This window comes from Dreissena polymorpha, chromosome 5 (genome assembly GCF_020536995.1).
Source record: "Dreissena polymorpha isolate Duluth1 chromosome 5, UMN_Dpol_1.0, whole genome shotgun sequence".
Taxonomy (NCBI): domain Eukaryota; kingdom Metazoa; phylum Mollusca; class Bivalvia; order Myida; family Dreissenidae; genus Dreissena; species Dreissena polymorpha.
The window spans coordinates 98,576,974-98,855,601 of NC_068359.1; the positions used below are offsets into that span (position 1 = coordinate 98,576,974).

Sequence of the window (278,628 nt, forward strand, 5' to 3'; positions counted from 1 at the left end):
TCGATTTGTTCACAATTGATGCACTCTGGTATAATTTCCCCGTTAAAACATTTCATTACAAAATTGATACCAACAAGGGTCTAACAATTTGTTTGCATGTGCATTCCCAAGTTAGTATATAAAATATATGTTATTGATTTTAAATAATAATAAACTACGTGGGTGATAAGCGTTTTCGTTGGTTCATAATTTGTTATTATTGTTATTGTATAGTGCTAATGCTGTCATAAGTTGGCGATGATTATATGTTTGTCACAACATTAATTATAATTGCGAAATTGTTTTCAACAAATATTTTATGCGTGACACATTGGCATGAATTTTCAGTCCTTAAAATTGACTATTTTCCTTAAAATATAATCTTTATATCGGCAGATCAAATTACATGTGATGTCATTATAGTGACATACGATTAACCCGTTTTTGGCATTCTCTACTCAAATAAGTGCATACATACTGTATTTTAAATACAGCGCATGTGTTATGGTTTCATATGTGTTTTATTCGAATGTATATATAATTTACCATTAATACTGAAACACTCAAGTCGTTTTGCTAGTGCATTAAAATATTAAGTTTCGTTTGGAAACGTTCATGATTAAGATTAAGCCAACACCGCTAAGTTAAATTCCGTTGGATTTTCGTACCAAAATCTTCCAAATTGTTGAAAATCAACAAAATCAGGACAAACTTCTGCAACATTTATTATTATTTTTTATTCTTGTTTGTTTCTCCATCTTAGAAACTGTTACGCCTAGCGCTGGGCGTCAGACAAGCCATTCTGCTGTGCAAAATTGACATAGTTGGTTTCCATGAATCAGCAAAGGAGGGATTCCCTAACTAACAAATTATCCAAGGAATAAAATTGTTAGCCATGATCACCATGATTATAAATTGGTTCTGTTGATTTACTTCGATGAAAAATATGTTAACTTTCATAGAACTTTAAAATGCTTCTTTTTGTCTGTCGGGCAAAAATATTATTTATAAATAAAGATCTGATGTGCAAAAATTGTCAATGGCTTCAGCTTTTGTACCAGCGTATTATACATGTATCGTGGAACAACAAGTAACAGCCAAAATATTAATTACACAATAAAAAGGAATCATATAAATGACTAAATTAATTGCTACTGTACACTTCCATACGAAAAATGATAACAGAACATTTGTCTAGGTATTAAGTGCGTTTACATACTTGGGGCACGGTTTTTATTACTACACTAGTATAGCATTTTTTTCAGACACTTGTCGACATACAGACTAAATGTTCATGGGAACAATCGTTTGTGTATAACCTGGTTATTGTCCTCACATCGTTAATCTAAAAATTGCTTGTTTTTTTAAAGGTAATTTGCATAATATTCTGTATTATACTTGTTTTTCACACATACACTGAATGGTTTATACTACAAACTTCATTGATTCCACAGTTTTTCAAAATATATTATCACTGTTTAAGCACATGTTCGTAAATTTTATATTAAGTTGATGACAGTGATTTAGGATTACGTATTGTGTTACTATTCTTTTACGTGCAAGTAAATGATGTTTTGGTGTTTTGTTTCGCCATACATTACCATATACGTTTGTATATATATCTACAGAATGTACTCACTTCATTTACATGCTTCTGCTAGCGGCCAAGCCTAGAAAGACAATTACTGACATATAAATAAGCTCATATAGTTACTGATATATCCATATGTGTTCCTTGTGTTATAAGAATGTATAAAAAAAACAATACGGATGATATGTCATTTTGTTTGCATTCAAATCTTAAATAGACGGCTACAAACTAAGTTTATGCAGTTAAGACTGTGATTTATGAATTGCTAAAAATAAACAACCTGTTTCGTAGGCAGGACCAGTATTTGGTGTCTTAAAGGTTATCTAAAGAAAGCTTCGACTTAAAGGTTCAATATCGATACTTCCGAGGCACTTAGCGGGCACCAGTTCCATAACGCCACAGGCCACCGCAATATCTCTGAATTCTAGAGACTAAATAAGCACACAATTATAAAATATTAGATCTAAAGCTTGGCAGATGAAAAACACTACATTAAGCAAAAATATAATATGTTATTGTTCGGATGCGTTATATTTTCATTGTGCACAATAATGTCAAAAGCTTTTGCCCGTACATTATTAAGCAACTATTATCATATGGGAACAGAACAAAACAGAACATATATTCTATTTGATTTGTACATAGTACATCATCATATACACATATTATTATATGTCAATTTAAAACATCACGTATATCAGTATAACATATTAACACGAATTAATGGACATTTCAATATAACATAACCCATTATGTAAATAGGATGATCAGTTTTCGTTAACAATTGTAGTTTCCAAGCTTTCTTTAATATATTTTGCATATTTAATTAATACAGATTTGTTTTCAGTTTTCAATAGCTCAATAAATTTGAACATTGATGGTCGTAAATAATAATGTTTCATAATATATTGCTTACGTTTATTGCTAAAACAAGGAAAATTTAAGTGAAATGGTACTCGTCTTCAATATCAAGGGTATTAACTTCATTTCTTGGTATTCTATTTCTACCGAATCTACCAGTTTGAACTCTTAAAGAATGTGCAGATAATCTTATTCTAGTGACACAGAACATTAAACTACTTGGCAATACGTCTAGATATAGTTCATAAGACAGGGAATGTTTACAACTTTGTAGCAAATCTAATAGACTACTATTTTCAAGAGAGCTGTGCCAGTCTTGTTGATAAGTATCAATCAATCTTTGTTTAAATATATGGAAATGCTTTACAACCAAGAGTATCACTATTTCTAAAGCAATCAGCAAAGCCGTATGTTTCTAACAATTTTTAAACATTTGATACCCAATTATCATAACCTTTTGAACAATCAGATATACTTTGTCGATAAATCGTTTTCATAATAATATTATCAGTATTTAACAATTTAAACCAATACTTAATTAACCTAATATATCGAGTAATATATAACGGGTACCTTCCTAAATCACCATATACACCAGCGTTAAAAGTACTCATTCTGACCTTTTAAACACTCTTACGAAACTTGAGGTGTATAAGCTCTATTTCTTAAGATTTATTTGCGCCCCATTCCTCGGCAGAATAATTCAATATTGAACCTATAAAGGAATCAAAGAGCTGGCATTGTAATTTGGGTTAAATATCATATTTTTCTACAATTATACATAAGTAGTTTTAATGCTTTTAATGATTTACCAATTAAATGCTCTTGATTCAATGCGAAATTGCCAGTGTAATTAAAAATTGTACCGAGATAGTTGAAGTTATCATTTGGGAAGTAATTATAATTTTACATAAGAACATAAAAACGTCATCTCTAGCTATGTCAGTGTACATCAATCGATTTTCTCATTACGATATAAATAAGCATGCAAGCCGAAGTTATAGCCATGATTTGCGGACACGCCGAAGGATAAGTTATCCGGTAAGTCGTTAGTCCTGTATTTAACAATGGAATACGTACAAATGAACAGTTCACGACAATATAAAGCGACAGTAATCATTTGCTTTATGCGAACTCATTGTTACACGTATTTGAGCATACATTATACAAAATAAATTGAACATATGCGTATCTTAACATCGTCTTAACCTTAGATGTATTTAAATTATGATTTTGAATGTATTAATTCGACATGAATATAAAATGCATTCTGTGTAACACATTTTCGGAACATTCTTTCTTCAAGTCCTACAAAAAAGAATAAAAACCGACGCTCTTTTTGACATATTACCTTTTCTCATTTACCGAAAAGAATAATATATTTAAATAAAATATTTAAATACAATTACTAGATTGAAAGATAACGCATGACATAATTGTAATTCTATCACCCTTTTGTTAAAAATGTATTGCTTTATTGAAATTAAACAACGCAAAGATATTACCGAGTAATTTATTTCTGATAACAACACACTTAACTTGCTGTACACCATAATAATAATTTGAACTTAGTCATATAATATTGATACCCATAATAATGATATAGTGATTAAGTCAATTTAAAAGTGAAAGGGGAGTGCTTGGTGGGGTGAACACATTCTACTTTTATGTGCGCAAATTTTATTAAAATATGTTTTAACCTTTCATTTTTATGCCTAACCCTTAAAAAATATGTATATCCCTTAATTATCACTGTATATGTGTCGAAGTTCTTGTAAACACACCTAACGTGTTTATCGGCAATTGGCGATAGTAATAGACGTTTACAGGAAGTATTTTTAATATAGATCATTTCACGGGGAAAGGATAATGACTGGGTGATCAAATATAAGTGCCTAAATTAACAAACATGGCAGTGTACAAAGTAATCATAGTATGACAACAGTATTTTTAAATCTATAGTTGTACCCATTATTTTGTGTATTTTTTATAAATAATTTGGAACTGTGTTAATAAATTATTTCGTACGGCAACTTTATGAATTTATAGGCTTTACTTTGTAATATATTATTAATGTTTATACTTCAAGCATGTTATTTCTTTATATTAACTTATTTAAACGTGCTGGAATGGTATGTTGTTAAAACACGTGTAAATGTAATATTGTATTCCTTAAGCTATTTTTGTTGACTGATTTTAAAATATTTTTCGAGTACATTACAGACTTAAAGGAAACATGTAATTCGGTGCAATAATAACCGTTGACATGAACTTCGTAAGGGTGTTTTGTTCGGTAGGTTATGGCTTATTACCGCACTATGAAAAGATAAAGCACTATACAACACAAAAATAACCGCAAAGCATTTTGTTTTGTTTCGGTAGGGCGCGTAGTACTATTTGGTAAACATTGTTTAAACTTATATTGCCGTGATTAACTTTCATTTATTTTTCTTACACAAGGACGCAAACACTTAACACATGTTCTTATTATAAAGTTACTTAAATTATGCTCCTCGCTCCAATAATGTATGCAAATGAATATAACGCAAACATATGCACATCGTTTTTCACGGAAAGTGTATTTCTTTTTTGTCCTTATTTGCACAATTTGGCGCATTTGATCTGAATAAATAATTTCTAATGCAATTAATATATCTATAGTAAGCCATGAGAGATAATGTTCGACGAACCGATGTTTTAAGACCAATGACAACTTATTTGGATTTACTTAGGTGGTTACGCCATGTATTTGCAAATTATTAGCCATGCTATGGACACCATTCCAATTCCAACATACTCCGATAGTTTTGTTTAAGTTGAAGTGCAAACTAAATTACAAAACGCGTTTAGGGTCGGCAGTTTGTATTGTTTATTTGTTCAACGAGACAAATACATAGAAAAGTCAGCAGAGATAAAATTATATTTCTTGTCGATCTATTGTGCAGTTAAAACAGGTCTTGTAATGAAAAAATATATTTGACGACAACAGGTAGTTCATTTTATCAATAAATCTATTAAAATTGGTTAAAATGTGTGCACTTGTTTTCAAACGGATTGGAATTAACATTGAAAACCATGATAACGATGTGGTTTATCGCAGGTAATTTGTATAATATGTGGTGACGTCTAAGAACTGTGAAAATTGTATAACGTTTGTATTTGTTTATTCTGCATCGTCTCTTGAATATGAGCGACACTATTTGTCTCGATAACCGTTCACTTGGATATGATGATGTTTTCTACAGTTTATTTTTATCGTTTCAGAAATGGGTCTCGAGTCGTATTCAAAGTGTATAATAGTGGTTTCACTAATTTGTACACACATATCCGGGGAAGGTGTGTATAATAGTGAGCAATCATCGCCAAGTGAGAGCACTGTGCAGACGACAATGCCATATATAAAAATACAAAAAAACAGAAATAGGAACGATACATTTCACGGATGTCCATGTGAACCGAGTTTAACAAACTGCTCGGATGATGCGATTTGTACAAATAACTCGCAAGAAGTGCCATTCGATAATTTGTACGAGATAAAAGTGTTTATGTTTATTAATGACTACTACTTTTATTTTTCTAATATACCTGGATTTTTTACAAATCCGATGACACTTGTACTAGTGTATAACATGAAATCTTTTCAAACTACAGAATTATATATAGTTTGGTTAAGCATAAATGATTTGTTAGTTTGTCTTTTAAGATTCACGGAACAGTGTCTTTACCAATTGAAATTTGATTGGGATGATTATTTGTGTCGAATGTTTAACTTTGTTATAAGTGCATCATTGGTGTTATCAAATTATATCCTAACGTGTTGGACTGTTGAAAGGATGTGTGCTGTACTGTTCCCACTTAAGTTTAGTGTGTGGTTTACATTGAAACGAGTAAATGCTTTCTTGGTATTCTGATATGTTGGAGCGCGCTGTGGACAGTACCATACTTAACGGAAGTGTCAAGTATAATTATCGATGTAAAAACGGCTAAAAAATATTGCGAGTAATCATTGTTCCTGTATAAAATATGGTACCGCATTGAAAACATTTACTATGTATTACTTCCTCTGGTCGTTATTACCACATGCAACATCACTATTATACTCAAAGTTGCAAAGCAGACAAAAGAAAGAGTCAACATGTCATCCAACCAGAATAATATTGACAAGAAAAGGAAAGAGCAGAAAAAATTAACACTCACATTAATTGCGACTTCTATAACATTTGTCGTACTTCACATCCCATATTGTTTAACTCTGATATGGTATTCGCTTTACCCAAACCCAGAAATTATACATGCTCACAGTCCTCGTGACTACTTAAACTTTTTCATCTACACCACTCTGGCATTCGCAATAGCAGATATTCAGAACTGGATAAATTTTTTCGTTTACATTTTGGCCGGTGAAAAATTTCGGTCTGCACTCCGCCACATGTTTTGTTCGTTTCGAAATCATGTCAAGACAATTACGGAAATCAATCTGAGTTCACAAACACAATCAACTTCAATTGTTACACGCTGATACACTAACAGAAGCATACTTTTATAAATCAGTGTATTGCATCTTAAGACAATTAAGTATGCAGACTATATACATTATACGCATACCATACGTGCTCACATATAAATACTGAAGCATGCTGTGCATGGGTGTGTATCTATTTCAAATAAATGTAAGTATTTATGAGCTTTTAATTATTTTTCTTTTGCTGTGTTTTGTTTTCATGATCGTACATATCTCGTAAAACACACGGATGATGGCTTATATGATTGTGGTTACTTATCTCGAAATAAATACAGATGATTACAATATAATGCAAATGACATTCCGAATAGATTTGTTTTGTCAATCTGTTCCATATATAAATCAATTTTAAAGTATAATTGACTTTTACAGTTTAAACTTGACCTTATAACAATATTACAACGCTATTAGTGTACCGTTATATATATATATGTATAACAATGTCAGTCTACATTTATGTTATCATAAAATAAAACCATAAAAAATATAACAAACAAACTCAATAAGTGCCTATTTTATAGTTTTATAGCAACATCAAGACTCCATTAACACTGATATGGTACATACATTCTCAAAACGCATTGTGTACATACATATTAAATAAGAGCTTGAAGCGGACCCAATTATTTGCCCGAGGTCATTGCTATTGCTCCAGAGGAAAACATTCTGATTAAATTACTTAATATTTAAACATATGATCATTCATGTTCTCATAATGGATGTTTTTAATGGAACAGGTAAATAGCAAAACCATAATCTAGTGTATCATAAACTCATGCAAATGTTTAATATGTAGTCTTTCTGAAGATGGTCATGAACTGAACGGAGCCGTAACCCTATGTAACGAACGCTCTGATTCATATAAGTATAACGAATGGACAAAAATTTACATGTACCTTCGCGAGGCTGGAAAGGGTACACAATTTTTATTACCGGTTAGTTGAAATACATTTTACTTTTCGTTACACATAACAATCACGTGTTGCGCTTAAAGGCGCTAAGACTTGCTTATATTTCATTTGAAAGTTTACCTTTTGGTCTGAGTAACGAAACCTTGTCAACATGGCTTCTAGCCTAAATCTAAAAATTACATGTACCGTATATGCTTACATTAAGCATTTCTTAAAATAAAATAAAAATACCAACAGAAGCGGACCAACTTAATAATCATTCAATTGCAAATGCCATGCAGCATAGATAGCAGGAGCAAAAACTTTACCTTTTCTCAGAATTATCAATTAAACATAGAAGTGTAAATAAAATTGTGTATAGCATCATGATTGAAATTAAGTCAATAAAAGGGAAAACAGTTGAAATACATTACCATTTAACTACTTAATGGTTATATACAGACTAGAGCATCCAAACCATAACTTCCCGAGTCACGATGAAACGAAACTAAAACGAGTTTGAACTATATCTCGTATTAAGTTGTTCGCTGGCGAACAACTAATGTTGGTACTAAAAAGTTCAAGTCAGTTCGTTTTTAACTACGATAAACCTTTTAATTGCCGCATATGTCGCATCCGCGCGAGAAAGAGTTGTGTAATTTATGCAAGAGGTTTGAGTGAGATCTTCAACTAAATTCAATCACAAATGGAAACATAATGTGAATATCTTTTTAAATGGAATATTTTTTAACGGATCTTATATATAAAAATCAATAAACAATGTTTGTATTATACGTGTCGCAGAAGAGAATGTTTATGAAATATTAAAATAGTCCACTATTAGCTGCGTCTGAATGACGTAGTATTTTTGCTCAGCACAGGTCATTCATAATCTGAGGCTATTAATAGATGCGGGAAAATAAAACTTCTGCTTATAAACAAGTATAATGGGATGTTTCGTAACCTCGTTCATAGTGCTTGTTACTACAACGGGGTTAAATTTGATTTGTCTGTGGAACGTTCTTTTGTTCTCAACAGATAGCGACGATCATTTGTATCCACGGTTGCTAACAACGCAATAGTAGAAGGTTAAGTTTATTTATATTCACAGTTCTCAAATTATAAACGTTGAATAAGAGTTCACAAATTACTACAGGTATACTAAAGACAACAAAAAAAATGCTTTATAATCGCAAAAAACAAATATAAAAACACAACTAAACATAACAAGAAATATCTTTTAACAAGGTAGTCGGTGTAAATGCTGAAATAAAGATTGCAATTTACGTTTCTTTATAATAAAATCGAAAATCAAAAGTTTAACTATTGTGTTTTTTCACTTGTTAGTCGCATATTCACCGCATGAAATGTGTGTTTTGATTTTCAAACCACACGTTAGTGAAATAAGATAAAAAAAAATATAATACGGGAGTGCACATCATATGTGTCCTCACATGCCTTTTAATGAGTGTATTTCTTCACCATTGAAATATTGTATGTTAATATATCTGATTTACACGCAGCTTTCTTCCGACGCATTTAAATCACACTTTCATAGCCGCGTCGTGCGAAAATGGGTCTTATGCGTTTTGGCCAGCGTATCTTAAGCCCAACCTGTGCATTTAAGAAGTCTGGTCCGAGGCGATGCTGTCCACTATAAAATCACTCAATGTGTTATGGTCTTATTATGTATCTCCTAGCCAGACTGAGAGATGCACAGGCTGAGTGGGCTATATATATGATGGGCGCATATGGAATAAGACGAGGGTGATAACGAATCTCATTGCCAATTGTAAATGGCACATTTTAGCATGATGTTTTTCGATACAAAATTGAATAGCAAACTTGTAAATAAGGGCAGCCTATCCAGACGTTCAAGAACAATTTCCAGACTTGCTGGCCGAGTACGGCAAACATTTGTGTTTGGATAATTAAACGATTTTCCTCTTATCGTGACACTATACTATTTCGGAAATGTTTGTTTTTTCGTCTCGAAAGCAAAACTGTCTTTATAGATAGTCAATTATATATTTTCCGGACGATTTAGTGAACGAGTTCTGACCCTGAAATTCTGCGATATGGATTCAAACGCGAAGTTGTAACTGGGACACAATTCGTGTCGTTTGAATATACAGGGAGTAGTCCGGAATTCCTTACACTGAGCAGTGCTACATTCTTTGAGCTGAGCACAGACACAGTGATGTAGCCAAAGTTAAGACGTTTTATCTCGAATCAGCCTATGAAATATTCGAATATATTCATGCGTGTCTGGTTGCGTCATGTAAAAGTCATTTAAGGTGAAAAGCATGGCAAAACAGCTGTGCCAAAAAAGCGCATTAGTGCTCTATACCCATGTAAGGTCAGAGTTGTTGACACCGTGTGAACAGCTAGGGAAACAAATAATGCATAAACAACAAAGTACGGGTCAACAGGGCTGTCTTTATGACTACCTAATTCATGAGTAAAAAGTATTGCTCGCAGATTATTATTTTATTTATTTTCATCAATTATCTTATTGTATATTTTGAATTTGTATATGGTGTCAAAAATCTAAAGTTTTGTACAGGGAATTTCCATCATGAAATAATATTCTTAGTTAGATAGGCATTCGATATTCAAACAATATTTATTTAATATGATGGTGATTGCAAATTGTCTTTATATTCAGTTCCCATTACCATTGTAATGATACTTTTTATGCTTTCAGAACGTCAAAAATTGACCATTTTGTTGTTATTTTGTAAGCTATCTCTATAAAATAAATAGGATGATAAATAGTGCACACACATCTCGACCCGTGCGTTAAGTCAAACTCTTTATAAATCTGAATGGCTTGTGTTCATGTTAAACTTGCGATTAATTTTGAAAAATGATTAATAATAAATTATGCAAAAGCGAAAATTGTATGTGCCTTCAGCGCTTTGATTACTTAAACGCTTTAGGGACGAAGCATCATATAGTTAAACATTCATTTCATCGTTTGAACTAGGAAAAGCCGAAATACGGGTGTAAAATGTCAATGTTCAGAGCTTGATTGTGTATGTTTATCTTTAGTGATCTTAAATAGTAAACAATTAATACTAATAACTAATTGATACAAATAATACAATTCTTACAACCATTATAAACTTAAATCGAGATGTATGATATTATTTCATTTAATTTTGAAATCCACAACAGACAACATGTACGTGCAAAAATTATTCAGATGTGACGTAATACTATCCCATTTTACCGATATTCAGTACTGGATGTAGATTGCATGCAGATGATTTATTGGTGATAATACAATATTTGTTTAACCTATGTATGAGAGACAAATGTCACCAAAACATATTTCAAATCATGCTTTAAATATAGAGCACCTTAACAGAAAATCTTGACTTTACGATGTTATAAATGTAGAGCACCTTAACAGAAAACCTTGATTTTACAAAAATAAAAAATTGTGGGTACTGATTTTAACTGTTTTGCATACAGTTTAATAAACTGCAACACAATTATACAGTTCACGTCATTGTTGGGGTTTCGATCGCCGTGTAGCCCAGGTTACGCGTTGCTGCCGTGATTGGACTGCCATCTCCTCGCAGATTCCCGGTTCCGCATCCGGCGGCGTCGGGTGCGAATGAAGATCAGTGACGTCACGACAATGCAGAACGGAGATAAGAGCGATGTAGCCACCCGATAGTTCAGACGAAGCTGACAACTTGGTGCTTGATGACGAATCTGATTTGCGTATAATAACTTCCATGGTCATCTGTATTCCTGACTGTTTCAGGTTTTGTGGAATCATGGTGTTTGCCTTTTCTAATGACGTCCAGACGTCCCCAGCTTCGTTCACCACAACCGAGTGTTCTTGGTCTTCAGAAAGTCCTCCCTTTGGGGCGTTCATGAACGGCGGTTGTTTGATCGGTGGAAGGCCGCTGGCTGTGATGGCGCCTGTCTTGATGCAATAGTGAATAGAACAGTCCTTATCTACAAGAGCAAGATGTTGACTGTAACTTTCAGGGCATGCCGCCGGGTACGATTGGGGACCCGACTCACGCATAAAGTTTGTCAGCATACTCGAGTGGCCTGTACTTTTCAGGGGGTCGGATCGTTCCTTCAACGCCAACGGATTGCCGGACTTACAACTAAAGAAACCGGCAAACGGAAGTGAATTCTGCGTCCCTAATTCATAATCATCACTTATGCACACAACAAGGACTGTGAGAAGTTTCATAGGATAAAATTTAGGCAGGCAGGACTTTGACTGTGTATTTACGTTTGCTGTGTTTTTGGTGTACACGCCACCAAAAAGAAATCCGCTGTTCGACGCAATCTTGCCGGTCGCAGCGCACCAGTAGCTTTGATAGTCAGCTTGGGCCGAATAGGTCCTGGTGTTACAACAGTGGAAGAATAAACAGCATGTGTGACACTCTTGCCGGGATTCGGAGGAACTCGCAGAACCCGTCTGAAGCTCAATCGCTTCATAACCAGATGGACAACTGAAGTCGCCAGTCTGTGGATTTGTTTGCCTTGAAGAACTACAAAGGTCCTGATAGCCACTACCGTTGCACGTCTGATACACTCCTCCGAAAGTGAAATTCGTCTTGGCCGGTTAACAAGATCCGTCGTCTGCGTTTGCTTGAAAACAGAAGTTTGGTGAGTCCTCACGTGTACATCCGGCGATTGTGTTGTGCCTGTTATAGACCTCGACGGCATCCTTAACTTTCTGTGAGACCTGGTAGACGACGGACGGAGGAACATCAGGGAGATTTACGTCATTGACCAGGTAGAAGATTGGGTCCCCGGATTTGTCCAAGGCAACCAGTTCGTTGTCAACGTTATCAACCAATTGATTCGCCGAAAAATTCGTTGGCCTTAAACGTAAAAGAGTGCTTAATCTTATTATCTTCTACAAATATATATACAGTATGTGTTAAAACCAAAAAATATCGAAGATTTTATACTCGAGTGTGTTGGTATCAATTTAAGAAAAACATTTGAGCCTAACTATGTGAAAAGGGGGTTTAATGAATGTGCGCTTTTATGTTATTTTTCGCTTACGCAAAGTCTCTTCTTAGCAAATATTCAGTTTATGCGGAAACTGTCGTCCCTGATTAGCCTGCACGGGCTTAACAGGCTAATCTGGGAAGACACCTCCGAACATTCATTAAACAGCCTATCAGAGAGCGCGGCTCTTATGAGGATGAACGTTCTTGTTTTTTCTTCATTGCCTGCAAAATTTAGCGAAACAATAAGTCTCATAGCATCTGAATGAACCTGAATGCTGGACCACAGTATGTGAAAATCTGTGAGCTAGTCCGCGAGTTCAAGTATTCATTCGTTTGCTCCTGTGAGCTTGATTTAGAATACTTTGCTTCTAAGTTAAACACGTTGAAAAAACTAGCGCTGGCGGATGTGGTGATGGTTGTCTTCTGACCTTCGTACTTCTTGAGGTAGTCTAGTGAAAGATGATCAACCTGAAAGAAGAAGGCTGAGATTGTATAATAACTAATAAAGGATGATATTTAACATTGTATATTGTTATTGTTGTTGTTGATGTTGTTTTGCACTAGGTATGAGTTGCGAAGAATAGATGGTGAAAAAGAAGAAGCAGTGGGTGTAGTGGGTTTAGAAGAAGGAGTAACCGTAGTAGTAGGTGCAGTTGTATAAGTTTAGTTCAAGAAGAAGTTGTTGAAGTACTTTCCAAAGTGGTAGTACAAAAAGTAGTAGCAGTGGAGCTTTTCACGAAGAAAGTCAACCTTCACCTGAACGAGAGCGGTCCCGACATCTAGGCTGGTAATCACGTGGGTTCCGAGTCCCTGATGAACAGCTGACTCTCGTAGCGCGCCAGGTCGGTGCGGTTCAAAAATAGGCTGGCGGCGATCTTGTAGAGTCGCTTCCGGAACGCGTCGCTAACCGGCGTATCCGGCTCCAGCTTCGAGGAGTATTGCAAATACCGCGCCTGAAGTCAAGTAAAACGAATTATAAATACATATTATTCTAATAAAATAGAGAATTACGTCTTACTGATTTGTGGTCATGTGTGAATATATTGAGTGACGGTAAGCCCCGTGTATGGTCAATGTCTTATTTCAGTCCTCAGAAGCTGCAAGTCGTACAGCTTTTTTGTTATGTGGATACAATATTATTGTTTCATATTTACGATCTATCTTACACCTACCGGTATTGTTTGCTTTATATTTTTGTGTAAATGCATCGCCTACTTGGTTGTTAAATACATGTTTTAGAAAAGCCCTATTTCTTTAGACAAATAACATACAAAAACACTATTGCAAAACCGTTTTAATTGATGTCCGATACTAACGACACTATTGCACTTAACCTATGTGTGCACATTTAATTCACGCATCATGTATTGACAATATGTTTTTCATGTTTTCTTACAGCATATGTTAGTCTTATGGAGATCGTTTTATACGCGCCTTTGGTTTGTGATAAAGTCTGAGGCAAGTTTCAGCTTCGGTTAGCCTTCACACCGTGTTAAACTCCCGATGCTTGGCATTGACAGGTTCAAAGCGGTGACCCCAGTTTTAATCATAGTGCGTTTATAATTGATGTATATTACAGACCTACTGTTGATATACAGTTGATAACCACTGATAACTGCTCTCAAAATCTAAAGCTACACACGAATCCTGAATATATTCTTAAAGGTTTAATTGTTTTATCTACTTTAAATATGCTCATAGTACATATTTTTCTGTCTGTCCTAACATTTGGAGTACATGTTTTCATAAACATATCATATAATTTGATGCGCGGTTCGTGAAATTCAGGCTTATCGTCAACGATTTTTCGGTGAAATCCACACATGCTTATCGAGGCCGACACTTTCCGTTTTATGGTATTTTAAGTTAAAACGAAGTTTCTTCTTAGCGAAAGTTTAGGCGGAAAGTGTCGTCACAGAAGTACAAGGTTCCGTTTTTAAGGAAAATGCAAGTATATACATCGCGTATATATTTTACTTAGTTGTATGTAACCTACCTGAACTCGCGTCGTGAAGGCTTTTTCGTTGTGCTGCGATGAAAATTTAAACGCATTAACTTACACGTCTTAATGACCGACCGGCTTGTAACTAAAACGCATTAACTTACACGTCTTAATGACCGACCGGCTTGTAACATTTCGCTCATACGAGCCATATTGTTTTTCTACTTAATGTTATGTTTTCCTGTTGTAAAAACCCACCTAGAATTATGAACTTGAAAGTAAACTGGATTTATAAAGCGCGCTGTATTTATCAAACTTAAATATCTCAGTTATGAGCAAAAATTTGATTTAAAAATCTACATGTTATCATTTGACCACAGTATATACAAGCAAACGATGAAATCATTCATTCGTGACGATCGGATGCTTAAGCAAGTGGGAAAGGTAGCCTGCAACATGCCGAATTGCTGTTGTGCTCCTGAAATTTTATACGAGACATTTTGATTTTAAAATTATTTTTTTGTTTTCCTGGTGTATCAATCCATCTCAATTGAAGAAATTGAAATAAAATTATAATCAATTTTCACGTGCAAAAAGATTAAACCACACCTACCCCACGTGCAAAAGTGCCTGATTGTCACGGATGAATGATTTTAATCTTGCACAGAATATAGTCAAATCACATTTGAAATTTTAAATAAAAAACAATAACTCATTACTGAGATATTTAAGTTTGAAAATGGTTGCGTTAGAAAAGTCTCCAAGTGTGTATATATACCTCGAGTAATTACTCCAATGTTCAAACAGATTGGCGGTGGTCTCGACGTGGCTCCTCTTAAGCGGCACCGTGTACACTCCATCTGGTAACAGGAAGCGACCATCCTCAGTTGTGCGACACTGGGAGAAGTTAAGCTTCACGATCATGCCGGTCGTCTTGTTGCGCAGGTTGTCCCACCCGCTACCGGGCAGCACCTCGAACCGGTACCGGGGACCAGACTGGCCCATAATGCACGACCGAGGGTCTCCCGAATGGTATATTGGCGACAGGTTCGTGCAGTTTTCACTCCCCACAATAGCAACAATCACCAGAGTCGCCCACGCGCATGCGACAATGTTCAACACTGCCATGAGTGGTTGTTAACGCGGCGACGGTTCTTGACGAATTAATGAAGCATCAAACGAACACGAACGTTAATTATTTATCACGTGGACTATGGAAGATGAAGTTTTTAATGAAAAGAATGTCGTTTCCTGTTAATCTTTGGTCTTGTTATCGTGGATGGGTGTTTCGTTACTAATCTAGACTATTCTTTCTAATTGTTAATCAATCAAGTGGCATGTGCAAATGATTCACACAGCTACATGTAACAACAACGATTGAAATAAAGTTGCGGGTGTAAACCAAATATGATATAAGAATTTTAAATAAAAAATTCGACTCAAGCGAAAATAAATATCGTCGTTTGCAATGTGTATGGGTACCATTGTAGCTCACGCCATTGATAGCCAAGTATAAAATAAAGAATGGTGCTATTTTTATAAGAATATTTACTTGCTAATAAAATGAGCTTTCGATATGTTATGCTTGCCACATTACATGAGATTTTAGTATTAGAACGCAAACGAATGAATAACTGTCGCAAATATCAGCTGGTTCCCGCGACATTTAGATTGACCCCTTTCACTGGAGGCCTCATCCCTACGTTTGGCAGATATGACTACATATATGAACAGAGGAAGTGGACCACGTGGGGCCGGGACCCGTACACGAGGCGGAAGGAAAAGGATCCAAGCCCAGTCCGGCCTGCCACGAGTTACACGTGGAAGAGGCCGGTCCCTTTGAGAGTGGCGCATGTGGACCGCACTAGTCGGTGTCGTCTGGCATTTACGAATCTCATTGTGACTTTGAAATGTTTAAATTGATGCGTACTTTAACCTTTTTGATTTTAGTAAATTATATATTATTAACAGCAAAACGGTACGATTAATCTTTGGCATACATGTGTGTAAGAAATCAATTAATGTTTAATGTATAATAGTTTCATTGAGATTAGTGAATACAGACACGTCCGATACATATTTGCTACTTATGTATTACCTTAAGAATTTCGTAGAAAAATTATTGTATTGTATCGAACACTAGACTTGCTTGATGTCCTCTGAATAATATAGTGAATGTTATAATTTGGTTGATGGCCCACGTTTCTGTGGGATATTATGAATACTTATTGTCATGTTAAGAGAATAGGGCAAAGGGAAGCGAATTTTCTATAGGACCAATCCCTACAGAAGGTGTGTGACAAGGGCCGTCTATAGAGTTGTGATGTCAATGCTGTGTTAGATGAGGTGTGACAACTGTGTGGGCACAATGGCATGGTCTAAGAATAAACTTACAACACCTGAATAAACAACCCTGCGCTCTACCTACTGAGCAAGCCGTCTAATTTTGTAAGGTGCCACAGGGTATAAATTCATATCTATCGTTAGTAAGTTATTTGTTATTCATGTCGAGTAGTTTTAGGTAGCTCTGATATAAAGTCTGTAGTCTTAGTCATTTTATAGTTAACATATAGTTGAATTTAACCTAATTTAGCACATGCATGTAACAACCAATCATACACTTTCCTCTTTTATTAAGTTGTTTGCTGAAGGTTGCTTCAGACAGCCATTCAATCTTTGATTGAAACATTATATTATTTGTGTAGGACATTTTATATTTCTGCAGGTAACTTATTTGAATCTTTTATTTATTTTATCTGTCAATTGTTTGTATTGTTATTTAAGACATCTGACGGTTACGGTTGTGTTTATTAGTTATTTATTAAAACAAGGGCTGTTTGTAAAACATGCATGCCCCCCTATATGGGCTATAAGTTGTAGTAGCAGCCATTGTGTGAATACGTTTTTTGTCACTGTGAATGGTGGTGGTGGTGGTGGTGGTTGTGGTGGTGGTGGTTGTGGTGGTGGTAGTGGTGGTGGTGGTGGCAGAAGAAATAGTAGTAGTAGTAGTAGTAGTAGTAGTAGTAGTAGTAGAAGTAGTAGTAGTAGTAGTAGTAGTAGTAGTAGTAGTAGTAGTAGTAGTAGAGTTGTAGTAGTAGTAGTAGTAGTAGTAGTAGTAGTAGTAGTAGTAGTAGTAGTAGTAGTAGTAGAAGTAGTAGTTGTAGTAGTAGTAGTAGTAGAGTAGTAGTAGTAGTAGTAGTTATAGAGTAGTAGTAGTAGCAGTAGGTGGTGGTGGTGGTAGCAGAAGAAATAGTAGTAGTAGTAGTAGTAGTAGTAGTAGTAGTAGTAGTAGTAGTAGTAGTAGTAGTAGTAGTAGTAGTAGTAGTAGTAGTAGTAGTAGTAGTAGTAGTAGTAGTAGAGTAGTAGTAGTAGTAGTAATAGTAGTAGTAGTAGTAGTAGTAGTAGTAGTAGTAGTAGTAGCAGTAGAAGTAGTAGTAGTAGTAGTAGTAGTAGTAGTAGTAGTAGTAGTAGTAGTAGTAGTAGTAGAAGAAGTAGTAGTAGTAGTAGTAGTAGTAGTAGCAGCAGCAGCAGTAGTAGCAGTAGTAGTAGTAGTAGTAGTAGTAGTAGTAGTAGTAGTAGTAGTATGCATTACAAAAATGCAGTTAGCCTTACATTTGGTAAAATTTAAATATATTACAAGGGAGGCAAATCTGTAACAATAAATTTAAACTTATTGCATTTGTTTCCCCTGTAGTGTATTACCTCCCCTGTCCTGTTTATATTTATATTAATCAACAAAATTAAACATTAACACAATATTTAATATACAAAATATACAAAAAATCTCATATTCTGATAATATTTTTACTGATCCACTGTATTTTACTAAAAGGATGATGTTTCATTGGACTGATAATTATAGATTTAGGATTACAGACCAGTTGCTTCAGTAATATTGTTCAGAGTGTGCCCTATTGGCCGCGTATGCATTCTTGAATTATCATTCAAAAAACCATTTTACTATTTCGAGTCACCGTGATCTTGACCTTTGACCTAGTGACCTCAAAATCAATAGGGGTCATCTGCAAGTCATGATCAATGTACCTATGAAGTTTCATGATCCTAGGCCCAAGCGTTCTTGAGTTATTGTATGACAACCACCTGGTGGACAGACCGACCGACCTACCGACCGACCGACATGAGCAAAGCAATATACCCCCACTTCTTCGAAGGGGGGCATAATAACTTATTGCGAGTAATATTCACACTGCCATGCAACGCTAGTCATTATTAATGTGTATTTCATTTGAATGCATACATATATTATCTTGATTATATACCTAATTGCATGTATTAATTGTTTCTATTTCAGATACCTTAATCGATCTATTAAAACTTTAAACCTCGATTGATTCGATAGTTTGTCGTCGAATCCAAAGTACGCAAATTGCGCGTAGCTTGGCCGGCAACAAATGGTTTATCAACAGGAAGGACCATAATTCTTCATACATGTACTAATATATCGCAACAAAGAACAGAATGGGTGTGCTGCAGGAGTAGCATATCTGTTAAATAATCGCCATTACCTCTGTAAGTTTGAATGCTTATCAAGACACTGCCTCACTTGCTTCGATCACCATTGGCAGGACAGTTTGCACTTATTTTAAACTAAAAAAAGCAATCAAATTTGATTTCCTCTTAACATCCATGTAGATTAATAATTAGCCAGGAAAAGGCCTTACCCTCATGGCATCATCTGGATATGTTCATATTCATAAACAATGATGTGGGCTTATACAAAAGTTAACACACCGGGCTATTCACAATTAATCAACATCTGATACAAACACAAGGTCCACATCACAACAACATATGAGACAAACGCAAAACTCAATCATGTATAGCATACAAATACATAGGTGATGTACATAAGGTGCTTAATAATTTATTCCATATGGGATGGCTGTATACCTCAACAAGACTCTGTGGAAAAATGGCTTCTGGAAAATAACAGACACATAACCCAAACTAGCACAAGCACATAGCTAATCTACCTAACTTCATCTAAAATCAGTTCTTTCCAAAGATTTTATACAGTTGTAAACTTGTAAGGAAGTTTATAAGTCATTCAAAATGTTAAATCATGATTTTTTTTAAAATAAAATGTAATGATTTTTGTCCAGCAAAGTACATAGACATGATAAACACTATCAAACCCTGTGTAAAAATGTACAACTATCAACATAAGCTGGGGCATTCATTCACTTCAACACTTTACCATACTTGCAAACTTAAAAAGTAAATAAATAGTGTACAAAAAAAAGTAAGTAGATACTAACATCACAAACCGTGTATACAAAACCCCATATAAAGACATAATATTGACGAAGAAAATGCCATATATAATTATATATAACCCATTTATGTAAATGAATATTTGGACCATCTTTAATACAAATTCAAAGCAATATAGTGGAGTAGAAGTTTCAGTGGGAAAAATAGTTTCTAGAAAATAGCGGACACATAACCCACACTAGTACAAGTATATAGCTTATCAACATAACAGCAAAATCAGTTCTTTCTAACAAAAAGGTTATACAGTTTTAAACTTGTAAGGAGGTTTGTAAGTCAATCAAAATGTAAAATCATGATTTTTTTTTAATAAAATGTTATGATTTTGGTCCAGCAAAGTACATAGACATGATAAACACTACCCACCCTGTGAAAAAATGTACAACTATCAACATAAGCTGGGGCATTTATTCACTTCAAGACTTGTTCATACTTGCAAACAAATTGAAAAATTTATAAATAATTTTACAAATAAAGCAAGTAGATACTAACATCAAAAATTGTGTTTACAAAACCCATATAAAGGCATAATGTTGACTAAGAAAATGTCATATAAAAAAATATATATAACCCATTTATGTAAATGAATATTTGGACCATCTTTAAAGCGAGATTATATGATTTTTAATATGTGTTCATTTGTAATATATTGATAAAATATGTTACAAGAACTCATAATAGGCAAGAAAAATTATACATTGAAGACGAATTTCATAAAATGCAGCAAAGACAAATTAGCGCCCCGAGCCAATTGTAACGAAGATATTTCGTAAATATTTTCCTACAATAACTGAAGCATTCGTCTTTGTAGTTAGTGTTGGTGTGACGTATGAATAGATATCGTTGCAGGAATTTAAAATTAACCGTTAAACTAAATTTAGATTCACATTGTACATGCATGATGTACAGGCTGGCGAATTCGACTGTACAGTCTTTTTCGAATTTAGATTTAAATATCTGGCTTATTTCGCATTTTTCTACACATGTTCTTCTTAACTTTTATTAAAATTTACATGGAAATTTTTGTTCAATAAGTTTCTTAAACATTTTAATTAAATTCATAAATATTTGACAAAATCGTATAATCTCGCTTTAATACATATTTCAAACCATGTACCGGTAGTGGTTTAGAAGATTCCCTCATTTCCAAAGCAAATTAATAAAAAACAGTAATGTCTACAAATGAACTTTATCTTGGGCTGCAACAAGATTGCAAATGTATTGAGTTCAGTTTTGCAATATGCTTGTTCCTTATTATAATGTTTTGCAATATGGAGTTTTCTTTTTACAATGTATTTCAATATGGGGTGTCCTTTTAACAATATATTGCAATATGGGGTTTCCTTTTTACAATGTATTACAATATGGGGTTTCCTTTTAACAATATATTGCAATATGGGGTTTCCTTTTTACAATGTATTGCAATGTGGGTTTCATGTTTTAAATGTAATGCAATATGGGGTTTCCTTTTAACAATATTATGAAATATTGATGTTGCGTTTTGCAATTTATTGCAAAATGGGTTTTCCTTTTTTCATATATCGCAATACGAATGTTCCCTTTTCACATAAATTGAAAAACAATATTTATTTCCTGTTGCCCCATACATCGCAATGCAGGTTTTCTGTTTTTCAAATTGTTACAACATGGGTTTTGCAATATTTGTGCAGCCCTATCATTTACCATAGTGAATATAACTTGACAACTGGCCGCTTTCATATATGTAAGTAGCCAGTTATCAATCCCAATGGAATGTCTCAAGTTGTAAATTGGATCATTTTGCAACATAAATGCTTACAGAAAAGACGTAAAACCAGAAGCTTTTGACAAATATTATACCATCAATAAAGAAATAAATGCAAACAATAAACCTACTTATTACAACAGAAATAGACAAAACCACACTTACAATTAATTTAAACTTTGGAAACTTTAACAAACATTTAAATCTAAAAACAATACAATTTGATCTATGTTGCCAATAACCATAATCACCCTTTTAAATAAAATGCAAAAAATGCTACAATTATTTTAGCTTAGGTCCAAATGTCTATCTTTATACATATAGTTCTAGTTCTAGTTTTGTTGTAACATTAATATTTAACAACTATTTTGAATATCAAAGCAAACCTAATCACAACACTACATGAATCTATGTTTATTTTGCTATACCAATGCGTTTTTGTAAGAATTTGGATGTTATTTGGTTTGCGTTTTGCCTCAGATATTCTGCGCCATTGTTCTTGGCCCATTCTGTCTCGAAGTCCTTGCCAAGTACTTCTGCGCCCTTTTTCTTGGCCAGCCCTGTCTCCTCTAGACTGAGCTCACACATATTTAGATCATCCTTGCCTGAAAGTGATAGCATATTTAGATCATCCTTGCCTGAAAGTGATAGCATGTTTAGATCATCCTTGCCTGAAAGTGATAGCATGTTTAGATCATCCTTGCCTGAAAGTGATAGCATGTTTAGATCATCCTTGCCTGAAAGTGATAGCATATTTAGATCAACCTTGCCAGAAAGTGATAGCATGTTTAGATCATCCTTGCCTGAAAGTGATAGCATATTTAGATCATCCTTGTCTGAAAGTGATAGCATATTTAGATCATCCTTGCCTGAAAGTGATAGCATGTTTAGATCATCCTTGCCTGAAAGTGATAGCATGTTTAGATCATCCTTGCCTGAAAGTGATAGCATATTTAGATCATCCTTGCCTGAAAGTGATAGCATATTTAGATCATCCTTGTCTGAAAGTGATAGCATATTTAGATCATCCTTGCCTGAATGTCACAGTACTGGATGACTAAAGCTTGTCAAAATTATCGCAATAACACCTCCTTCCTTTACACTAGATTTTGTATTGGGAAGCAAGTTGTATTACGGATGTTATTAGCACAGGCTTATCAGGGACGACACTTTCCACTTTTATGACATTTTTCGTTGAAATAAAGACTCTTCTTAGCAAAAATCAAATTAAAGCATAAAGTGTCGTCCCTGATGAGCCTGTGCGGACTCCTCAGGCTAATCTGAGACAATACTTTACGCACATGCATTATGCCCTGTTTTCTCAGAACGCATTTCATTTATGTAGTCAGGCAAGGATTTAAATCTCTAATCCTTGGATTAGCAATCCAGCACTCTATCAACTGAGCTAGATGGCAACTATACATGATGAATCCAGTATACAGCCCTCTTCTCACTTTCATGGAGTTCATTCGCAATTATGATTAAGAGCCAATGGTTGCCAATAGTTGCCAATGGTTGCCAAATGAAGCCAAAAAAATCTGATTTGATTCTGGACATTTTTAATATGTTCCTAGGGTAGAACAAAAGGTTAGAAGAATGCTCCCTGCACAAACTAAGAATCTTCATATCTCAAGCAGGAAAGCAATCTTGTCACATCGCATACAAATATTTATTTCAATATTGAAAAATGTATTCCCGCCAAACAGTATACAATGTAATACCCGGTACATTGTTCATGTGTGTTTATTTATCAATTTATTAAGTATGTAAATTAAATGTTATGTAAATCTTTATTCAATCAATTTATTGTAAACAATTATACTAAAAATCATGTTAAAATTGTATTAAAATAGTTCCTTGTAGAAGAAATTTAATTTATAAATAAAGTGTACAAGTTTTTGGCTTAATTGGTAATACAAATCTTAAACAGGAGGGCCAAGATGGCCCTAGTTGGCTCACCTGAGGAGTCGGTTCATTCAATCTTTACCAAATGTCAAACTTGACCTAGATATTGTCAACAACAAACATCCTGGTCAAGTTTCATCATTATTGAACCAAAACGCTGGCATATGGAGTGTTTTTGTTTTTGTAAGATTTGACCTGGTGACCTATATTTTGAGTTGACCCCCCCCCTTACCAAACATCAAACTTTGCTTACAAAAATAAATATTATGACCAAGATTCATAAAATCTGAAACAAAATTGATAGAGTGTTTACAAGGATTTTGTATAATATAATGAAAATTTGGACAATCTAAGGGCAATAATTATGGCATTAATTATGTGATATATATAAAACCAATCTTTGTACAAAGTTTCATGATGATTGGGCAAAAAATGTGATTTCTAAGCTTTTTATTACTAAATAAATTTAAGAAAACTGCCCCCCCCCCCCCCCGGCAGCCATGTTATTCAACTGACCGGAACCATTTTCAAACTCAACTCTCATATCAAGGAAACAAATGTTCTGACCAAATTTCATGAAAATTGGGCCAAAAATGTGACTTCTAGAGTGTTTACATGTTTTCACTATATACATATAGAGAAAAATGCCCGCCCACGGATGGCAATGTTTTTTCACCGATCTGGACCATTTTCGAACTCGTCCGAGATATCAATAAAACCAATGTTTTCACCAACTTTCATGATGATTGGGCAAAAATTGTGACTTCTAGAGTGTTTACAAGGTTTCTCTATAGCCAAATCAGGAAAATTGCCCCGCCCACTGGCGGCAATGTTTTTCAATGGACCGGAACCACTTTTGAACTCGACCAACATATCATTAAGGCAAACATTTTGACAAAGTTACATGAAGATTGGGCATGAAATGTGACTTTACAGTGTTTACAAGGTTTTTCTTTTTTTTTTACCTAGTGACCTAGTTTTTGACCCAGCATGACCCAGTTTCGATCTTGATCGAGATATCATTGGGACAAATCTGCTGATTAAGTTTCACGAAGATCAGACATGAAATGTGGCCTCTAGAGTGTTTAAAAACCAAATGTGGACGACGCATGGACGGACGATGGACAAAGACCGGTCACAAAAGCTCACCTGAGCAATCAGGTGAGCTAAAAACCTGACCCTGAACTGGGCGCTTAACAGTTTTATTGCTATAGCTATAAAATTGGGTGATTGTTATGGCTTAAAGCTACCTGGTTACTGATATTGCAACACCTATCAAAAGCTGGACTCCTTATGAGCCATGCTCTGATAAAAGGGCTTAACCCTTTGCATGCTGGGAAATTTGTCGTCTGCTAAAATGTCGTCTGCTGAATTTGTAAAATAATCATTTTCTTCATTTTTTTTCAAAGAATACTATCAGAATAGCAAACAGTTTGGATCCAGATGAGACGCCACGTTCTGTGGCGTCTCATCTGGATCCAAAATGTTTGCAAAGGTCTTCAAAAGTCGGTTCCAGCACTGGAAGGGTTAATGCATGTTTATACAGTATAATCCCAGATTAGCTTTTGCAGTTATCAGCGACAATACTTTCTTCTTTTATGTAATTTTTGTTATTAATAGTAAAAGGAAGTCTCTTCTAACAAAATCCATTCTAGGTGGTGCCTTCCTAAATTATATGGGCGAGCTAAACTTGGACGACCCTTTACTCACATGCCTGTTTTTACAAAGCAAGACTGATATCCATAACAAGAAGTCAACTTTGACCTGTAATTAAGACAACATACCAGCAACCATCAGCACGGGCGGCTTGTCAGGGTAGATTTCCATCTGGCGTGCAATCCACTGTCCGTCAAAGTGGGCGTACCACATGCCGTGTTTTTGCTGGGCGCCCTCCCTGTACTCATCGGCAGGCCGGGCAAACGGAATACGGAAGAACCGCTGAACGCCGTTTTCCTCTTGCTGTTTAGCCGGTCCGGCGGGTGTAGGGGGGACTACCACATGCTCGGCTGAAACATTAGGTACTGTTATCAGTTAACAAACTCTGGACATTATTTGTTGGTTACAGCAAAATACAGTAACATTTCAAATCTTAAAAAGAACACATGTGTTAAACTTCAAGAGATGGATTTTTTTGTATTTATTATCTATACATATTGCTTCTTTTGAGGGAAAAGCCAGCTTTCTTCGTGACAATTGTGTTACTGTTGGCTTTAGGTGACGTAGTTTATGTGGGAACATTGGGAAATAAATTCTTATAGGGTTACATAATCTATAGACTTTTATGCATATATATTATTCACAGAATACAAGCATCCTCCTCTAGAAATCTTTTGGTTTAAGTCACAAAATATCAGCCCAAAACTTTTTATTACAACATTGATTTTGAATCACACTTTACCATTTTTGCAATAATTTACCCCAATCCTAAAACTCATCCCAAGCCTCATGCACTCCTGCAGTCAATTTATCTTTGTTTGGTTTACTTAATTAAGAAGTCATTTCACACTCACTTTTCAGGCCTTAAAACACTAAATGGCTTAATATTCTTACAGTATGGGATTAATTTTCATCCAATCAAATTCCTGCATTGATCTATTAAGTAAAAAGTGTAATCATTAAGATCAGGGTCTTAATGCACATGTTTTCTTACTTTAGAAGATGTAGTAATTTTGAGGCTGTAGTAAACATTACCATCTTTTGATAACTACTATAAACATGTACAAACATTTACAAACTTATCAAAATGTAGGTTATATTCTAAGTAAGAACATTGGAATAACATCGTATTGGCCAACAAGGGAGTTTGCTGCGGTTGGTATGCTGCGGTTTGAAAATTGTGTGTTATGTTCACTTGAATGTTCGTCACTTTCATGATTATTTCATATCATGGAATTGCTGGGTTACCAGTACAAAAGTGCACACACTTGTTAGTAACTTTGGGCTTAAAGATGTTAATCCGTTACCTAGAGCAACAAATCAACATCAGCAGTTCAAAAGAGCAAGTACTTAAGGCATTTCTGACTTAAAGCTATATAATGTATCCCCCACCTTCATTCTGGACCTGTACTGGTGCCCGCTCATCCTGCTTCATGCCCTGCTTCTTGTTCTTGGACTTCCACGAGTGGTACACCTTCAGGCGGCGGTGGAACTCTGCGCGGCAGGCATCTAGTAGCTCCATGTCTACAGCAGTAAACACCTCAGTTCAATATGATGAGTTGAAGGTTGGTGGATTTTGATTAATGTTATAAGTGGCATGTTCACTGAATAAAGCGTATTTTATTTCAATTAATGAGAATATCCCCAAAAAGGCATTTTAACATTGTTGTGTGACATAAATGTGTCATTTTTATAAACGCTAATTAAGATATTCATTTATATATAATAACAACTTCAGTCACATTCATATGAATGCTGCATTCTGATTGGATAATTTGTTCACGTGACCGGTTTTTCATTTTCCGATGAGCCCACTTTGTATGCTGTAGGCGTTTATGCAAATTAGGCGTAATTTTCCCCCGACAGTTCATACACCAATGAAATGCAGAAAAATGCTATTCAATTCTTAAATAAACAAGCGATGTGTTTGTGAAACACTATGTCCCCATATATTAGACCTTTGACCTTTAAGGATGACCTTGACCTTTCACCACTCAAAATGTGCAGCTCCATGAGATACACATGCATGCCAAATATCAAGTTGCTAGCTTCAATATTGCAAAAGTGTACATGAAATGAGCGATTTTGACCCATATATTTGACCTTTGACCTTGAAGGATGACCTTGACCTTTCACCACTCAAAATGTGCAGCTCCATGAAATACACATGCATTCCAAATATGAAATTGCTATCTTCAATATTGCAAAAGTTATGGCAAATGTTTAAGTTGGGGCAAACAAACAAACCAACAAACAAACCAACAGACAGGGCAAAAACAATATGACCCCCACTGTAGTGGTGGGGGACATAAAAATTCCATAGAAGTTGGCTATTTTTGTAGGCATGAGTTCAAGTCCTATTGAAAGCATGTATCAAAAAATATTTTTAGTATTGTAACAATTTTTCTTAACAACTTTGAATAAAATTGTAACAAGATAAATGTCTGCTGAAAAAGGGGGAATCTACATGCTTATATTTAGAGGAACATTCCTTAATTAATAGTGCTAAAAATATCAAATATAATAATAAAATTAATGCACTTTTAGACTAAATATGCTCATGAAGTTGCAAACAACACAATTTTCAATATGCAAGTGGAAAATAATTACTAAATGTTCTAAATGAATTCTAATTAGCAACATTTACATATTTCACCATTTTTACACCCAAAGGAAAAATACCCCCCCCCCCCCAAAAAAAAATATTTTATAACTCAAATCTTACTTCTCTTGTAAATAAACTTTGTTCTTTAAAAGGGTATGCTGTCATAACACAATATATAATAAAGAAATGCATAAATCTCATGTAAGAAACACACTGACTATAATAGTAACACCATACAGAGCCCTGACGTGCATTTATGTAAATTTATCATATCATGTTAGGTATGTGCCTACCACAAGAAGTGTTGATAGCGTCGCGGAGCTCAGCATACTTCCACTTGGACAGGTCAAACTTCTTGCCAGCCTGGGCCGCTCGTTGGGCCATCACAGCATCAGACCTACATTGGAGCATGTGGGCGTAAAGTACAGGACATGACATACCATTGAACTGCTGTTTCCTGTAAAACTAGAGTCTCACCAACAAGTCCTATCTGTTCCTGTCAGGAATGCCTGTATTTATCATATTTGTCTATTAGTCTCTTTCCAAATGTTAAGTCGTGTAAATGACAACATTTAGAAATTCCACACTAAGACATTTAAACAGAATTCTGAATTTCCTAGCATAACTACTTAATAAATACTGTTATTCAGGCTTGGTGTCAGGCTAATGCATGACTGCACCAATTATAAAGTTTCAGATATTATAATTTATATTTTGTGAGTCATGGTCATCAATTTTCAACAATGCCCATATTTGTTATTTGACCTGTGTGACCTTGACCTTTGAAGTGGGCTTGAAAAAAGATCTTTGTCCATATAAACTAGAACTATTCCAAAGAAAGGTTATTGTTATTTTTATTTGTCCACAATTACATACAATTGAATTCTATGAACAAAATACTGTTTACACTATTGCACACCGTTAATGATCATCACAATTAAACTTAAAGTAATGCAAATTTAAAGTACAACAGTAGTAAATTGACAAGTATTTTTTTAAGGGTTTTAACTATAAATTGAACTGTAAATATACTTTAACAAGAGCTGTCACCATAGAATGACTTATGCCCCCTATAAACGCTTGACAGAAGTTATGAGCTTTTTTCGAAACCTAAACACAGGAAAGGCCTTGTCCATATACACATGCATACCAAATATGAAGGTTATATCTCAAGGGACATAGAAGTTATGAGCATTTTTGGAAACCTAAACGCAGATTTCGAAACCTAAACGCGGACCCTAAGTTCAAGGTCAAGGTCACAGGGGTAAAAAAAGTTGTGCGTATGGAAAGGCCTTGTCCATATACACATGCATACCAAATATGAAGGTTATATCTCAAGGGACATAGAAGTTATGAGCATTATTCAAAACCTAAACGCAGTTTTTGAAACCTAAACGCGGACCCTAAGTTCAAGGTCAAGGTCACAGGGGTAAAAAAATGTGTGCGTATGGAAAGGCCTTGTCCATATACACATGCATACCAAATATGAAGGTTATATCTCAAGGGACATAGAAGTTATGAGCATTTTTTGGAAACCTAAACGCAGATTTCGAAACTTAAACACGGACCCTAAGTTCAAGGTCAAGGTCACAGGGGTAAAAAATTGTGTGCGTATGGCAAGGCCTTGTCCATATACACATGCATATCAAATATGAAGGTTATATCTCAAGGGACATAGAAGTTATGAGCATTTTTCTAAACCTAAATGCAGATTTCGAAACCTAAATGCGGACCCTAAGTTCAAGGTCAAGGTCACAGGGGTAAAATTTTGTGTTCATATGGAAAGGCCTTGTCCATATACACATGCATACCAAATATGAAGGTTATATCTCAAGGGACATAGAAGTTGTGAGCATTTTGAAACCAAGACGCAGATTTTGAAACCTAAACGCGGACCCCAAGTTCACGGTCAAGGTCACAGGGGTAAAAAAATTTGTGCGTATGGAAAGGCCTTGTCCATATACACATGCATACCAAATATGAAGGTTATATCTCAGGGGACATAGAAGTTACGAGCATTTTTCGAAACCTAAACGCAGATTTTAAAACATAAACGCGGACCTTAAGTTCAAGGTCAAGGTCACAAGGGTAAAAATGTTTGTGTGTATGGAAAGGCCTTGTCCATATACACATGCATACCAAATATGAAGGTTATATCTCAAGGGACATAGAAGTTATGAGCATTTTTCGAAACCTAAACGCAAAGTGTGACGGAAAGACAGACAGACGGACAGTCCAATCACTATATGCCACCTTTTCTTCGAAAAGGGGGCATAATTAAAAAAGGACTTTAGGGCTTTATGATAATTTTGTGTTTAACAAGTTTGAAAAGCATGTAAAATGTATTAGTCTAGTCATGCAATATGCTTTACATGCAGAGCAGCGATTTTCTGATAGGAGTCCAAGAGTCCTACTACTACAGACTTTGAGGCACATGAGAGGGGCATGATCACAAATAGGATCTCAACATTAGAGGGGCATGATCACAAATAGGATCTCAACATTAGAGAGGCATGCTCACAAATAGAATCTCAACATTAGAGAGGCATGATCACAAATAGGATCTCAACATTAGAGGCATGATCACAAATAGAATCTCAATGGCAAGTGTTAAAATGTACGAAAAATGTAAAACGCTAGCTATTTTTCTCCGTGACAAAGGTTAAAATATGACAAAATATGCATCAATTTTTGGCTTATTATTTATTAATAATAAATAACAGACACTGATGCCCCCAACACCTTTTGAACAGAGACAATCCGCTATTTATTCTGCAATCGACAAAAAGACAAAGGGATATAATTTTTCCAAAACTGGCCTTAGTGAAAATTCCTGTCTTTACACTCATCTACATATTAAGTAACTTAGCTGTGAACATTAGAGCAAATCCATAAAGCAGATAGAGGCAATGAAAACACACAAGCTCGGAGATATACATTTTATCATATCCGAAAAGAAGACAAATTCATCATACAAAACTCATTGCAGCCAATATTTCTTGCTTTAAAATCAACTACACATTAAAGTCATTAAAAAAAGTGAAAGTTTAAGCAAATTCCACCAAGGAGTTAAAGACGAGTTGAAATCAACAAGCTTTGAGGCGTACGGACGGACATATGGACGGAAGGACAAAGGAATACTTTATGACTCCAATTTCATAAGGGCAGACAAATAAAATCATCTGCAGTGTAGTACAATTTTAAGTTTGATTATTGACAAAAATACTCAGTAATCCATTTTATTCAGCAGTACAGGTAGATGTCATGATACAATGTCAATATAAAACATTTCAACAAGTCATTTAATAAATACATAAAAGAAGCGTTGAATACGTGCAAAGGTGTTGGCCTGTGAGGGAGTACAAGGCAGTTGTGGTTTCCATGGATACAAGCACTTTGGGTGATGCGAGTGGGCATATACATTCAAGATATGCTTATTATATTAAAGGACAATATATAATGTGCATCCATGCTTCTTTTATTCTGTGGACCATTCCAATCTTTAAACTTCTTTAAATCCTTGCAATCATCTGTAAGCTTTCCCCTATTGTAGTCTGTCGGTCTAGATTCTCCATAATGAAAGTCATTATTATTATTGTGTTAAATGGACACCTGTTGTAAGCAGGCCGCAGCCCACTGTGATAAAACAGCAGGGCATTGAGGTTTGTTTTAATGTGATAACTATCAGAAAAATCTTCTAAATACAAGAGCTGTCCCCAAAAAGTTACTCGCAGGCTGTTCTGGTTCTATGCTGTTTGCATACAGCCATTTTTACTCTGCTTCTAAGTGGGAAAGGGTTAAGACAAACAAGGGGCACAATTCTGCTAAATTGCAGGTCACACAAATGGGCAGTGGTCAGTGATCTTGCATGATACAAACAAGGGACAAAATTGTCACAAAACCAGGTTTTCATTGTGAAATAAAAATCTGATAAAGGGAGAAAACTCAAACTGAACTTTTGAAATGAACAAACAAAATTAACCCCCTTTGTAAGTTTGTTTTTAAAAAAAATATATTTTTAGTCGTGGCGACCTTGACATTGGAGATATTGACGTGATTCTTTCGTGCGACACACCGTCCCATGATGGTGAACAAATGTGCCAAATGATTTTAAAATCTCACAATGAATGACATAGTTATGGCCAGGCCAAGCTCATTTATGGCCATTTTTTACCTTTGAACTCAAAGTGTGACCTTGACCTTGGAGATATCGACGTAATTATTTCGCGCGACACACCGTCCAATGATGGTGAACAAATGTGCCAAATGATTTTAAAATCTGACAATGAACGACATAGTTATGGCCCGGACAAGCTGGTTCCGCCAGCCCGCCAGCCAGCCAGCCAGCCAGCCAGCCAGCCCGCCCGCATTCGCCAATCTAATAACCAGTTTTTTCCTTCTGAAAACCTGGTTAATTTTCCTTCGGAAAACCTGGTTAAAGATTATAAAAGTTTTAGCTTTTAGTGTTTGCTTCTTTAAATGAGAATGAAACTATCAGCTAACCAACCATCAAAAAAGTGGTCGCATGCCATGTTAGACTGTACGTAAACTAAAGGACTAAAAAAACAAACAACCAAGGCATTTTAAGCAATCCGTAACAAGTACAAACTTAAAACATGGACAGATAACTGGTGAACAAGGGAGGCTATGCAAGGACTGAGTGCAGGATGTTCTTGAGGCGTAGTTCACCTGACAGTGTTGTCAACTGTCCACGGGTCTTTGTCGTTGCGTTTACCTGCCACCTGCCCAGCCGACGCCTCCCTACTTCCAAACACATCGGCATTTATTGATTTTTATATCATGTGAAAATGAAAATTTCCAAAGATATCAAACAGGCAGACACCCCAAGATTTTATGAGATTCATACATACAGAAAAGTCCTTTAAGACACAGTTTCATAGTTTTTTATGTGAGCATTTAGTGTGGAAAACTGACCATTTCCTGTTCTGTAATACATGTTATGTAAGTAATTTATAGTTGGAAAAAGCATACTGAAAGTGCAGAGTTAACCTGAATGTGTCTTTTTTCAAGTAAAAATACTGTATGGTAGACCTGGCAACTTAAACAACAAAGGAATCTTAAACAAGATGTGTTTGTGAAACACAATGTCCCCCTATATGATGTTTGACCTTGTAGGATGACCTTGACCTTGTGAAGGATGACCTTGACTTTTCACCACTCAAAATGTGCAGCTCCATGAGATACACATGCATGCCAAATATCAAGTTGCTATCTTCAATATTGTAAAAGTATTCATAAAATAAGCGATTTGGGCCACATATATTTGACCTCTGACCTTGAAGGATGACCTTGACCTTGACTTTTCACCACTCAAAATGTGCAGCTCCATGAGATGCACATGCATGCCAAATATCAAGTTGCTATCTTCAATATTGCAAAAGTATTTATAAAATATGCGATTTGGGCCACATATATTTGACCTCTGACCTTGAAAAATGACCTTGAAGTTGACCTTTCACCACTCAAAATGTGCAGCTCCATGAGATACACAAGCATGCCAAATATCAAGTTTCTATCTTCAATATTGCAAAATAACTCATAAAATGAGCGATTTTGGCCACATATATTTGACCTCTGACCTTGAAGGATGACCTTGACCTTGACCTTTCACCACTCAAAATGTGCAGCTTCATGAGATACACATGCATGACAAATATGAAGTTGCTATCTTCAATATAGCAAAAGTTATTGCAAAATGTTAAAGTTGGCGCAAACAGACAGACCAACAGACCAACAGACAGGGCAAAAACAATATGTCCCCCACTACTATAGTGGGGGACATAAAAACTGTGTTTGTTAAATGAATCAGAGTTTGTTTTGCAAGACTCTTTGAATTTCTCCTGAGTTGTATTTACAAATAATTATAACAAACCCCAATATGTGAAAACGTCCCTTTAGGTGTCTTGCAAATTCAGTATGGGTCCTTACCATCAAAAGAATGACTGCATATTTTCTATGTACTACATTTCTATGTACTACATTTCTATGTACTACATTTCTATGTACTACATTTCTATGTACTACATTTGAGCCGTGCTCAGGGCAAAGAGGGCTTTATATATGTGAGTTAAGTTTCATCTTAGATTAGCCTGTGCAGTCTGCACAGGCTAATCAGGGAGACATTTTCCACTCTTATAGTATTTATTCCTTCAAATGAAGTCTCTTCTTGGCAAAAAACAGTCTAAACGGAAATTTTAATCCCAGATAAGCCAGTGAATCATTCACACGCTAATCAATGAAAACACTTTACGCACATGTGTTTAAGCCTGTTTTAAAAAAGCTGCATACCTGACTAATGGAGGCAGAGTGACGTCATCCACCTGGTTCTGATCCTCAGCGGCCAATCGTAGCGCAATCTCTCTGTCACGCCGCTCCTGCTCGATGATGGCCTGCCTCTCAGCCTGCTCTGCGCGCTCCTTCTCACGCTGAACCTTCAACAGCTCCTGTAGGTAGAGAGGGATGTAGAGAAGTGAGCGTGAAACTGGCACATCTACTTTACCATTTGAGACACGTTCTGGGAAAACTGGACTTAATGCATGTGCGTAAAATGTTGTCTCAGATTGGCCTGTGCAGTCCGCACAGGCTAATCAGGGATGACACTTTCTGCTAAGACTGGCTTTTTGTTTAAAAGAGAATTCCTATAACCAAACAACTTCCATAAAAGCCAAAGTGTCATCCCTGACAAGCCAGTGCTTAGGCTGAGCTGGGACAACATTTAACGCACATGAATTAAGCCAAGTTTTCCCAGAATGCAGCTCATTTAAAAATATTGGTACAACTTGCATACAAACAAATCCTATCTCCTTATCTACTTAACATATTCTGTTAAAAATTCTGTTAAAAATTCACACATTTCTACAGGGTCATTAAATAAGGTTATATGCACATTAACATAACTGTTTTTAGAGTATAAACATTTTCACATTAATATAGCATTTTTGTATTCGTAACAATAGTTTCCTGCTGATAATTTGATAGTTATAAATTCACAAATGGAATCTATTGGTTGTTAATGTATTATCTTATATAAAATACAAGAGCACCGCATACCGGGTGCCAAGCTCCGCTAAGGGTGCAGTTTTGAATAAATGAAAGCTTGTCAGAATTATTTTTTTCACTGACCTTGACCTTTAACCTAGTGACCCAAAAATGGGTGTGGCATGTAGAACTCATCAAGGTGCATCTACATATGAAGTTTCAAAGTTGAAGGTGGAAGCAATTTGATTTTAGAGCCAATGTTCAAAACCTTAACAAAAACGCCGAGCTTATAAAATAACATATTCATAATCTATCAAGACAATCAACTTTCTGTTGTAAAGGTAATTCTCTGTGAAATATTTTTTCATGTGCTGCTTCTAAATTATTCACCAATAAACAAGCAAAAAACTTATTTACAAATTAATGTCTTATGCATATTGATTGAATGACTGAACACCTTTTTATTACTCAGATTTGACCTTTGCAGTACAAAAAGAAGCCAATGCATGAAATAAACGCAAGAAGAGCATCCAGTTCCACATAATCATTACTGACTATATACCTCCTGTTTCTTCTCCTCTGCCTCCCGTTTCTTCCTTTCTTCTTCGTCCTTCTTCCTCTTAGCCTCAATCTCAGCTTTTCTGAAACAAAACAACATCAACATGCATTGTTCCATAAGAGTGATTTGACCACAGTTCAAAACGAAGGTAAGAAATAACTTTGATCTTCTTCATATAATATTTCTTAGAAATTTAGATTGACCTGTCTGGTGAAATTCACGTTATTACTTAATATATGTAAAGAACATTATATAATATATATAAACATATATAACATCACTTTCAATTATCATATACCAGCAAGACTTATTATTTGAAATAAAAATTAACAGATCTCAATAAACACTACAAAATCAACTAGAGCTTTGTCACAGACGTGACGAAGACCCCTACATGCAGAATTGACACAGAATATTTAGCATGTTGTCTTCACAAAAAGCAGTGGACACCATGCTCAAAAACGCACTAAGTGACCCCATGACCTAGTTTTTGACCCGGCATGGCCCATGTTAGAACTTGGCCTTAAGATCATCTAGATAAAACTTCTGACCAAGTTTTGTGAAGATCGGATAAAAACTACTTGAATTATAGAGCGGACACAATGCTGAATGATAAAAAACGCACTAAGTGACCCGTGACCTAGTTTTTGGCCCGGCATGGCCCATGTTCAAACTTGGCCTAGAGATCATCTGGATAAAACTTCTGACCAAGTTTGGAGAAGATTGGATAGAAACTACTTTAATAAGAGAGCGGACAACATGCTGAATGTTTAAAACACACTAAGTGACCCCGTGACCTACCGTAATTGCTCTATGTTTTCCCCTTTTTTAGCAAAAATAATTATTTTTCGTGACTCTTTATTTTTGGACACACGAGTTTTCGTCTGTTATTTATGTCTCTAAGTTTTCGGACAGTATATTTTACAGCACTATTTTACCAAATTTCGAACCTGTTTTCGATATCTAATGACACTTATATCTAACCGATCATGGGGTTTTACGACCAGATTAACATCATAAAACATTGCGGGTGCATGCCTGAGGGCAATGGACCATTCCATTTGCGTTATTGGGTAAATAACCTTGTAAACCGATATTAAACAATGGTTTCGCCCGATAACATAAGCGTTATGACAATTACCAGGGGTAGTGCCAATTAACAGTTCAATTATCTACCGCAATAGTACTACCCCTTCTCAGTAAAATAACTGTGACAACTACAAAATGTTTCAAATTGTGATGCACCCTATTACAAGTTTTCCGAACAATGGAAGGTGTTACACAACAACTATCGGAAATGAGCAATAAAAGAATTCATAGTTTGCTTTTTTATTGCGTTAATTACAGGTTCATACAAGCGTGTATCGGTACATCACATACTCATTTTTGAACTCGTTGGTCAAAGTACAACCTTGAAGTAACTTTCTGTCACATAAATTAAGCATTTACAATTATTCAAAATGCAGTGCAAACATATATAACTGTAATTTATACTATACGGCCTATATTTTACAAGCGCGTGCTATTACCGGTAGTCGTTTATACAATTGATGCTATATTTGGACACTTCCATTTTCGACTCTTAAGTTTTCGGACACCTGAATTTTGTTATTATTTTTCGTATCTAAGTTTTTGGACACGAAAAAATTTTATTATTTTTAAGTGTCCGAAAACATAGAGTTATTACGGTAGTTTTTGACCCGGCAAGGCCCATGTTCAAACTTGGCCTAGACATCATCTAGATACAACTTCTGACCAAGTTTGGTGAAGATCGGATGAAAACTACTTGAATGAGACAGCAGACACGGACCGACCAACAGACAGACAAGTTCACTCCTATATACCCTCAAAAACTTCGTTTGTGGGGGTATAATTATATATTTGTCAGCATAAAATGTTATCTGTTTTTCTAAATGACAATTTCGCGGATTCCTGATTCTGGCAAAACAACTGCAAGTTGTTAAGATAACAATCCTCTTAGCACCACCCCCACATTCCCTTATAATCAACACCGCTTCAAGGCAATTCCTCTTCCCCTTAGCTTTACTAACAGTTACCCTTCCCTTCTCCTTCTATTAACAACTCCTTACCCCCATCTATCCCCCCATCCCCACATAACTCATAGTTATCCTTCCTTCTCCTTCTGTATCAAACTCCCCCACCACAATCTTTACCTCTATCTTCCTCCTCCACCCAAGACACTCACAGTTCTCACAGTTTTCATTCCTCCTCCCCATCCCCTATCCATCCCCTCTCCACCTGCCCCACTCACAGTTTCCGCTCCTCCTCCTCCTGTTTGCGCTTCCTCTCCTCCTCCTCCTTCCGTTTCTTCTCCTTCTCCATCTCCTCCTGGATCTTCCTCAGTCTCTCCTGCTCCTCCTTCACCTTCTGCTGCTCCAGCTCCCTCTTCAGGTCGTTCAGTGCACTGTTCATCTTGTTGATGAGGTCCTGGTGAGCGTTGTTCATCTGCTCGCGTGTCATGTCGGTCACCTTGACAACAAAGGCAGGCATGTATTATTTTCATGTTTATTTAAAGTTTATGGACACATCCTTCAAGTAAGGATCATTGGTTAACAACAAGTAGTAACCCTTACTGATTTGGCAAGATAAGCCTGCCCTGCTATTAGATGGTATCTCAATGGTGGATGGTAACCAGCCTTGATGATTGATGGTAAATGTTCCTACTGATGGTTGGATATTTACCCAATAGCAGGATTATAACATAACTTAAAGGTAATGGTAACCCTCCCTTGTGCAAGACAGACACCCACAAATCTGATGGATCTTAACCTATCTAAAGTTGCATGATAGCCTAAATTATTGGTTGATCATAACCTGCTATACTAGTGTATGGTAACCTACCCTGATCTTCTGCACTAGACCTGCGAGGGCTGCCTCCATCTCCTTGACCTGCTGTGTAGCCTTCTCCTTGTCTTTCTTCATGTGGGACACAATGTCGTTCATGAGGACCAACTGGTCCTGAGTGGCACGTACCTTCGTGATTGCCTCGAACCTGACACTATGCAAATGGAATTGTCAAAGATCATGGACTTTGCTTTGCAAGGCTCATACATATCAAATGATTATGGAGCACCAACAGTGTGAATTATCATACATTATGAATTACTAAAGGTGATAAATATCCAAATATACTTTTTACCCGACTACCATAAAGAAAGTTGGCAATAGTCAAGCTTTGACAATGAAAAGTTAACTCCTTTGACAGACATAGATAAGTCATTAAAAGTCTCTAGAGCTAAGGGAGATACAAAATACTAGACATTGAATTGAAAACTGAGTTATGACTATTATGCAGCACATCATCTTGCTATGGGAAATTTTACTCATGTTAAGTTCTTTGTATACTTTTGTTGGTTTATTTGTTCGGATTATCTGCTATATTCTACAGCAGTCAAAACAAATGAGTTTAGCCAACCTTCTCACACTTTTTCTGGACAAGCTGGTTCATACGTACATAAGTGCACATATTCATAACTGCCCTACTTGAACCTAGAAGAGGAACATAGATAAATTTGACTGATCCCAACACAAATTTAGTGTGACATGATAACCGTTCTGACAGAAAGAACATGCAGAATGGCAGAGAGGTTTTAAAAATACAATACTAGACTCCAGTAGCAATTATTATGCTCAATCCAACCATTCTATTTTTTATTTTCATTCTTTTTATTTATATATATTTTTGTTTCATTCCATCATGGTCTCATTACTCTTACTTGGGTTTGAATTTCTTGGCGACATTCCACATTCTGATGGTCTTCTGAATGGCGACCAGACGCTCACGGCGATACAGGATCTTGTTCTTCACTGAAAACATCACATGACATGATGTCATATCAGAGTCGCTAAGTGCATAGTAACACAATAACTAAATACTTTCAAAACACTGAAAATGTTTTATTTTTAAGTATATCACATCAAGGACGAAATTACTGAAATCAAAATTACTGAAATCCTTCAAATATGTTCTTGTTTTATTAAAGTGACATCACTTAATTTTGTAAGTGGCTTTTTTTAAGGTGTCTTATTTTACCATTAACTACAGTATAAACAAACATTAACAGTAAAATTATTCTTCAAAGTGAGAGCGATATTTTCAACCATCATCCTTGCCCCTTGCCCATACTGCCTCGGGAAAAACAATTGGACTGTTCTCAATTCTCAATGCAATGACATATCTGTTTAATGTAAAACATTTGCAAAGGCAACAAACAAGACATAGAACAAATACAGCATCCCCAGTGTTACGTACGTTTGATGACGGACAGCGTGCACCACTGTGCCTTGCGCCAGCGGGAACACAGCAGCCAGCGCCGCACCTTGGCCACCAGCAGGGCCAGGTTCTCTGGGTCACTCTTCATGATCTGGTCAAACTCGGCAAACTTGCCCGGCCGGAAGAACACCTTGGTCAGACCAAACTTGAAGTCGTTGTCATCCAGACCTAGAGCTTTGAACAGGGCCTGAAAATATAATATTTTATTTCTTTTTCAATAAAAAATATTTTAGTTCCTTTGACCTTAAAAACTACTTTGAGGGTTTGACCATTTAATCAGATGCAGCAATTTTAAGCAATAGCATACTAGTTTCATTTAAAACTGATGTTTATGAGAAACAAATCTGTATACAGTAATATAACAGCAAGTAAAACAGTTTCAATGATCACAATCTGCATGAAACAAAAAATATTCTCAAAACATTCCACTTGTAATTGTTATAAGATGAAAGTCTGAAGGTAGCTGAGGTGAAAATGTATGTAATGTCTCATCATAATCTCTTGTGTGTTCACAACTCTTCTCTGAAAAAGTTTGCAAAAAAATTCTAATAAGACACATAGTAAATGTTCAGGATTCCTAGTTCACAAGAGCTTATCACAAATACCTCCCAATGCTATATGTAGTATTTCTTGCAATACATATGCATGGAATAATGCATGGTAGTTTGACGTTTTGAATAAAGTATACGAGCACTTTGTTTCACAAGTTTGTGGTCATGAAAATTTAACCGTTTCAGTGCGGGAACCGAATTTTAAAGGTCTTTGCAAACAGTTTGGATCCAGATGAGACGCCACAGAACGTGGCGTCTCATCAGGATCCAAACTGTTTGCTATTCTGATAGTATTCTTTGCAAAAAATCGAAGAAGATGCTAATTTTAGAAATTCAGCAGACGACATTTTAGCAGACAACAAATTTCCCAGCATGCAAAGGGTTAAGCCCCACGCTCTGGGAAAATGGGGCTTAAGGCATGTGCAAATAGTGATATCCCAGTAAGCACAGGCTAATCAGGGCCGATACTAAATATGTTAACATAACAAGTTGTGTACCTTGCAGAAGAGTCTGGGGTCAAGGCGTGCCAGGTCAGGGGGCAGGTAGGCCTTGTACATGCTGTACAGCTCAGAGAACTGGGTCCGCGAGGGGAAACCCTGCTGCATAAGGTCCAGGACAGCATTCATACCTGAAATGGGGTCACCAGGCCAGCGCTCAGTTTAGCTTACTTGGTCATTGTCGGCTCAGGTACTACTTAAAAGTTCCCCGGGTACTCTTGAGTATTTTACAATGTACCCCAGGTACAGAAAATATGCTTAAAGGGCCTTTTCACGTTTTGGTAAATTGACAAAATTGAAACAAGTTGTTTCAGATTCACAAATTTTCGTTTTCGTTATGAAATTTGTGAGGAAACGGTAATACTCAACATTTACCATGCTCTAAAATAGCCATTATATGCATCTTTTGACGATTAAAAAAACTGAAAATCATAAAGCGTTGCAACGCGAAACAATTGAATAATTTGGAGAGTTCTGTTGTTGTCGTTATATTTTGTGAAACTAAAAGGATTGCTTTTATAATGTACAAATTACATCGATCATTGTATGAAGAAGGATGGTCAAGTGGTCTCAGTGGTAGACATTTTACTCCAGGACTTCAGGGGTCAGTGGTCCGAGTCCTGCTGAGGGTTACTTTTTTTTTTCTTTCTTTTTTAAATTGTATTCTTGATTTTTAACTAGAGCTTTTAAGATCCAATGTTTACATTTATCAATATAAAGCATTTAATGACAAACTTCAAAACATGCCAAAATCTGTAAAAAGGCCCCTTTAAAAGCTTTCAGCTTCTTGGGCCAGGTGCAACCTGAGCTGACAATGACCAATCGAGCTCCAGTTAACAAACTGCCTGTATCTATGATTCTCCATATTAAACAAGAGATGTGTTTGTCGGAAACACAATGCCCCCTACTGCGCCGCTTTGAATTATTTTGTTGACCTTTGACCTTGAAGGATGACCTTGACCTTGTCCTTTCACCACTCAAAATTTGCAGCTCCATGAGATACACATGCATGCCAAATATCAAGTTGCTATGTTCAATATTGCAAAAGTTATGAAGAAGGTTAAAGTTTTGGTTAAAGTTTTTGAATTTGTTTTTTTTAACCTTTGACCTTGAAGGATAACCTTGACCTTTCACCACTCAAAATGTGCAGCTCCATGAGATACACATGCATGCCAAATATCAAGCTGTTATCTTCAATATTGCAAAAGTTAAGACCAAGGTTAAAGTTTTGGCTAAAGTTTTGGGACACACGCACGCACGCATGCACACACGCACACACGCCCGCACCCACGCACACACACACACATACAATGACAGACAGGCCAAAAACAATATAGCCCCGATCTTCCGATCCGGGGGCATAACAAGAGCTGTCAGAGGACAGCGCGCTCGACTATTCGAGTGCTTGACAGTATAACGTAAGCCATCATGGGGACATTGTTCATATTTTTGAGGGGGGGGGGGGAGTAGGGGGGGGGTGGGGTGAGAGGGGGCTATAATGTGGGGTTTGGTAATGTTTTAGATAATGTTTAAAAAAAAACTTTTGGGGGGGGGGGGGTTATTATGACAAAATGCTTGATAGAGTTGTCTGCTCTTGTTTAAAGGTTGGGGTCATGTTGGTAAGCAAGTATGCAAAACATGAAAGCAATATGTCAAGGGACAAAGAAAATATTTGGGGTAGTACGAAAACTTTATCATTTGCACGCTAACGCTTACGCAGACAACGACGCCGGGGTGAGAAGGATAGCTCCACTATATATATTTCATATATAATAGTCGAGCTAAAAATTGCTTCCAGATAAGTATATAGTAATATAAAGTACGTGTTTCTAGCTGAAAGCTGAGCATCTTTCTAATACGCTATATAATACATTTAATACGTAAAAATCTTTGTTTATAAATGAAAAGTCTCTTGCACAATAATTGGTGCAATGTAACCATGTACATTGATTACCCTATGCTTTCTCACCTGCACATTCCAGCTGACTCAGTATGGAGGCGCCCTCTGCAAGATGGTCACACATCTTACTGTTGGGCTTGATACATCGAACAAAGTTCGTACCCTGTCAATTGAATAGACTATTTTTCATAAAACATTTATCAAACACACACAAAATGTTCTGAATTTTTAATATGATGTTCAATAAGTCCATCTCGGGCTTTTGAAAACAGACGACAAAAAATTCATTATACCTTGTATGCCAATTTTTCTTTTATAATGTCTTGCAATTTTAGTCAAGACAGTATCTTTGCATATCCTTGTACACTCACCGTCGCTTTGAGTTTCTCCATGAGCACGACAAGCTGTGATCTGAACTTGCTGCCCACACTGATGAAGTTGAGCTTGCCGGTGGAGACCTCGACCGCATCAAAGAGCTGCTTGACCAGCGTGTTCTTGCTCTCCCTGAACAGGAACTCTAGTGAGGCGTGCAGAGCATCGTTGTTCTTCTCTATGAACTGGGTCTACATAGGCCAGTAATTATGTTTAAATCTATTTTTTAAGAAATGGTGATAATATTTCCATAACTAACCAACTTATTGTTTCAAGTAACATTTTCTCCATTGGCTATGTTCTTTAAAGATTTTCCAGCATTTTATAAATGTATGAACAGTCTGGAAAACTCTGCCTTATTTATTAATCAATGCCTTATTTTTAATATAAACACAACATTAAAGAATGTTAAATCCAAACAATTTAATTTATTAAATATAAATTCAATTCATATTTAATCTAACATCGCATAGGTCATAACACATACAGTAAAATCAATTTATAAAGAATGAACAATATTGTTCTTATAAAGTTACATCTTTAATGCAAGCACAAAAATGTCTCCAACCGTATTATAACACACGGCTCCAGCAAAATGCTTGATCAAGAAACCCTCGTCGTCACGAACATCTCTGTGGGACTTCAACTTGGATTTACGGGGAATCTGAAACCAAAATAAAGCTGACGTATTTGACACTAAGTATTGATATAGAGGATATGCTGTTGATTTCGGTCCGTGATAAAATGTTATTTCATATGTGGTTATCAAAAAATATACGTTTACTATAATAATGTGTGAAATAAATATTCAATCATGCACCAAAATCAACAATTTTTCATTTTATTTAAGGTTTTGTAAAATGAAATAACAAAACTGTCCAAAAGAGCCTCAATGTCCTATGTTTGTGTACAAAATATTATTAAAATTTGTGCTAAACAACGCAATAAGTGAGGTTGCTAGGAAAAAGTGTCAAGCTTCATGGGTTGTTGTATAACTTTATGATAGTTATTTGCATATTTTTCATGGATTTATGGTAAAAACAATGTTTGTGAATATTCTACATGCATTATCATTTATTGGAAAACGTAGACACTATTAGACATATGAAATTTATATTTTACTTTCAATTGCATTCAGTGAAAAATACAAAAAACAAAATTCACTGAAATCAAATTTTCTCTCACTGATAAATTTCTATATTCCATATAAGAGATATGTACTCTTATTGCATCCATAATTACCTTCAAACACTTCAATAGCAGTAAGAACATACTAAAAAAAATTATAAGACCAAAAAATACTGCTTCTGTTTCTAATATACAATATTCCCTTAACCTTCACTGCAGCATTTGCAGATTAATAAACAATTGCCTAAGTATTTAAACTGCAGCATTTGCAGATTAATAAACAATTGCTTAAGTATTTAAATTGCAGCATTTGCAGATTAATAAACAATGGCCTAAGTATTTAAACAAAAATAAACAAGGCTATTGTCAAGCAATATGGTCCCCTACCGGCTCCACGATTGTCAGAAATTCTACCATTTTCAGAATTTTTTGGGGGGGTTGCCATAGCAACCACAATTTTTGACGAAGAAACAAAATGAAATGACGTGCATAATGTCCATATTGCAATCTATCCATGATGCAAGTTTTATGAAAAAATATAAAAACTTTTAAAGTTATTGCAGGATCCAGAAAACCACCATTTTCAGCAGTATTTCTTGTGTATTTGTTGCCATAGCAACCAGAATTTTTGACGTAGTAACAAAATGAAATGACGTGCATAATGTCCATATTGCCATCTATCCATGTTTCAAGTTTCATGAAAAAATATGATGAACTTTTAAAGTTATTGCAGGATCCAGAAAACCACCATTTTCAGCAGTATTTCTTGTGTATTTGTTGCCATAGCAACCATAATTTTTGATGTAGTAACAAAATGAAATGACGTGCATAATGTCCATATTGCCATCTATCCATGTTTCAAGTTTCATGAAAAAATATGATGAACTTTTTAAGTTATCGCAGGATCCAGAAGTGTGACAGACAGACAAGACAGACAGACAGACTCACGGACTCACAGACGCACAGAGCGCAAATCATAGGTCCCCTCCGGTGAAACCGGTACGGGACAACAAGCTCATAATTTCTATTTGTTTAGTCTCAGGAGAAATAAGATGCGTCTTTCAATTTCAAAAATTATTTCCACACTTAAAAACCAGCTCAAAAGCCACAGGAGCTATAATAATTGATTGCATATGCTGATTTCACATGTGTGATTTAAAAAAAGAATGATACTGTCTAGAACATGAATATATCAAGTCCTGCTGTAGGCCTATACATACACTGAGTCTGAAGTGGTCCTTGTTTCTGTTATGCACCTCCATGGTGAAGTGGTCAGGCTTGGAGGTGGGCAGCTTGCTCTCCTCATCCAGCAGGTCAAATATGCCCTTGGACTTCATCTCAATCAGCTCTGTAACACAGTACATAGAGTGGGTCAAATATGCCCTTGGACTTCATCTCGATCAGCTCTGTAACACAGCACATAAAGTGGGTCACACAGCACATAGAGTGGGTCAAATATGCCCTTGGACTTCATCTCAATCAGCTCTGTAACACAGTACATAGAGTGGGTCAAATATGCCCTTGGACTTCATCTCAATCAGCTCTGTAACACAGCACATAAAGTGGGTCACACAGCACATAGAGTGGGTCAAATATGCCCTTGGACTTCATCTCAATCAGCTCTGTAACACAGTACATAGAGTGGGTCAAATATGCCCTTGGACTTCATCTCAATCAGCTCTGCAACACAGAACATAGAGTGGGTCAAATATGCCCTTTGACTTCATCTCAATCAGCTCTGCAACACAGTACATAGAGTGGGTAAAATATGCCCTTGGACTTCATCTCAATCAGCGCTGTAACACAGCACATAGAGTGGGTCAAATATGCCCTTGGACTTCATCTCAATCAGCTCTGTAACACAGCACATAGAGTGGGTCAAATATGCCCTTGGACTTCATCTCAATCAGCTCTGTAACACAGAACATAAAGTGGGTCAAATATGCCCTTGGACTTTATCTCAATCAGCTCTGTAACACAGCACATAGAGTGGGTCAAATACTGTGAAACCATTTATTTTCGACAGCACAAAATTTCGTCATTTTTATAAAAATGACGATTTCGTCAGCACTTAAATTCGCCGATTTCTGATTTTGAATTTTAAAAAAATGCGTCAGTCAGTTTCCGATTTGTGTATAATACATATTTGCGATCAATCGCAGTTGCGAAAATTCGTGGAACGAATGCGGGAACACACTTGAGAATCACTGCAGGAGGTGGGGCCTGTTTGTCACATGCCAATTAACTAGTCTTTTGTTATCAAGGGACAGTAATGGACCCTCTTAATGTATGCCATTCACACGTTCATTGTTATGATTAGCGGACAAGTGGGATCGAATAACCGTTAACGAGTGTTTGTAACAACGAAGCCAATTACCAATTAGTCTTATTCTATTATTATAATTGCCATACTGATAACAATCGTATGGGTATGTGTTCTAGTTGGTATGATTTTTAATAAAATGCTGTCAATACCGTTTTAAAACTGTTTGTGTTATACGAAAGAGATTCCAGATTGTTAAGTGTTTTTTTTTTCAAATAAAAAGCTTTTTTATTCTGATATCAACATTAAAATTATAAACTCTATGTGTGTGTTTGTTCTTAAAAAGTAAACTACCGGTATATAAATCAATAATGTCGATAATTTAAAAATAAATACATTGATACATATAAAATAGTAATAAGTGTGGTTAAACGCAACCAATCAAACAACAAACAGCAATTAAAATATGCTTTATTAATTTGTGATAAATACGCATGTTGATCACACATCGTCATCTTTTCATTTGGTTTATTGTCTTTTATCGGCATTCGCTGTGTGATGGCTAATATGCAACACCCCTGAAAAACACAATGCACATAATGGGTAATAAAGTTATAAACAATTAGCGCTAAAACATTACCATTCTACATAAACGAAGTCAACGCATTCGATACAGCTGTACTGCACACGCGTTTTAAAGAAGTGCCACGTGTCATTTAAGTACCTTGTGTAATCTACATCCCTTTGTGTCAAAACCGGATTAATCTTGATTACGAAACAGCAGTGAACGTGTGCATGGATTATGTTGAAATTTAATGCCTCATGTCTGCGGTAAATTTTTAAAATATTGTTCAACTTAGTGTTTGTTTTTGTTCAAACATAGAGCATGATTGTTCGTTAGGATCTTAAATTCGCCGATCGGTCGACTGACGAAATTTATGAAAATTAATGCCTGACGATTAATAATGGTTTCACAGTATGCCCTTGGACTTCATCTTAATCAGCTCTGCAACACAGCACATAGAGTGGGTCAAATATGCCCTTGGACTTCATCTCAATCAGCTCTGCAACACAGCACATAGAGTGGGTCAAATATGCCCTTGGACTTCATCTCAATCAGCTCTGTAACACAGCACATAAAGTGGTTCAAATATGCCCTTGGACTTCATCTCGATCAGCTCTGTAACACAGCACATAAAGCGGGTCACACAGCACATAGAGAGGGTCAAATATGCCCTTGGACTTCATCTCAATCAGCTCTGCAACACAGAACATAGAGTGGGTCAAATATGCCCTTGGACTTCATCTCAATGAGCTCTGCAACACAGAACATAGAGTGGGTCAAATATGCCCTTTGACTTCATCTCAATCAGCTCTGCAACACAGTACATAGAGTGGGTCAAATATGCCCTTGGACTTCATCTCAATCAGCGCTGTAACACAGCACATAGAGTGGGTCAAATATGCCCTTGGACTTCATCTCAATCAGCTCTGTAACACAGCACATAGAGTGGGTAAAATATGCCATTGGACTTCATCTTAATCAGCTCTGCAACACAGCACATAGAGTGGGTCAAATATGCCCTTGGACTTCATCTCAATCAGCTCTGCAACACAGTACATAGAGTGGGTCAAATATGCCCTTGGACTTCATCTCAATCAGCTCTGTAACACAGCACATAAAGTGGGTCAAATATGCCCTTGGACTTCATCTCGATCAGCTCTGTAACACAGCACATAAAGCGGGTCACACAGCACATAGAGAGGGTCAAATATGCCCTTGGACTTCATCTCAATGAGCTCTGCAACACAGAACATAGAGTGGGTCAAATATGCCCTTGGACTTCATCTCAATCAGCTCTGCAACACAGTACATAGAGTGGGTCAAATATGCCCTTGGACTTCATCTCAATCAGCGCTGTAACACAGCACATAGAGTGGGTCAAATATGCCCTTGGACTTCATCTCAATCAGCTCTGTAACACAGCACATAGAGTGGGTCAAATATGCCCTTGGACTTCATCTCGATCAGCTCTGTAACACAGAACATAAAGTGGGTCAAATATGCCCTTGGACTTCATCTCAATCAGCTCTGTAACACAGCACATAGAGTGGGTCAAATATGCCCTTGGACTTCATCTTAATCAGCTCTGCAACACAGCACATAGAGTGGGTCAAATATGCCCTTGGACTTCATCTCAATCAGCTCTGCAACACAGTACATAGAGTGGGTTAAATATGCCCTTGGACTTCATCTCAATCAGCTCTGTAACACAGCACATAAAGTGGGTCAAATATGCCCTTGGACTTCATCTCGATCAGCTCTGTAACACAGCACATAAAGTGGGTCACACAGCACATAGAGAGGGTCAAATATGCCCTTGGACTTCATCTTAATCAGCTCTGCAACACAGAACATAGAGTGGGTCAAATATGCCCTTGGACTTCATCTCAATCAGCTCTGTAACACAGCACATAGAGTGGGTCAAATAGCCAAATAGCACACAGTGGGTCAAATATGCCCTTGGACTTCATCTCAATCAGCTCTGTAACACAGCACATAAAGTGGGTCACACAGCACATATAGAGTGGGTCGAATATGCCCTTGGACTTCATCTCAATCAGCTCTGCAACACAGAACATAGAGTGGGTCAAATATGCCCTTGGACTTCATCTCAATCAGCTCTGTAACACAGAACATAGAGTGGGTCAAATATGCCCTTGGACTTCATCTCAATCAGCTCTGTAACACAGCACATAAAGTGAGTCACACAGCACATAGAGTGGGTCAAATATATGATTGGACTTCATCTCAATCAGCTCTGTAACACAGCACATAAAGTGGGTCACACAGCACATAGAGTGGGTCAACTATGCCATTGGACTTCATCTCAATCAGCTCTGCAACACAGTACATAGAGTGGGTCAAATATGCCCTTGGACTTCATCTCAATCAGCTCTGGAACACAGCACATAGAGTGGGTAAAATATGCCCTTGGACTTCATCTCAATAAGCTCTGTAACACAGCACATAGAGTGGGTAAAATATGCCCTTGGACTTCATCTCAATAAGCTCTGTAACACAGCACATAGAGTGGGTCAAATAGCAAACAGAGTGGGTCAAATATGCCCACGTTCACATATATCTTGCTCCTCGTCTCAATAAGGTATGGAAAAAATAGCACTTTAAGTGGTTCACATATATCTTGCTCCTCCCCTCAATAAGGTATGGACAAATAGCACTTTAAGTGGTTCACATATATCTTGCTTTTCATCTCAATAAGGTATGGACAAAAAGCACTTTAAGTGGTTCACATATATCTTGCTCCTCATCTCAATAAGGTATGGACAAATAGCACTTTAAGTGGTTCACATATATCTTTCTTTTCATCTCAATAAGGTACGGACAAATAGCACTTTAAGTGGTTCACATATATCTTGCTTTTCATCTCAATAAGGTATGGACAAATAGCACTTTAAGTGGTTCACATATATCTTGCTTTTCATCTCAATAAGGTATGGATAAATAGCACTTTAAGTGGTTCACATATATCTTGCTTTTCATCTCAATAAGGTATGGACAAATAGCACTTTAAGTAGTTCACATATATCTTGCTTTTCATCTCAATAAGGTATCGACAAATAGCACTTTAAGTGGTTCACATATATCTTGCTTTTCATCTCAAATAACAATAAAAGTGGGTCAAAAATAGCTTGCTCTTCATCTCAATATCATATTTTGAATCTAAACTCACAGAGAACGCACTTCAAACACACACATCCTTTCACATTATACCACTGGTACCTGTTCCCTACGAAACGCATTTAAACAAGCCTACAACAGCCAGCTAGAATAAACACTACACCCATGTTGGTACTCACCAATGCAGTCTGTGTTGTCCGTCCATTTGATCTTCTTCACATTCAATCCCTCTTTCTCATACAACTGTTGCTCCTACAGACAAATCCTCTGGATATCATAGCAGTGGAGGGCAGATACAGACACATTCAAAACACATTCAGCATAAAGGTGAATGATAACCACAGGCTTACGTTAATGTTGGTTCATGTTTTGAAACTGTTAAAGTACCTAAATGGCATTATATAACGCTCAAAGTGACACATGTGACCACAACAGAAATGTTTGTTTAAAAACAGAGTGTTTAAATAAATATTTTCACATTTGAAACGTTTGTTAGTGAATCTATTTGAATCAACTTCCATTGGGAAATCCAATACATTTAAACATCAATTACACTACAATTTGTTTAGTAATGTACTCTTATGCCTGTAATTTTCATCACTCTAAGCTGTAAACAAAATTTCAAACCTGTTTTCAAGAATACTTTAAATTATCAAACAAGATGAATAATAAGAATTTTGAACTGTTGTATAATCGAAGTGTAACACTACCTTTATGCAAAGAACAGGGTTCTGACATTAGAAAAACAGACACCATATGGTAAAAATGTGTGGTTATTTAAGAATTTCATAATGATTGATGAATTTACCATAAAGACAAGCTGTAATGGACGGGGGGGATACAGGAATAGATATGCCAGCCACTTACAACAAACAACCTATGTGAATCTATATCAAGCTTGATATAGTCACTTTTTGATCTAACTTTAAAGTTATCTGACTCAAATACCTGTTGATTGTTTACAAACATGCACATCAAAATATAACTAGAGTTTTGTCATTAACGTTTAATGGCCACCTACCCTTCCAACTGATGACCTAGTTGAAGTTTCAATTTAATTGCCTGAGAAATGTTTAAGGGCAAATAACTCAAGAGTGTATGAATCACAGATTATGAAAAGTGTCTCTACTCTTCATGTTGATGAAATATTTGAAGTTTTTGATATTGCTTACTAAATGCAAATGTAGTTAGCTCTAAGAGTTATAAAATTGTATGCGGACAAAGCAATTGAAGAACAGGCAAGCAAACAACAAAACATAATAATTCTCTGTAACCCTCACCTCCTTCAGGATACGGTCATTGAAGAACTGCTGTAGTTTCTCATTGCAGTAGTTGATACAGAACTGTTCAAAGCTGTTCTCCTGGAAATACTCTGAGGAACAAGACACCAGATGTCAATTGGTCAAGCCTTGCCAGCACAGAATAAACAGCTGATTAGTAATTACGCTAAGTAAATTAACAGTTAAGGTAACTGAATGAATTATTTTGAACATTAACAATCTTAAAGTTAAATTCCAGATTTTTGATATCTTCCTGCTTTCTTAAATCATTGTAATATTACATAGTTAATGATTTTATTAAATTTAATTACTTTCAATCTTCATGTTGTTTTGCTCTGTGCACTTTGTGAAATTACATTCCCTAGTTTGAGAGATACATTATTGGGTAAAACTACAGAGTGACAGACGTGATCAATATTTAAGCCATAGATTGTTTGAAGCAAATCTTCTGAATGTTCTTTCTCAATACGTGTGTAAAACACAAGTCTCACCAAAGCCAGCAATGTCCAGCAGTCCAATGAACGAGACGGACGAGGCAAACGGTATGGCCTTGTTGATCCTGAGCACGATGTAGTCAAACAGGCGCGAGTAGATGGCCTTGGCCAGGGCATCTCGAGCACTGGAAGCCTCGGAGTACTTCAGGGGGACCCTGCAGAGTACCAGCCATTGTTTTGTAATACACATTATTTAAAAGGGGTAAAATTGGCTATTTTAACCCTTTGCATGCTGAGAAATTTGTCGTCTGCTAAAATGTCGTCTGCAGAATTTCTAAAATTTGCATTTTCTTCTATTTTTTTCAAAGAATACTATCAGAATAGCAAACAGTTTGGATCCTGATGAGACGCCACGTGGCGTCTCATCTGGATCCAAACTGTTTGCAAAGACCTTTAAAATCCGGTTCCCGCACTGAAAGGATTAAAGGAGGGGTTTGTAAAGAATCTCAATTATTATGACGTGTTTATACTTGAATTTATGTTTGCATGGCAATCAAAATATGCACAAATGATTTGCTCTGTGCTGGAAAATGTTCAAGTGAGCTTGCATCTTAACATCCTCGATACAAATGGGTTTTAATCATTAACATGTGCTATAAGAATAGAAGAGCAAGGTAGTCTATAAGACAGCTATGTCACTGGACATGATCTTTTTGACCTTCATGTGTAACCTTTATCTTCAGATGGTTCATCACTGCTTCATGTATTCTGCACATTACTAAAGTGAGTAATGAGGAAGTATGCACCACTGTTGATAATATTCCTTAGTAATAAAATGTGTTGGCTTTGTGAAATGTAAAGAATCAAAGAAGTTAAAGAGAAGTATGATTAATGCCAATAAAATGAATTGTGAAAAGCAATTCATCAATTTTATTTTTAGATTCTTCAACTATTGTATTTGTATTAACCAACGATGCCCTAAATACAAATATCTTTCCATGCTGTAAATAGAAACAAAAAACAAATAAAATTGGTTATATAAGATGGTCATCCAGTGTAGAGGTCCAGGATATTGAAAATTAACATTTAGTTCTAACTTCAATCTAATAAGAGTAATGAAGTTTTAAATATTGTAAAGGCACCTGCTTGTACGCAAATTAGAAAACTATTTTGCTTATAACATTATACAATTTTCTGGCAATTGTGATTTTTCTATAATATAGATTTAAATACTGTTTCTGTACCTAAAACAATGATATAAAATACAAAGTTATACAAAAGTTTTAATTTATAATACAATAAAATACCTCATACATGCACATGCTTACATGCAACCAAAATGCAACTTAATAAATTCCTTTCTTTTGATACAATAAATATTGCTCACTGATTTAGTAAATTATATATTTCAAATTTTGTAAGATGTTCATAACTTCATGCAACATTGGGACCCATATTGACCATCATATTCTTAGACTTAAGACTAATTGTATAGCTTGATATAGATGGAATGGATTAATTTGGCTCTGATGTACTGTCAATCTTAAAGTCTATGAATGGATTGGTTCATACCAGAAGACATTATGGTTCTGTTCTGGGCCGCCTAATGATGTATAAATGACACCAAAGATAAAATAACAGTCAAAGTAAAACATAGTAAAAACGTTACGCCCTTGCAATGCACACCTGCAGGAGTGCCTTAAATTTAGGCGATGGGCTAATTGGATTAATTCTTCAAATTTAAAAATACTGATATTCAAATTGAATAACAAGAGGGCCATGATGGCCCTGAATCGCTCACCTGACTAACAAAATACAATCCCAACCCAGATTTCATCAAGATAAAAATTCTGACCAAGTTTCATAAAGATTGATGATAACTGTGACCTCTATTGTCTACACAAGGTTTTTCTAATATTTGACTTATTGACCAAGTTTTTGACCCCAGGTGACCCAAATACAATCCCAACCCAGATTTCATAAAGATAAACATTGTGATAAAATTTCATAAAGATTGGATGAATACTGTGACCTCTATTGTCTAAACAAGGTTTTTCTATTATTTGACCTATTGACCTAGTTTTTGACCCCAGATCATCCAAATACAATCCCAACCCAGATTTCATCAAGATAAACATTCTGACCAAATTTCATAAAGATTGGATGAAAACTGTGACCTTTACTGTCTACACAAACAAACCCAGATTTCATCAAGATACACATTCTGACCAAATTTCATAAAGATTGGATGAAAACTGTGACCTCTACTGATTACACAAACAAATTGTTGACGGACGCACGCACACACGCACGCACACACGCCGGACATCACACGGTCACTTAAGCTCACCATGTCACTTCGTGAGAGGTGTGCTAAAAAGTGTGCTTTTATGCAGTAACATTTGGAATTAACAACAAAAGGTAAAAACAAGCTGTTTGTATTTGAAACACACTGAAACTGGCTTAAACCATTTACTCATTAAATTGATAGTAAATTGAAAACACTAGTGTAGATGCCAGGTATAATGTATTCACAATGCAGGTTTTCCCAAAGTTAAGGATAAGATTGAATGGTAAATTGAAACATACTAATGAACAGCATAATTGTAAAAACACCAACCAGTAACATACAAAATAAAAGCAAAAACAAATAGTAAAGTCTAAAGAATATACCCAGTCAAAATAAAGGAAATTATCTGCAAAAAAGAAGTGAAGCATTGGATCAAAAGCTAATTCCAAGTGTGCACAGGTTTTAAAAAAGCAGGTTCTGGTCTCTGTTTTCACCAAATAGCAAAAAGACAAAAAAAGCAAGATTGGTTGCTACATTAATGAATATTTCTGAGCAAATATTGTTCACATAACACAGGTTAAATCATAACTGTATATTTAATCTTTGTAAACAAAGAACTGATTAGTATATATAAAACATTCTGTACCTTACAAAAACACATGAAAAGCCTCCTGAAGACGATGACTGATTAGATATCAGTAACTAGTATGCAGAATACGCAAGACTCAAGGGTTGATTGTAATACTGCTGTATCTGCTTAACATTTCTAGCTGAAATACAGTAGTTTGTTGCTCAACCCAAGATTCATTAAACTAGCTACTAACAGAAGCAGATCAACGGCAACTAACAATCACCGAAGGCCTATACATTCACAATGTACACTTGTAATGGCGTTTTTTCTAATTGAGACTGTATTGTATTGTAAGATAGTAAATATTATTGATAATCTTCATTGTCACATTACCCTGTTTAAAACAGTGAATGTCCTGTCTTAAATCACCTAATTAACCAGAGGAAAAACTATGAGAAAATGCCTCCATGAAATTCCATTAACATTCAGGACGCAATAATCTACAGAATGCATGTAACAAAGTAAGCAGATTTCTATTAGGTGCAAGGTGTTCTTTAAAGGAAAGGACACATAGACAAAGCCTTACATGATCACTTCTCCATCATCTTTATTTGGCATACGTCTGTAACAAAATATCATAAAACATTGTTCCAACTGTACAGTCAGTGTGCTTGTAATGATAACAAATATATATGTCATGGGACAAACATGTGATTCAATTGACAGATGTCCCTGAGAATAGAATGTGAGGTCTCATTTCATACTCATCTTTTTTAATGAAAACTGAGATGTAAATTGACAATAACAATTACCAAAGCAGTTGGGGTGAATGAATCTATTATAACAAGCAAAAATAAAATACAAATCACTGTATTACAACAATGTCTAGAATTGTATACTTAAATGAAGCCAATTCCATTGAAACAAACCCCTTACAATACTGGCACAAGGTAAAACAACAACAAATAACAACAAACGACAATCCAACAATACTGCTGTGACATGGTAGGGAACGATCTAGATCAAGGTACCAGAGTGCTGCAACCCTTCTCCAAAGCTTGCCTTAACAGGCAATAAATTCCAGCAAACGGAATTATGAATGATAAATATATTTTTAAGTTTATTTATTTTCCAATTATTTCATAATTCATTAAAAGAAAAGAAAAATGTTATCTGTGTTTCAGCAACTTTGGAAGAACCAAATCTTATCTGAAGATACAAATAACGCTGACCTATGTTATGCACCAATGTAGCTTCATTCAAATAAATATAGTTAATAAAATTTGTGATTTCGGAAGGAAATTCAAATATCTTGGCTTGCTTTGTACCCCCAGAGTAGTTTTTCTTTACAACAAATTAGCACAACCTGGGTTAAGTCTTTTAGATGTTTTAAAGTGATTAAAACAATTGATCCACAGAGCAATACACAAGCCTCTCTCTGAGAAAATAGGGCTAAATGCATTTGTGTCAAATGTTGTCTCAGATTAGCATATGCAGTCTGCACAGGCCAATCAGGGACCACACTTACTCCTTTTATTGTACTTTTCATTTATAGGTAGTCTCTTTTTAGCAAAAATCCAGTTAAGGCTCAAAGCGTAGTCCCTGAAAATTCTCTGCAGATTATACAGGCTAATACATAACGACACTTAACGCACATTCCTTAACCCCTGTTTTCCCAGAGCAAAGCGGATGTGAAAAATAAAACAATGAGACTTTCTGCCGCCCTACCCCAGCTTCTATAAGCAGCACCCTGCATTTTCTCAGTCTAGATCTGTGCTTCACACAAAGGACCTGACCATGCCCGGACTTACTTGATTGCAGTTCCCTTGACCCCTCCGCGCGTCGCCTGCATGACTCGAGTGATCAGCGACTCCTGAAGGTCACCCTTTTCCACCCCCAGCAAGACAGACGCAATGAGAAGAGACTTCTCAGACACTCCTGTCAACTTGCAGCCACCTGGGCACAAGATCAATTATCAACTAGGGCTTTATCACAAACATAATTAATACCTCCGTTTCATAATCTGTGTTCAGCGGCAAATGATGCAAAAATGAGTGGTTCACTGGGGATGAGAAGTGTCATGCCCATTTATACTTCACGATCAGCATCTTGCAACTTCTTTACCATTATCATACACAGGACCTGTCAAATCTTATAAAACATGCTGATCTTGCCTTGACCTCGGCTGTTCATATAGCAGAGTTTAAACAGGTGTTCTTTGTGCAGAACAGATAATTGATCAAAGCAAGAAACTGATTAGTTAAATGCACTCAGCGCAATTTGATGGCAATTTAATTGTGTTAAGGGCCTATTGACTATGAGTGCTAAAAAAGGTGGAAAGCTAGCAAAAACAGGAGAGGTAATTCATTGTCCTGACTCCTTAGTCACTGGAACTTGTGTGTTGTAATCTGTGTAAGTGCATACTCCATTATGAGAACCTAATAAGAACCTCCTTGCGACTGTCATGAATTTATTTTTAAACATTCATTTTGTGTCTTGCCTTAGTTTAAACCCATTTATTTTAGCTCTGTTGCGTCGAAAGCCTCAGGCTTATATCAACGCCCTCGAGTCTGTTTACTGGGCCTAGAACCAGTACTTGATGTCATTGGGGGAGATCTTAAGAACGCTCCCATGATGGGGATCGAACCCCTGACCTCCCGGTTGCTAGGCGGACACCATATCCATTACACCACGGCGACCTTGTCTTGCCTTGACCAATAATTTGACATTCTTATCACTCAAGGCCTTATATGTTTGTTCATTTTACTGTTGACACTTATTAAAGACAGATTAATAAAAGTTTAATGCTTAATTTTGTTATTAAAATCTGTCTTTTCATTACTACTATGCCTATATGGTATTTTTCAAATTGTTAAGTTTCTGACTCATTTTTTATCCAGGACTTTTTGCCTTAGAATCATTTGAGCCGCGTTCTGATAAAACTTGGCTTATTGCATGTGCGTAAAGTGTCATTCCAGATTAGCCTGTGCAATCCTCACAGGCTAATCAGGGACGACACTTTCCGCCTAAACTTGATTTTCGGAAAGGAGGGACTTCCTTGAAACTAAAAATACCATAAAAGCGGAAAGTGTCGTCCCTGATTAGCCTGTGCGGACTGCACAGGCTAATCTGGGATGACACTACACACATGAATTAAGCCCAGTTTTCTCAGAACAAGACCAGGGGCCTAGAGGTAACAAATTCTAGAATTCTGGAAAGACTTGACACGATGTGCATGTACCCCATGTGGTATGTTGACACGATGCGCATGTACCTCATGTGGTATGTTGACACGATGTGCATGTACATCATGTGGTATGTTGACATGATGTGCATGTACCTCATGTGGTATGTTAACACGATGTGCATGTACCTCATGTGGTATGTTGACACGATGTGCATGTACCTCATGTGGTATGTTGACATGATGTGCATGTACCTCATGTGGTATGTTGACACGATGTGCATGTACCTCATGTGGTATGTTGACATGATGTGCATGTACCTCATGTGGTATGTTGACACGATTGCACATGTACCTCATGTGGTATGTTGACATGATGTGCATGTACCTCATGTGGTATGTTGACACGATGTGCATGTACCTCATGTGGTATGTTGACACGATGTGCATGTACCTCATGTGGTATGTTGACACGATGTGCATGTACCTCATGTGGTATGTTGACACGATGTGCATGTACCTCATGTGGTATGTTGCATATTAAGTTTCATGAAATCAGTTACTTTGTTGGTTTTGAAATATGCAACTGTTAATTTTTTAAATATGGCTAAAAAGGCTTTGTTTATTTTATATGTACACTAAAAATGTACTTAAAGACTAAATCAACTTTACAACCACATTGCTAAAACGTACACAATCATATTACAGACAAGGTTGTATTCCTGTATCTTTAAAAGGTCTCAGAACTGCATTGAACTTTTATCTCTGGACATTATGATTTTTGTATGGGAAGCGAACCTCTTGTATCCTCATGATTGTCCTCAAAGTGTATATTTCCCAGGTGCAGCACTGCAGCAACGATGGTGTACACCAGTGTCCGGTCGTCATCCCCCATACCCAGGTGGGCCATCGCATCATCACACACCTTGAAATCTGTCACGTCATCTATCACAGAGTCGTGGAGGCTGCCGTTCTTCAGAAACTATATATTGAAATGAAATAATAGGACACCATGTATTTTCTATTTTCCATTCAAAACACATTGCATTAATTCCTACTAAAGGAAGTATTTTCTATTCAATTCGAAACAGCTCACATCAATTTGTACTAAATCTGTTTGTTTCTCTTCTCCATTCAAAATATTTTGAAACTGAAACAAGCATTTTCTATTCTCTTTTCAGTACACCTTACATTAATTCTTAGTTAATCCTGTTTGTTCTGTGGTAAGAAGGTTTAATGTTGGGACTTCAACCTAGAAATTTAAAGTTTGTGTGACTATTGGTCTTCAAGTATGAAGCAGGACTAGGATCTAGGATTAACTACAATACACCCCCTCTTTGTTTGTGGGGTTATAATTCTGGAAAGATGAATTGCTGCTTGTAGAACCACACGGAGGCAGAGCATGCAGAGGTTTATTTGAGCCTTGTTCTGGGAAAACTGGGCTTAATACATCTGCTAAAAAGTGTCATCCCAGATATGCCTGTGCCGGAACGACACTTTCAACCTAAAATGGATTGATGTTGAGAAAGGCTTCCTTTAAACAAAATAAATCCATAAAAGCGGAAAGTGCCGTCTACACACACGCATTAAGCCCTTTTCTTCCCAGACCGCGGTTCACTGATATACTCACCAACTGGCTCTTGCGGTCGTTGGTTAGACTCTTCTCAGATTCCTTCGATGTGAAATACTGCGTACAGCCACGAGACAGATACTGCATGCCGGGAACACCACGGGGAAAGAGAGGGAAATACATATACACAAGAACACAATAATAAAATGTGTAGTATAAATGAATATGATGTTGTTATACAGGTATCTGTAATTATCTAGCAATTTGTAAGTGATCAGGGTTTTTTACCTTATGTCAAAAATATTTAACAGAAGTATTTTTTGTCATAATCCTTGGCTAAGTGGCGGAATTGTCTAGCATTTGAATTGGCTTTGCATTGATTTTTCAAAGTCAGTGATCTAAGCTTTAACCATTTTTATGGAAAATTGTGTATTATGTATAGTCCTGAAGGCAATTGATGTCTTGAATTTAAATATAAGACTAGAAAAGGCAACAAGAATCTGACCCTTGATGATGTTTTTGGCGTTTTGTTCAAAGAATGTATTTACTTTCAGATTGGTAATTCAAATTGCACCACAGTTATATCACTACCATCAACATTTGAGGAAAGGGAAAAAAACACATAAAACATTACAATATCCAGCAACCACAACAACAACACATCTATACAGAGACAGTATCAGGTTCAATACTGGCTAACCCGTAAGGTGTTTAGCCAACTATGCCCTAATCCTGCTGTAATTATTGCAAGTCATCAACCAACTTACATTGCAATATCAACACAGCATTTTTTTCCATATGGCAGACCAATGAACTTTTGTCAACTTGAACCGAACAATATAAAATGTACATCGATGAATATTATTATAAAAACATTAAAATATCAGACAAGGCTAGTTACATTTAAGACTTTGTACCCTTAACATATTTCAATATCTCATTTGCAGCAAGTACTTAATATTCTACGCATGTTTTATCATCAGACTAAAAGAGCTACATTTATGCCTTAATATCCTCCAAATATATCTGAATTTGACTACAGGCTAGGTACATTTATTAATATCCTCCAAATATATCTGAATCTGATTATAGGCTAGGTACATTTATGACTTAATATCCCCCAAATATATTTGAATCTGACTACAGGCTAGGAACATTTATGACTTTATTTTCTACAAATATACAGTATCAGACTATGATAGCTAGATTTATGATAATATACTATCAAAATAATTCAATAGCAGACTAGAATAGCTAGATACATATTATCCACGCCAGACTAAACTAGGGCCCTGTACTAGACACTATAAAATGTACACCATACATACTTCAAAATGTTCACAAAATATTTCAGAAGAAATGTGACACAATTTCAACCTACATGTAAATGGTCATAGATCAACAAGACACAATATAATATACAGACATGCAAAATGTTCACATAACATTACAAAGTACATAGACAAAAGAGGCCATATCAATCTACATGGAAATGGTAAATGACAAAATATATTAACAGACATTCAATATGTTCACAAAATATTACTTCCTACATAGACAAAAGAGACACCATATCAACCAACATGACAAGGGACAGTCAGAGCTCCAGATAAGGATTTGTGAAATTAGTAACAGTACTGCCACTGACAGAAAGAAAAGGAGTAACGCTGAAAATCAATAAGTACCTGTATTACCATATCTAAAAATACAGGTAGTACTGTACTACCCGTGTTCTTGAATATTGAAGGGTGTATAACCGACTTTACAGAAACATTTGCTGCAATTATAATAAATTTATTTAGCTTCTTAAAGGGGCCTTTTCACAGATTTTGGCATGTTTTGAAGTTTGTCATTAAATGCTTTATATTGATAAATGTTCACATTGGATCTAAAAAGCTCCAGTAAAAATCAAGAATAAAATTTTAAAAAAGAAAAAAACAAGAGATGTGTTTGTCAGAAACACAATGCTCCCTATTGCGCTGCTTTGAATTATTTTTTTGACCTTTGACCTTGAAGGATGACCTTGACCTTGAACTTCCACCACTCAAAAGGTGCAGCTTTATGAGAACGCCGCTTTGAAATTATTTTTTTTTACCTTTGACCTTGAAGGATGACCTTGACCTTGAAGGATGACATTGACCTTGAACTTCCACCACTCAAAATTTGCAGCTTCATGATAATGCCACTTTGAATTTTTTTTACCTTTGACCTTGAAGGATGACCTTGACCTTGAAGGACGACATTGACCTTGAACTTCCACCACTCAAAATGTGCAGCTTCATGATGATGCCGCTTTGATTATTTTATTTTTTTTACCTTTGACCTTGAAGGATGTCCTTGACCTTGAAGGATGACCTTGACCTTGAACTTCCACCACTCAAAATGTGCAGCTTCATGAGAACGCCGCTTTGAATTATTTTTTTGACCTTTGACCTTGAAGGATGACCTTGACCTTGAAGGATGACCTTGACCATGAACTTTCACCACTCAAAATGTGCAGCTTCATGAGAACGCCGCTTTGATTTTTTTTTACCTTTGACCTTAAAGGATGACTCTGACCTTGAACTTCCACCACTCAAAATGTGCAGCTTCATGAGAACGCCACTTTGATTATTTATTTTTTGACCTTTGACATTGAAGGATGACCTTGACCTTGAAGGATGACCTTGACCTTGAATTTCCACCACTCAAAATGTGCAGCTTCATGAGATACACATGCATGCCAAATATCAAGTTGCTATCTTCAATATTGCAAAAGTTATGGCCAATGTTATAAAGTTTTCGGACGGACAGACGCCATAAACTTGACATTTGACCTTGAAGGATGACCTTGACCTTTCACCACTCAAAATGTTCAGCTCCATGAGATACACATGCATGTCAAGTATCAAGTTGCTATCTTCAATATTGAAAAACTTATGGCCAAATTTATAAAGTTTTCGGACGGACAGACGCCATAAATTTGACATTTGACCTTGAAGGATGACCTTGACCTTTCACCACTCAAAATGTGCAGCTCCGTGAGATACACATTCATGCCAAATATCAAGTTGCTATCATCAATAGTGAAAAAGTTATGGCCAATGTTAAAGTTTTTTTCGGACGGACGGACAGACTGACTGACATTCTGACATAATGACACACTGACATACTGACGGACAGTTCAACTGCTATATGTCACCCTACCGGGAGCATAAAAAGTAGCCCGCAGCAGGGCTCAAACCAGTGACCCCCAAAATCCTGGAGTAAAAACCAATTAGACCGCTCAGCCATCCTGCCAACTATATATGGGCAACGTATTTTATACTTTATATAAGCAATCTTCGTAGTTAAACACAATTAAACGACAACAACAGAACTCTCCAAATTATTCAATCGTTTTGCGTTGCAACGCTTTATAATTTTTAGGTTATTAAATTGTCAAAAGATGCATATAATGGCTATATTAGACCATGGCAAATGTTCAGTAATACTGTTTCCTCACAAATATCATATAAACTAATTTAAAACTGAAAATTTGCGATTCTGAAACAACTTTTTTCAATTTTGTCAATTTACCAAACCGTGAAAAGATCCCTTTAAAGAGTTTCTTTATTAGGTTTTCCATTCTGAATTAGGATGCAAATACAACTACACATTACAACTCATGACTAAATTTATATATACTATTTCTTAATTTTTCTTGACAAGAAAACACAAGCCAACTAGTAAGCTTAGTAAATGAACACTCATGTCACTGTCTCATCTCAAAAGAATCATTGCTTTAGCAGTTAACTGTCACAGATGGCATTGCAAAATTTACAATTTAACCGTAAAACGTCTTGTATTTTCTCGGTGACAAGCCAATCATATTTGGTTTTCCTATCTTCCAAAGTTTTTGTTTGGATCCGTTTCCCATTGTGTTTCCTAATGTATTTAACCACCGATGCAATCAAATTGTTTAATATCGGGGCGACAATCTCTTTTTCAGGGATTACAGATTGAATATCAGGATGGTGAGGCGACCGAATGTAGCCATTATATGACAACAAAGTGTTTTTTGAACCGCTTTCGGTTTAGCCAGCCTTCCCTTGCACGAAGGCATATAGTTTTTGACGGGTTTACGAGTTACCGGAAATCACATGACACAATAGACAATAATAGCGAAACCAGGTTTACAACTTTTCGGTAATTCAAATTAACAAAAAGCGCAGTTAGATTAGAGACCAACAAATCACGCTGCGCTGACGCAGACGTATTGGTACGGCCAAATTTTTTTCATAAATGCGTAAAAGGGATATTAAAGTTGTAATTGTACGTCCAGTTTATAAAAATAAATGCGTAAACCTTCATGAAAAAGACGTATTTACGGCTGTACGGCCCTTATCTGGAGCTCTGGGACAAAATTGTCACAAAACCAGGTTTTCAATTTGAAAAAAAAGTCTGATAAAGGGAGACAATTCAATATGTGCATTGTTACCCCCTCGTGTCAAAGTCAATCTATTTTTACTCTTAAAGACCTCGATTTCAATTTGAAAAAAAATCTGATAAAGGGAGACAACTCAAAATGTGCATTGTTACTGATTGTTTATAGTTACCCCCCTGGTTTCAAATTCAATCTATTTTTAGTCGTTGGACCTTGACCTTGGAGATATTGACGAAATTCTTTGACGTGACACACCGTCCAATGATGTTGAACAAATGTGCCAAATGATTTAAAATCTCACAATGAATGACAGTTATGGCCCGGAAAAGCTCATTTATGGCTTTTTATTACCTTTGAACTCATAGTGTGACCTTGACCTTGGAGATATCAACGTAATTCTTTCGCGCGACACACCGTCCAATGATGGTGAACAAAGGTGCCAAATGATTTTAAAATCTCACAATGAACGATAAAGTTATGGCCCTGACAAGCATGTTCCGCCCATCCGCCAGCCCGACCGCCCACCCGCCCGACCACCGACATTTGCCAATCTTTTTTTCTTCGGAAATTCTGGTTAAAAATGGCAAAATGTAAAGAAAACACAATGCCAGATCTACCTACATGGAACTGGTCAGGTGATGCCAGCTGGAGACGCTTGTGTAGGTCGGGAGGTGCCCCCGCACACAGGCGGTAGAAGATGTGGTAGTTACGCTCGTCCTTGCTCTGAACGCAGATACGAGACTTCTCCAGCAGATAGTGGGAGATGAACCCTCCCGCCACAAAATTCTGAAACAAGGGGAGATATCTTTATAGGGAAAATGGTAACGCAGTCTTAATGACGTCAATATTTTCTAATGGAGTGTTCTTAATACATTCTCTTTTGACGCCAAGATTATAATGAACAGTTTAGTACAAGAACATAAATATCTTTTGTGATAATGCTGCAATATTAAGCTCATAACACAAATGTAGGTCGTCTGTTTAAAATGGGCCATTTATAATTTTATCCTTTAAATATCCTTTACTGAGATTTCCTGAGATTTCCTTTTAAATAGATCTATGATGTATGTATGTTTGATTTGAATTATTGAAACCCTTTACATAGCATACGGGTGAAACTTTTCTTTTTCCATTTAAATTAATTTTAAACGTAAAACATATATTTATTACGTTTAGTTATTTAGTTATGTCAAAATTAGTTTATCCCCTCCTTGTCATACCATCAATCAACTTTTTGTCATCCTTGGTATTAGGAGGTATGTCTGGGTTCTCTTAATTTTGTATTCAAGTTTTAATTATTTATTTATTTATTTATAAATGTGTTCTTCCTTCCTCCCTTCCACCTTAATAAACTTGCATTTTAGCTTGAACTAAAACCCAAAAGTCATGAAATGATTACCTTGTTGTCAAAGTGGATTTCAATGAACTTTCCAAACCGACTGCTGTTGTTGTTTCTGACTGTTTTTGCATTCCCAAAGGCTTCCAACAATGGATTGCCTGAAGCATAGAAAACAAGCATCTGAATTGTTTAGGGCTTCCACTTATTGGCTTCCTTTAAACAATAATATAAAGTGCGTGATAGCAGGTATGAGATCCCCTTTAAATTGTATTTACACCAGGCGATTGCATATCATAGCTTACTATCAATCTACATATCAATGGTGACTGCCATTGCAGAATAACTGTCAAGTTGACAACTTTTTCAAGGGACAAAAATATTTCAAAGCCATGAGAGCTAGGAAAATATGGCACAGTGAAATATGCCTAGTTCTGAGATAACTGGACTGAATGCACGTGCCCTAAGTTTTGTCCCAGATTAGCTAGTGCAGTCTGCACAGGCTAATCAGGGATGATCATTTCTGTCTTAACAGGAATTCTGTTTAAAAGAGACTTCTTTTAAACAAATATTCCATAAAAGCGGATTACATGACTCAAATGAGAACTCGTACATTCCACGATCCTCTGCTCGATGGGTCCAGCCTTGGTGCCCCAGTTGTCGGTGAGATACTTGAGGATGTACTTGGTGGACTCTGTCTTGCCTGCCCCGGACTCCCCGGACACGATGATGGACTGGCTCATCTTGTTCACCTTCATGTCCCGGAACGCCTTGTCAGCTGTCAATGTAAGAACGTCAACATGCTTAATGTTAGATCATATTCGAGTTTAAAACTGTTGCTGTTTTTTAAGACTACATCACATTTTAAGCTTTTGGCTACCTGTAGTTGAAAGTACTTGAGTCTGTTTCTTGGGAAGAATTAGTAATTTATGTATTTTCAGGAGATCTCAAAAAGTTACCAGAGTGGGGATCAAACCTGGGTCTAAATTGTATGATCGTGGATCAGAAGTCAGCAAGGGATACATGTATCCATAATTTAAGATTTAAAAAAAAATTAAACAAAAGAGCCATGATGGCCCTGAATCGCTCACCTGACTAACCAAATACAATCCCAACCCAGTTTTCATCAAGATAAACATTCTGACCAAATTTCATAAAGATTGGATGAAAACTGTGACCTCTATTGTCTACACAAGTTTTTTTCTAATATTTGACCTATTGACCTAGTTTTTGACCCCAGGTGACCCAAATACAATCCCAACCCAGATTTCATCAAGACAAACATTCTGACCAAATTTCATGAAGATTGGATGAAAACTGTGACCTCTATTGTCTACACAAGGTTTTTCTATCATTTGACCTAGTGACCTAGTTTTTTACCCAAGATGACCCAAATACAATCCCAACCCAGATTTCATCAAGATAAACATTCTGACCAAATTTCATATAGATTGGATGAAAACTGTGACCTCTACTGTCTACACAAACAAACTGTTCACGGACGCACGCACACACGCACACACAACGGACGCTGGACATCACACCGTCACATAAGCTCACCATGTCACTTCGTGACAGGTGAGCTAAAAATCCATAAAGTAATAAGAAAATTATTAAACTATGAAGTTCAGAATTTTTCTATAAAACATATTGCTTAAATATTATGCATCATGCAAAAAGATGCTGTTTTTTAATAATAATAAGTCTTACTTACCGATAGAGTAGACATGTGGAGGCATGGTACCAAGTGACTTCCCCTTGTAGGCATGACGAGTCTCCGAGTTGTACAGATGTGGAATCTTGGCGTATGGATTCAGTGCAATCAAGATGTTAGCTGTGAACGTCTGCAGTGAGAAAAAGGAAAAGATAAGGACTGCATCTCATAGATAATTTATAACAGCAAATGACTATAAACTCAGTTAATATTGGTATTAAGTTAAGTTATATTTTTCCCTTGTTTCTTTGTGAAAAAGACCACAAAATCAAACTAACAGTTCGGTACACATGTAAATGCACACAGTAAATTAAACATAACTTTGTTAAATCTATCTAAAACTCAGGCTCCATTACTACAATATTTATGTGAAACTAAAGCCTCAACAAAATATATTGGTCAATGCAGTACTTTTCCAAGTAATGTTTTCAGTTTCCGCGTAAAGGTGCACTGCCGTAAAGGTGCACTGCCGTAAAGGTGCACTGCCGTAAAGGTGCACTGCCTTTACGCGATAACTGAAAACATTACTAGGAAAAGGGTTTATATACTGATTAGTGCCTGCCTGATTTGATTGGTCCTTAGCAGAATGCAAACAACAGTCTGCAAGCGCTTTCAAAAATTCCAATCGCTGAATTACCAAGATCAGAAAATCATGCGTATCAGCGGCATTGATTTGGAATATAGGCACATTGGTACCGCTGTGCTAAATTAATTTTCAGAGTAAAACCAGTTTTATGAATGGGAGTAATAATCATTTACATGAAAATAAATTATATTTCTAATATAATATACACACATAACACATGCAACATTATATATACACCACAGGGATAATAAGATCAGCTAACTAAAAGGTCCCTGTTGACAAAAAAGCACCCTGCCCTTTACAAATCCTAGCTGGAGCACTGCTACAATGCACCCTGCCCTTAACAAATCTTAGCTGGAGCACTGCTACAAATATCTTACATATATCTTGTTCTTCATGTATCTCATGCGCAGGTTGTTGAGCAGGGTGGCCTCGTTCAGGTACATGAGTCCACAGTTGTCGTCCACGTCCTTGGTGTCATACTCCTCGGCAGGGAACGTACGGTCGTAAAACGCCTTCAATGTCTGGAACAAGGACAGAAAAATGCATACGAGCCTTGCTCTGGGAAAATGGGGCTTAATGTAAGTGTTGTCCGCACAGGCTAATAAGGGATGACAATTTCTGCCCAATCTGGATTTTTTCTGCGAGTTGACTTCTTTAAATTAAAAAATACAATAAAAGTGGAATTAAAAGTTAAGCCCCATTTTTCAAGCGGCTCAATGAATGTGTTGCAGAAACAGATTTCTCCAAAAGAGAATGTTTGGACAGCTGTATTATGCCAATATTTTACCTTTGCCCTTTAAGTGTGACCTTAACTTTTTAGGTAGGGAGCCCAACATTTTGTGTCCACTTGTCAAAACAAATGCTAAAGTAAGTAAGATTTCATATTGATACCAACAAAAATGAAAAAAAAAACCTGTATCAGAATATAAATCTATTTTTGATACAATTTCCAAGTTTTCTTAAGGTTGATCAGCATTTTAAAATATACAGGAAAAAAACATCTAGAATTATAAGTTACCCTGAAACTTTCAATAACCAATTACAAAATTAAAAACTTTTGAAATTCATTAGTTATTAATGTAAACATACTGAGCCTGGAGCATCAAATGGTTCCACTGTGATGAACTCAGAGCCGATGTCAACGATTCGTCCGAGTTTGAAGCCATCAGTAGCATGCGGAACCCAGACCTTCTTGCCACCGTCCATGACTAGGCAGCTGAGAGCAGAGCTGATGTGAAGAGTGGAGTGTAACCCAGGAGGTCAGGATGGCTAGTGGAGAGTTGGATGTGGTCAACAATCTGAACAATAGAGAAAACAATGAAAATATAAACATAAGGAATTCATAATTTATTAAAGTTATAGCTAGGGATGCACTTCTGAAACACCCAGTGTGCGAAAAATACTCTATTTCACTTTCACTTTACTGGATTAACCAAACTTATGATCTTTAAAATGATTTTACTAAGTGAGGAACTATTTATAGAAGTAAATATGTACTGAAAGGAGGATATAAGTTGAAAGAAGTAAAATGCACACACCTGTATGACACAGTAAGAAAGAAACCCCAACTTCTTACACATAAAGTTACCTGCGATAAGTGATATTAATAGAACTATGTTCACCCACAAATTCCATATCAAAAGTATGTTGCTGTTTTTTAAATAAAACGATTGCATTAATAACATATTGTTTTCTCTCTTGTTTTGATAAGAATTTAAATGCAGTTCTAAATAATGCAAGTAATATTCTATTGAAATAACTTATTTAGTAACTCATTTTATGCATTATTAATTCCATTTAATTTTTCAATACTTTTTTCGTAGAATTTATACATTATGCGTACAATTATGATGAAATGACGTCACAAATATAAGGAATCTATAAATACTTAAACAATAAGAATAAAGTTATTGGACATTATAAGAGCTCTATTTGCAAGCAACTGCTTGAGCAAGAAACACTATAGAATAATCAAATGTTTAAACCTTATTACAATGATCTTGCTATTAATAGTTTGTTGAAGTGGTTGTCAGTCAATTTCAAGTACAACGAAACATGAACAAAAACAGCCTGATATTTATGCTGTGACATGATTGAATCAGCATAAACTATCAAGGCATTCGCATCACCAACACTTAGCACCAGTTTAAAAATAAAGAGTTTAAAAGCTTCAAAAATAAAATACAAATATTCCAACAATAGCAAAATGAAGTGAAAAATGCTATTTACAATACAGCAAGAAAATTAATCAATTTGCAAGATACCTCATGGTCATGCGCACAATTTTCCACAGAAGTATGTAAGAACAAATTCTTTTCAACCATCAAATTTGCATTATTTCAACAAAAAATAACGGCAAAAAGAGACAAACATATTCATCTACTTACACTAGTTACACCTGGAATATGAATGCATTTGCAGGAGAGGAATTGGTAATTAATTATCATGAACAAATATGTCACGTAATAGGATAATGCAGAAAGTCATATGTGTGGAGCCAACACCCATTAAACAGACAAACAAGATGGAGGCTGTAAAATCAATACAGCTGCTAACACCTGTGTCACTCTCAAAGAGCAGGTGTAACTGCCTAGAAGACATATACTGGTACTTTCTAATCTTACCTATTGACAACCAGTATCACATGTATTGGAGTATATAATGGAATATTGCCTTTCAGGGGCTTTATTCTGACTATTTCAATACAACTGTGTCAGAAGATATGTTTTTCGTGCTATAATTTACAGAAATGCTGATCATGATTTTGACCTTTTTCTTGCAAAGTGTATTATGTTTCAGTACACTCACCAATCATTTTAACACTGGATTGATAATTTCATATACAATTATCCCTTAACAAATAAATGTGATTCAAGCAACAAGAAATTTGATTATAATACAGTATCAATTAAAATGCTGTTTAAGTGTTAATGTTGAAGTAAATCAATGCTGGTTTAAAGATAGTTGTTTATAAATTAATTTATCTTAGTTTTTAAGAAAATATTAGTTAATGTAAATATGCATAGGGCGTACACAATAAATCAAAATGTAAGACTTTTATGATGGTATTGAAATAAAAGTAAAACATGGAGTTAAGTCTGTTCATACTTGCAGGCTGCACATATCACCTAAACTACCTACCAGTTTATTACAGGAATGTCTTCACAACCTTTATTGGCAAACATAGAGTGTTGGTGCAAACACGTAAGCTAATATTTAACTTTGAATGACAATTTATTCAGAATAATCAAGGCAAGTTTAAGTCTGTTGGGCTGTATCCATGTAGTTCTGAATGATAGACTGTTAAGTATATAATTATACACAATTAGTTCACATACTAATTTCAACTTATGCACCATGATCCAATGCATGGAATAATGACATTTGAGAAATTCCAACAAGTCACTACTCTATAATTGTGTTTGGTACATGACTTTCTTGCTTACATTTTATGTTCAATGATAAAAAATTGATATTCAATGATTACTGGGTAAATATAGATAAAACAGACCAGAGGCTGCGTAATATAAATGCATATGCTGCCTCAAAACCCTGGAAGCCTTGTCAGTATTGGCCTAAGTTATAGTCCAAAAGTAGGTGAATTTCAGGGTCAAAATGTGGTCAGGTGACGTGGGTGTGGCCGGGAATGTTCATAGATACCATCAAGACCAAACAAGTCATATTGGGTTAACAAAGAATTAAGACCTTCTGAAAAGTTGAAGTCCAAGAGGAGGTCAATGTCATTGTCAAAATGAGGTAAGGTGATGTGGGTGGGTTGAAAGTGTTTAAAGGAATTATTCGGGTAATTATCAAAGCTTTTAAGTAAGCATTTATGATTTAAAATGAAACGTGTTATTTTGGGTTGACCAATAATTTTAACCTTAATATGTCAATTATCAAAATGAGGTCAGATGATACAGGTGTATAAAAAGTGTTATTAAACAAATTCCATGCAAGCATCAAAGCTTTAATTGTAGCAATTTGTATTAATGTTTAAATGTTATACAAAACTCGTCATCTAGGGTTAACCTAAACTGATATGCCAATTGCTATATGATTATCTGCATCATTATTTGTCACTTGTATAAATGCGCCGATGCTTGACATAACTATTCCTAGATCATTAACTAGAGTGTTAACAAGATTTTACTATAGCCTTATATAGCCATATAAGGAAAAATGCCCCGCCCCTTGGGGGCCATGTTATTCAAGCAAACGTAACCATTTTCAAACTCATCCAAGATATCATTAAGACAAAGCTTCTGAACATATTTCATCAAGATTGGACAATAAATGTGGCTTCTAGAGTGTTAACAAGGTTTTACTATAGCCATATAAGGAAAAATGCCCCGCCCCCTGGCAGCCATGTTTTTCAACCAACCAGCATCATTTTCGAACTTGTCCAAGATATAATCGAGATGAATCTTCTGACCAAGTTTCATTAAGATTGGACAATAAATGTGGCCTCTAGAGTGTTAACAAGATTTTACTATAGCCATATATAGCCATATAAGGAAAAATGCCCCGCCCCTTTGCAGCCATGTTTTTCAAGCAAAGGTTACCATTTTTTAACTCATCAAAGATATCAGTGGGACAAATCTTCTTAGCAAGTTTCATGAAGATCGGAAAATAAATGTGGCCTCTAGAGTGTTAACAAGGTTTTACTATAGCCATATAAGGAAAAAAGCCCCGCCCCCTGGCGGCCATGTTTTTCAACCAATCGGCATCATTTTCGAACTCGTCCAAGATATTATTGGGATGAATCTTCTGACCAAGTTTCATGAAGATCAGACAATAAATGTGGCCTCTAGAGTGTTAACAAGATTTTACTATAGCCATATATAGCCATATTATGAAAAATGCCCCGCCCCTTGGCAGCCATGTTTTTCAAGCAAACGTAACCATTTTCGAAGTCATCTAAGATATCATTGAAACCAATCCCCTGACCAAAATTCATGAAGATTGGACAATAAATGTGGCCTCTAGAGAGTGAACAAGGCAAATGTTGACGTCGAACAACGGACAACGGACAACGCACAACGGACAAAAGGTGATCACAAAAGCTCACCATGAGCACGTTGTGCTCAGGTGAGCTAAAAAAAATCATGATTTCAAGAGAAGTGTTGTTATAAACCCAATTATATCATTTTTTAATCTGCCTTTATGAAAGATGACAATTTTTATCTTAGCGCCATTGACCGTTATATCCATATTTGTGCAATACTCCAGAAAATTGTTCAGGGAAGATTGTAATCCATCAGCGGATTTAGAGACTAATAGCCCGTCTTTGGTGAATAATAGATGATAGATTAATAATTGATCAATAGTAATGCCCACATTTAAATCAGCTTGTAAGTTATTTTGATTTGATTTATTCCTATAACTTTATATATTTTTTAAAGTTCGGCTCTGTCAGATTAATTGAAGCTCACTATGAATACTGTCCTTTGTATAAAAACAAAGATAAATGGCTTAAGAGACACCAGCACCTGCTTCACCACTTACTATGTGACTTCTATTGATACCTGTAAGCTTGTACCAATTCAACTGCGAATTAAGTATGCATTAATTATGTATAAATGCACCCACAACCACATGCTAAATGTAAATCAATGTAAATAAAGCCATCATTGTTGTTCATGTGATGTTCTACTACAGGATATTTTTTTAATTGTAATTCTTGTGTTGGCAGAATCCGACTCTCTGACTCACTGCAGAACTGTGGCAAGCCCTATATAGCGGACAAACACATGGAGATAAACTGTTTAAAACGGCTGTACCGATAACATCCTAAAAATCATAAATGATCTAGTCATTCTTTATAGCTAAGATACTAGAAATGTGGAATTGTACCCAATTAAGTATAAAATAATTTTAAAATAATGTCTGCACACAAACAAAAATTGGTGCTTAAATTTTGACTAACATTAAAGATATTATATAATGAGAAAAGAAGTATCCACCAAAAATCTGTCTAGACATTAAATTCTCTCCACCTTCATTTCAAGTACCAATACTAAATCCTTACTTTATTGGTGTATGACAAGTCAATATTGATCTATTCTTTGTATTATTATTTAAAAATTATAATAAATTATATAAATTACATTTATGATTATAAGTGATAATTAGAGTCACAAATCTATGGCAAAACAGGCCAATATTTATAACAAAATTATTGTTTAAAATCCATGCAGTTCTCATTAAATAATCAAGAAATTACACATACAGTGATATGCTGCCTTGAAAAACACATTTATTGACAAATCATTATTCTGTGAACAGTTCGCTGTAAAATGTTAGTTCTATTTCATATACTATATACCTTGCTTTCATTATCACATAGCTTGACTTAAAACATTGTTCTTGCAGATTTATGGCAAATGTAAAAGAAATTTGCTGTGTGTTTTATTCTTTATTAATAAAATAATTGATACCTATACGCTTGCACAAAAGAAATAAACATCTTCATAAGTAATGAGGTGTCAATCTATAAATTTATGACCAAAATAATTGGAACTTAGATATTTATTCTTTTGTAAAAGTGGATTTAATGCTCAAATTTTTTTTTACTTTTTAAAGACTGCACAACAATGGTATTATTGAATGATTATCATTTAATTTTTTTTTTTTTTTTTTTTTCTACCAGATGAAACTTCCATTACTAAATATCAAAGCTGGAAGAGTGAATCTGACCCCTAAAATAACTTCCATTTATGAAATCCCTGCTTAAAGATACATATTTGAATAAAAATTATTGCAAGTCCCAAGGCAAAATGTCTGCCTAAATATGCATTAACTTAATTGCTTTGTTTTAAGTGCATACAAAGTTACAAACATAAATACAGCAATATTTTATCAGATGGTTGCACACACTGAATGACATTTGATACAAATGAAAAATGTCCCAAGGCCAAAACAACAATACACATTCATTTAACAAATATTCAACATAAGAACATATGTCACAGATGCTTATTCCAGAAAATTTGTGAAACTAAATGCTCTGCATCATATTAAGACCTTAACAGAAAGTCCTTATATGCATGTAAATATAAATAATTATTAACAGCAACATAATATGATTGCTGTATGCTGATATCACTATTTATCTGTAAAGTTTTTCAATCCTTGACATTTTCTGAGAAATTGCATACAAATTTTCAAAATGCCCTTTGATTGGGTTAAATGCCAATGATTGATTATAAGACAAGCTGCACAAAAATGAAGTCCCTGGAAAACCATATTTGTCTGAGAACAATGTACCTCACTCATTTAATAAAATGATAAAATGCAGACAGCAGACTTCATGAAAACTGTTGATTTGTCAGACAAGACCGACCAATTTTGAGTTGGTATGGTTCATTCTGATCTGTACATTTTTTTCAGGTTTTAAAACCAGTACATCTCTAGTTGGGTGGGAAACACTTGAAGCATTTCTGAAATTTTCAGTGCCCCGGCCAGGAAATGAACCGGGGACCTCTGGAATGGTAGACCAGTGTGTTACCACTAGACTATCGCACCACCCAAATGTTCATGTTCTATAAGTAAAAAAAATATATATATTAAGTTGAACCTTTGAAAAAATATTATTAATTTAATTAGTAATGTGATATTTGATTCAAACTTTGCTATTTTCAATAACCATTTCACACCCTCAACATGTCCCTTCAAGAGTTTTGAAACATATTTATAATGGATAATTCAAAAAGCTAATTTTAGAGTTTGTATAATTGTTCACTCCTATTAATACAAACAATTATTATTTTATTGCCTCTTTATTTCACAATTTCTTCATTCATTAATGTGACAATGAATTGCTCTAATATCAGTTTGCACCAACAACAAACAAGATGTGTTTGTGAAACACAATGTCCCCCTATATGACGTTTGACCTTGTAGGATGACCTTGACCCTTCACCACTCAAAATGTGCAGCTTCATGAGATACACATGAATTTCAAGTATAAAATTGCTAGCTTCAATATTGCAGAAGTGACATTACATGAGCAATTTTGACCCTTATATTTGACCTTGAAGGATGACCTTGACCTTTCACCACTAAAAATGTGCAGCTCCATGAGATACACATGCATGCCAAATATCAAGTTGCTATCTTCAATATTGCAAAAGTATTCATAAAATTAGCGATTTGGGCCACATATATTTGACCTCTGACCTTGAAGGATGACCTTGACCTTTCACCACTCAAAATGTGCAGCTCCATGAGATACACATGCATGCCAAATATCAAGTTGCTATCTTCAATATTGCAAAAGTACTCATAAAATGAGCAATTTTGGCCACATATATTTGACATCTAACCTTGAAGGTCCAACTTCAAGGATGACCTTGACCTTTCACCACTCAAATTGTGCAGCTCCATGAGATACACATGCATGCCAAATATCAAGTTGCTATCTTGAATATTGAAATACTGCAGAAGTGTTTATTAAATGAGCAATTTTGACCCATATATTTGACCTTTGACCTTAAAGGATGACCTTGACCTTTCATCACTCAAAATGTGCAGCTCCATGAGATACATATGCATGCCAAATATCAAGTTGCTATCTTCAATATTGCAAAAGTTATAGCAAATGTTAAAGTTGGCGCAAACCAACCAACCAACCAACCAACAGACCAACAGACAGGGCAAAAACAATATGTCGCCCACTACTATAGTGGGGGACATAAAATATATTTTATGCATACTCAAAAAAGGTGAACATTAACATGTATTAAAATTAAATGAAATTTTAATAAATAATAATAAATTTAACATGTTGTGTATATTGAGCGATTTTTCTTCCCCAATTGGGAAAAGTACCTGTACCATACCAATTGAGAACAAGATGCGTTTGTGAAACACAATGTCCCCCTATATGATGTTTGACCTTGAAGGATGACCTTGACCTTGTGAAGGATGACCTTGACATTGACCTTAAACCACTCAAAATGTGCAGCTCCATGAGATACACATGCATGCCAAATATCAAGTTGCTATGTTCAATATTGCAAAAGAATTCATAAAATAAGCGATTTGGGCCACATATATATTTGACCTCTGACCTTGAAGGATGACCTTGACCTTTCACCACTCAAAATGTGCAGATCCATGAGATGCACATGCATGCCAAATATCAAGTTGCTATCTTCAATATTGCAAAAGTATTTATAAAATAAGTGATTTGGGCCACATATATTTGACCTCTGACCTTGAAGGATGACCTTGACCTTGAGCTTTCACCACTCAAAATGTGCAGCTCCATGAGATACACATGCATGCCAAATATCAAATTGCTATCTTCAATATTGCAAAAGTATTCATAAAATTAGCGATTTTGGCCACATATATTTGACCTCTGACCTTGAAGGATGACCTTGACCTTGACCTTTCACCACTCAAAATGTGCAGCTTCATGAGATACATATGCATGCCAAATATGACGTTGCTATCTTCAATATAGCAAAAGTAATTGCAAAATGTTAAAGTTGGCGCAAACAGACAGACAGACCAACGGACCAACAGACAGACAGGGCAAAAACAATATGTCCCCCACTACTATAGTGGGGGACATAAAAATTAGCGTAAAAAAAACACACCCTGATATTGGGAAAATTCGAGTCGTGAAATCTTCCAATTGGAAATTATTTTTTTTTAATTGCTTGGTATCAATAGCACAAATCTACTCAAATATGGATTTACATTCATTTTGGCTTGAAATGTTCAGTGTCAGTGTTCATTTCGGTTGTTAACTTGCATATAATGCATTTTTGGAAAAAAAAATGGAATAAATTTTCCTTCCTTTTGGGATTTTTTCGGAAGGCAATTGGGAATTTTGTAGATTTTCTTCAATTGGGAAGGTACCTTTGACGGGTACTTTATAAAGAAAATGAAAAATTGCTGTATATGAACATTCAAATGCCCCCGAAAAACATGGTCCCGGAGACTTTGAAAAACTGAGGTTAAACTGTTTTTGTAAGCAAAAAAACAACAACTGAATTTCCCAAATTTTAGTCAAAACAATGTGATTTGTCTAATCCAAAGGGCAACGCCCCATTCCCAAATTATTGGATAAATACACTGCATATATTAATATAACATCGTAACAGGGCGTTTTTCCTGATTTTGTGAGGCGGCCCTGGCCCTCTCACTTTGTGAAAAAATGAATCGCGAACTTGTCAAATTTGTGAAAAAATGAGTCGCGAACTTTTGAAAATTGAGAATAAAAACAAGTTGCCCACTTGTAAAAATTGTGAAATTAAGTTTGTAAAGAATTAGTATACATTAAAACCATGTTTAATACTTGCATCATATTAAAATGTCTTCAAATCATGCATTACAATCATATTTTCATTGTCTTGACACTTTCTTTCAACAAATAACCACTTACATTGAGATCAACAATATTCTAAAAGGTAAACTCCATCTAAAACCATAGAAAAGACTAACTTAACTGTCAATATCTTATCTCTCTTAAAATATTAAATCAGATGTTAATTTTGAATTGTGAAATGGCCGGTTATGATGGTTTCAAGTCCAAAGTCAAATTTTCACAGTTAAAAAGGGCCGTTTTGTCAAGAATAGTGGCCTTACTAGATTTGTGAAATGTTCATGTCATAATTGTGAAATGGCAGTTCACGGCCATTCTCTTAAAAGGAAAAAAGCCCTGTGTATTGCTTATCTTTATTGTTGTAAAGGTAAATATTTATGTCTTAAACAATTAAAAGGATATTCTAATTTCAAAAGCGAGTACATAGGATCTAATTTAAAAAAACAAAACACATAATTGTTGTCGAACAAAAAACTAGTACAAAATTCTGAAAAAGCAGTGAAAAACATCAATGAAAATGTGAGATTTATACCATTGCAAAATTTCCTTTGTTCAGTCAAAAACTATTTAATGTACAAAAGACATCTAACACTGTTGAGAAATCCCCATCAGTCTGTACTGATTTGTTAATATGACTTTTTTAATGTCAAACAAAAACAATTATGTGTTTGTCCTATAGTAAACCTGTTTGTTCTGAATTTTACTGATGTAAAAACCTTAGATTTTTGGTACAGTAAACCTGTTTGTTCTGAATTTCACTGATGTAAAAACCTAAGATTTTTATTTCCACTAAAGGATTCTTATTTTATTGTATTAATCATTCCACAAACATATTCTTCCGTATGTTTCAGATTATGAAAATAAAATGTTGACATTAAATTGTAGTTTACTCACTATAACAATAAATAATTTTAAATTTACAAAACATTCCAAGTATACAAATACAACATTTCCCCGGAGGTAATTTGATCAGCTCAATTTATTTCAGGTACACATTATACTATCACATTTATGTTTACTAAAATATAATTGTTTAATTGGATGAAAGATTGTATTAAAAGATTTCAATTGTTTCTATTTAAAATGTTTATACCACAGCTTGTGACTCAATACATAACACTTTGTATGGACATATACGACACTGTTAACAAAAACTATTAACAAGTATGCATACAAGCAACGCCTTGTCATGCATGCTTTAACCTTAAGATTCGACTACTGAATCGCCTACAGTGGGTTAACACAGTGCATATACCTACTTCCTGTATTGTTTAGACTCGAGTGATGAGTAACTCAATTACAATGACCGGTGGAGCTCATTACAGCTTAATACAGTAACAAACACCTGTTGACTATGGCACAAAAATATATGCCTTTCTCGACTTCTACGACATTATAACACAGTATTTATAACTCACCATAAACCTATAAACTCTCCTTTTTATTTGTTTAGTCGACACCGGTGCTCCGGTATTTTTGTACCTGCTGAAATTACAGGTATCTGCGTACTAATACACACCAATTGAAAAATAGTCCTATACTGAATCAAAAAGTAAGCAAAACATGCGGTTGAAACCAAGACAGTAAATAAACAAATAATGTATTTTAATATTTATTATTCGCTTTTTATCATTTTAAGCTGTGTATAAAGTAAATTTGCAACTTGAAAGGATGCTTAAAAACGAAACCGAAACAAGGAAGTGGGCGTTCTACGTAAATAAGCCATGCCATACCCTACTATTTGAGGTTACACGACAACATTACAAACTGCCATTAAAAATATCATTTATATAGATGGGAAAAGGGATCTCGTGCGCGTTTGCAGTAATCATATTTCATTTTCTTTTGTGTTAATTTAGTGTTTAACTTACGTTTACTGTATATGAAATTATTTACAAATGTGTAAAATAACTAACACTTAATTCCATTAATTTATTGATTAGACAAGGATCAGCACATGATGTAATTAACAAGCGAATTCGTTGAATTGATATCCCCTGCCGATATACTTCTTGACACAAAAGTCAAAGCACTTCCAAGATAATTGGCTCCAGACACACAAAAAAGCATTTTTTTCAAGATACATAGGACCATAACTCCGTTATTATATGATGGTGTACAATGCCATTTGGTGTGCATCATCCTCTTATCCATATATATACTCTTACCAAGTTTCAATGAAATCTGCCAAAGCACTTCCAACATAGGGCTCCAGACACTAAAGTGCCCGACGGACGGATGGAAGGACGGACAACGCCAAACAATATCCCTCCGCCTATGGCCGGGATAATAACGTTACTAGTTAGTTAAAGGTTCTAAAGCCCAGGATAAGGTGTTGATATTGTTTATAAGTATTGTTTATTCTTGACATGGTTTTAATATACTAGTTTTAATACATTTTATAACAAAACACTTGAACATTTCTCAATACATAAATAGATTTTACAAAATTGGGTAATATTACAGGATTTTAATGATCCTTAACCATCTCCCCTTTTAACAATCTCCGGCACAACAGGCATAAAGAGGCGGACAGCATTTATCAGCACTAACGCTGCAACAACAAGTTGATAAGATTTTTATACATTGTCCCTGGGAAATTTGTAGGTATTGGTCGTACTTGTATGGATCTAATGAAAAAAAACAAGGGACAAAATTGTCACAAAACCAGGTTTTTATTGTGAACAAAAAAATCTTATAAAGGGAGACAACTCAAACTGAAATTTTGAAATGAACAAACAAAATTAACCCCCTTTGTAAGTTTGTTTCAAAATAAATCTATTTTTAGTCGTGGCGACCTTGGCATTGGAGATATTGACATGATTCTTTCATGCGACACAGCGTCCCATGATGGTGAACAAATGTGCCATATGATTTTAAAATATCACAATGAATGACATAGTTATGGCCCGGACAAGCTCATTTATGGCCATTTGTTACCTTATAACTCAAAGTGTGACCTTGACCTTGGAGATATCGACATAATTCTTTTGCGCGACACACCGTCTAATATTGATGAACAAATGAAAAAAAAATCTGATAAAGGGAGACAACTCAAACTGAACTTTTGTCATGAACAAACAAAATTAACCCCCTTTGCAAGATTGTTTCAAAATAAATATATTTTTAGTCGTGGCGACCTTGACATTGGAGATATTAACGTGATTCTTTCGTGCGACACACCCTCCCATGATGGCGAACAAATGTGCCAAATGATTTTAAAATCTCACAATGAATGACATAGTTATGGCCCTGACAAGCTCATTTATGGCCATTTTTGACCTTTAAACTCAAGTGTGACCTTGACCTTGGAGATATTGACGTAATTCTTTCGCGCGACACACCGTCTAATGATGGTGAACAAATGTGCCAAATGATTTTAAAATCTCACAATGAACGACAAAGTTATGGCCCGGACAAGCTTGTTCCGCCCGCCAGCCCACCTTCCCGCCAGCCAACATTCGCCAATCTAATAACCAGTTTTTTCCTTCGGAAAACCTGTTTAAAAACTGAGTAGTGACTGAATTTGGCTTTTTTTTTAAGACCCATAAATCCAACTGCCACCTTAAATAATGGAATATAAATAAATTGAAACTGTGAGGATCCATAACCTTAATTAGATCAATTGATCACAGTTACTTGCCAAACTTAATTACATCTGTCACAGAAAATTGACGCTTATGTGACAATCCATATTTTTAAGCATCTATTTCCTAACTATTTCATACTTGTGCTTGGCCAAGTCAGAAATTGCAAGGTCAGACCCCAAAGCAACCCTATATATGAAACTGACAGGGCCTTAAATATCATGTTAGTTCCTAATCACTGTCAGAACCATCATGTTTACCATAAGGTCATATAACACCCAATATACATATCAGTCGATCTATGTTTATTGTCACAATAAGAGGTCTAATGTAGACTGTTTTAATTGTCCAATTTATTTATCAGGATGGATTTTCATATTTCTTGCATTGTGAACTGTAGTAAGATTATACATTGTTTGGTATAAGATTCTACTAGCATGTATTGTGTATGGTAAAAAACTTTCACCAATATCTGGATGGAATTTTTGTTTGCATAAAGTTTCATCATCCTAAGACAATATGTCCTGCTCTCAAGATGAACGGCAGAAACTAATAGACATGGCTTCAGTTGCAAGTCTAAGGTAAGTAGCTCCGAGGTAAAACTTGACAGCTGAACATTTTTATGTCAGATCAGTAATAACTTCTTTTGAATATAAAGATGGTTTATTTCCAATAACCTACCTGCCTATTCAGAGTATTGTTATTCTTGGTCGACTTTCTTTCACAAGTGTCATATACTGCAAAACCAATATTCTGATAATGGTTTTGAGGTATACTAATAATTGACAATGCCATTTCTTTTTTGTTAACATGTATTTAAACTTGAATTTTACTTCCATTGCATGGCCTAAACATGGATCCAAGTACTAGATCTGACATCTTTACCTGCTTTGTTTTCGCGAATGAACAATAATTATCACTTTTTTTATTAACAAAATATCAATATACACCTCACAAGTAATGAAGTAATAGGCTTCTCAGTTCTAAATCATGTTTCACCAGCACTGAAAAAGAACAATTGGTAATAAACTACTAACAAGTGCATCAACGTTTTATTACCCTTCAAGACATTAATCTTACATGTTTATCAAAGGTGTTTTTATGCTCCTTAAACTTTATAATATAAGCAGTATAGACAAAAGTATAAAATAATTAAGTGAAACCAATGTCTGCAAAATCTTCAAGTAACCACAATTTGCATTTGAAATGAGCTATATTTAGTTTTCAGCTATTTGTTTCGAATGGCATTATTAAGGTGACATACAATAATGCTCGATAGAAGCCATGAAAAGCAGGCAAAGCCAGTAACAACAGGAAAAAAACATTTATTAGAGAGTGACTTACCATCACAATAACAAATCCCTCATAACAAAACAAGGATTAATATACTAAACAACATGGCCCATCACAGAGATAATGCAACCCATCCACAACCATGTATGTTAGAGAAAATCACATTATTTCTACAATGTGAAACATTTTCATCCAAAGATTTCATTAACAATGCAGCTCTGTGGAGCTCATTCAAGTGGGCCATACGTTCTATTGAACTAGAAAGGAGTATGTATTTCATAAAGCATCAATAATTTAGATTTGTGTTGCTACTAAGCCTTGAACACTTACATAACAAAGTCAAACTTTAAAAACAAAATCACTCAAACAAGAACCAATATAGTCCAAGATTGCTCACCTATTTTTTTTAGAAAAAGAAAATCTAAATTATTATGGTTATGTAGTCTTTATTGACTTTATGCCCCTGAAGTGTGGTCAGATCTCACTCAAGAGGCATGATATAAAGAAAAATTGTATAAACAATCCGTAAGTATATTGCAATACAAGATTAAATTACAAACAATGTGATCCTCAAGGCACGGCCAGTTTGAAAATAGGGTTATCATTTAAATAAACCAATCATAAAATTTTACACCTCTGGACCCTTAGCAGGTGAGCTTATAAAATCTGTTAAAAATCACATAAGCACAATATCCATTTTATCACATGAGCACAACATCAATTCTTTAGTCTCCATCAAGTTTCGAGGTCCATGCCTGTGCTCAGTGGTTGGGTGCTCACTTCGACAGGCTTGGGCGCGACATAGGAGCCCATTCCAGCAGCCCTCTCTGCCTCGGCCTGGGTGTATGGCTCAACCTTGAGTGCCTTGATCCTGTAACAGAATGGCAGTAGGTACATTCAAGGTTCTCACTGGAAAATATTTGGCTTTTTAACATTTTTTAAATTTTGTCCCCATTTTTTAATAACAAGGAGCCATTTTATGGCCACTAAAATAGTTCAACTTTAACAGGGTAAATCCGTTAGAGACAATGTGGCTAGTGCAGGTAAATTGTTGACTGTGTTTTTAGACATATAATGCAACACACAGAATGCAGAATAGACATGCAGTTTTGTTTCTGGTAATAAAACAGTATGGTAATAAAATAGTAACCACAGGGCCAAAAGACCTAAGGCTCTCACCTGAGACAACACGTTCATTGACTTTTAAAGGCAAGTTGTGTTCACAAGAAATCACATACGTAATACATGTCAGTACAACTTTGTCAACACCTGGCAACCATGTTTTTGAAAAAACATCAGTTATTGCCACATATATAATTACAAGTTTCATGAAGATTGTGAAATACCTGTGGCCTCTAGAGTGTTCACAGGCTTTCTCTATAATATGACCTAACAAACTAGTTTTTGATCCACCTGTACTCTGCCAAAATATTATTAGGGAAAATGTTCTCACATTTTTTTTCATGAAGATTGGGCAATAAATGTGGCCCCGAGAGTCGTCACAAGCTTTTTCTCTTATTTGACCTATTTTTTCAAACCAAAGTGACCTAGTTTCAAATTCTGCTGAGATATACACAGTTTGTATCTGCTTCAATATTAATGTCTTAATACCAACTGAGATTTCAAACATATACAATACTAATTTAAATAGAAGTTAATCAAATATTCAACTTTTACCTTTTCTTGTGTGGTTTTCCTTTGAAATGCTCTTTGATGGCAGGTTCACTTATGAAATACTTCCTGAAAATTAAGACATATAATGAAAGAAATTACACAATTAAAATTTAATTTGTACATGGTAGTTGTTGCAAGTGTCTTTCATTTTGTTAAGTGAAAGATAAAAGAAGTAACAACATACATGTCTTTGTTTACGTATTTTGTTTTAGTGAAAATCTTTAATAACTCATTTATATAATAACAGCATTACATTCCAGTATTTTTGTCCCCTATCGGACTTATGGTTTGCGCTCTGTCAGTCAGTCAGTCTGTCACACTTTTCTGGATCCTGCGATAACTTAAAAAGTTCTTCATATTTTTTCATGAAACTTGAAACATGGACATATGGCAATATGGAGATTATGCACGTCATTTCATTTTGTTGCTACGTCAAGAACTCTGAGACTAGAAATATTGCTGAAAATGGTGGATCCTCGATAACTTTAAAAGTTCTTTATATTTTTTCATGAAACTTGAAACATGGACCGATGGCAATATGGAGAATATGCATGTCATTTCATTGTGTTCCTATGTCAAGAATTCTGTTTGCTATGGCAACAAATAGACTAGAAATATTGCTGAAAATGGTGGATCCTGCAATAAATTTAAAAGGTCTTCATATTTTTTCATGAAACTTGAAACATGGACAGATGGCAATACGGAGATTATGCACGTCATTTCATTTTGTTCCTACGTCAAGAATTCTGGTTGCTATGCCAACCATTAGACTAGAAATATTGCTGAAAATGGTGGAGTTTCACCAGTAGGGGACCATATTGCTTGGCAATAGTCTTGTTTACTATGAGTATTTAGCGAGTACTATGAATTCACCAGTTCATATCCTAGGATTATTTATTTTGAAGGATTTTTTAAGAAAATAATGACACTGATATGGGCAACAACATCTTTATTTGTTTATTTTATTGAGGGTTAGTGAATATTATATGGGTCCTACTCCCCATTTTTTTAGCTTAAACCTGAAAATAATGAAACTTACGCGCAGTGAATGCAGTAAAACTGTCCAAAACCAGGTCGATCAAAGTCGATGTCTTGTTTTAGAAGATTCTGGGCATTATCAGGCTTCATGTCGTTGTGTACCTCATCAATGTCCTTGGTTTTACGCTTGGTTCTGTACTTCTCCTTCATGGGTTTGTCCCCCTTATGTTTACGCTTTCTTGCTAACCGACCCATGATACTGAAAAAAAGCAGCACAAAGCTAAGACTAATTGATTTAAAAATAGCTGACAATTTAAGTGTGTTTTCAAAGCTGAAAATTTAAGCTTTTATTTAATGTTTATAAGTTCATAGGTATTAACATGATTTTGTCTTTTGAATTTACAGTCTCTGAGTCATGATTATCTCACTTAAAATTTCAAATGCCCCAAAAATGGCTAGTCTCTGATCCATTCTATTTTAGCACTTATGCAAATCAGCTTAATGGTTGTAGCCATATTTTAATGAAAAAAAAACGCCTGAGACAGAAAAGGAAAGGTGAAAAAAGGGAGCCAAGACCAAACCGTGTAATAGTGGTTCCATGTTATTACGGAGCGTGCTCTATTGGATTAACTGTGTAAACACTATCATTAAATTGTAAAGCCAGCTAACAAAATATTCCCCAGTTTTATGTATGTATTTTATGTTTTATTAACATCAGTATGGACAACCATTTTTTCTTTACCCATTTGAGTTTGTAAGACAAAGAAAGGATTTAAAAACTAAAAAGTTAATATTCTTATTTTATTTTTTTTAAGTTTTCACAGCTTATGCAGATACCACAGTTTGTTGTTAGACAAGTAAATATGGTTAGATTTGGTATTGATCTTATACAAACAAGCAAATTTGTTGAATTGATATCCCCTGCCAATATGCTTCTGGACACAAAAGTGTTATATTTGACACTCAGCTAAATAAGCATTTTTTTAAGAGACAAAGGACCATAACTCCGTTATTAAAAGATGGTGTACAATGCCATTTGGCATGCATCATCCTCTTATTAATATATATACTCATACCAAGTTTCAATGAAATCTGCCAAAGCACTTCCAAGATATGGCTGTGGACACAAAAGTGCCGGACGGACGGAAAGACGGACGGACAACGCCAAAACAATATCCTTCCGCCTATGGCGAGGGATAATAAACTTCATTTCAATGGAAATGAGAAACCATAACTACAAACTCAGATTTTTCTGCATATAAATAGAATATGTTTAGAAAAACGCCACTATATAACACAGCTTAATTATTGGACAGTTTTAAGGTGTTTACCGTGCTGTTGCTTCTCAACCAAGTAAACAAAATTGACAGTCATTAAAAGTAGGATTCTTAATGCCAAAGTAGTTGATTTGTATTATTTTATCATACATGCCATACGTCCCGATCTCGGCGGGACAGTCCCGCTTTTGGGCCCTTTGTCCCGCCGTCCCGATATGAGGCGATTTGTCCCGACATTCGTAAAAAATGATGTAAGGTCTATAGGTTCCCAATAAAATTCGCTATTCAAGCTCTGTTTCGCTAACACTTACCCCCGCTAATCCCTTTATTGCCCCCAATTAACAATCCGATTCTACTTATCGTGTGTACCAGTGTTGTTTATGACACCTTATCAGCGATTTATCGGCTAATTATTGATTTCATCAGGCATTCACACCATGGTGGTCTTCAAGATAGTGGTCGCTTATTGCTATCGATAGTTGTATTATAATGAAATAAATGTTGAAAATGTGTTTATTTTTGTATTTGTTTGTAAAATTAACTCTACGTCATTAATGAGTCTTTTACATTTAATGTTAAGTTCATAAATAGCGGGATAATCCGAATGTGCAATATACCAAAATCGCAACAAACAGTCCAATAAGTGATACCCATCCTGTCTAGTGTAATTGGGTGTAATTGTAATAAAAACAACGAGGTGCTATGCATGACAGTTTGACCCTACTCCAATTAAGCTAAAAACCACGAGGTGCTATGCATGACAGTTTGACCCTACTCCAATTAAGCCGCGAAAATTGACAAGTAACAAACTGCGCATGGATACATGCTTAAAAAAACATCGCAACAAACAATAAAAGTGGTACCCATCTTGTCTTGTGTTATTGTAATAAAAACAACGTGTTGTTATTCATGACAGTTTGACACTACCCCAATACAGCGCCTGACAATTCACAATTCAGTTTAATCTGTGTATATAAGAAGAAAACAAAATATGATTATGAACATTAGAGAAAAATAATTCGAGAAAGCATCCATAGACTTCTTTTGTCCTTTTGTTTTTGTTGGTGTAAATACGGTTGAGGCGTTGTTGAGAGTTAAAATGAACACAAAGACAGTTTGCTTCCACCAAAAACCTACCTCTGAAATGTGTACGGCCGCGCATTCCGTGTGTAACTGATGTAACTGTTCGGTAGATAGTTTACTGTAACCAGTACTTTCAGTGTACTGGATAGCCTCCCCTGCGTTAATGTTTGCCATTGCAATTAATATAATGAGTATTGTTGTCGTAATGTTCTAGATTTTGTACTCTAAAAAGATGAATATTATCCTCGTTGTTTGCTTTTGTCTTATTTTATCAAACTGTTATTGTTATGTTTATGATTCCATGCTTCATATCAGATGTTTTATGTCTTGAATAAAAGTATCACGAGTATTTGTTAGTACTATACTGACTACAGTAAAGGTGGAATGATAAATCGTTTTAGGTGTCCCGCTTTTGGGTCAAATGTCCCGACAATTTTTTATGGAATGTCCCGCTTTGGACCTAAAAAATTATGGCATGTATGATTTTATGGAAATGCAATTTTCTACACTTTGATAAATGGCTGTCAGAAAATAGATTTTTCTTTCGTTGAAACCCTTGTAAATTTTGTTACATTTCACTTTGATTTTGGGAATTTTCTGTCAAAACATACTATGTTATATTGTACGATTACCGTAAGTCGACCATGACCTCATTTCGACCACTTTGTTTACATAAAGAACGCGGCCATTTGGATGACGTCACACGCAAGCGCTCCGAGTATTTCGATGAAGTGACATAACTACGCTTATAAACAAAAACAAATAAAAACAAAATGAGGAAAAAAACAGGTAAAATTGCATTTCAAAATAAAAATTTAACTTAAATTACACAAATTTAACTATATCCCATACATTTTATTGGTCCTATTTATTAAATTCCCACAAAAATTGAAATGTAAAACAGACGATCTTAACATAACACTTTCATTGACAACGCTTCATATCGGAAATAGTAGTAAATCGTAGTAAATTTAAGGCAAAGCTTTTTTTATTAAATTGGTTTTCAGACCTCTTCTTAATGGTGATTTTTTTTACTTGTTTTCTTTTAAGGCTTATCCAAAACGACTTTTGTAAAATGGGCACAGTGTGACAATAGAGCCTGCAACCACTGGGTACACCTGTCATTTTGTACAGAAATTAAAGTCATCAGAAGAGGTGCAACATTTATGTGCCCATGCTGTGCTAAAGAAGAGTGAAAATTGTTCTTAAGAAAAGTGAAAGAAACTTGTTCAATTGTATTTATAAAATATTGAAAACATATTTAATATATTTAATATTTAACATATTTAATATATCTTTACTGTTTTAGTTCTTGTTAAAATTGTTCAAAGAAGCGAAGTTTTAAGTTAAGTTGGCCTAATCCATTACCACTAGAGTGCTGTCCCTTTCCCGGATGTGACGTATCGACTTAAGGTAAACAACGCGCGGAGTTAATGTTCTTGTAGTGTGTATGGAACTATCGGCTTTAAGTAGTAAAACATGCTGTAAATAATCATTTTTTACATTGATTTAACGGGAATTAAATAAATCTCTGAAGGTAAATAGTATATTGCTGCATTTTGTTGCGTAAATTCAGAAATTCTTTTACTTGTTTCCTTAACCGGTCGACTTACGGTAATTGGAGGATACTATCCCAACACCGTTCCAGCCCCTGTCATTTGGACTAAATGTAGTCCACCAAGCAATTCAAAAAAAATTGTTGCAGACAAAGGATGAAGGAAATAACCACAAAAGGCATGCTTGCGATTATTTTATGCAAGAAGAGAAAGGGAACTGATAAACTATTTCGAAAAACACACTACAGCTACTGTGTCCGTAATGTTTGTCCGAAATAATAGTATAATTTAGTAAACATACGAGTTTGTAATTGTCCATGAATTGATTAAAATTGTAAGACATTTTTTGTACAAAATAGAGATATAGATCATCAACATTAACAGTTAGAAAACTACAAGTGGGTATCAAAATACTATTGAAGTGGATTTATTGACATCATGGTATAACGTGTTAACTTACCGGAAATCAGCAATCAGAGGCTACACAACACACAGTTTTAGTTTTTATTGTTGATTTGGTACCCAGCAGTATTAAGTATTGGTTTGCACCTCCAGTTTAGAAAGGGGGGGGGGGCTAGACACATTCCGTATATAAGTCTAGTTATCCAGCAGGTAGTAGAACTCTCGGTCAGCAGCTGGAGCGTGCGCGTCGCGACCGAGGCGAGAGTCACCCACAGAGGATCTTCTATAAGGGAACTTCTGCGAGTGGCTCTGCTAATCCAGCTGAGTCTGCCACCCTCGAGCCGGACGTCTTCCACATTGCTGGGCTTGCTGTCTTCCCCAAGATGAGGCGGTCTAGTCGTCGGGAGTTCGCTGACCCGGACCTGCCAGAGATCCCGTCTGTAGAGGGACGGGGATAGTGGAACAGCGAGATCACCAGTGCGGAGGAAATACGGGGCGGACCTGGGGCTGCTCTGACTATGCACGGAGTACGTCAGTAGAACATCGAGGAGGTGGCCTTATTGAGGGACCCCGCACTGTGGAAACTGTCTCGGGGATGAAGACGACGGCCTGTGACAGCGAGAGTGGCCATAAAGGCAGAGCGGTGTGCTGCAGTCCCTTGGCGGAGCTGCGTTCAGACATGAATTTGTCTTGAAATTGTCTACTACCAGTGCACATTCAGGTCTCATTGGCCACCGTGCACTGGTCTATTTGGATCTAAATTATATCTTTGGCGAATACCCGGACAGCCGGGGTAAATTTGACCTACTTTGGCTCAAAATTAATCTTTTTCCCCTGAACGGTCACAGGGGCAGGTCCAGCTAAAATGACTCCGTGAAGGGGCGTGGGACCTGAAAATAAACTCTGAAGAAGAACAGGTAGTAGAACTTCAAATCGGTGGAACGAAAAGGGCTTAAAATGGCAAAATTTAAATATACATGTATATGTGTGTGTATTCCAGAGTTCAGTTACAGGTCCTACTAGCCCCGTCACGAGGTAATTAATTGTAGCTCGACCTGCCCCTGTGACCTTTCAGGGGGAAATATTTAGTTTTGAGCCAAAGTAGGTCAAATTTACCCCGGCAACCCGGGTATTCACCAATGAATTGTGTTTTTTAAGAAAGTTCAGTGCACGCTGGCCAATGAGACCTTATATACTGTGCCCTGAAAACGCGTGATGATGATCTGATGTGGATTATGTTGAGTTTATTGTATGTGGGTGATGTGCATGTGCCTGGTTTGAAGTGGAAGGGTCGGTCAACTTGTTTGCGTCCGTTAGTCGTGAAATTCAGTTGCGGTGAGTCGGTTCTCAGAGTGTTGAGTGTTATATAAATGTGTCCTGGGACATGTATACGCAACCAATACCAAAAGTTATAGACCGGAGCATGCAAGTCCGCAATTATTTTTTTACACGATAATATAATATACATGTACTGGTTTATTAAGACAAAATAACTGTGCCATGTTCGTTTCGCTTATCCGGATTGCGTGATTTGAACTGTTTATTCGGTCAAACGTATCAGCAATTTACTGTGTGTAGAACACTTTGGTTATAATGTAAACGTGCGACCATCTTTAAAAAAACAAATGGAAGCGCACAGTTGTAAATTAATTGCATTGGAAAAGTACCATATTAATTTGAAGCGTTGTAAAATCGAATATTTGGCTGATAAATGTAATTAGTTACACAATCTTACTAGAGGGCTACCGTATTTTGATAACTCTTTCGATATATTTTGTGGTGTTTTGGCGAGTAATTAGTTCAAGGTATCTGTTCTGAGTTCGTGCTCGCTTACCAGTTTGCGATTGAATTTTTCGTCGTAATATTTGCAAACTTTGAAGAACAACGTATGCCCGAACTTAAAATAGTAATTGCATAGAGTCTAAGTATATTTGATAAATAACAACATCAAGTTTTAATGCAGCGATGATCACCGCCGATCGACCATAAACTGTTAATTGTTTATCGAGACCAATTACGGAAAGCGCGTCAATCATGTCGTGTTTTCCGGACGGTAAATTTCATGATTCATCAATGAACCAAAGCATCCTAAATTTGTAATGCGGATACGACGAGTCGCGTGTAAGGTAAAAGTCCCGAAAACTTACTTGAAATGTTGAAAAAATTAAGATATCCGGAATGTTCCTTCGTCTATTATTATGTAAGCTTGACAAATTTTATGTTCATTATGTAAATACCGTTTGTCGCGTGTTTCTCTTCGCCAATTCATCGCACAGAAGGGCAACAACTTTCCAAAGAAATCTTCACGATATAAAACCAGCTTATCGTGCGCAAGACCTGTATACTTTTATTGGTCAAACGCGAAGGTTAAACTTTTCGGTCAATCACCATGAAGCTCGTGTAAATTTAACTTTTTTCGGCGTAGCTTTTAAACCAGCTTTTCACCTTAGATGACTTTTACATAACGCCAACAGTCCCGAATAAATACACTCAATTTATTCTTTGCAGTAAAGTATGGTACACTGTTCAGTGTAGAGAAACGCGGACCGCTCTCTATTTTTTATACGAAACATAGATTCACACTTTGGCTCAGTTACAATTACGCATTAAAAATTGCCGGTTCCATCCTCGATTCCCCAAGCCTTAAATTTTAGGGTCAGTGCAGGGTCAGTAAATCGCAAGGGGAAGACGGAATGTGCTATCAATAAACGCCTTATGTTGATGACACAGTATTGCTTTTAAGATATATTAATGAAAACGAATTTCATGGAAAGAAATGATTGAAACCTATCGGTTAATGCCATTTATCTTTTATTGTGGGACAATACCACCTCAATAGTATAGCGTCTATGATAGAAGGGCGATCGTTCATTAATCTAACCACAAATGTGTGACGTACGCGGTCAGTCCGTCTAAAAATCTTTCAAGTAAGCAAGTATAGGCTACCGACATTTGCCAGTTTGCTATAAATTACGCAGTGGGATTCCAAATTGCATTCGGAAAGTATCGTTGTTTGATCTTCCATTTACAAGGCGCAATTTGTGTTTTACAGACCCGCGTCATTCGAAAATGGGTCTTATACAATTTTCTGCCATCATAGCTCAAGCTCAAGCCCAGCCTGCGCATCCGCACAGTCTTGTCAAGATATGAGGAGGAAACGCAGGAGATACCACGAAACCTGGCGTGCATTTTTATAGAGGAAATCGTAGCTCATGACCAGAATGCGCAAGTGCACGGGCTGGACTTGAGCTACGCCGGCCGCATATGCCATAAGACCAATGTGTGCATGACGCGGATTAACAGTGTTTTTTAATGTGTGGAAATGTTGTTATTGGGTAGTTTTACTTAGATCACAAGTTCTTATTCTTATTATAACAATCAGCAAGTATCGTGTTAACCAATAACACAATAGCTGTTTGTATGGTTGACAAAACTTTCATCCATGCACCGACACGCTTTTGAAATAAACATGTGATGCTATGATTCGTATTTTCATCATCGCCACAAAACCTATACATTGATTTTAACAAATTGTAATTATAATGTTATTGACAAATATTATAATAAATACATATTGTGAACCCAAAATAGCTGGAGTACTGTTATAGTTCAACACCAAGGCTAATCTCAATTTCAAACTGAATAAATATTAATATGGTCAGGGATATTTTGCCATCGTTTCTGAAGATTGCTCAGTTTGAATAATTCATTCTGATACAATGACAATGCCTTCAATATTTGATGAACTAATAAAAGCTATGATTCGATTTTAAAGCTACATGTACTTATATTGTCTAGCAGTCTCAACACATTCCTATATTATTGAGACCATGACGCGTTTGCAAAATATTTACTGGTAGGTTTGCTTCTTCTAAACGAATACTGTAAATGATCATACTATTCTGGTTGCAACAAGCTGGCGTTTGAATTACAAAGTTCTGTCTTACTTGTAAGGGATTTTTTTATTAAGAACAAACGAGTAGGTTGCAGTCCCCTGTTTGTTTAACACATAGGATAATCCTGTCCTTAGCCTGCCAGAATGTTTATACATGTATGTTATAATAGTCAATGAATAGAAATGGCTCAAACCTCAATGATATTTAGGGATTGCAAAATTATTTGAATGTTGTAATATTATTTAAAAAACAACAACAACTCAATAATCTTCATTTTGAGAAAAATAGTTAAAACAAACGAGACACTGTTTCACCAAACACTACAAAGTGCAATAATTTATGTTAACTGACCATAGTTCAGTATCACATTTCAGACTCTGATATTGAATAAACAATTCGGTGTTTGTTGATCGTCGATTTTAGCCTTGTGACAACACTACCAACACAACAATAAACAGAGGTGCGATCACACAATTTGATTAAAATGTAGTGCTCGTTAAACTGTTTTGATAGGAAGGGAAATTTCAGCGGTTTTGGCAGTTGGTTTAAACATAGAAAGCACACATTTTAAACGTATTTACGAGTTATAAAACGATGTTGAGCATTTGGTACTTAAATACAAAAAGACATATGTCTGCTAGGAATGAAGCAGCTCACACTAATCGAGCGAAGAATTTATTTATATTATCTTCGTAATTTGTTAACCAGTTTGTTTCTTATGTTGCTATACACGCTATGAGTACATGATCATTAAACATTAAAGCTATTATAGAATTTCGTTTTCGTACCTAGAACGCCAAATTGTTTTCGCGAATGTTTTGGTCAGCATTGGTTTGATAATACATGTGTATGTGCGTTATGCGTATTCACTCATTCCCGTATGTACTGCTCATTCCCGTATGTACTGGTGCATTATGATGTTTAATGTTTATACTACATGCGTACTGTTTTTTTTTCTCTCTGTTTCATTGACCTCTAAGAGATTTTTGTCCTTATGTTTTTGTTAACAATTGTAAACTTGTGTCTTATTATTTGTTCAGCTCTTCGTGTATTTGGAGGAAATAAAGTTATATACATATACTAAAAATTATAAATCCTCCCTTCCCATTTGCATAATAGTGACACCACTTTGTACATTATTTGATCTTATATTTGTCCTTAAATACCACTTCTACGCTTAGGTCAGTATTAATCAGAATATCCTGTTTAAACTGTCCACTATGTAAACAATGAACCAATACGAAAGCCGTACGCTGCTCCGATTTTCATTCATGTCGTTTGCTTGTCAAGTGCGATAAAACAAAGCATAATCACGACTTAAAAAAAAATCCAGTCATCATTTGCATTTTCTAACAGAATTGTTATATTAAGAACATACTACTTGTAAAATTGTAATGTCAAGAAAATGTTTACTTGAACTGCTCGCTATCAGCGTAATTCGATCCAGGATCCTTTAGGAGCAGTTAAAATCTAATGCGCTACCCCAGTGATATATTACGATTTGGAAACTATGACTATTTCACTACCAAATAAAAATATTTGAAGATTTGAACAAACCGTTATAGTAAAATGCACATGTATTTATCCATCTTTTCCCGAAGCTATAGCATAATACACCGCCATGTATCAATAAAACATAAATTATATGCATTCAGGAGTATTTCAACGGTTCTGCGTCTTTCAGCGCGAAATAATTCTATTATATTTTCATATATAAAACTAAGTTTACTAGCATTCGCTTAAAGTCGATAGCAACGTATTAACATACACTTGAATTGAAATATAATCATCGAGTTCTCTTTTTGTAAATCTTAATAAAATACTGTTTTATAAGGCGTCAAAATGATACAATCGCTTCAATGGAGTGTATTCATGAATTTGATTAGCTGCATTGAAGCGGACCACCCTCTTTCGGTCGCTAAATCCGTCGACGGTATCTGAGTTGATTATTTGTCTACTTGTTTCACTCGGGCGTCGTTTCAACGCGCCACTAGCACTGGTGTTGCACACGTGGTTCTTTAGTTTCGCAGACATGACCGTAATAGATCCGTGGTGTGAATACGCCGTAGCGTCCGGTAGAGCGCCATATCGGGCAGTGGACGGGAGCTGGTACGAACACACCACCGCGGGGCGAGCCGGCTCAAATTCGCACAAAGCACATTCACTATCGGATTCGTGATTCACTGTTTGTTTAGGAAGGCCTCTGTTCTTTAAAATTGACTTCTGTGGTTTTGGACTTGAAAGCCTGTACGTGGCGGCCTTCAAAGTACCAACATGTCCATCTTGCAATGGCAGGTAACCATCGGTTTCATCTAGATGCGATTGTGGGGTATCGTCCGACGATCCCTCAGTAGTATTTAAGCAATCGACGCCGTCTATAGTTTCACTTATAATCTGTTGGACGTATTTTGAATGCGCCGGTTTTATTTGACGTTTTAGAAATTCTAATCCGGAGAACGGCACGGAAGAATATGAAAATATTGTGTCTGTTAGTTGAAGACATGTGAGATCCGAAAAGGAAGACTTCTTCGAATTATGGCTTCTTGATTTAGGTTTCGGTAAAGGCGCATCAATGCACGTTTTGCTTCGGGTAAGCGTTAACGGCTGTCCAACAATTCTTGTTACGTCATTGGCGTCTTTGCGTTTCTTTTTACCATATAGATCTAGGCAAGGAAAGCCTGGAAAATCCAAGTTTACTTGCGTCATTCGCTGGAACGGTTTGCGCCTTTCCGGGGACGTCATGTGCGTGTAGGTTCCGGCGAATCCCGCCTTCCAGTAATCGAAACCCGTCGTTCGCTCCTGGCGGCGGATGGCACGGAACATTTCTGGCGTCATCTTAGAAAGGCTGAGCTGCTCACGCACACCGGTTCCACCAGGATTCATTCTCACACATAATCATTCTATATTAATGATTTTCACTTAAAATGTACGTTCAAAATCAAAAATTATATATAAACAATATCAGTTTTCAGTTGTCATTAGTGTTTTATCGTAATGTTTAACTCATCTTAGCATCCAAAAAGTGTCGGCAAATAGTTTTATCCGTTTCTTATTTCACATTATCGATTGAATGCTTATTCTCATTTGAACAAAAGTTTTCAATTACTTTCACTTAAATCTCCGCCGAATACCATTAGCAGGCATTTAATGCACTGCCTGCATACATTAGGTGATTATTTAGTAATTTGACGCTCTCTTATCGGAAATCCACTATAGATGTTTGCATTGAAAAGGAAATATTGTCTGCAAACCCTGTCAGATTATTCTCTCCTAAATCTCTCGTAAAACATTTAATATCTTTCCCATCTACTTCTGCTCTCTCCATACTCAATGTTTATAATACTTTCCTTTGATTTATTATGTTTATTTAAACCTTACAAATCTTTGTGTAGGAGATGATGTTAAGCGCCTAGCGCAATGAAACGCTAAGCACACAGAAATTATCTAAAACTCAAATTTACTTTTCGTCTATAAAAGTTTTGTTTATCTCACTATTCTAACAGTTGTTATTATCTTTCCGAAATGCTCACATCTTAAACCGAGAGAATTTCAATGCCTCAATTGTATCAAACATAATGAGTTCATATACGATATTGTTCGGTATTTATTTACCGAATGCCTTGTCGGGATGACAAATTATGGTGTTAAGGCCGACCGTCTTTACATTTTGTACAGAGGTTCAGCATAAATTAAAAGAAGCGTTCGGATTGCCGCTGGCAGGGATTGTTTTGTGAAACGCCCTTTCATCTTTTGGTCGGGCGGACACCATTGATGTTAATGCATTGCTTAAAAGAAATACATTTTTGTGTTCTTAAAGATACATGTTCGCGAAAAATTGAACGTTCGGTTTTATTAAAACTTGTTTTTTATATGCAATTATTCGTATATTTATTGCAGTTACACTGCAAACCGGAATATAAATGCTGTTTCCTTGACGAAAGTAACACTAAATTAACAATCATTTAAGAAAGCTATGCTTTTTAAAATTAACAATGAACTCAAAAAGTATTCCATTCCACTACGTGCATGCAAGAGGGGTATACATGTTTTTCTGATTTATTTAAAAATTCTTCTTACATTTCCGTTAGTGTGCACCCAACATTTTCAAATTTTGCCAAATATTCTACAAACATTGCGATCGGACGTACGTACATTGCATTGTTTGGTAGATCTACGAGTCAGACATTGATTTCATACTTGTATTTTTAGTAAATAAGCTGTTTTTTCTGAAAACTGTATTTATCTTGAATTTATATATCGTTAACAATAAAGTGTATGCCCCAACACGCTAAGAGGCATAACTTAATTAATGCACTTGTCCGTCCGGCTATACGCCCATGCGTTCGTATCGAAATGTTGTGTACGCTACTGCTCTTTGACTCCTGGTGGAAATTGTTTGAACTTTCACAGCTAGATGACTTGAATGTTAGGTTGATATTAAAGATCGAATTTTGGCTGCGAACAGTTATTGGCAGAATAATGTTACTTTGTAATTTTCCACTAAAGAATATAGAGCCCACGATGTGTGCACTCGGGTCGAATTTTAACGACTGGTGAATGCGTTTGTGTCCAATGATCAATCTCGGGGGATACCGGTAAGTGTCTTTGGCACATCTTCTTTAACGGCTATATAAGCAGGGATTATATTGTCTTACAGCGTACTTAAAAAACTTTCATTATGTTTGTTTTTATCGCAAATCATATAATAAAAAATATGCATTGATGATTCCTTTTATTTGAATATATATCAAAGGTTATTGTGTTAACAACACTATTTATTTGTAAAAGAGAGTTGTTCACAGATTTTTTCATTTTTAGTTCACCCGAACATGGTGAGCTTTTATGATCGCCTTTTGTCCGCCGTTCGTCATGCGTCGTTAAACGTGCGTAACGCGTCGTCAACTTTTACCTTTTGAACACTTTAGAGACCACATTTATTGTCCGATCTTCATGAAACTTGATCAGAAAAAAATTCCCAATGACATTTCGGCCGTGTTAGAATCTGAATTACGTCAGGTAAAAAACTAGGACACTAGATCGAATTTAAGAAAAAATGTTGCTTAAACTCTAGAAGTCAAATTTATTTTCAATTTTCGTCGAACTTTGTCAGATTTTTTGTTTAGGCTGAGAAAAAAATGATTTCATTTCGTTGAAAACATTACCGCCAGAGAGCGGGGCATTTTTTTGCTATAAGGAAACAATGTGAACACTAAAAGTAACATTTGTAGTCCAATCTTCATTTAAAAAAAAACTACTATGAACATAAGTTCTAATGATAGTACGGTCGAGTATTTAAATGGTTTTGTTTTGTCGAAACCATTGCGCAAGGAGGCGTGGCAGTTTTCCTTTCGTGGCTTTAGTGAAACCTTGTTTACATTATAGAAGTCAAATTTTAGTCCAATCTTCACGAATCTTTGTCAGAACATTCGTTCTAATGATATCATGGCCAAGTTTGACAATAGTTTCGGTCTTTTAAAAAAACATATCCGCCAGGAGGAGAGGCCTTTGTCCGAATATGGCTATAGTGAAACCTTGTTAACGCTCAACTGGCTTCATTTATTGTCAAATGTATATGAATCTTAGTAAATGCGTTTGTCTAAATTAAATATGTGCTTAGTTTGAAACTGGGTCACAGCTTGTAAACGCTCTAGAAGTCACATTTTTGCCCAATTTTCCAGTTGGTCAAAACATTTGTTATAATTAGATCTTAGCGGAGTTCTCAAATTAAAAGCGCATAGAAACTAAATATTTATGTTTCATAAAGTAATTTTATTTTTTTCAACTCCACCTTATCAGTATAGTTGTAGTTCCTCTAGGTCTCAGGTGACCGCCATCTTGTTGAAGTTTGATATTAAACGCTTTTATTAAATATATGTTAAAACGAAAACAAATCTGCACTTTATTTAGAAGTAAAAAACCTGCAACATCTTCTGATTAATATACACTCGACTTTTGAATGCTTTTTTCGGCCATCTATCCTGTTTTATAGCATCCTACATTTTACACCGATTTTTGAATCTTTGTAATCTGTTGATCTTGTTAAACCTGGCTTCAAAACAATAAAGTTGCATTTTGAATTTGAATTGTGTATGTGTTTATCATTACCCACATTGACACATGACAGCATACACATTATACAAAGTGAAACAACATTAGTAGAATATGAAACCGTTATTTACAATATACCACAGATATTCAACTGAATATAAATTCTTACCATAAATATATCATTAAAAAAGTGAAGCAAAAAGGTAATAGTTTTTTATTATAAGATATTAAAATAAAGTAAAAAAAAAATGAAAAAATAAGTAAATGTTTTTCTTAAGCTGAATTGTTATTGCACAATTAATGCCAATTTTTATGTTTAGTGTATTGTATCCTTGGCGCGAAAGAGTGAATGTCACAACACAATACCGTTATGATTACGCAATATTCAACTACTACAACAACAACAGCCGAGGAAACAAAAATACGAAATGCTAAAGAAAAATGGTTAGTTTGCGTATTTATTAGAAAACAAGTATTTCAAAACATAGTATATGTGAATAAAAAATAATTGATAAAAGACATATACTCTGACCAAAGTGATGTTTTCAGTCTACGGCATGGAAAACTTGGATCCCATCTGTGAATACTGGTTCACGAGTATTTGTCGGACAATAGTATTTTCCGGACGTTGTATTTAATATAAAAATTCTGAGCTCCAACGGGGGATCAAACCAGTTTCTTAAGAATTTTAACCAGACACTGTAACCGTGTGCTGAATAGGTAGTCTAATAGGAAGGCTGTTAGAATAGAAATGACCGTCTTTCAATACATTTCATCCCCTCTTAATGTGTCAAGGCCAATGCAGGCCAGCTACACAAGTGGCATTGTATAGCCATGCATTTCATGCCCAATCTTCATGTAAATTTGTCAAAATGTTTGTCTTAATGATACGTTGATTGAGTTAAAAAGTGGTTACAGTCCATTGAAAAACATGGTCGCCAGTGGGCGGGGCAGTTTTCCTTATTTGGCTATAGAGAAACCTTGTAAACACTCTAGAAGTCACAATTTTTGCCCAATCATCATGAAACTTGGTCAAAACATTGGTTTTATTGATATCTGGCACAAGTTCGAAAATGGTCCAGATTGGTGGAAAAACATGGCCACCAAGGGGCGGGGCAGTTTTCGCTATATGTATTTAGTGAAAACATGTCAACACTCTAGAAGTCACATTTTTAGTCCAATCTTCATAAAATTTGGTCAAAACATTTGTTTCCTAGATACGTGAGTTAAGTTTGAAAATGGTTCTGGTCCGTTGAAAAACATGGCTGCCAGGGGGGGGGCGTATTTTTCTTATATTAATATAGTGAAAAAGCTTGTGAACAGTTGTGGGGCAGTTTACCTTATATGACTATAGAGAAACCTTGTGAACTCTCTAGAAGTCATATTTTTTGCTTGATCATCGTGAAACTTAGTAAATACATTGGTTTTATTGGCTTACTCTGCCATTCGCCAAATTAGCCAATGGCTACAAATTGAACTTTTTGGCTAAAAAAATTATATTTGGCTACAACTTTTTCTTCATTAAAACTTAAAAATAGCCAAAAATAGAAGAATTTTGCCAATACAAGGCAAATTTGGCTAAAGAAATTTTTGAGCCAGGGGAAGCCCTATTGATATCTGGGATAAGTTTGAAAATGGCTCAGATCGGTGGAAAAAAAAACACATTTTTTAGCTCACCTAATTGCTCAGGTGAGGTGTTAGGGTTGGTCTTTGTCCGCCGTTTGTCCGTCCACATTTGGTTTGTAAACACGTTAGTATTCACATTTCTCAAGCATTCTTCATCAAACTCAAAGTTGCTGAGAAGCTATATGGCCTCAAGATGTCAGTCAAGTTTGATAATGAGCAAAATCGCATAATGACAGAATTATTGCCCTTAGATTGTCAAAATTTTCATTATATTATAAAAAATCCCTGAAAACACTCTAGAGGTCACAATTTTGTTTCAGATTTTATGAATCCTGGTCATAATATTAATTTTTGTAAGCATAGTTTGATGTTTGGTCATGAGGGGTTAAAATATAGGTTACCATGCAGGTCAAATCTTACAAAAACACTTCATAAGCCAGAGGTTTGGCTCAATAATGATGAAACTTGACCAGGATGTTTGTCTGGAGAATATGTAGGTCAAGTTTGACGTTTGGTAAAGATTGAACGAACCGACTCCTCTCAGGTGAGCGAATTAGGGCCATCTTGGCCCTCTTGTTTACATTAAATACTCAACACATTCTGTCATATGCAGATATCTGCATTGCTAGTTAACTTGTTAGTTAAGTGGATACAAATCAAATTTACCATTATAAATTCACTGTTTGGATTTTCTCCCTTGAATTGTAATAAATGGCTGTGTTTTCACTACTGAGTTTAAAATTATCTACTGTTTATATAGGCGATGAGCGTAATCAGTTTTCAATGCAACTTAGAACATAAATATTCTGGTAAACATTACTATTAGAAAACTGATTAATTCACGAAAAACAAGACATGTTGCACAGTAAAATAAATACATTCAGATCCTTGTAAAAAGAAGACTTTCAGATAAGAAAGATATTATTTTAATTCTAACTTGTTCCCATTTACTCAAATTATGAAAATACTCCGACACATTGTAAAATCACCTCCCTTTACTGACCGTAAATACAGGCCTCGTACAGGCACATCAAACAATTTTTATGTCCCCCTTAGAAGAAGAGGGGGTATATTGTTTTGTACATGTCGGTCTGTCAGTCGGTCCGTCCACCAGATGGTTTCCGGATGATAACTCAAGAACGCTTATGCCTAGGTCCATGATACTTCATAGGAACATTGATCATTACTGGCAAATGACACCTATTGATTTTCAGGTCACTAGGTCAAAGGTCAAGGTCACAGTGACTCGAAACAGTAAAATGGTTTCCGGATGATAACTCAAGAATGCTTACGCCTAGGATCATGAAACTTCATAGGTACATTGAACATGACTCGCAGATGACCCCTATTGATTTTCAGGTCACTAGGTCAAAGGTCAAGGTCGCGGTGACTTGACACAGTAAAATGGTTTCCGGATGATAACTCAAGAAAGCTTACGCCTAGGTTCATGAAACTTCATAGGAACATTGATCATGACTGGCAAATGACACCTATTGATTTTCAGGTCACTAGGTCAAAGGTCAAGGTATCAGTGACTCGAAACAGTAAAATGGTTTCCGGATGATAACTCAAGAATGCTTACGCCTAGGATCATGAAACTTCATAGGTACATTGATCATGACTCGCAGATGACCCCTATTGATTATCAGGTTACTAGGTCAAAGGTCAAGGTCGCGGTGACTTGACACAGTAAAATGGTTTCCGGATGATAACTCAAGAAAGCTTACGCCTAGGATCATGAAACTTCATAGGTACATTGATCATGACTCGCTGATGACCCCTATTGATTTTCAGGTCACTAGGTCAAAGGTCAAGGTCACAGTGACTTTAAACAGTAAAATGGTTTCCGGATGATAACTCAAGAATGCTTACGCCTAGGATCATGAAACTTCATAGGTACATTGAACATGACTCGCAGATGACCCCTATTGATTTTCAGGTCACTAGGTCAAAGGTCAAGATCGCGGTGATTTGACACAGTAAAATGGTTTCCGGATGATAACTCAAGAAAGCTTACGCCTAGGTTCATGAAACTTCATAGGAACATTGATCATGACTGGCAAATGACACCTATTGATTTTCAGGTCACTAGGTCAAAGGTCAAGGTCACAGTGACTCGTAACAGTAAAATGGTTTCCGGATGATAACTCAAGAATGCTTACGCCTAGGATCATGAAACTTCATAGGTACATTGATCATGACTCGCAGATGACCCCTATTGATTTTCAGGTCACTAGGTCAAAGGTCAAGGTTGCGGTGACTTGACACAGTAAAATGGTTTCCGGATGATAACTCAAGAAAGCTTACGCCTAGGATCATGAAACTTCATAGGTACATTGATCATGACTCGCAGATGACCCCTATTGATTTTCAGGTCACTAGGTTAAAGGTCAAGGTCACAGTGACAAAAAAGGTATTCACACAATGGCTTCGACTACAACTGACAGCCCATATGGGGGGCATGCATGTTTTACAAACAGCCCTTGTTTTGTTTACATTCACTCAGTTAATTTTTAATGACATCTTTTGTAATATTAACAAAGTAATGCAAGAAAATCCTTTTATTTTTAACCAGGTTTTCCGAAGGAAAAAACTGGTTATTAGATTGTTGAATGCGGGCTGGCGGGCGGGCGGAACAAGCTTGTCCGGGCCATAACTATGTCGTTCATTGTCAGATTTTAAAATCATTTGGAACATTTGTTCACCATCATTGGACGGTGTGTCGCGCGAAATAATTACGTCGATATCTCCAAGGTCACACTTTGAGTTCAAAGGTCAAAAATGGCCATAAATGAGCTTGTCCTGGCCATAACTATGTCATTCATTGTGAGATTTTAATATCATTTGGCACATTTGTTCACCATCATGGGACGGTGTGTCGCACGAAAGAATCACGTCAATATCTCCAATGTCAAGGTCGCCACGACTAAAAATAGATTTAAAAAAAAAAAACTTACAAAGGGGGGTAATTTTGTTTGTTCATTTCAAAAGTTCAGTTTGAGTTTTCTCCCTTTATCAGATTTTTTTTTCACAATGAAAACCTGGTTTTGTGACAATTTTGTCCCTTGTGTAAAGTTTGTCCAACCAGAATGACCCTTATGCAATGGCCAATGTAAAATTGTGTTTATATGTAAATGAAGTTTTAAAAAATGCATTACCTTGTATGTTTATCAAATATAATACAATACCATACAAGAATTAGCAAAGTTTGGGGGAAAAAAAGTTACAATGAAATACAAGAATTCATTTTCTTAACCAGCTGCAAGGGACCTACACATGATTTTTCACTGGGTGGCCTAACCAGGAAGGGTTTGGAAGGGTCTTGACATTCACGGTGCCTATACCACGTGATTTTTTAAGATCTGTGTTATCATTTTTTCAGTAAAGTGCAACTGCGCGTTTGTACATGTAATATGAAGTCCCGACACTGATCCGACATTTTTCTAACCATTCAAACTCGCGGTTGCACTTTACTGAAAGAATACTTATTCGTTTAAAAAGATCATGATACCTATAGAAAACTCTTACGAATCAGCGGGCTCTCCACTTTATCCCATTAAAAATGTTGAAATATTTAAAAAGAGATCCTTAAAAAATGTTAACTGGGTTGCGCTTTATTCTCCCAACACAGATCCAAAAAAGTCACGTGGTATAGGCACCGTGACATTGCAATATTCACAAAATAATTGCATTTTAAAGTAAAAAATAAAAACACTGATTTAAAGTTTCAAAATTGTATTGAGCCATTAGACATTCCCACCTTTCATGTAAGAACACTGCAAATTATCTCATTGCTTAATCTTCAAATGCATAATAATTTTCTCAATTTATACTTATAAATAAATGTTATCAAACTTTTTAAAACAAACTATATAAAATATCTTTGTCTAAAGACTTAATTGCTCCTGGGGCGATATTCTGAACATTCTAAGATATTTTTATCTGAAAATTTATTCATTTTGTATATTTTAATGACTATTTTTTGTCTTTAAGGATGAAGGAGTCAGCTGGTCAACAAATTCGCTCCAGCGATCCCTGGTTGTGGCTCAGAAGACATACTGGAGAACTGTGGACCGGAAAGTGGATTGGCCGGGACCCTTGTCTCAATCAAAACCAGCTCAGGTTTGGTATTGTGATATGTGGCAGTCAAAGATTAACCAAAACTCAGTATACAGTTAAGTTGTAACATGGGTGTGTGGGGAGCCATTTAAGCGTAAGGAAGTCCAAAGAGAAAAAGTTCAAACAGTCATCAGTAATTATATATATATATAAGCCTCAAACTTTGAACATAATCAAGCTGACATATATGTGTTAAAACTAATACTTGTCTTTCACAGGAGGTGGAGAATGTGAACACCTGTACGCCACTGGAGGAGGCGTTTGCTGGGGTGATGCAGGCCATGAGTATGACGACAGCTCAGTGCAAGGTTTGAACGCTGAATGTGTGACATTGTGTAGAAAATATACTAAAGATATGAACGACTGATTTTTAAAACAGTTATAAACTAACATTGTTATCAGAGTTACCCACACTTGTTCTTTCTGTACTTATGTCCTTGTGTAGGACATAGGGTTTCTCTTAGAAAATCTTGAGCCCTGCATCAATTTTAGGGGCCATACGCTCATTGGTTCCTGGTGAATTATATTCCTCATTAATATAAACCAATGATACTCATACAAGTTCTCAAAACACTGTTAATGTACAATTTTTTAACAGATTATTTATTTATTAAATACCAATGCAAATCACACACCATATTTTATGTCATGTAGACAAAGTATATGTATATCTAGGACGTTTTTGTGTAGTGATGAGCAGATATATACTGCTTAGTGATATTAATTCCAAATGGATTTATGATACTGTTTTCAGTGGATATTGTTATATCTTTTTGTCATGTTGAAGGGAATCATTGAGTAAATTCAAAATGCCTATCTCAATATTAAAACATGTTGAGTGAAATATGTTAATGAACAATATGTTACTGTGTACAATTTAATTTGCCTGTATTGCAAACTAAGACAGTTAAATGTGAAGATTTAAAACATGCTTTAAATTTTAAGTCATGTCAAAACTTCTGCCTTGTTGAATTTTGTTGTTATCATTTTGTCAATTAATGTTTATGATAAAAATCATGTCAAGCCAAATATTCAAATTTTAACATCGTAAATGACTACTGCACGTGGTAAGTTATCTCACTGATATTTTGTTCTATGTAACAGTTACCCTTGTTTAAGTATTTACTGTTTTTACTCAGCGGTTCTACAGGATATGCCTACCCAGGGACCATGAGCAGACAGCCAGAAGGCACTGTTCACGCTTCCATGGCCAGACCAGTGTACAGAGCCAATACAGGATTCAGGTATGGTGCAGTACTCTTTTAACCCTTTCTAGCACAGAGGCAGTACGGGATTCAGGTATGGTGCAGTACTCTTAAACTCTTTCTAGTTCAGAGGCAGTACAGGATTCAGGTATGGTGCAGTACTCTTAAACTCTTTCTAGCACAGAGGCAGTACAGGATTCAGGTATGGTGCAGTACTCTTAAACTCTTTCTAGCACAGAGGCAGTGCGGGATTTAGGTATGGTGCAGTACTCTTTTAACCCTTTCTAGCTCAGAGGCAGTACGGGATTCTGGTATGGTGCAGTACTCTTTTAACCCTTTCTAGCTCAGAGGCAGTACGGGATTCTGGTATGGTGCAGTACTCTTTTAACCCTTTCTAGCACAGAGGCAGTACAGGATTCAGGTATGGTGCAGTACTCTTTTAACCCTTTCTAGCACAGAGGCAGTACAGGATTCAGGTATGGTGCAGTACTCTTTTAACCCTTTCTAGCACAGAGGCAGTACAGGATTCAGGTATGGTGCAGTACTCTTTTAACCCTTTCTAGCTCAGAGGCAATAACTAAACATTAAACATGCAGCTGCAGTTCTAGTATATCCATTTGGCTTTAAATATGCTTGATAAAATCACTCAGAATATCACTTTGTAGACAAGTACATAGAGTGCATACAGTGTACATATGAATAGGTGGTGTATATGTTTGCAACAAATATATTTAAACATATTTATAAACAATAATAGATGCATTTCTTACTGAAAAAAAGTTTTTAGTTAAAAAAATTTGAACTTTGAATACAAATTAATGTTTTACTACAATTAATTGAATGATTTACTTGGACTGGGTCTTTAGTAAGCTGATATGTTCTATAAAAATGCCTTTTTGTATGCACAGTCAACTTTGCATACATTATGTAAAACAATAGTTAAATACAAACTTCTAGAAATAATTGGGATAAATCAGGGAAACAACAAATAACCACACTATAAAAGCTAATGTGACATCACAATTAATTGGAGATAATTATTTCCATATACAGGAAATTCTCAATAAAAGCACTGTCAAAATGCTTTGCTTCTTGCTGCTGTATGCAAGCATTCAAGTTCATAGAATCATATTTTGAACTGTGAAAATCATTGACAAAATTGTAATGCCCCCTTTCCAAGGAGTGCAGGTATATTGGTTTGTATTTGTCCTGTTGGTAAGTCTTTAGTTCAGTACACCATTCATTTCCACACAATATCTAGAGAACTGTTTGATCTACAACCAGACTTATTGGTAAGATGGTTGCTAGAGTGGAAAGGATAATACGTTTAGAGGTCAACAGGTCAAAGGTCATGGTCACAGGGTTTGTCACATAATTTTTTTGGGCACAACATCTGTAGACAATTTTAATCAGTAGCTTGAAAAGTGGTGTAAGGGTTACTTTATTGATTGTGCGGTCAACATGTCAAAAGTCAAAGTAAAAGAGGCTTATAAAAGGGCGTTTGTTTAGGTACTATACTCTGAGAACACTTAAACCTTTGCTGATGCAAATTGGTATAGTTGCTGCATTGAGGAAAATAAGGGGGTATTGGATTTTTAGGTCCTCGAATCAAAGGTCAAGGTCATACCAGCTTTTATTGGTTTATGCATGCTATCTAAAGAATGCTTCGACATACAATGATGTGAATTGGTCTGCTGGTTACTTGGGAGGAAAGACTGATGCCTATTTTATTTTTAGGTTAACATTTTGTAAACATTTAGAATGTCATGGTTACAAGGGCTTTGAGCATGAATTTTGTTTCTGCACAATATCTCCATAATCCTTTGACCAACGATCATGCATATTGGTATAGTGAATACTTCTCTGTAAAGGAAGACACCTATTTAAGTAGAGGTCATAATATCAAAGGTCAGTCTCACAGAGGCCTGTATCATGAAATTGGTTTCCACACAATATTGAGAATGATTTTACATATGATCATTAAAAATGATTATATGGAAGGAAAGAAAGATAGGTCAATTTGAAAATTCTTATGATGATCATATGAATTAGTATGCTGGTTAGCCATGAGAAAAAATGACCCTGAATGATTTTCAAATCATGAGATCAAAGTTCAATGTCTCAGGGCCTAATTCGCTGCAAGTTGGAGGGCAAACATGTTTTGTAAAATCAAATTTAGAGTTGCTTGTAATCGAATATATAAATGATTGTCATAATTGTTTGATTCAGGTTACAAGGCAAGACTTCAGCAGTGGCATCAAGGCTTCTACAAGAACACGGCATGTGGATGCAGCAAGTAGCTTGAATCATTCTCAACCTTTCACTGGTGTTCGCAAGATGGTTGACAGACAATCAGATGAGTTATAGTTATTGGACTTTCATAGTATCGTATTCTGTGTTCCGAGAAAGAAATGTGTTCATGTCTTTTATTGCTCTTATACTTAATCATATGTGTCTTGTATTGAGAAAACTGGGCTTAATTCATGTGCGTAAAGTGTCGTCCCAGATTAGCCTGTGCAGTCGGCACAGGCTAATCAAGGACGACACTTTCCGCTATAATGGTATTTTTAGTTTCAGTGAATCCCTCCTTACCGAAAATCAAGTTTAGGCAGAAAGTATCGTCCCTGATTAGCCTGTGCAGACTGCACAGGCTAATCTGTGACGACACTTTACGCACATGCATTATGACCAGCTTTCACAGAACAAGACACATATATGTTAAGGTTTTTACACTTAGTACCTCTTATACATGTATGTCTTTTGTACTGCTCTGTTTAAACATCTGTAATAATTATGCAGCAGTTTGTGTTTGCCCTTGTATATTGTTCTCTGCCAAAAAATTCTAGAACTTAATTATGTGATATTACATAACTCAATATGAACTTTGTTTTATATGTTGGTATTTATGTGCAATTACTCCGTGTTCAATATTTTATGGTGCTTTAATAACTTTGTATTTAGGGATACTGTTCATTATTTTACTTTTGATTTTATAAAATACAACTTTTGGACTAAACAATGAGTTGTTGTCTATAACATGCAAAGGCTGTTTTAAACAAAGTAACATAGCCAACTTCAGTTTTATATATGTTAAAACTTCCAAATACTAAAATATACAGGAGGTAGATTTACTCATTTATTATACCCCCATTACCAATGGTAATGGGGGCTATATAGGAGTCACTTTGTCGGTCGATTTGTCTGTTGGTCTGTCCTGAAAGCTTGTCCGGGCCATAACTAAGTTGTTCATGGTGAGATTTTAAAATTATTCGGCACAATTGTTCACCATCATTGGACAGTGTGTCGCGCGAAAGAATAACGTCGATATATCAAACGTCAAGGTCACACTTTGAGTTTAAAGGTCAAAAATGGCCATAAATGAGCTTGTCCGAGCCATAACTTTATAATTTATTGTGAGATTTTAAAATCATTGGGCAGATTTGTTCACCATCATTGGACGGTGTGTCGCGCAAAAAAATAACGTCAATATCTCCAAGGTCAAGGTCACACTTTGAGTTCAAAGGTAAAAAATGGCCATACATGAGCTTGTCCTGGCAATAACTATGTCGTTCATTGTGAGATTTTTGAAATCATTTGGCACATTTGTTCACCATCGTTGGACGGTGTGTTGCGCGAAAAAATTACGTTGATATCTACAAGGTCAAGGTCACACTTTGAGTTCAAAGGTAAAAAAAAGCCATAAATGAGCTTGTTCGATCTATGTTGTTAATTGTGAGATTTTAAAATCATTTGTTCACGATCATTTGACGGTGTGTTGCACAAAAGAATTATGTCGATATCTCCAAGGTCACACTTTGAGTTCAAAGGTAAAAAATGGCCATTAATGATAATGGCATAATAATTCTTAATAATCGCCATTAATTAGCTTCTCTTTTTTGTGTGAAGACAGCATGCAAAATAGTCTGTGTTAATGCGGCACGTCGGGGTATACGTCACGTCTGTGACAAAGCTCTAGTTTAAGACTGTTGAGGACGTTTATTATTATGCCCCTCTTCAAAGAAAAAAGGGTATATTGTTTTGCTGGATGTATGTCAGTCAAACGGTTGAGCTGTCGGTAGGCCAGTCTGAATGTCAGTAGACCAGTTCGTTTCCGATCAATAACTCGTCAACCAATTGACCGATAGGCTTGATACTTCACATGTGCTTTGGCCTTTAATAGTAGATGACCCCTATTGAAATTGGGTCACTAGGTCAAGGTCACTGGAGCTGTCGGTAGACCATTTCGTTTCCAATCAATAACTTGTCAACCAATTGACCGATTGGCTTGATACCTTACATGTGCATTGGCCTTGGACAGTAGATGACCCCTATTGAAATTGGGGTCACTAGGTCAAAGGTCGAGGTCACTATCTCACTAAGTGTTAACAATTTTCCGATCAATAATTCGTCACCCAATCGACCAATTGGCTTGATACTTCACATGTGCATTGGCCTTGGACAGTAGATGACCCCTATTGAAATTGGGGTAACTAGGTCAAATGTCAAGGTCACTATCACACTAAGCATGAAAATCGTTTCCAATCAATAACTCGTCAATGCATTGACGGATTGGCTTGAAACTTCACATGTGCATTGGCCTTTGACAGTAGATGACCCTGAAAGAAATTGGGGTCACTAGGTCAAAGGTCAAGGACATTGTTACACACTAAGTGTGGAATCGTTTCTGATCAATAACTCGTCAACTGATTCGCAAATTGGCTTGATACTTCTCATGTGCATTGACCTTTGACAGTAGATGGCCTTTATTGAAATTGGGGCCACTAGGTCATGGACAGTAGATGACCCCTATTGAAGTTGGGGTCACTAGGTCATGGACACTAGCACAATACGTGGGAACAGGGTTTCTGATCAATCACTTGTCAAAGAATCAATCGATTGGCTTGATACTTTCCATGGGCATTGGCCTTAGACAGTAGATGACCCCTATCGAAATTGGGGTCACAAGGTCAAAGGTCACTATCACAATAAGTGTGAACATTGTTTTCCGATCAATAACTCATCAAGTTCACATGTGCATTGGCCTTGGACAGTAGATGACCCCTATTGAAATTGGGGTCACTAGTTCAGAGCCCTGTTTGGGGGGAGGGGGCATATGTCTCTGACCGCAGAACGCTTGTGTTTTTTTTTTCAAACAAGCTGTGCAAATTCTATTTCAGTAGTTCAAACCCTGCTAATATAATTTAAGATAATGCTGACCGTGTTTTGCCGAAACAACCAAGTAAGAATCTTGAGTGAACATGCAAAACACAGTAACATTGTATTGCATGGAGTCTTGTTGCTAAAACTATAAAAATCGATATATGTGTAACTGAATTTATTTAGCTTACTTATAAGCATAATGCTCATGGCCAGGTTTTGTGATCATATTTCATCCTCTGTTTGTCATCTCTGGTGCGTTGTTTCCCTTTTATGTATTTAGTAACAGCTAAAAACAAGAGCTGTCTCCATAGGATAACATATGTCCCCGATTAACGCTTTGATAGAAGTTATTAGCATTTTTCGAAACCTCAATGCGGACCCTTAGATCAAGGTCAAGGGGGTCAAAATGTGTGTGCATATGGAAAGGCCTTGTCCATATACACATGCATACCAAATATGAATGTAACATCTGAAGCAACATAGAAGTTATGAGCATTTTTCAAAACCTAAACGCAAAGTATGACGGACAGACTGACGGACAGTGCGATCACTATATGCCCTCCTTGGAGGCCATAAAAAATACTCTCTTCAAACCACGGGAAAAAATAGGTTTGATATTTGTCATGTAAAATCATGCAGTTGCCCAAAGTTGTTAAAATCATGCCCCGTGGGTAAAAATTGTCCTCTCTCTGGGGATAACCTGCTTGCATCACAAGTGTTTTACTTAAACCTTTAAAAATGTCCTTAAACAGCAAGGCAATGAGGTTTAGTATAAGGAATGTAACATCTTATGTAGGTATGTTAACATGTTTGTTCCAATTATTTCCTTTCAGATAAAAACTAAAAAGGCCTTGCTGTGGGCTGGGAATAACTTGATTCCCTTTTTTGTATAAAACAAATTATCTAAAAATCTTTCCTCTTAAAGGACAAGAACCAGATGTTTGTTTTTTGTGGTGTAGAGTAACATGATGGCCCTCTACCAAGTTGGTAAAAAACATGAATATGGGTCTAAATATGCCCTATCCTGGTATTTTTATTAAACATATAAAACATGACTTCAATTAAGCTTGGCAGTTTTGGTTATATGGCTAAAGTTCAATCTTGTGAACAATTAAGTAGTCATATTTTTGCAAAATCTTCATTTAACTTGCTTAGAACATGTGTTCTAATGAAAGCTTGGCTGATTTTGTAAATGGTTATGGAAACATCATGAAACCTGCTCAGCGTAGTTCAGTTCTCTCGGGTCTAAGATGAGTAACCTAGGGCCTCTTGTAATAATATCTTGGGCAAAGTTGAAAATGGTTCCAGTCCATTTCTAGTAAAAAATGGTGTGGGGTTGTTTTCCTTTCATGGCTGTAGTGAAACCTCGTGAACACTAGGTCACAATATTTGCGAAATGTTGATGAAACTTGTTCCGACTTAATGGTTCCGAAAACATGGCCACATAGACAGGACAGTTTTTCTCATATACCTGTAGTAAAACATTGTTACTTCACTAGAAATTACATTTGTGTCTTATCTTCCAAAACTTGTCTATGACCTTTATTGAAATGGTATCTTGGCACCATGCTTTTTTTAATGTCACATTGAAAAATATGGCCACAAGGGGTATGTCAGTTTTTCTTATTTTGCCCTAGCAGCATGGAACTTGAATAAAACGTTTGTTCTTAGGATATCTCGGCCAAGGTGAAAAATGTTTTGGATAAAACACAAGGCCAGCAGACACATTGATTACTGGAACATCATAAAAGCTGCTCAGAACAGTTCAGTTATTGTGGTTCTTAGGTTTATTTGTCACTACACCCTCAAGTCTTGAGCATCAGGGTATAGACAACAGGGTAAGGAATGTTCAAAATTAGTGAAAAGTGATTTATAATGCCAAAATCATTGTCCATTCTAAAAATTGTTGTTTGCATTTTGACAAAGATGATGGCTATCAATAAAATGTTGGCTTTTTACGTTGGCTTAAACAAGAATGGACAAAAAAAATTATTTTTTATTTCAGTACATTGTGAAAAAAAAAAACACGTACAAATAAAAACTTAAAATAGATCAATTGTCAAAATGAGATATATGATATCTAAAAAACATAAAGTGCTATAAACAAGATGATATAAAATTGAACAAATCTGAAGGACACTGGCTACAAAACAATTAAAAAACAAAACACTAAATAGCACACTACTAAGAGATATATCTTTAAAACAAATATACTTAATAAAATATCAAGCTAAAGATTATTGAATTAAATATATAAATTCATATGACCCATGCTCTGTGAAAAGGGGGTTTAATGCATGCGGGTAAAGTGTCAATCCACACAGGCTAATCAGGGACGACGCTTACTGCCTTAACTTAATTTTTGCTATGAAGAGACTTTTTTGAAACAAAAAATATCATCTAAGGGGAAAGTTTCTTTCCTGATTAGCCACTGTGGACTGCACAGGCTCATCTTGGAGAACACTACATAAACCCCTATTTTCACAGAGCATGGCCCATATATATTGATATACATTTCTTTACCAATGTGATCATACATGACCAGGATGATATGCAACACATCTACTTATCACAAATGTACATCTATACCCCTTTATAACATGGGTCAAAACAAAATGGAATTGATAAAATGGTGTTAGAACTCAAGAAATAAAGCGTTGCTGCAAGTTATGGAGGTAATACTGACAGTAAAACATGGCAGCTTCAATAACATCAAAAAAATGTACTATTTGATGGAATAACACTGCTATATAATTTCTCTCTATATAGTGACATTCTGGTCCGTATCATGACGGTGCCAACACACCATGTGACAAAATCTATTGCAATGATTTAACAAAGTTTATGTTCAATATATCAAAGTTTTTTTCACAACAAATTGTGTCAGATCAAATCCATGAAAGTTATTAATAATCTGTCATAAGTAAAAATCATTTACCTACTAATGTAAACATTTATCAGAGCTGTTATCCGTAAATGGTATCACTAGTCCATAAATCAATCTAATGCTTTGATGTGTTTTTCACAAGTCAAAAAATCGACATCTACAATTCATATTTATATCTATATATCTATGCGCACTGAAGTATCAGAAGTATTGTACACAATTTAAAGATCAGTAATTTACAATCCGTTGTACATATTTTTAATATCTACCATCCATACAGAAGTAAAATAACAGTTATCTAGGATCTGTTGTACACACGTCAAATAAGTTATCTGCAATTTAATTATCTGCCATTTAGTTACCTGATTTGCTTTTCCAATTTTTGTCTTATTTAGTTTTCTAGTTATGCCCCCCTTCGAAGACGAGGGGGTATATTGCTTTGCTCATGTCGGTCGGTCGGTCTGTCCGTCCACCAGGTGGTTGTCAGACGATAACTCAAGAACGCTTGGGCCTAGGATCATGAAACTTCATAGGTACATTGATCATGACTCGCAGATGACCCCTATTGATTTTGAGGTCACTAGGTCAAAGGTCAAGGTCACGGTGACCCGAAATAGTAAAATGGTTTCCGGATGATAACTCAAGAATGCATACGCCTAGGATCATGAAACTTCATAGGTAGATTGATCATGACTTGCAGATGACCCCTATTGATTTTGAGGTCACAAGGTCAAGGTCACGGTGACCCGAAATAGTAAAATGATTTTCTGATGATAACTCAAGAACGCTTTTGCCTAGGATCATGACACTTCATAGGTACATTGATCGTGACTCGCAGATGACCCCTATTGATTTTCAGGTAACTAGGTCAAAGGTCAAGGTCACAGTGACAAAAATCGTATTCACACAATGGCTGCCACTACAACGGACAGCCCATATGGGGGGCATGCATGTTTTACAAACAGCCCTTGTTTATTAAAGTAATTCATCTGTGAGTGACCAAAAGTACACTTAGGTTTAAAGGACAGTTCAGCCTTATTTACATAAGTTCTATGATGACATCATTTGCACATCTTAATGTATGATGTCACACATTATTTAAATCATAAACATGGTGGAAAAAGGAAAATAGTGTAAAATGAACACAAGAGTATTTTAATTTATAGTGAAGGAAATCATTCTTATACAATTAAGTACTGAAAATAAGCTTAGAAATTATCGCTTTATGAATACAGTCAAAACTGAGAACTGCAGTTAGTCAAGGGAAATGGCCAAAGTGACCGTTGTCGACGAGTGACCGCAGTTCTCAGATCACCTCTTTAGCTGGTTGGTCAGTTAGTAGTTTAGCTACGTCGTTACCTCATCCATTGTAAAATAAAGACAAATCGCCAATAACTAAGCATTATAACAAAAATAACTTTCTATTGAATGATACAAAATAATATCTTGTATGTAGATTTAATGTCATACCTATTTTTTACTAAATCTATGACTTTATCAACGATAGTATTGTTGTTTACTCATCATGTCATGCATCTTGTTCATTCAGTAAGTCCGACAGTTCGTATTACATGTACATTCATTGAGATATATTTTTCAAATGAAGGTTGTAACGTGCAATTGACATCACGCCTGAACAAGTATAAAAAGCGCATTGGCTGTCTTAAAGGGGCCTTTTCACAGATTTTTGCATATTTTGAAGTTTGTCATTAAATGCTTTATGTTGATAATTGTAAACATTGAAAATGAAAAGCTCCACTGAAAAATCGAGAATACAATTTAAAATAAAAGAACTCTCCAAATTATTGAATCGTTTCATGTTGCAACGCTTTATAATTTTCAGGTTTTTAAATCGCCAAAAGATGCATATATTGGCTATTTTCGAGCTAGGTAAATGTTCAGTATGACTGTTTCATCACAAATATCATAACTAAAATGAAAATTTGAGAATCTGAAACAACTTTTAAATTTTGTAAATTTACCAAAACTTGAAAAGGCCCCTTTCAACCGAAAGTACGGTATAACCGTATCGCTTTCATTCAAAGAAATGACGCCGAAATCTTGTAAAAATGTATTTTGTTTATTATAAAAGTTGCAATTCAATGTCTGGTTTTCCTTAATAGACAAGCACAAATCCATCTAATAACAACAACTCGCCAGCTAATTAATGTTTTAACACCTTATCTGCAATGAAGATCTATTGACTTTGTCATGCGTTCAAGCTTTGCCATTATGACTGCAGCCAATAATTGTTATTTTGTTGTTCTCAGTTGAAAAATGAGTTACACATATACTGACCGTTGTTCTCGGGGGAGGGGGGGGGATTCAAATTGACTGTTGTCTGCAGTTGACCACAAGGTCAATTTTGACTATATTGATTATCATAACATGGCATTAAATACTACAAGAATAAAAAACTATTTAAATTGTAAACATTGAGACTTGTACTCAATGTGCATAGAAACTAAATAACTTTAGTGCTTAATAGCAATAGGCAAGGTCATAGCAATATCTATGATTATGATGTAATTGCATAACTATTTTACCAATGGTAACAAGTACTTGTTCAGTACTAACACCTTCCAGCTGCTATCTGTATACGTACAGCCTTTGTCTGCAACAGTTCGAGATCATAACTTGCCTCACACCCACAGGTTCACAGTTTGTCTGTATTTTTTTAGCTTGGCCAAACTAGAAGTGCATCTTAAGGCCAAGGATTTTTGAGAAGGATGTCCTTCCTTTATTTCACAGGACATATGATTGGCTTTGACATGCATGTGCTGAACTGTAAACAAATTCTCGGAATAGTCTCGTTCTGTTTAGGCCATGCAGTCATTGTTTTTATCACATCAGAAGTGAATTCCATGTTTAAAAATGTCAAATCACAAGACCAGCTTCCTTAATGTGGACATAACAGTTCAATTTCCCAGTTCACATATCATCCCAGTGCCCCTGCTGTATCTGCGGTAAGGGTCACCTATAGTTGCAGGTGACCTTGAAGTCTTCCATTGGATGTTGTACACCCACCAAGTGCTGCATGCTCTGAAACAGGCAATGAACCATTTTAAACATGCATAAATTAGTGAATCTTGCGGGGGAATTATAGAGGAATATGCAAAAATCATTTTCTTTTTAGTGTTGTTTCCCCCTAAGTGTTGGTCTAACCAGACAATTTTGAATATTGTCATGTTACTCTGTATACATTTGAATAAAACTAATAACCAATAGGGAGACTAATTAAAACAAATGTATCAAGATCCCCGAGGTCGGAGACAGATGTCCCCTCCAACCAGGGCCTTGACATCCAATACTCAATCCTTTGATGACATATCGCATGGAAACCAATTTATCATTTAATGTCATAGTGCCCTTGACCTTTGAACTAGTGACCTCAATTTCAATAGGGGTCACCTACTGTCCAAGGCAAATGCACATGTGAAGTATCAACCCAATCGGTCAATTTGTATACGAGTTATTAATAGGAAACCATTTTCACACTTATTGTGACAGTGACCTTGACCTAGTGACCCCAATTTCAAGCGGGGGTATCTACTGTCTAAGGACAATTCACATGTGAAGTATACAGCCAATTGGTCAATTTGTTGACGAGTTATTGATCAGAAATCATTCTCACACTTATTGTGACAGTAACCTAGACCTTTGACCTAGTGACCCCAATTTCAATTGGGGTTATCTACTCTCCAAGGCAAATGCACATAGGAAGTATCAAGCCAATCGGTCAATTCCTTAACAAGTTATTGATCCTCAACGTTTTTCACTCTTATTGTGACAGTTACCTTGAACTTATAGTGGCCCCAATTGGGGTTATCTACTGTCTAAGGCCAATTCACATGTGCAGTATACAGCCCATTGGTCAATTTGTTGACGAGTTATTGATTGGAAAGTTCTGAAACCATTCTCACACTTACTGTGACAGTGACCTAGACCTTTGATCTAGTGACCCCAATTTAAATAGGGGTTATCTTCTCTCCAAGGCAAATGCAAGTATATCAAGCCAAGTGGTAAATTCTTTGACGAGTTATTGATCACAACCGTTTTTCACTCTTATTAGGACAGTTACCTTGAACTTGACCTAGTGACCCCAATTTCAATAGGGGTCATCTACTGTTTGAGGCCAATGCACATGTGAAGTATCAAGCCAATCAGTCAATATCTTGACTAGTTATTGATTGGAAACAAACTTGTTCACCATCAGAAAGACCCAAAGACATCCAGCAACATCCAGCAAAACAATATACCCGCTTTTCTTCAAAGGGGGGCATAATAAAAAGCAATCAATTTAATACGATGCATTTGATTACTTATTACTGCTTAGAAAAGGTCAAACACTTTTAAATGGGGGGAGTGGAGGGGTTTAATGTGGGTGTGTGATCATTTAATAGGTGATCTTTCAAAAATAAAAGAAATATTTTTTATTTTATTTTGGGGGGGGGGGGGGGGGGGGGGGTTCTTGGGGTGGGGGGCTTGGAGGATGGTTTGGGTGGAGTGCATTGTGGTATGTCAGGTAAGTGTTGTTTTGTCAAACTTTAACATAGATTTATCAATAATATGCATATTTTAAGAATAAAAGGGGACATAATTCTGTCAAAATGCTTGATACAGTTGTCTGCTCTTGTTTATAGGTTGGAGTCATGCTGGTAAGCAAGTATGCAAAATATGAAAGCAATATGTCAAGGGACACAGGAAATATTTGGGGTAGTACGCAAACTTTAACATAGATTTATTAATAATATGCATATTCTAAGTATAAAAGGGGCCATAATTCTATCAAAATGCTTAATACAGTTGTCTGCTCTTGTTTATAGGTTGGGGTCATGATGGTAAACAAGTATGCAGAATATGAAAGCAATATGTCAAGGGACATTGGAAATATTTGGGGTAGTATGCAAACTTTAACATTTAACATTTGCATGCTAACGCCAACGCACAGGCTAACGCCAACGCCGGGGTGAGTAGGATAGCTCATATATATATATTTCATATACAATAGTGGAGCTAAAAATTGGTCCATGTTTTTACAGTACTCTACTAATTAAAGCAGCAGTATCTGCCTTTGTACTTTGTATCATTCAATTTATTTGGAGTTAAGTTTATATTACTAGTTTATAAATAAGGTCACTTTCAACAATCTGCAATGTAAGAAATTACATGTAACTATATATACTGTATACTATTGCTGATGTTTCAGTTTTGATGGGTGGAATTTCATAATTCAAACGTGGAACAACTTACCTTGGATTTCAATTGTTGCAACAAATAAATGATTATGAATTATTTGTTCTTCAAAATGTATTGTTTAAATGAACAAATCCCCAACAAGTCTGTAAAACATAGACATGTGTAAAATTTAAAATAAGCAGCTTTTGCACATCTCATACATACTTACAAATTTGGGTACTGGTGAATGCGCTGTGCAGTTGTACTGGAGTAGAAATGAGGCTACACACTTCTGAATCACCATGTAACCAAAGAACCTGCCATAGGAAAGGACTAAATATCAACTACGCATTTAGCACAAATGTTGCCGATACTTTGAATACCCATGACAAAAAGATTTGTGCCATATAATTTCTCCCACATCCCACATCACAATATCAAAAGTTTGACCAAATTAAAGAAGTTTGTTAACATTTGACAGATATTTTTACCTCTTATTTGTATTGTTATCACATATTTTCACAAGATGCTTGCTTTGTCAGATAACAGAAAATTAATTCTTAAAAAAGGACTGTTTAACAGAACAAAAAGGCAACTTTAAAAGAAAAAAATCTCAACAAGAAAAATGTGTTTGTCAGAAACACTATGTCCCCTTCTGGGGATTTTTTTTTACCTTTGACCTTGAAGGATGACCTTGACCTTTCACCACTCAAAATGTGCGACTCCATGAGATACACATGCATGCCAAATATCAAGTTGGTATCTTCAATATTGCCAAAGTATTCATAAAATGAGCGAATTTGGCCACATATACTTGACCTCTGACCTTGACCTTTCACCACTCAAAATGTGCGGCTCCATGAGATACACATGCATGCCAAATATCAAGTTGGTATCTTCAATATTGCCAAAGTATTCATAAAATGAGCGATTTTGGCCACATATATTTGACCTCTGACCTTGAAGGATGACTTTGACCTTTCACCACTCAAAATGTGCGGCTCCATGAGATACACATGCATGCCAAATATCAAGTTGCTATCTTCAATATTGCAAAAGTATTCATAAAATGAGCGATTTTGGCTACATATATTTGACCTCTGACCTTGAAGGATGACCTTGACCTTTCACCACTCAAAATGTGCAGCTCCATGAGATAAACATGCATGCCAAATATCAAGTTGCTATCTTGAATATTTAAAAAGTAATTGCAAATGTTAAAGTTGGAGCAAACAGACCAACAGACAAACGTACAGACCAACAGACAGGGCAAATACAATATGTCCCCCACTATAGTGGGTGGGGGACATAAAAATAGATGATATAATACTTGAATACATGTATGTGTGTAAGTTACTTTATATAAGTTATGTTTTTTTGTGTGAATTTAGCACAGATTTTGACACTATTTACTTCATACCATAGGAGTACCATAAGTAAACCTACTCACTTAGTTATTGCTGCAAAGAGCGAATACTTATTCCAGTAACTGCCAAGGGTCCATTAGGAAATCAGAAGTATGTGGGAGTATGCACACACAAATTAGATGACCAGGCTGGAAATGAAACCAGCTATTCTCTGATTGGCAGGCCAGTGCTCTCTCAGCTGAGATAGCCGACCCATTTTTCATTACCATACTACTAATTAATGAATGTTTAGTCTCCTACCGTCCTGGGCACTGAGATTTTCCTCCACCAAAGGCAATAAATCCCTGTTTGTATGACATCCTGTTTATTGGAATGCTCTCCCACCTCTCGGGTGTGAATGTGAGAGGGTCAGGGAAGAAGCGCTCGTCTCTGTGGGCCCAGTACGGACATAGCACCACCATCCCGCCTTTCGGTACATCATAGCCCTGAGGGGAAGATACAAAAAAATGTATTTCCAAAATCACAAAATCATAAATTCTGATAAGATTATGGCTACTTTGTGATAGGCCTATTTACATTAAAATGTTTAAAAAAAAAAAAAACTTGCATATAATTTTTGATCATATGATATCACAGTCAATAAGAGAAGGGGTACCATGAGTTTGAAGTCCTTGACAACCCTTCTGCCGACAACACCCTCGGCACAAAGTCTCAGTGCTTCCTGGATACAACACGACAGGTATGGCAGCCGCTTCAGGTCAGCGGAGTTCAACTCCGGATTAAAGTCTGTGGAAAGACAAGCGGGTGTAAAAAACTTTACATCAAGGATACATAGCACAAAACTAAAATATGTTAGCAATTTGTTTTCTAAATCAAATTTTAAGAAATCAATTTTATCTATGTTCTTATTGTAAATACATTGGTATACTTGAGTATGTTGCAAAAGTTGGATTTGAAAGTAGAGTTTTTATTCACCCTTGAAATACTTAACTGTCTACTAGACTTATTCTGAGTAATGAAATCCATTTGTTTGGTAACAAGGGTTCATAAAATCCCATGTTTGAGTCTAGAGACAAGAATTCTGTTCAGATAAATAGACCAACCCAAGCAAGTAACAACTCTAAGCGGCTATTGTTTATGACTTGTTCCGTTCACTGATAATCACGATGTCTTCAAAGTATAACAAATATAAAACATATCCTTTCTTATTTAAGTTTGACATCTAAAAATGTGGTGTCCAAGTATGATATTTTGTTCATATTTTAGATTAATTGGTTCTTATCTGACTTGGAAAATATGCATTGTTTTGACTCAAATTAGGAACTAATATAGCTGGATACATGTAGTAAGATGAAATGAATGTTGTGAAAAAAAATAAAAAAATTTAAACCTTGAATAATTTGAAATTTCAGGCAGTCATAAAACCAATGTTTTGACCAACTTTCATGATGATTGGGAAAAAATTGTGACTTCTAGAGTGTTTACAAGGTTTCTCTATAGCCGAATAGGGAAAACTGCCACTATATACATAAAGAGAAAAATGCCCCGCCCACTGGCGGCCATGTTTTTTCACCGATCTCGACCATTTTCGAACTCGTCTGATACATCAATTGAACCAATGTTTTGACCAACTGTCATGATGATTGGGCAAAAATTGTGACTTCTAGCGTGTTTACAAGGTTTCTCTTAAGCCAAATAAAGAAAACTGCCCCGCCCACTGGCGCCCATGTTTTTCAACGGATCGGAACCACTTTTGAACTCAACCAAGATATCATTAGGACAAACATTTTGACAAAGTTACATGAAGATTGGGCATGAAATGTGACTTCTACAGTGTTAACAATTCTACAGTGTTAACAATGTTTTTCTTTTTTTTGACCTAGTGACCTAGTTTTTGACCCGGCACAACCCAGTTTCGAACTCGGCCGAAATTTCATTGGGACAAAGCTTCTGTCCAAGTTTCATGAAGATGGGACAAGAAATGTGGCCTCTAGAGTGTTTACGAGCAAATGCAGACCTGTTTACCCTACCGATTGCTTCTCAGTAGTATGGAGGGCATCTCTCAGTAGTTTTGGGCTGTAGTTTTAAACTTTTCAATCATTTTGAGCATTTAAACACCATGACTGGGTCACATATCAGTTTAATGGTACATAAAGCATGAGATGAATTTACTTGCTTATAATTAAATCTGTTAAGTGATTTTTTTTGCTTTGATTTGTTACAGCCTTTGCCATTCAGATTTGGAAAATTAGCGTGATAAACCATGAAATGGGGAGACATTAAGCATTATACAAATGATTATAAGTAACAGAATTAAATTTGTTTTTAAGTGCATGTTTGACAGCATTTTATATTATAAAGTGCTGCTTCAATGTCTTCTTACAATGAAGACAATATGTAGTTAATATCCATCCACGTGCATATTAAACTTGCAATAGTCTATAGATTCTTAAATACACCATTTGATCATAAGCTCTTTAAGAGTAGCTATTACTTTAATTCAGTATTTTTTTTAAATTAAATATCATAAGGGGAAAACAAACAAATATTGACAAACATCCTTTAGTGTTCTTGTTGTGTTAATGATGTATTAAATGGAGTTAAAATAATATTTTATTTGTTAACCTTTCAATATCTTGCACTTGACAATCTAAGGTCAATTCTATTTTATTGAACTGTACAGCGTAACAAACATAATAAAGCAGAATATGCATATGAATCTGATTAAACACAGATCCACTTACATATAAATCAAATCATGTTTGTCTCTTTCGATTTTCGAACGATACTCATCTTATTATATTAAATGCTTTAACTTTGTGAGTAGACTGAACTCTAATTTTCCAACACTCGTTTCCGTGACGCACATTCACTGTGCAGATTTCTGATAAATATGTTTTTTAATCTCAAACGTAGTATGTTGTGTTAATTGACACACGCATTACAATATTCCCTAATGACCATATGATATCCGTTGTTAATTTGTTATTTTCGCCGTTAATCGCAATTTCTCGTCTGCTTGCCGCCATCTTGGACATGTGTAAAAACAGGCGTGCTCAATCCTGATACTTCGCTATCGTCGGTATTCTTTGCAATAGAGAGAGAGATGTGTATACTGGACAGCAACGTAAAATCAAATATATTTGGCTAAATTTGCGAACCAATACGCAAGTCAGTTGTCGTTCTGTGACGACTCGACAAGCTTGATCAGCACTCGTTCCCCAGGAGGCTCGAATTTCAACGTGTTTTACTACGCAAGCGCCAAAATGATAATGATTGAGTAATTACCCGTTAAGACCGAAAATAAACGAAAGTATGATTAAAAACTGAAATTTGACCATTTTGAACAATGGATCCGTAGTTTTTCAGTACAAATCCGTAGTGCGTAGTTTAGCCAAATAATCCGTAGTAACTACGGCGAATCCGTAGAAGTAAACAGGTCTGCAAATGTTAACGGACGGACGGACATACGATAGACAAAGACCGGTCACAAAAGCTCACCTGAGCAATCGGGTGAGCTAAAAAACACACACACTGATACAACATCAGTTTCTTACCATAGTTGTTTTCAGCTAAAAGTTCATCCAATTCTGCCCGCAGTTTGTTATTAACCCTTTCATTGGACAAAACATATGCCAATGTCCAAAATGCAACCTGAGAACGAAAAGAATAGCATCCAAATGTATGACCTCAAACCCATGCACATAGATATACTTTAACCAATGAGCAGTTATATCTTGATATTGATACTGTTTTTGTATCCAAAATTGGCATGTTTCATGTTAATTCTATTTTTTTACTTAACACTCGATGCACATCTGCCAATGAAGATGAGAAACCAATTACATTCATCTGCCAATGTAGATGAGAAACCAATTACATTTACAATGCATGTATGTGTAATGTAACCAGCACCTGTATCTGCATGTTCAACTTAGATGAGATATTCTGCTTATGTCAGTACATGTGTTCAGAATTCTAATGTCAGTCTTACTAAAATGGAAATATTATCCACATATTTCATTGAACCCTTTCCCACTTAGAAGAAAAGTGAAAATGGCTATGTGCAAACAGCATAAAACCAAAACTGAACAGCCTGCAAGTAACTCCCAGTTTGTTCAGGTTTTATGCTTTTTGCTGCTCATCCGTATCTAAGGGTTGGAAATGAAGCCTTTAAAACTTGAATCTAGTGAGAAAGATATTAAATTAAATTGAACTTTCTAAGGGACAAAAAATGCCTAAAAATACGTATCTAAAGTGGTAAAGGTTTAAATGCATCAGACTAAAATGATGATTGGGTCTGCATACCGGTACAGCATTACTAAGAGCCGCCAACATGACCATCATGGCATAGTTAGGGGCGTCCTCTCCTGTTACAATCTTTAACTCATCAAACAGCGTCTGAAACAGTCAAACATACATGTACATATGACCCTCGCTCAGGAAAAGGGGGCTTAATACATGTGCGTAAAGCCTTGTTACAGATCAGCCTGTGCAGTTGGCACAGGCTAGTCAAGTAATACACTTTCTGAATTCATGGTATTTATTTGTTTAAGGGAAGTCTCTGTTTCGCACAAATCCTGTTTAGTCGGAAAGTGTTAACACTGATAAGCCTGTGCAGATAGCAAAGACTAATCTGGAAGGACTGCACAGGCTTATCTGGGGTGACACTCTAAGCACATGCATTTAAACTTGTTTTAACAGATTAGGGCTCATATATATATAATAACAAAAACATGCAAGGTCCTGAAGGATAAGGCCTGAAGATACATACCAGGTCATGGCCTCTTTTAGACTCTTCATCAAATTTACTGATCATGAACTTCAGTAAATAATTCCGCGCCTGTTTCCACTTGGGTGTAAATATTGATGGCAACTGGACACCAAGTTCAAAGTCTCTGTCAAATCTCTCAAAGGCTTGCATGAATTTCAGATAATGCTCCTGAAAACATTTTGCACTATATAAGTAACAGTTTCAAGAATATTTGGATGCAAGTTTATGTTTTATTTTTTTAATTAGCTGTCTATTTACATATGAATGTTAAATATCAATTGCTGCAAGTTTTGTTTTCGTACCTTTATCATAAAAAAGCCTTAATGTGAATTAACTCTGACATCTTAAAGTTTATTTACCAATAATAAAAATGTAACATATTGTATGTTAAAGCAATAGACAATTTCTTCAGTATAAATTGTAACAATACTGGTTATTTAACTAGTTTTAAAAGGAACTATGTTGTTTCTTCCTAATTGTTACCTTGTTTCTAAACCCAACATTATCACCGTACAGTGCCTGGATGATTGGCAAATACATGCACTTCTTGATAATGTCAAACAGACTGGTTTCAACTGGAAAATAATGGCCTCACAATAAATATGTGTTTACCCCTGCAGTGCTTCTATTAATGTATGTCACTATCCACATCCAGGTTAAATAAAGGTGATTACAATACTATACAAATATTTGTTTAACTACCAAATTATTGAACAACAAAGTGTCCACACACCAAAGATACAAATATAGTTATTTCCTATGATTCTTAACAATAATATTATTGCTACCGGTAATTGAGTGGAAAGTATAAATGAAAATTGTGTCAATATAACCAGAATAGTCACATGCTATTTTTGTAACAGGTAGCAATAACAAACAATTCAAAGTCAAAAATAAATATTCACATGGTCCTTTAAATTATGAAAGTCAGTAAAGAAACAATTGTGATAAAAATATATTATCATTGTTAACAGCATAGAGTTAGTGATATATACAGTGTATTGACAGTACCAGTATTAACTTATTTGAAAAAAATGTGCATGTTCTTCAATAGTTTTTTGTTCTCATAAATAAATAAATATATCACAAGGTATTATTGCCCATTAAGGTCCACGATGGTTGCCTGCATCTTACTCAATATCTTTTTCATAATTTAAAGAAATATTGTAAAATTTTCTTAAAACATTAAAGACAAAGGCCCTCAAACAGTCATTTACACAGAAAAAGACCTTGGCAGGAATAGAAACTAAGAACTTAAAAGTAACTTGCCTATATGTGCAACTATCTTGAGAGAAATGGGTTGCCCAGATTTTATAGCCCAGAATAAGTACATATGATTTTATTGGCCTCCTTCAATGAATATCATTATTTATTCTCAGTTGGCAATTTGTGCAGGGCTTCTTTTCAGCTTTTGGGGAAGATAGCCCATGGCTTTGAAATTGGGAATTTTATCTGCATAAGAAATTGGGAAAATAAATTGGGATTTAAAACTACATTAATGAGTTCAGCATCTTTAATCACAAACACCATCATGCTCAACAGTTTTCCACATAATAAGCTCACACACAGTCTTCAGCCACATCAGGCACCATTTTATTAGGTGGCGCTCAATCATCTTCTGAAGAACTAATGCTTTCAACATGTTGAAATCAGTAAGCACTTTGCTTTCAGAAATCAACGATGACGATGCATAAGAGTCACTTGTTATTAAATTACTATCATTAACAATGGAAGGAGTTTCAATGGGAAGACTAGTACTTCTTGATGATGTTTTTTCTTTAATGATGCTTGCTTAAAAAGATCAACAGTTTCGTTTTGACTCCAGGTTTTTTGCTTAGAAATCTTTTTCACGTGAAATGTTGAATTGCGCAACATCTTTGTTTTTTATTCAGCCGAATTACAAAACGCTTGAATTTTATCGCAAATATAAAAAGCACATGAACAACACAGAGAATGTCGTGCACATGAATAATGCTGACGTTATCCAAATTGAGGTATAGTCTAAAAACCGTACGAGACCGAATCGAATTAGGCTTTGTTAAAAAGCGAAACAGCCGATGTATTTAGTGGGTTTTTTTCACAATTCGGAATTATTAACCAAATTTGGGGAAAAAAGTATACTTTTTGCGATTGGAAATATAGCCAAATTTCGGTTATAAAATCGGGCAAAAAAAGCTCTGTTGTGTACAATGATTAATTGCAAGACATCTTTTAAAATTTTAAAAAGCTAGTTGCCTAGCTGAGGCTATCAACTTTTGAATCTTTTTGCCGGTCGACAGGCTAAAATCGCTTGGCAAATGAGAAACCACTTATTTCTAACCTTACTAAAAAACATTATTACCTCCAATGTTTATGAATTGACGACACTGTTCGCGGAATTTGTGACACATAGTTGCGGACACATGGTCACTCCTCAGTGGGGACACGGCTGACTTGACAGCATGGTACAACTTGGTATGCCGCTCAATGAACAAGGCCTTGTTAATCAAACCTGCAATTAAAATAATTACTAGAATTACCATACAGCAATACACTTATTATATAATGTGATGGGCTGCACATTCATGTAACTGAGAAATAAGTTACTTCCTAAGTCTACTTAGTCATTAACTTTTTATATATGGCAAAAAACAGAACTAAAAACATACAAAATAACACAAAGACGTTTCATGTATTTTTTTTTTTCTTCTCACAAACACTTAATTTATATTGAAATTATATACATTACATGTAGCATCAGCATTGACTTTTATATAAATATAATTTATTAAAGTCTGAACATAGATGCTATATACATGTATCAAAGAGTCTGTTGAGCAAGTCATGATTTTGTTTAACCATAATGCTATAAGAAATAAAATATACCTATTCATATGGTTTCATTTAGATGTATTGTAACAAATCTGTTTGTACCTGCTTTAGTAATAGCATCAAACACTGTTTCTTCAAAGTCCAAGTTCGGGGAATCAAAGAATGTCTGGTATAACTCAGGTTTGGTCAGGACATGTAGCGTCTGACCCATACAATGTATTGTGTACAGTGGTCCAAGCTGAAAAAAATGAATTTTTTACTTTCTAAGTGAACAGTCTTACCGTTATTACTCTATGTTTTCGGACACTCTAAGTTTTCGGACACCCCTTTTTTTAGCAAAAATAATTATTTTTCGTGACTCTTAATTTTCGGACACACGAGTTTTCGTCCATAATTTAAGTCTCTAAGTTTTCAGACAGTATATTTTACAGCGCTATTTTACCAAATTTCGGTCATGTTTTCGATATCTAATGACACTTTGATCATGGGTGATTATGGGGGGTTACAACCAGATTAACATCATAAAACATGACAGGTGCATGCCTGAGGGTAACGGACCATTACATTTGCGTTATTGGGTAAATAACCTTGTAAACCGGTATTAGACAATGGTTTCGCCCGATAGCATAAGCGTTATGACAATTACCAGGGGTAGTGCCAATTAACAGTTCAATTATCTAGTATAATCTACCGCAATGGTACTACCCCTTCTCAGTAAAATAACTGTGACAAATACTAAACGCTTCAAAGTGTGATGTACCCTATTGCAAGTTTTACGAACAATGGAAGGTGTTAGACAACAACTATATGATGAACAAACAAAGAATATATAGTTTGCTTTTTTATTGAGTTAATTACAGGTTCATAATAGCGAGTATCGGTACATCACATGCTCATCTTTGAACTGGTTGGTCAAAGTGCAACCTTGTAGTAACTTTCTGTCAAATAAATTAAGCATTTAAAATTATTTAAAATGCAGTGCAAACATATATTATTGTAATTTATACTGAACGGCATGGTATTTTACAAGCGCGTGCTATTACCGGTAGTCGTTGATACAATTGACTCTATTTTCTGACACATCAATTTTCGACTCTAAGTTTTCGGACACCTGTATTTTGTGAATATTTTTCGTATCTAAGTTTTCGGACACGAAAAAAATTAATTATTTTTAAGCGTCCGAAAACATAGAGTAATTACGGTACATTACAAACGTTAGTCCCCAAAATAATATACACATAATAATATGAAAGATAAGTGAAATTGTTTGAAAACTTCTTCTTTCATTATTCCTACAGTTAATTATTTATTCATTGTCATTGAAATCAGAGGTCAAGATGCTTATCAATGTATACATGAATTAAAATTGTATTTTCAAGGGAGCTAGTCAACTCGTACCTAAGTCAACTCGTACCTTCGGTCAACTCGTACCCGATTTGGTCAACTCGTACCCGATTTTTGGTCAACTCGTACCCCCACTAGTCAACTCGTACCCGAATTGGTCAACACGTACCCTCCAAAAAATTATTTATATATATCAAAGACGTGAAATATGTTTTTGTATATGTCTTTGATATGAATATAGATAAAGGTTTTAAAAAAAATTGTTTCAAAAGTAGACTAGTTCATTATTTTTCACACGTGTATAATTATAAAGGACGTGTTTGGTCGGCGTTTTGTTTGATAAAATGTTGACTAATAACACCTTGTTGACAACAGGACAGTCGGCGATTTGTTAAACAATTTGTTTGTCGTGCATCTAAAATGACACGCGCGGTAGTGGTCGGCATTTTCTTTGATGAAATGTTTGATTGTAAACACCGTCTGATGACTTAACCAATTAAAGGTATGATCCACTTTGAAGTTAAAGGAGTATGTTTTTCTCACTTTTATATGAGTAAATCCCCAAATTACTATATAAAGGCTTTGCAGATTGGCTTTAATCATTAATATCTTGAAACTAAATACGGACTCTGTGTTTCGTGTCTTTGACTTAATTTCATTTATTGTTTTTCGTGGATTATAATTTAAAAGTGTTTTGTTTAATTAATCTGCTTCATCATGGATGAGGGAGATGGGGACTGTGTTTGTGTTGTGTGTGGACATATTGTTTCAGATGAGTGTAAGGCCATTATGTTCGATAAATGTGATAGACACAGACATTGTCAATCTGGTAAGTAATCCCTTTATAATTATGTTAACAAGTTTCATTCGAGAAACGGACCTCTATAGAAGCGTAAACTAAGGAATACAAACCTTTTTTTGTTATAACTGATGGTATTTACATCTTTATAATATATAGCGTCAGTACATACATATATACAGTATCGGGTCCGCGACGTTTGTGAACGTTGGCAGCATCGGCTTTGTGGAACTGGTTAGTTTAAATTAATTTGTCAATTGTATATAATAAAAACATCTCAATAAAATATAACTAGTCAGTTTTTATTATTTTATCATTATTACTAGCTATAATCATTTATAATAAACTATTTGGAACTGGTGAGTATGTAAAGTCTAAATTATAATGTACACAATATAAAGTGCATCATTTATTATTTTATATATAGCTGTATATATTAAATTTATAAATTATTTGTACATTAATATGTGTATTATAATTGTTTATGGTTCTTTCATTCAGCAATATATAACCACAGTCTGTCGGATTATCTAATTTATTGTAATCTTGTCAATCCCTGCATAGGCAAATAAATTTAAAATCCATATAAACATCATTAAATCTCAATAAAAACATCATCAATATTCAATTTACTAAACTGCCAATAATTCTCGCGTGTATTGCGCTGTGTGAAGTAGCAACTGGCCTTTATTGATCGTTGTCGATTAATTAAGAGATTAAAGAGATAACGGTCTGTGTTAATTGATTGATTGAGTGTCGTATTAACCTAATATAGTTAACATTGAGAACAATTATTAAATCATATAGAAATTAGTTATGTAGAATATGATTTTAAGTTGAAACTATTATCCTAAAGAGTATACTAAATATTGATGCATGCATAATAAAATCATGTTTATAAAACAGAACTGTTATTATTAATTTTTTTATAAATTATCTTTAATATGATTATTAGCGTATGATTAAGTAAATAAACATAAATTATGTAGATGAAACAGAGCGGTATAATTTAAATTGTGCAGAAATTGGCCTCAAAGAAAATGTTCAATTATAATAAATACATTAAGGTATAAGATTATTATTATTTAATTATATAAATATTAAAAAGGTACGAGTTGACCAATCTGAAAAATGACTAAAGTACGAGTTGACCAAATCGGGTACGAGTTGACTAGGGTACGAGTTGACTTAGGTACGAGTTGACTTAGGTACGAGTTGACTGGAAACCATTTTCAAGAGTTAAAAAAAACATGGTAAAATCAGAGACGTAGTTATCTACGTCTCTAGTAAAATCCAAAATACAGATCAAGAGTTATTAATAGGAATACCACTGTTGCCTTGTTTGATTTATCATTTATTAGTTTAATGTTATCTTTCTTAGCTCTTGGTATTTCTTAATTGAACAAGTACTTTTTAAATCCAAAAACAAAACAAAACTTTTCTTGTTGTGTGAATTGGTCAATTGTTTACATTTAAGAAAATTACATAAAAAATGGATAACTGCAGTATAAAAACTCATACTAAATAAAATTAATATAATATTTTTCGATAAGAACTTTGTTTCAACTACAAAATCATATCAATAAATAAAGTATAAATTAAATTAATATGAAAACATTCAAACCTCCTCGATTTTCTTTCCCATAAATTCCAATGGTGCCGCACCAAATTCCAAAACGCATCCTATCCATGGTATTCGACCACAGCTTGGTGGATGATTGTATTTCCTTTTTTGTTGAAAAAAGGCAACAACATATACCAAACTAATTAGTAACAATCCACATGGTACTATGCATTGCAAAGCGAAAGTACAAACTTCCCGCCAAATGTCACTCTTCATTCTCGTCTCGTATTTGACGAGAAAACACCTGTGGTACAGTATAAACCGTCGCCGGATTTACGAACTGTTGCTAGGGCACTTTCTGCAAAAATGTCCCAAAAAACGCTACCGTTGCTGTTCATAAACTTAGGAGGTGAAATGGTGTATATCCTCGATCAAAGGCTAAGGGCGCAAAACATCCCCGACGAAAAAGCAAAGAAAGGTAACGGTTAAAGCATGTTACTCGTAATAGTATCAGTGTGACTTTTCCAATTTCATGTCAACATGGTCAATCGTCTCTTAATTGAGCGCGTTCGAAAGTCTTAGATAAATATTTGTCAGCGCTTATATACCAACAGTTTTCATTGATTAGTTTGAAGTCATGTAGTATGCGCATGTTGATTAATAGAGTTACAACAGTCACATGTTTATTTCAAAATTGCTAATTGGGTTATTTGTGTGGGTTTGTATGCAAGCTTTGATAAACATGGTTGCAAAATGTCCACCTGATGGTGCCATAAATAATTAAACAGTCGATTAGTGTTCAATTGATAGCTTATGATTCTGAGTCATTTTAAGGTACAAAACATGAATTCAATGCAATAAACCCTGTCAGAGAAATAATATGTGGCAAACACTCTTAGCAAAGTCATAGACAGGAACGGGTTTTCATAGGCCCAACATTTTTATACTTAGAAAAAAGAAAACAAGATCATCTGGCATCTTGACATCCTTTTCAACAGAATTCATGTTTTTTTGCCAGAAACAAAATGCAAATTATAAATAGATCAAAAGCTTTGAAACTTAAGTTGCTAATTTAAAAAACAACAACATTAAAAGCAAAATAAATAATTTGTTGTTGTTTTTTTGCAATTTTTCTCCTTCATACCATAAACGGCATATTAAAATAAGTCAAGTTGTATTTACTTCTTTACCTACTTTGATTAACTTATACACTCAGATGCTCCATTTTGAAATTGTTCGACTCGCAAATCCCAACTTGGCCTTCATTTAAATTTCATCGCTGTACAATGTCAATGATTACATGCACGACAGAATTGTAGGTCAACTAAGGCAAATCAGTTTACCATTTAAAGAACACTAATTGACTTTTGTCACAAAGACGTATTCTGATCTTTTTAATTTGTTTGACTTTTTGTTTATAGCCTGATATATTAAATCTCTACAGTTTAGTAATTTAATGACAACTAAAGCTTAATTTAAGAAACTAAGAATGAGAATCCCCTACACTATCTCACTCCATACAATAGACACACACGCCATCACCATCACATGGCATACCAAATACCACCAAGTACAGCTGATTATCACAAATATTCATTCTTTTCAAAAACAGTCGTACACCAAGAACACACTTCCATCTTATGTAGTCAGCGCTGGTAAGATCCCTGGATTTAAATCTGCGCTGTCTACATCAGTATTCCATCCTCAGTTCACAAGTGTTTTGCTTTTAAACTTTTTCTAACTCTACTAATATTCTCACCACATGTACAGCAGTATATGTATATATTAAAGTCTATTACTAAGGACTTAAGGTGTTAGGTTTTGCACCTTTTTATCACTGTTGAAAGGATTTTCCTGGCCAGTAGATGGATTGAGTAACTCGGGTAACCTATTAATCTATTTCCTTTTAACCCCTCAGGCATGGCCATAATATATCATTATTGAACATAGCCATTATTATAAAAGAAGAAGAAGAAGAGGATTAAAACTTGGTGTTTATCACTCCTTTTGTGTGTCATCTGATATTATAATCTTTCTTTTAAAAGTTTGTAGGATTTATGTTAACAAATCATCCTTTTTTTATATTCAATGCCTTGAAGTGTATAAAATGCCTTTCTTAAATTCTTTCATTACGTATTGTAATTGTTATTAACAGATTTAAAGCAAGTAATTACATGTCAAAAAAAGAATGTAATATGAGCATTGAACATTTGACATGCAGAAACTTGCGGAAAGCGTTACCAGTAACAGACCATTTTGAACTTGTAAACTTATGTGTTCTTTTTCTTTTTTAAGTATATTTATTAAAACTTAATTAAGTATTTGAGTTAAGTCCCCAAGACATCAGATTCAAGGAAGGATAGTCACAAAGGCAGAGGAAATACCTTTAAAAGTGAAACATATCATAATGACACTTTAACTTAATGTGTCAATGGGGCATTATGTTCACTCCTGGTATTGCAACAAGTGGGTAATATAACTAGTTCATTATCTCAGTTTAAAAATAGTTGCAAAAATTCAACTCGCAGCTACTGACCCTCCAAGTCGCTGAAAGTTTCAACTGCTATAGGATGATCTTATGTAAATTTTCCGTCTGAAAAAATAAACTTTAATCAGTAATATAAACCACAAATAATGTTTACTAGGATTAATTAAAACAAAATCATAAATGTGTCCCTATTTTTATACGCCCGTTTAAAAAAAAACGGGACGTATTATAGTTTCACCTTGGTGGGCGGTGGGAGGGTGGGTGGGCGGACGGGGTCCACAGCAGTTTCCGCTCTCTAATTCAAATAGTTTTTATCCGATCTTCACCAAACTTGGTCAGAAGTTGTATCTAGACAATATCTAGGTCAAGTTCGAATATGGGTCATGCTGGGTCAAAAACTAGGTCACAGGGTCACTTAGTGCTTTTTAAGCATTTAGCATGTTGTCTGCTCTCTAATTGAAGTTGTTTTCATCTGATCTTCACAAAACTTGGTCAGAAGTTGTATCTGGACAATATCTAAGTCAAGTTTAAATATGAGTCATGCCGGGTTAAAAACTAGGTCACGGGGTCACTTAGTGCATTTCAAGCATTTAGCATGGTGTTCGCTCTCTAATAGAAGTAGTTTTCATCCAATAATTGCCAAACTGGGTCAGAAGTTGTATCTAGACAATATTTAGGTCAAGTTCGAATATGGGTCATGCCGTGTCAAAAACTAGGTCACAGGGTCACTTAAACCATTTCAAGCATTAAGCATGGTGTTCGCTCTCTAATTGAAGTAGTATTCATCCGATCTTTACCAAATTTGATCAGAAGTTGTGTCTAGACAATATATACATGTAGGTCAAGTTCAAATATGGGTCATGCCAGGTTAAAAACTAGGTCACGAGGTCACTTAGTGCATTTCAAGCATTTAGCATGGTGTTAGCTCTCTAATTGAAGTAGTTTTCATCAGATCTTCACCAACTTTGGTCATAAGTTGTGTCTAGATGATATGTAGGTCAAGTTCCAATATGGGTCATGGTATTAAGTTGTCAAAAGCATTAAAATGGGGGTATCTTGTGACAGTTTCGCACACTTGTTCAAATTAAAACAACTTTCGTGATACGGTGTCAAGGCTTGTTTTTCCTTCTTTAGCAAGGGCCTTATATAGGCCCCTTCCCCTAAGAAAAAGGCCCATTTCCCAAAGTGACTTTCTTTAAAATGATGCAATTTTCCCCAAATTTGAAGCTTATATTGGCATTTTTGTTGTCATCTTAATCAGTTTTGTCAATAATGTCTTTCTGAAAATGAACATTAAAACATCAAAGCAGAAGTATAGCTAAGCACTCTGTCTCTTGGTACAGCTCTTTATTTTGATGTTTTTATACATGGCATACTATAAATTTGAATTGGATTGATGTCAAACCCTGATCATTTATTTAGATAAGACTGACCTATCGTACTGTGCTTACTGCGTTATACCAAGTGGAGATAAATACCTGAGTAGAACCAGTCACACCTTAGATTGATATTTCTATGTTGTTGAATAATCCTGGCCTTGTCACAAAAAATGTTATTGAGTTCAAAATCAACAAGACAAAGATAGTCCGGAAGGTAACTTGGTCATTCATCAGGCAGTATTACAATTATTTGCAAAAAAATGTTCAAACTGTGGAGTCAGCAATGTCACATGCACGACTTGTGTCCCTAGTTCAAAGGTCAAGGTCACACTTCTCAAATATGTGCTTAATACAGTTTGTGCAGACTGTATTTTTTTCATTCATCACACAATTATTAGGTAATTTGCCGTAAAGATTCCCATTTATTAGCAAGGCCTGGTTCATAGCTCAAAGGTAAATAATCTAATTTAATTTTCAAAATCGGGGCAGCAATTAGAAATTATCAGTTTCACAAGCTAGCATTATCTCTTATATTGTTAGTTGAAACCTAGAAAATGTTACAAGCTATATAACACTGATAATTTCACCATGCCCAAATCAAAATTGCAGAGCTTGTGCAAGTTATGATACAACTTTTGTAGACTGGAACATCATTCCAACTGCAATTGTATGAGAATATACTTAACATTATAAACTTATCCTTGATGAGCAGAAATTTAGTGCACATTGCCTGTATTCTGAACTTAAAGGTCGCACTTGCTTTTAAATAATAATAATATAAATCGCTTTTTTTTACATAATTTATGTTCAAACATGTTGACAACATACATCTGGTATTTCAAAATTACTGCATCAAATGTTTATGCTCCAGCTTATGTGCCTGAAGTTTCTGTCTTCTCAAGGGCTTTTCGCAATAAAGTAGCGAAAGGTTTAATTACAATGCTGATAATGGCCCTGCCATTTTTAGATGTGGAAACAATTTGATATTACAATAACCAGTATGTTTGTTTGCAGTTCTGCACGACATAGTGTCCACGATGTTCCACAAGAGGTTTGTGGAGGAGTTGTTCAAGCCACAGCCCCTGTACTCAAAGAAGGCCCTCCGTACTGTGTTTGACAGGCTTGCACACGCCTCCATCATGAGGCTAAATGCTGCGAGTATGGACAAGGTAGGAGACATATTACATGCATTGGTCTAGCTATTTTCATTATCCCCACGCTCCGAATTAGAGCGGGGAGATTATGCGGTTATCTTTGCCGCCTGTCCGTCCGTCCTGACCACTATCTCCTCCTACACTATTAGCACTAGAACCTTGAAACTTAAACACATGGTAGCAATGAGCATAATATTATGTGCGACTGTGAACTATTTGGAATTTTGATCTGACCCCTGAGTCAAAAGCTGCGTTGTGGGGATACGCATTGGCCGCGGCTGCCCCATTTCTAGTTTCATTAGTGCAGGAAAGTGGTACAGGTATATTGGATTCATTGTCTCTTTGTTTGTTGATCAGTTTATAGACCAAACAACTCCTACACTTGTATGCCCCCGGATGGAATGAACAGGGGTATATTGTTTTTTTGGCTTGTCTGTATGTCTTTCGTATGTGTCTGTCTGTCTGTCATTGTATGTGTCCCAAAACTTTAACCTTGGTCTTTACTTTTGCAATATAGATGATAGCAACTTGATATTTGGCATGCATGTGTATCTCATGGAGCTGCACATTTTGAGTGGTGAGAGGTCAAGGTCATCCTTAAAGGTCAAAGGTAAAAAAAAATCAAAGCGGCGCATTAGGGGGCATTGTGTTTCTGACAAACACATCTCTTGTTGGATATAAACCTGGAAGATGTCATCACCTTGTAGTGTTCGTGCCAAATGATACATTTTTATACACCCGTTTTCAAAACGGGACGTATTATAGTTTCACCCTTGGCGGGCGGCGGCGGGCGGGTGGTAGCGGCATCAACAGCAGTGTCCACTCTCTAGTTCAAATAGTTTTCATCTGATCTTCACCAAACTTGGTCAGAAGTTGTATCTAAACAATATCTAGGCCAAGTTTGATTATGGGTCATGCCAGATCAAACACTAGGTCACAGGGTCACTTAGTGCATTTTAAGTATTTAGCATGGTGTTCGTTCTCTCTAATGGAAGTTGTTTTCATCCGATCTTCACCAAACTTGGTCAGAAGTTGTATCTAGACAATGTCTAGGTCAAGTTCGAATATGGGTCATGTCGGGTCAAAAATTAGGTCACAGGGTCAATTAGTGCATTTCAAGGATTTAGCATGGTCGCTCTCTAATTGAAGTAGTTTTCAGCCGATCTTCACCAAATTTCGTCAGAAGTTGTGTCTAAATGATATATAGGTCAAGTTCGAATATGGGTCATGCAGGGTCAAATACTAGGTCACTGGGTCACTTAGTTCATTTCAAGCGTTTAGCATGTTGTCCGCTCTCTAATTGAAGTAGTTTTTATCCGATCTTCAACAAATTTTGTCAGAAGTTGTGTCTAGATGATATGTAGGTCAAGTTCAAATATGGGTCATGTAAAGTTATCAAGTTGTCTTACACCTTCAAACGGGCGTATCTTGTGACAGTTTGGCACTCTTGTTTATTTATGTGCCTTTTACATTTTTTGCACTTTGCAAAAAGTATGAAGACAAAAGTATATTGTTAGACTTCCTGAAACCTGCTGGTCCGGCTACTTTATATTGTTTTGTCTAAAACTTCTTTATTTTCGTTGGTATATTAAGCCTAAACTTGTTACAGTTTGACATTACAGGCTGGTGTCAACCAGGACAATGCCCTTTCACTGAAGTCACTTGTACATGCCCAATTTAAAACAGCTATTACTCAAGAGGTTGTTACCTTTTTATAACACCCACTGTTTATCCTCAGCTTCACCCAGCTTAAATAATTCACCACTCAAAAAAATCATCCTTGTGGCAAATTCCTGCGGTAAAAAAATATACTAGTCATTCATTTTAAGGCTTCTGGTCTTACAAAAACTGGATGACTGCCTCTTTGTTTTATGGCCTAATCAGGTCCTTAGTATGCAATACTCTTTGTATAATAGCACCAGCATTTAGATAAGCATGTTTCATTTGTTAAAACTGATTGTGTTGGTCTGTATTCAAGCCAAAGAAGTTTACACAAATGAATGAAGTAGCTAATCTGGGAAAGAGATAAATTATTGTCAAGAAAAAAAGATCCCATGTTAGTTCTCATATCTTGATTTCTGCTTTAAAACAATCATTGTTTACTTGACAATACATACAATTTTTATTTCCATATCATGTTGTTTTTTCTAAAGACAAGCACAGATTTCCTAAGGGCAACTCTGGATTTGTAATCACTAGTCCTATAAGGCAAGTGGCATTTTACACCACTGAAATTGTCAGGTTGTAATCTGGTACATTTTTTAATTAAACTGTATCGTTATAGTATTTCATCATATTTTTATGCCCCCCCCTTCGAAGAAGAGGTGGTATATTGTTTTGCACATGTCGGTCCGTACGTCCGTCCGTATGTCCGTCAGTCAGTCCACCAGATGGTTTCCGGATGATAACTCAAGAACGCTTAGGCCTAGAATCATGAAACTTCATAGGTACATTGATCATGACTCGCAGATGACCCCTATTGATTTTGAGGTCACTAGGTCAAAAGTCAAGGTCACGGTGACCAGAAATAGTAAAATGGTTTCCGGATGATAACTCAAGAACACTTAGGCCTAGGATCATGAAACTTCATAGGTACATTGATCATGACTTGCAGATGACCCTTATTGATTTTGAGGTCACTAGGTCAAAGGTCAAGGTCACGGTAACCGGAAATAGTAAAATGGTTTCCAGATGATAACTTAAGAACGCTTATGCATGGGATCATGAACTTTCATAAGTACATTGATCATGACTCACAGATGACCCCTATTGATTTTGAGGTCACTAGGTCAAAGGTCAAGGTCACGGTGACCCGAAATAGTAAAATGGTTTCCGGATGATAACTCAAGAACGCTTATGCCTAGGATCATGAAACTTCATAGGTACATTGATCATGGCTCGCAGATGACCCCTATTGATTTTCAGGTCACTAGGTCAAAGGTCAAGGTCATGGTGACCCGAAATAGTAAAATGGTTTCTGGATGATAACTCAAGAACACTTGTGCCTAGGATCATGAAACTTCATAGGTACATTGATCATGATTCTCAGATGACCCCTATTAATTTCAGGTCACTAGGTCAAAGGTCAAGGTCACGGTGACCCGAAATAGTAAAATGGATTCTGGATGATAACTCAAGAACACTTGTGCCTAGGATCATGAAACTTCATAGGTACATTGATCATGCAGATGACCCCTATTGATTTTCAGGTCACTAGGTCAAAGGTCAAGGTCACGGTGACTCAACTTAGAAAAATGGTTTCCCGATTATAACTCAAGAACACTTACGCCTAGTTCAATTTTGTATCATTTTACGCTCATTGATGTGTACAAGAAACATTGATGTGTACAAAAAAGATTTATCCTTTTCATGTTCATAAAAATTTTGTCTGGCAAGTTTTGATAGGATGTCAGACCAAATGTTCCCAAGTTATATGGGCTGAGGCTGTATAGCAGAAATATTGCCGAACAATTTTTACTAATTTTTTAACACCTCTCATACAATAACATGAAAAATATGGTACAACAATTTCAACAAAGCAATTAGTTACTCTTGAGTTTTCATATTGAAGAATGTTTGACATGTGGTGAGACATTGAAACAAATACATGTAAAACTGGTGTTTTTGGGGGGAAGGGGGGAATAGTAAATAATTCCGATTAACAGTGGTAGAAAAATAACTGTACTCACTGAAATTGTATTGAATCAAATTTTGTGCAGTTGGAATCCCAAAGTTTAATCTTAAGGGACTATTATAAGATTATCTTTCAGTAATGGAATGTCAACCTCATGCGTAGTTTTGCGTAGTTGTAAAAGTTAAACCCAGTTTGACGTAGGCAACTGGTTTTGATAGCCTTTTGAGAATTGTAGATGACACTTTTGTGCCACAGTTGTTTTGATAAATTAGGTACGCTTCTTAACCTTAAGATTTTTGCAGCTAGGCATTTATTTTTTGTTGATTAGTCAACAGTAAATTCAGTATCTCTTGACCAAAGGTTTAGTGGGGTGCATTTATTTGATGTTTAGTGGATCAGTCTAGACTTGTGTTAAATTAAATGAGATGGAACATTTATACAACTTATTTTATGGACTTCAATTGTAATGCATTAATTGGGTTAAATATATGTTATGCCCAGATGTTTGTGCAAAAGCAAATTGATTTATAATTTTGATTGTTAGTTCATAAGAGTTTTTGGCGGTTTTCAACAGTATTTTAATCATATCATTGGTGTCAGTCTACCAACTCACTTCCTGGGTTACCAGGGTTAGCTAAGAGCTCACACTTATCTCAGAAAATGTCACAACTGCCCTACTCGCATTAGAAGTAGGGTAAGAATGGCTGTACATAGAACTTCATGACCAAGCGCACACAAGTTATGTGGCCTGACCAGAGATCGAACCCGCGATCCTTGGATTTGTAGCACAGCACTCGACAGACTGAGCTAGCCAGCCAGAGTTATCAGTGAAAATGCTGGTACTTACATAGTTTAATTGTTGATAGAGGATGTTCAGTAAAAACTATTTTGAGGCAGGGGTTTAACTGATGCCATCGGTTACAATGTTGTGATTGTCAAAGACTTGTGTATTTAACTGGTTTTATTGTTGTTTCAAATGAAAATATGATTGCAAGGTAATTATAATGTTTTGTTTAAAAAAAGAAATGTATACAAGTGGTGTGTGTATGTAAATATATTAAGCACTTTTATACACACCTTCCTTAAGAGAGTTGTTTATTTTGTTGTTGTTTTCTACATGATGTTTTATCTAAATAACAATAGAGAGAATGTAATGAGAGGGATTCCTTATGGACATTTGGTATTTAGGTTTTAAATAATGAATCAAACAATTATATTATGTATTGTTTTATATTCATTTTTTATTTTCAAGGATGCTTTGCTGCTAATTTGAAGAAGTATGCAATATTCAATGGGACTCGTTTCCAAGTTAGGAGTCCAAGGACCTGTTTTAAAATTCTAGTTAGACCCCTGTTTCACATTGCCATAAGCAGCATGAAAATCTGTCTTTTATGCATCAGTTGAAATTTGTAAAAAAAACTTGTTTTAAAAAGTTATTTGAAATAAAGCACCACTTACCGCCGTGTTAAAATTCATTAAAGTTAAAAGGTGGAACCCCAAAAAGACACGTTATCCTGCACCCTGTTAATGCGTCACAATATGCAAGCAAAAAAAGATGACGTTTGTAAAAATTGGCATGTTTATGTAAACTCCTTCCGATTGATGCAATAAAACTCGTTCTTACGCAGTATGAGAAGATAGTAATTCGGCACTTCAGGAATTCCTTTCATAGGAAGAGTATTTAATAATAATAATAATTGACAGCAACAATCTGTGAAAGAAAGGTCATCTCACAATTACCAGTACAGAGAAAATTGATTGGTTATGACAAACTTAATTATGTGTGTTTAACAACCTTTTATTTGCCTGGAGTGTCATTCTGAATAGTTAATATATAATATTGTTACTAGTTTTCTACATTTTGCATGTGCGTGTTAGGTATATTTTACAGCAGCACACTTTAACTCAGGCGTACTTAAGAGGTTATTGAACCAGCCATGGATAAATCTCAATTGAATGTTCTTTCATTGAAGCTTTAAATATCATTCAAGCTGTGACTCAATATGAGTAAAATCATGTGATGTTTTATATACTCCTACACAGAGAGTTTTGCAACAGCTGAAAACTATTATTTATCCCCGGATATTGGTAAATAATTATAAAATCACATGTTAGTCGTACCATAAAATGTCCTATTTGCTGATATACATAACTGTTCACAAAGCCGATTGAACTCTCTAACATTAACCTTGTTAATTCACTGGAGATTAGTACTTTAAAATTATTTGAGTCTCCTACAATAAGAGAAAGGTTGAGTGGGCGAAAGTGTTTTGAATGCAACAGTGGTTTCACTGTAAGAGTAGGTGTATTGTCGTCGTTACGCTGTATATTTACACTTAAGAATTGTTTGGTTTGCCTTCGGTCACAACTATGATGTTAGATATATTATTGTAATTTGTTTGCAATCTAACTACAAGTAGATCGAGGTTGTATAAATGACAACATTTGGATTGCATTAACCTTAAGCTCTAGCCATAACCTTGCCAGTGTGTTCTTAGGTCGAAAAAAAAAGTTATTTTATATTAAGTTATTCTGTATACTAATATATTATGTATAATATTTGTGAGTCAGCAACAACAAAAGTATTTTTGAAGACAATATCGGAAAATCCATGAAATAATTTAAGATGTTAAAAAATATGGCCAAATTTTATTAATGTTTCTATTATATTAAATAAAGAAGGCCATAAAATTAATCCAAAGAAATTAAAATTGCAAGCCTCTGACAACTGTGCCAATAAGACAAGAATCATAGTGTGTCATAAGAACAGATGACGTAATTATTTGATGCTTCTTACTGGTAATATAGGTGAATAGAGAATGTGCATATTGGTCATAAGTTGTATTGCACATTTTTTTTTTAATTACATGCAACAGCTCAGTATAACCCCATGTGATTGTTTTATATGAAGTGTCTCTGCTATATAAAAACACACACACACACACACAATAGGGATACATACATAGATTTTTAATAACCCAAAAATCTTTTTATAAGATCACTGCATTTCTTGTTCACATGGGTATAAATAAATTGCTTTCCATGATGTTCATGAGAAACAAAGGTTTAACTGTTGTATTGTGTGTGTACCAATTTAAGAGGATATTTAGCATGCCAATAGTGACCTGATAATAACAAGTGTGAATGATTCTTTCCTAATAGCATTATGCAGAATATGAATATGGTTTCAATTATCTTTTGGAAAATTTACACAAACAAAACCAAGTTATAGGATTATAGGAAATTGAAAGGATTTAAGGGTGTAACCTACATGTATTATTATGCTTCTAGTGTTCGTCACAAATATCTGGTTATTATTGTGAAAGGTGAAACATGTACACAGTATTTCCAAATTCTGAATCTCACTATATCAATGTTGATAGAGTGGAGCCATTAAGTGAGGGTTTGATACTGATGAAGTGACTCGTGTGAGGTTTAATATTATTTTATTGCATTTTTTGTCTACTCTTGATCAGGTTAAAGTGTACACTTTCTATGAGTTAATAAGCTTTTGTAAAAAAAATTTTTACAAATAGTTAAAAAATTGGTGCAAAGCCAGAGTGAAATGATCAAACCTAATCATTGCACTCAAAATTAATACCCATAGAGTGTAATTTAAGTTGCATTAGTAGAAAGCCTTATAATACAATTTAACCGTCCTTTATTTATGACCTGAGCAACCAATTGCCAAACACTGAGACAGTCAACACAAATGTAGCTAAGGCACTATTTAGACACACAAAGAATTATGGCGCACCAAAGGGGTCGAAACTTTAACTTCTGCTCGAGCAGAAAAAAATGCTGCTCGAGCAGCATTAAAATGCTGCTCGAGCAGGATATTGCTGCTCGAGCAGCAATTTACTGGTCGAGCAGCATTTCAATGCTGCTTGAGCAGCAAAATTCCTGCTCGAGCAGCAATATGCTGCTCGAGCAGCATTTATTTTTAGAATAAGCCATTGAACCCGTCAGCCAATCAAATTTGAGCTTACAAACGGACGACATTAGCTATCTCTACGGAAACGAAATAGACCGGTGAAGCGTCAATAACAGTCAATATTGTCAGATCGTGAGATTTGACGATTTTCACAGTACCCTCGTGATATTGCTCCGATCAGTTGCCGTGAAAAATGTCAGATTGATGAAAAATAATATTTAACGCATTGTTGTTTCAATTCAACTTAATTTCGCGTTTTAACAGCTCGCAGTTATTTTCGGACATCTTTTTTTTCGGACGTTGAACCTAAACACATTGTTCACAACAAAGATATCAAAACAGTAGTTCTAACACCATGCAAACATTTGAATTTTAAAACGATTTTCGTTTTAAATGCTATATATATCGATGATGTACATGCATTACGTTGTAAAGAAATATGGTAATGCTTAATTTACAGTCATGAGTGTTGCAGTTTTTTAATACAAAGATATAGCATTGATTTAAGAAAATACTTTCAGATTATATATATATATATATATATATATATATATATATATATATATATATATATATATATATATATATATATATATATTATTTCACCTTAAAAAAGTTAAAAACTGATTATGAACCAAATTCAGTTCCACAAATGTTTAATCCCAATCGGTGTTTTTATCATTATTTTAGCTAATTCACATGTACACTCAATTCAGGAAAACTATTGTATTATATTTCACACAATCATATTTACCACTATCATCATTTATTTAACATGTCAATAAGCTCGATTGGTAATTGTCGGTTCGGCTTGGGCAATGCTTTAAAGTACCCCGTGTACTCTTAAGTATACTTTAATGTACCCCGGGTACGCTAAATATTCTTAAACGTACCGTTGGTCTGTCTGTCAGTGCAGTCACTCACCAACTTTTCAGTGCTTTATCTCAGAAATTCAATATAAGTTTTCAACATGAAACTTTATGGGTGTATAAATATAGCTGAGGAGAGGTGCCATGCACAAGAACCATAACCCGTCGCTTTCTGAAATAAGAGTTATTTCGCTTTGTTGTTTTTGTATGATGTAACTAGGGCTATATCTCAGATACTATACAAGATTTTAACATGAAACTTCATGGGTGTATAATTATCAATGCACAAGAACCATAACCGTATACTTTCTTACGTAACTGTTATTGCCCTTTCTTGTTATTGTTATTTTATGATGTAACTTTTTAGGGCTATATCTCATTTATAGAACCATGCATAAGAACTACAACCCTTCACTTTCTTATATAAGAGTTATTGCCCTTTGTTGTTTTTATATGATGAAACTTTTCAGGGCTTTATCTCAGAAACTATAAATACAAGATTTCAACATGAAATTTCATGGGTGTATAATTGTCAATGAGAATAAGTGCCATGCACAAAAAACATAACCCTAGTACATATGTACATGTCTGATGTTACTTTACAGGACTATATCACAGATACTATACACGATTTAAAGATGAAATTTAATGGATGTTAAGATATCAATGAGGAGAGGTGTCATGCACAAAATCTATAACCCTACACTTTCTTAAATAAGAGTTATTGCCAATTGTTTTTTTTATGTTGTTACTTTTAAATAAGTGAGATAAGGGTACAACCCTTCAAATAAACTTTTCTGTTAGTTCTGCACCCATCAATAATCAAAATTTATTTGGCGGGGGATATCAATTAAACGAATTTGCTTATTATTAGTCTCAACGTTGAAAAAGACTTAATATTTTAAGTAGCAATGAGAATATAAGACACAACAGACTCATCAGTCATCAGTATTATGTTAACATATCTTTAGTCAGTTACTTAACTAGGGCAAATAAAGTTGAAGTTTATCAGGTGGTCTAAAAGTCCTCACCGCCTAGCAGATAAGTCTACAAAGTATTTTAAAACCGGTTCATGAACATGAAATGATAAGTCATTTACGCCATCGGGATTATTTATTTTAAGTCAATATGTTTTTGGAATCTTAAGGCACTCATTGAAAAATACACCACTACATAAATAAATATCTAGGTCAATTGTGATTCTGTCAAGCAATGATTATCATATCAATTATTATCTCCAGAGTTATTCTTTTTTTGTTGCACTTATCATAATCTAACCATCTGCATTATTTTTGCCAAACAGGTGGTTTTGCAATCTGAGCACCACAATCATCAATATTTTTGTGTGGATATAAAGATGTTATAAAAATGTAGGATTTAAAACCTTCAGTTTTATTGTGCTGTACTTGTTTAGGAGATGTGTAATACCAACTGGCTACTTCTGTTTTCAGAACTAAAAGGCACAGAAGGATTTTATTAATATTTTGTTGAGTTCTCAGATTAATCGAGCCCAAAGCACTTCCTGCTACAAAACATATTTTCGAGCAACAACACATATTGATAATATCCATTTTAATGCCGTGCGGGTCTTTACAGTGGAGTGATCGAGTCACACAGATATGTTTGCCGCACTCCATGAATCAGAAGTCTGCGTCTCACGACTAGTCTTGATAAGCTGAATCATGGGCCTGTCGCAACATTGTGGGATGCTTTTTCATGACCATACATTTGGCAGTCTGGAAATAAAGTAAAAGTCATTCATACTTAGCTTAAAAAACAACAACATTTGTTTGCAATAAGAAAAGCATATATTCACTAGATTAAGTGTTCACAAAAAATACTATTTCTGAAAATAAAATTGCAAGAACGATAGTTTTACAGTGAAAAGAATTCATGTTTTATGCATCATAAATATACAATCACATGAAGACACTGAAAAACAACTTTTCATACAAAATAATATAATGGAGCAAAGAGAATGCTATTTTTCATTATATGACACATTAATAAATTAAAATATGAGTAATCTTCTTGTTTAACCTTTTTTCAGGGTTATTTGACAAAAGTGGGACTCTATAACACAGTTTGATATTACATATGAAATATCGTGTCCTTTATAAATTAAAAGAAAATGCAAGGCTCTAAAAACCAATGCACCAACAGAAAGGTACGATGATTATATTCTACATTCTCCCATTATTTTGTTGAATAAACGTTAATGCAAATCTTTACTAAGCAAACTATAGCTTTGTCACAGACGTGACAAATACCCCCACATGCCGCATTGACACAGACTATTTTGAATGCTGTCTTCACAAAACAAGAGAATCAAATTTATGGCGATTTTTAAGAATGATAATGCCATTATCATTTATGGCCATTTCGACCTTTGAACTCTTGAATTCTTTAGCATGACATGCAGTCCAAATTTATGGCCATTTTTTTTACTTTTGAACTCCAAGTGTGACCTAGACCTTGGAGTCATCAACATAATTCTTTCGCATGACACATCGTCAATCACTGTGAACAAATGAACCATGTATTTTTAAAATCTCACAATAAATGACATAGTTATGGCTCGAACAAGATCATTTATGGCCAATTTTGACCTTTGAACTCACAGTGTGACCTTGACGTTGCAGATATAGACTTAATTCTTTTGCGCGACACACCGTCCAATAATGGTGAACAAATGTGCCAAATGATTTTAAAATCTCACAAGAACAACATAGTTATGGCCTGGACAAGCTCATTTATGGCCTTTTTTAACCTTTGAACTCAAAGTGTGACCTTGATCTTGGAGTTATCGACGTAATTCTTTCGCGCCACACACCGTCCAATGATGGTGAACAAATGTGCCAAATGATTTTAAAATCTCACAATGAATGACATAGTTATTGCCCAGACAAGCTCATTTATGGCCATTTTTAATCTTTGAACTCAAAGTGTGACCTTGACCTTCGAGATATTGAAGTAATTCTTTCGCGCGACACACCGTCACATGATGGTGAACAAATTTGCCAAATGATTTTAAAATCTCACAATAAATGATAAAGTTATGGCCCGGACAAGCATTTGACCCTTGAACTCCAAGTGTGACCTTGATCTTGGAGATATCAACTTACTTTTTCACGCAACACACCGTTCCATGATGGTGAACAAATGTACCAAGTTATTTAAAAATCTAACGATTAATGACATAGTTATGGTCCGGACAAACTTTCGGTTTAAAACACACTAAGTGACCTCGTGACCTAGTTTTTGACCCAGCATGACCCATATTCAAACTTGGCCTAAACATCATCAAGATACAACTTGTGACCAAGTTTGGTGAAGATCGGATGAAATTTCGGGACAGACCGACAAACCGACCGACAGTACGACAAAGTGACTCCTATATAGAAATATAAAGCTAATTTATTACCATCAATGCAAACACTCCACAGCTGTTTCCATGGCGCTGTTTGTTGCAAGGTGGCGCTTTGAACTCTGAACTGAATTTTTTCCAAGCCATCGTTCACAATTTGCGCTCGTTGACACATGAACTGGCTGCAACAAATATTTTGTTGGTAAAAATCAACAAAAATCATGTGCCTATATACTTAAGTGGTACTTTATCTATACCAAATTGTTTTGGTAATCAGTTTTCAAACATATATATATATATATATGTGAATCTCTTAACACATTATTGGAAACACATAAGTGTGAGAGATAGGACACAATAATAAATAAGAATGAACTAAGAAAGCAAGCTTAAATTTATATATAGCCTATCATTTTTAAAGTGTTGGTGGTCATAACAATTTAATATTTAAGATAAAGATCCAAATATAGAAAACAAATAAGATTTACAAAGTTTTTTGAATATCTTGTTTGGTATATTGCCTGATGAATGATAACTGGAACTGGCCAAAAAAGCTCCCTAAATGTGACCTTTGATCTCTTGTTAACGCATGCGCTGCAGCTTCTCTACATGGAGAACATATGTGGTAAGCTATATTAAAAATGGCATATTCAATTATCGAATCACAGTTTGGATAAGCTCAGAGACACACATAAAATGCACATACACCAGCTGCAACTGTGACTGCTATATCAAGCAGGTAAGACAAACAAGATGCGTTTGTGAAACACAATGTCCCCCTATATGACGTTTGACCTTGAAGGATGACCTTGACCTTAACCCTTCACCACTCAAAATGTGCAGCTCCATGAGATACACATGCATTTAAAATATAAAATTGCTAGCTTCAATATTGCAGAAGTGACATTACATGAGCAATTTTGACCATATATTTGACCTTGAAGGATGACCTTGACCTTGACCTTTCACCACTCAAAATGTGCAGCTCCATGAGATACACATGCATGCCAAATATCAAGTTGCTATCTTCAATATTGCAAAAGTATTCATAAAATAAGCGATTTGGGCCACATATATTTGACCTCTGACCTTGAAGAATGACCTTGACCTTTCACCACTCAAAATTTGCAGCTCCATAAGATACACATGCATGCCAAATATCAAGTTGCTATCTTCAATATTGCAAAAGTACTCATAAAATGAGCGATTTTGGCCACATATATTTGACCTCTGACCTTGAAGGATGACCTTAACTTTGACCTTTCACCACTCAAAATGTGCAGCTCCATGAGATACATATGCATGCCAAATATCAAGTTGCTATCTTCAATATTGCAAAAGTTATTGCAAATGTTAAAGTTGGCGCAAACAGACCAACCAACCAACAGACAGGGCAAAAAGAATATGTCCCCCACTACTATAGTGGGGGACATAAAAATGAATTACAGCTTTGAACCTTACCAGAACAAATCGAACAATGCCTTGTTGTTACCACCCAACGAGTCGTAAATGGTTACAGTCCTGGACATAACACTTGCAAACAGCAAAACCCAGTGATTGTTGCCTTTACATTGTGGCAGCATAAGTAGATCATACATATTGAAGTCCACCTACAAAATGTGAAATTATAATGTACCTTAAACAATGTATACATTACTAAACAGTGAGAAATTTGCTCAAATTACTTCAAAGAAGTATAGTGGCATGCTAGAATCAAGTACAGTTTAAGTTAACAATAAAACAAAAGATTGTCAGGCAATATGGTACTCCTGGAACAACTTTGTAGAGGTCATCATTTGAAAAGAACATGTAGAATTTATGAAGAACCACCACTTTTACATAAAAATTCATGTCATGTAAAACAAAGACTTTGGCATTCATATCTCACAGACATATCAAGTCATTACCACTGCCACCTTCATCAACATAATTATTGGACACATAGAGAACTACTATATCTCACTACATACAAAATGTGGTAGCCCTAGATCCTACAGTTAAGGACAAGGACGCACGCAGGCACGGACGGACGCAAGCATGACGGACACAGGACTATGACATACGCCTCGCTGGCCTTTGGCCAGTGGAGCTAAAAATCAATTAAGGAAGGGAGGGAGCACCCCTCACTAACCCAACCATAAAGGCCCCTGGGCATCTGAAATATGACCACAAGCACTAATAATCATATAATAATGATAAAACCCGGTCACCACTACAATTGTTATGATTGCGAGATATAATGTAAACATTTGCATTACAGGTCAATCTTTTTTCTTCAAGCCCAACACAAAATAACAATGCAAAATTAAAGTTTTAAAGGTTTTCAATGGGTACAAATAGGGTATTTATCTGGACATTGGAAACGTTGAAATACATGAAAATATCATCAAACAACTTAAATGTATTTCATTGTTAAAATATGTTTTTCTTGATTTTTCTCCAAACTTTACACAAATATGGGTGATTTCAAAAATATAAACTAGAAATGGCGCGGTTGAGGCCGACGTGTATCCCCACGCCGCATGTTTGACCCAGGGCTCCCCCAGGGTTGGTAATGGTTTTATGCATAGTTGAGATTGAACGTATTGTCATAAGAGAAGTTCGGTATCAATTAGATGTGAATCGGTGTAGAAATGAAGATATTATAGTAAAAGGCAATTTTGGGTGGGCGTGGCCTATGTGGGCGGGTGCCCCAGGGTTGGTTATGGGGCCATGCATAGTTGAGATTAACCATAATGTCATAAGAGAGGTTCAGTATCAATTTGAAGTGAATCGGTGTAGAAATGAAGAAATTATAGTAAAAGGCAATTTTGGGTGGGCGTGGTCTATGTGGGCGTGGCCAATGTGGGCGGGGCACCCCAGGGTTGGTAATGGGGCCATGTATAGTTGAGATTATCCGTATTGCCATAAGAGAGCTTCAGTATCAATTTGAAGACATTCGGTGTAGTCTCCGGTGCACTCAAAATATGCAGCTCCATGAGATACACATGCATGCCAAATATCAAGTTGCTATCTTGAATATTACAAAAGTTATGACCAAGGTTAAAGTTTTGGGACACACACACATACAATGACAGACAGGCCAAAAACAATATACCCCCGATCTTTTGATCCAGGGGCATAAAAATGAGTAAAAATCTCTGACCCGGCCCCACCCCAACCCACATAACTTTTGACCCAGGGGTCAGATCAAAATTCCAAATAGTGCAGGGTCGCACATATGCTCATAGCTACCATGTGTGTAAGTTTCAAGGTTCTAGTGCTTATAGTGAAGGAGGAGAAAGTGGCCAGGACGGACAGAAGACGGAGATAACCACAATATCCCCACTTTTTCTCCGAAAAGCGTGGGGATATTGAAGCCTAAATGAAAAAATTTCTCAAATTTTAGATGTTAAGTTATGGCAACAGTTTTGTTTGTATTGCATAGGGAAAGGGTTCAAGTTTTATAAATGAGTAGGGCCGTTCTGTCAGATGTAATCACTTTTTCACAACAAAAGATGTTAACCAAATGTTTTGAATTTTTTTTTATAAATGTACATGTCTTTTGCACTTAATAAAATCCCATTAAAACATGTTATCAATATTTTGTGTGTTTTGTCAACATGCAGTATGTTCTTAAGCAAAATTTAAATACAAAATCAGAAGTGTTCTAAAAAAAAAATATGGAAAAATTAAATTTTCATGTTTTTTAACACATATTTTTCAAAACTATACTCCTAAAAGTTTTTTACCTGGCCTCAAAGCAGTGTATCTTAAAGGAAAAACTCAGATTTATCAAAATATAGGATGACCTTCAAATATATGTGAAGTTTTTTTTTATTATATAAGAAAATCTGCAAAAACTAGCTTTTGCCAAAACTGTATACAATTTTCAAACATGTGTACACTTGGGACACTTACATGACTTTTGTATACAAGTTAAATAAGCAAACCATTCAACATATATAAATACTTTTTAAATTTGTATTACATTTGACTATACAAATTAATGTTTCCCCAAATAATGTTCTGTGTCCGTTTGATGATTTAAGGTTGATGTTTAGAGATTTAAGGTTATTTGTACTTGACAACTTTAGTTATCATTTATTCTAAGAAATACCCAAACAGTCAGTAATATAGAATACAAATTAAATTTGCATAAAATATTCTTATAAAATTATAAGATAAGTTACAGGGAACTTGAATTGTTTGCTGAAACGATCTAGCATGATTTTAGGCCAAATCTGTACACTTGGGACATTTTCAAAATGGATGAAAATCTGAAGAAAAATAGCATAACTTTTATATGTATTTCATTTGAGGTATTTTTGTGGCCCTAAATATGTTTATAACCGATGGGATATCAGAGGCATAAGGAATCTCCATAATTATGCAGTCTGTCATAGATCTGTATTTTCAATAAAACAACACATATATTTCACAAATTGTAGATACATTTGACCTGGTTTTAAATATTTTTCACATAGTTGTATATATTTTACTTTGGTTTCATAATTTATCTTGTTCTATATAATAAAGATCTATTATAAATTGCTCTCTATATGCTGGAGATCTATATGCTGGGCATTGTTCTCTATACAAATGGGTAGCATACCTTGTTCTCTACATATCAAATGATGTTCTCTACATATTAAACATTGTTCTCTATGGCATTGACCTTGATCTTTAAATATAAGACATTATGCCTCTTCTATATGTTGGAATTTGATATATATATAAGACATTGCTCTCTATACTTGAAGTTGATCTAATATTGTGTTCTCTATATATTGGACGCTTTTCTATAAATATTGAACATGGTTCTGTATACAAATACATGTTTATATTTTTTCATAACAGTTGACCTCGTTTTCTATAATATGTGTCTTGTTCTGATAAAACTGGGCTAAATTCATGTGCGTAAAGTGTCGTCCCAGATAAACCTTTGCAGTCCGCACCGGCTTATCAGGGACGACACTTTCCGCTTAAACTTGATTTTTGGTAAGAAGGGACTTCCTTCAAACTAAAAATACCATAAAAGCGGAAAGTCTCGGCTCTGATTAGCCTGTGCAGTCTGCACAGGCTAATCAGGGACGAGACTTTACGCACATGAATTAAGCCCAGTTTTCTCAGAACAAGACACATATAATTCACTGTTCTATATTTAGATCTTGCTCTCTATATATTAAACATTATATTCTCTATATATCGGACCTTGTTCTTTATAAATTAGACCTTGTTCTTTTTATACTTTATACATTAAACACGATGTCCTCTTACTTGACCTTCCTCTGTAATACAATATATCCTCTATATATTTTGGTAATGTGTCATTAAAAATGAATGAAATAATAATAAGTGCTGTACCGTTGTTTATCGAAGGTTTTAACATGGTTTTTAGTTTAGATGTGTAGGAATTGTACCACAAGGGTGACAGTCTGCGTGGTTTAATTATAAGTGTCTGAAAGACTTTTTCATCCATCATATTTGACATTTGACCATGTTCAACTTTTATATTGGCTTTTTTTCAGTTGCTTTTGAATGCTTTATTAAATCAAAATTTAATCATTAATTCCGCTATAATGTAAGTTTGTTTTCACTTTCTTGAGGTTTATAAGAAAAACATTCATTTTGTGTCCCAAGTGTACATGTACAACATTTAATAACCAACTTCAGGCTAACATTGAAGATAATTGGAGAAACATTTTGATTAAAATTGACATTAATTTGAGAAGAGGAAACGTGTTTTTGTAATAATGTTATGGTAAAGTCAAATATAATTCCCACACATTATCATTTATATGCTTATATTTTTCTTCTGAAGACAAAATATGGAGACATACCCATATAATAAGAGTAGTTAACCCCCAGAGTGAAGACAACACCTTTTTCTCTTGGAGATTACATCTTCTGTGTACTTCTTTCCAGAAAATTAGTGCCTTTGTTTATTAGCTCATCTATTTTTTGAAAAAAAATTATGAGCTATTGTCATCACCTTGGCGTCGGCGTCGGCGTTGGCGTTGGCGTCGGCGTCCGGTTAAGTTTTGCGTTTAGGTCCACTTTTCTCAGAAAGTATCAATGCTATTGCATTCAAACTTGGTACACTTACTTACTATCATGAGGGGACTGGGCAGGCAAAGTTAGATAACTCTGGCGTGCATTTTGACAGAATTATGTGCCCTTTTTATACTTAAAAAATTGAAAATTTTGGTTAAGTTTTGCGTTTAGTTCCACTTTTCTTAGTAAGTATCAATGCTATTGCATTCAAACTTGGTACACTTACTTACTATCATGAGGGGACTGGGCAGGCAAAGTTAGATAACTCTGGCATGCATTTTGACAGAATTATGTGCCCTTTTTATACTTAGAAAATTGACAATTTTGGTTAAGTTTTGTGTTTAGGTCCATTTTATTCCTTAAGCATCAAAGCTATTGCTTTCATACTTGCAACACTTACTAACTATCATAAGGGGACTGTGCAGGCAAAGTAATGTAACTCTGACTGGCATTTTGACAGAATTATGTGCCCTTTTTATACTTAAAAATTGAAAATTTGATTAAGTTTTGTGTTTAGGTCCACTTTATTCCTACAGTATCAAAGCTATTGCTTTCATACTTGCAAGATTTATGAACTATCATAAGGGGACCGTGCAGGCAAAGTTATGTAACTCTGACTGGCATTTGAACGGAATTATGGGCCCTTTATACTTAGAAAATTGAAAATTTGGTTAAGATTTATGTTTTGGTCCACTTTACCCCTAAAGTATCATAGATATTGCTTTCATACTTGGAACACTCACAAACTATCATAAGGGTACAGTAAAAGGACAAGTTGCATAACTCTGGTTGTCATTGTTACGGAATTATGGCCCTTTTTTGACTTAGTAACTTTTAATATATGGTTGCATTTTGTGTTTCGATCCACTTTACTTCTTAAGTATCAAGGCTATTGCTTTCAAACTTCAAATACTTACATGCTATCATGAGGTTACTGTACCTGGCAACTTGAATTTTACTTTGACCTTTGAATGACCTTGACTCTCAAGGTCAAATTATTAAATTTTGCTAAAATTGCCATAACTTCTTTATTTATGATTAGATTTGATTGATACTTTGATGAAACTACTCTTACCTGACATACCACAATAGACTCCACCCAAACCATCCCCCGTGCCCTCCCCCCCTCCCCCCCCTCCCCCCTCCCCCCTCCCCCCCCTCCCCCCTCCCCCCCCCTATTTTTTTTTTTTTTTTTTTTTTAAGATCATCTCACAAATGACCACCACACCCTCACACTATACCCCCCCCACCCCCCCCCACCCCACCCCCCCCCCCCCAATTTTTTTTTTTTTTTTTTTTTTTTTTTAAGATCATCTCACAAATTACCACCACACCCTCACACTATACCCCCCCCCCCCCCCTCCCATTTTTTTTAAAACTGTTATGTTTGAAATACCGTCCAACCATCGCACCCAAACCACCCCCCCCCCACCCCATCGCCCCCCCCAACCCCCCCCCCCCCCCCCCCCCCCGATTTTTTTTTTTTTTTTTTTTTTTTTCGCTTTTTTGGAAGATAATGTAATAAATGTCTACAACCCCACACTATACACCCCTCTTCACTCCACTCCTCCCTACTTTGTGATTGAAAATGAGAGTCCCTTCACCTTTAAAAAGAAAATAGATGAGCGGTCTGCACCCGCAAGGCGGTGCTCTTGTTTTTTAAAAGCTATCACCTGTCCATCAAACATGATAAAAAATTCGTACACTTGGTACAATGCAATATTTGTCTTGCAAAAAAAGTTCACAAGGTTTTGGCATCAAATTTTCAGTACATCTAGTGATAAGCATTAATGGTTTGAAGAAAATGATGTAAAACCTTGAAAATTCTATCTTATGAAAAATTTAAAATAACTTTCTTGCAAAATGTACACTTGTGACAGGGACAAATTCTGACCACATTTAGTATTCAGCTGTTCAAAATTTACATGAACAAATAATTGTATAAATACCTGTACAAATGTGTAGAAAAAACATGTGACAGGTTAAAAGGACACTTTTTGCCTATAAATATTGAAGCACTTTATGATCCCATCTCTTAATATACATGAAGAGAGTTGAAAATTGTGGCACAAAATTGACAAGAACATCATTGCTTTGAACACTTGCTACAAAAGATATCAACCTAAGTAAGAAGCATTGTTTTATTTTTCTTAAAGCATATGAATTTTTATATTCATTAAATGATGGCAATACCTAATATTTCTGAAAGTTTTATTGAAGTATAGAATTGAAAATTGCCTTTTACATAAAATGTCACGCAAAACCAGTACACTTGGGGCAATTTTAAGGATATTTTTCAATATATTTTGTTAATGAAGAAAGTTATTGAGAAGAATTTTCACATTTAAGTTAATCACATGGAAACACTTCTGTAAGATAGAAAAAGAACTCAAACATGCTTAATGGTAAGAAAATAAATGCATGTTTTATTTAGGCTTCATTAATTTTTAAATCACCCATAGGATATGATGCGGCATTTGTCTTTACGGAATATAAAAAAAATCAATCATTTTTACCCGTAAGTTGGCGCTGTAATAAATTTGCTATTCTGTGTGCTCTTTTACCAAGCTTGATTAGGAATTTTTGAAAACGCGTCATGGAGATTTTCTTTCACCATTAAAAATAATAGTTCACGGATTCAAACCATAATTCCTGATTAATATGTTGCTACAGTGGAATCCTGTTCTTAGCATACCATGTCAGCCAAAATTATGCTAATAACAGGAATATGCTATTAACCGGAACACACATTTTAGCATAAATATAGCAACTGGGGGCATACAATAAGTCAAATCTGTTAATAATTGATCGTCAAAGTGAAATTTAAATTCAACATTGTATATGATTGATGTTTAAGATAACTATTTATCAAATGGAATTGTATTCTTAGGTATTTGCATTTGCATTTGAGCATATTTTTGCAAATTTAAAGCATATTTTCTTGGCATTCTGAGAATGTTCTATGCTATAAAGACTTTAAGTGAATTCTGAATATTGGGGTTAAAAATTATGCTATTAATAGAAGAAAAATACATTAAAATTTAAGAATTAATCTGTGCTTTGACATTCTATATGCTAATAACAGAAATATGCTATTATCAGGTATGTTAATAAGCGGAATCCAGAAATTATCCTTCAGTCTGACAGAATTTCGTAGCCTGTCAGACCAAACATCTGACAGATTATTTTACATTTTGCGGTGTCTGACTTGGCTTCTCACTTTTGAGTACATGATGCTAAATGTTTTAGATTCAACACTAGTTTCCTCAACCTCAGGACACCAGAGCTCCTGTGATGCAAATATACTTAAAGAAATATTTTTTTTTCCTGCAAATTGTGTTTAGTTCCTCACTTCTTGTAAAAAAAAAAAACCTGTTACCCTCCGATTGACTGTCAATTTAAAAAGCAAACTTCAATACATATTCCTGTTTGTATTCTTGTATGAAAATGTCCACAACATATGGGCGTAGTTATATGGGGACTGAATATTCAAATACTGGTTCTAGGCCCAGGAAACGGACTCGAAAGCATTTAAAATAAGTAGGAATTACTTTCTATGCAATCGAGCTAAAATAAATAGGTTTAAACTAATATTCAAATACATGTAGGTTAAGAAGTACAGTAAATGACATGACAAAATGCTGTTAGAACATATCATCATTCTTAATTCTAAACCAGCTATACATGACATTATTCTTAAGAGGGGCATTTCAGAATAAAGATAAAAAGATACAAACGATTCGCAATAGAAAAATTATTTACTGCAAATATTTTTTATCGAAATTATTTCCGTCAAGACATGTTGTACAATAGCATGCCATGGTTAAAATGAGTGTGTAATACAATGCCTAAACTCTTTCTGCAAAGTTTGGGAAGTCTGCTTAAGGGACATTTAAATGGAAGGACAGATGAAAGGTAACTCATTATAGTGCCACCAATGTAATTATTATGCAATTTTTTCGCAGTTCAGAGCTGAAAATAACATCCCAGATTTTAATTATGCACTGCCAAGTTATTCAATAAATAGTAAATTGTAAACATTTTAATTATGAAAAATTAAACAACTTGTAATTCAGACACAACTCACATTTTACCTGTTGTTAGCTTTGAACAAGCTTATTGGCCTCGGTGAAAAATAATTTACACTGAAGTTGAGAAAAGTCCTCGCGAACTCAGTGCCCCAGATAATTATTTGGGAAATAGGGTTTTCAACCATTGATTTTGAAAAATAGGGTGATTCCATTCTTCATATAGGGTAAAATGAGTAATAAAAATGCATACCTTAAAATAATTGCTGATTTACTTCCGTTGACGCTGCACACTTGTATTGATTCAATAGAACTGTAAACTATCATCATAAATTTTAAAAAACTGATGTTTCGTAATATGTTTAATCCTTGAAACTGTCCATGATATAAACTTTAAAAAATGTCGACAATTTCTAACTTCTTTTTATACTTTTGACAGGTTTGTTAAGTCACAGACTTTCCATCATGTTTTTTGGATGTCAACTCATTTGCTGTATACACAGTTTTTAACAAAATCGATAACACAAATGATTCGGCACTGATTGCCTCTTGCTTTCTTGATTCGAAAAAGTTTGCGATCGGCTGATATTTTGGCGCAACAATCTCGGACGTCTATCGACCTCTCTTAGCTATTTTTATTTCGCATTGTAATAGAAACTGAAAGTACAGACGCTTTACAAATACATGCACAATGAGCGACGAATTAGGTCAGATTGAAAACGCATAGCGTTTGAATAACTAATTACTATGACCGTTTGCTAAGCTTGCTGAATGTAAGCGTCACCGCATTACGATAACAATTCCAAAGAGAAAATAACTAAAATGAGCAAAGCATTTTTAATCGAAGTTTTGTATTGTTAATTTGACGAATTTGCGTAAAAGTCAAATTGGTTGCGTTTTCAATACTCATGATATTGTATTTCTTTGCATTTTTAAACATTTTAATAGGGTGAAAGACGCAGATACGCAGCTTATCTGGGGCACTGAGAACTGGTTAACAGACATAATATTTTGGATAATTGTAAAAGTTAGGACAGCAGATATACATGTATGGGGAGAACGAGAAACGTAAACAATGTTAACCAGAAAGGCACAATCACAGGCAATCGGCACCTGTGTCGGAAGCAATTATTAAGAATCATTAAGAAAGTAAATCGATAGACACAGAGAACCTACACTTGCGCACCCATTGAGCAATTCTTATCAGTCATCGTCGTGATTTTCGCAAAAGTTTTAACAGCCGTTAGACATTTATGGTCGATTTTCTTATTAAGCGAATGGCAACAATTTTTTGATCGACTAGTTTGCAGACAAAATATAAAGCACTTACCGCGTGTCACTGTTAAACTTTAAACAGGTCGTCACATAAACTTGCAGAAGATGTGAAAAAGGCACCATAATGGTGGCAGCCATTTTTTCAAAACAAACCAGTTTCGCACCATGTGGCAAATATAACAAGAGCTCTGATTGGCTAATGCCATAATCTAAAAATAAATGCTGGTCGAGCAGGATTTTTCTGCTCGAGCAGAAAAAATGCTGGTCGAGCAGTAAATTTGCTGCTCGAGCAGCATTTTGCTGGTCGAGCAGCATTTAAATGCTGCTCAAGCAGCATTTTTTCCTGCTCGAGCAGAAGTTAAAGTTTCGACCCCTTTGGTATCCCATAAAGAATGGCACAAACACTGATAAACCTTGGGTCATTGCCTTGGAACAGTCAATGCAAAAGCACTGTTGGTTTAAACCAGTTTTATGGAGCTCAACAAGTTCAACTTGGGTCAGTGGTATTTTCTTATAATATTGCATTACTTACACAAATGACAGCACGGAATGCATTTAAACAGACAAAATACGGAAAATGAATAAATCTAGAGTAACCTTGAAACGGCCAATTCAAGAACACTTGGCCTAGAATTATTCACATTTAAGCGCAAATATAATATATCCTGATTGCATTACATTTCAAATTACATAGAAATTAAAGATAATTCATTTCAATTCAACTCAATTACCATGTAATGTGTTAAAATGAAACCAAAACAAATATCAACTACATATTCACTTAGATAGAAATAAACTTGATCAATAGCTTCATAGAACTTAGCACTCAGTTGCATCATGCAATTCAGAAGGAAGTTCGAATCTTGGTCAAATAGGACAAAAAACTAGGTCAGCAGGTCAAGTCTTTGACAATTAGTGTATCTTAGCCATAGCCTTCTAAAAATAGAAATGAGATGAAGCTTCAGTTTTCAAAATGCAGCATTATACAATTCAGATTGATTTTGTTGACGTCTTGATGATAGTGTCCTTATAGTTAATTTGTCTGTAATAGCTATAGGTATGTAATATTATATTGGTTGTGTTTAAGCTACCTGACCCGATATTGAAGGCTAACTTGGTAATAGTTATTTTTCATGATTGTGATATGATCCAGTCATACAATGTTATTGTGGTCCTCTTAACTCGTCTTAATACACTGTAGTTAAACATGTTAGTTGTGTTTTGTTCCAGCTCACAATTTGACAACTTAATTTGTCTATGAACACTGGATTGACCTTGATTGCTTTGTGTTCCAGCCTTCAAGCTATTACATTTGGACAACTAATATTGTCTAGGCCCATTGTAGATAGAAATTCTGCTATCCTGCTAATGTCATGTGTTGCAGCTATATGACCTGATGACGATGGCGTTCAAGTACCAGGTGTCTCTGTCTCTGACTCCCAAGGACATCCTGCTGATCACGCTGAACCACATGGACGCCATACGCAAGTTTGTGGAGGGCCAGGACACTATTCTACAGCAGGTGGACCATGTGTACAGGCTGCTCCTTGAGGTACTGGCTCTTTCTACGGGCTCAATTCATGTGCGTAAAGTGTCGTCACAGATAAGCCAGTGCAGTCTGCACAAGCTTATCAGAAACAATATTTTCAGCTTTTATGAAATAATCGTTTAAGGAAGTCTCTTGTAAGCGCAGTCTAGGCAGAAACTGTTGTCGCTGATGAGCTGGTGCAGAATGCATAGGCTAATCTGGGAAGACACTTTACGCACTATGACTCCAGAACTTTTTTAATGCTGATGCCGATCTATATGGAAATAAGGAGAGCATTCAAGTATCAAATACTAATATCAAGCAGGAGTTTGGTATCCATTGACATCCCATATATATTTAAAATTGAATGACTCGACCGTACTTGAAGTACTAAGGTAATAGTAGTTGTAGTTGAAGTTGTCTAAACACAAGGAAACTTTAACATGTCAAGTGCAGATAATAATATATCAACTTCAAATGACAGTCATGGTAATGATATTTATATTTACATATTATTTATCAATATATGTTGCCATGACTTGCAGAGTTCAATGCAAAGTTACACCGTTCTTGATTTCAGACATTTGGTCAAATGACGTGCGGTGGATTTCACCTTGTTCGTCAGACTTTGCTGAACTTCTTTCAGGACATGCATATTAGGGTAAGAACATAAGGCTGTAGAGATAACATTTGTATAGGACAGTTATATAAGCACAAGAGATAACTCAATGTTGAAAAAGAATTATGAAATGTTAAAGTTATGTCCCTTTGTTTTAGGTTTAAGTACATGCATAATTATGGTATGTAGAATTATTGTGTGTTTTTTAAATACTTTTGGTAAATTTGCAAATAAAAAAAATAGTTTTGATGAAATTTTAAAGGTTAGCATTCATTTCATATGCATTAAGTTTATTTCCAACTTTATACTGGTTGAGACACTTATCAAAATTATTGGTATTCCAGATCTTGAACATAGAAATGTTAGCTATTTTCTCATTTCAATTGCATAAATATCTGACTAAACATGTTTGAATCAAACCATTTTTTGAAAAGACATATATAATTGGTTTATAAGCAATGCTTTGTCATTTGATTGTGGTGCTATTAAAGTACTTGTACTCATGCCCTTGTGGTTTTATTCCTTGATTGTACTGTACATTGTTGTTTTATTGGCAAATAAATAATTATTGATAAATTTCATATTTTAAAAAAAAATCCAGCAATTTTTGTTTCCCCAGACCCAAGTTCTAAAACATTCTTCAGTCTGTTTTGAGACTTACTGGCGTCAATTACTTATCTCATGGATTCCTGTTACTATTAATCTTGATGGTTTTGTATAAAATAATATTAAGTTGTATTTTTTTTTATGTATTTTTTTAAAGCTTCAAGCTTTCAATGAAATTGTTGCACACTTTATTGCAACACGAAAAAAATGGCCTTAAGCTGATCCTGTCAAAACCTACTTGAGATAACTTGTGAAAGCGGGTTATTAAGGGCCTAGGATCATGAACCTTAAAAGTTAAGTTGTGTTGAATCAACCTTCAGTGGTTCAAGAATTTCTGAGATTAGATTTACTATTATGCTCAACTAGGTGTTTGTAGATGTTGTATTTAGTTTAAATCTGACTCAATCCTAAGTTTGAGAAAGAATATGTGAATATTTTTACATCTAAGATTTGAAATTGTTTGCAATCTAGCTAAACTTTTTGTTTTAAATGTGTGCGATCTGATGACATTTAAACAACTTTTTGCAGAGTGTGAAACTCGAATTTCGCCTTGTCAGTTGTGTTCACAAGTTAAGAATGTTCATGATACTGAGCCTTATATGTCTGTGTGTGTATTTCGTAGGTGTCCATCTTCCTGAAGGACAAGGTGCAGACCAGCAATGGGAGGTTTGTGCTGTCCACAAGCGGCTCTGTGCCCTGGGGCACACAGGTCCCTGGCACCATCAAGTGAGTGTATTTTAGGGGTTTATTTGAGCCTTGTTCTTGGAAGACTGGCCATAATGCGTATGCATTAAGTGTTGTAACAGATAAGCCATTCTGCACAGGCTAAATGTGTATGCATTAAGTGTTGTAACAGATAAGCCATTCTGCACAGGCTAAATGCATATGCATTAAGTGTTGTAACAGATAAGCCATTCTGCACAGGCTAAATGCATATGCTTTAAGTGTTGTAACAGATAAGCCATTCTGCACAGGCTAAATGCATATGCATTAAGTGTTGTAACAGATAAGCCATTCTGCACAGGCTAAATGCGTATGCATTAAGTGTTGTAACAGATAAGCCATTCTGCACAGGCTAAATGCATATGCTTTAAGTGTTGTAACTGATAAGCCATTCTGCACAGGCTAAATGCATATGCATTAAGTGTTGTAACAGATAAGCCATTCTGCATAGACTAAATGCATATGCATTAAGTGTTTTAACAGATAAGCCATTCTGCACAGGCTAAATGCATATGCATTAAGTGTTTTAACAGATAAGCCATTCTGCACAGGCTAAATGCATATGCTTTAAGTGTTGTCACAGATTAGCCAGTCCGCACAGGCTAAATGCATATGCTTTAAGTGTTGTCGCAGATTAGCCATTCTGCACAGGCTAAATGCATATGCTTTAAGTGTTGTCGCAGATTAACCAGTCCGCGCAGGCTAAATGCATATGCTTTAAGTGTTGTCGCAGATTAGCCAGTCCGCGCAGGCTAATCAGGGACACCAACTTTCGCCTGACGTGGATGTTTTGTTTAGAGGAGGCTTTCTTTAAATGAAAATATCAATGAAAGTAGAAAGTGTCACCCCAAATTAGCCTGTGCAGCCTGGCTCATCTGGGATAACACTTTACCCTTATGTATTATGCCCAGTTTTCCCAGACCAATGCTATTTGGCTCTTCTTTGCCTTAGGCAGCATTGTGTTAGGCTAGCACTCGTTATAATAAACTTGATTAAGTCATGAAAGTTGGGACGAATTTTTAAATATACTATTAATGTCCAGCTATTTACATTTTACTAAAATGTAGTCCATTTTTATGTGCTGTTAAGGCTTTCGTGGACAGTAAAAGGCAAAACCCCTACCTATAACCAAAGGATCCCCTGGAGTAGGAATTGAATCTCTGTCTAATGGGTGAGATGCGAGTGAGATGCTTCTAAACTAAAGTAATTACCAGACGGCAATCAGTGCTTGTATATTGAAGGTTTTTAACCACATTTATTCATTTTGCTGCCTAGAAAGGCGCATTTGTATCATAAATTCAGATCAAGATCAAGTGTCTTCCCATCCCCCAGTGCTTCTAGTGCATGAAATTAGCTTTTTGTTTTACTTGTTTATGGTGTGGCATATATTTATCATATTTAGGGAAGGGCTAACTTAAAATCAATATGCCAGTTTGTTTCTTTGTTTATTGTTGGTTTAATATAAAATGTCATTAGTGGAACAACTAGTTCCACATTTCGCAAGCGATTTAAAGTTAAACATCAAATATTTCTTGCCATTAAGAGTAGATGTGAAAAACAGATTTCACCCTCAGTGAACACATTCCTGAGTTCTTTGCCCTTGAAGGTTGCTGAGCAGGGCTGGAATGCTCAGTTGGGAGAGCAGTTGACTACAACATCACAGACCACAGGTTTGTATACCGGTCTGGCCACATAACTTGTGTGGAGATTTGTCATCATATAATTTTTGCAGACATCCTCCTCTACCTCAGAGTGAAGTAGGGAGGTACTGGCATAAGTATGTACACTAAGCACTGGTTAACCCTTTCAGTGCGGGAACCGAATTTTGAAGGCCTTTGCAAACAGTTTGGATCCAGATGAGACGCCACAGAACGTGGCGTCTCATCAGGATCCAAACTGTTTGCTATTCTGATAATATTCTTTGAAAAAAATCGAAGAAAATGCTAATTTTAGAAATTCAGCAGATGACATTTTAGCAGATGACAAATTTCCCAACATGCAAAGGGTTAACCAGCTTACCGTGGAAAAATCTTGAGTAGGTAAACTGACTGCCATGATATGATATATATACTATTAAATACAGTGAACAATCAAAACAAAGTGAAGGAAATGTATAGATAAATGTATAAGTAACTAAGATGGTTTCTTGCAGAACATTTGATGACCATGGGAAGGAGTTACGTACGTCTGGTTTCCCAGCTGGGGGCAACTACCACCAGCAGAGCAAGGCTGGTTCCATCGATATGCAGGGAGACAGGGTCACTAAGCTGGGAACCAACATGTAGGATAAAATTTTATGTTCAAAGTAGGCTGACATTAAAAATTATGCCAATGCATCAAGGAAAATATACTTTGGTGTCGTATGTGTTGATAAATTTTCAACATTAATGATATGCAAAGAAGGGCCAAAATTCTAGACCAAGCTGGATTTAGATATAAAAAAAAAAAGATAACACAAATAAATTTTACGTGTTTGGAACATAAGTGGGATCCACGTATGATTCAAAATATTTAGGGATTTAGAGGGTGTATCGGATAAAATGCTGCATAAATTATTGAAATGCAAAAGTGTTCATGCAGATAAAGCTTTATGCCACAATTTATATGCTGTTGTAAAATAATGCAAAAATGATAAAGGAAATTTTGTGTTGCAGGTATTCTGTAGCCAGACCTGTAGAAACCCAGGCATTGAAGTCCAAAACTACTACTATATCTGACATTGTAAGTGGGTCTCAAAATACATCAAGTTGTATGATTTACAATAGCATTTGCAAAAAAAATATGTGCTTGCACAAATGCAGCATTATGGAATTACTGGTATTTTTGAATAGCTAGTTCCAAAACCTTAAATTGTGATCATGACCATGGCATGATTTTTATAAAGAATAAAGCTTTGAGTACTTATATGGCAAGCATAATGATTTAAAACTTACCTTGCGTGACCTGCCTAAGCATTTCTCAATGCTGAAGCAATTTATAATAAGACAAAGTATTTTCTCTTAGTCCAAGGTTGTTTGTCCAAAGAGTTGACATGAATCAATTTGGATTTAGCAACCACATGCTATTATTCACAATTAAAGGGACTTGTTTTAAATGTATGGAATTTGTTGAAATTCTATATTAAATGTTTTTAAATTAATAAATGTTAACAACAGAACTTAAGAGCTCCAGTATGAAGAATTCTGTATCTGGGCTAAACACTGACCTTTGGATTAAAAAGGCATATCCTCAACCACTCAGCCATCCAGCCTGTTACATTACATCAGACATTTAATACTCTATATATTTGGTGTGTTTTCAAATGGTTTAATTATTCCAAGGAATTCCTTAGTCTAACATTTGAAGTAACTGTATATTTTCCCTTAACAAAAGATGTTCACAATTTACCATTCCATAGGGTCGTAATGTTTGAAGAATATAGAAGCAGGGGGCAATACTCAGCTATTTCCTTCAAAATCTTTTGCTTAACTCTTTTAGTGATAGAACTGAATTTTTAAGGCCTTTGCAAACAGTTTGGATCCAGATGGGACGAGGATCCAAACTGTTTGCTATTCTTATAGTATTCTTTGAAAAAAATCGAAGAAAATGCTACTTCAAATTCAGAAAGACAACATTTTAGCAGACGACAAATTTCCCAGCATGCAAAGGGTTAATTGCATGTTTATTACAGGAGAACCAGGTGCCTGACCCCCTGGCCAAGGCTCAGCTAGACCTGCTGTCCCAGCTGATAGGAGGATCCACGACCACAGAGAAGACTGCCTTCCGACTCAACCTCTTCAACTCTGACAAAGAAGAGGAGTAAGATATTTGTGTTGAGATTTTGTTTACAAGGGCTTACTTATGAACATTATTATGTGCTATAAGATGTAGAAAGTATATTAATATGTATCGTAATTACTCTTTAAGTCTTCAGACACTCAGTTTTTGGACACCCTAAAAAAAAAATATGTGTTTTTAGCTCGGCTGTTTTCGGAGAAAACCCGAGGTATTGTCATAGCCAGCTCGACGTCCGTGTTGTGCTAAAACCTTTACGTTTTTAACCAGGTTTTCCGAAGGAAAAAACTGGTTATTAGATTGGCGATGTCGGCGGGTGGGCTGGCGGGCCGAACAAGCTTGTCCGTGCCATTACTTTGTAGTTGATTGTCAGATTTTAAAATCATTTCGCACATTTGTTCACCATCATTAGACAGTGTGACGCGCGAAAGAATTACGTTGATATCTCCAAGGTCAAGGTAACAATTTGATTTTGAAGGTCAAAAATGGCCATAAATGAGCTTGTCTGGGCCATTACTTTGTGATTAATTGTGAGATTTTAAAATCATTTGGCACATTTGTTCACCATTATTGGACGGTGTGTCGCGCGAAAGAATTACGTCAATATCTCCAAGGTCAAGGTCGCCACAACTAAAAATAGATTGATTTTGAAACAACTATGTAACTATGAACAATCAGTAACAATGCACATTTTGATTTTGAGTTGTCTCTCTTTATCCGACTTTTTTTATGCCCCCCATTGAAGAAGAGGGGGTATATTGCTTTGCACATGTCGGTCGGTCTGTCGGTCGGTCCGTCCACCAGGTGGTTTCCGGATGATAACTCAAGAACGCTTGGGCCTATGATAATGAAACTTCATAGGTACATTGATCATGACTGGCAGATGACCCCTATTGATTTTCAGGTCACTAGGTTAAAGGTCAAGGTCACGGTGACCCGAAATAGTAAAATGGTTTCCGGATGATAACTGAAGAACGCTTATGCCTATGATCATGAAACTTCATAGGTAGATTTATCATGACTGGCAGATAACCCCTATTGATTTTCAGGTCACTAGGTCAAAGGTCAAGGTCACGGTGACCCGAAATAGTAAAATGGTTTCCGGATGATAACTCAAGAACGCTTATGGCTAGGATCATGAAACTTCATAGGTACATTGATCATGACTCGCAGATGACCCCTATTGATTTTCAGGTCACTAGGTCAAAGGTCAAGGTCACTGTGACAAAAAACATATTCACACAATGGCTTTCACTACAACTGAGAGCCCGTATGGGGGGCATGCATGTTTTACAAACAGCCCTTGTTCTCATTGAAATCAAGGTCAATTTTACACAAGGGGGATAACAATACACATTTTGAATTGTCTCCCTTTATCATACTTTTTTTTTCAAGTGAAAACCTTGTTTTGTGACAATTCTGTCCCTTGTGTCAAGGTTTTGAACATTGGCTCTAAAATCAAAGTGCTTCAACCTACAACTTTGAAACTTCATATGTAGCTACACCTTGATGAGTTTTACATGCCACACCCATTTTTGGGTCACTAGGTAAAAGGTCAAGGTCACCTATAGAAAAAAAAAATTGACAAGCTTGTCTTTATTCAAAACTGCACCTGTTATGTGGTGCTCTTGTTTTAATCTTGTTTTCTGTAACACCAGATTTTCCATATATGCACATGAAATGAAGTTTTCAGAGAGTTGCATTAGATCAGAAATATACACATTTGCATGTGATTTTACAATGGGACCATCAAACATGGCAAATAAATGCAAGAATTCAGTGGACTGTAGCTTTGCTTTATTTGGTAATGGACAATGGTTTCCTCTGCTAACTTTAAGTAGTTGTGTATTTGAAAGGATTACATGGAAATCAAGAAGTTCTGCTTAATTTATTCACATTTTAAGTTTGAATCATTTTATTAAGGTCAATTGTGCTAATTTTTAGCTAGGCTGTTTTCAGAGAAAACCCGAGGTATTGTCATAGCCAGCTGGTCGTCCGGCGTCTGCCGTGAGGAAACCTTAACATTGGCTCTAAAATCAAAGTGCTTCCACCTACAACTTTGAAACTTCATATGTAGGTGCACCTTGATGAGTTCTACACGCCACACCCATTTTGGGGTCACTAGGTCAAAGGTCAAGGTCACTGTGACCTCTAAAAAAAGAATAAAAAAATCTAACAAGCTTTTATTTATTCAAAACTGCATCCGCAGCCGAGCATTGGCACCCGTTATGTGGTGCTCTTGTTATAATCTTATTGCTTTTTATAATAAGTGCTTTGTAAATTAGTGCCGCTTAACAATTAAGCTATCAAAGTAAATATTCTCTGCGCAAGATGATAAATATGTTTAAATTGTATTTCACATTATTTAAAGGTGTGAACGATGATTTCATAGCAAATAGTGTAATCATAATTAGCACAGTATGTTGTATTTGTATTTTACAATCAAAGGTTTTTACTTTAGTATATATGCAATGATAATTTTTATAATAGGTGGTCAAAGTTTAACCTTGAAATGTCTTTCTGTTTAACAAAACCAAATCAATCAAGGAATGATTTTAAATTCATTAATTGCTTTGCATTCACATGCACACCCTCTCTTTGATCAATACCATAAAGCATGTGAAGTTATGCACATGACTATTGAAACATTTATGCAATAGAATTGGGTATATTGTCAGGATGACACTAAATTAACGGACACTGTCTTTTGCTGACATTTTTATGCCCCTCCTCTGAAGAAGGCAGCATATAGCAGTAACACTGTTTGTCTGTATGTCCATGCCAAGTTTCCTGTCTCAGCCATTGTTTTGCCTTAATTTGAATGATATTGTTATAAATCCTGTTTTGGTGTAACACCAGACTACTTACCTCACAGGTCAATGTCCAACCTAGGACAAATTTGGCCATTAAAAAGTTTGAAAAGTAATGTTTTAGCCATAACTGTGCTATATATTTTGATAGATTTGGAAATAAATTGGCGTGAATGCAAGCCATCGTAAGAATATTTGTATTATATAACACTTGTCTACCTGTGACTTTAGGCATGATTTAAATTGAAACAATGAGAGGCATGCTTAAAAAAACTCAATATTATTAAAACATACATATTGGTTTAAAGTAAACTCAAGACATTAAGTTGTAACATTTACTTTACATAAACAAGAAACCGTCGGAGACGGGTGATGCTCCCCAAAGGTTTTTTTGTCACAATATTGCACTGTTTATTCAGATAAAAGGAAACGTCTTGAGGGCATAGTAGTTGGGGGGGACAAGAATTTTTTTATAGAAAATTTCAAAGGGCCATAACTCTGTGAAAAATCATCCTTCCAGAACCGGCTGATAATATGCACATCTCCTCTTGTAGTGAAGCTTCCCATAAAGTTTCATTGAATTCCAGTCATTAATTGCTGAGAAATAGCCTGGACAAAAATTGTGCACGGACAGATGGACGCACAGACACACGCATGGACAGACGAAGCGGTGACTATATGCTCCCCCCAAAAAATTAGGGGGAGCATAATAACTTGACCCAAAATTTGAACTACCATTGGCTAAATCTGACATTCAATATTTGGCTACTACTTTACAGACAAGCTGCTGTTCTATACAAACCAATGGAGACCAAGGAATCAGAAGTTGTGAAGATAGATGCATCAAAAGTGAGTTTTAAGGGGTGTCAATAGATTACTTTTGTATTCCTTTTCTGTTTGTTGTGATATTAGCAAATGTTAAAGGTCCGCTAAAAACATAGGTTTGATGAAAAAACACAATAAAATTATTATAAATATGATAACTACAGCGACTTTGGGCTGTCCAGTGGGCTAAGTTGTTGGTACACATGCTTCTCACCCAAAGTTTAGGTGGTGGTCTTTATACCAGGTAATCTGGTATACCTCCAACGGCGCAAGACCGAACACAAATTGTATGTCTTTAAGTAATAAACAATATGCAACTCAAAATTAAAAATTAGTCACAACTTTCAGAAGTCTAGTAAGTTAAATGCTGGGACTTTGTGATAGGATTTAAATCAGACTCAGACATGTAGGACCTCATTACCTGTAATTGCCCTTTGAAAAACATGGACAGAATTGTGTGTCTTTTTCTTAATTCAGAAGTCCAAGAATGAAGAGTTGGCTCGTATCATGGGGGAGCTAAAGGTGGAAGATACAGGGGCCCAAGATGAAGATGATCTACTAGACCTCATGGACAGTGCCTCATAATACACCATGCTAGCTACTGTGTAGAAGTCCAGGGTCCAGTGTTCAAAACCCTCCTAATGGAAATCTTAGCTTCATTTGTATGTTTGTTGTTAATTTTGGAATGTAAAATAGGATGCTAAGTCCATTAATTTAGAAAAAATAAGTTAATATACAAGATATTTGAGAAATTTTATTACTTTTTCTCATTTCATGGAAAGACGTTTAAATAAATGTGAAAATATGTATAAATTGAAGAAAAGTTTCCCCTCAGGACCCTGGTGAATATAGGCCCAATCAGACGGCTCATGATGTGGATCCCACTGGACGCTAACAGTTTAGTGTTGTGATCAAAGTTACATTTGACACATTTATGATGAATTAAGAAAGCATGGTTCTCACGCACTGTTGTTTGTGATTCACTTCTAGTCTGTGTGCTTGTTCCTTTGAAAAAGTTACATAATCAGTATCTATGAAATTGTTTATTATGTCTTTCATGTTTCGTTTGCTTACAGTTCTTGTAGTTTATATTGCATTTTTATAACAACATGTGAAATAAACATGAAGTAAATTGATGTATTTTAGAAATGGAACTTACAGTATTGACTGTTTTAATTTGTTCAAATTTTTGAAATAAAATAAAAGCTTTCTAGAAGAATAAGATAATTAAAGAATATGCAGTAGCAAATTTACTAAAGGCCCTTTAAGTCACGAAATATAATACTTATGTAAGGTATTTTAAAATAAAGATGTTGTAAAGAAATGTTTATAAACCAAGTTTAAAAGCTCTATTTAATGTTTTACGTTGAAAATCAGATTAATTTGTGTTCCATCAATTTTACATCTATATGGAATTAAAAAAAAAAAAAGATTTTTGTGGAAGGATAACTTTTATCATTCATCAAATTGTATTTTATGGATGATATTACATTCTTTAATTGAGATTTCGTATTTACATGTATAAAGTGCTTTTGTTGTTAGTATTTTTGATCAGAGTGTTTAAGTATTGCTATTGGTTATATTCAAATCAAACAATTAAGTTAAAGGCTTATTTTCTTTGTTTTGTATTATGTTATAATTTGGAAGCTCTTTATGCCCCCCGGTTCGGAGCAGGGACCTATACATATCCCAGTTCGGAGGCATATAGCAGTCAGACTGTCTGTCTGTCAGTCTGTGTGGCTTTCCATTTCCGGAGTTTTTTCCTGAACTATTTCTGATATTAAGCTCATTTTTGGTGGGTGAGTCTACCTGCGTCGACTTACAGATCAAGTTGGAGTTTCCTTCTGGTCCATTTGTGTCTTGTTCTGATAAAGCTGGGCATAATGCATGTGCGTAAAGTGTCGTCCCAGATTAGCCTGTGCAGTCCGCACAGGCTAATCAGGGACGACACTTTCCGCCTTAACTTGATTTTTTCGGTAAGGAGGGACTTCCTTGAAACTAAAAATACCATTAAAGCGGAAAGTGTCGTCCCTGATTAGCCTGTGCAGACTGCACAGGCTAATCTGGGACGACACTTTACGCACATGAATTAAGCCCAGTTTTATCAGAACAAGACTCATTTGATGTTTGGCAAAGTAACTGGCCTTGGACATAGAAATTATTTCTAGAACAACAGTTTTGCAGACTTGTTTTCCTAAACCCTTTCAGATATTTACCTGATTTTTGGTGTGTGAGTCTACCTGCATCACTCGTTCCGGTCCATTGAATTTTGTGAAAGGTACTTGCTTTGGACTTTTTCTCTTGAATAACAGTTTTCTGGACTTTTTTGGCGTACAATGAAGCTGTTTAAGCCAGCTTTTCACCTTAGCTGACCTTTGTTAGCGACAAATCCATTTGAATATAAAAATGCCAGTCATTAGGCCGGAAACTTTTTGAAGTGTGTTGCCGGCTGACATAATATATACTTTCTTTTTTTTTTATTCTTTTTTTTTTCTAATCAGAAAATGTAGACATCTGATCATAATAATATCTGATAAAGCAAAATAATCACGAAATCTGGCACAACACTCCGTAAAAGATTTGCGTGGGATGCGGCTAAGAAGTTAAGAACTGAGCAGAAAAAGGCATTCGCCTGATCTCATTGATAAAACTTTTGATCGTTCATCAACACCAACCACAATCGACGCTGTATATCTTAGTTAAAGATATTTCCTGTCATAATTGATTGCAGATATTGACCTTTTTTTTTGGTGTGTGAGTCCACCTACACGACTTACATATCGAGTTCAACTTTAGTCCATTAATTTTTTGTACTAAGTCACAGGCTTTAGACTTAGGAGTTTTGTTATTATAACGCTTTTAATAGGGATATAGCTGCTGTGCTGCTTCCAACTGCAGTAGGAGGCATTGTGTTTCATAAACACAGCTCTTGTTGTTAGTAATGACTCTCCCTTATGTTCTTCTGTTTTGACATCAAATATTGTTTGTGTTCATGTATATTAGACTGTTATGATTTTCAAATTGATTCCTTTTCAAAATTTTCATATTGATAGATATTCAAGGTTGAATATAAGAACTGTATAATGCTTTCAATATTTATGTGTTTTTTTTAATGTATCTCTGTTTAAATAATGTAAAAAAAAAATGCATTCTTGTGATGTCTAGTGGCAATGTTGTAAGTACATCATTAGTTTGGAATTCATGTTAACCTATGCCCAACATTTCACAGAGTTGTCATGTAAATGTTTCTCTTGTACTCCTAGAACTGCCCTATATTTGTATAAGATGTCCAGATGGTAAGCATCTGACTGTGATGTTATAGTTGCTAGAAGCATGTTTGAAATCAATCCCAGAGCTTATTTATTTTGTGATTTTTATATAAATTAAAGTTTGCTTAAAGCAATTTGTATTGTTTTTTTAAAGCTTTACTTTGCACTTATGGGGGAGAATATAATGCTGCAACAAATATTACAACTAGAGCTTTGTCACAGACGTGATGAATACCCCCACATGCCGAATTGACACAGAATATTTTGCATGTTGTCTTCGCAAAAAACAGCAGACACCATGCTCAATGTTTGAAACACACTAAGTGACCTCGTGACCTAGTTTTTGACCGGGCATGACATATGTTTGAACTTTACCTACACATCTTCCAGATACAACTTCTGACCAAGTGTGGTGAAGAACTTCTGTAAACTACATGAATTTGAGAGCGGACACCATGCTGAATGTGTAAAATGTACTTAGTGACCCCTTGACCTAGTTTTTGACCCTGCATGACCCATATTCGAACTTGACCTAGACATCATCTAGATACAACATCTGACCAAGTTTGGTGAAGATCAGATGAAAACCACTTGAATTAGAGAGCGGACACTTAAGACGGACCGACAGACCGACCAACAGACAAACTCACTCCTATATACCCCCCTAAACTTCGTTTGTGGGGGTATAATAAAACTTTTACCTAATCCTCATGGTCTGGTACAATTTATAATACTAGATGTCTGTCAGAACGTGTGAAGACAGTTGTCGAGAATACTTGTCCTGATTCATGCTGACATTAATACTAAAGGGCTGAGGATATGGGTATTTTGAACATCAGGTTGTCTCCCTGTTGTCTTTTTTGCCACTGCCGTGACAATAATAATATCCGGCCCAAAACTTTGTTGTGCATGATGGCATTCAACATCTACATACATGGGCACAAATGATCATCCTATCAAGACAACAGGTTGCATGCGAAACCACATCACTTCAAGGTAAAGGTCATAGTATGGGAGTTGTATTGCGCACACAATAGGCATTACTTCCAAGGTCGTATATTGAGGTCAATGATCGAAAAAAGGAAACTAGTCAAGCTAAAGATTGCCACAGAATTGAATAATATCTGCAAATATATAATCTTAAATCTTATAATAAGTAGATAAGGCAAAGAATAATTTGGGCTACCTAAGGCACTTTTCCTAAACTTCAAGGAACTAAAGTCATCTGAACAGGTAGTATACACAAAGTCACACTACATGTATAGACATATAAGAATAGAAGTTGTTATTATAAAAGATTAAGAATAACAGATTATCCGAAGGGCATAGTCGATTTTTACCCCAGGTACATGATTTGGTAAAGTACAATCGTACAATATTACATAAGAAAGACCAAACCTCTGGGCCTTGCAATTTCTGGAGAGGCTTTTAGATTTTGCACCATATCCATACATGAGGAAACAGATGATTCCATGGTGGGGCTAATTTTCACCCCTTGGCCATGATTTGTAAACTTGGTAGCACTTGGGTACCAGATATTTCATCAGCAAGACCACACTGTGATTACAATGGATAAGACATTTAAGTTTTCACAGTATAAATATGAGGGAAATGAGACCCAGCATGGGGTCAATTTCGATCCCAGGGGCATGATTTGAACGATCTTGGTACAGAACCACCATTCATCATGCCAAATATCAAATCTTGGTGCCTTGCTCTGATGAGTTTAAACTGTAAATTAGTTTAAAGATAATGATAAAATGCATAAGTTTAACATGTGCCAACATTTGATCGCTTTAAGTTCATTTAATAATAGTGGCAATCATTTAAATGTGCAAATGACAACAATTAAAATAATGTTCGCATATATTTAAATATCTTATTACATTTCCAATGTCACATATAATACAACTACACTGTATATTAATAAAATGTCAAACATTTTAGCGTTGTAGTCAAATGCATTAACTGACAAGTGGGAGGGCATGCAACTCTGTCTAAACAGAAAAACAGGTAAAATTGTGATATCAGCACACAAGGACTTATGAACATTGATCTAACTAGGTCGAAACTATTTTTTTTATAGAAGTCTTATAAAATGTATTTGACTTTCATTGGAATTCCACCATTGTAAGCACTTTCTTCTTGCCTTGATATCCTGCCATGGAGGTTGCCACCCCTTCAGCAAAGTTGCTCAGTTCTATAAGCTCACTGGGCGGAGGAATCAGTCGACAGGTTCTGATCATTTCACAGAGGTCATCAAACATTTGATTCCTCTCAGCACTATTTGAGTTCTCCACATTCCACTGCGAATTCCAGTAGCCAACAGCTGATACCTCTTTGAATATGAACACTCCAGTTGGGACAACGACAGGCTGACGTGACATTCCCCCATAGGTCACCATGACGCCTTTTTGACCAAGGTGTCTTAAAAGTTCTGTCGCACTCTTTCCACCCACACCATTCAATGCTAATTTTGGTGCCTTTTCAAGTGACTGCATAAGCTCCTTCATGGCCGGGGTGCGAGAATATTCCTCTGTAACAACGTGGTCAGCACCTAGAGATTTCAACTGGTCAACCAAGTCATTCAAGTTTTCCCTGTCACGAACAATGTTCACTGTTTTCAGTCCCCACTCTTTTGCAATCTGAATAACACTTAAACCCACAGCGCTGTTTGCCGAGTTTTGTATCACTACATCCCCTGGTTGAAGGTTGCGGAAATCTTTCAACATTCTGTATGCTGTGCAAGGGTTGACAGCTATTGTTGCTGCACTGAGTGCCGGTATATCATTGCTTATTTTTCTAAGCTCTGACAAGTGCTTTATTGCATGTGTTCGCCACGTACCAAAACCAGCCTGATTAGGAATGACCAAGTCACCTGATTTCAGGGATTCCACATTGGGTCCTACATGCATAACCTCCGCTACGCCTTCATTACCGACAACTGCTGGAAGGGGAGGTTTCAGGAAATATGTTCCCTCAATCATGTTAATGTCTGATGGATTGATAGGGGCCATGAGCATTCTAACAAGGACTTCCTCGTCCATAAGAGGACCTTTTAATGTTGTATGTTCTGTCTTTAATACCTTGTTTGGATCTCCATACTCGTGATATTTGACTGATGTCACATTTATCTCATGAAAAAGTCTTAGATTATTGTGGTATAATGAACTGAAGTGATTGCTTGTTTTAAAAACACGTTGAAGTGTTTGAAAGGATTTTAATGTCAAACTCATTATACCGGTTGTTGTTTTCCGAAATAATGTTTACATAAGTTATTTTCACGACGTGAAACTTTTTTACGGGCACCTTGCGATTTTGCTAAGCAACTAACGGATATCAACAACATGGCGGATTGATTGCCAACTTGAACATTTTTGCGATTATTATTGTCTATAGCTTTATCTTATTAGTATGTCAAAGGCTGGCAAGAGGGGCAAAAGTGCCCAAGGTGCCGGCGGGCCTGCTAAGTGGGAGCAAGCATTGCTAGCTGCACCGTTCGAGGAGGTAAATTCATACAACAATAATCTTTAAACCTGTCTTCATGGACCACCTTTAAAATGCAACAAATGCATTAGCACCCCCTTTCCGATGTATTGATCTAGCAGAGTTCTTTGATATATACTTCTAACCATTGTAATGAAATGTGTCGGTCTTAAACTAATGACTTCAAGAGAACTATTTTATCCTCCGATTACCGCATATTGAGCAATTAAGGAAACACGTAAAATAGTTAATGAAATAATGCAAATAAAAGCAATAAATGAATTACCTTGAAAGATTTATTCAATTGCAATTATATCCCTAACTGACCATGTCAAAATTTACAGGTCGTTTAGCCTCTCAAAACCGATATAGTTCCATATATACTGCAACACGGTTGACTCTTGGTACTTGAGGAATATTCACTTGCGTCTACAAACGATCTTCATATATCAAATAAATTATTTAAAGGACTATCATATTTAACTTAACTTTATTGGACAACTGCCTTTTTATGACGATAATCCTTCAATATTAATTGCCGTATAAACAAATCGAACACCACTGTCCGCCATTGTTGTTTATTTTTTCTCACATTAGATTCGCGGTAAATAGGTTAAACAGAACCAATTTTATATGAAACATGAATAATCAAAGCTCTGACATACCATTCCAAGTAACAACCAATAAATTATATAACAATTTAAATATATGGAATTTAAGACATCGAATAAAATAAATAGCACGGTTATTTTCAAGCAATGTCATATTTTTTCGTTACGACAATTAACTGAACTATAAAAATTCAAGTATTGTTTAAGTCTGAGTTTTACAACATTTAATTACCAAAAATCGATTCCAATCTGTAGCGAGATTGAGATGTTTTCTGTCAGATTTGACAAGTAGGTCTCGCAGGTTTGTTTATAAAAAAATCCAGAGGGCGCTTATGAAATGCCGCAACTCAACCCGACCGGCGAGTTAACCGTGTTTGAGTATACACCCGCAATAAAATTGTTTATATTTCTATTAACAATTTAACAAGTTTCTACTGTATCTATCATTCTTCTTATGAGCAACATGGACACATACAAATTCTCAAGAACTTCAAAAACACAAATTTTGCAATTGGCTCAGATAAATTTCGGCATATATGTTACTACTAAAAGATTTGATAAAATTAGCATCCAATCTGGACATAGTGTACCCACTGAACATGTTGGGTTGCTATACTTGATGTCTCATGCAACATTTTTTCTGAGAATCGGGGGAAAAGTAAAAGCATTATCTTTACAATAAATGACATACATGAAAGTGTTGTGTTTACACTATAGCAGTCGTCTGCCTCACTTTGCAATTTATTTGGAAGTTTAATGAAAAGGCTCAACAAAATTGAATGGATTAGGGATCAATTTGGATAATTTCAGTTTAAGTAAGATTTTGAAATGCAATTATACTTGTTTTTCCTCATTTTAGTCATGTCTGCATTAATTTTCAAGCTTAGTAATGAAACAACATTCTGTAATTACTCTAAGTTTTTGGACACCCTCCCTTTTAGCAAAAATAATTATTTATTGTGACTTAATTTTCTGACATACTGGTTTTCATCCATTGTTCATGTCTCAAAATTTTTGGACAGTACATTTAACAGCGCTATTCTACAGACTTTTGCCCTGTTTTTGCTTATCTTGTGACACTTTGATCATGGATTTGTACAACCGGATTAAGGTCATAAAACATGGCAGATGCCTGAGAGCAATTGACCATTACATTTGCGTAATTGGTTAAATAATCATGTATACCAGTTGGAAATAATGGATTCACCCAACAGCATTTTAAAAAATGTCGTCCTGTGAAGGAAATAAAATGTTTTCTGTTTTTACTTTTTTGTTCCAATCATTTCAGGCAAGAGTTAGCAAAGCTGTAAAGTTGCATTTATTTTTAAAGCAGAAAAAAGAAGAGTTAATCACAAGAAAATTATTGTACATTGGATTTATTGCTTTTATTTTAATATAATTATAATTTTCAGACATCTTAATTTTTGTCACTAAATTTTTTGGATACCTGCAATTTTTAAAATATTTTTTGTATCTAAATTTTAGATTTATTACGGTACTCGAAGCGAGGGCCTTGTTTTTGATGTAAACAAAATTATCAATATCAGGAGACACTCGATATAAGGGAATCATATGATAACTGCTGTAGCACAATCCTACCATTTTAGCAGGTTTAAAGGCATGACAACTAACGCTTGACATTTCTTTCCAGGAGAAATGGAAGCCCAATATAACCTTTGTGATTGGAAAACAAGCAGATGACTATGCATGGATCAATATCCTAGGTCAGACTGTTGCAGGTGGAACAAGACGTTTGTTTACAGCATTCTCCAAGAAGGAATTGTATGCAGATGTAAGTCAGTCAAATGTTTGATGATATATATATATAAATATGCCACAATAAAATGAATGCGCTATAATATTTGTAATAGTTGCACAATTTTACAATAATCAAATCATAGTAAACCTGCTTGTATCACACCATATTGTAAAAGATTTATAATGATTACAAGTTACATGTTTTACCACCTTGGAACAATTACAAAATTCACTTCTTTACTTCTGTGCACCAAACAGTGTTTGAAGTAGTTCTGAAGTAGTACCTTAGTCTTAAATTCTCAAAATGATCTTGGTAAACAATACCAATGAACATCTTTTACCCAGCAATCATTTTTTGGACACCGATATATCTTGATACATTTTCTTTCAAACAATCCAATTATTGGACAAGTTAAAAGTGAAATATAAAATTTACAAACATACAAACACGTATACGTTTGCTTTATCCCATTTTCAGGTACTAGAATTGGGCAATCCAAAGGGTAAGAAGCCCAAAGAGACCCCGGCTCACTACGAGATATGTGAACCATGCAAGAACCACTTGGATCTAGGGGAGGAAGTTCCCCTACCCTTGCTGGCAAAACTGATCAAGTTCAAACTACTCTGGATTAAGCAGAACGATTTGAAAAGACGAGATGCTGAGAAAAAGGTATGTTTTACATCTTGCATGTCAATTTATTTATTGATAACGTTGTTTTATTTGGAAGTGATCAAAACATCCATGTGTTTTGCATTTACCATGTCAAAATTGTAATTTTTAAAAGATTGATTTGCATTTAGAATTGATACAAACTTAAACCAAACCCCTGTAAGCCCTATTGAAGGTCCCTAGACTGGAAAGTATCTCAATAAACATCAGGCGCAATAGAGCTAAATTAAATAAGTTTTAAAACCAGGATATTGAAATTAAAAAAAAATTATTATCTGATTAAATAAAAGATTTTTTCAAAGCATTTCTTTTTAAAATTGCAGGCCGCACTTGAAAGAGAAAAAGCTAAAGCAAAAGCTGCAGAGAAGGCAGCAGGTGGTGGTGGAGGTGGGAAGGAAAGGGCCAAGTCCCCTGGGAAGGGCAAGGGAGCGGGCAAGTCGAAGACCCCTGAACCCCAGCAGGCCAAGGAGGGAAGCAAACTGAAGAAGAGAGGGGAGGAGGACCCAGAAGGGAAATACATTGGTATGGGATTCGACAGTGATTGAGTGATTCATTTTCAAATAAGGCTGAAATTAGGCCCACATTCACATCGCCCTTTTTTGTTTTTCTATGCAATTATTTTCTAGACTAACAAATTCAAATTATTTCAAATGTGCTTTGAACATTTTTATGAAACTGTTTCATAATGGTTTTGGTCTGTAAAAAGAGAGATGTTGTTTCCAATTTTTATTCAGTATGACTGCTATAACATTCATGGAGGCATTTCCAAGTGGTCAGTTACAGTGTGCATTGCTTATCAGCTGTAGCTGTACACTTAGAAAGCTTATATAGGCTTAAGCAATAAGAAAATAAATGTTAATTGAACTACCTTCAGATGATGAGCCAGATGATGGGGCTGACCACTACGTCATCATGAGTGGGTTTCACTTGCCCCACCTCTACGGGCTCATGGCAGAACTGGGCCTCAATGTTGCCAACATTCTGTGTGTTAGTTCTCAAGACTATAGTCTTCTTCAACCCAAGGAAAATGATGAGCAACCCATAGAGAAAGATGAAAAGACACTAGGTAATGCCATTATTGTACTGTATCAAGTAAAATGAAGATGGAACAATATAAATTAGCAAGTCTCTTAGAAAACCAGGTTAAATGCATGTTTGTAAAGGTTATCCTAGATTATAACTGCAGTCTGCAGGCTAATATCAGGAACAGTACTTTAGTAGTTTTCATGTAACAAACGATTCCATTAAAGCAGAAAGTGTTGTCAGCACAGGCTAATCTGGAATGATACCACATGCACATGCACGGAGCTCAGTCCTCCCAGAGACCTGGCCAAATATATAAGCATTATTGAATTACTTGGTTTTTAATATATTTATTATCCCCACGCTTTTTGAAAAGCGTGGGGATATTGTGGTTATCTCCGCTGTCTGTCTATGTCCTTGCCACTATCTCCTCCTACACTATTAGCACTAGTACCTTGAAACTTACACACATGTAAGCTATGATCATATTTGCGACCCTGCACTATTTGGAATTTTGATCTGACCCCTGGGTCAAAAGTTATGTGGGTTGGGGTGGGGCCTGGTCAGAGATTTTTACTCATTTTTGTAGGTTATTTTATTATAATTTCTTCATTTCTACACCGATTGTCTTCAAATTGATACTGAACCTCTCTTATGACAATATGGTCAATCTCAACTATGCATAGCCCCATTCCAACCCTGGGGCGTCCCGCCCACATAGGCCACGCCCACCCAAAATTGCCTTTTACTACAATTTCTTCATTTCTACACCGATTCACTTCAAATTGATACTGAACCTCTCTTATGACAATACGGTCAATCTCAGCTATGCACGACCCCATTACCAACCCTGGGGCGCCCCGCCCACATAGGCCATGCCCACCCAAAATTGCCTTTTACTTCGGTATAATTTCTTCATTTCTACAACGATTCACTTCAAATTGATACTGAACCTCTCTTATGACAATACAGTTAATCTCAACTATGCATGACCCCATTACCAACCCTGGGGCGCCCCGCCCACATAGGTCACACCCACCCAAAATTGCCTTTTACTACAATTTCTTCATTTCTACACCGATTCACTTCAAATTGATACTGAACCTCTCTTATGACAATACGGTCAATCTCAGCTATGCACGACCCCATTACCAACCCTGGGGCGCCCCGCCCACATAGGCCATGCCCACCCAAAATTGCCTTTTACTTCGGTATAATTTCTTCATTTCTACAACGATTCACTTCAAATTGATACTGAACCTCTCTTATGACAATACAGTTAATCTCAACTATGCATGACCCCATTACCAACCCTGGGGCGCCCCGCCCACATAGGCCACACCCACCCAAAATTGCCTTTTACTATAATTTCTTCACTTCTACACCAATTCGTTTCAAATTGATACTGAACCTCTTTTATGACAATACAGTCAATCTCAACTATGCATGGCCCCATTACCAACCCTGGGGAACCCCACCCACATAGGCCATGTCCACACAAAAATGCCTTTTACTATAATTTCTTCATTTCTACACCGATTTACTTCAAATTGATACTGAACCTCTCTTATGACAATACGGTCAATCTCAACTATGTATGGCCCCATTACCAACCCTGGGGCGCCCCGCCCACATAGGCCACGCCCACCCAAAATTGCCTTTTACTATAATTTCTTCATTTCTACACCGATATACTTCTAATTGATACTAAACTTCTCTTTTGACAATACGGTCAATCTCAACTATGCATGGCCCCATTACCAACCCTGGGGTGCCTCTGAGTCAAACCTGGGGTGTGGGGATACGGGTCGGCCTCTGCCGCGCCATTTCTAGTTCAGTTTGTTTTGGTGATATTTTCCATTCTATTATTGAATAGCAAACCTTAGCTTATTTTTCAATGTTGTATGTATGACCTTTCTTAAACGATTAAGTTTAATTAATACCTATTGTTTTTAAATTAGAACCCATTTGCTAACGTTGTTTGTAGATTATAATTATTCAAGCTTGAAATGACTTACAGCATTTATATCAAGAAAGAACTTAACATCTCCATTGGAGAATCAAATAAAGTGTCTACTTGTTGATCTCTAGGGATTACCCCTGGAGTATCAAATTATTGAGACAAACAAAATAGACTTAAATTCTGTTTTTACATGTTTAGTAAACAAGCATTTTAAAATTTATTAGTTATCTAAATCTTGTTAAGTTTGGTTTAAAAGAGGGTTATAAATTTCTATTGTTCAGTGTGTCCTTACACCAAATCTGTTTTTACATGTTTTGTAAACAAGCATTTAAAAATTTATTAGTAATCTAAATCTTGTTAAGTTTGGTTTAAAAGAGGGTTATGAATTTCTATTGTTCAGTGTGTCCTTACACGAAATATTCTTAATTCTGCACTCTGAATAGCAATTGCATTACTTAAATACATTAGGTATGAATCCTATTGAAAGGTACAAATATGCAACTAAAACAACTGTCTGTTCTTGTTTCTGTCTTGTTAAAAATATTTTTTCTACTTCCATCCTTAGCTAAGAGTAAAAAGCAAGCAGCAAAATTTCGTAAGACCACTGTTGGGTTTCGTTCTCTTACATACGCTAGAAGCGTGTTTGTTGCCACTATTTGATTACATGTGCTAGTTTGACACACACTTGTTATATAGTTTTCGTTTTGATAAATAAATTTATCGTTAAAATGGCCCATTTTGCTCTTGGCATAAATGCTTGTAAGCAGAGATATTATTCTATGATTTGTGTTACTGTTGTCAGGTAAAATATTGTCTGCAAAGAAAAAGAATGGGAAAGGTATTTTCATTATGAATCACTTATACCATCATCCTTTGATAAATGCTGTTATCATATTAGATAATATTTTGAGCGTTGTTTGTTCAATTTGCAGGTTTGCATGTGCCTTTAATTAATGAAGCTTAAAGTGTTTCCCTTTTGTAAATCAAAATCCTAACCTCTTAAACAATACAATGTATTCATATTTCCTAATTAATGAATTGCATTTTATATATTCTATAATCACTACCTTATTTTTGTGTAAGTGCTTCCCTCCAAACGTACCACCGATTCCTTCCTGATGTCCTCCGGTATGCGTACATCTCGCTCTACCCTAGAGTCCGGTACATCCGGTACATACATGTACATGTGGGTTTCAGGCATTGTAATGGTTTGTCAGGTTTTATAGCAATTAGGTGAAATGAGGTGGAAGGAATTGTTTTGATGTAATCATGGACTACCCACGAGTGTAATACGACCATTACATACTGGATTGTGGATTTAAGGATTAGTACTACTGGGAACTTACAAGAGAAATTATTTTGATGTGTTTTTTATGTTGGTTCCTGGTAAGTGTTTTTGTGGTAATAGGACTTAGTACTGCAAAAGAGGTTATAATCAATGATGACAGAGTTTGGTTTGATGGTATCTCGGAGTAACCTGGAGTCAGTATATGTGTACATCTGATACATACGTGGCTTTTAGGCTTCAAGTAATTAATAGTCAGATTATACCCCAATGTGGCTAGTATTGTAATGTGATCGAAAAATTGTTTTGCTAGTTTGGTTGATGTTGGCTCCATTGTAAATCATGGCAAATTGTGTGACTTTTAGGTTTTGGTAATGGGCAGTCAGATACTATACATAAATTTAACTTATTATAATGTGCTTGAAGACATTTTTTATGGTATTCTCAGTGTTGAATATTGGTGTTAAATTTGGTTTGTTTTCTTAATTCAAGGCTGTCTTTATGTACACTATCAATTAAATTTAATGTGTTTGTAAAATAATATTTGCGTTTGTGCTGTGTGTGTGTATTTGTTATAATCTGAAAAATAGTAAATGTGAACACCAGTTTTTGTTATTGTACAAAAAAGGAATCTATATAGCTATGTAGGTCATATGGAAATATTGAAGATAAAAACCAATGAAATAGCTTGCAGTTACATATGGTGAACATTTGTAAGACAATTAACTTATCCCAGATTGCGCTAAAACCCACTTATTCCTTGATACAAACAATGCTGGGGTGTTTCACCCACCAATGGTTAAATGTGGAACGTGATTTTTAAGTGATTTAAATGGCCAGCTTTGTTTGTACCAGTAGATGTGTGGGGTTTTCCAAAAGCGTTCTCAATCCCGGATGCGACTTTTGCCGTCCCTGATCTGTGTTAAAATCAATTTTTAAATATTACAACCAACAGCCAAAATATATGATACTCCTTCCTTATGTCCTCCCTATCTGCTTACTATAACTTTTGTAATAATATAATTAAAAATACTCTACTTGTATTACAGTAATTTTTTCTCTCTCTCTTTAATGTTAACTTAACTTTTTGCTTGTTATTAGAAAATGTTATAGAATTTCTGGTCATGATTTATGTTTCATTTGCATAAATGTTTATTTGTAAAGTTTAAGATTCACTGTTTTTACACTCCTTTTTTCTTCTTTTGTCAATGATTTATTTTATGATTTACTTACAACATCCAGCTATATTGACAAAGGCTATGTGCAAAACATTGGCCTTTGTTCATCAACAAATCTTAAGAAAAAGAAAACTTGTGTACATGTATACATACAGTATACACATGTAGGTACAAGGATTTACATATTGTGAAAGTATAGAAGGTTGTAATACTAAGATAGGGGGAACACAATGTTAAATTAAAAGGCATCATTGCAATCAGGAGATATTCAAAATATTAAAATATTTAGTCATGAACTCATCACCATGTCCAGCAATATATTTATAACATGGATTAATTTCTCGTGCATCAGCTGCAGAAGAGAATGCAAGGGAGGAGAAGGAGGAATTGGTTCGTGAACTGAAGTCCTTCTGGCATGACCTGCCGTACATTCTGCTGAAGCAGCCGCGCCTGCATGACATTGCTCGCAAGGAGTATGAAGTGAAGACTCTACTCATGCCTCAGAGCATGGAGGATCTCGAGCAAAAAGTGTGTAGGAAAAGTGTGTAGGAAAAGTGTGTAGGAAAAGTGAATGTGAGCCCAACTCTGGGAAAATTGGATTAAATGAGTGTGTATGCCTACGATAAGCCTTTGCAGTAATCATTGATTACTCTTCATACACTTGCATTAAACCCTGTTTTCCCATGATTACTCTTAATACACTTGCATTAAATCCTGTTTTCCCATGATTACTCTTAATACACTTGCATTAAACCCTGTTTTCCCATGATTACTCTTAATACACTTGCATTTAACCCTGTTTTCCCATGATTACTCTTAATACACTTGCATTAAACCCTGTTTTCCCATGATTACTCTTAAATCACTTGCATTAAATCCTGTTTTCCCATGACTACTCTTAATACACTTGCATTAAACCCTGTTTTCCCATGATAACTCTTAATACACTTGCATTTAACCCTGTTTTCCCATGATTACTCTTAAAACACTTGCATTAAACCCTGTTTCCCCATGATTACTCTTAATACACTTGCATTAAACCCTGTTTTCCCATGATTACTCTTAATACACTTGCATTAATTCCTGTTTTCCCATGATTACTCTTATTACACTTGCATTAAACCCTGTTTTCCCATGATTACTCTTAATACACTTGCATTAAACCCTGTTTTCCCATGATTACTCTTAATACACTTGCATTAAACCCTGTTTTCCCATGATTACTTATAATACACTTGCATTAAACCCTGTTTTCCCAGAGCAAGGTCATTTGATCAATATATAGCAATAACATGTTGCTGTTATTATCTTAGGGTATTTTCTTGTTGTTAGGTACCAATTATATCAGGTTTTACACCATTCTATGTGATCACATACGACAACTTATTTCCTTTTCAATGTCACTTTTATTAAATTCATGGTTTAAAAAATGAAATGAATTACCAAATAGTTGCTGTTTGATATGTTTGAATGTATATATTTATCATAGCATTTCATAAATATTGAGCTGACCTGTGCAAACAACATACTCATGGTGAGCATTTTTGATCATCTTTTGTCTGTTGTTTGTCATGTGTAAATTAAAACTTTTCCCCAAGCCTCATGAAAACGACTCTTTCACAGTTGATCAAATATTCAAGTCTGCTACATATGTAGGTCAACAGAGCTAAAAACATATTAACTCTTTAATCTCGCTTCAATTTCTACCAGTATATATATTTCACTATATATTTTGCATAAAATAATTGCTGTATCCATCTTTTGATTAGAACCAGTTTGGTGTGGCCATGTTTGAGGACGTAGCCTGCATGATCTATGACCTGATAGATGCGCACCGCCAGTGGAAGAACTACTTACAGAACCTCAACCTCATCCCTGTGCCTGTCTTTGCCGTGCCAGCCTCCACAGCCCCTCCTGGCGGAGGTATTTGGAGACATTGATTTTCTCTGAAATATGCTACATTGTGGAAAAAATCTCTTTTTTTGGGGGGGGGGGGAGCAGAATAAGTGGACCCATTTGAAATCCTTTCAAAATCACATATCGTGTAACTAAAATTATCTTATTAACACAATCTTTGGCAGATAAAATTAGTCTGCATTGTTTATATGTTGTTTTTTTTTTAATGTTCCTAACTGGATTTCAACTATTCGGGAAATATCTGAAATGTGATTTGTGACAAGTTTATTCACTGTGTGAGAGTAGCATGTGGTGTGTATAAGTACAACTCAATTGTTGTTTTTTCACATATTATGTATGCATGACAATCATGTAATTGTTGCAAAAAGAAAATATGAACCGTAATTTAGTTGTGATTGACAATAATGAAAATGTTTTGAGAGATAAGCATCGTATGATAGACATCACTTGAAATACATGGCTGCGATTAGTTTCTGGAAAAAGGATAATGGAACAATATGGTAATACAGTTAATTTTAATAAAAAATGACAAAGTAAAAACAAAACATTATCATTATTATGCAATTCTTAACAAATAACATCTCTCTCACAGCCAGGATATGCTTTAGTATGTTCAAGGGGTCAGATCCAGAATTAACTGGACTGTTGCTGCTTTAATATAAGGAAGACATGTGCATAACTAGACAAGAGGGTAAACTATAAATCTTGTTTCATGTTTGGTAGAAATTTTTAAAGTTATTAATTAAAAATTAAATATTCAGCAACAAATGTAACAGTTGCTCAAGTTTTTGACAGAGGGAGACAAGTCGGGTGCAGTGTCGGGCGCGCCGACCCCAGCGGGTCAGGCCCCGGCTAGTGTGACCTCCCTGAACCTGGGAGACCAGATAGAGACCCCCCATGTGGACATGCGTTACTACAATGACCTGATGAACTGTGTGCCTCAGGAGAGCGTCAGTGTGCCACTCATCATGAGCTGTATGCTGGAACAGGTACATGTCTCATGGCTTTTTTAGGCAGATTTTATAGCAGTTATTTTGTTACATTCCCAATCTAAAAAAATAATCTCAAAATCTCAATTGATGGTTTGACATAAGTTCGACATTAGAGCTGTTTAAGTGTAGACGTGAGAAATAGAGTTTGACGTTGTTATAACCATTTTACTGATCTGCTTATTTTACTGATCTGCTTATACTAAGGATTCATCTGCTTTACGTAAGTTTCATCTATAAATGTTCAAAAGTTAAAATGTAACAATTTTAATTTATCTCAATTGACATTAATGTGTAGATGATCACTAAGAAGTTAATTTTGGCTCTGTCCAGTTTTGGCTGAAATATTCCCTTACGATTTTTAATACTGTAGAATAAATAATGGATTTGTCCTTCTCCAGATATGTTGTGGGAGCATCAGTGTATGTGACACATTTCTCTGTCATTATAAATGATATGTTAGAGTTATATTACTGTTCTTTTACTACAAATAGTTGGTACATATTTTTCTGTAATAATCTTGTGTAAGGCATTACACATGATGTGCAGTATTTCTATTCTATTTCATACTGCATTTTCTGTAAGACATTGATCAATAGAGCCCTGTTTGATCAATAGAGCCGCGTTCTGGGAAAACTGGGCTTAAAACATTTTTGTAAAGTGTTACAGTCAGCAATCAAGGACGACACTCTCCGCCTACACTTGAATATTGTTAGAAGACACATTCTTTTAACATATAATTCCATGAAAGTGCAAAGTGTCATCTCTGATAGCATGTGTTGACTGCACAGGGTAATCTGGGATGTATCTTTACACACATGTAATAAGCCCTGTTTTCGCAGACCAAGGCCCAATAGTTTCTTTGCCATTCTTCCAATGTAGATTGAGGCGACCCAGCAGAATATTGAGCCTCCCAGTGAACAGAAACCCCCGCGCAGGTCTGACGGACTGAACACGAACCTCGCTAACCACCTCAGCTCCCTCGCCTTCAAACTGGCCCTTACCGAGGAGGAACACAATGTAAGGGAGCCTCACTATGAGAAAAGGGGGCTTAATGCATGTGCGTAAAGTGTTGTCCTAGATTAGCCTCTGCAGTCCGCACAGGCTAATCAGTGATGACGCTTTATGCATGAAATGGTTTTTTCGGTTAAATGAAAAATACCATAAAAGTGGAGAGTGTCGTCCGTGATTAGCCTGTGCAGTCAGCTCAGGCTATTCTGGGACGAAACTTTACACAGGTGCATTAAGCCCTTTTTCCAAGAGCAACTTCAAGGGATTGTTATGGCCTCGCCATCTGAATTCTAGAGGGATAGAGGCATTGGCCTGTCTGTTTATTCTTACATTTGTCACAGGTTAAGTAAATTGCACAATTTGTTCAGCACCCACACTATTTACTACAGCGCTTTTATAGCACAAAGTTGCTGCTTATGACCATTTCAAATTCACCCATATCATCAATATTACGTTTGTCTTGACCTTGACATTGAAACCATCCATCAGAAAGTCTGTACACCCTCAAACACTGCCTAAAAATCATCACAAGGTCCAGGAATAATTTCCAGATCACTGCGCCTCATGGATGGTAAAAATTCGGGTCAATTTATAAAGAACTAATTTGTAGTTTTCTGGACAGTAATTGCAAATTTGACCAATAATAATTTCGACTTTATCAGCTCTTGTGTCAGGTAGCTTGAGTTTTTGCGTGCACTGCATCCGTGACAGGTTGAGGGGATTTTAGAGTTACATACAGTGCCAACACTTCATGCTACAGCTTTTTGTTTCTTACACAATTGTCATTTTGTCCTTAAATGGACTGAAAGTAACGAAACAGGCTATTTCTTGGTCAACAAGATTTTCAGAGTTTGCACAGGACAAGTGTGAGTAGTTTAAATGACTTAACTTCTGTCGAATATATATAAATCCAAATAAACAAACAAAGATGACATATTTTACCTTAATACACATGGATAAAAAATCTTTGGTTTTCAACACTGCTAAATCAATGTATTTAAGAAAAATCTATTTAAATAGATCCAATACTTTCAGGCTCTGTCTGCGGTGCTGACCCTGCCAGAGCGCCCCCCAGAGGAGTTCAAGCAGCCCCTGCTGGTCAACCCGCACGACGACATCACCCAGCGCACCCACCACCTCAAACAGATCTACGGCTTTGACCCGGAGAGAAAAGAGGAGGACATGCTGAAGAGACTGAAGGTACCTGCTTAGATGACCTTCACTCTTGGAAAACAGATCTTAATGCATTTGCGTAAAGTCTTGTCTCTGATTAGCCAGTGTAGCCCGCACAGGCTAATCAGGGACAACACTCCACTTTTTAAGGTATTTTTCCTTGATAGGAAGTCTTTTCCTTGCAGAATTCTAGTTCCAGCAGAAAGTGTTGTCTTTGATTAGCCAGGTCACACTGAACAGGCTAATCTGGGACGACACTTTAGGCACATGCATTTAGTAAAGTATTCCCAGGTTGAGATTCAAATAGTCCTGACAAACAACTGTTAGCTCCGTCTTATTAGCACAATATTTAGTTGCAATGCCAGATTGTGCTCAAGATGAAATAAAACACTAGCATTAAGGCAAACTTTTCCTTTTTTGTGTTTGGGGCATAAAGCATGATGACAGTTTTTATGCTCCCCCTAAAAATTTTGGGGGGAGCATATAGTCGCCGCTTTGTCCATCTGTGTGTCCGTCCGTGTGTCCGTCCGTGCACAATTTTTGTCCGGGCTATTTCTCAGCAACTAATGACCGGAATTCAATGAAACTTTATGGGAAGCTTCACTACCAAGAGGAGATGTGCATATTATCAGCAGGTACTGGTCGGATGATTTTTCACAGAGTTATGGCCCTTTGAAATTTTCCATGAACTGTACATATAGTGCAATTCTTGTCCCGGCTATTTCTCAGCAACTAATGACCGGAATTTAATGAAACTTTATGGGAAGCTTCACTACTAAAAGGAGATGTGCATATTATCAGCGGGTTCTGGTCGGTTGATTTTTCACAGAGTTATGGCCCTTTGAAATTTTATATAAAAAATTCTTGTCCCCCGAACTACTGTGACCTCAAGACGTTTCCTTTTATCTGAATATATAGTGCAATATTGTGACAAAACAAACCTTTGGGGAGCATCACCCGTCTCCGACGGTTTCTTGTGTCTGCCTCATTTTATTAAATTGTTTGATGAATAAAACAATAAAAAACATCTGTTTGTTTTTTTACAGTGTTTTCATCAGGGCAGAACTCTCATTAACCTTTAGAATTGTTAAGTGTTACATTATGCCTATAAACAGTTGAATGCAATTCAATCCAAGAACATTAGACAAGTGGGAACATATAAACCAATTATATTTCTGAACTTGATTCTGCTTTTCTATGTACAAATGGTTTAAAGCTAAATTCATGCAACCATGATCTCTTGTTCAAAAAACTATTTGCTAATACCTTTAAGCCTGTATGATCTGCAAGGGATTCATGGGAATACATGCAAGTCGAGTAAATTATGCTTTATTCCTATCTCAGATTAGTACGGTGCTGCAGTTTCCCAGACCTACGTCATCTGTAGCAAGGGAGAGGGCATCCAGACTTCAAGAGCTCATACACTTCTGTGCCACGGAAGGAATGGCACAATCTGGTGAGATTTGTTGATGTGTCTAATTTGTGTGTAGTACTTTTTTTTAGTTCACTTGGATTCTGCCATATGGCCATCCTCAGACTTTGAAATGTTAGGTTTTGGGGTATAGTGGCAGTACAAAAGGGTCCTGTTTCATAGACAACCATTTGTCTTTTAGGTCCCGGTGTATAGCACCTAGTACACTGCACCTCGGTATAACGTCTCATATGAAAGACCCGTTGGTTTTGAGCTAGGGATCAAATTTCTGACCCCTGAGTTGTGTTGTCAGTGTAACCACAAGACCATGTGTCTGCTCTGTCATAAGTCGATCATAATACCTGTCTCAAATCTGCCATACTCTATTTTCTTTTTTCTGCAGATTTCTTTTGAAAATATGTACTATTAAGTTTGTAGAATAACTTGGCAAAGAAGGGAAATCCACTATCCCACTGTACAATTTGGCCATATTAGCCAGTCATTACTACATTTAAGAGGTGGAAAACATGTTGCATTCTGTTTCAATTTAGACTTTTTTGTCTATGACAAATTACTTTGTGTTATGGTTAATGTCAGGCGTAATCTTAAATATATGTTAAATTTATTTTGTAATCTTTTCATTGAGTATTAAATTGAAATAACTTTATCCTATCTTAGCATTCAGTTGTATTTTGGGTGGTTTAGGAGGTATGCTACAACTTTCATGTGTGTTGCTGTGTGAATGTTAGTTTTTGACATCTTTTAGTCATGAAATTAATAAGCTTTCAATAAATTCTCATTCTGGGAAAACTGGGTTTAATGCATGTGCGTAAAGTGTAATCCCAGATTAGTCTGTGCAGTCTGTAATCAAGAACAACATTTTCAGCTTTAATTGATTTTGCTTTTGAAGGAAGTGTCTTCTAAACAGAAATACAGTCAAGGCAGGAAATTTTGTCCCTGATTAGCCTGTTTGGACTGCACAGGCTAATCAGGGACAACACTTTATGCACATGCATTAAGACCAGTTTCCCCGAACGAGGCTTATTGAATGACCTTACAGAACATACAGGCTTCTGAAATTGTTGTTTGTTAACACCCCTGACAGAGATAGACAGAGCCTTCAAGCAGTTTGTGTTTGAGTCGATGGATCTGGCAACCACTGATGCTAACGGCTTTATCATCACTCGAGATAGCGAGGGGTTGGAGCATTCGGCCATACCCTGGGACGACCCCTACCCGTTTTTTAAGGGCATGATACCCAAACACGAGAAGGAGTCTGTCAGAATGAGTCCTGTCTCAGACGAACGCTCAGGTAAGAATAAAAACTCACTTTGCTGTATGGTTGTGTTTTTGAAGAAATATGGTAGCACACGCTGAAGTGGTGGTCACAAGCAATGTGTGTGTGTCTTACAAAATAGCATAAAATACTCTATTCTCTCACGTTTTAGAGTTGTTCAAGTTTGGTTTGGTTTTATGAACTCATTTTAATATATTTTAGCTGATTTTGTCTTTCAGGTTGTAAAATAGGCACACTTCTGAAATGTGTGCTCCTTGTTTTCTTTGGTCAATTTTTGCACTTTTTGCACATAAAAATGTTAAAACAAATGGGCTATACTTCATACTTATTTTTTGGCTTGCTTTGTCATTTATAAAAGGATTACCCCTTTGTAATAAATTTAATGCAAACAAAAATAGGATTTTTTAAAATGCATAGTTGCATGACATTAAAAAATCTACCCAATTATGATTAAGTTGATTTCCAAGTTAGTATGATTTTTTATCTACACTCAGGAAACAATAAGGAACGTTGTTCGGTAAATGGAGGTAACATTCAATTTTCTTGCACTATTTATTCTGTATTTTTTGCATTTTGTGAACACTCTGTGAACTTGTTCACTGTGATATGTGTATGCATGCAGCATGTGCACTTAAGCTATGAATTATCTTTTGAAGTTGATTCTTCAATTCTTGAAAATTAATTATCACCTTTGTTTACATTGATATAATGTGCAAAACATATATTTCACAATGCCTTAATAACCATTTTCATATATTAACATGTTTAAAATATGTTTACTTCTACATAATTGAACTTATTTTTGTGAAATCAATATTAAAGCTGTATGATGTTGATAAATTTATTACATAATGAAAAAAAAATGTCTTAAGAGCAATTATAAACTTGTGATGATCATGTCCATGGACAAGTTACCAATTTTACAATAATTATTATTGTGATTTTACCAAAGCCCCTGAACTTGCTCTTGATCTGTAATTGTCTTATGAATATTGTAGATTTAAATTCTATGACTTTTATAATTATGTTTGACAACAAAATAAAGTATGAATGATTTCACACGGTTGAACAGCAAGATATTTGCCTACTACAGGGGCGGAGTCAGACTTGTTTAACTCCCTTGGTTCAGACTCGCCCTCTATGCCCTCAACCCCCCTGACCCCGCCTCCTGCCCCTCGTCCCGATCCCCCTAGTGGGGACACACCCGTCCCAAAGAAGGCTAAGAAGTCAAGGCCGGACTCCAAAGGAAGTGGAAAGAAAAAAGGCGGGAAGGGGGAGAAAAAGTCTGGAAAACGTAATATTCAGTGGATGTAATGTTAGACACTGACATAGAAATTGAGCCAGCTCTAATACAGAAAATAATGCTATTTATGTTGATTGATCCGCAGATAACCCCTTTAATGCCCACAACACTCAAAATCTGTGAATACTTTGACCAATATTTTAAAAAATAAAGTTAATACAAATAAAATCAATGTATCTTGTAGTAATAGCCAAATTTTCAACACTTGATGTAGTCTGGTTGCATAGATTTAAGGCGATACAATATGCTTGTAAATTTTAAGATACCGTGGCGGGAAATTCACAAGGAATATATTGTGGCACACAAAATAAAAACGAGCATTTTTTATCTCCTTAAATCTATGTTACCACACCACATCTAGCGTTGAAATTTTGGCTATTGCTATAAAGAATACTGATTTTTTATGGGTTAACTTCATTTTACGAAATATTTTGCAAAATATTTGTAAATTTTGAGTATTTATGTTACTTTTAGTAGTAAGCTATAAGGCATGTGCATGTTTGCATTGTATAGATTGTCATGTAGATACATGTATATGGAGTTGATGTTGTTTCACTAATGTTGTTTGTTGATTCTTATTTTACAGCTTCGATATTGATGTTTTACCATGCTAGTTTATATAAATCGTGATATATTTGGCATAATCTGTTTGGCAATTAATAAATAACAAAATTAACATATTTAGAAATGTAAGGCTAACAGGTGAGCTGTGAGTACCAAAACCAGCGATCTCAGGCCCTGCATGTTTTAATCTGAGAAAAAAGCAATATTAGTTTACTATTATGAGTTGAGATTATATAAGATATCTTTGATTATATAACATATTTTGTTTTACAAGTTTGATAATAATTTTGAGGGTCATTAAAATATTTAGACATTTAGATATTTTTGCATTGTTAATGCCAAGCCAACCTAGTCAATGCCAATGTGTATTACTTAATTTATCGAATTAAAATTCTTATCGGACAGCATGAACTTTTGCATTTTGTCATGCTGGTAATTTTGTACATTAGATATCAATTTTGATTCCCTTGAAAAGTTCTATATTCGCATAATTAAAATCCATGAATTGCTTTATTTATTATTAGTGACAATAAACGTGGAGAGTAAGCAAGGCTTTAATAGTGTAGTTGATCAGAATCCTAGAAATTCCCACCAGACTCTGTCTTATAGGCAACATACATATTAGTTTAGTTGACCTTTTTATATAAAATTAAAACTGTTACTTGCCTTAAGTCTTCTAGCAAACTTTTTGCAAGTCTGACAAATGTAGCTTGTCTCAAACCACTGCTCCAGCACAGTATGTACTCATCACGTTATAGCTTGCCTATATATGTACTCATTTTTAGCACGGCTGTTTTCGGAGAAAACCCGCGGTTTTGTCATAGCCAGCTCGTTGTGTTGTGTCATCCGCGTTGTGGTAAAACCTTAACATTTTGTCAAGGTTTTGAACATTGGCTATAAAATCAAAGTGCTTCCACCTACAACTTTGAAACTTCATATGTAGCTGCACCTTGATGAGTTCTACACGCCTAACCCATATTTGGGTCACTAGGTCAAAGGTCAAGGTCACTGTGACCTCTAAAAAAAAAAAATTCTGACAAGCTTTCATTTATTAAAAAATGCACCTGCAGCCGAGTGTTGGCACCCATTATGCAGTGCTCTTGTTATTTTCTTATCTTAGACACTGAAGTCTACCCATCAATTGCAACCAGTTATTCAATAGTTTGTATTAGTATAAAACAGCTCAAATACATTGACCTTGCACTTGTTTCTTGGATTATTTCCTATATTTTCAATCAGATTGGTTTGTGCATGTTTTGCCCGATTTTAATGAGACCAAAACAGCTTACTAAGTGAGGGATGCTTCAATCAATTTAAATCACATCCTTAATTTTTTTTTTATTTATTCTTCATCTTGGTACTTTAATATATTCATGCATAAAGGTCATTGTCAGGTTAAAAGTGGGGAGCTATGCCTCACGTCAGTCTTTTTGTATTTGTCTGTAGGAGAAAAGTAATGTCACAGGGAACATTTTGCACCATTTCACTCGTGCGGAGTTGAAAATAGAATAATGAAAAACCAAAATTGAAACAATTAAAATTTTAATTTACCTTCAGTGACTGAGATTATGGCAATCATGATCATCTTTTGAAACAAATAATAATAATACGTCAAATGTCCTGACAATTTTTATGGCATGTCTTAATTTGTCTTGATTTGAACCTGTACAAATATCACATGTACAACAATACGCCAAGCTCACGTTGTTTGTTCTAAAATTAATATTTGGAATGTCTGTAATATATTGCTGTATGTGTCATGTGTGTTTATCATAATGTTGTGTTTGTTTTGAACTATGTGATTGTGTGCTTACATTAGTAATGAAAGGTTATGAGGTCAAATCTGGAAGCTAATGATATTACTAATAGGACATGGGTTCAATCTTGATATTTTGTCTCCCGGTACTTATTGGCATATACATTATACAAAGATTTCAATCTTAATGGTAAAAGAGACTTATTTAAAATCAGACACTTATTCAACTGTTTGATTATTTTGCCAGAAAACAAATGTTAAATACTTTATGTAACTAATTAAACAATTGAACAGAGCTGATATGAGAGACTGAATACTATTATTTACCACCAACGTTTGTGTGTAGGGGGGGGGGATTCTAATATTTATGTAAAATAATGTGACTTTTTAGCTCATTATGATTTAGACATTTCAGTTAAAGATTTACCTTAGGCATGTATAAATTTAGCATAAAAACATTGTTAAAGGAAAATAAATCATAATTAAGCATGGAAATTCAGGCATTTATTAGGGAATATACGGTAATCTGTATTGGACATTTAACTATCCAATTAAACACCATTAATTGAGCTGTGTTCTGGGAAACCTGGGCTTAATAATTGTCATTCCAGATTAGCCTGTGTAGTCTGCACAGGCTACCGAGAGACAACACTTTCTGACTAAACTGGATTTTTGCTAAGAAGAGACTTCCTTTAAACAAAAAACTGTAATAAGGGTAAAGTGTCGTCCTTGATTAGCCAGTTCAAACTGCACTCTTTACGCATATGCTTTAAGTCCTACTTTCCCAGAACATGCCTCAATATTTCCCATTATGAACTGCCCACAGCCCTCCTCTCACACTTCCCTGTGCTGATTGCAGGTGCCCAGTCGCCAGCCCTGTCAGTGGAGAAGCCTGCCAGCCCCACCGCGGGAAAGGAACATGATTCACGCCCTTCCACTGCAGACAGCAAGAAGGGCATCCTGCGACCTTCATCAAGGTCTAGCTCCCGCGAAGGTCGCAAGTCGAGGTCTCCCTCTGGTAAGAACTGCATTCACTGTGTAATAGATGTTGTCAGTGATGATAAATTTGCAAAGTACAGCTGAAGTTTGTTAGTTTGAAGTTTTGATTGTCCAAAGATGTTTAATATGATGATGTGAAGTTCAATATTTCAAGGGTTGAGTGCAAAAATATTGTATCTTATATAAAAATGTGAGACAGGTATGACAGTTTCACAGTAAACTTTTGATTCCTGAACAAGTTGCTCAAGGAACGACAAAATTAATGTAAGGATGCAAAATTAATTGTTTATATGAGAGCATCAGTTTTGAGATTATTTTTGAGATAACAAAGTTTGGCTGTACTCGATTGAAAGTGATTTTTTTCCCCCTAAATTGTGAACATTTACATAAGTCATATAAGAAAATGCATCATTGACATTGCCTCATTTATTTCAGAACACAACAAGCATCGGACTAGTACTTCAAGTAGTGCTATTGACCAGTTATGGCTCATTGCCTTTCATAATTTGACATGCAGCTGAATCATAGGACTTCCACTCAATTTGTTCACATAGCACATTTCTTAACTTCACATTTCTATCATCAATTGTCTTTTTTTAACCCTTACAATGCGGGAACCGAATTTTTAAGGCCTATGCAAACAGTTTGGATCCAGATGAGACGCCACAGAACGTGGCGTCTCATCAGGATCCAAACTGTTTGCTATTCTGATAGTATTCTTTGAAAGAAATCGAAGAAAATGCGAATTTTATAAATTCAGCAGACGACATTTTAGCAGACGACACATTTCCCAGCATGCAAAGGGTTAAATATTTGAGCCTTGTTCTGTGAAGCCTAGGGTTAATGCATGTGTGTAAAGTGTCATCCCATCTAGCCTGTGCTGTCCGCTTTCTGCTTTATTGTATTTTTTATATAAAGGAATTCTTTTAGAAAGAATCCAGGTTAGGCTGAAAGTGTCTTTAGATGCCTAGTTTTCACAGAACAAGATACACAATGCTTTAAATGTTGTGGAGATCTGTTTGCTCATCCACAATCTTATGATAAAGCTCATGCCATGTGTTGTTGTTGTTGTTGTTACATTCAGCCATTGTTCTGTTTCGCTGTGGTTCAATTCCAGTCCATCTCTGTCACAAGACATTGTTCAATCATCCACACTGCATTCATTTTCAGCTCGTCGTCGTAGTTCTCACATTTCAGGTACTCCATTCTTGTATGCTGTTCATCATTTGAGCCGCGTTCTGGGAAAACTGGGCTTAATGCATCTGTGTAAAGTGTTTGAAATATTTTCTAAGCAAACATTCATTTTAAGAGGAAAGTGTTGTGCCAGATTAGCCTGTGCAGACTGCAATCTGGGATGACACTTTACACACAAGCGTTAAGCCCAGTTTACGTAGAATGTGGCTCATTTAAATACTCACTGTTTCTTTTAAAAAAGTCGATGGATAGAACACAAAGAAGGCTCTGATGAAAATATTTATTGTCTCCCTTTTCTGAGAAAATATCATTCAGTATTGCTCTTTTACTGATACCCAAAAGTCACAAACAACTGTTTGATTAATTTGGAAATAGAAAAATAAAGATATGTGTAAATGCAATTTTTAGAATAAGTAAATAATGTTCTCAGTGATGTGTACATTTTAATAATAATTGTGTAATACAATATTTTTACTGGATTATAGCATTTTGTTTATAATCAAATATGGAGGTCATTTTTTGGCAGATTTTTGTCAAAATTCTTCAATTTTGATGGGAGCATATAGTCGCCGCTTCGTCTGTCCGTGTGTGCGTCTGTCTGTCCGTCCGTGCACAATTTTTGTCCGGGCTATTTCTCAGCAACTAATGACCGGAATTCAATGAAACTTTATGGGAAGCTTCACTACCAAGAGGAGATATGCATATTATCAGCGGGTTCTGGTCGGACGATTTTTCACAAAGTTATGGCCCTTTGAAATTTTCTATAAAAAAATTCTTGTCCCCCCAACTACTGTGCCCTAAAGACGTTTCCTTTTATCTGAATATATAGTGCAATATTGTGACAAAAAAACCTTTGGGGAGCATCACCCTTCTCCGACGGTTTCTTATTTAGAATTGAAATCTAAACTGTAACGATGTACAGGTTTTCGGTTTTGGTGTTCAGTCCATCCTTATAACACTATTGAAAAATAATAGTTTGGTGTAAACAGTGTTCTGTTTTTTGGTATTGGCACATTTTGAAATTGGTTCACCACATAATTGTATGTGTCATGGTTCAGAGATACTCTGAGAGAAAACAAATCTGTCCTCTCTTTCAACATTGTGTTAAAAGAGTCGTTTAAATTGCCTATGTGAGGTTTTTCATCCGATATCCATTAATTGTAATTTGTTAATGACTTTATTTCTCATTAACTGAACCCTGATGCATACATGTATTCACTAACATCAAATGTGTGGTTTAATTAGATCATACTGAAAAAGATTTGTAATAATATAATGTTTGTAGTTATATTGTGTTTATATGTTTTGTCTTTACTGAGCTTTAATGTTTGTTGGAAGAGTGTTTTGTTTGTGTATATTTTATTCATATATAATTGCAGTAAATTTTCCTTAATTCCAATAATCACCATTTTAGCACTTAAGTCATCAGTAAAATCCAATTAAAGGTGGCAATTGACCACTCACCAGCTGTCAATTAAACTCACGTAATAATAAATCAGATTTTGTTTATTTCGGCCACATGGTCTGACAAACAAAGACTGTCTTAGTAATGGAATAAGCGTTTTATGAAAACACAACTTAGTGGGCGGAGCGATCTCGTATTTGGTGACTGGTAATTTATTTTACAGTTGAAAAAAAGGAATTGCTGACCTTGAAATGTAATTGAGTTAGAGAAGTTAAACTGCACCTGTTTTCAACATGCTTCTATGGTTAAGCTCCCGTCACAGTTGCCATTTTGAATAGTGTTTCAAGTATACAGTGAGCAAACTTGCCAACAAAATCTTATTCGTTTATGTAGTTTCTATAATAAATTGAGAATTTCAGGGCAAATTTGGTATTTGTTCTGTAAGTTTTCAGACACTCTTAATATTCGGACATCCCCTTTTTAGCCAAAATAATTATTTTTGTGACGCTAAATTTTTGAACATAATGGTAATTGTCCATAAATAATGGCTTTAAGTTTTCGGACAGTAAATTTTACAACGATATTTGACCAGACTTCTGTCCTATAGCGCTTATCCGGATTATGGTTATAAAATCTTGGAGAAGATGGCTTTAAGGGGGAAGGACCATTGTATTTGCCTGACAGCTTTAAGTGAAAATAAAAAGTTATTTATACTCTATAGGTCAGTACATAAAGTTGTCATGAGTTTAACATGCATGTGATATTATTCTTTGAATCAATTGACACTTTAAATACCGCATACCCATATCAGATCTTCCATGCAATATTTTTAGTGTCTTTAAATTTTCGGGACACCGTTTTTAAAAATATTAATGTATTTAAATTTTTGGACACAAAAAAGTGTCTGACATCTTAAAGTAATAATGCTATTTATAATTTGATACTGAATAATTGATGACAGATACTAGTAAATTAAATTGAGAAAAAATATATCCTCATAGGCAGGAGAACTTTGGCCTTGATCAATTGACCTCAGAATCTATAGCCCTATTTTTTTCTCAGGAATATCCAGCATACCTACATGTATTTGGATAATCGTAGGTCAAATAACAAGAAAATGTTTTGTGTCACTGTGGAATGTTTTGTGTCACTGTGGAATGTTTTGTGTCACATCTTACACTGAATCCTCAGTAACACATTCCCATAACTGCTTCCAACAGCGTCTCTGCTGCCCTATGATACCAAGTCAGAAATAGCAGTGCACTGTTGAACAGAAACATTGCTGTACAATAATAAAAACTCAAACAATCCGCCATGAATACTTCCTTATTAAAACTTATTCTGGCAATGTCCGGACACCCTTACATACTGATGAAAACATATATCTAGGAAGTTGAGATTCTTTTAGGAATTGTGTTCATTATCTTCAAAAAAAAAGTCAGAAGCTTCAAAAAAGGCGTGCCTTTTTGACTCTTCAAGGGACATGGTCGGCTCAAGAAAGTAGCCACATTAGTGTTTATACAGATTAGCTACATAAAAAAAACACCCACACACATGTCTGTGGTTTCAAAACAAGCTCACCCATTAAATATCTTTTTCAAAATCACGTACCGTATCAACTAAAAAATCTGAATGAAACCATTGATTAATCAAATGTGTTAGTGCTGTTTGTAGCTATGAATTAGAATACTATTTGTGTACTGCACTGATTGGGAATGTGTAACTGAGTCCTAGGCCAGGGTGTGCAGTGTTGTTTTGGTGTCTGTATCTTTGTGCCCTTTTCAGTGCATTTTAACCTTGGTGATGATCGACGGCCGTCAGGTAGCTTGTGCTGTAGAGGCCTCAGTTGTTTTTATCACTCACGCTTTTCCCATAATTCTATTTTCTTTTTTTTGAATTTTAATATTTTAATTCTGGTTTAATTGTGTATCATTTTTAGAGTCACTGTATCTGCAAAATTTAAGTAATATCAATATTTCATATTCTGACAAGTAGCTACATGCTTCTTAATCTAAAAATAATTTTACAAAACGGTTTCTTCTGTATTAACAAAAATGCTCATAGTTTTGTACAATTTTACTAATACTATATTACAAGTTGAATATTTTTAACATATTTTGAAGAATGCATTTTATGTTATAAAATCATAATGTTCATACAGTTTTATTTTATCTTATATGAAAATATTATTTTAGATTGAAAGCATAGCCAATTAAATTACTATTAAATTCATCATTTTGAACCAGACATTTTGAGTCAGTCAGTTTTAGTTTACTTTAAGTCTGTTGTTTGTCTGATATATATTCACACTATAGTTCAGTTCTTCATATATGTCTTTCATTATTTATAATTTTTCGTCAATGTATGCACAACCGTTTTGTCTTTGACCTTTTGCACAGCTGCCTACTCCCTGTATCCTGTCTGACCATGTATACAATACCGTAATAACACGACTGTACTCAAATGAGCCATGTTTTGGGAAAACTGGGCTTAATGCATATGCGTAAAGTGTCTTGCCAGATTGGCTTGTGTAGTCAACACAGACTTAACAAGGATAACACTTTCTGCTTTAGATTGGATTTTTGTTTAAAATTAACCTCCTAAAAAATGAAAAATTCAATAAAAGCAGAATGTGTCGTAACTGATATGACTTTTTACACACATGCATTAAGCCCAGTTTTCCCAGAACATCTCTTATAGTTGTATAACACTTATTTCTTACCTCATTTAATGTTATAGTTCTTAATGAACTATATGTATTGTGCACTTTTTATGAAAAAAGGGATATTTTTTTATCACAATGACCAGCATTAATCTTGATTTTTCTAAATTTTCATGACGGCTTAATGAATTCTGAGATTAAAATTAATTCATAAATACTGTTACATGGCAGACAAAGCTGCAAGTTATATTAAACCATGAAACTGTATATGATGTGAGGCAAAATCCTGTAACCAAGAAGATTAAAATGTGTGTTGCGCCGTTAAATGTCGCATCACCGTTATATGTCGCAGGCTACGAGATTTGTCGCAACGTTGACAATAAATGTCGCAAGGAACGATAAATGTTGCAAATCCTACTGACGATATATGTCGCAACTTTAACAATAAATGTCGCAAAATTTCAACTGCCGATATATGTCACAACATTTACAATAAATGTCGCACACCTTTGTAAGTCATGTTAAAAACGAAAACTTGAAGTAAAATGACTAAAACTTTAAGGTTAGATTTAGATTACCCGACGAGGTTCTTTTAGCCGACTTCCACCAGAATGGTAAGTTTTTAGTTAGTATTGTCCGAAATGGTCAATTGTGGTCAGTATTTTCCATAATTGTCAGTTGCGGTCAGTATTGTCCAAAATGGTCAGTAGTGGTCAATATTGACCCAATCAATTCTTATAATTCTTGGCTCAAGTAGGCACTTTTTGGGGGTTAACCAACCCTTGGCATTCAATTTTTAAGGCCCCAAATATTCACATTTTAATATAAAAAAATCTTGGCTGAATTTAGGGGGGGGGGACGCACGCCGCTTCCGCCCTCCTAAAGCCGCCCTTGCCAAGGTCCCAAAATGTTCAGGGGAACACCAAAACGACACATTTGTTTCACAACTGTGAATATTGGAAAATAATCTGGTGAAATTAACATAGATGGAATTAAGAAAAATGACATAAATATATTCCGATTTCTATGAAGAATTGTCGTTTGTATATTATTTTTGTCAATGACAACAGTAATGTATGTGTCGCTTAAGAGACTTTTTTCAGCTACTGAACTTATCTTATCGCCGTACAAGAATATTGAATGGACACAGACCCTAGTGCAAGCCTTTCTTCAAATTTAGGTAGGAAAATCGGATAGCATGTTCAGTTAAAGGGACTGTCAACCACGACGACAAAGAAAAGAAAAGTTGTAAAATACCGTATTTTTTTACAATTATTAGTTTATATTGATTAAAATATCACGACTGGTATATTACATTACTTGCAAAAAGTTGTTAAGTTTTCATATTTTCAGTATGTTCGGTATTAAATTTTACTGGGTATGTCTACCAGGTAACTTCCAGTTAACTATAAGTGACGCCAGTAGATTGATCATCATCGTCACGTGATAAACCCAGGAATGCAAATTGTTCATACGAGTGAACTGTATATATTTTATATACAAAATGATCAATCTACTTGCATTATTTATACTGTGTATATCGTTATGTCACCTATTTTCGCGATGTACTTTCGATTTCACATCGCGAAATTTTATTACCGAATATACTGAAAATATGAACATTTTTCAAGTGATGTAATATGCCAGTCGTTGAATTTTAATCAATATAAACTAATAATTGTAAAAAAATACGGTATTTTAAAACTTTTTTTTTTTTGTCATTTGTGGTTGGCAGTCCCTTTAATTAACTGGTAATTACGACCAACACGGAGTCCTTGTCATTTGAGCCTGATTACTGACGTTGGGTGTAAAGCCGTTCACAGAGTAAAGTGAGCTGTATTCGGCGATAATTTGATTATGGGTTTAGTATCTGATGCATTGCGCAGCTGCACCCGAACGACCACCCGTTTAAAAAGAGAACCCGTAATTCCTGGCATTTTTCATAGAAAGGCATTTTCCTTTGCCGGCCCCATAATTACTTAAAGAGCTGAGCACAGAGGTTGGGACCAGAGGTCCCGGTGTGATCCTGGATCGATGATTCTATCCAAGAATATTCGCCTTCTATTCGCTGATTCAAAGATGGCAAAGCTGTCAGTCTCCAGCAGAAATACAGAGGCATTCACATGTTGTTCTACCCAGACGGTTCCTGTTAGACTGACCTTATATAACCAAACTTGTCGAAATGGCCTTAAACCCAAAGCAAAAACTTACGGGCCCTCGCTTTTCCGATTTCCGACCAGTTTAAAACAAGGATTTTGTCATTTTTGAGTACAGCTTAACGTTTTTGGTCGAAAATGAATAGATATGACTGCTTCGGTCGATCTTCACCGCAGCTGACAATTATGGACAATACTGACCACAACTGACCATTTCGGACTATACTAACTAAAAACTGACCATTCTGGTGGAAGTCGGCCCAAATAAACCTTGTCGGTTATTCTAGATCTTACCTGAAAGTTTTAGTCATTTTTACTTCAACTTTTCAATTTTAACATGACTTACAAAGGTGTGGGACATTTATTGTTAATGTTGCGACATATATCGGCAGTTGAAATTTTTGCAACATTTATCGTTAAAGTTGCGACATATATTGTCAGTAGGATTTGCGACATTTATCGTTCATTGCTACATTTATCGTCAACGTTGCGACAAATCTCGTAGCCTGCGACATATAACAGCGATGCGACATTTAACAGCGCTACAATGTGCAAGGTTGAAACATGTAGCCTTGTAGGATTGTGATTGTATATACTTTTTTAATATATAAAAATGCATTATAATTAATGGTATTAACAGAAGTCAGAGGAAAATCTGCTAGAAAAATTTGCCATTTTCGTAATTTGTTTTTCCATCTTAGTTTCATGTAAAATTAGTATGTCACTTAGTATTATTTTTTACCTTATTTTTCCACTTGGGTATAATGCACCCTTAATTTGTAAACAAACTTAACTTGCCACTTAATTAGTCCATTATTGATGTAACCCGAGGTGACTAGTTTTACGCCTTATCAGACTGTATGGGGAATATGCACATTATTTTAGCTAATTGTCTGTGTGTCTGTATGTTGTCCATCCATCCATATAAAATCTGGGTCCTGCCATACTTGACAAGTATTGAAGCAAGGTTAATGAGACCCAGCCTCTGGATTTAAGGCCGTACGGTCAATAAGTTTGTTATTGCAGTTATCTCCGGGCTAAAATTGTGGTTGTTATGTATACAGAAATAAGTGAAAACTAAGATGTCGATCCTGTGACAACTCAGAAATTACTTAAGCTATTTTGATCAAACTCAGAATGTGGATAGGGGGCCAAGTATGGTGAAAATGTTTGTTATTGCATTTATCTTCAGACAAAAATGTGGTTGCTTTGGTTACAGAAGTATGTAAAAAACGAAATTTGGATCCTGCGACAACCAAACAAATGTTTAAGGTAGTTTGACAAAACTCTGTATGTGGGTAGAGGGTCATATGGTGAATTATGCACATTATCCTGCCATATTTTAAAAGTACTTAAAAAGTGGATTAATTAAACTTATGGAATTCCTGTTACTCTGTCAACATTAATCTGGTAGGGTACTGCAGTTTTATCTATGACAAAGGTATTGTTATTATAAAACCTTAATTTCACAATTAATGATTATATAAGATTTATGTTTCACTTAAATATCTTACAACCTGAAGGCCATATGTATTAAACACATGTTAGGATATGCCCTTGTTTTGTTTCATAAAACTGTTTTCCCCAAGTCATTTATTTGAGTCCAAGTCATTAATATGAGTAGCGTTCTGGGTACATTGGGATTTACGCTTGTGCCTAAAGTGTTGTCCAAGATTAGCCTGTGCAAACAGGGACGACTTTTTCCACCCAGAAAGGATTTTTGTTTAGAAGAGACTACCTTTAAACGAAAAATTCCATAAAAGCAGAAGGTCCACACAGGCTAATCTGGGATGACACTTTAGGCACATGCATTAATCCCAGTTTTCCCAGAATGAGTCTCCTATTACCTTCTTGCTAAGAATTCTGACAGTGAATGAGCGTCCGATATATTTCTCCCAGTCCACTTTGAGGCTGACACGGAGGGTCACACGATCGCGCACGTGAAGAACGAGGACAAGGATGAGGAGGAGGAGATCCTGGGTGGAAAGACCACGGAGGAGAGCATGAATGAGATTGTAGACGCACAGAAACGGCAGCTTGACCAGTGGTGCTTTGCCGAGCACTACGACAAGAAAGTGCTGCTACAGGTACGTGGACACATTGCAGAAGAAGAGATTTTATTTTTTGTATTTATTAATTTTTTTTAGAAGGGGGGTGGGTTTCCTGTTTGTAATTTTGTATGCACTACAGATATTTCAAGTATCTTTTTTTTATGTAAGAGACACATTTTTATGAACATTTATTTATTGCCTCTTTATTAATGATTTACATGTGTACATGTAAAAGGTTCGTATTGTCACTTAAAATTCTCTGATTGAGGAATATTTGTGCCTATTAAATATACTAAGTCAGTGATTTGAGTTTGAATTGCAATTTCTTACAATTGATTGTAGTAAAATAATTAAATGTCAATGTTCAAATCTTAATAATTTGCAGATGTATCTAGCAAAACTACATGACATAATTCACATTATAATGAGAGAGAAAAATGTGATTGCAAGCATGCAATTTGTTTAACACTTGAAAGTTGTTGCTCATGTGTTTCTTGTCTGTGTGTGCAGGTGATGAAGTCGGCTATCTACAAGTTGCCGGTGGTGGAAACGTACTACCACAAACGAGACCACTCCCTGATGGTAGTCCTTCACAACCCACACAACCAGGAGTTACAGAAGCACGAGGACTGGCACTGTGAACTACACTCCAACATAGGATTCAGGTCAGTCAAAGGCACATGGCACTGTGAACTACACTCCAACATAGGATTAATGTCAGTCAACTGCACATGGCACTGTGAACTACACTCCAACATAGGATTCAGGTCAGTCAAAGGCACATGGAACTATTCACTACACCCCTATATAGGATTCAGGTCAGTCAATGGCACATGTAACTATGTACTGTACTCCAATATGAGATTCAGGTCAGTCAAAGGCACATGGAACTATGCACTACACTCCAATATAGGATTCAGGTCAGTCATTGGTATATGTAACTATGCACTGTACTCCAATATGAGATTAAAGTCAGTCAAAGAAATATGGAACTATGCACTACACTCCTATATAGGATTCAGGTCAGTCAAAGGCAAGTGACATTATGAACCACACTTCAATATAGGATTCAGGTCACTCAAAGACACACGGCACTTTGAACTGCTCTCCATTGTTCATTTCAGGTCAGTCAAATGCACAAGGCATTATGCACTACACTCCTATATAGGATTCAGGTCAGTCACTGTGAACATGGCACTGTGAACTGGGGCCCAATTTTGATCCCCCAAAACACTGCTATTCAACCACATGTGGCATGTGCTGCCTGGAACTAACTTAAGTAATGTAGCAGAGTCTTTCTTTGCAGAGCTGAATAAAAAAGAACTTAAAACATAAAATGCATACAATAGAATCCCAAAATTCATTATTGCTTATAAGTTAATTACAAAGGCGTGATTCGTGTCACTTTCAGGAACTACCTGGACTTTGTAGAGGAGTCTATAGGAGACTGTGTGTAACTTTCAGGAACTACCTGGACTTTGTAGAGGAGTCTATAGGAGACTGGCTGAAGGAGGAGGAGGCCAAATATCAGGCACAGGTTCTGTCCCAGGAGATAGAGAAGATGAGGCAAGATGAGGAGACTGCATCACGTATGGCTGAGAAGAACAACAAGAAGTCCTCCAAACGATCTGCAAGTAGGTTATAGGTTATCAAAATGGTCTGCAAGTAGCTTTAGATTGATTGGCTTACAGGCATTATAAAGTATTGAAGTAGCAAAGTTTGTGGCATTGTTTGGTAAAGTTGATGAACAACAAGGCGTTGCAAAAATGATCTGCAGGTACAGTAGGTGTACAATGTGGTTGTGTGGGATTGTAAGAGAAGTCCAAATGGTGTAGTGGTTATGACGTCTTCCTTTTCACTGATCCAAGTCCTGACCCCTGATTTAGGAAGAGTTCTCAAGAGATATTTTATGAAATTGTGTTCACTGCTTTGATAGATTGAGAAGCTTAGATGTACACCAGTAAGTTGTAATACTCAACCATTCCAGAGTTTTTATGTATTGTCCTTTATAGTTATGTTACGGTCTTAGACCGGACGGACTCGTATGTCATAAAGGAAAGAACAAACACAATATGATTGATCGTAAAAGGGCATTTATTGCAAAATGCCATAACATAAATGAAAATGTAATATTTTTTTCCTATACTGACATAATGGGCGGTAAAAACACGCCCGTAAAAACAGGTATATAAAAACATGCATATTATGCATATTAATAGAAACATCATGATACAGGATAAAATGTTTAAGAGTAACACAATCATATAGAAATATAACTGTACATGTAAAAACATATGGTGGAGAAGGGGTGGTGGCGGGTGTCGAAAATTATGACAATAATAAAGACGCAACTGTGTAGTAAGGATTTCAAAACAAGTATGGCCAGGATCGATTTTCATTGGTTCAAGAGCTCACGTGATCCTATAACTCGATATGATTGGACAATAAAATTAGAAACAATTTATGTTTTGGGTTACACACAAGTAATAAAAGACGAACAATGACATAAAACTGTTTATGTGTGCATAAAAATGTTATATACTATCAGTAGTATAACAAACACAATTGTCACATATAAAAACTATGATATGATATTTTCCTAGCTTCTAAATCGAAGTCCCCAAAAGGTTCTCGTGCAAGCAGCCAGGAGCGTCCTGCATCTGCTGTCAGCAACATCTTCATCCGCGCAGGCTCATTGAAAGCACAGAAGATTGAACAGGACCGTGTCAAGGCTGAAGAGGAAGAGAAGGAACGTGTGAAGAGTGCAAAGCGATCAAAGTCTCCCAAGGCCAAGGTACTTTCTGAAACTTTTTATACTCTCTGAAAGGGAGGAGAATATAGTTTCCCCTTTGTCTGTGTAGGTCTGACGCGAATTTCCCCAATAATCATTTCTGTTCATCTTGATGCCTGTACATCTTTTGTCCTTTACAAGCATCTTGGTATGCAAAATTTGAACAGTGGGTAAAGATGCACAATAACTGCACTGATAATAATTGCGAATACTTTTAATAATTAGCCTGAAATTCTCCACAGTTTTAAACAAGGGTATCACTTTGCTTGTTGTCAATATAATTGATTGAAATTTTAAACATGTTTTATATGGATGCTGTTTGTTATTTTTGTAATGTTTCATGCAAATCTGTTAAGTTTAGATGCAATTATAAAGCCTGTCCAAAAACATTTTGACAGCCCCTGGTAAAGGTATCATGGTGAGGTATAATTAGCACTTGTACTGACCTGCTTTATGAGCTGGCTTTTATAGCGATGCAGATGGGCATCTGCCTTGGAACTAGAAGGTCCTGTTGAGGCTAGGGATATTGTTAGCTGGGCTACATATATATTATGGCTTAATGGATGTACATGAACTGTCATCCCAGATAAGCCTTTTCATTTCACAAAGTCTAATCAGGGACAACACTTTCCCCTTCACTGGATTTTCGTTTAGATGAGACTTCTTAGAAACGAAAAATTCCATTAAAGCAAATAGTGTTGTCCTTGATAAGCCTGTGAGGAATGCACAGGTTTATCTGGGACAACACTTTTATGCTCATGCATTAAGGCCAGTGTTTCCTGAACAAGGCTCATATATACATGTATATTCTGACCACTCACAGAAAGAGGAAAAGGAGGATCCAAAGAAGCGCCCTGGTTCCCGTGGCAGCGCAAAGTCCAAGGGCTCAGCCAAGGACCAGGAACCAGAGCCAGTCGTTGACATGGAAACCATGGGAGATGAGAAGTACTGGCCATTCTCTGGGTACGACATGGGCAACAACCTGATCCACGTGTTCGGGATCACTTCCAGCTTCTTCCCGGCTGACGGCGGACAGATCCGCACGGAGAGAACAGAATTTACTCAAGGTACTTGTGGTGTTCTTGTGCTGAGACTATATACTTTAACATCTTTTATATAAACAAATTTTCTTATAGAGATAGTATGTTATTGTACAATAGAATGAAACATGTAAAGTATATTTTATTGTAATTTTATAGAAGTGATATAAAAATGACTTACTTGAAATTGACTAAGGATCGATTTCAAAAGAACATTTAATATTTTCTGTTGTATTTTTTTATTGAACTATTCTTAGTTTGTATTAATTGTCTATAATAAGCACTGCAAAATGAATCTTGTGAATTGTCAGTGTTCAAAGTGTTCTCATATTAAAAAAATTACCTGTCACAATGTGTGTCACATATAGATTTTGTTTTCCACTAACTAAATGTATGGTTGTGAGTAACTTGTAACCTCAGCTTAAGAATGTTTTTAATCAAAGATCATACGCATGTCATTGCCAGGTTCAGTGAGCGTGCGTACGACCGTGCTGAAGGACAACCACACGTTCACGGTTCACGTAATCGACCCGAAGGACCCGCAGGCAGTGGAAGCCGCAGAAGGCGGCGACACGACACGGTCCGGCGCAGAGAAGGCAGAGTTTGAGAAACCAGAAAAGGAAAACAAGGACGGTAAGGATTCCCTCAGGAGGTTATTTTATGTTGTGTAAAATGGTCTAGTGGTTGTCTTCAAAGTCCATGACATGCCTGCAGGGTCAAAATCGCACCCTCCTTTAGGGTCTCTGGTTTTCTTTTCATGTGTATAGTAAAAATGTTAACAATTTTCTGTGCAAGTTTGTTCTGGGGTCAAAATATTACTAGGCTATATACTCCAATAGTCTTCTCTGAAACTGAAAGGCATGTGTGTTTGGAGTTCGGCAAGTGACATCACAAGGTGGTCGTCCTTATTAAATCGTGCCCTTGTGGTTATATTTTGCCCCACCTTGGGATTTACTTGCTTTCTTTATATGTATTAAGTGTACATTAAAAAATACTTCTCGTCAGGTGAATGCTTAGGGATTTTTGCCTTCTTATTAAATAGAAAATGTTGAAATGTTGCCATGGCTTTCTTTAATTCATCTTTCAAACTAGTTTTCAAAAAATCTTCTTTAGACAAAGTACAATATATATAGAATGTTAATGTTTTTTTTAATGAAATATTTTGAAATATATAAGTGTTTTGACATGAAAGTTGCATAATACTTTTGTAAATATACTCAATGATTTGTCATGTACTTTTTACAAAGCATTATTTACCATGCACAGATTTAAAATTGTGACTTATTTAAGTTATTTTCACCATAACTTAAGGTCAATTCAGAGGATGTATACCCCAAAAATATGATACAAGAAACACAATTCAGGACCATACCATCAATATTTTATAATTCACTTACAACTGTCTTATATTTCACTTTCAAAATTGTGCATGTTAGCAGTGGAGTCAGACAAGCATTCCAAGCATTCCATGAAGTCCTCGGTGCGTAAGCAGACGTCAGTGAGTGCGTTTGGCTCCGTGACCACACAATTCATGGACGGTATGACGCTGGCCTTCAGTCAGTTTGGTGATCACGGCAGTGCCCCGGATGGTATGTGCTTCTGTGTGTTCCTGCCAGATTAGCCTTTGCAGTTTGAACATAAGCATCAGGCACAACATTATAATCTTTAATGGAATTTTATTGAAAATGTAGTTAAGACGGAAAGTGTCGTACCTGATTAGCCTGTGTGTACTGCACAGGCTAATCTGGGATGAAACTTTATGTACATGTATTGAACTCAGTTTTCCCAGAGAAAGGCGCATATGCAGAAGAAATCATAATTCAATATGTCTTTTTTATTATTACGATTATTTCTTTTCTATTTTTTTATAAGCAAAATTCTAAACTAATGAACTGAAGGCGCTCAAAGTTTGTTTAATATTTTGTGTCAGCAAAAGCTGAGTAACTGCATTAAGAGAAATTTTCAGTTTTACTTTATACTTATTTTCCTTTTGGTGTAGGATAAGTTTACATTTTTGTTCCACTATTTCAATTAGGTTCTAGAAACAACTCCCTTCCAAGATGTCAATAAAGCCTTTTATTTTTGTTGGTGGTTTATAAGAAAATATCAATATAAATACATGTAATCATTTCTATAATCACCATGTAAATTATTTTGTACAAAATTCTGTCAATAAGCAACATTCTGTACATTTACATTGATATAGCTAAGAAGCCTGAGCCTGAGATGTATAGCCCACCAGTGTCAGACCCCAGTCCCGTGCCCCCACCATCCCCCAGCAAGACCAAGAAGGGAGATAAGAAGGGGGAGAAGGGGCGGAGCTCTGCCACGCCCGAACCCCCGCCACCACCACCCCAGCCACAGGTATGGACAGATTTGTCTTTTAGGTTGTAAACGCCTTGTTCTGTTAATGGGAATCGGGGTTTTAATTTGGCAAAGGTTCTTACAGACTGAGTTTTATTTTATGCTTTCATTTGGTTTATTGGAAAATATCAGCCAGATTTAAAACTGGTAATAAATTGCTTCAAATAGCCAAAACAACTTTGAAAAGTTTTTTTTTTCATTCTCGCTTAAATTTTGAAATGTAAACTAATTTTTGAAAAGATTTGAACTATATTAAAATTTGTTGGCTTTAGTATACTTTTGTATCTAATATCAATAATAGATAATAACTATTTTCACTCGCGATGTAATATCAATTTCTCTGTTCACTTGTGAATTAAAATAAAATTACAATCAACAATCTACCTCAACCAACAAATATCATGTTTATCTTTTATGTGCTTTATGGGGACAGGTTTTGTAATTTATTTGAAGTCCCTTTCTTAGTAACTAAATCTTATGAACTGTTTTAAAGTAAATGGTATCAAGTAGTGTTGTTAATTTGAAGGTCTCCATTAAGTCAAGTATTTCATTCTACACATATTGTTCTAGAACTTGTATCAAATGTATTTCATTTTATAATGTAATGTTATTTAATAATCTTTTAAATTTCCATCACGTTGCCAAGTAGAATTGGTGCAATCCCCCAATTGTTCAGGCAGATTTGTCTCAACAAACTCATGACTGCAGTTGGGACGAACACTGAAAAAGATATTCCAATGTTCAGTCCCACCTCTATATACCCACAAACAAAATCTAAAGTTTGTCTGTGGTTATGTTTATGGCATACCATTGAACGTTTGATTGATGATATGCCAAAGGACCCGGTAAACACTGCGGAGGATACTGTATGTATCATTGGATCTATCTCTGTCCTGCTTATCTCTGTCACTCACAATGCTCATCACTGTCTTCTTAGTGGTCCGTGTATTCAAGGAGTGTTTAAATAAGCCACTTTCTGTGACAACCTGGCCACGTGTGTTTTGTGTCATCCCAGATAAGCCTGTACAATCTGCACAAGCTAATCAGGGACAACACTTAAAGAAAGTCTCTGCTTAGCAAACATTCACTGTAGGCAGATAGTGTTGTCCTTGATTAGCCTGTGTGGATTGCACAGGCTTATCTGGGACAACACTTTACGCACATGCATTTAGCATAATTCACCCAGAATGTGGCTCAAATATAAAAGTTGTGTTTTCTTCCAAATGTGAATTGTTTTCTTCTTGATTCATCAACTTTTCTGACATATTTTGCACATTTTCTCACTGATAAACTGTGTATGAGCTTCCACTTGTAAGCATAGACCAATTGTTGAAGAATTTCATAACTGACTTATTATCACGGGAAATAGGCTGATCTAATTTGTAAAAATGAACGTAAACATGTATTTTTCTTTAAACTAATTTAAATCAAGCCTATGTCTCTCTCCCCCTGAATTTGTATTTGTTAAATCTGTATTGTTTTTAGAGGTTTATTATGATGGAGGAGCAAACAGAGTCGCATGTCCTCCGATGATTCATGCTATAGGCTGCATTGTGCACCATACCCCTTTACAGAGTCCCTCAGCTTCATGTTTACTTGCAATGCAGCTTCGTAGGTTTATTATTTACATACTTGATAAATATGGGAACAATATGTAGTGAGACTTTTTTGTGTAATATTGCCCCATACTTATTTGGTTTGTGTTCAATGCCCCCTAGTTGTGTACAATGCCCCAAACTTGTGTACAGCGTCCTAGACATTAATACTTAGGCCTTAAGTTGTGTACACAGCCTCATACTTGTGTACATAACCCCATTCTTTTGTACAGAGCCCCACACTTGTGTACAATGTACTATACTTGCATACAATACCTCATTCTTATATACAATGACCCATACTTGTGTACAATGCCCCATACTTGCAGGGGCGTAGCTGCTATTAGGCACAGCAGGCCCAGGCCTACAATTTTTTTTTAAACAAGACAAAAATAAAAATGCTTCAACTTCGAAAAACGCATTAAAATGTTGACCCTGAGGGGGTTGAGGTGTTAGAAATGTGCATTTTATATTGACATAATTCTCAGACTATGGATTCTGGTCGTGTTCAAAGGACATATCTTCCAATTATCAACTCTACTTCTTTCTATGTGCATGGATTCTAGCTCGCTTCTTTTCATGTGACTCGCTGTTACAAGTTTACATAGATCTACATGTCGATCTACTTGTCTCCCTTTCAACACTACATTAAGTTGTAATCGATTATCATTGGATTTTTAAGAAACATTTCGAAGGATGTTTATGACCGCGGAAATTTAAAATGGAACACTTGCCCCCGTATGCTGATCCATTGACTGAATCCAGGTCGGTTCGGTCCCTTTATGCCGAACAAAAACGTGCCGTTATAGACATGCAGACAGTATTATTGGAAAGAATTCCCATGGTTTGACTTGTGAAAAAGTGGAGTGTTACACTTTTAAATGATTCTCTGTTCCATATTGTTTTAAAATTTAGTTCTCTGGTATAAAGATAATACAGTAAAGTTTAGTTCTCTAACATTGAGATAAAACAGTAAAATATCAAAAAAAAAACGGGCCAAAGTCTTATATTTTCTTATCTTATAATTTGTCTATATATGCTTTAAATCTCACCACAGGCGTTATAGGATTTAAAAATATTCAGGGGGAGGACCCCCGGACCACCCATGTTTATGTATCACATCCGGGCCTACAGCTCAAAAAATTTTAGCTACGCCCCTGACTTGTGTACAATACCCCATACTTGTGTACAATACCCCATACTTGTGTACAATGCCCCATACTTGTGTACAAGGCCCCATTCTTGTGTGCAATACCCCATACTTGTGAACAATGCCCCATACTTTTGCACAATGCCCCATACTTGTGTACAATTTACCATAATTGTGTACAATGCTTCATACTTGTGTACAATACCCCATACTTGTGTACAAGTCCCCATAATTGTGTACAATGCTTCATACTTGTGTTCAATAACCCATACTTGTGTACATTATCCCATACTTGTGTACAATGCTTCATACTTGTGTACAATGCCCCATACTTGTGTACAAGTCCCCATATTTATGTACAATACCCCATACTTGTGTACAATACCCCATTCTTGTATGCAATACCCAATACTTGTGTACAATGCTCCATACTTGTGTACAATGCCCCATACTTGTGTACAATACCCATACTTGCGTACAATACCCCATACTTGTGTACAATTCACCATACTTGTGTCCAATACCCCATACTTGTGTCCAATACCCCATACTTGTGTCAAATACCCCATACTTGTGTGCAATACCCCATACTTGTGTCCAATACCCCATACTTGTGTATAATACCCCATACTTGTGTCCAATACCCCATACTTGTGTCCAATACCCCATACTTGTGTATAATACCCCATACTTGTGTACAATGTCCCATACTTGTGTACAATGCCCCTACTTGTGCACAATGCTCAATATTTGTGTACAATGTCCCATACTTGTGTATAATACCCCATACTTGTGTACAATGTCCCATACTTGTGTACAATGCCCCTACTTGTGCACAATGCCCAATATTTGTGTACAATGTCCCATACTTGTGTACAGAGCCAGGCCAGCCGGTCCCATGGCACCCGCAGTAAACTGTCCACACTTAGATTCTCTCTGGTAACTGCTCTATGTTGAAGATTGCAGCTCACGCTTCCAGTACATTGTCCATTGAAGTGATGAACTAGTTGACTGATGCCATGCTTACAATTATTTCTTATATAAGATGATCCTCATTTATGATTTGTTCTGTTAGTTTTAATGACATTTGTAAAGCAGTTTGAATTTAATCTTTAAGCACACTTATTGGGCTCTCAATTTATATTATTTTAAGATTTATTTTTTTCAACTTATTCTATATTTTTGTGTTCTCTATGTGGTTTTAAGCTTTTTATTAAATGTTGTGCTATTAATAAGTTGCTTGTTCTTAAGGTTTAAATTTGTCTGTTTATTGTTTAATAAATGTGAATGTCAGTATTGTTTGCTATATTGTTATATGGCATACATTTTCTTTCTATATTTTATAGGAAAAAATGTGAAATGCATCAGACTTCTGCTAAAATGTTGGTCAATTATAATTTGGATTTGGATTGTTATTTAGTTAGAATCTTTGGGTGCCTTTAATTTTATTGTATATAGTAATGTGTGAATATTTTTCATATTTGCCCAAAAACACTATTCTCCTGGGCCAATATTTACTCAGACTTTAAGATATTTAATTAATCTTATATAGCAATTCTGAGATTATTCTTAACTGAGAAATGTTAAGAATTTTTTATGAATAGCTGTACAGCTCGATATTTTGGTGACATTATTCACATACTTATAATTGTAATTCTTGAAGTTTATCAAAAACAATTTAAAGGCATTACATTTATTATATTCTAGAGACATATTACACTCTTAATGAAAATTGTATGGCAACATTTGACAATAGATAATACATGTATATATCTTTTTTGTCATGAATTTAAACATAATGAATTTTCATTGACAAGTGTAAACCCTGTTTTCTTACGAAACAATTAATTAATTAAATAAGCATCTGTTATGCTTTACACATTTCTAGGAACCCTATAAATATTAGTCAGCGCTATAGAAAATGAAAACTAATTGATCACTTGGAACCTTCTCTTATTAAAGCATATTTCAACTCTTTTCCACAGTATTTTTTCCAATCATATATATATCTTTCAATAACTGTCAGGGATACTTCTATCATGAAAAATAACCAAGGAACAAAATACCTTTTTGTGAATATTTCTTCAGAAGTGTAGTGGCCAGCCATAAAGTTTGCAACTATGGTTGACTTTGTCAGAAGTAAAAAGAAACTTACTAAACCCTTTCCCACTCACAATCAAAATGAAAATGGCTATATGCAACCATCATAAAACCAGAACAGCCCACGAGTAACTAGCAGGCTTTTCAGGTTTTATGCTGTTTGCCTCTCATCAGTATCTAAGGGTTGGAAATTAAGTTTTTAAAACTTGAATCTAGTAATAAAATGGGTGGAAAAGTGTATCTGAGAGGTGAAGGAAGGTTAATCCTTCCCACTGTTGAGGCCAGTAGAACTAGAACTTGGTGTCTTTGGGGAGATCTAAAGAAGGATCAAACAGTAGCGATCAAAATTGTTACCTCTCCGTCGCTAGGTGGACACCATATCCTCTTTGTCACAGCGACCTAACCTACTTATTCTCTCTCGCTGTTTTCCTCAGCAAGCAGATGGAGATGACAGGGAGGAGACCAAGTCCACGGAGCCGCCGCCCATAGAGCAGCCTTTCCAGCAGTTGTACATCTCCTGCCCAGACGGCCTCAGTGTCAAGTACATGCTAGAGAGCCACATCGGGATGCGCCCCCTGGCTGAGGATGACCGCCGTCTGCTCGTTAGGCAGAGCTACCCGTTCAAGACCAACGGGATGCAGGGTTGCGAGGCCCCACGCAAGAAGTATGCTCTATCTGAGGTGTCACGCGTTATCACGTCCGAGGGGACTGTGATCAAGAACATGGTCAATGGATCTGTTGAGGTAGGTGTTCAGTCGTTTGACTTTGAGATATATCCATGTTGTTGTTTCTTTGAAATGTGCTTAACGATGACTGGTAGTGGACAAAAATTTATATTTTTGCAAATTGTTTCTTTGACAATTTATATAAAACATTTTATGAACTTGAAACAGTGAATATCCTGTTGATCCATCGTCCACTATTAAGGGGAATCCTACTCTTTATACCAAATTTACTTACAAATGTATAAAAGAACAACATTAAGTGTTTAAAGTAGTTGAAAATATAAGGAATGAACAAATACTAGTATATGAGCTGCGTTCTAGGAACACTGTGCCTAATTCATGTGCATAAAGATTATTGCTAAGAAGAGACTTCTTTATGAACAAAAAATACCATTAAAGCAGAGTATTTCCTGCTTATCTGAGACAATACTTTACGCATATGAATCAAGCCCATTTTTCAGAGAACAAGGCTTATTTGTACATAAACTGATTGATAGACTTAAAATATGCTGTTCTGTATCAGGTCCTGTATGCGGATGGCACAGTGAGCATACACACAGGCCACTGGGATCTGCCTCGGAGCAGGGAGAGCTCCCCCCAGCGGCAGAACAGCGCCAAGAGCCAGCCTGACACACCCACCAAGGACACGAAGGAGACCAAGGGCGACAAGGACAAGGACAAGAAGGGCGGTGAGTTAAACATTGATGGGTTGTGTAAAATGTTTGGATGGATGGGTGCAAGAAAGTTGCTATAAAATCTATCATTAAAAATCTATCATTAAAAACGTGTTTCAAAATTCTCACCAACTTGTGTGAGTCTAGTAAGTTTATTATGTCCTTATGCTGGGACACACTCTGGATCCTCATTTAATGTAGCCTAAGACAAGCAAAAAACTTTGAAACACACAAATAATGATGTTGGTTGTGTTTGTCACTTCACTGACAAGCTAAATTTTAACCCCTAAAGCAGAAAGATTTTGGCTGAGTTCTCACCCCTTATTGCCGTTACTTCACCTTTCACAGCGAGTACTGACCGAAGTACAGGCAAGAAGAGCAAGCCGACATCAGAGGTCACAGAAGAGCGTGTGGAGGAGGAGGAAAAGAAGAGCACCTGGGTGATGACTTTCCCGTCCGGAGAGCGTGTCCAGTACACCACGGGCGCTGTGCCAGAGGAGCTCAAACCGGTCATGGTGTGCCTGGCATCTGACCCTGAGACCAGCCAGGTAGGGTGGGCAATAGTTGGCTGAGGGGTTAGAGCCTCACTTAGGGAAAACAGTGTTCAGTGCCTGTGCTTAGAGTGTCATCCCAGATAAGCCTGTGCAGTCTGCCTTTACTTGATATTTCCCTATGAAGAGAGTTCCTTTAAACAAAAGATACCATAAAAGTGGAAAGTGTCGTCCCTGGTTAGCTTGTGAGGATTGCACTTGCTAATCTGGGACAACACTTTACGCACATGCAGCAAACCCAATGTTTTCTTAATGTGTAAAAAAAATATTAATACCTGTAGGTTGGTATATGGTAGTGTGTGGTTAGTTAAGCAACATCTTTGTGCAAATCATTTATTATTTTTGAAAGACAGGTACATTTTTTTCTATTTGCTTTGATTATTTTTTAATTTTTGTCAGGACAAAGCATAGTTTAAGTGGGAATAAAAACAGTAAACCATGATTAAAGTAGTATTTCATCACTCATACCAACTATTATGTAACACACAGTCAATGGCAACGCGTGATGACCATGTGGTGACAATTAGTTACCCGGACGGTACTACCATACTGGAGCATGCGGACGGTACCCGCATCACCACGTATTACCGCGAGACCCAGGTCCCTGTTGGAGACAGCGTCACTGATGATGGCGGTAAGTAATCCAGCCAGTGTATCAGAGTTCAATACTTAATTTGGTATTCCAATAGCCCTTATTAGTTAATCATGTTGTTTTAATATAAAGAGAATCCAAATCTTATTAACTTAACAAACCATTTATAGATAGTGACAAACGGAAAGTAGAAAGTAAGCTTTTTTTACATTGTCTTAGAATCTGAATGTCTTAGACCAAAATGCATCTATTCATAAATATTAAAGAAAAATAAACAGAACACTACTTTTTTTTAATTTTTAACATTTCTTAGGAATGAAATGAACATGATTAGTTATGGTCATTGTTATTGACAGCCTTTAACTAAATTTATTTTTAGGTCAAATGTTATCTTTATGATAGAATCATTTGAATCATATTATAATCTATATGTGGTTTTATTTTGACATGCGTAGCTGTACATGTATATTGTTTGCACGTTTCAGAGAAGGAACTAGACGTCCAGACCAACAAGTTTGTCAAGGTTGAATGCCCTGGCTTTGCCACAGTTGAGTTCAACTGTATCACGAGCGAAAACCTCACGATTTTCGGTAACGGGACCACAGTGAACATCTTCCCCGATGGTTACTACATGCTACACCACTATGACGGGGGTAGACTGGAGGTCGACACAGAGGGCATCCTGACCTACTTCCCTCGACCAGTCAAGAACATGGAACAACTTCTGCCGGAGCGAGAGATCCGCTACATGTTCTGCCACAACGCAGACGTCACCGTGGAGACAGTGGATAGTGATGGGAATGTGTTTAACATTAAAAATAATGGCGATTTCAGCGTGTTTCCGGCCAACACTGATGATGTGTCTGATGTGAGCAGTGAGGACCAGGCTCGTCTGGAGAAGAAGATAATCACCTACAAGGACCACGCCCCGCGCTTCTTTGTTATCCACGCTGATGGAAGTGGAACAGAGCTGATGCGATACCAGGATATAGCGGAATACCTGACCACTGCGGAACAGAGTCCTGCAACAGCCGTGCTCAGAGACGATCTGCCGGATTTTCCCGGCGTGGTTGGTATCACGATACTCAAGCCGTATGTTGGGGGCCCGTCTGAACGCTGGCTGAAGAAATATGACCAAGAGTCTATCATTCCTCCAGGAATTCGGTGCCGAGACCTCACTACCCTTCCGCCAAAGGAGTTCAAGACGGCTGGTCCACGTTTTGGGACCACTGCAGGTCAAGGGCTCTCGGTGGGTGGGGCTGTTAAGGGTCAGGCGAGGATCCCTATTGTGAAATGTCCTAACATCCTGGAGCTTAGGCAACTTGTGCAGTACAAGCCAATGGGTGACCAGCTTAGATCATTGTGAGTAGCAATTTATAATCGTTTATACCTGTATCATTGTTCTGATTATTTGTTTAAGGGTCCATGGGTTTTGTCATAATATCTGCTGTCATAAAGGTTTCAACAGCAATTAGTTCAACCCTTTTTAATTAAAGTCTGTTTTAGCTTGATGATATTGAAAGCCTTGAGCATATATAGACCCTCTTGAGTCTGTTTCCTGGGAAGAACCCGTACTTGGTGTCTTTGAAAAGGGTCTTAAAATGCTTACAAAATGGGGATCAACCCTGAGGCCTCCTGATGTCAAGGCTGACAACATATCTATAACACCATTAAGAGCTTGCAAGCAAGTTCTTATATACAAGGGTCTATTTCTTCTATATTTATACAACTTTTGAATGTATAATTTTGTCAATTAACTTTTCAGAACCAAACAACATATCTATAACACCATTAAGAGCTTGCAAGCAAGTTCTTATATACAAGGGTCTATTTCTTCCATATTTATACAACTTTTGAATGTATAATTTTGTCAATTAACTTTTCAGAACCAAATGCACAAAATGTTTGAAATATACTCTAAGTTTTTTAAGACTCTAAATTTTCAGACATCCCCGTTTATCACAAAAATATTTATTTTTTATGACTCCAAATTTTAGAATATACAGGTTTTTGTCCTGCATTGATGACTCTTTTTTTGACACTTTATTTTTACAATTTTGTTTTACCAAAATTCTGCCCTGTTGCGCTTATAAATTTACCAAAATTTTGCCCTGTTGATCATGCTTTTTACAACCAGATTAAGGTAATAAAACCTAGCAGATGAATGCCTTAAGGCAATAAACCATGACATTTGTGTTTTTGGATGCTGGTAATAGACAATTGTAACACCTAACAGCTCAACGTGAAAAGTATATAAAAGTAATTTACACTATTCTGCATGATATTTTAAAGCACATGCTTTATTCGGTGAAGCAATTGACGCAATACAAATTGCATACCTGTGTTCGATTGCCAATGCAATATTTTTAGTTTGTCTCAAAATTCTCAATAACCTTTATTTTGTGTCTATAAATTTTTGGACACCTGTATTTTTTGAAATATTTTGTGCATCAAAATTTAAGGACAATAAACAAATAAAAATAAGTATCAGCAAAACCTAGAGTAATTACCTTAACTAATTAAGAATGTGTCTAAAAATAAGACTATATCCATTTAAAAGCCAAAGGCACTCTGTAAAGTTCTTTCTCATTCCATGTGTTACTGCTTCTTACAGGATGCAGAGGGGCCTGAGAGAGTACGCGGAGTATGTTAAGGCTCGTAACGCCATGCAGGACTACATGCGGGTAGTTGACCCACGCTCAGAGGAAGAGAGAATGACCGCTGCAGACCTGCAGGTCACAGCCAGGGCAAATAACGAGCTCACTAATTATGAGAAAGGTAGTTGATTAGACACTGATATATTTATCTGGAATATTGTATGATTACAACTTTGCTGCCTTTTCACTACTGGCATTACATGGCGTTGTTAAGGTGTTAAAGTGATATGCACCCATGAAATTCAGAAAAATGCTATAAAATTATTGTCAACATCTTGTTTTTTTATCGCACACTCTAAGACTTACCAAGAGACTTTCTTAAATAAAAAAAATACCATAAAAACTGAAAGTGACGTCCCTTATAAGCCTGTGTTGTCTAAGCTGGGACAAGGCTTTATGCACATGTATTTTAGCCAACTTTCCTAGAGACAAGCTCATATTTTTATGCCATAATTATATTACAAATGCATGCCTAGATCTATTTCACTCCTGATTGACTTGCAGCCGACGTTCGTAACATTTATGAGAAGGAGCTGACTCCCCCAGAGCCCAGTCCCCCGCCCACCCCGCAGCCCAAGCGCACACAGGCTGACTGGGACCGCGATGAGCGAGAACTGGAGGAGGAGAAGGAGGGGCTGGATGCACTCAAACGCAAGAAGATACCTAAATACTTTGACAGCGAGTTCGGGAAAGCGTTCTTACTCACTCAGGTATGATGAATCATGATACTGAAATTCTTTGATAGCGAGTTCAGGATGGCGTCTCTACTTACTCTAAGGAATGCACCTATCAAATTATTTGTACCTACTCAGGTACAATTAAGATATTAAAATACTTTGACAGCAAGTTCAGAAAATCTTTTCAATGTTCTCAGGTGGTTATGAGGTTATTGTTATAATGAATTGAAATTCAGTCACTGAATTTCTTGAACAGCCAAAAGAAAAGAGTTTCTACTTATTAATGTGTGAACAATATTATTATTTAATTAAAATTAATATTCACAGGAGTTCAAGAACTAATTATGTTTGGGGGGAGATGTAGAACAGATATTCAGTTATTGAACTAAAACATTAAGTTGAAAAAAACAAACACTTGACCCCTTTCATCTTCTGCCTTTCTTTTGAAAATATTAAAAAGCAACTAATTTAGACAATGTCTTTTAAAAGATGGTAAACAACTCATTATCACCTATATCAGATATATAATGTAACTTGAACCTCTAAGATGTACAAATTCACACATTAACATTTTTATCATGGTTATTACTTTCCCTCTCAGACGAAGGATTTCAATGAGACTGTGGCTTTACTAGCGGACGATCCACGCAGAGACGGGTCTCGGGCCCTCAGGCGCAATACCACAGAGAGCTCTGGCGCAGAACCACGAAGTGCTGGCATGCCTGCTAGATGTAAGTCTGTAGCCCAGAACGTCCACGTATATGGGCTGTATATTATGTTCGGTTCAGCCATTAATCATTTCTTTGTCATTCTGGCGTTGGCTATTCAGCCACTTAAGCCACTTAAGGATAATTCCTTCTTAGTAGAAATCCCAGTCTTTGTTTATTGGCAAACATGATTATTATTTTAACTTAAATGAAGATAATTGAAATATTACAATACTACAGCCCCTGAGCATCTTTCTGAGAAAACTGGGCTTAATGCATGTGCGTAAAGTTTTGCACCAGATAAACCAGTGCATTCTGCACTGGTTAATCAGGGACAACACTTTCTTCTTTTTCTGGATTTTCGTTTACAAGAAATGCCATTTTACCAAAAAATTATATAAAAGCAGAAAGTGTTGTCCCTGGTTAGCCTGTGCAGATTACACAGGTTTATCTTGGAAGACCCTTTAGGTACATGCATTTAGCCCAGTTTTCCCAGATCCAGGCTCCCCCTGATCCTCTGCTGCTGTTTCAGCTGCCACTCACCCTGTGACCTCCCAGAGTGACCGCTCCAGCCATTCAGACGTCACCAACCAGCCCAAAGTGCCCGTAGCAGACACCCCCATGTCATTCGCAGGTCAGTTGCAGTTCAGCTGCTCACGAGTCTTCAAGTCATTGAGACATAAATTGTTGTCTCTAACTTATGTTGTCTCTTTTTGTTGTCATTTGAACAAAGTCCTATTACAAAGGGCAGCTTTACATTGTTTGTCTATGTGATTTTTTTCCCCAAAACTTCCGTTTTACCCGTTTGTTTTTATCTTAAAACCAGTCCTTTTTAAGCAGGAGTTTTTTAGTTCTTGTCTGTGTTAAATGACTTCCTGAAACTGGTTTCGACTTACAAATGACATTATTCTATTCTTTTAATTGTCTTCTAACCTATACATTATCATTCTGACTGCTATATCTGCCCACTCTGACAGTGTACAGTGAAGTAGGTCACTCCGCCAGCGGTATGCGCCCAGGCAACCCAACGCCTGCTCATGCTACGGGCCAGGGCTCCCCAGCGCCTGTGCGTCCCTCAGCCCCCACACCTGCTCATGCCAACAAGAGCGTGCCAGGTCGACCAGGTGAGCCAGTGTGCTGGTATTAGTTGTGGACGCTGGTTATAACTATTGTTTGGAATGCACATAGCAGAGCTATTTATTCGGAGGTCTTCTGTAGTTTATTATCTTGAGATTTGCAGGTGCTTCTTTTGACTTGCAGAGACTTTTTCTCAGCTTCTTTTAAAGATTTATTATTTCATGTTTTATAGAAAAACATATAAAATAAAATTTGGATTAGGACGAAAAACATAAAAATATAGATCATTTTGGTGATTGTCTCACACAAAACTGGACAGCTCTTGTTCTTAATTTAAAAAATTCTGTCTAAACCTTTAGTAAAATTAAAAATTGTATATGACTTTTTCATTAATGACTAGTCTTTTCATATTTTTAAAAAATAATTTTCAATATATATTTTACTGGGTTCATGCATGCTTGGATGCATTTTTTTTTTGGGGGGGGGGGGGGGGGGGATGGGGGTAGTTTTTTAAAGGCCATAAAAACTTACAGTTTGTTGGTAAAATTCATAATAATAATGCAATTAAATACAACATGTATGCAGATGCTTATTTAATTGGTTAAAACTTATAATTAACACCGATTTATGAACCACATAAAAGTGTGTTCTTAGAATATTGTTTGTTAAATGGCTAGAATTCATATCCACTCTAAAACTGTCTGAGCATATGTTGATACTGAGTTTAAATAAGGACTAAAATGTTCTGTTTTAAGATTGGGTTAACATCCATTTATTTTGTTGATGGAATATTAGGCATTTGATTTTTTTATTTTAATATTTGATTAGTGTAACTGGAATATCTATGGGTGTGAATGGAAGTTAGATGGTTAATTTTCCCATAAATATTGTAACTAACGTTTTAACTACAAATTAAAGATTTGTTTTTCTAGAAGTCAGACTAGATTTTTTACTTTCCAGCACTGTAGCATAGCATGTAGATATTGCACATACCTGACTCAGTACAGTGGGTATGGGTAATTTGCATGAACAACTTTCAGCACACTTAGCCTGGTTAGCAGGACAGAAACTGTAGTTAGCTGTGCTGCTTTCAGGAAACCCCACCCCCAAGCAAGCGGGGGCGGGGACAGAATCTCCATCAGACCTCCCCTCACATCTAGACTATCCAATCATATTTGAGCAGCCTGCTCTAGAGGAAGGTACGGTATGGTTTGCGTTAAGGCTGCTAACATGGAGTCTCCACATGACATTATTACAATTCTTGGCATGACTGTCACTAACTCCTGTGCTCATTCTCTAACTAACACGGAATGCTGTGATGACTTTTTTCACTCATTTCTTGCTTTCCAGCATTAACACGGTACTTGTAAACTCTTATTAACATACATTAGAACACTTAATTGCGTCCAATATTCAGATATAGTTTTTTTTTGCACTCTAATGACATGAATTTCAAACAAACACCAAAACGGTTAATTTTTTATATTTTTTTAACCTAATTTCAGTACGAAAGCTAAAGGAACTTTAGTAGTTATACTTTTTCATGTGGCATGATATTGTGCAATATATGATTATTGTTGTGACTTGATTTTGCATGCTCCCTGTGTGTAACAGCTTTAATATACTGGTTATTATGTGGTGTGAAGTTTTTATGTCCCCGGATCGAATGATCGGGGGTATATTGTTTTTGGCCAGTCTGTCTGTCTGTCATTCTGTCTCCAAACTTTAACCTTGGTTAAACTTTTGCAATAACTTTTTCAATATTGAAGATAGCAACTTGATATTTGGCATGCATGTGTATCTCATGGAGCTGCACATTTTGAGTGGTGAAAGGTCAAGGTCATCCTTCAAGGTCAAAGGTCAAATATATGGCTTCAAAGCGGCGCAGTAGGGGTTATTGTGTTTCTGACAAACACATCTCTTGTTTCTAGATGGTGATTAGTCCTGATACTCAAGATTAAAATCAGTCATTTTGAAGTAATGACCACGCTGTTCATTAACGTTACTCATAATTCTTGATAAAATGGCAGTAAAACATTAACAATTTGCAATACTAATGTTTATGTTTTTGGAATATGACTGTGTGCTTTATATCATGTAATTGATACAGTTTTGTATTTAAACAATTGAAACACAAAGTGGCATACTATAAAACTTTATATATCATATTTCCCTCCATTCCACAATGCCATGCTTTCTTTTGCAGCCTTGATCCATTACATTTGTTTATACTTCCAACTTCTAGCCCCACAACTCAGGGCTGGTGAAACATTATTTGGTCTTGAAATTAAGTAATGTTTTAAGTAATGAAAGTGAATATATATATTTTTTTTAAAGATTTGAATCATTATAGTTATTTTATCCAGTAGATTTAAACAATGCTAATGAATACTGTGTGTAGTAGAGCAGCAAATTAGTGACAGGAATTCAAATAAAAAAAAGAACAAAACATGTAACAAAGTAAAATGTATAAATCTGAAGATATTCAATTTAGTTTTACAATATGGTATGAACCAAATTTTCTATAATAAAGTCAAACGTTGGGCTTTACATTTGCCTAAATAGAATTTTTTATCGGAGGTCAAAATAATGGCATTCTTTTATATATTATACTGTAAGAAAAACATGATAATTTGACTGCAAACATTTCAAACTTTTACTTTATGCATGTATTTGCATCGAGTGTTAAAGAAAAACAAAAGCATTTCTTAGGCACACATTTTTTTTTTACAAAAATGGGGAGAGGGCATCTATTAAGGTAGGGGATTGATAGGGGTATATGGTAAATGACCACATCGACATGACATTGTATGGTTTCAGAGTCTGAGTTTGGAGGTGAGCATGAGATGATCTCCCAGAGGATGAAAATGGATGTGCTGGGTCACCCCCGCAGCAAGCCGGTTCCCCTGCCTACTGTAATCAAGGGAGGCAAGCCGGGAGCCATCCCCAACACCAAGGTCAGCTAATAACCCTCTTACAAAGCAGAATCCTGGAGTTATTTCAAGAACAACAGTGATAGTTATAGTCTTAAATAAAAGTCATCTGCATATTCATTATTGTATTCCATAGCCATCTTTGAAAATAAACTTCTAAAATATGTAATGATGTTTCCATTAATATAAAGTAAAAACCAAGCCCTCGACTGAAGTTTTCTCCACATTTTTCAGTACATCCAAGTAGAGGACCCGGTGCGCCGGAAGACCAACAACTCCCTGATCGCCGGTGCAACGGTTAAGGGCCAGACCCAGCTGAACGCCATGCGAGGTCTGATCCTGCTACCGGAGGAGGTGGACTTTGGGGTGCTCAAGGAAGGCAACACGTATGCCTTTACCGTCTTGCTGAAGAACACGGGCGTGGACACTTGCCGCTACAAGATCAAACAGCCCCCACCTGCCACTGGCATCCGGATCATCTACAAACCTGGACCGGTATGGGGTGTGAATGAGTGTTGATAAAGAGTAATTGGTTATGGATGCTTATGGTAGTGATGAGGGTAGAAAAATCTCATGTTTGTTTTGCCAGAATGAGTTCAATTATGCGTCCTGTGAAATGTTCTAAAAAATGAACATAATGAAAATAAAACATATAATAGAAAGGAATTTATCCTAGTTTCAACACTAAATGCCTTCACTGGAACTGAAGATTCACATATTTCCTTTGCTCAAATGCAATAATTGTCTCACATTACAGTGATTATAACAGTCATTGAAATAAGAAGTTGGATTTCAAGCTACCCTCAATTCTTATATTAATACATGTGAACATTTTCCTGGGCTGCCGTTATGAAATTTGAAACTTGGCAAGCCCATTTCAATATTTATCAGTGTAATATAACGCTTTTTATCCCATCATTTTATCCCTATTCATATAATATCACTTGATCAGATCACTTTTAGTATATTTTAACATTGTTGATTGCAACAAACATGCACAGTATAGTGACATCATTTTTTCATATTCATGACGTCATTTGATGTTTAGTCTTGTTTGCAGTCGTTTTCCTTTGTTTAATTTTCAAATAAAAACAAACAAAAAAAGCAGAAATTACATGTATGTGAAAAATAGAATACTTACTTTCAGACACAAGTAATTTTTTTACTTGGAAAGAAACGAAAGGCTCGTTGTTTAGGTTTTTGAAGCCTCCCTTATAAACATATTTCCACAAAATAATCTTGTATTCTCTTTGTCACTCTGAAAAAAAAATCCTCTATGAAATATTGTCACTCCTCTAATAACACCCCTCTCATGGGCAGGTGGCGGCTGGCATGAAGGCGGAGATAGAAGTGGAGATTTACGCCATAGCTGTTGGCGTGGAGGGAGAGTCGGGCGTGGGCTCCGTAAGACACGAGCTGGAGATTGTCACGGAAACAGACGTCATCTTCCTGCCAATCACAGCAAATATCCTTTTTGTGAATGATGATTCATCTAGAACATGGTTAAATGTTTGAGATTCACTGTTATTCTGTTTTTCTGCATATACTTTTTTTTATAACTATGTAACAAACATTTTTGGTCAAACTCTTATTTTGTTGGCTTTTTGAGGGTCTGCTCAATCAAGAAATCAGATCTTAAATAAAATTCTTCAATGTTATAAAGATCCATGAATTTTTAGTTCCCATTAATATACCAGATGTGACACATCCATAAATTGCATGTTAACAAAATAAAATAAATCCATATTTAGTACAGAAGTTTTCACCCCACCACTGATGCTTAGGTGGCATATTTTGTAAATGATAGGGCACTAGTCTTCAATTAAACAATATAAGGTGGTTATGGTCAGCTTCCAATAAAATATTCTGTAAAACAAATACAATCGCTAACAAATATTTTTTTCATATAAACATTCGGTGCATTCATGACTATTTGAGACACATTTTATCGGCAAACAGTGTATATGCTTGATTGAATTGGACTTTCACTTTGGTACCGACTTTGTAATGTATCAATCACGTGTCTTCATTTTGAATATCATCTTAAGAAATGAATATTTCTAAAATCGTTTTAAAAGGTCAGTTTACAATGATATTTCAATAAATTTGTGTATAACTACGTTACTTTGCAATTGAGTCAGATTATCAATTTTTAGCTCTACTGGCCGAAGGCCGGAAGAGCTTATGTCATGGCGTGGTTTCCGTCGTCTGTCCGTCTGTGCGTGTGTGCGTTAGACTTTTTCTTGTTTACGTGATACAGTCCACAGTTTTCATCCGATTCTTTTCAAACTTGTTCAGTGTCTTTATATTAATGAGGACTCGAACGCTATTGAAAATGGATTACATCAGAGTAAAATGTCTAGAATTATCTCCCCTTGAATTTTAGAAAATTGTGAAATAAGGCTTGTCTACGCAATTAAGTCCACAGTTTTCATCCAATTATTTCCCAACTTGCACAGTGTGAATGATGAGTCAAACCCTATTGAAAATGAGCAATATCGGAGATATAAGTCCAGAACTATCTCCCCTTGAATTTGAGAAAAAAATGAAAATTTAGCTTTTTTATATAATTTTCATCCAATTCTTGGCAAACTTGCACAGTGTCTTTGTATCAATGAGGACTCAAACCCTTTTTAGCGAGGCAGTTTTCGGAGAGGTATTGTCATAGCCTGCTCGCCGTCCGGCATCATGCTAAAACCTTTACATTGACTCTAAAATCAAAGTGCTTCCACCTACAACATTGAAATTTCATATGTAGATGCACCTTGATGAGTTCTTCATGCCATACCCATTTTGGGTCACTAGGTCAAAGGTCAAGGTCACTGTGACCTCTAAAAAAAAAAAAAAAAAATTCTGACAAGCTCTTGCAGCCGAGCGTGGCATCCGTTATATGGTGCTCTTGTTTAAAAAGAGCAATAAGTCCAGAATGACTTCCCCTTGAATATGAGAAAATTTTGAAACCCTGCTTGTTTACGCAATTAATTCCACAGTTTTTATCCAATTATTTCCAAATTTGCACAGTATCTTTATATCCATGAGGACTTGAACCCTATTGAATATGAGCAGTATCAGAGAAATAAGTACACAATAATCTCCCCTTGAATTTGAGAAAATTCTCCTTGTTTGCGCGATTAAGTACACAGTTTCCATCTTATTCTTTCCAAACTTGCACTGTGTTTATAGCAGAAGAGCAATTCAGGCCCTCATGGGCCTCTTGTTTCATGTATATTGCTGTACAGGAACAACAAAAGCTATATATCGACCACTGTGCAGTGTCACTATCAGAAGTTTTGTTATTTCCCTTAACCTGTGTTTACCTGTGCTGGTAGCCCATGAGTTTGACCACCGCGGGCCCAGCAGCCCCCAGGGCGGGAAATCCCCAGGGGCCAGACTGGTGTCCACCAAGCCACCATCTAACACAGGCATTATCAGGCCCAGACGGAGCATCACATTGGGTGAGTAGTCATATAGGGAAACATTATTAGTTTCTTGTTCTGAGAAAACTGGGCTTAATTCATGTGCGTAAAGTGTCATCCCAGATTAGCCTGTGCAGTCCGCACAGGCTAATCAGGGACGACACATTCCGCCTAAACTTGATTTTTGGTAAGGAGGGACTTCCTTGAAACTAAAAATACCATTAAAACGGAATGTGTCGTCCCTGATTAGCCTGTGCGGACTGCACAGGCTAATCTGGGACGACACTTTACGCACATGAATTAAGCTCAGTTTTCTCAGAACAAGACACATTAGTTTAACCTGTTTATGAGCCTTGCTCTGCGAGAATGGGGCTTAATGCATGTGTGTACAGTCTTATTCCAAATTAGCCTAAATGTTCTTCCTTAACTGTATTTTGTTTTTTTTGTGGAGGAGAGAGTTCTTTTAAAAGAAAAATAACATAAGTAAGAAATTGTTGTCCTTGATAAGCCTTTGCAATTTTCTTTAAGCACATGCATTTTCCCCTTTTTCCAATAGAGTTAAGATTGACTGGGTTAAAAGCCTAAGGTTTATCGAGTCACTTTAGCATCAGCTTCATGGGTAAAACCAGTGCTTTCAGACTTAATCACCCATATTTCATAAGCCTTTTTGCAGCTGGAATTCATCTGACCAATGAAGTTCTAGTTTCTGTTGAACTTTATCTGTGAAAATAAAATAATGTTCATCCACTCTTTCTCTTTCAGAACCAGTTCCTCCTATCAAGTAGGGATGCCTGGACCATTTCAAATATATGTGCAGAGAAAAAAAGGACAAAATATACAGAGTTTTTGTGAGACAATAAATCCTGTTTTAAAGTGTTTAATACTAACTAAATGTTTATACATGTTTGTCATTTTACTATTTGTATTATTATCTGTCTGTGATAACCTATTAAATGAAATATATGTTTTTATTTATCTGGTATGTTTTTTGCTATTTCTCTAAGACTTGGGTGACATTTTTTTGTAGACCTGGTCTTGTTGTCTTTTAATTTAACAAATCTTATTAATGATTTTAATTTCGCAAAATATAACAATAAATAAAGTTGAATGAAGGTTATTTTCAGTTACATACTAATTGTATTGTTAACAAGAAAATAATTTTTCACAAATGTAATAATATGAATGCATTTGGTCACAATCAGTAACATATCTATTGCTGATGAGATGCAAAAAGTTGTACAGTAGCACACTATTGGCTTTAAACAAAACTTCAAAGATGATAACATTGCATAATTTCCATATGGAACCAGGCTAGCAGCAGAACAGTTTGATTAGTTTTCACATGATTTTTTGACACAATAGCATTAAGAGTCATGGCAACACCTGATGTTCAAAGAATGACTAATCAAAAGAATAAAGTCACAACATTGTATGGTATCTGACTTAATTCAGATACCTCTGTCTTGCCATAATCAAATCATTTGACAGTATCCAGCCAAATCGTAACATTTGACAGTATCTAGACATGATTACAACATCCAGTGAAAGTATCCTGCAATAAAAAAAATCCCAGTCAGTATCCTGCCATAATACCAACATTCAGTGACAGTATCCAGCCATAAAGACAACATTTCACAATACCTAGCCATTATCAACATCATTTATTGGTATCCACCAATAAACAAAACATCTCACGTTATCCGACCATAATCACAATATTTGACAGTATCCAGCAATAATCTCATCAATTTGACTGTCCAGCTGTAGTCGCAACATTTTACAGTATCCAGCTGTAGGAGTAAAATTTGACTATATCAAGCCATTATCCCAACATAAGACAGTATCCAGCCATAAGCTCAACATTTGCCAGTATCCAGCCATAATAACAACATTTGACCGTATCCAGCCATTATCGCAGCAGTTGACAGTATCCAGCCATAATCACAACATTTTGCAGTATCCAGCCATAATCAAAGCGGTAGACAATATCCAGCCATAATCACATTTCCCAGTATCTAGCCATAATCACAACAGTTGGCAGTATCCAGACATTATCACTACATTTGACAGTATCCAGACTTTATCACAGCATTTGACAGTATCCAGACATAATCACAACATTGGACAGTATCCACAATAATCACAACACTTGACAGTATTCTGCCAAAATCAGAATATTTGACAGTATCCAGCCATAATCACAACATTTGACAGTATCCAGCCTTAATCAGAGAAGTTGACAGTATCCAGTCATAATCACAACAATTGACAATATCCAGCCATAATCACAACAACGACAGTATACAGCCATAATCACAACATTTGACAGTATCCAGCCATTATCACAGCAGTTGACAGTATCCAGCAATATTCACAGCCATAGAAAATATCCAGCCATAATCACAACATTTCACAGTATCTAGCCATAATCACAACTTTTGGCAGTATCCAGACATTATCACAACATTTTACAGTATCCAGACATAATCACATCATTTTACAGTATCCAGCCATAATCACAACATTTGACAGTATCCAGTCATCATCACAACATTTCACAGTATACAGCCATAATCACAACACTTGACAGTATTCAGCCATAATCACAATATTTGACAGTATCCAGCCATAATCACAACATTTGACAGTATCCAGCCATAATCACAAAATTTGACAGTATCCAGCCATTATCACAGCAGTTGACAGTATCCAGCCATTATCGCAGCAGTTGACAGTATCTAGCCATAATCACAACATTTTCCAGTATCCAGCCATAATCACATTTGACAGTATCCAATCATAATCACAACATTTCACAGTACCCAGCCATAATTGCAACATTAGACAGTATCCACCATAATCACAACACTTGACAGTATTCAGCCATAATCACAATATTTGACAGTATCCAGCCATAATCACAGCAGTTGACAGTGCAGTAATCCCAACATTTGACAGTATCCAGCCATAATCACAACAATTGACAGTATCCAGTCATTATCACAAAGTTTGACAGTATCAAACCATAATCACAAAATTTGACAATATCAAGCCATAATCACAACATTGGATAGTATACAGCCATACTCACAACACTTGACAGTATTCAGCCACAATCACAACACTTGACAGTATCCAGCCATAATCACAACAATTGACAGTATCCATCCGAAATCACAACATTTGACTGTATCCAGCCATAATCACAACTCTTGACAAAAAGCAATAATCACAATATTTGACAGTATCCAGCCAAAAGCATAACATTTACGAGTATTCAACCATAATCACAGAAGTTGACAGTATCCTGCCAAAAGCATAACATTTACGAGTATCCAACCATAATCACAGAAGTTGACAGTATCCTGCCAAAATCACAACAATTAACAATATTGATAAAACATCCCAACATTTGACAGTATCCAGCCGTAATCACAACTCTTGACAATATATAGCCATAATCACAGTATTTGACAGTATCCAGCCATAATCACATCAGTTGACAGTGGTCAGCAATAATCCCAACATTTGATAGTATCCAGCCATAATCACAACAATTGACAGTATCGAGCAGTAATCACAAAACTTGGAAGAATCTAGCCATAATCACAACATTTAACAGTATCCAGCAATAATCACAACATTTGACAATATCCAGCCATAATCACAACATTTGACAGTATCCAACCATAATCAGAACACTTGATAATATCCAGCCATAATCACTACATTTGACAGTATTAAGTCATAATCACAACACTTGACAGTACCCAGCTGTACTCACAACAATTGACAGTATCCAGCCATAATCACAACAATTAACAGTATCCAGTCATAATCAACTCATTTGACAGTATCAAGCCATTATCCCAACATTTGACAGTATCCAGCCATAATCACAATATTGGCCAGTATCTAGGCATAAATATAATTATACCATTTGACAGTATCCAGCAATAATCACATCATTTAACATTATCACAGCAGTTGATAGTATCTAACCATACTCACAAAACTTGACAGTATCGAGCCACAGCCACAATATTTGACAACATTCAGCCATAATCACACTATTTGACAGTATCCAGCCATTATCATAATATTTGGCAGTATCCAGCAATAATCACAACAGTTGGCAGTATCCAGACATTATCACTACATTTGACAGTATCCAGACGTTATCACAGCATTTGACAGTATCCAGACATAATCACAACATTGGACAGTATCGAGCCAAAACCACAATATTTGACAGTATCCAGCCATTATCACAACATTTGACCGTATCCATCTATAATCACAACATTTGACAGTATCCAGCCATAGTCAAAACACTTGACAGTATCCACCCATAATCACAACAGTTGACAGCATCCAGCTATAATCACAACATTTGACAATATCCAGCCATAATCACAACACTTGACAGTATCCAGCCATAATCACAACATTTGACAGTATCCAGCAATAATCACAACATGTGACGGTATGCAGGCATAATCACAACATTTTACAGTATGCTACCATAATCACAACATTTGACAGTATCCAACAATAATCACAACATATTACAATATCCAGCCATAATCACAACATTCGACAGTATCCACTCATAATCACAACAATTGACCGTATCCAGCCATAATCCTTACATTTGACAATATCTAGCCATAATCACAAAAGAGGACAGTGTCCAACCCTAATTACAACATTAGACAATATCCAACCATAATTACATGATTTGTTAGTATCCAGCCTTTATGACAACATTTGACAGTATCAAGCCATAATCACAACAATTGACAGTATCATGTCATAATCACATCATTTGACAGTATCCAGCAATAATCACAAAATTTGACAGTATGCAGGCATAATCACAACATTTGACAGTATGCTACCCTAATTGCGACATTTGACAGTATCCAGCTATAATCACAACATGTAGCAGTATCCAGCAATAATCACAACATATGGCATTATCCAGCCATAATCCCAACATTTAACAGTATACAGCCATTATCACAACATTTGACAGTACCCAACCATAAGTACAACATGTGACAGTATCGTCCACAATAACACCATTTGCCAGTATTAAGCCATATTCACATCATTTGAAATTATCCATTAATTATCACAAACATTTAACAGTATCTAGCCAAAATCATAACATTTGTCAGTATCCAGCCATTATCATAAAATAAAATATTTTAAACTTATTTATTTAAGCTCGATTGCATAGAAAGCGTCAGTCTTATTTGAAACGCTATCGAAACCGTTTCCTGGGACTGGAACCAGTACTTGGTGTCTATGGGAGAAATCTAAAGAACGCTCCCAACAGGAGGGATCGATCCCAATAAATTCTGATCGCTAGGCGGACACCATCGGCACTACAACAATGCGACCTCTATACAACACTTTACAGCATCCAGCCATAATCACAACATTTGACAGTATCCAGCTATAATCACAACATTTTGACAGTATCCAGCCATACTCACAACATTTGACAGTATCCAGCCATACTCACAGCATTTGACAATATTCAGCCATTATTACAATATCCAGCAATATTCACAGCATAGGGAGTACATGTATTCAGCAATATTCACAACAGTTGACAGTATCCAGCCATAATCGCAACATTTGACAATATCCAGCCATAATCAAAATATTTGAAAATATCCAGCAACCTTCGGAGAACATGTATCCAGCAATAATCACAACACTTGACTGTATCAAGCCATTATCACAACATTGAACTATCCAGCCATAATCACAATATTTGACAATATTCAGTCATAATTACAACATTTGACAATATATATTCAGTCATAATCACAACATTTGACAGTATCCAGCCATAATCACAGCCGTAGACAGTATCCAGCCATAATCACAACATTCTAGCCATTATCACAACATTGGACCATATCCAGTCATGATCACAGCATTTGACAATATCCAGCCCTAATCACAGCATTGGAATATCCAGCTATAATAACAGCCGTAGAACGTATCCAGCCATAATCACAACATTTGACAATATCTAGCCATTATCACAACATTGGACAGTATCCACCATAATCACAACATTTTACAGTATCCAGCCAAAATCACAATATTTGACAGTACCCTATTATGGAAACGTATATGGTACACCCTGATACTGTGATGATGTCAACATTCTATGACGGCATGATATAAAAAAGTTGACATGTCGTCAAAAATAACTCATCGTGTCGACTAAAACTACGATGGCAAGTCATTTTCAAAGGAGCATGACGCCTAAAATAATGTAGATTTGTCGACATAAGATAAGTTGTCAAGACTTTAACAACCCGCATGTTGGCATCAGAGCCTAAATCTCTGAAGATATTTGAACCTAGCCGTCATGTTAATTTAACTATTTCTGTGTTGTTTACTGTATGACGGCATATATCTTGATGACTTGCAAATAACATAATGTTGACATGGCGATATAACTAAAGGAGTCGATATAATTTATGTGGACAAAGGGCGTTGTTTAAAAATTATGGAAGCGTATATGGTACCCAAATAATATGGTCATGCCGGATTAGTTTATATCGACTTACTGTGAAACAATATTTTAGTTAAGTTTTTATTGTGCTATATTGTTTTGTTTATTTTTTCTCATTTTAAGTTCAGTTTTTAACACAAATGTTCTTTTGAGCGTACTTCAGTACTTTCAGATTTAACTTTCATATTTGGTATGCATGTGTATATGTACAAGGCCTTTCCATACGCGCAAACATTTTGCCCCCTTTGACCTTGACCTTGAACTTAGGGTCCGCGTTTGGGATTCAAAATATGCGTAAGGGTTTCAAAAAATGCTCAGAACTTCTATGTCGCTTCAGATGTAACCTTCATATTTGGTAAGCATGTGTATATGGACAAGACCTTACCATACGCACACAATTTTTGACCACTTTGACTTGACCTTGACCTTAAAATAAGGGTCCGCGTTAAGGTTCAAGATCAGCGTTTAGGTCTCGAAAAAATCTAATAACTTCTGTAAAAGAATTTTTCGGGGGCATATGCCATCCTATGGAGACAGCTCTTCTTTATTCAACTTTAACCATTTCTATAATTCATGAATTTGAATAAAACTACAAAACAATGTTATTCATGTCTATGTTAATCATTCTGATTCGATGAGTTATTGCCCTTTGATGCCATAGGCACTATAAGGTATAACCTTTTAGGTTTCTGCACTCAGCAGCCACTAATTGAATTTGTATTAAAAAAATATAGAAGTGCCAAGATGCGCATATGGTCACAAATGTACATACATACATACATACATACATACATACATACATACATACATACATACATACATACATACATACATACATACATACATACATACATACATACATACATACATACATACATACATACATACATACATACATACATACATACATACATACATACATACATACATACATACATACATACATACATACATACATACATACATACATACATACATACATACATACATACATACATACATACATACATACATACATACATACATACATACATACATACATACATACATACATACATACATACATACATACATACATACATACATACATACATACATACATACATACATACATACATTCATACATACATTCATACATACATACATACATACATACATACATACATACATACATACATACATACATACATACATACATACATACATACATACATACATACATAAGCGCCTCCTTTTCGACCGTGTACATGTCGCACGTGGCACAATAAATCCAAGTAGTCCCACGCTCGATGCTCGATTTCCTCGTGCGCTTCGTGGAGGCAGCTCGCCCAGTCAAATGATATACCATAGCCAATCAGAATAATGTATATATATATAAATAAATAATATATATATATATATATATATATATATATATATATATATATATATATATATATATATATACCAATACATAGTGCCAGTTACGCGGTCTCTGTAGTTTTCAGACTGTACTTACGAGGTCAATAAAAAAAACGGGGTCTATATACAACCCCGCAATCTAGGCTCCTTTAATTACTATGAGGGGGGTGTAGGGGAGGTAATGCAATCAAATCTCACAATAAGGTCTTAAATCGAAAACCACAATCACGTCTGAAATTGAAATTGTATATACCTCGCAAATAAGTTCGCTATATATATTCCTTGTATAAGACGTTAAATAAATGGCGTGTTCATAAATAACAATATATAAGGTACCCTTATATACCTTAATTCGTGTTAATATCGGATAAAAAAGGGTATGGAGATACACGTGTTTAAAGTGGGAACCCCATGACCTATGTCTAAATCAGAGACCCCGTAACTGGTCATATGTGTGAATATATATATATATATATATATATATATATATATATATATAGGGTCAGACCATAGACCGATATAGGTACGTGTATCACAAGTAGACACAACTCATTAATACCGGCTCGTAAACAAATATTCAAATTTTATGCCCCCGGTAGGGTGGCATATAGCAGTTGAACTGTCCGTCAGTCAGTCTGTGCGTCCGTCCATCCGAAAACTTAAATGGCCATAACTTTTTCAATATTGAACATAGCAACTTGATATGTGTCATACATGTGCATCTCATAGAGCTGCACATTTTTAGTGGTGAAAAGTGAAGGTCAAAGTCATCCTTCAAGGTCAAATGTCAAATATATGGCGTCTGTCCGTCCGGTCGAAAATTTAACATTGGCCTTAAACTATTTCAATATTGAAGATAGCAACTTGATATTTTGCATGCATGTGTATCTCATGAAGCTGCACATGACGTCTGTCAGTCCGTCAGAAAACTTAAACTTTTTATGCCCCTGAAGGGTGGCATATAGTTTTTGAACTGTCAGTCTGTCTGTTCGTCCGTCAGTCCGTCCGTCCGTTCGTCCGAAAACTTTAACATTGCCCATAACTTTTGCAATAGTGAAGATATATGGCATGCATGTGTATCTGATAGAGCTGCACATTTTGAGTGGTGACAAGTCAAGGTCATCCTTCAAGGTAAAGGGTCGAATTTTGCAATATTAAAGATAGCAACTCGATATTTGGCATGCATGCGTATCTCATGGAGATGCACATTTTGAGTGGTGAAATGTCAAGGTCATCCTTCAAGGTCAAAGGTAAAACATATGGCTTCAACCCGGCAAAGTAGGGGGGAATTGTGTTTCACGAACACAATGCCCCTACTTTGCCGGGTTGAAGCCATAGACACAGCTGAGTAGGTGATTTCGCTTTAGTGAAAATTTTGACGGACGACTAAGAATTAACTAGCCCTGAAATTGTTCTACAAATAGCCCAATTTGGTGTCACATTTTAATAATTTTCCATTTCCTCATTAACGAATCATTTGACCATTCAACAAAAATTAAGATCGAATTGCAGAATGAACATTTATTTCAATCATTTACTATATACATGTACACTAGAGTTTCGGGAACAGAAAATCAAGTAAGAAAATACAAAATAAACATATCATATTTGTGCCCGTGTAAATATTAAATATAAGTTTTACAACAGTCATTTCGTTTAAAATATTGACTTTTGACATGAAATGTTAATAAATCTTTTGAAAGAACCATATTTTGAAAGGAACATACCACAATTTACGAGGATTTCATAACTAAATGACCGCCATGTTTTCAAACAATAAGTGACGTTTCATTCATTCTTTTGCAACCTAACAATGAAGAACATTATTAATCTGTTTTTGCCAATTTTGCAATGTCTTTAAATGTGTACAACAATATGAGTGAATTTATTTTAGCAAAGAAAAAAAACCAAGTTTAACTACTTCATGATCAATTCCAATAACAAGAATATTAATTTTTGGTGGATCATCGACCCATTGTAAATAAAATTCGAAACGAAACTTACTTGAACTAACTTATAGATTAAATTTGCAAAATATAACCACTATTCTTTTTTAAGCATATATTTTTGCATATGTAATTAGCAACCATCCAATATTTCAGTCAAGGCCAAGAACAAAGAAGTCGCACTTTCAATCGATTCAGGAGTTGGCAGTTGCTCCCGCTGCATTTTACACACATGTTCTAGGACGGGTATGAAGTCATCTTTACACCCAAACTGCGGTTTCTTTACAAAGTATCTCTCTTGAATACGATCAATGGTTTCCAATTCGCAAGAAAGCCGAATTAAAAAATCTCGGGTTCCATACGCCTCAGGCTATTTGTACATTACCGTCGGTATCCCATCTGGTGCTTCCATGTGTCTTTGCTGACGAATCCGATGAGAATTCCATAGATGGGTAAAATAGTTCAGATCATGTTGTATTAATGGTATGTAACAGAATCTCAAACATTCTAAATGCACAGGATCATCAATCCGTAGCAAGCCGCTGTCTACCATATCCTTAAAATAGTTCCTCCAAAACGCAGTAAAACTCTTAAATTTACCCAAAAACGTTCAATTCTTTGATTACCAGTGGATCTCCCAGTCATATAACTGTTCATTCCAGACATGTTATCTCTGTCATTAAACCTTAACGCTATTTGCATAGCCCGTACCTGAACGTTTTCTGTCCCTGCATCGTCACGAACCAGACGTTGAACGCGACCAATTCATTTCACAAAGTTAACAAAGATGCCCGCAATAATTCGATGGTCATTATTCGAATAACATGCCTCCAGCCATAACATGCATCTGGAAAATCCATCAACCGCCCCGTGTATAACAATTCCAAAGTCGTTAGCGTAACATACCCATCAATGTGTATAGTAAAATTAGGGCCTTTATTGGTATAGACTATGCGTCGTAGGCGATGTGCAGACCTGAGAGCAACACCCTCAGGATCAAATACCTTCAATAACACCTTGTTGTTTCTTGGGTAACTTTGACATTTGTGATTGTGTTGACCAGTTTCCATATAGTTTTATAACCACATTCAGCCATCCCTCTTTTATATACTGAACGCATCGCTCGTATAACGTCTGGAAGAGGAGACGACGCGTTGCGTCTTTTTAGCCCTAACCCTCGAAGTATACGTTTCAGTTGACTCAAACTGAGAGCAGTGTTGTGTAGGAAAAGCAAGAATCCACATATACCCAGACGCGTATAGCCCTGTTTGTGATAACGCGAAATCCAAACATCCCTTTCTTGATTTGAAAGTACAGCTAACGATGAGTCAACATATATCAGCACCACTAAGACACAACTCTGCAATATAAAAAAAGTTGTGAGTCGTTAAACACACGTTTTGCATGTATTAGTTAAGGAAAAATATCTAAAATGAATCAATCGAGATTTAAGCTCTCTCAATGCTCATAAAACCCAACGAACACATTAATATGTATTGTTTACAAACAGTGTGTGTTATTTTTACGTTTATATCAAGCATTCCTGCTGAAAAATGGACTGCGTGAGGTCTTGCGTGTTTCAAAATAATATACCAGAAACTAAAATTCTGTTTGACGCCCGGACGTCATGGACCAATGTTGCAATAATGTGATGATGTCAAAATTTTATGACGACATGATATGAAAAAGGTGTCATGGCGCAAAAAAAAAACTCATCTTGTCGACTAAAACTATGATGGCAAGTAATTTTCACAAGAGCATGACGCCAAAAATTATGTAGATTTGTCGACTTAGATCATGTCGACCAAATATATTTTTGGGAAAAGCCGGACACATTTACGTCGAGACTTCAACTTAATGTCGTTATGACGAGTAAAATTAAGGTGGGAAACGCTACAAAACTATGTCGACATACCATGTTATTTCACAGTAAGTCGATATAAATTATTCCGGCATGACCACATTATTGGTGTGTACCATATACGTTTCCGTACCCTATGGAAGCGTATATGGTACACCCTGCGATGATGCTGTGATGATGTCAACATTTTATGAATGCATATGAAAAATGTGTCATGGCGTAAAAAATAACTAATCGTGTCGACTAAAACTATGATGGCAAGTCATTTTCACAAGAGCAAGACGCCAAAAATTATGTTGATTTGTCGACTTAGATCTTTTCGACCAAATATTTTTCGGGAAAAGCCGGAGACATTTACGTCGAGACTATAACTTAATATCGTTATGGCGAGTAAAATTAAGAAGGAAAATCTTACAAAGCTATGACAACAAACCATGTTATTTTACAGTAAGTCGATATAAACTAATCCGGCATGACCATATTATTTGGGTTTACCATATTATATGACAGCATGATATGCAAAAGGGGTCATGACGTAAAACATAACTCATCGTGTCGACTGATGTATGATGGCAAGTAATTTTCACAAGAGCATGACGCCAAAAAGTATGTTGATTTGTCGACTTAGATCATGTCGACCAAATATTGTTTTGGGAAAAGCCCGAAACATTTACGTCGAGGCTTTAACTTAATGTCGTTATGGCGAGTAAAATTAAGATGGAACAAGGGACAAAATTGTCACAAAACCAGGTTTTCATTGTGAAAAAAAAATCTGATAAAGGGAGAAAAGTCAAACTGAACTTTTGAAATGAAAAAACAAAATAAACCCCCTTTGTAAGTTTGTTTTTAAAAAAAAATCTATTTTTAGTCGTGGCGACCTTGACATTGGAGATATTGACGTGATTCTTTCGTGCGACACACCGTCCCATGATGGTGAACAAATGTGCCAAATGATTTTAAAATCTCACAATGAATTACATAGTTATGGTCAGGACAAGCTCATTTATGGCCATTTTTGACCTTTAAACTCAAAGTGTGACCTTGACCTTGGAGATATCGACGTAATTATTTCGCGCGACACACCGTCCAATGATGGTGAACAAATGTGCCAAATGATTTTAAAATCTGACAATGAACGACATAGTTATGGCCCGGACAAGCTTGTTCCGCCCGCCCGCCAGCCAGCCCGCCAGCCCGCCCGCATTCGCCAATCTAATAACCAGTTTTTTCCTTCGGAAAACCTGGTTAAAAACCTACAAATCTATGACGACATACCATGTTATTTCACATATTATTGGGGTAAACCATATACACGTCCGTAGTATCCAGCCATAATCACAACACTTGAAAGTATCAAACATAACCACAACATTTGACAGTATCCAACCATAATCACAACAATTGACAGTATCCAACCATAATCACAGCATTTGACAGTATCCAACCATTATCACAACATTTGTCAGCAATCAGCCATAATCACAACATTTTACAGTATCCAGCCATACTCATAACATTAAAAAAAATATAGCCATTGTAACAACATTTGTCAGTAATATGCCATAATCACAACATTTGACAGTGTCCATTTATAATCACAACAATTGACAGTATCCAGCCATAATCACAGCATTTGACAGTATCCAGCAATAATCCTAACATCGACAGTATCAAGCCATACTCACAACATTTGGACAGTATCCAGCCACAATCCTAACATTGACAGTATCCAGCCATACTCACAACATTTGACAGTATCCAACCATACTCACAACATTTGGACAGTATCCATTTTGACAGTATCAAGTCATAACCACAATATTTGGACAGTATGTATCCAGCCATACTCACAACATTTGGACAGTATCCAGCCATTATCACTACACTTGACAGTATCCAGCCATAATCACATCATTTAACAGTATCCAGCCATAATCTCATCATTTGACAATATCCAGCCAGTATCACAATATTGGAAGTATCCAGTCATAGTTGAAACAGTTTACAATATCCAGCCATAATCACAACACTTGACATGATCCACCAATTATCATAATCACGGTATTCCACTGTTAAGCATCGAAGTAATCGCCGTTGAGTAGATTCACAAGGTCCCTTATTGTAAACTGATGTTGAAGGTGGATAGATGTACTGTTTTCCTGATATTACGGCATTAACTAAACGGCAATGGTCTCGATGTTTAACATAACATCCCAACTCTGATCTAAGCGTAACTACGGTGGCATAGAGGTGAAATTCACTTCTCTTTTTTCGGCATAGCTGTTTAACATCACTTTTGACCTTAGATGACCTTCATCATGAAAGATCCGAAATTATTAAACCCGAATTGTTCATTGGCTAATAATACAAAAAAAATCACCGTAAACGTTGGTAGTCTGGTTCCCAGACTAAAACATTGGATGCATATCATTTGAACTGAAAATGAAATATGAATAAATTGTAAATTACATGTAAATTACAATAAATTAAAAACTGTCATGATACAAAACATCATCTAAACATTACATCGAAACGTTTCTCCTTAGTTTACGAAGCAGTATAGCATTAATCACATGTCTGTACAATTAAAGGAATCTTTTGTTTACCTGCCATAGCGGCCACACTAAACACTACAAAAACAGGTTAGATTGCACTTTACCGGTACGCAGTTGTTTACCACTATCGACAAAGCGGGGGTTTGGGGCAGTAGCCCGCGATACTAAGGAAATATATAGGTGTTGGAAATATATCTGTTTTGATTTATTACAATCCATATTTGCGTTTATTAGTGTAAATATGTTTCTTTGTACTTTGTTTCGTTCATTTTTTTTAAGTTATGTTTTTCTGCAAAAAATTCATATCACGTACTATGATGCTTGCAATATTGAGTCTTTTATGTTTACATTCTACTAACATCTGTACACATTATAGCACATTATCTTTTATTTCATTTCAACATTATGTTCATAGTTTTTCAGTGGCGAATATGTTTTCTTTTCCTATTGAAACTAATGTATTACTCGTTCAATTATGAAAACCTAGTCATTACAATACTTATTGACAATAAAACATACAATTTCACCTCTTCTTGTTCTTCATTTTTATTTGTTAAAACATTAAAATATATTATCTTATTATCACTCACTACCTTCATTAAAATACATGGTCGCTTCATTCCATCTCCTTTCACTGGTCGCAAACATTACAACATCAACGCCGTATATGTTTTTAAAGATATTTCTTGTTTAAATTGCTCTCCTCTTTTTCTATCTTGTGTCCACGAGTTAGCTATGTCGTGGCCACGAGATAGAAAAAAGAGGAGTGCAAAACTAAATAAAAGCGGAGTGCAATTAAAAAAGAGCGGTGCAGTAAATAAAGGCAGAGTGCATTAAACGAAAGAGGAGAGAATTTTCGCTATCTCGAGATCCCGAGTTAGTCAGCCAATCAAAGTTTGCGAAAGATGTGTAAATATTCTGTACGCAAATACATATAGCTGGTCAAAGCAGGCAAGGCTCTGATATAACATAACATACTACTATTAGTACTACTATAACGATGGACGACGACCGACGGACGACCGAGGGACGACTGATGGACGACCAACAGACGACCGATGTTTGGACGAGGGACGACAGACTGACGACCGACGGACGACGCCGGATGGACGACCGACGGACCACGACCGGAGGACTACCGACGGACGATTGACGGACGACCGACGGATGGACGACCGACGGACGTCCGACGGACCACGACAGGAGAAATGACGATGGACGACCGACCGACGACCGACTGACGACCGGACGACGACCGACGGATGACTACGACTACTACTACGACGACTACTACTACTACTACTACTACTACTACTACTACTACTACTACTACTACTACTACTACTACTACTACTACTACTACTACTACTACTACGTCTACTACTTCTACTTCTACTACTAATACTACTACAACTGCTACTACTAGCAACAGCAGCAGTAGCAGTAGCAGTAGTAGTAGTAGGAGGAGGAGGAGGAGGAGCAGTAACAGCAGTAGCGATAGTAGAAATAGTAGTAGTGGTAGTAGTAGTTGTAGTAGTAGTAGTAGTAGTAGTAGTAGTAGTAGTAGTAGTAGTAGTAGTAGTAGTAGTAGTAGTAGTAGTAGTATTAGTAGTAGCTGCAGCAACAACAACAGCAGCAGTGGAAATAGTAGTAATAGTAGCCTTGCTTTTGTGACGTTTTCATTGGCTGATTAATTTGAGGGAACAAGACAGTATTTGATTGGCTGACTAACTCGTGGCCACGAGTGAGCTAAGTCGGGATCTCGAGATCTCGAAATTCTCTCCTCTTTGTCTAATGCACCCTTCCTTTATTTACTGCACCGCTCTTTTTTTTAATTGCTCTCCTCTTTTATTTAGTTTTGCACTCCTCGTTTTTCTATCTCGTGGCAACGACATAGCTATCTCGAGATCCCGACTTAGCTAACTCGTGGCCATGAGATAGAAAAAAAGAGGAGTGCAATTTACAGAAAAAGGGAGTGAATGTCACCTCGAGATCTCGAGATCCCGACTTAGCTTACTCGTGGCCACGAGATAGAAAAAAGAGGAGTGCAATTTAAAAAAAAAGAGGAGTGAATGTCACCTCTATGCCACCGTACGTAACAGTTGCGCTCTGTATGCTACGGAATCCGGATAGTGTCATCTATAATCTCGCCCTTCTTTCATCAAGGGCGACACTAGACACACGACTTTTGGGCTACATACACAAGGGCGATATATCGTGTTAAATATATCGTGCGTCGCAGCGACTTTCGCGAAAAATATCGTGCGTCGCCGCGACTGTCGCGCAAAATATCGTGCGTCGCCGCGACTGTCGCGCAAAATATCGTGTGTCGCTTCGTGTGTCTAGTGTCGCCCTTGATGAAAGAAGGGCGAGATTAAAGATGGCCCTATCCGGATTCCGTAGTATTCGCACCGAATGCCAATACTTGGGATTTCCTTGTCGTCAGTGCTACGTCGCTAACGTCACCATAAAGACGATTCTGCACCGGAAGCAGCTGTCAAGGTGTCTCCAGTAGAATGGAAAGTTTCATTGTATTGCTTCTTTATTTTATATATAACGTGCTTACATATTGTGTTTTCTTTATAGTTTTTTTATAGCTCGGAAAACACGTTTTTGATCGTGCAGGCCAATCGTTTATCCGGCGAGCTTTAACCTTTGCATACCATAATGGGCCGTAATAACCTACAAAAGGTATATGACTTTGATGATTATCAGTCATACGCCAAATTAACATGACGGGTTAATATTCCTTATTCAATCATGAAAAAGGAACTGGCTTATCATTTCAAAATACTACATCGAAATATTTTTCATATATATGCTGCTATGAATATGTTTAATATCCAAACTACATAAACAATAAATTTCATTCATATGTTGAAATATTTGGTTCATTTCAATTTACTTTTAACGAAAATACCAGCTTAAACCGGACAAGATACTTGGTAATCATTACATAAAACGACGTAAAAATTTACCGCAATAAGTATTTTTGGTAACACCTGTATTTACAATTATTTTCATTGATTATTGGTCTCTTTGGTTTATTTTAATTTAATGTTGAGTGAGAAAATGACAGTTCCTTATTCCTTTCTCAAACCGATTACGGGTTTTCATACAATATAAAAATAAATGTATTGCAATAAATATTTTTAATATCCAACCTATGTATAGAATGATGTTCCGTTATATGTTGTTCACTTTGGTTCATTTTAATTTATGTTTTATGTAAGACAATACCAGTTCGATTTAAATCAGGAACCGCTTTCTTTTCTTTATTCAGAAGTGAACGAGAAACTGGGTTACCATTGAGTAAAACTAAAATATACAATCATCATATTGTGAAAATGTTTGGCATGTTGCTGTAAACTTCAAAACTCAAAGACGATTTCACTGTTAAGGATGGTTGCAATATGTCTGTATTTGACCTCAACGAGTGACCTTGGCCTTTGGGCTAAAGACTCATGTTTTAACGCGACATGCAATCTCCTCGTGTACTTTTAATAAAAAAATGCCAGATGAATGCTAAAGTTTGTCAAAATCAGATACATTATTCCCCCAAACGTATAATTATCTCGGTGACCTTTAAGTATGGGACGCGACACATCGTCTTTGCATGGTGAACATTTGCTTCAGGCAAACACACTTATTACTGAGACAGCATTAGTCTCACGTATCGCAAGCGGCTCGACAAAAAATGCACAATTAAAAAAGTCAATACACCAGCATTATTTGAAAAACAACAAATCCTGTATGTTAAAAACCAATAACTGTCGGTATGTACACATATTGATGAAAAGAGCATCAAAAAGACGAACCAATTAATTCAGTAGATTGTTTTATTTCAAAAAAAGAAAAATGTGTAACAATTTTTTCCATCCAGATAAATATAAAAGGTACGTAAAATTCCAACAATTAACAGTAACAAAAACACCAGCCAATTTACTCATAATAAATACACAATTATAACAGTGAATAATTTTTGTTTAAGAAATATAAAAAAAGCTTCCACATCTGCTTACCAAAATAAAACTGCCAAAGAACACATGTTTTACAAAAAAAGATGATTCATTTCATAATTAGTATTTGGGAATTGTATGAATTTGTGAGGCGTTCGACGTAAATTGATTGAAATGCAGAACATGAAACGAGTATTTAGTAGAACACACCAACACCAAAGCAAAAGCGTCCGCATATCATGAGAAATAAATAAAAGATGTAGTACCTGAATATAGAGTAAAGGGATTTCCTTTGAAAAATGAGCTAACAAAAAGTAGAAATTAAGGTAAGTTTAATCTTGTAAACAAATTGGAAGCACATATAATTGGAAATAATAAACAAACAGAATTACAATTTTAAAATATTGCAAAACTAACTTTTGAAAATCATAGAAATCGATTGACAAAGCGTGTTCAATAATTTTATTTGTTGTAAGATTGATAGGTAAACGAGATTCTTACTAAAGGTCATCAACATATGCATATATCTGACATCGCTTATTTCTTCTTTCTTTCACTCAAATACTGCTCGAGATCATCAAGTAGTCTCGTGATTTCGTGGTGTCGCTCGGCGTCATGTGAGTGCTCCCGGATGTGCGGCTTCTCAAGGTCGCTGATTTCCCTTGATATAAGTGCCTCCAATAGTTCCCGCTTTAAGGTGGCAAAACTCTCATCAGAGAACTCCACGTCTGATGAGTCGTCTGCAATTTCCGGCGAAGTCAATCCTCTGTTATACATTTTATTTTTATACAAATCGTTAAGCTTGAACGAACGACCTTGAAACAAATGGGACATGGTGCCGAGAATTTTGTCCGCTTTTTCATCGAACTCTTTCTTGATCTCCTCAGTTTTCTTGACCGTGTCAAGGTCAACAGCCCTCTTCAAGGTCACTGACCTTGAGAAATCGTACTCGCGCCGCATGATCGTCTGGAGCTCCGACTCATCCGGGCGTTTGGCTTTCTCTGGTAATGACTTTTTCTTATCATCGTCATGGTAACCGTACATTGTCAGCGCCCAGCTGCGAACATAGGCGTGAAAAACTTAATAATAATAGTAACAGAAACAATACAGTTAAAATAATCATTGTCAGTGTTGAGACCATTGATAACAGATAATTTCATTTTGAATTACACTGACTTTAGATCACATAATATTTTTTAATCTGCATCCCAATCAAGATCACTTAAATCAACCTGTCAAATTGGTTTACATTGACTACTAAAATACATATGATCTGCGCTCCGATAAAACCGGGCTAAATGCATGTCCGTAAAGTGTCGTCCCAGATTAGCCTGTGCAGTTTACACAGGTAAATCAGGGACGACACTTTCTTAATAAACTAGATTTTCGCTGAAATAGACTTCATATAAACGAAAGGTACAATGAAAGCTGAAAGAGTTGTCCCAGATTAGCCTGTGCGGACTGCATTACGCATCGTTTTCCCAGAACGAGGCACGAACAATGTTTGGTCAACCCTATTGATGATGGATAAGTATCTACAGGTCCATTATTCGTAGCACACTTAAAGACATGGTCATCATTATACTGAACACCATAACTGTCAAACGGATAATCAAAGCTTTTATGCAACATCTAGTTAATTTTAATGGGTGACACTAACTGTGCGACTTTCCCAAAGTCCTTGTAGTGGTTACCTCTCAATTTAATGACCTTAGAATCAGTAAAAATATTGGTCGTTTGGTTGAGGTAGATTGAGTGAGAATTTTTTCACCATCGCCATAAGCATGCAGTCTAAGATTTACGAATAGCCTACCTTGTAAAGTGCATCGGTTTAGAGTCGTGGTGGCCCTCGGATGCAGTGTTACAGACCTCGATGACCCAGGTGCCGGCGGGGTTCTCCTCCCAGTTGTGCACCGTCAAGAACGTGAAATCGATCGCCTCCTTGCTGTCGTCATTCATCCGGCGTTTAATCAGGAGTGACCTGTGGGTACATGTGGTAACCGTACTTAACGTTGACGGTGTTTTCACGAGAATCGACACCAATATGTGGGAGAGTAAAACACCAAAAATAGATGCATGTTTTATAAATGAAAACATAAGGGAATTAGGGCCTGTTTCAATGTACAATTTATGTATCTATCTAGGTATCTATCCATGTACATGCCAATCTATATCACCCGGGCCCCCAAACACTTGCGAAAACAAGAAACTGGAATAAGTCAATTTGACATAAAAAAACTACTGTAGCCAACTCATACACGTTTATATACTTAATTCTGATCTTGTTTCGGCAACGGCTTACAGGGGAACATAAAGTGGTTACTGTCTCTAGACATGTCATCGTCAAACCTCTATTGTAGATAATCAATTAAACAAACATTAAGGATCAAGAGGCATAGCTTATTCAAACGAACTTGGGTTTCAACTTTGATATTCATTAATAAAAACACATTTTTATTGGTATATTACTAGTACTCAAGTGTGATTAAAAAAAAATGTTGCAGTCACGTGCCCTACCGCGTACCTCGTGCTGGCCGGCGACTCCAAGTAGATCTCCACGTCCCCTCGGCGCGCGGCCTCTGCATGCACGTGTAGCTGCACGTGCTCAAGGTTCGTGATGCTGGTGGCGTCGTCGCCTTGGCAACTTTGGTACGGAAACTCTACCTTGTGGCACTGGCCGGGCGATATATTGCTGTGAGATAGAGAGGGATATATGCTCGTTATTGTTGTTTTCTTATTTACTAATGACGATCTTAATTGTACCTTGCCATGGTTAGCCTGATAAATTGGGAACTCAGTAGTTTTAACAAAAAATAATCTCTTGAATAGTGATTCAATGTTCATACTTGACTTTGTTCGTTCAAATCTTTAACGACATAAATGACAGCACAACATTACGTTGGCGTGATATTCTTATATCTATTTAAACCGATTTCAAAAGCAAAATGTATATATTCATCAAAACAGTACTTAAATATTTATGTGCGCATTCAAGTTATTGTCAAGTTAATTTTAGCGAGTGAACATGAAACCGTATAGATTGTTTAATAATACGATAAGCATGTATCATATAACCTTAAAGCGCATTTTTTTTCATTCGGGTATGTTTTCAATATTATATAATACATTTGTATAATTGTTACCACAATACTAGATAACACACCAGCATTGTTACTAATAATCTCGTTCATATCGATACTTGTTACATAATATTAATACAATTTATATATAAATATAAACTTAAAAAAGAAAACAACAACAACATACGCATCCACTGTTTTCTCCCCTGACTCACAGACGCGCTGTTGCGGCTTGTTGACCCACTGCTGTGCGAGGTGCACCATCACTGTAGCGTCCATCATGCCGAAGCCAAACTTGTCGTTCACGTGGTACCCGGCGCCATTGATCGTCCAGCCGTCGCCGCCGATGGGGATCCGCGCCGCCTTTGCCGTGATATGCTGCACGTCGCGCCATGTCAGATTGGGACTGGGGTTGAGAAGAGCGACAGAGTTACATGTACACCATGTGTTTATGAGTTTACAAATGTTGGTAATGACTAGAAAATAATGTTTGGCTAATGGTAGGCTACATAACTCATGCCTATTAATTTTAATAATTGCATGTAGATACACACACTCTTTAAAAGGGCATGGAAGCGTCATCATATGACTTCCGAGATTTCACGAGATGTGCAACTGCGAGGTACAAAAAACGGCCAAGTAAATACTTCAAGTTCTCGACGCGGAGTTAATTTTTAGTTGATTCGAAACAAAAACCCAGCTCATCGCTCCAAACGTATTGTAGACTTAAAGTCTCTTGAGTTTGATCAAAGATGCCCAATGTTTTAATGCAAAAATATGTTCAAAGTAAACAGAGACTCCTCTGTAAATGTAAATAAATAAATAAGTAACGAATACAAAATGAAAAAACTTATACTTACTTTGCCTGAAGCACGAGTGCGTAGACACCGGAAGCAAGAGGCGCCGCGCTTGAGGTGCCTTCAAAGTTTTCCACGCATCCACCGTTCAAGTCCGTCGTAACCTAAACGAGAGCGACAATAAGTAGAGCATTTCGTCAGCTCTTTTACAAGGCTCAACTTGCAATGTATTAAGAATTCAGATTTTTTTAGGATTGTTTGCCGTATGGACGAATATCGGCCACTCTTATAAAAAAATTATAAATTTTGATCTTCTCCGTTCCAAACAGTGCAAAGAGTGCAAAAAGCCAAATCTTGCATGCTCACCACTTTGATCTTATACATGGCGTTCATCTCTTCTTTCTTAGTTGCCTCGCCGCCCGTCGGCACGGCGATCATGGTGGAGCAGCAGCGCTCCCCGAAGAACGGCTTGTCCCCGTGGTCTGTCAGCGACTGCACGGAGATGCTCTCGATGCTTCCCACGTAGCCGTCAGCGCCGCAGTGGTCGTCGTCGCCGCCGCCGTTTCCGGTGGCCCAGATGTACAGGTTCCCGAGACCGTTGCGTCCCTATCGAGTTTGAATAATATAATTATGAATCGGTATGTGCCTGGTAATGACTTAATAAAGTCGTCACGCGTAGACTTAGACAATCGTTTCTGTCAAACATTAGAATGATCTCTAGAGCAAACGTCTTTATAACCATGCGTTATTAAAAATGCATAATAATTCGTTACTTCGCGCTGCTTTGTTCATTGCACAAAGTGCTTTCTTTTCTTTTTCAAGACACTGGCTGTAACTTGGTAAAATGTAACAAGAAACAAGCATTTGTGAACATTAAAGTTCCTACAGTTTTAGTCTTGTTTTCAGGGATCTAAATTAGTCTCCGAAACATATTTGTGCCATTGGACTTTGCTATTTTGCGTCATCAGTTAAAATCTGCATTAACTATAAATTTATATTTAAAGTATGTTACTCGAAAATATTCGGTTCTTTTATTACACTTACTCGTTGATGTCAATTTTCGTCTTGATACTGATATCATTTATGAAAGAGATAATATATGCCAAGAAATTTACATAGACAAACAAATGAGCCGCGCAAAAAGAAAACCGGATTTAAAACATGTGTGTAAAGTGTCGTCCCAGATTAGCCTTTTGTCAGGGACAAAACATTCCATCTTAACTGACTTTTCGTGAAGAAGAGTATTCATTTAAACGAAAAATACCATAACACCGGAAAGTGTCGCCCCTGATTAGCCTGTGCGGACTGCACAAGCTAATCTGGGAGGACACTATCAAATGGTATAAGCCCCGTTTTCCCAAAATTAGGCTCAACTACACTCAACAAGACGTACAGTCTCCACGCCCTTGCGGAACGCCTCCCGGCACGCTGTATGTGGCGCTTCCATGGTTTTGCCGTCATCGTGCGGCCCCCAGGAGGCGCTGTATATGTGGATGTAGTCGTGCTCGTACAGCAGCGCCCGAGCCTCCAACTCATCTGTCACAACGCCGTCAAGGATCCGAATACCTGGGGACAGAGCGGCAGAGAGAACGGTAAGAGCGGCAGAGAGAACGGTAAGAGCGGTAGAGAGAACGGTCAGCTGTATCCGGTCAGTTTGGGATTAAGGGCTTGAATCCGCGGCGCGATACTGCATTTGAATAGACTGCAATGTTGTAGGTCGGGTAATAGCAAAAATTTCTCCCAGAAACGCGGAGGATGTTCGTTGAATGAGCAATTGAAGCCCCGGAACAGGGAATAGGGCTTCACTGCGACATATATATTCCTTTGAATGACGAAGTCAACGAACATTTTGAAATTGCTTAATCGGGTAATGACAATTATAAATAGGATGTATTTTATAAGCAATTATAAAACACATTCTCTTAATTAAAGTATGAAATTACATTAAATGTAAGAGTCACCTTTCAGAAGAGACCGGGCTGGTGTCATGCGAAATAAGATGATGATCAAACCCGGACACTAAAATATTTTGCTTATTTTTTCCTGAAGGGCCATGTGGTGAGTTACAACTTAAGACGAATTATTGTGTCTAACCTATCGAATGGGGCGTCACTCACCTCCGATGGAGGAACGGAATGCCACACCCACTCCGCAGATGCCGTTTCCGGCCTCGGCCGCGATCTCTCCCGCGCAGCGCGTGCCATGGCTGAAACAACGTGAAAAAAGTATGCGTCAACTAGTTTAGATGTAGTTTGCGAAACAATCCATTTTGTAGAAATACAGGTATCAATTTACACTTATAAAAACAACAACAGCTAAAAACAACCGAGATGCAAATACGATGGGATCATTCGAATGTATAAGTACATTATTAAAAAAAAAGTTATAAACAAACTATCAACAGCAAAAACGAAACTATATTTGCATAAAAAAACAGCAACAGAATAACCACAACAACAAGCCACTGATTGGAAAACCTTTTGAATATATTTAGACGGATATTGCAGAATGTATGCAAAAGAGTATCTGAATTGCGACCTTACATCGACCTTATATCGATCTCGTTTAATAGAAAACATTGTTAAAACGTTCAACGTGTCTCTCGCGATCAAACCAAGGTATTTACCGATGGATACATATTTACACGGCAGTAGGCAGTTATTACAATATCCTGTAGTGGTTCAGAATCTAGCACAACGTTTTTACCGGTATTTTAATAGTATTTGCTATTGACAACGCATGCCGAGTATGAGCTCACCTGGCATAAACCAATGAGGGACTAATACAATCGTGTTAATACAATACATGCTCGTCCTTATTAAGGTTATTGACAACAAAATAATACAACACACACGGGTTAAACACACCAACTTAAAATCTTCAATCAGTCGAAATTGTCGCAATCGAGACCATGACGGTAATGCAATGTTTCGTGAAAATCGGCTCATACGACTTTGTTACACATAGAAAAGAAATTAAAATAACATCGAATTCAATGTTGTTACGCAGTGAATCCCCAATCATTGGTAAGAAAAGAGGTCATGTAAAGAACTTTGATAAACATGACCATTTCATAATCAAAACATCCAAGTGTTATCATACGCCATAAAAAGTCTCATATTGTTAACATGATTTTTATTGGAACGACATTTATATAAATAACTCAAAAGCATATAACAATTTACAAAACCGGAAGACTGCGACGCGTCACATTGACAAGAAATGTTTACATCGTATTATTACAACCACAAAGGACGGAATTTATGTACTTAGCGCGCAATGCATTATAAGGCTGGTCCCCATTATAACACGTCGTCTCCGTTTTCGTTATGGCAAACAAACGTAGAGTTAACTTAATTAAATCACAAAATAACACGAAGCAAATACATACCTTTCTATATGTCCTTTGATTGCAAGAAACAGACAAAACATTATAAAAATACGTAAGATGTACGCGTTCCGTAAGATGTACGTATTCAGTATGATGCTAGTGTTGAGTAAAATGTACATGTTCAGTGTGGTGTACGGGTTCAGGATGATTTAAGTGTTCATTTAGAACATGTCCAGTAAGAAGTACATCATGATTTAAGTGTTCAGTATGACGTAAGTTTTAAATGATTAACGTATTCAGTATGGTATTAGTGTTCAGTAAAATGTACATGTTCAGTATGATGAACTTGTTCAGTTAGACCATGTTCAGTAAGATGTTAGTGTTAAGTAAGTATGGCCTCGTAACTAAACCCGCTGACATAATTGTGCATGATGACATAAAGCACATTCTTAACACGAACTCAAATTGAAGTGTCAATATACCGATAGATTCAATGAGTCAACAATCAGTTTAGGAGAAGCAAAGGAGTTATTCATATACTATTCTTAGTATGCATACTTCAGAAATTTCATTTTATGTATTAAAGGGAAAAACGTAGCACGTATCAGAAATTGTTGTTTCTTGAATTCCATACAATAGTTCCGAGAAAAACAACACCTGTACAGCCTTTTACGCCTCGCTTATGACAACGACAATCCCAAAACATGCACTGTAAATAACCTTATATATAAGTCGCGCTCTTGAAAAACGGAGCATTATGCATATACGTTAAGTGTCGTCCCAGACTGTGCAGTCCACGCAGTCCGCTTTATGGCATTGTTTGTTTAAAGGAAGTCTATTCTTAGCGAAAAACCAGTTAAGCGGAAAGTGTCGTCCCTGATTAGCTGATGGTGATGTATTAAGCTCTGTTTTCCCCGAGCAAGGCTCATATATATTTGGACTACTACTGTACACAGCCGAACACTACCCCATCGTTACCTGTTAGCGGCACTGGACTTGTCCGGGGTAGGGTCGTTCTTCTTGTCGTTCTTGTCATTGAAGTCGGCGCTCGCCCTTGCGTCCTGTAGAACATAAAGCACACAAGTGGCATCCAAACTCCATGTGACACTCGTGTGAAAACATCGATCCAGGAATGGCCACCAATCCTTTAAATTTCTGCCCAGTTATTGTACAAGTATAATCAACACCCGTTTACAATTAACACATGCGCTTTGGAATACCCAGCAAAAATGCACGCGTTCTGTTTTGATATAATAATTCAACCACTAAACAAGTGATGCCCATTTGGGATCTTGTTAAAATATGTTCAAAATATTTGTCTTAGGTGACAAACGGCAAAGGTGAGTACGGGTTACTCACGTAGTTGTTCCGGATATCAGGATGCTCGTGGTCTACGCCGTCATCCAGCGTGGTGACACGCACACCCAGGCCATTAAACCCCTGCTGCCACACGGGCATCACGTGCAGGTCGATGTCCCTCTTGCCGCCCGTCTGCTCATTGTTTTGCTGGCAACAAAGATGCGCGTCTCATTGGGCATTGGTTCATTTTGGTGGCTTTATTATAACCAATTTGATTTATTGTGGTTTAATTGTCTTTGAACATTTTGCAATGCTTGACGACACTTGTATGTTTTGTGATTAATTCTGGGTTAAGTGTGAGATTGGGTTAGCTTTGCATTTCCCGTTCCAAGGCGATGACCCCTGCTGTATTCATTGCTCTTTTTAGTAAATAATGGGTTTACTTGTCTGTTGTTGCGACTCAACAGGAGATAACATCTGTATTCAGAAATCCGCTTATTTACCCTGCAGGGTACGAGTCAATAAGTCTTTATATATAATACTTTGAATTAAACAGAATTAAACATACCGTAATTACTCTAAGTTTTCGGACACCCACTTTTTTAGCAAAAATAATTATTTTTCGTGACTCTTAATTTTCGGACACACGAGTTTTCGTTCATAATAAATGTCTCTAAGATTTCGGACAGTACATTTTACAGCGCTATTTTACCAAATTTCGGTCCTGTTTTCGATATCGAATGACACTTCGATCATGGGGTTTTACAACCAGATTAACATCATAAAACATGGCAGGTGCATGCCTAAGGGCAACGGGCCATTACATTTGCGTTATTGGGTAAATAACCGTGTAAACCGGTATAAAACAATGGTTTCTCCCGATAGCTTAAGCGTTATGACCAGGGGTAGAACAATTAAAAGTTCAATTATCTACCGCAATGGTACTACCCCTTCTCAGTAAAATAACTGTGACAAATAACAAACGCTTCACCGTGCGATACACCCTATTGCAAGTTTTACGAACAATGGAAGGTGTTAGACAACAACCATCGGAAATGAACAAACAAATAATTCATTGCTTTTTTTGTTGCGTTAATTACAGGTTCATACTAGCGAGTATCGGTACATCACATGCTCATCTTTGAACTCGTTGGTCAAAGTACAACCTTGTAGTAACTTTCTGTCAAATTAATTAAGCATTTAAAATTATTTAAAATGCAGTGCAAACATATACAACTGTAATTTATACTATACGGCATGGTATTTTACAAGCGTGTGCTATAACCGGTAGTCGTTGATACAATTGACGCTATTTTCGGACACTTAAATTTTCGACTCTAAGTTTTCGGACACCTGTATTTTGTGAATATTTTTAGTATCTAAGTTTTCGGACACGAACAAAAAAATATATTTTTAAGTGTCTGAAAACATAGGGTCATTAAGTTACGTAAGACGCTAACACATTATACTAACGAAGCCTTTCTCTCGTGTCTTATAAGTGCATGAATGTGATGGGTATTCAGACATATATGACAGCCCAGTCGATTTTTGATGTTTTGCGGTTCCCTAGCGTTTGACATCATTGTTCATAAGCCGAACAAGAGCAAATTAACTATGTACATTTAGCGATATAAATCAGTTGTAACCCAGATCCCCATTCTACTTTGGCAAACCCTTATTTGTACCTGCACACAACGCCGATCCCTTGTAATGTACCACTTACAGTTATGTAATATAATTTTAGTCGATATGGAGCATGTATATGAGTTTGAAAGAATTTGAACCGGGTCAGCCTTGATTTTTTACCCGAATTAATGACATTGTTCTCAACTTGGTACTTTCCGGAGTAAGTATACGTGCCGCGGTCTGGAAAAACTGATCTCAATGCATGTGCGTAAAGTGGCGTCTAAAATTTTGTCCCAGAGGAAATTGTCGTGCCTAATAAGCCTTTGCGGACACAGACTAATTAGGGAGACACTTTTACGCACATGAATAAAGCCCCGTTTTCCCTAAACAATGCTCATATAGTATGTACTTGCAGGATACACAATGCAAACACATCCTACCAGATACCACTGGTCCTTGAAGAATTCATCATCGAACAAGGAGCCGTCCCGCGTGCTGAACTTCTGGGGCACGCGGTAGAAGGCGCTGTAGTTGGCCACCTCGCGGATCGGGAACTCCAGCTGCTTGTCGTACACGATCCCATGGCTCCGCTTCACGCGCTTCAGAGCCACTTGCTGCTCGGCAAAACGCACCTGGACGTGTAAGAATGTGTGTGAGTTACTGGGATACGGTTGGGTAGGCCCTGCATTATAACTCAATCATTTTTTGTTAAACATTTTATCAAAACTATTGGGATTTTTACGTATGGCCATCGCCCCCAGAAGACTTGTTATTTGGGTAACGAGGGATATTGCTAGATACAGGAGGCGAGAAATCAAAACTAGGCGTTTAAGCGCCTGGTATGAAGCGCACAGTACTTTGTACCTCGGTTTAACGTCTTATGCCATAGACGAGTTAGTAGAAGGGTACAATCCGTGGCAGAGCAGAGTTACATTTATGGTTTGATGCGGATTAGCAATTCGGGACAACCGTGCATATCGTTTTGCTTAAACCTGTCTTCCGAAACGGACTTAAAACAATATCGCGGTGAGTGGTGATATACACTGATTGGTTTTAAGCACGATTACATACATATATATAAAGATAATTTAAATAACTGGCTGATCGGCGAAACGAATCAGAAAGACGGGGCGTGGTGAATCATACATTAGACAATGGTCGTACCATGCAGAATTTTATCTGCTAGACGAAATATAGATACTGGTAGTAAAAGCTCATCGGATGTGACGTGAAAGGAGATTGATAATAATACAACGCCGATAATAATATCCGTAGTTGAGTAAGGAAAAAGCTATCTAAATTTGTTATTGAATCGTCAGTTACTTTATGCATTTATACAAACGTAATCCTTTATAATCCAATCAAAACAAGAATCCGTGTAAATGCATACGGCGAAGTTATTCAATGCCAATATTTATTCCGCAGATTAAGTGCAGGTAACTATAAGGTACCGCTAACTAGCTTTAGGAACCAACCCGTACATACCCTGTTGTCCTCCATCAGCTTGCTCACGTAGTCGTCAGCGCTGCGTCTTGACCGTGATGTCACATCCGGGTGAGTCAGCACGTACATGTTCAATAGGGGCAACTGGAAAGTGACAGATTCATTATATGATACATGTAGTTTAAAAAGTAAATCGATGTGTTTTAAGTACGGATACATTTAAGATCTACAAGTAACTATCATTTATAAATCTTCACATACGGAGCTCTGTATTTCCTCCATGTTTGACTTTGCATTATTAGCGGTAGTATTACATTGACCTTTAAGCAAGGGAGACGGGTGTTGCATGCGACACAACATCTGCCTTTGGTAATGATTTACATAAAGTAAACAGTCGAACAATTATGCAGTAACAGATCAACTAGACAGCATTAATTCTTCACTTTACGTTTATCTTGTGTGACCTAGACATTTGAGGAACGGACAAGGTGTTAATTGCGACCCGCCGGTTCCATAGGGTGGTTATTTGTGGATTTTTTAAAATAATTTCCCGACATATGAGGTCGTTACACTTCGCACTGAATCGAAAGACGCACATCTTGAAGGTACGTACAAATGAAATGTGTATTGCTTTATGCCTCCCACGTGGCGTGAACAATAAAATAGCCTAACAACGTGTTTACACCGCCGTCACCAACCTCCGCCTCGAGTAGGAAGCCGTTGTCTCTGGCGACCCTCTCCGCCGTCTGCCTGTCCTCCACCTGCACGAGGAACGTGTTCAGGAAGTAGCCCGGCGCCTGGGGGTCGCTGGGCGTGGTGGGCAGCCCGGGGATCAGCGACAGACAGACGGAGAGCATCAGCGCGAGCGTCAGTCGCGTCCTCATCTTGCACACCTAACCGAGCCGCGACCTTGGTTCGTATTCGCGTCTGGAATTTAAGAGATTGAAGTGTTTTTTAATATATAAATAGGTTGTCCCGTGAAACTTACAAAAGTCGATAATAACTTTCATAATCGCGTTACTATTCAGCTAGCCAAACAGCAACGCTGTATGAAGAGACCTACATAATGATGCCGTAAGGAACATATTGTGAGAAAAGTAGTTTTACATAAATACATGAGTTTTAACTTTAAATACTTTACATGCAATCCACGAAATCGACTAATCTTTCGTTGAAACATAGGGGGTAATCACGTGCCCTTTATTACATTTGTTTAATTATTAAATGTCGCTCACTGTCCAGCTAATCGATAAGAAAGTTATTTTCGTTTATTTCGTATTAATATTCGCTATATACGTGTCTATTGACTTTACTCGTTATATACGAGTTTTCTTAGTGGGAGCTGTAATTTTGTAATCACGCTAAGAAATTTCGAAGCGAGTTAACTGTGATCACAAAACCTCGTATAAATAATAGTTATTTGTTCATTTTTTACTGATGGAGATAGTTCATAAGGGCAAAAACTATTTAATATTTTCCATAAATAAAATAAGATTTTTACCATCCTGAGATATGTCTCCAAAGCTCACTACATTTTTACATAAAATGTGATGATTTCTTTAGAATATATCTTATTTATTTACAGAAATATATATTGCTTGTATGGTATTTAAAGTACTGTTTTACGAAGCGTGTGCTTTAACGAGCCAATACATTTTGTTTATCGACCATTAACAAGCAAGCCTAATATTTGCATGTTTCGAGTTCTTTTTTTAAAAGGCGTAATTGGCCCAAGAAAAATTTAAAATGACAATATATCAAGTTTCATTTCAATCGCTTGACATATGTGGAAGAATTTCGCTCCACAAACTTAAAAAAGTGTACAATTAAATTAATGTAAGCAGTCTCAATTAAGTGTGTATACTTAAAATTACAACAATAAAAACTGTAACGTTTAACGGCAAATTACTCGGGAACTTGTGAATCGCTGCGCAGAAGGGTGCCTGACATTTCGTGGTGATGACATTTATCAAGTTCCAATTCAATTGAGCGCTGTTGAAGGAGCGCACTCTACAAACTTAACTGATTTAATGTATTATCCTAGGTGGTAATGAAAAGGTCGTAGACCGGACGGACGGACTGGAATGTCATCAAGGAAAGAGCAAACAAAATACGGTTGATTGAAAAAGGGCTAGTGTTTTATTATGCGAACAGACCAACTCACCAACGGACAGACCAAACGAAAGACCTTTATACCCCTTGCCACATTTCGTCTGAAGAAGTATCTAACTGGACACCTGTTTTATACTAGTACCGAAAACACAGAAAATTAGGTTACTGTCATATGGTTATGTAATATATCAGGTGTTGCTAAGAATAAACAAACGGCGAGGTCTGCCAAGACCTTGCTTTATGCGTGCTGAGTCTGATATATAGCGACACGATAGGGCAGTACACGTTTTCTGGTTGTCATACCTCTATGCCCACATTTACTTTAAACAAACAAACAAATATTGTGCTACTGCTCTGCATTTGTTCCGTGGAATTTAAAGTTAGACCTTTTTCACTTAATGAGCACCTGCGCTTAATATGTGTAACATGTGTCATAGCTGTTTTTTTAGATTTTCTTGCGTACACAATTGTTGCCCTGTTAAATCCAATTCACTTATATCGAATTTATAATTCATTTCTTGTAATATAATGTTCATCCAACACCGAGTAATACAAACACCTACTTACCTAATACAACACATTACATCAGGCACATTTGTATCGAGCCGATGTCAGCGAAAAGGTATGATAAAATACAATTTTGGTATGGGTGAGGTCTTAAAATGCAATTAATATTGACAAATATGTGACAAATATACCGTTAGATTTACCTAAACTGAATATTTAAGCTGTAATACGATATATGTAACATTGCCCTCGTTAATGTTCGTCCATCGTTCGGACATCAATTAAAACATTTTCTTCCGTCAGTACGATGCCAACCAGTTACCCCTCCTTTTGCTGTTGCAATGGATCAATGAGTGCTCGCAAATCGAATGCCTAGGTTCGAGCTTTCTTTAATTCTTTTTTGTTCCACACTAAACCTTTAGTTGACGGTTCATTGTAAATACTTTAAAAGTAATGTCAAATTCATTTAACTCGTAAAAATGTTCACTACCGGTATATGCTTTATTGAATGTTTCACTTTACTGTAAATTGAATATCAGTAATAGTAACAATACGACCCAATCTCATTATCTATCAATCTGTTGGTTTCAAGTTGTATCGGCATATTAAAGCTTTGCTTTATGCTGCAAATGCCATGCAGACTTATACACAAACATGTCATTATACATATTAATATATAATTATAATGTAAATAAAAATATACATGTATATAAATAAAAATAAAAATTCGCGTTTCGAACTTAAAATCAACCAAATAGTTGCTTTGCGTGGTTACCGTTTGTCGAATTATGATCGTGGTTTCTTCAAATATCTGTTTCAATAATGCACGATATTTATAATCTCAACTAAGACTGGGCCGCGGATTTTACCAGAATATTCATTAGAGAAAATTTAAAATATCGTTTCATACCATTGTATTCGTGAATTACCAAAATGTCATGGCCCTTGTAAATCCGGGTTGCGATCGGCTATATTTGCATTTACATCGGGTCATGTACATCTCTACATAATACACTTTCATAACGTCATACTTCACTGCCTTTGAACACAATTGAACATGCATCAATCTTTCTTATTTAGTTGTATGAGATCCTTTTAAATTTATTTAAGCTGCTTTGCGCAAGAGAAATTTTGAGCAATTATAGTATATTCAATATATTGTCAATAGGGAATTGACGTATATGTGACATCTGATAGTATTTTTAACTAAACAAGGTTTTTCAAATAATAAATGACCCGTGTACTCATTGAGTACTGTTAATTAATCTGTAATTTACTGAGTTGTTGATTCTCTGTTTGGTGTATATTTATTTGCCTTTTTAAGAACATTCATTCGTTCATGTATTTATTGAATCATTCATTTTTCCACTCACTCACTCATTCATTATTAATTTAGTCACAAACCCACTCTTAATCATTCATTTATTTCATTATTTAATTGTTTTTTTTTTGTGTAATAATAATTTGTTGCTTTGAAATTACACATGATCGAGATATTACTGTAGATAAAAATAAAATATGTTTTCTGCGAAATTCTAATCATAGTATAGTATAGTTATTATTTATTCAAAGGGCTTTAATTATAGAAACATAATTGTATTAATACATTAAGGTACAAATTACTGACTTCACAAGTTTTGAAAAACATTCATACGTAATTTTGAAGATATTTCAGTTAAAAGGATATAGTGTCATGTTTCGCATCCCCAAAAAGCATTACCGACACATGTTTTGTATACTCTACAATGTAAATATCTTTTAATATCGTGTACTTGTGTTATACTAACTTAAATCGTGTATAGTTCACGAATCTTATAAAGTATAACGATTGCGTCTTTCGTGATTTTTGGTAATCTCTCCTTTTGCCATGGTTATGAAAGTATTTCCAACATGGTAAGCTTTTCAAAGATAAGATTAGTTGAATAATTTGGTTTACACATATTTCCTAAGTGTTTAACACATCGACCACATCCCATGATTTTGTTGTTTATCTATCAAATGACAGCCAGCGTTTTATTATACTATATAAACACTGTGACAATTGCCATGGAAATCGATTTAGATTTTTTACTAGATATATTCAGACACTTCGACACACTTCGCCACTTCGTGCCTTAATGCGTTGACATTATAACACTTACATTACATCCCCAATATAATTTTACACTACATCGACACTAAATATGTGGACAATAGCACATATAAGATTCTACATATGCATATATTCGGTGTTCACTGCCACAAGGGCATGAGCTTTACAGATCAACCGATTACATCGTACACATAGCTCCGGAGAAAATAATTGCAAATTGGCCAAATAAACGATATAATGAACGCAATTTTCTCATTTCACATACACATGCATGTATGAGACAAACCATACCGAGATGGTTTTGTTAGCCGATATTGTCTGTATGTTGTGAAATAATGTTCGACTTGACATTGCCAATTGGTGAATAAACAACAGTTACTTGTAAGTGTCTTTATCGGTAGGAATTTCATAGCAACTGATCAGATTAGCAATCGGTTGTTAATTGATGGATAAACAACGACGAGGACAACATCTTCTAAATAAAACAATTATTTAATGGGGTTTTTAGGCTATTGAGATGTAAGCGATATATTTTCGTATGGCATAATGCGGCTAAGCCTTATGGATCGGAATTTCTGTTTGTATTGTATATTGGCCACTAAACAACCAAATTTAGTACTATTTATTAAATAAAGGCTCAGCTTATATCATGTATGTTAAAAATGTATTTTTCGCGACAATTCGGCTTTGCAGTATAGTATTCTGGGATGTCTAGGATAGAAGATGATTAGCAGTTTGGATCTTCAGCATCGGCTAATGTTAATTAAAACCATTGTATATTGGCATGAAGTTCATTACATGAAGATTTTCACCTTATGCTGTATATTTAATATAAACATATGAACAATATTAAACGCCATTTCATAGAATCCGATCCTACGTTAACACAATTGTCATTTCTTTATGGTAATTACTAAAAAACATACACAAAATACAGTTTAATTTACTATACCTGTAATGTTTAAAACTTATATCACAAATAAGTATCCATTTCACAAGTTTAACAAGTACATGTATATCCAAAACCTATAACACATCCACGTATACACGAATATCTACCCTGTGTCACAATAATCTCTCGTTAGACTATTTGTTTTGATTGCCGAATTAGAAAGTACGTCATATAGGCATACTTTCCGATAAAAACTTCATAAATACTTTTGTCTGTCGTTAAATCGTGACAGAGTAATTTTGGTAAATCGCTTTAGTTTATTTGCGAAAGGCTCGGGGATAATTTTGGTTTCGGTTGACGTATTTCGAGTGGGTAGGCAGGTAGAGATATAAATCTTCTATTTACCCTGGGTACAACGGTATTAATATGGTATGCTATATTGCAAGATGAGAGGACGAACATTTAAATCCAACGATTAAAGAAGGATAAAGCGATGTGTGCATTGATAAATATATACCAATAAGGAAAATACGGTGTTTATTAAAACGCGTGAAAAGTAGACGAACATAATAAAAAACCCGTTCCGTTACCAAAATAGGCTTAAAAGGTTATACTTAAAATTAGCACGTTTAAACATATTTTATTTCCAAAATAATCACAAAACTACAAAATATAAAAAATTAGCACGAACATTATATCAGCTAACGACCCAACTTTTAACCTACAATTCGAAGATATTTATTTGATAAAGAACAAATCGCGAAATTTAATATGTTTTGATGCTGATATTTTGTAATGTACGAAATAAGGGGAAGGATTCCTGGCGGGATAGGGGTGGCATTGGCACGTAATGTTGGACTTCTGCTCGGACAACTTGCGGAATTAGTGTTAAGCCCCGAACTTAAGGACTACGGGCGGTATCCTACTGTTTTTTCCGGGTGTAATACATATCCGGGCATATGTTTATACTTAATTTTTTTATGGAGGAGATTTGTGGACTGAATTTTACACTTTGTTGTTTTCACGGGGCGGATTTTATACGTAAACAGTGTTTATGAAGGCATGAGACGGAATTTGAACTTTCTGATTTTTACAGTACGTAATGTTGAATTGAAATCATGGCCATTTTTTTGGTTAAAATATAGATACAGAACAGCAAGGGACCATAACTCTTATTTAAGAAAGTGTAGGGTTATGCTAAAGTCGTGTATGGTATCTGAGATATACATGTAGCCCTGAAAAGTTACATCATACAAAAATAACGAAGGGAAATGACTCTTATTGAAGAAAAGTGTAGGGCTATGGTTCTTGTGCATAGCAGTCCTCCTAATTACATGTAATATCTATACATGTACATCCATGAAGTTTCATGTAGAACTTTTATATTGCATCTGAGATATAGCCCTGAGTAGTTACATCATACTAAAACAACAAAGGACAATAACTCCTATTTAAGAAAGTGAGATATAGGCTAAAAAGTTTGTGAAAGACGGACGGACGGACTGACAGATGAACAACGCCAAAACTATATCCCTCCGCCTATGGCGGGGGACAAACAGTTATAGTTAATACATATCATAATCTATAGTGTTGTTTTAGAGCTCCAGCGAATGTCATATCTTTGTCTACTAATTACAGCTATTTTTATTTAAAAACTGTAGCAATTAATTTTTTTAGAGGAAATTTACATTTAAAATAATGTTCGGGTTGAAGATTAACATTGCATAAAAAATGTTTTCACACTTTTGTTAAAATTCACATTCAGTTAATCTTTTTGCAAATTTTGCATTTTCTATAATTTAAATAATGGTTATTACAATATTATCTGTAAGTTTCTAAAAATAACAAAATTTAATTGTTTTCTTCATTTATATGTTTTCCTTTCTGAAACGTAATGAACTTGTATATAAACACGCAATGCTCACTTTATCTGATAAGCACTGACCACTGCCTGACTTGGTGCTGTGGAATTTGGCTGCTGCATGCATTCCCGCCCAAATAGTACACATATACCTGCTTATATTTAAAGCATCTGCGAATCATGCTTTAGAGAGGTTTATTCCCAGGAAGTTGTCTATTTGAAATTATGAAATTTACTGTCCTAAGTTGCTGGTATAAAGCAAGATTAGGACTTAAAATTGTAGTGTAATCTTTGTCATGAAATTCAGACAGTTATGGAGTATATTATGAAAGACAATATATTTTGACCACATTAAAATGCAAGCTTTTTTAGTAGTAAAAATTGTCAAAGAAACTCTCCAAATTAATAACACAACAGTATTGAATTAAGTAGTATTGTCCTTCTAAGACATTAGTTTTGCAGTATAATACCTCCAATAGGCTATAAAAGGCAAACATACGACACTGGCATGCATACTAAATACAATGAGTTTTTGTAAGCATAAATGACAGAAACATATTTTAATCTCAAGAATAGCTAAAGGATAATTATCATATTTATCGAAATATATATAAATAATCAAATATGAATACATCTCAAAAACTACTTCAACATAATACACGTGTAACCGTACATTAATTATAAATTTTGTTTTATGACAAACAACACATGACATGAAGTCAAACAAAAGTACTAATCAGCATCAACATAGATTGTTGTCATACATGCTTGTTTTAAATGTTGCTATCTGATATAAATTAAAACAACACATTTGCAAAATAAAGATTATTTCATTGTTAAAAAAATGTTTGATTCTGTTCTTCCCCTGACTTAGGTATAATATTTTATGACTAAATGAAAAGAATAAAAGGAAATAACATTTACAACTGTGATTATATGAATGTGTTTTTCAACTTGAAGAGCTATTGCAGTTCCTTAACTATGATTTTATTGTTCCTTGATAGTCCGACAATGATCTGGTGAATGCTGGTGTTGTAGCATACAGACAATGGGATTCTCTTTCCATCTTTCCGTTGAGCCAGAGTTGCCAGTTTCTTTTTCCTCTCATTATCCACCTGTATGACAGTATTGAAGCTGCTTCCACAGACAAGGACTTGTCCTGCGGGTGTAACATGAACACCATGTGGCCCTTGCAGTTCAGGGTCTGTGAAGGTGAGCCAGATGAGTCAGATACGATTATTACTTTGATTTGCATCAAGAAAATCATTCTTTTAAAATACTCAAGTATTAAGTGAACAAGCTGTGTTTGTGAAACACTATATATTTGACCTTTGACATTGAAAAATGCCCTTGACCTTTCACCACTCAAAATGTGCAGATCCATGAGATACACATGCATGTCAAATATCATGTTGCTATCTTCAATATTGCAAAAGTGATGGCCAATGTTAAAGTTTGACGCAAACCAACCAACAAATTTTATCTTGAAGGATGACCTTGACCTTTCACCAATCAAATTGTGCAGCTCCGTGAGATACACATGCATGCCAAATATCAATTCGCTATCTTCAATATTGCAAAAGTTATGTCCAATGTTAATGATTGACGCAAACCAACAAATCAACCAACAAACCACTGTTGGGCAAAAACAATATGTCACACAGTATAGACTGGGGGACATAAAAATACAACTTCTAAAGCTTCTGAGTTCATTAAGGACAGTTATAGTTGATAGACGAATGGACAGATGGAAACAAGAAAGTGAAAGGCATCAATCTCGTATTGTCTCTATCTGCATGCGGCCTTTTGACAGGCTTATTAAATGTAACACACCAAGAAAGGGTTTGTACAAATGTTATGTAATCATACAAAAGAGAAACGTTAAGAACACCGAATGAAAACCGATCAAATTACACATTTTTATTGACGAAAATTGACAACTTTAACGAACAATCTAGTATTGAAAACACTACAAGCAATTTGTAATTATGTACCATAAATGTCAACAGAAGATAGTCCAGAACACGCACAAACATGCGCACACACACATTTATTATGCGATTTTGCTCATTATCAAACTTGACTGAGATCTTGTGGCCATATAGCTTCTAAGCAACTTTGATAAAGAATGCTTGAGAAATGTGAATGCTAGAGTGTTTACAAACCAAATGTGTACGGACGGACGACGGACAAAGACCGATCCTAAAACCTCACCTAAGCAATCAGGTGAGCTAAAAAGCGTGTTTCTTTTCACCGATCTGAGCCATTTTCCAACTGTCCAAGATATCAATAAAACCAATGTCTTGACTAACTTTCACGATGAATAGGCAAAAAATGTGACTTCTAGAGTGTTCACAATGTTTCCCTATAGTCATATAAGGAAAACTTCCCCACCTCCCTTGGCGGCCATGTTTTGTTGACCGATTGGAACCATTTTCGAACTCATCTGAGATATAAATAAAACCAATGTTTTCACCTAGTTCCATGATGCTTGGGCAAAAAACGTGACTTCGAGAGTGTTCACAAGCTTTTTTTACTATATAAATATAAGGAAATGCGCCCCCCCCCCCCCCCCCCCCCCTGGCAGCAATATTTTTTCAACGGACCGGAACCATTCTCAAACTCAACTCAACTCAACTCTCGAATCTAGGAAACAAATGTTCTGACCAAATTTCATGAAAATTGGGCCAAAAATGTGACTTCTAGAGTGTTCATATGTTATCACTATATACATATAGAGAAAACTGCCCCGCCCACTGGCGGCCATGTTTTTTTGTACCGATCTGGACCATTTTCGAACTCGTCCGAGATATCAATAAAACCAATGTTTTGACCAAGTTTCATGATGATTGAGCAAAAATTTGATTTCTTGACTGTTCACAAGCCTTTTTTACAATATAAATAAAAGGAAAACTGCCCGGTCCCCCTGGCAGCCATGTTTTTCAACGGACCGGAACCATTTCGAACTTAACTCACGTATCTAGGAAACAAATGTTCTGACCAAATTTCATGAAGATTGGACCAAACATGTGACTTCTAGAGTGTTCACATGTTTTCAGTATATAAAAATAGACAAAACTGCCCCGCCCTCTGGTGGCCATGTTTTTTTCACCGATCTTGACCATTTTCGAACTCGTCCGAACCATCAATAAAACCAATGTTTTGACCAAGTTTCATTAAGATTGAACCAAAAATTGTGACTCCCAGAATGTTCACAAGGTTTCTCTATAGCAAAATAAGGAAAACTGCCCCGCCCATTGACGGCCATGTTTTTTCAACGGACCGGAACCACTTTTGAACTCAACCAACATATCATTAAGACAAACATTTTGACAAAGTTACATGACGATTGGGCATGACATGTGACGTCTACAGTGTTAACAAGGTTTTTCTTTTTTTGACCTAGTGACGTAGTTTCTGACCAAGCATGACCCAGTTTCGAACTCGATCGAGATATCATTGGGACAAATCGTTGGACCAAGTTTCATGAAGATCGGGAAAGAAATGTGGCCTCTAGAGTGTTTACAAACCAAATGTGGACGGACGTACGACGGACAAAGACCGATCCTAAAAGCTCACCTGAGCAATCGGGTGAGCTAAAAAGGGTAAATTTGAGAATATTTCCAAGTAGGGAGTGTGTAAAGAAACATGTTGAGTCTAATTCAGTCTAGAATTGTATAGGGCAAACCTTGTCAATTAAAGAGTGTGCATTACAAACACTGAATACCACATTATATAATCTTGTTGTCCAGCACAATGCCCTCAGTTATTATAATTTCAATATTTAAACTTTGATAAGAACAACTCTTAAATGCTTTGAACAATATAACTGTCACATAATTAAGATATATCAACCTTTTTTGTATAAATGTTATCACTAACAACTACATGAAACTTTATGCCCGAGTGTCACTAACCTGTGATTCAGTGAGACTGTGGTCCTGGCAGAACATTTTCAGTTTCTTGTTGTTGTGAACATCACATTTCATTAGCAAATCCTCGATTATCTTTGCAACTGGACATTTATTTAATTCTCCTCTTCCATGTGTCAAATGGTTTACAAATAGTTGATCACGATAATAATGGCGTTTTTCGCAAAAACACTTCAAACATGTTTCGCAAAAGACTTCGGCACTTGATTCTATATTTTTATTTGCGCAGGCAACACATGAATAGTCTTTCATTAAATCTGAACTTTTATGAACTGAAAATACAGACGTCGCCATTTTCAATAGGTATTGTGTACTCTCCTCAGATTAATAAGTTGTGTATTCACTTTTATTTTGACTTCTATTTAATACATTTAGTGTTAATAAAACCAAAATGTGTCGCAAGACTGAAGTATGCTGGCTGTTTAAGAAACAATCAATTCTAAATATACAATAAGGTACAAAGTCCATATTCAGGGTACGATTTCAGATATAGATTGTTTCATATTTTGCTGATAACGGGGGTATAAACCATTTTTCAAAATGTATTCAGTTATTTGAAGGTCAAGTAAAAGACTACCAAGTAAAAGAATACGTGTATGTCCATGTTGACAATGGACGGATGAGAAGAGTGAGTATCGTTTAAAAGAGTGCATTTTCCCTTACTTTTCATTGAAAATTGAAGTAGAATTTAAATGGTAAATTCTTTAAATTTAAATCTTTGATGACAAGGTCGTTCCTTTGTGATTTATCAAATAATGCCTATTCATAAAGAATTGTCTGCTTACACCAATTGTTTTAAAATTGAAAAGTATGATCGTGCAAGAAAGCAGTTAAAAAGCCTTGTGCATGAGCGACCTTTTTATATTTGGCATGTGTGCCACGCCTGGGTGATGAGCACAACACTATCATTGACCAAGAAAAGCTGAATTTGTTGAGAGGTACACCATTTTTTACGACACGAGGTATTACATTAATCGAGTATCAGTTTAAAGGATTTAAGGCAGCAATTGGAATAACAGGAGATACAAATAAAAGTGTTTCTTTGAACTAAAATAAAGTTCAACACCGCTATTGCGCAATTGTTTTGGACATTAAAAACAGTTGGACATATATAAATGTTCGAAATAGCAATCGTTTGACACTTTTCCTAACAAAGATTGTGTAGTAAATATGTTTACACTATAACAAGATTTACTATGAATAGAAGTTTAATATAAGTACAATTTAAGGTATTGAAAAATCAATAAACTATGTATTAATTAGTTTTGTACGTACACATTCGACAAAACGAAACAAGTGAAATATCACGAAGCAATTTACGAACTACCACTTAAAATGTGCAATATTTGTTATCAAATCAATTCTGAAGGCTAACATACGTTTACCTTGGTAAGCTAGAAAACAATAGAAGGCGCGAAAACATAACTGGGCAATGACTGCAGAGTAGCCGCACCTTTTTGGATGGGTTTAACATTGTATGGTAGGGGTGACTAAGATTGTTTAAATATAATCTCAGTTTAATCTAAGATTAATCTGAAATGGACGAAAACAATGCTCAAGCTAGGCCTAAACAGAGTGGCCAAGCACCCTGCCACCCCAAGATCCCACCCTTCCCCACTGGACCCACACCATGCCCTTTTTTGGATATGTGAAATTATTTTACAGGACATTTTAGCTGATGATTCAATAAATTGATTTTATTTTCATTCTGAAACTAGTTTTTTAATTATAGAATTAATTTTTAACAAGATATGTGTTTGTCAGAAAAACAATGCCCCCTACTGCGCCGCTTTGAAATAATATTTTTTATTTTTATTATATCCTTTAAAAAAATATTACTTCCCTTGTGAAAATGATCTGTACCTGCTTGTTACTTCCTTTGGATTTTGTTTTTTGACCTTTGACCTTGAAGGATGACCTTGACCTTTCACCACTGGAAATGTGCAGCTCCATGAGATGAGATGCATGCCAAATATCAAGTTGCTATCTTCAATATTGCAAAAGTTATGGGCAATGTTAAAGTTTTCGGACGGACGGACAGACGCCATATATTTGACCTTTGACCATGAATGATGACCTTGACCTTTCACCACTCAAAATGTGCAGCTCCATGAGATACAAATGCATGCCAAATATCAAGTTGCTATCTTCAATATTGCAAAAGTTATGACCAATGTTAAAGTTTTCGGACGGACGGACAGACGCCATATATTTGACCTTTGACCTTTCACCACTCAAAATGTACAGCTCCATGAGATACACATGTATGCCAAATATCAAGTTGCTATCTTCAATATTGCAAAAGTTACGACCAATGTTTAAGTTTTCGGACGGACGCACAGACTGACAGGTCAACTGCTATATGCCATCCTGCCGGGGGCAAAAAAAAAAAAAGAAAATACATGTAAGTATATGTAATTCATGAAAGTGCAATATATACATTCTTAACACATGTTATTTTGAAATTAAATGCTACAGTGATAAATCGAAGCGCGTACAAAAGTACCCTTTTGAAGCAACAAAGCATCGTTCGAAAAAACTAGAGGATAAAGTGGCTCAAGGTCGCACATCCGAGTTGAAGATATGATGATTTTAAAAAGGTCAAGTGCAAAGATGTTCGAATATAACAATAACACTTGATTAGTAACACCCATAATAACACATTAAATAAGATTGGAGTGTTCACAACCTTATTTGATTTACCACTTAGTGACTTGTTCATGGGACCACCTGACGCTTTTTCGAAGTGCACCGTGGTAGAATTGCAGCAGTGTTTATTCCTCATTCCACGGGATTTTGTCAGCTGACTAACGATCATTGCCAACAGTATTGACTTATATATATATATATATAACCAAGGTTTACGATCCAACTGTTCATGAGAAATGTGTTGCTTCCGACGCACTTAAGCGGATAATCACCGATCTTTTCCTTTAAATAAATCTAAGTAAGATGGTTATTACATAATTTGTATATTCGTTTGTTTAAGATGGATACTTCCCTTTCATATACAAATGCACATTGATGTCATGTTAAACGACCACATTTGATAGAATTGCAAACTACAGACGCGTCAAACTCATCAAACATAAAGCGACGTCTAGAAACAGTCCATTGGGATCAGCATCGTAGGAAGTTGTTCAGCTATTAGTATTACCATGATGCGGAATGTGACGTGTAGCACATTTAAACCACAACATGAACATTTTTTTCCATCGTCATGCCGCCTGGCAATTAACCAGTTTCGGTAAAAGTTTGCCACTACTATTGCATATGACATTATTTCTTAAGAACAAATATGACGATATTGTTCCAAACGCCAATCTCATAATCTTAGACATGTCTTCTATGTAAATGACGCCTTACGGTCACCATGCGCTCATTTATTATTGTCTTGCAGCAAGCCGGAACCGAGGTTAGGTTTTTATGTATGCGGCGCCTGAACCTTTATTTTAAGAATTCGATATTCAGCTTGTGCAAGGTGTACGGCTGTGGGATGCAAAGCTTTAAAATTGAATTCCTAAAAATGTTTCGTGGTCGTGTGTATATGAGACCTTGCATGGTGACAAAACAA

The 278,628-nt window shown here is 35.9% G+C and overlaps 8 protein-coding genes, 1 long non-coding RNA gene and 1 pseudogene across 29 annotated transcripts; 3 read left to right on the forward strand and 7 right to left on the reverse strand.

Annotated features, from left to right (window-relative positions):
* Nucleotides 1–10,987: 10,987 nt before the first annotated feature.
* LOC127831501 (macrophage-expressed gene 1 protein-like) lies at nucleotides 10,988–16,080 on the reverse strand (annotated as a pseudogene).
* Nucleotides 16,081–19,536: 3,456 nt separating this feature from the next.
* LOC127831987 (unconventional myosin-VI-like) lies at nucleotides 19,537–79,541 on the reverse strand. Of its 5 annotated transcripts, none has more exons than XM_052357113.1 (30): nucleotides 79,378–79,541; nucleotides 68,713–68,921; nucleotides 68,001–68,144; nucleotides 67,035–67,164; nucleotides 65,934–66,098; nucleotides 65,384–65,481; nucleotides 64,606–64,770; nucleotides 59,640–59,720; nucleotides 58,808–58,991; nucleotides 56,637–56,781; nucleotides 55,412–55,447; nucleotides 52,022–52,179; nucleotides 51,531–51,622; nucleotides 50,430–50,502; nucleotides 45,505–45,632; nucleotides 43,725–43,820; nucleotides 43,156–43,347; nucleotides 42,854–42,947; nucleotides 40,885–41,015; nucleotides 39,816–40,023; nucleotides 39,280–39,370; nucleotides 38,405–38,555; nucleotides 37,815–38,032; nucleotides 35,546–35,624; nucleotides 34,294–34,448; nucleotides 32,674–32,745; nucleotides 28,278–28,381; nucleotides 26,772–26,903; nucleotides 25,508–25,729; nucleotides 19,537–22,423 (listed from the first exon to the last, which is right to left on the reverse strand). In XM_052357113.1, the coding sequence occupies exons 2-30, from the start codon at nucleotides 68,827–68,829 to the stop codon at nucleotides 22,233–22,235; spliced, it is 3,852 nt and encodes a 1,283-aa protein (XP_052213073.1). In that variant the 5' UTR covers nucleotides 68,830–68,921; nucleotides 79,378–79,541; the 3' UTR covers nucleotides 19,537–22,232. The 5 variants fall into 5 exon arrangements, with proteins under 5 accessions (XP_052213073.1, XP_052213072.1, XP_052213074.1 ...); XM_052357112.1 differs by having other exon boundaries at nucleotides 32,674–32,748; XM_052357114.1 differs by lacking the exon at nucleotides 55,412–55,447 and having other exon boundaries at nucleotides 32,674–32,748.
* A 3,042-nt stretch (nucleotides 79,542–82,583) lies between these two features.
* LOC127831991 (zinc finger protein 593-like) lies at nucleotides 82,584–89,936 on the reverse strand. Its single transcript, XM_052357121.1, has 4 exons — nucleotides 89,868–89,936; nucleotides 85,553–85,750; nucleotides 84,517–84,579; nucleotides 82,584–83,710 (listed from the first exon to the last, which is right to left on the reverse strand). Exons 2-4 carry the CDS (start codon nucleotides 85,744–85,746, stop codon nucleotides 83,575–83,577), a joined length of 393 nt encoding a protein of 130 aa, XP_052213081.1. The 5' UTR covers nucleotides 85,747–85,750; nucleotides 89,868–89,936; the 3' UTR covers nucleotides 82,584–83,574.
* A 10,184-nt stretch (nucleotides 89,937–100,120) lies between these two features.
* Nucleotides 100,121–109,730, forward strand: LOC127831889 (uncharacterized). The gene is made up of 5 exons (XM_052356963.1): nucleotides 100,121–100,197; nucleotides 105,373–105,501; nucleotides 105,717–105,806; nucleotides 106,638–106,742; nucleotides 108,933–109,730. Exons 1-5 carry the CDS (start codon nucleotides 100,195–100,197, stop codon nucleotides 109,068–109,070), a joined length of 465 nt encoding a protein of 154 aa, XP_052212923.1. The 5' UTR covers nucleotides 100,121–100,194; the 3' UTR covers nucleotides 109,071–109,730.
* A 4,160-nt stretch (nucleotides 109,731–113,890) lies between these two features.
* Nucleotides 113,891–133,242, reverse strand: LOC127881217 (24-hydroxycholesterol 7-alpha-hydroxylase-like). The gene is made up of 11 exons (XM_052428949.1): nucleotides 132,648–133,242; nucleotides 128,983–129,118; nucleotides 128,411–128,560; nucleotides 126,553–126,644; nucleotides 126,070–126,237; nucleotides 125,604–125,696; nucleotides 124,853–124,949; nucleotides 121,951–122,081; nucleotides 121,596–121,780; nucleotides 120,158–120,245; nucleotides 113,891–117,792 (listed from the first exon to the last, which is right to left on the reverse strand). The coding sequence occupies exons 1-11, from the start codon at nucleotides 132,861–132,863 to the stop codon at nucleotides 117,724–117,726; spliced, it is 1,425 nt and encodes a 474-aa protein (XP_052284909.1). The 5' UTR covers nucleotides 132,864–133,242; the 3' UTR covers nucleotides 113,891–117,723.
* Nucleotides 132,879–175,039, forward strand: LOC127881218 (protein OSCP1-like). Of its 2 annotated transcripts, XM_052428950.1 has the most exons (10): nucleotides 132,879–133,065; nucleotides 137,469–137,623; nucleotides 162,136–162,303; nucleotides 162,860–162,940; nucleotides 164,127–164,230; nucleotides 166,380–166,508; nucleotides 166,882–166,948; nucleotides 167,898–168,025; nucleotides 171,591–171,660; nucleotides 172,114–175,039. In XM_052428950.1, the coding sequence occupies exons 1-10, from the start codon at nucleotides 132,954–132,956 to the stop codon at nucleotides 172,219–172,221; spliced, it is 1,122 nt and encodes a 373-aa protein (XP_052284910.1). In that variant the 5' UTR covers nucleotides 132,879–132,953; the 3' UTR covers nucleotides 172,222–175,039. The 2 variants fall into 2 exon arrangements, with proteins under 2 accessions (XP_052284910.1, XP_052284911.1); XM_052428951.1 differs by lacking the exons at nucleotides 132,879–133,065; nucleotides 137,469–137,623 and adding an exon at nucleotides 161,162–161,247.
* Nucleotides 147,412–161,128, reverse strand: LOC127881220 (uncharacterized). Of its 2 annotated transcripts, none has more exons than XR_008049973.1 (4): nucleotides 160,807–161,128; nucleotides 150,874–151,022; nucleotides 149,470–149,594; nucleotides 147,412–147,781 (listed from the first exon to the last, which is right to left on the reverse strand). It is a non-coding gene; the product is annotated as an uncharacterized LOC127881220 (long non-coding RNA). The 2 variants fall into 2 exon arrangements; XR_008049974.1 differs by lacking the exon at nucleotides 160,807–161,128 and adding an exon at nucleotides 159,730–159,961.
* A 1,720-nt stretch (nucleotides 175,040–176,759) lies between the features above and the next one.
* Nucleotides 176,760–178,199, reverse strand: LOC127881170 (enoyl-[acyl-carrier-protein] reductase, mitochondrial-like). Its single transcript, XM_052428866.1, has one exon. It carries the CDS (start codon nucleotides 178,139–178,141, stop codon nucleotides 177,017–177,019), a length of 1,125 nt encoding a protein of 374 aa, XP_052284826.1. The 5' UTR covers nucleotides 178,142–178,199; the 3' UTR covers nucleotides 176,760–177,016.
* A 20-nt stretch (nucleotides 178,200–178,219) lies between these two features.
* LOC127881168 (sperm-associated antigen 17-like) lies at nucleotides 178,220–231,930 on the forward strand. 14 transcript variants are annotated; one of them, XM_052428855.1, is made up of 40 exons: nucleotides 178,220–178,412; nucleotides 180,654–180,794; nucleotides 181,239–181,430; nucleotides 181,754–181,952; nucleotides 182,305–182,496; nucleotides 184,982–185,011; nucleotides 187,232–187,407; nucleotides 188,649–188,802; nucleotides 189,592–189,785; nucleotides 190,668–190,805; nucleotides 191,832–191,996; nucleotides 193,314–193,425; nucleotides 194,486–194,692; nucleotides 195,172–195,204; nucleotides 197,069–197,086; nucleotides 199,160–199,318; nucleotides 203,684–203,719; nucleotides 208,616–208,803; nucleotides 209,278–209,432; nucleotides 210,232–210,401; nucleotides 211,371–211,561; nucleotides 212,382–212,625; nucleotides 213,064–213,231; nucleotides 214,035–214,187; nucleotides 214,805–214,962; nucleotides 215,802–215,828; nucleotides 220,242–220,550; nucleotides 221,056–221,221; nucleotides 221,555–221,754; nucleotides 222,247–222,391; nucleotides 222,835–223,711; nucleotides 224,964–225,127; nucleotides 225,511–225,716; nucleotides 226,285–226,414; nucleotides 226,923–227,024; nucleotides 227,368–227,514; nucleotides 228,562–228,666; nucleotides 230,288–230,424; nucleotides 230,635–230,895; nucleotides 231,721–231,930. In XM_052428855.1, exons 1-40 carry the CDS (start codon nucleotides 178,320–178,322, stop codon nucleotides 231,913–231,915), a joined length of 6,837 nt encoding a protein of 2,278 aa, XP_052284815.1. In that variant the 5' UTR covers nucleotides 178,220–178,319; the 3' UTR covers nucleotides 231,916–231,930. The 14 variants fall into 14 exon arrangements, with proteins under 14 accessions (XP_052284815.1, XP_052284814.1, XP_052284816.1 ...); XM_052428854.1 differs by lacking the exons at nucleotides 184,982–185,011; nucleotides 203,684–203,719 and adding exons at nucleotides 185,219–185,254; nucleotides 199,735–199,764; XM_052428856.1 differs by lacking the exons at nucleotides 184,982–185,011; nucleotides 203,684–203,719 and adding exons at nucleotides 185,219–185,254; nucleotides 200,470–200,496.
* Nucleotides 231,931–251,944: 20,014 nt separating this feature from the next.
* On the reverse strand, nucleotides 251,945–269,766 carry LOC127881056 (PC3-like endoprotease variant B). 2 transcript variants are annotated; one of them, XM_052428651.1, is made up of 14 exons: nucleotides 269,429–269,766; nucleotides 264,357–264,585; nucleotides 263,701–263,802; nucleotides 262,656–262,847; nucleotides 260,650–260,796; nucleotides 260,269–260,351; nucleotides 258,077–258,165; nucleotides 257,353–257,525; nucleotides 256,326–256,565; nucleotides 256,023–256,123; nucleotides 255,350–255,568; nucleotides 254,607–254,774; nucleotides 253,896–254,063; nucleotides 251,945–253,139 (listed from the first exon to the last, which is right to left on the reverse strand). In XM_052428651.1, exons 2-14 carry the CDS (start codon nucleotides 264,540–264,542, stop codon nucleotides 252,620–252,622), a joined length of 2,388 nt encoding a protein of 795 aa, XP_052284611.1. In that variant the 5' UTR covers nucleotides 264,543–264,585; nucleotides 269,429–269,766; the 3' UTR covers nucleotides 251,945–252,619. The 2 variants fall into 2 exon arrangements, with proteins under 2 accessions (XP_052284611.1, XP_052284610.1); XM_052428650.1 differs by having other exon boundaries at nucleotides 269,322–269,765.
* Between the last annotated feature and the right edge of the window lie 8,862 nt (nucleotides 269,767–278,628).

What these genes read in the sequence shown, in the direction of transcription:
- LOC127831991 (XM_052357121.1), bottom strand. Translation starts at nt 85,746, where the DNA reads ATGGGTCGGTTAGCAAGAAAGCGTAAACATAAGGGGGACAAACCCATG. An exon ending in TTTTACTGCATTCACTGCGC is followed by an intron (nt 84,580 to 85,552) that starts GTAAGTTTCATT and finishes CTTAATTTTCAG; the next exon opens with GAAGTATTTCATAAGTGAAC. An exon ending in GGAAAACCACACAAGAAAAG is followed by an intron (nt 83,711 to 84,516) that starts GTAAAAGTTGAA and finishes ATTCTGTTACAG; the next exon opens with GATCAAGGCACTCAAGGTTG.
- LOC127881056 (XM_052428651.1), bottom strand. Translation starts at nt 264,542, where the DNA reads ATGAGGACGCGACTGACGCTCGCGCTGATGCTCTCCGTCTGTCTGTCG. An exon ending in AGCTGATGGAGGACAACAGG is followed by an intron (nt 262,848 to 263,700) that starts GTATGTACGGGT and finishes TTACACGTCCAG; the next exon opens with GTGCGTTTTGCCGAGCAGCA. An exon ending in GCACTCGTGCTTCAGGCAAA is followed by an intron (nt 255,569 to 256,022) that starts GTAAGTATAAGT and finishes TCTCAACCCCAG; the next exon opens with TCCCAATCTGACATGGCGCG.
- LOC127831889 (XM_052356963.1), top strand. An exon ending in TGACGACAGCTCAGTGCAAG is followed by an intron (nt 105,807 to 106,637) that starts GTTTGAACGCTG and finishes GTTTTTACTCAG; the next exon opens with CGGTTCTACAGGATATGCCT. An exon ending in AGAGCCAATACAGGATTCAG is followed by an intron (nt 106,743 to 108,932) that starts GTATGGTGCAGT and finishes TGTTTGATTCAG; the next exon opens with GTTACAAGGCAAGACTTCAG.
- LOC127881218 (XM_052428950.1), top strand. Translation starts at nt 132,954, where the DNA reads ATGTCCCAAAAAACGCTACCGTTGCTGTTCATAAACTTAGGAGGTGAA. An exon ending in CGACGAAAAAGCAAAGAAAG is followed by an intron (nt 133,066 to 137,468) that starts GTAACGGTTAAA and finishes GTTTGTTTGCAG; the next exon opens with TTCTGCACGACATAGTGTCC. An exon ending in CAGGTCCCTGGCACCATCAA is followed by an intron (nt 164,231 to 166,379) that starts GTGAGTGTATTT and finishes GGTTTCTTGCAG; the next exon opens with AACATTTGATGACCATGGGA.
- LOC127881170 (XM_052428866.1), bottom strand. Translation starts at nt 178,141, where the DNA reads ATGAGTTTGACATTAAAATCCTTTCAAACACTTCAACGTGTTTTTAAA.
- LOC127881168 (XM_052428851.1), top strand. Translation starts at nt 178,320, where the DNA reads ATGTCAAAGGCTGGCAAGAGGGGCAAAAGTGCCCAAGGTGCCGGCGGG. An exon ending in TAGCTGCACCGTTCGAGGAG is followed by an intron (nt 178,413 to 180,653) that starts GTAAATTCATAC and finishes ATTTCTTTCCAG; the next exon opens with GAGAAATGGAAGCCCAATAT. An exon ending in TTACCGAGGAGGAACACAAT is followed by an intron (nt 190,806 to 191,831) that starts GTAAGGGAGCCT and finishes CAATACTTTCAG; the next exon opens with GCTCTGTCTGCGGTGCTGAC.
- LOC127881217 (XM_052428949.1), bottom strand. Translation starts at nt 132,863, where the DNA reads ATGAAGAGTGACATTTGGCGGGAAGTTTGTACTTTCGCTTTGCAATGC. An exon ending in TGGGAAAGAAAATCGAGGAG is followed by an intron (nt 129,119 to 132,647) that starts GTTTGAATGTTT and finishes CATTTTTTTCAG; the next exon opens with CTTGGACCACTGTACACAAT. An exon ending in TTTAGCTGAAAACAACTATG is followed by an intron (nt 122,082 to 124,852) that starts GTAAGAAACTGA and finishes GTCTTTCCACAG; the next exon opens with ACTTTAATCCGGAGTTGAAC.
- LOC127831987 (XM_052357112.1), bottom strand. Translation starts at nt 68,829, where the DNA reads ATGGACGGTGGCAAGAAGGTCTGGGTTCCGCATGCTACTGATGGCTTC. An exon ending in ACATGAAGAACAAGATATAT is followed by an intron (nt 67,165 to 68,000) that starts GTAAGATATTTG and finishes TTCTCACTGCAG; the next exon opens with ACGTTCACAGCTAACATCTT. An exon ending in GAGTCAGCTGGAATGTGCAG is followed by an intron (nt 41,016 to 42,853) that starts GTGAGAAAGCAT and finishes ACCCCATTTCAG; the next exon opens with GTATGAATGCTGTCCTGGAC.